This window comes from Mesocricetus auratus, unplaced genomic scaffold (genome assembly GCF_017639785.1).
Source record: "Mesocricetus auratus isolate SY011 unplaced genomic scaffold, BCM_Maur_2.0 Super-Scaffold_100025, whole genome shotgun sequence".
Classification (NCBI taxonomy): Eukaryota; Metazoa; Chordata; class Mammalia; order Rodentia; family Cricetidae; genus Mesocricetus; species Mesocricetus auratus.
The window spans coordinates 7,289,301-7,566,677 of record NW_024429206.1 but is presented as its reverse complement, the minus strand read 5'-3'; the positions used below and the strand labels follow the sequence as shown (position 1 = coordinate 7,566,677).

The following is a 277,377-nucleotide window of genomic DNA, read 5'->3' as shown; positions in this document are numbered from 1 at the left end:
CACGGGTCACAGAAAAACAGGTGGTGACTGGATTTACACCATGAAGTGTAGTTTGGCTACTCTGGTTAAAGGTTAAGCCTAAAACAAATAATAATTAAAAATAGCTTATGATTTTGAGCATTGCTAATTACCTGGTGTCATGTTAAGTATATTTCACTGTGATAAATTACAGGTATAATTCGGCCCACTAATGCACTCTTTCAAGTGAGAAAAATGAAAGGGGCATTTGTGGCTACTTTTCCAAGAACTGATCATAACTACGGGTGTGGTCACCCTTGTGAACACCATCTATTCCATCCACTGCTTTTAAGAGGCAGTTCTAAAGGATGGGGAGATGGCTCTGTCAGCAAAACATTTGCTTGTAAGCATGAGGGCCCGGATCTGAACCCCAGAGCACTTTTCTAAAGCTCAACATGGTAACACAGATTTATAACCCTAAGGCTGGGGAGGCAGAGGCTGCTAGATCCCTCGCCTAGTTGCTAAGTTCAAGATCAGGGAAAGACTCTAGAGGAACAATCCTGGAAGTTGTCTTCTGGCATCTATGCACGTGTACAAGCACACAACAGTAATGATAATATTTATAATCACAGTAACATTTTTAAAAGCCTTCCTGGCTACCATACTTTGAGCTCATCCAATGCAGAGTAGGAAGGAACTGAGTCCTAGTGCCACTTGATGGAAAGAAAACTGTCAGAGGGAGCCACAGAAAGTGCACTCAGTAGGAAGCCAACAACTGCCACCCCTTTTGACCCCACTGACCCCCCCCATCTCCCATCACCTCCAATAGCTTCAGTGCACAAACCGGCGAAAGGGACCACGGGAGACCAGGAGAGATCAGGAGAGCATCCTTCTCAGTGAGGCAACACTTGGCCAAGAGAAGAGGCAAATTTAACAGGCTTCTGGGCAAGGAGCTTGGCCCTGTTTATTGATGGGAAATGGTTTACCAAAGTAAGCGCTCTTTGGGGACCTCTGAAAATTTTGGCAAGCCCAAGTTCCAATGGCTGCTGAGTGCTAAGAGAAATCGTGGGGCTCTGAAAGCCAAGCAGCTGAGAAGTCAACTCCCCCAGAAACCTACCAGAGAAGCAACCCAAGACATCCTCCATGCAAGTAGGGGGCATGGGAGATGCCCTTCCTCTGTGTTATAGCTTAGATATAGAATGCTCCCCCCCCCAAGGTTCACGGGGAACCCTGCATCCCCACGTGGTGGTGCTATTGTAAGTGGAGCTTCGTTGGATGATACAGTCAGTGGGGTATGTGTTGAAAGGATATATTGGTGCCCTGGCTCTCTTCTCTCCCTCCCTCTGTCTGTCTGTCACGACGTAAGCTGATATGCTCTACCATGTGTGCTTCTCCATGTCATCACACATCCAGAGACAACAGAACCAAGTGACTCCAGACTGAGACCTTTTAAACTGTGAGTCCAAACAAACTTTTTCTCCTTTAACTTGATCATCTCAGGTATTTTGTCACAGTGGCAGAAAGCTAACCAGCACACTCAGGAAGAAAGTTGAAGCATCAACGCCAGGCCCATAACTTCTGCTTGGATGTAAGTGTGGTTGTAGTTAGTCCTCTGTGTGTATTTTCTCCCCCTAGTCTCCAAGCTCTATAAGTGTGTTTGTTTGGCTAAGTAGCACTGTCCCTGAGGATAAGAAGAATGGAAACTAGCAGTCTCTTCTCACTCTCTCTCTCTCACCCTCTCTTCCTCCCTCCTTCTCTTCCTTCCTCCTCTCTGCATGTGGGTGCCTACAGAGGTCAGATGGAGGAGCCAAATCCCCTGAAACCCTAGTCTCAGGTGGTTGTGAGCCACTCAACTTGGAGTGGAACCCAGGCCCTCTACAAGAGCAGCAAGTGCTCTTAACCACTGAACCGTCTCTCCAGCCTTCAGAATTTACTTTTTAAAATGTCTTCCATCGATGATTCCATACACACATATAATGTGTGTTGACCAAATCCACTCTCTATTCTCTCCTCTCCAACTCCTCCTCTATCTCCCACAACTTTTCCCTCTCAACTTCTTTTTAAGCCTACTGTATCCACTTAGTGCTGCCTGTTCGTGTATGACTGACTGTAGGGCCATCTACCGGGGCTTAGGTAGCCTCTGAGGGCCCTTGTCCCTGAAGGAAACTGACTGTCCCTCCTTGGCAGCTGTCAGATGCTGGTATCTTCTCAGACAGGGAGAGGATTTCATAAACCCCTCCCCCACCCACAATAGGATTTTGGCTGACTTCATCTTGAGCAGGACATGTTTAAAAATGCTTGGGTTAGGAAGCCCAACTAACCATGTAAAACGATAAAAAATAAAAGTATGAATATGTTATATATAATAAAATTACAAAGAGCAAAACAAGTACCTTTAAAGGCAGCAGGGAAGAAAACACAGATCGTTTAATAAGAGACGGTCAATAAATAGACAGTGCACATCCTGCCAGCAACAATGAGAGCAAGCTGCAAGTGAAATGGTATTTATAAAATATGAAGGAAAACTACCTGTCACGCTAGTATTGTGTGCTCAGAAAAAAAATCATCTTTCAGAAATATGAGCTACATAAGACATTCTCAAAAAGGCAGACACTGAAATCATTACTATCATCAACAGAGCTCTCTAACACAGCTCCTTGAAGAGACTTCAAAAAGAAGAAAAATGATGCCACAAAGAAAATCTGAAATATAAGGGCAGTAGCAAAGATATTAGCAAGCCAGTAAATGTGAAAAAATTCTACCTATAAAATAATGTTTTATTCGTGAGCTGTAAAAATACTTCCCAGGAAGACACAGTGGGACGTGCCTATGGTTTCTGCACAGAGAGGTTCAGATGGGAGGACTGGAATTCAAGGCTAGCCTGGGCTACACAGTGAGACCCTGTCTCAAAACAGTTCTGGCTTCAGGAGCTTTTCTGTGCACCCTGTCTGCTGTGGTTTATAAACATGGCTTATAAATGTGGTTTACAAACGTGTTTTGTAACGATGTATTACATTCTTAAAAACTGCTAAGAATGCTTTTGTTTCCTGTTTGGGAAACCTTTATTTTCACCTGGCCCAAGGTTTGCAGGGGGCTGGTGGGCAGTTACAAAGCTGCCTAGCGACTGAAGAGGTTCAGGGGGAGGTCCTGAGACTGGCAGAGTGCAGCGGGTGGAAGGGGTGTCTCTTGGAAGTAGTGCCTAGTCATGCTTGAGGGTTAGCCTCTGGAACGGAGGCTAGCCCAGCACAGAGGCTATCCCAGCAACATGCCAGTCTGCCATGATGGTAACCCACCCAGTCTACAGAGGTTGGTCAAGTGGTCACCTATCTTCTTTGCTATTTTTAACTATTATAACTACATCATGATCCCCCCTTCCCTTTCCTTCCTCCAAACTTTTCCATATATGACCCTTCTATCCTATTCATGGCCTCTTTTTTCTTTAATTGTTAGTGCATATGTGTGTATGTGTGTGTGTGTGTGTGTGTGTGTGTGTGTATGTGTGTGTGTCTTCTTGATACATTTCACCACCTCATCAAAAAACAAAGTGGTCCTCCAGGAAGTCACAGAGATATGGGTCTGTGTGGGCAGAAGCTATCAAATGAAGATCCAAATCCTTAGAGATGAAAGGTCCCAGCTCTGGGCACATACTTGGAATGACAGAACTAAGAGGTTCTCTATCTGCAGGATCCTCCCAGGAGGACTTTGTGGTGCTTGGGAATGAGTGTGCAAAGTGGTCTTTGAGTGGTGTAGGGTCTGGACCACTGAGGCTGGGGAGAGGAACAGCACATGAGCCCCAAGCCTACTGCTGGCTCCAACCAACTGGAGAGAATGCCAAGGTCAAAGAACCTCTGGAGATGCCCCTGGTCTGCGTCCAGCCAGCTGCCAGCCACCTTCCCTCATGGGTACACATTCTAGTCTGGTGCAAGCATCAAGGCATCATTAGAAAAAAGAAAACAAAGCAAAAACAAAAATAAAAGTGACATAAAGATAAATGCTTTAATCTAATAAGGCAAAAATATGGATGAGGAACAGCAAATGTGAAACTAATAGAGAGATTGAAATAGAAATTAGTTCAAATATAGAGGCAACAAAACATATAAATTGGGACTGGAAAGATGACTCAGTGGTTAAGAGCACTGGTCCAGAGGTCCCAGGTTCAATTCCCAGCACCCACACTGCAGCTCACAACAGTTTGTAACTCCTGTTCCAGGTGCTCTGACGCCCTCTTCTGGCTTCTTCAGGCACTACATGCACAGGGTGCACAGATACAGGCAGGCAAAATGCTCATACACCTAAAATAAACCCTTTTAAAAAGTAAATAGATTATTTAAACAAAAAGAGATAGATTTATAACTAGCTATAGTCTGGTTTAAAGTAACCTGGTGTGATGACTCACATGTAATCCCAGCACTTGAGAGGCTTGGGCAAGAAGGCTGGGAGTTCAAGACCAACCTCTGCCAAATAGCAAAACAGACCAGTCCGGACTAAATCAGAACCAGGCTCAAAAACCAAAATACGAGGCTGAAGATATGGTCAGTGGTTAAGAATACCTGCTACTCTTCCGCTGCTCTTCCAAGAGATGCAGGTTCAATTCCCAGCACCCATGTGGCGGCTCACAACCATGTGTAACTCCAGTTCCAGGGGATCTGATGCCCTCTTCTAGCCTCCTTGGGCACTGAACACATCTGCTGTACAGACATACACTCAGACAAGACACCCATACACAGAAAAAAATAAAAGTAAGTAAATCTTATTTATTAAAAAAACTAAAACATAAAAATAAAAATAAAACAGCATAAGGGTAAGAAACAGGAGATCAGGGAAAGACTGAGACAAACCACAACAGAGCAAAAATGACCCTCTCACAGACTAGACCACAAAACAACAAAGTTATTTGTGCTTGCTAGAACTATAAGCGAACAATAGTCAGTGATAAAGTATTTAGTTCATCAAAAATCTTTAGCTGCTACGAACTTCTAGGCCACTGATAAAATAGTGAGATATATGAACAAAAGTTGAGAGGATACAATGAGAGATTGAGGAGCCCATAACCAGAACGGAGGATTCCAGCTCCCACTACGGAGTAACAGAGTCTCTGGACAACACAATTTAAAAGCTCGATCTAATGGGCATAGTATATAGAGCCGATATCTAACAATTAGATTCTTCTCAATTACACATGAAACTTTTATTTTTAAAAATTGACTGCATTCCAGGCAGTAAAGCATATTCTAACAATTTTCAAACAAAATCAATATCATATAGACTGCAATCTCAGGTCCTAATGCAATTAAGTCAATAGCCATGAGAAAACAAAAAGAACTGGACACTCAGAACTTACCTCTGTATAAGTCATGAGACAAAGGAAAATAACAATGGAAATTTTGAGAGACTATTGAAACTAATAAGGATGATGTAGATTAAATTTGGTGAGAAGAAATTAATGACATACTTTGAGTAAACTGTATATTCTTAAATTCTTTGTTAAAAATAAGTTTGGCTGATATGATCAAAATATACTGTGTGGAATTCTCAAAGAAAACATTGACAATATTGTATTTTGTTTTTTGTTGTTTTGTTTTATTTTTCTCAAGACACTCTGTAACCAGGGTGGCCTCAAACTCACAGAAATCAAACCTGCCTCTGCCTCACGAGTGCTGGGATTAGAGATGTGTGCCACCACACCTAGCAGCAAAACTACTACATCTTTAAAAGACTAAAAATTACTGAAATTAGTACCCAGCCTTAAAGTTGCAAATACAGCAGAGTAGCTTAAGGAAGGGAGAAAATAACCAAAAGGTTGTAAAGTCATAGGAAACAGGATTATAAGACAGACAGCAAGAGCAAGCCACAGATCGGGTCTATAAGAAAAACTCAACTATATAGCCTTCTAGAAAAATTCATCTGTAATAAAGGGGCACATCACAAATAGAGAAGATACCTAAAATGACCTACAGGAGAGGTTTTTCAAAATAATAGAGTAACATTAAATTTTATGCCAATAAAAAGAGACTTTAGCTAATATAAAATTATATATTACTATCAAAATTGGCTCCAAAACAGCTATTAAATGTAGATAGTCCTATAGTAGCTAAAGAAAATTAGAAATTCAAAATAGTTCCTCAAAGGAAAAGAGAGAGAACCTAGAGAGAATTATGGGCAACTTATACCAAACTGGCGAGAAAAGGGTGACTCTACCAAAGCATGAATCAAGAGGAAGTATGTCCCAAATAGTATAAAGCCAGAATACCACTGGTGCCAAAACCAGACAGAAAGAGCCCCGAAAGGGATTGTGGGAGTAGACCACACGGCGGTGGTCTCCTGCTTTGCTGCCCAGGCCAGCCTCAAGCTCTCCACCCTCCTTCTGCAGCCTCTGAAGCAGCTGGCTCTCTAGCCTTTACATCCAGCTTTTCAACTTTATACTCTAGGTTTATTTAAATTTTTATTGATTTTATTTTATTTTGGTTTTTCAAGACAGATTTCCCTGTGTAACAGTCCTGGCTGTGTGCCACCACCGTTCTAAGTGTATTTTTAATTTGTGATGCTTTTTCAGCCAACTGTGGGTTTAGCAGAACATGACTAAGCCATCGTAAGCCAGTAAGTGTGTGTATACAGTAAATACACAGAGTAACTGTGAAATAACTAGACAGAACAGATTTTAAAACACAGAAAGTAAATCAATATGGAATCTTAAAAAGTATTCAAGCACCCCACCAGATAGCCTTGGACAAAGTGCCAGACTTAAGTTCTAACAGAATATAAACTTTCCAAATAAATTAATTAAAATAGATTAATGCATTGAAATGTGTATAATAAAGTAAGAGTTAACTACATGCAGTACAAGTAACTTCAAACTTGAGACAACTTGGTGTTTACTAGATGGTAAATGATATGACACAGTTTTTATATATTTTCTTTTATGTGTATGGGTGTTTGGCGTCCTCATGTATCTGTGTGCCGTGTACATGCCTGGTACCCATGAAGCCAGAGGAGGGCACCAGATCCCTTGGAACTGCAGTTTCGAGTGGTGGTTAGACTCTGTGGTGTTGGGAGTCGAACTCAGGTCCTCTGCAAGAACCATCAGTACTCTTAGGTGCTGAACCATCTCCCCATGGGAGAGGTCTGCTTCAAGAAAAATGTCCACCAAAGAACTTAGACATGATAAGGCAGCACTCATCGTGATGATACCACAGACACACTGGATACAGCATGAAGGAAGTTAATGAACCGCTGGTGTGAAATGAGAGAGATTGGGACGCTAAGTTGGAAATTATTTTGAAATAAATTTGTTGTAAACAAGAGAGGTGAGACAGACACTCATACATCAAACAAGCAAACCCTGAAGGGCTGGTCTCGGGAGACCCAATGTACTAAAGATTCCGCAAAGGAGGACACAGCGGCACAAATGGATGTGGACACGTCATTGATGACATTAACGCTAGTGCTAGGTTCCACTGAATTTCCCCATGGGGTGTCAACTTTATGGCCGGCCTGTGCAGGTCTTGTCTGCCTGACCTGGGATCTGAGGGCCTGAAAGAATGGGGTGGACGACAGTGTAATGCTGTAGACAACCTTACTTCAGCTTTAGTCTACTTTTATACACGAATGCAACAAACGAAAGCAATGATCCGAGGAAGGCTGTTTGAGTTCAGAAAAAAGCATGTAGATAAACATGTAGGAAGCACGTACTAAATATTAACAGAGTAGCCCTTTTCCAGAACTTTCCCAGGATAGACCAATGCAAACACAATTGCCTGGCACGTATTAGAGATTACATCTGGGAAAGCATGAAAGCAAGGCAACCTGGGTAGGAAAGTGATTATTTGGCATACATGTCCTAAATCACAGTCCACTGAGGGAAGCCAAGGCAGGGACGCTGGGCAAGACCTGAAACGGGAGCCATGGAGGAATGTGGCTTGCTCTCTGCAGCCTGCTCAGCCTGCTTTTATTGCACAGACCAGTACCACCATGTTCCTAGGGATGACGTCACCCCACCAGGGGCTGGGCCCCCCACATCAGTCATCAATCAATGTACGGAGTTACCTACAAGCTACTCTGATGGGGGCATTTTTTCAATTAAGGTTCCTTCTTTTCAAATGCTTCTAACTTATGTCAAGTTGGGGGGAAAATGACAGAGGATATTTCAGATCTAAATCATAGTAGATTCCTTGAATCCAGTTCACCTTTAAAAATACTGAACATTCTGGGTTAGGTGTGTTGGTGCACACCTTTAATCCTAGCCCTGGGGAGAGAGCCAGGTAGAGCTCTGTGAATCTGAGGCTAGCCAGGACTACATAGTGAGATCATAACTCAGAAAACTAATAAACAAAACATATGGTTTGAAGTTAATCTTTTTGATGGCTACTTTGAATCCTAAAATTACTTGTTTTTAGACCTGGTGGATTCTGAATCAAAAATAATTAGCTTTGCTATCCACGTGTCACTTTATTCATTTAGTCGATACTTAATGAGCATTTGGTACATGCCAGGCCCCAGTCTAAGACCTAGAACATAATCATCAAGAGAAGTTTCTAGTTCCATTAATTTTCCACATAAATTAAGGAGACAGACATTATGCAAGTGTTGATGATGTTGATGATGTTGATGGTGATGGTGGTGGTGGTGATGGTGATGATGACGATGATGATGATGATACAAAGGGTGGAAAAGTACTGAGGATGTGAAAGCAGACAGGGATCATGTGCCAAGACGGGGCTTGTTGAGGGCAAGTGCTGAAGCCTGAATGTCGAGAGAGACGGCCATGCAAAGTTCAGAAGGAACCTCTTCCAGAGGGAGAAAACAGCATGTGCTAACACCCTGGGGTGGGAAAGGGTATTTAAAGGCTCTGAGTATCAGGTCAGTAAGTATCCGGAACACGATATTCTTCTAGTGTAAACTGAGTCTCCTGAATTGGGCACTAGGAAGGCGTGTCATTCTTGTAAATAAGCAGCAGCCCCACCCCATGTCCTGCCGATACATGTAGTTTTTGACCACAACTAACCTCAACTTATCCTCCTCTGGCTTGAAGCACCCTGATGGCTTGAACTGATGTCATGTCATGTGGGGTCCTCCTGATTCATATGACTTTGTCCGTTTGGAGCCTCTGGTACCTAGGACCTAGCACTTTTTATGCACCAGGCACCCTGCTAAGCATTCACTTTTTGGGAGGTTTTATAAGGAAAACAAGCAAGTCCCCTGAGGGATGGGAGGTACAAACCTGCCATCCCAGAGCTCCAAAGGCAGGAGATCAGGAGTTTAAGGCCAGCCTAGAACACGTACTGAATTCCAGGCTGGCCTGGAATACATAAAAAGACTTTATCTCCACCGGGCTGTGGTGGCGCACGCCTTTAATCCCGGCACTCGGGAGGCAGAGGCAGGCGGATCTCTGTGAGTTCGAGGCCGGGCTGGACCGATAGCCTCCAAAACAATACAGAGAAACCCTGTCTCATAAAAAAAAAAGACTTTATCTCAAAGGAGGAGAGGGAAGGAAGAATGGAAGGAAAGAAGGGAGGGAGGGAGGAAGGCAGGGAGGGAGGAAGGAGATAACACTTCAGAAATGACAAGACAGGAGAAAGTGTGCATCAGTCTTCAGTACGCATAACTTTACAGGGGAAATTAAGCAATCAGATGGATGGACAGGAGAGCGTGTGGAAGGAGGGAAGATGAGGGAGGAGGCCACCGATGGAAACAAAGAAAACAGAGACGAGTTCAAATACGGTTCGGCTGACCACAGTACTGACTTGGGGGGAAGAAACAAAACCACTTTTGAGGATACACAAATGAACAACAGAAATTCTTCCTGTTGTGAGAGAGTGCTGTATTTTCATTGGCCAAAAAAGATGCGAGAAAGTTTAAATCCTTAATGCACCAAATTCCCTAGGAGCACCCGAGCTCACTTTATCATGTATAATTGAATACATTTAGGATGGCCTGACAACCCTTCCTGCTTCCAGAGATTGGCTTTGGAGCCTTCACTGGCTAATGTGCCGCTCCCTTGCGGAGCTCTCCACAGCAATTAAAACAGTTAATTCTGAGTCTCAGCCCATCCCAGTGTCGGTGTAGATTGCAGCGGCACATCTGAGAGTTATTCACTGCAGCTGCGTTTGCGCATGTAGCAACATTTCCTCAGATAGCACTCCCTCATTATGTAGGTGAGGCATGTGAGGTTTTTTCCTCAAAAAAAAAAAAAAAAAAAAGATCGCTTTGGATAAGCCGTTCCTACTCATTACCCAGCTGGTTTCTAACTCATCGGGGTAGGGAGAGAAACTGTGTTATGTGCGGTCCTGACCCCTCAGGAACAATTTACTCCTGAGAGATTAGTGGTGGAACCCACCTTCCGCACACGAAACGCTCCATAAATGTACTGATTTTACCTCATAACTGTGACACGGGGTCTCCAGAACAGGGCAGGAATGGCTATCTTATTGGGCTTAGAGCAGAGTTATTTGGTGTTCAGCTCATGGATCAGTGGTATGTTCTAGAAGTGTCAAACACCATTGTAGCATAGTGCTGCTAACTGGGGTGTCTGTGCCTCCCAGGGGACATCTGACACGTTTGATTGCCACAGCTCCTGGCAAGCAGGAGGCAGGGGCTATTGCCCTGAGTCCTCCAAAACACAGGATGCTCCCCAACCAGAGAGCTACTGTACCCTAAAACATCAGCGGAGCCAAGCCAAGAAACCCCTGGTGGAGAGAGGACAGTAAGTTGCAAACTAGTAGGGTAAGGAGAGTGAGGATTTTTTTTTTTCATGCTGGTAACAAATGGCTCAGAGGGTGTGCAAACATCACCACCTGAATTCCATCCCTGAGACCCATGTAAAAAGCTGCACATGGTGGAACACGTTCGTAACCCCACACTCCTGCAGAGGGATGTTCAGGCAGACACCAGAGAATTACTAGAAATCCACTTGCCAGCTAGCCTAGATGGAGTACACAGCTCTGCAAAAACAGGAGATGAGAGAACCAACTCCTAAAAGTTGTCCCCTGACTGCTACATGTGCATTGTGACACACATGCACACACATGTACACATATACACATACTACACACACATACAGACACACTAACAATTATTGTTATTACTATTTACCATTATGTGATCTTCCTAAGATAGGTCTGAGTTAGACAGTCAGTCAATGAAGTTTAGATAGTTAAAGGCGCATTGGCATCAATCTGAGACTGTCTATGGTTATTTAAATGATCTTATACCCTCCTGGAAGGATGCACGTACACTTGGAAGATGATAGTGTAGAGACAGGGTGGGCAAGATTGGGCAATAAACTCTTTTAGGTCCAGACCCAGACCTGTGCTCCATTAACTGTGGAGTGTGGGACAGGTGGATTGAACTTTCACACGTCTGAGATGCTAAAATGGTGTTTGACACTTCTAGAACATCCCAGATACCACTGTTCTGTGAACTGAACACCAAATAACTCTGCTCTAAGACCAATAAGATAGCCATTCCCGCCCTGTTATGATGTAAAATCAGTACATTTATGGACCGTTTTGTGTGCATGTCCGCTTCTGAGGTAACGTTCCGTCCCTCCACTTCGGCCTGTGACAGACCTAATGACTTGCTCATAAGCAATAGGGTACTGCAACAGTGATGGAAGTCGCTTCTGAGATTAAGTTGCAAAAACCTCTCTCCCTATCTCCCTGCCTCCCTCCCCTCTGCCCTTGTTCTGAGAAATGGGGCTGCTGTAACTGAACTCCTATATGGCAAGAACTAGTGTCTCCCCTCAACCGTTAGCAAAGACATGGGAACTATAGAGAAAAACAGCCAGAAAGGGGGAGGAGTGCTCTCTTTGCTGTGACTACAGAGTAGCAGGGGTCTGGACCTAGAGGGCTCCTGGACCCCAAGTTTAGGCAACTCTGCTTTGATGTATTTCAAAAACAAAGTTGAGGGGGTGTAGGAGGGAAATGTCCCACTTTCTTTAACTTTGAAACACTACAGTCAATTGTACAAATCCCATTTTAGGGTAAGTATGACAATGTAGTCATTCATAAGCCAATCCAGGCACTTTATGATTGATTGGGTTGAGGTCTACCTGAGTCTGAGGCTGCCCCAGAGGCTGCTAATGTGTTCTAGGTCTCGTTACTGACTCCCATAGCAACTGGGGTACATGAAGCTTAAATCCAGTTTGCTTTTCTCGTGTGTGTGTGTGAGTGTGTGTGTGTGAGTGTGTGTGTGTGTGTGTGAGAGAGAGAGAGAGAGAGAGAGAGAGAGAGAGAGAGACATAGCCAAGACCTTTCGTACATCAGAACCTCTACCCTGCTCATCTCCATCTCATCTCTCCTGCCTAGTGGGCGTCTATCCTGGATCTTTACACACCTACTTCTCCCACATGTCTTCACTTAGATGTCTAGCTAACATATGAGTGAGACCTTCCTAGTTCCTTGTTTTCTTGCCACACTGGGGATAGACCTAGAGACCAGGGAATGTGAGGTGACATATTCTACTACTTAGCTACATCTCCCACCTTTAATAAGCCCCTTTTTATAATCTGTCTCCAGACGCATTCTAATTTGATTTTCTGCTGCTGTTAAAACACATACCAAAAGTGCCAGGCAGTGGTAGCGCACACCTTTAATCCCAGCACTTGGGAGACAGAGGCAGGAGGATCTCTGTGAGTTCAAGGCCAGCCTGGTCTACAGGGCTAGTGCCAGGACAGCCTCCAAAACTACACAGAGAAACCATGTCTCGAAAAAACAAAAAAAGAAAGGAAGGAAGGGAGGGAGGGAGGCAGGGATGAAGGAACAGAGGGAGGGAAGACGGAAGAAAACCACACATACCAAAAGCAGCTTTGGGAGGAGCAGGTCTGTTTCAGCTTACAGCTTACAGTCCATCCTCTGAGGAAGCCAAAGCAGGGTCTTAGGGCAGGAGCCTGGAGACAGGAACTGAAGCAGAGGCCATGAGGGAATGATAATCACTGACTTGCTTTCCCTAGTGTGCTCAGCTGCCTCTCTTATACAACCCTGGCCCACAGGCCCAGGGAGGGTACCACCCAGAGTGGGCTGGCCCCCTCCTAGGTCAGTTAGTGTCCTAGTCACTCTTCTGTTTCTGTGAAGAGACACCATGACCAAGGCACCTCTTATAGAAGAAAGCATTTAACTGGGGACGGCTCACAGTTTCAGAGGCTTAGTCCATTGTCATCATGGCAAGGAGCATGGCACACACATGTTGCTGTAACAGAAGCAGAGGGCCACATCCTGATCCACAGGGTGCAATAGAGACACCGGGCTTGGCATGGGCTTCTGAAATCTCAAAGCCCACCTCCAATAACACACTTCCTCCTAATCCTTCCGGTCCTTTCAAAGAGTGTCCTCCCTGGTAACTAAGCATTTGGACTTAAGATCCTACGGGAGACCATTCTTATTCAAACCAACACAATTAGCAATCAAAAAATGTGTCCCACAGATGTGCTCACAGACCGATCTGATGAAGGTGATTTCTCAACTGAGCTTCCCCCTCCCCAAGTTACACTGAAGGTAACTAAGAGAGGTTCTCAGCCCACTAAACTTCCCTAAATATCTACTGTACGCCAGGGGTGGTTCAGGTTCTGAACATACAGTTGTGACCAGATAAAAGCTCAGAACTGAGAAGCATTTCGAAGTGATTTGAAAATAATTTTGTTCAATGTTGTCTTTTAGGAAGGGGCTCACTTAGCCCCAAAACATATCTTATTTTGTCATGATTTGCATCCCTGGCTCCTACCACAGCTCAAGGCATATGCAGTGCTTGCAGACAACTCAGAGAAGAGGTGACTGCTGTCTTACTTGGGTTGGCCACCTGCTCATTAGCATACTCAAGACAATGAGCCTGAGTTAAGACAAACTCTCTCCCAAAGGGTTAGAGTTTGATCCTTTGACACAGGCTAATCACTGGGAGCCAGATGAGAAGGAATTAAGTCCTCTGGTGGGTCCCTAGCTCTGTCTGCTTATGTCTGTCTGCTGTCCTGGGATCTGCCTGTACACCTCTCCCTGTGGAATAAATCTTCCTTTCAATAAGTTTCCCCACGTCATCTTTAATCACTCTCCAGACCTGCCAGCTGACTAATGCAACTAATTAGCACAAAAGAACATTAATTAACTCATCTCCAAATATAGTTTAAAACACTTTAATGACATCCGGATGTTCTTGGAATAAAATCCAGACTACACCAGTACTGGAAAGGCCGGAGCTGACGCAGCAACACTCATCTCTCCTACCTTACCTCCTTCCTTCAGTGGTCTTCTTGCTGGTGTCGGGACATGTAGAGTTTCCCCCCTCATTTTAAGCACTTTAGTTCTTTTCCACATTAGGACCTTCGAGAGTGCCATCTGCATTGCCTGGGATATTCTTTGTGCTGTTCTTCAGGTGTCTGGCTTCTCCTTAGTCACCAGATCTCTACTCAAATGTCACTTCTAGGATAGGGAAGCAGCTCAGTAGATAAAGCACTGATCATGTGAATATGGGGGCCTGATTTTAGACGACAGAACTCATGTAAAGACAGACAGGGTAGTGTAGTTCTGTAATCCTAGTACGCCCATGAAAGACTAGAGGGGAACAGGAGAATCCATGGAAGCTCACAGACCAGTTAGCCTGGCATATGCAGAACAAGAGACTGCCTCAAATCTCTACATGCATGCCAGGCATGGTAGGCACACACACACACACACACACACACACACACACACACACACACACGTACACACGTACACACTAAATATCACCTCTATAGAGAAACACTCTAAGTCAGTCATGGATTCAGCAGGTCTCAACAGGCACATTCACATTTGGAATATCAGAAAATGATTTGCAAGGACGTGGAGAGCCACCATGGATGTACAATACCAGAACAACAAAAGAGCTGGTGTCATTCTTACGGCTAGAGAGAGGAGGGCAGCGTCACTGGGATCCAAATGGAGAGCTCCATGTAGAAAGCTGCTTTGGGGGACCTGTGGTCTTTAACCCATTGCCTCACCCAGCTCTGAAAACACACTGACATCTCTCCTCCTCCCTTCATTCTCCTGTTAGTACTTCCTGTTGCCCAAATCCATGTGAAACCAAAGGTCAGGGAAGCCTGCTGTTACACACTAGAAACTGACCAGTATTTCCTAATAAATAATTTCCACTTTTTGAGTATGTCACTATCACAACTACTAGACTGTGCTTTTTGTGGCATGAGGAAAACTATGGAGAATGAATAAATATCTAAGTGTGTCCTGGTAAATCTTTACTTACTGGTTACCCACCAGAGCTTGATGATAAGACTCTACCACTAAAGGAATCATGCTCCCTAGTCATAGGTCATGGAGAAATCAAGTTGGTCTTGACCAAGAGCATCCTTCCTGATAGTCAGCTTTCAGAGTACCAGAAGGTGTCATGGGAGATGCTAGGGGGAAATATTGACAATGAACTACACAATAGTGGTATGAATGTTATGGGGGTAACCACCTACTTCCTAATTGGATTTAAGGCTCACTCCATAAGAGGACATATGTCTAGTACTGTCAATCTGGCCAGAAACCTGTGGTTGAGAAGTTCACAAGTCACAAGGATAACCTACTACAATTATTCCCTTAAATTAAAATAGTATCAAACTTCCATCTAAATTAATCTCTCTACCCATAATGAGTACAGCTCAGCCCTCACTGGAGAAGTTTCTTTGTGCAGTGGGTGCCCACAAGTCAAAGGATTAAGTGTCTATGGAGTATCCTTGTCACTCTTCCAAGGCTCATGGACCATGCCACCACAGAAGAGGGGGCATAAATATAAGAGTCAGAGATCTGGAAGAGATGGACTGAAACAGTGACTTCTGGACATGACAGAACCTCTGCACTCAAGTGATTACCTACACAAGATCAAGCCAGTCACCATTCTGTGTGAAGGGAAGAGGGACTCGTGAGACCCCGTCCTAAGAAGATATGGACAGTCAGTAGCTTCTGGGAAAGAATCAGATGCCTTTAAGGGTGTGGTCCCTGGCAGTCAACCACATCCAGTGGACAGCCCCATACCCATGATTATATGGACATCGCAAATTGAACTCAGTGGATTATCTTTAAAGAGGACACAAAGGGGGGTGAATATGATCAAAATGCATTGAATGGAATTCTCAAGATTAATAAACATATGCAGAGGAGAGGCAGAAAGACTATAAGAGCTGGAGGTGGTAGGTGACCCCAAGGAAATAGTGTTTCCTGGATAAAACAATAAATGTGCATACTGACTGAGAGAGATTATAACATCATGCACAGGACCCCCAAAATTCAAGCCAGACAAAATCCTAGCATGGAGGGTGGGCATGAAGTCCCACCCCTAGCCAAGGAGCTGTTGGCACTTGATTGATGGTGGGAAAGGGACTGTCAGTGTCCTTCAATGGAGTGACGCCACATACATAGACCATACTCCAGGGTAGGCCTTGTGCCTAGGAATAGTAACACAATCTGTACTCCATTATTTGTTTTTAAATAAAGAGAAGAAGAGAAGGAGAAATAATATGAAGTTGGGTGGGTAGGGAGGTGGGAAAGGATCTGGGAGGAGTTGGGAGGGGGTGAATATGATCAAACTACACTGTATGAAATTCTCAAAGAATAAATACAAATACCTTTGATAAGACAAATCTTTATTTACAGAAGCAGACAACAGGCCACAATGTTCAGGCCTTTATTGTAGAATGATGATATTCTGGAGCAGAGGATAGGGTAGAAACCGGAGATTAATGACTGTGGGGTTAAGCTAACTCTATCTAACATGCTTCCCCAACCATCCTACCTAAAGCACTTGCTATAGTTTGGATGGTAAGTGTCTCCCAAAGGCCCATGTGTTAAAGCTTGGTCCTCAGTGTGACATTATGGAGAGATGCCAAAACCTGTGAAATGTGGGGCCTGTGGGAGGTGAGCAGGGAGATGGAGGCATGCACTCAAAAAGGATTGTGATTCCAGTCCCTTCTTCTCCCTCTTTTACATCCATGTCCATGAGATGAGTGGGTTTGCTCTACCACACATGCCCATGAGTCAACAGACCACAGACGGAAACCTCCAATCCTGTGAGCCGAAACAAGCCTTTTCTACTTTTAGGTTGATTATCTTGGGCATTTGTTACTAGGACAGAAATCTGTCTAACACTGTTCTCTGATGTTGTGATAAACCACTCTGACCAGATGAAACTTAGGAAATGGTTTGTTTTATCTTACACTTGCACCTCACACTCCATAGTTGGGAAAAGTCAGAGCAGGAAACTAAAGGTAGGCTGCTCACTATTCCATGCTAGGGAAATCATCCGCAGCTAAGGAAGTACAGCAGAAGCCATGGAAGACCCTGTTTGCTGGCTTGCTCCCAGACACACACTTAGCTATTATACAGCCAAGGACAACCAGCCAAGGGAATGGTGCCACCCACAGTGGAACAGATCCTCCTACATCAATTAATAATCAAGAGAATCTCCCAAAGATATGCCTAGAGGCCAATCTGATCTTGGCAATTGCTCAGTTAAGACTCCCTTCTTAGGTGACTCCAGGCAATGTCAAGTTGACAATTAAGCTGAGATACACAGTACCCCATTCTATTAATACCACATTATCTTATTTCATCCCCTATATCGTAAGTTACAAGCATCTAGTCTATCTAAAAGCACAGGAATTATAAGTCTCTTCCTCTCCACTCTATGACTGGCACCCAAAATAGATGGCAGTCAAATATACACCTATGGATGAGTAAGTAATTAATATAACGACACAGGTTGACAAAAATCCAGACTATCTGACCACCTTGAGTTATATGCATCAAGTAATATGTTCCAAATGCATAAACCTAACTCTCCCGCTTTCCTGGGCCATAGTTAAGTGCAATTCTTGTTGATTTCGTTTCTATTTTCCAAATGTTTTCTCTGTTCCAATCTCGCCCATCCCTCGCCCCCATGCCTCCACTGTCCATTACAGCAGGTTGCAATTCCCCATGTCAGCGTTCAGCCTTTTAGGTTATAAGTGGTTTGGAGTGCAAATGGTTTTGAAATAATTCTGTTTTGTGGAACCTCTCCCCATCCTCCCAATGTGGCTAGCCAGAGAAAACCTGCTCTTATGTTGTTGCCATTTCATTCAGGGAAGCCGAGGCAGCATCCTGGGTAGGCTGGTAGGGGAAGAAGGAAAAGGAATGGGCAGATGAGAGTCTCTGAAATTCTCCACACCCTCACTTCTAACATGAAAGGGAGTGCTCTCCAATGTTATTCAGCATGAAAGAAACAGTCAGATTACTGTAAAATATCAAAGTCATTAAAATGACTAAGCAGAGAATAAGATGGGAGACAGGCATTGAGTTGTAAAGACTCAAGACACAGAATCATGCACACAGTTTAATGCAAGGTTGCAAAAAGTTGTGCCTGAAAACAAGGATAATGGGGAGCATGGGAAACATCAGTGGCTGGAGTCTTGACATATGTATGAGTGGTTTCTGTCTGTCCACTTCTCCCACCTGAACTAGTCTCAATCCCAGCACTTATCTTTACCTCTGGGGCCTTACCTACCTCTTTCCTAGATGACCCTAGATATCCCATCTGTAAGAGGAACACTCGTACCCTGGCTTACAAGTGAGTGTACACAGAGAACACATAGAGTGCATAGCACACAGTAGGTATGCATAGAGTGCACACAGTTGGTACACATAGTGTGCACATACAGAATGCATAGAGTGCACACAGTAGGTACACATAGTGTGCACATACAGAAGGCATAGAGTGCACACAGTAGGTACGTACTAGATGTGAGGTCATTCTTGAGTGTTGGACTAACAATGAGCAGTTGCACAGTTCCTCACCACTGTTCTGTTGGGCCAGTTATTATGAGGGGTTCATCCTGAGCTGTAGAGTTTGGCCCAAGATGCAGGGTTTTATGCCATCCAAGCAGCAGGAAGAGCAACAGGATGAATAGGCACTTTATTATTGAATAGAGCGGAGAGCAAAAGAAGGAAGAATTATGGTTTAAGCTTTAGTGGGTTTGGTTTTTATGCTCCACTGTCCTGAACTGTTCTCACCAAATCACTCAGTTTAAGAAATTTACAAAGTCCCTTTGCTTTCATAGTCTCCTCCTTCTCTCAGTTCCGCCCTTTTTATCCCTCGTGAAAAGTTGCTGGAAACTGGGAAGGTATTCTAATAATATTAGCCAAAAAGGCCTTGTTCTCTTGTAGCAAACCCCTGAGACCACAGCAGTTACTTTATGACTACTAAAGGCTGGTGCCTGAGACTAATGTGAAATTTGGCAACAAACACACTCGACCTCTTATACCATTTCCTAAAGATCTGGACTCTTGCATTTCATAGATCAGCAAATTCATAGAGTGCTCGTTCTCTCTCTCTCTCTCTCTCTCTCTCTCTCTCTCTCTCTCTCTCTCTCTCTCTCTCTCTCCCCCCCCATATCCTCCCTCCCTCTCTATAAGTGTGTATGTGTATCTTCCCCCTCCCCCATCCTCTCTCCACCCCTCTCTCCATTCCTCCCTCTATATATATACATGTGTGTGTATCCCCTCCCTCCATCCCTCGCTCCCTCTCTCTATATACATGTGTGTGTATCCCCTCCCTCCATCCCTCTCTCTATAAGTGTGTATGTGTATCTTCCCCCTCCCTCCATCCCTCTCTCCACCCCTCTCTCCATTCCTCCCTCCCTCTCTATATATACATGTGTGTGTATCCCCTCCCTCCATCCCTCTCTCTATAAGTGTGTATGTGTGTATCCCCTCCCTCCATCCCTCTCTCCACCCCTCCCTCCCTCTCCCCCCTCACTCTCACTCTCACTAGCGAGTGTACACACTTTCCTATTCACATCTATGTTTGAACTCCTGACTTCCAGTACACACCTGCTGTTTCAGCTCTGAGCTGTTCCATATCAGGGGTCCACCGAGAGCTGTGAAATCAGTCTCGGAGTCCTCCTTTCACCTCATTTCTACAGTACACGGATTCCATGATCATTTTGTTTAGCCTATGTTTTTCTTGTCCTTGCAAAAGTTGTCTGGTTCCAGCCAACAAATCCCTGCCCAGGCCTCATGTAAGCAGCCCTGACAAAACTCAGGGCACAAAAGGAGAAAGGCAGGCGAAAGGAGGAGGACTGACTGGGAGGAGAGGGATTCAGAGAGAAGGCGGTGTGAGAGAGGTGATGAGGGACAAGCAGATGGAAACACACAGTATATATGTGAGAAACTGTCAGTAAACAAGTAAAATGAGTTAAGAGCACTTGCTGCTCTTCCAGAGGACCCAAATTCAGTTACCAGCACCCATATCAGGTGGCTGGCAATAGCCTGTAACATCCACTCCAGTGGATCCTACATGTGGACTCCTGCATTCGTGTGTACATATACACAGAACAAATAATAGAGAATAAAATGTAAACACTTTAAATAAATAAACCTTTTCAAAGATTGATATTTGTCCTGTAGGGCATGAGTCACAAAGCAATTACGACAAATACAGACACTTGGGTACCAACAATGCTCACTAGAGTGTTTTTTGTTCAAAATTGCAACAATAAACACTAGAACGACCTAGCCCTAGTGACTGGGTCATGGTGGCAATAGTAAGAAATAACCCATATAGTCAGTGGGAAGTCCCGGGGACAATGACAACATCCGAAAAGAGTGTTAGGAGCCAGATCATCTTGATGGAGAAAAGAGGGAAGTAAGAGTGTAAGTCCCATTTAGTGAAGAAAATTATGTACATGTTAGAAGGAAAACTAGAAGGGAATAGGCCCAGCGTGTCACCACTGTCACCATTCTTCTTTATGCCGCTCTTCGTTCCTTGGATTTCTAGGATGAACTCATCTCGTGTGTAGAGACAAAACTCTCAACAAAGATCAGGAAGACATTTTTGCTCCACTGGGCCCCAGACTCTTCCTTCTCCACCCATGTTAGGAAGTTGTTTTCTCCCCATCACCCCTTAAAAGGGATGACAATGCCACGTCACTGAGCAATCAGCCAGTAAGGTTCATCCAAGAGCAACAAGCTGGCCTCCCAAAGAAAATCAGCGAGCCTCCAGAAACTGGACCGGGGAACCCCAGCGGAATAAAACGATACACATACCCCGAGAATCTGCCCCATAGACATTATACTTTCTGGTGCGAGCACTTTCTTTTCCATCTCATTTTAAACGTTTCAGGTCATTGAAATTTCACAGCTACACTCTCGAGCAGCCAGCAAGCTGAGTAGAACAGAACAAGGCCAACAAACTTTGAAGGTGTCCATCTAACTTTCTTATGTGGACCTGTTAGCTGGAAAAAATGCCTTAACCCTCGTTAAAATGCCCGTGCCTCCACTTAGGCCCTATAAGAGACTTTCTTATCTAACTCATGCTAGGCATTCCCATTTGTGAATGGGGACCTCACCATCTAGCTAACAGACAGCTGCAGGAACAGAGGCGGGGGAGGAGGCTCAACAGCTAAGAGCACTTGCTGCTCTGGCAGGAGACCCAAGTTCAGCTTCCAGCACCCACATCAGGCAATTCACAACCACCTGTAACTCCAGCCCCCGGGATCCTATGCCCTGTTTTGGCCTCTACTTGTACATCACAGGTAGCCATGCAGACACACAAATAAAGCCAAGTCTTTTTTTTTTAAGTTGTAGGGATTAAATGAGATGATGCATGTAAGAAACTCATTGTGTGCGTACAGGAATCACTCCCTAAATGTTTGATAAATCTGATAAACTGGACAGTTGTCTGGCAGAAGCACCAACCTCTTTGTTTCTATTTTGCTAGCTGATAGTAGTGGGTTAAAGTTGATGGTACAGCTCGTGACCTTGAAAAGGCAAAATTCCACTTGGTATCCAAACCTAAAGTTTGGTCATACTGTTAAATTCACCAGCCTCAGATCACAGGAGGAGTACCACTGAGCTTTCGTGCTGTTAATAAAAGCCAGAACTGGGACACTAGCTGTAGCAAAGGGGGAAAGAAGACAGAGTGAGGAGTCACATTTGAGATGGAATCAATAGGGTTTGATGAATAACCCCTTAGAGAGGCTAAAGAAGAGGAGAATGGAGTCCACAAGCACCTGACTTGGATGATTAAATACATGAAGTATTTACTTACTGTGGTCTGGTGCTGTTCTGAGTGCAGGAGCAATCCTAGTCCACCAGAGAGAAAAAAGATCAGCTCTATAGAGTTTTCTAACTGGGGAGACTGACAACAGACCAAGAAACAAATGAAGAAAATAGTTGACTGCGATAGCTTAGATGAAATAGACAAGTTAATGAGGTGGGGAATAATAAGACAGAGTCTATTTAGGATAGGATGGCCCTCTCTGAAGAGGAAACCCATGAGGCTCCTGAAGGAGACGGACCCAAGAAGCAGGGAGGAGAGGAAACATTCCAAGAGGAGGAAGAGCAGGCGTAGAGATTGTGGAGTGGGAAAGGCACTGCAGCCGATAAGCGTGAGGGAAATCCTACGCAGCTGAACGCTGAAGAGGGAGAGACTAGCAGAGAGGCTGGGGGAGAAGGCAGGGGCGGTTAGTCGAGGAAGGGCCTTGAAGAGCAGGTCCTGAGGTAGATTTCACGGTACTTATGGGAAATCTCCAGACTAAAGAGATTTCCTAAAATCTAGAGCTGATACTGGGATTGGAGAAAGTGACTGGTTTCCAGAGAACCTCAGAAATAATGGATTTCTCAGACACCCAAAATATAGGTTTATAGATCCAGAACTGCCCAAGACCTGAGATCAGTTTCTTCAGTGCTCTCGTCCACTCATTCAGTGATGTTCCTTGTCTCCCTCCCACGTGATAGGATAAATCTAAGTGTTGGAGACGCGTGTAAAACAGTTTCTGAGGTAGGGAAAGAACACACCGGAAGTGAGCATTGTGACCCTCTCACACAAAAATAGCCATGCTGATAAAATATCACCCAACAGTAATTGGACCTACTCTTGATAAAACCTGTCTTGAGAAAGTGACTTTGAACTGACAGATGAAGAGTAAGGAGAGGCTGCCTGGGAATGAGCATTCTAGGCATGGGGAACCTCCATGGCAAAGGCCAAATGAGAGGCTGGGTGTGGTGGTACACATATAATCCCAGAACATGGGGTGCTGAGGCAGGAGGATTACTGTGAGTGAAAGGTCATCCTAGGCTACAGAGTGAGATCCTGTCTCAAAGCCAAAATATAACAAATACACAAAGACTGAGTCTAACAACCAAAACAGAGAAGGGGGCATGATGAAGAAAGTACTATGTCATCTCTGCGTGTTCCTCTTGCAAGCTTGTCCTGGGCACTGTTCCTCACAGCGATACAAAATGTCAGGTGTATGATTGTTCTCGTGTGTGTGTGTGTGTGTGTGTGTGTGTCCCTCTCTGTGTCTCTCTGTATATGTGTCTCTCTATGTCTCTCTCTTTGCCTCTATGTCTCTGTGTTCCACTGGACTGGCAGTTCAGAGAAGCAAATAGTACAGTTGAGTAAGTATGAGCCCCATGCTTTATAAGCCAGTGCATCCTAGGCAATGACGCTCGTGTTCTCAGAGGGCTGTGATAATACCTTTGAGTAGGGTGATGTAAGTGCTTTTCAAACTGTGTGTGTTAATGTTAATGTAATTGCCATTTTTATGATCCCACCAAGCTCTGAATATCTGGCTTTCTGATAGAGATGTCTGCAGCAGTGAATCATGAGTCTGAGATACTGCATAATCATTTCTACTCTAAGAACACAGAATCCTAAAAAATGCTAACATTTAATGGTTTAATGTGCAACCCCATGGCTTCCTTTCAATGTCCAGGTAAGGCATGGACCATGACACATACCCTCTTTTTCAAATGTAGAAATTGAGTAAGGTGATGGGGACTTTCTTTCCTGTGACCAAGTCACATCTGGGCCAAGAGTCTCAATTCTGATTTCTTGGGAAAGGCGGAGATCTTAACACACCTACTTCTTGACCCAGGGCCCAAAGTGGATCTCTCTTTCTTTACCCCATTTGTCTGTCCAGATTGTCTCCCATGTCAGAGGGAAACTGGAGAGAAGACCTCCTTGTTTCTACTGGGTGGTGGGTGGGGAGGATGGAAGGTACCAAGTGCTTACTCCAGTCTCCTGAGCCTCCTGTGAAGTGAAAGTGTAATAGAAAAAGATGTTTGCTGGATAGGGGACATTATCCCTCCAATGATTAAAACTCAGTGATATTTAAAAGGTGAGATGGCCCTTTGCAGCCTGATCCCCTCCCCAGTGGCCCCTCCCCCACGACCCTCTCCCCTGCCAGTTTAAAGCATAAAAGGCCTTGCTTCCTGCCTTTGCAAACTTCTCAGTGCATCCACTCCACAGAAGGGTCTCTTGGTGTGAGGGAACTTAGTGCCTCCCTCTGCTCCTCTGCCTCCTGGGGTGACAGGCTCTCTCTCTCTCTCTCTCTCTCTCTCTCTCTCTCTCTCTCTCTCTCTCTCTCTCTCTCTCTCTCTCTCTCTCTCTCTCTCTCTCTCTCTCTCTCTCTCTCTCTCTCTCTCTCTCTCTCTCTCTCTCTCTCTCTCCTCCCCTCATTTGCTTTCTCCCTCCCTCCCTCTTTATGGGGAGGGAGGCTCTTGGCCTAGGTCCCTGAGCCCAGCCGGCTGCAGCAAAGGAACGACCTACTCAGGAGGAATGAAGTCACATCTCCCTTGAGGCTGGAGCTACAAGCTTTTCAGAGCCTCTGCTCACCATGAGCCGACAGCCACAGCCCCAGACTGCGCGGACAGTGCGCTCCTCGTCCCTCCCGCGGACAGTGCGCTCCTCGTCCCTCCCGGTGTCGCCGACTTTACCCATGTCCCAGTATGCATCCCGCTCAGACTCCAAGGGAGCATTGGACAGCAGCAGCCCCGAAGCCAACACGGAAGATGACAAGACTGAGGAGGACTTGCCTGAGCCCAAGAACTATCTGTGGCTCACCATTGTCGCGTGCTTTTGCCCAGCGTACCCAGTCAACATCGTGGCTTTGGTCTTCTCCATCATGGTGAGTGGGGTTGGTACCAAAAGCAGCTGCAAAGGAAAGGTCCGGGCTGCGCTGTCTCTCAAGGACTTTTTGTGCTGAGTTTTGGGGTGCACACCTCCTCCTTCCCTTTCTTTGGCTCAGAGGCTCGGCTCTCAGAGCTCTGACCAAGTCCATCAGCGCTCTGCTGCGCAGCGCTAACCAAGCTTCCGCAGAAACAACTTTGCTTCGTTGCCCCCGCACTCCCTCTCCAAATTCCCTGTCCCCAACTGCTTTCCTAGGACCTCATTGTGCACGCCCTGGCAAGCCACAGTGCGCCCCATACTTTGAGCTTGCAGGCTGTGTGTCCCAGGCTTGGCCACACTGAGAGCCTCTGCCCTCCAGATCCCAAAGGAGTCCTTGTGTCGGCAAGTTCTTTCTCTTTGCAGCCTGCTGGGATCTGCCTCCATGGGGTCCCCCGGAGACGCCCAAGGCTCCTCCTTGAGCTTGCCCCCTTTTGCCCAGAATGCTTTCTCTTGGGTCAAAGTTACCCCGACATTTCCAAGGACTTTCTTGATTGTACCCTGCGTTCCTCTCACAAACGAAAATCCGGCTTGTTCTTTACTCTCCCTCAGTTTGTCCTAGCCCGTCCCCACTTTGTTGCACAAAGGACCTTGTCAGACTATTCCCACCACCGCTCTGTCCTATGCCCAGGGCCCCCAGCCAGTGCACTTGGGGACTCCTCCATGGAGCTGCACCCCCTCTTCAATGCTCCGAAGAACCAGATCCTCCCTTATTGACTAGGGCAGCTGGCCCCCGGTGGCGGCAGGGTGAAACTCACAGACACTGTCCCGGGACAACCCTAGAGTTGCGTGCTCCCTCCCCCACAGACACTCTTCTCCAGTAGCTAACCTGTACAACTCCCACCAAAGACAGGGTCGGTTCAGCTGGGCTGTTTCCACAGCCTGCATCAAGTGCACCCACCGGTAAATCCTCTCCGGGTACAACAGAGATCCCATTTGCCTTCCACAAACCTTGGCAGGCGGCGCCAGCATGCAAGTGCACAGTCGCTGAAGTTTTGGGACTTGGTTCAAATCCCAGTCACACCATTTGTTAGTCCTAAGGTGTCCAGAAAGCAGTGCAGATCTCTGAACCTCGGTTCCTTTGTAAAACGAGAATTATCATAGCTACATTTCAGGGCGATTGGATTAATGTGATAACTGTGACTTACCTAGAATGGTGCCCAGCATCACAATAATAATATCAGTATTAACAACAATAATAATATTGAGGGGCTGGAGAGATTGCTTAGAGGTTAAGAGCACTGACTGCTTTTCCAGAGGTCTTGAGTTCAATTCCCAGCAACCACATGGTGGCTAACAATAATAATATTTTCCATATTCAAATGTCACTTCGTGAGACTTGACTAAAAGTTTAAAACAAAAGCCCTCCCCAAGCTGTAGGAGCCCCTTTCCTGTTGCTCTCAGTCCAAGGCTTCTCTCCACCTAATATAGTAGTTAAGACTTTCAAATATGTATGGGGGGGCACATACAGCACATGAGTGGAGGTAGGAGAATAACTTTGTGGAGTAGCTTCTCATCATTTTCCACCTTTATGTGAGTTCTGGGCATAGAACTTGGGTCACCAGGCTTGCACAGCAAGCACCTTTGCTGGCTGGACCACCTGGAGGGCCCTTATTTTATTTTTTAATGTTTGTTACCTGCATCCCCTCACTACACAAACTGCTGGTTATGTGAGGACAGGGGTATTTGCCATGTTTATTAGTGAGTGATGCAGAATCTGACACATGGATAATCTTAGGAAATATTACAAAATGAATGCATGGGTGATGGAAGATGTTGAGGGATTCACTTGTCCATTTTGTTCCTATTTCAAAGTCCAGGAAGTTGAAGCTCTCCTCTCACACCCGTTTCCAACCAACTGACTTCCCCACTTCCTTCCTCTCCCTGGGTATCTGATTCTGGGTTTGCTTTGGGTTTTGTTCTTATTTTCAGAGACAGAGGAGAGGCTTTGTGGGCTGCCAGACTCTCTCAGTAGCAGACTCACAGGCTGGTACCAGCACCCCATCCTAGTTTATTCATGAAGCAGATAATTTACCCTTCCCAGTACCACTTAGGAAAAAACACCTACAAAGGCTTTTCCCTCTGGCTGGTCAAAATCAGCTACCAGCTGGCGGTGACAAGCTGGGTGTTAATGATGCAGGTGGGGTATCCTGGGGGATAAGGCTTAGGATGGGAGCCTCTCTTAATCCCCTCACTCCCCAAGCTTTTCTCCTTAGCTTCACAGCATGATACCATTTGACTGGCAGAGCACAGAAGGCCTTGGGAAAGATGCATACTTTTGTTTAAGCTTTAGTTGTTCATCTGAGCCCTGGGGATGGGATGTTGGTGTGTGTTGCTGTTGTTTGCTGCAGTTGGGGGGTTTCACTTTAATTTTACTTTAATTTGTTTGTGGGGTGCCTGTGCACGTGATAGGGGAGGGGAAGTTGTCAGAGGACAACTTTGTGGAGTTGCTTCTCTCCTTCCACCTTTACTCGGGTTCTGTGGATTGAACTCATGTCCTCAGTTGCTTTACCCACTGAGCCGTCTGGCCGGGTGTGGTTCGGTTGTTTTTGTTTGTTTCAGCCTTGGGGTTTGTTGTTAGTGATCCTGGTGCTGCTGTTTTGAGACAAAGTTTCACTTTATAGTCCAGGCTGGCTTAGAACTCATGGGCCTCCTGCTTCCATCTCTTGAGTTGCTGGGTTGACAGGTCCATGCCATTGTACCTGGCTTGTGTGCATTGTTTAACATTGAGTAGTACAGTCATAAGGATGAGACAAAATATACCATGCCAATCATGTTGAGTTCAAAGCATTGGGCTGGGTGTGTTTAACCATCATCACACTGATGGATAGACTTGGTATCTGGAGGCATCACATGTTACATAAGGAAACAAGCAGCATATGAAACAATTGAAGTCAAAATTCTAAACAGCCCCTCCTATATGCTTGCTATTGCACATGCTCTAAAGGATTGGGAAGTAGTTTCTCATTCAAGTAAACATGAGATTGATAAATTTCATGACAATAATTCCAAAGGGCAAGGTATTAGTTGTTGAAAGCAAAGAGGGGTGTTCTAAGATAGGAGGTCCACATTTAGCAAAGACCTTCCAGCTGGCATGACATCATGAGAGTAGGGAAAGTGAGAAAGATCTGGATAAACTGGCTTCCAGTAGACTTACTCTCACAATTTCTCATTAACACATCAGTCTACTGATCATATGACTGGATTCATTCATGAGGATAGTGCCCTGCTTACCTTCTAAAAGCACAACCTCTTGATAGCTCATCATGGGGACTGAACTCCAACATGAGAGTTGATGAGACACCAGACTCAAACCGTAACAGCACCTGTCCAATCCTGTCATGGATGCACAAGATTTAAGGTGTCTTGTGATGTCCTGTCTCGGCTGTTTTCCAATCTCACTCATCTATAAATTCATGACAGGTAAAGCAATATGTCTGGGGGTCTCCGCTTGAAATTGCACATTCCCCATAAAGACATTTAGAAATGTTGGGGGGCCTCTATAATCACCACAGTGATTTGGGGAGTTTGACATTGATGAAAAGAGCCAAACTACAAATGTCCAGCAATGTCTCAGGTTTTCTCTCAATCTGAACTCACATTTCCCAAGTACCAACAAGTCCCCAATTGTTGCTCTCTGTTCATGTGATAAAACATTCTGACCAAAGGCCACATGGGAAGGAAGGGCTTATTTCAACTTATATTTCACAACCCTCTGCCAAAATCAACATGGTCAAGTCCATCACAGCTTGATCTCTGTTGCTGTGATAAAACACCCTGATCAAAAACAACTTGGGGAAGAAAGAATCTATTTGACTTTCACTTCCAGATAATAACTTATCATTGAATGGAGTAGGGACAGAAACTCAAGTTAGGAACCTGAAGGCAGGAACCATGGAGAAATGCTGTTTGATGAGTCCCTCATTGGCCCATGCTCATCTAGCTTTCTTAGACAGCCTAAGTCAACCTCCTAGGGATGATGACACCCACATGAGCTGGGCCCTCATACATTAAATAACAATCAGACAATTCCCCACAGAAATATGTGCAGGCCAAATAGATCTAGGTAATTTCCCAGGTAAAGCTCTCAAATGACTCTGGGTTGTGTCAAGTTGACAATCGATGATATCTAGGACACACTCTAATCAAAAAATGCTGTATAGTGGAAGACATTGTAGACGTAGATGTGCTGAAAATATTGAAAAGACCCCTAACAAACAGTTTCAAAAATGGTTAGTTAAAAAAAATGTGCGGCTGGAGATGGCTTAGAGGTTAAGAGCACTGGCTGCTCTTCCAGAGGTCCTGAGTTCAATTCCCAGCAACCACATGGCAGCTCACAACTGTCTGTAATAAGATTGGATGCCTTCTTCTGGCCTGCAGGGATACATGCAGGTGGAACACTGTATACCTAATGAAGAAATAAATTTTAAAAATGCAAGCAATCTCCCTGGGCAGTGGTGGTGCTTGCCTTTAATCCCAGTACTTGTGATTTCGAGACCAACATGGTCTACAAAACAAGTTCCAGGACATGCTCCAAAGCTACACAGAGAAACCCTGTCTCAAAAAAGAAAAAAAAAAGGCAAGCAATCTCAAAACAATCAGTACCTATACTATTAAGCCAAGTCTGAGGAGCATTCTATGTGATTACATGTTGACGTAAGTATATGGGAATAAAACTACTTTGAAAGATACAAATGATTGTTCAAGCTGTGGGGATTGGTGTTCTTTCTAACATCCATTGTGGAACCAGGGAGGCCTGGAGTTAAAGAGGCAACACCCATAGGTAAGTGGCAGGACAATAACAATGGTATATTGAGAAATGCTGATGTATTTAGCATGAGGCAACACCCACAGGTAAGCAGCAGGACAATACCAATGCTATAAGGGAATGCTGATGTGCTTAGCATCACTCAAGACACTGAAAGAGTACTTGTCAAAGTATATTTAACCTGCATTCAATTGAAGAGTATTGTACTGTATGACTTTTCCTAGGGTGACAAGAACATGTCTGTTCTTCCCAGACAGGGCACCAATGATAGATGAAAGAGATAATTCCACCCAGGTCTAGCTTAGTGAACCGATGAGTGGGTTTGGGTTACTTACCGGAGCATGGATGACTCCAAGGCAGCTGCATCACTAAAAACCCAGTCTTCCTCCTCCCTCCAGGAGGCAATGTTTCAGTTGGAAAGAAAATGACTACACAACACATACATCCCAAGAATTTCCCTCTAGAATGAGTTACTGCTAAGTCACACTGCATTTCCATGTGAATTTGAATGCAGCACCTTCCTGAATGAAGGTACAGCCCTGAACCAGGACACACAGCTTGGTAAGTGGAGTGCAGGCTGGTTTTCAGGTTTCATTCAACATCTTCCCTTCTGTCCCAGTTATTTCTATTTATTACATCTGAAAGGAGCCCCACAGTTTCTTAGTATAGCCCTACACCCTGGAGAAAGAATGCTTGCCAATCATTTATGATTCCACATATGTATCTCAATCTTTCTGAAGCTTGGGGCTTTTTAACTCTGTAAGAGGGGGGCTGAGATGCTACTTAGCCTAGTGCAATTGCTGAGATTAAAAGACAAACATTCAAAAGTTTCAGTTAACTGCCTAGAACCCAAGCAGAACACAATACTGAAACTGATGATAGTGATGATGGTGGTGATGGTGATACTGATGGTGGTGGTGATGATGATGGTGGTCATGATGTGATAATGATGATGATGATGATGATAATAATGATGGTAACGGTATTTGTGATGGTGTCTATAGACTAGAGGCACAAGTCATTACCTTTCTCTGTTTTGCTGTGTGACTAGCAAATCTGATATTAATAAAAACAACATGCTTCCTAAATAAGTATTTCTTGCAGCCTAAAGGTAGACATCAAAGCTAAACTAAAATACACTAACAAGCATTCATCTCAGCATGGAATAACAAAAGTTCTTCGTTTTCTTACTCTGATCTGAAACCACTTAGAATGCTGGTAAGTGAACTTAAAATGACATAAGCACCCAAAGACAAACTAAGAGTACAAGAGAAGAAAAGAGAGATAAAGAAATGCTTGATCCTTAACTAACTGTATACAGTGTGCTTTTATGAAACCTAGATCCTACAAAATGGTCAAGAAAAAAGTCAGTTTTCCCTGCAAAACTCCGAGGAGATACAAAGTTATAAGTATTAGTGACTACATTGCCTTTGAAGGTAATTAAAAAAGAAATGGTACAGCTGAAGAAAAGAGAGTAATCTTTGAACATGCATTCAAGAAGTCACTAGGGAGCTGGGGAGATGGCTCACTGGTTAAGAGAACTTGTTGCTCTTACAGAGGACAGTGATTCAATTCCCAGAACCCACATGGCAGCTCATCAACCCCCTACAAATCCAGTTCCAGAGACAGTACCTCTTCTGAATTCCAAAGGTGCCAGACAGTCATGTGGTGCATAGGCACACATACAGACAAAACACTAATACACATAAAAAATAAATACATCTTTTTTTTGGACAAGGAAGTCAGAAGATACCTAGACATCATCTAGGGCCCTAGGAAGCCAGGCAACTACATCCTTAGCAGCTGTTACTGAGAATTAACAGAAGGTGTCTAGACATTGTCAGGGCCAAAAGTAGAGTGTGGGAGCCACATGAAATTGGGATTAATGGAAAGTCACTGTGTTCAACAAGGAAGCTCTTGGCCCCATTTCACTGATCAGTTACTCTGGCAACCAGATAGAGGAATGGAAGAATTTCTCACAAAGGATGTGGCCAGTTCAAACACAAAAGTGTCTTTGGGGGTTGTACTGATTGCAAATCTTAGTGCTCTGACCAATACCTATCATAAAGAAAAGAGGGGCTCATTCTGTCTCATAGTTGGGACAGAAGCTAAGGTAAAAGCTCACATGTAGCCACAGTCTGAGTCTGACCTGTGCCCCACAGACTCATGGTTTGAGCCTTTGTCCCCAGTGGGTGGTGAAGTTTTGGAAGGATGTGGTACCTTTGTGAAGTCAAGGCTATCCTACGAAAGGAAGTCAGTAGATGTGGGCCTTTGTAGGTTGTAGGGAACCTCTGGCTCCTGTACACTCTCTATGCTTCCTGGTCGGCCATGATGTGAACAACATTCATTGCACATCCCACTGCCATGAACAGAGCTTTCTTGCTGCCATGTTCTGAACCTCTAAGAGACTGAGCCAAATTAAATCTCTCCTCCCTTGAGGCATTTCTAATAGATACTGTGGTCACAGCGATGTGAAAATAACTAATATACATGGGATCCAGCAAAGGTATCCAATGTAGAAAAGAAGCAAAGGGAAATGCTACTGAGAGCTAGACAATTGGCTTTATACACCAACAGAAGACACCACTGATAATGGAAGTTTGGGCCAAAGCCATTTGCAGGAAGCCACAGACCTTCCCTGAACTTGACCACATCTTCTCAGGATGACAAGATTTGTGGTCATAAAGAAAATAAATACCCACAGAATGAAATACAAACTGAACTGTATGTTCTTTCCACTTGACTCAGAATCTACCAGGCACTGACTCATCCATCAAAACTGGATTTCAGATGAATGACAATTAGGTTGTCCACTCTATATAAGGACGTCCAGGACAGCCAGGGATACATAAAAGAGACCCTGTTTCAAAACACACACACAAAAAGTTATGGATAGCTGCTAAGCATGGTGGCACACAATTTAATCACAGCACTAGAGAAGCTGAGGCAGACAGACCTCTTTGAGTTTGAGGCCAGCCTGGTCTACTGAGGGAGTTCCAGGACAGTCAGGGTTATATAATGAGACCCTGTCTCAAAAATAAATAAACAAGAAGAAAAAAGATTATGAACACCTATGACTTCATCCCTATTTATTTCTGTGTCCAAAGTCTGATGCTGTAAGGAAAATATAGGTGGTCCCAGAGGATAAAGACCTGACTGAAGTCTGCCATCATTTGAAAGCATTCCTCTAGACACAAACCGACTTTATATAGCACTACACATTGTCCAAGCAGCTCCTACCTCATTATTTCCAAAGTCTGATTGCCATATGGAAGAGTATCAATGAGCATCTGTACTTAGGAGCCTAGAATTAAGCCACTATGGCAGTCCTTCTGATCTGAGATCAAAGGGGTGGAATACATATATTTCAAGATGGTAATCCATGTTTCTCTACCAAAGAACACATTTTTAAGTCCTGTTTGCATTTACTGACAAAATGATAAAATAGAAAGGTCTGTCATAACATACAAGGACATGAACACATGTATACACTATAATGTAATGTGTTTATGTATGTATGTAATATATATTTATACAATTGATTGGCCACTAATGGATGATTGTTAAAGCTCAGTTATAGGAACACAAAACCACATTGTTATGCTGCCAATGTTTATTATACCATTGGAATTACACATAAGAGAAGGAAAGGAAGGAGGCCAGGTGGACAATGGATTTTAAAAAGAGAGAGAAAGAGAGAGACTAAGGCTTCCTTCCAGAGGTAGTAGAAACTGTCCAGGTGATGAGCAAACTAAGATAGCAAAATGTCAGCAAGATGAGTCACTGAACAGGTAGTGGCCGAGGTTGAGTTGGCCGTTCCATAACAAGCAAGCCATTTCTGACTTAGCGTGTGTAGAGCTCTGATGGTGACATTGAGGACGCTTTCAAATATTCATTAAGGGAGCCAGGGAGGAGTCACACATTAAACAATGCTTCTCAAACTCCAGTCGCCCAAGGAGCTTGTTGGGTCATAAATGCCACTGCGCTTCTAGCGTCCTGCTGGAAAATCGCCCCTCTGTGGCCTCTCCCCATCTTTCTCCATGCCCCACATGGGGAACTTACCTCTCTGTTAGTTTCAGTCCTTATATCACACATCCTGAGAAGAAAGTGTCTATAATTAGCTTCTTTTGGGAAAACTATTCTTTGAAAAGTCTGGGGTTACTGTTGTTACATGAATTGTTCTTGAAGGGGTCTGGTATCACCCTTGTTATTGGTATGGCCCTTGGTATTGGTGCTGTTTTTACAACGTACAATGTTTTATGTTTTAAAGCGTTTTTATAGCAATGTAATTTCACTTGATATGCATGAAAGTCACTCTCCCTGATTAAACAGACTCAAGAAGGTGACTCTAGGGGACAAAATCAAAAACATCCGTCCTTGCACTATCCACTCAGTCACTTGAAACACTGTGATGAGATGGCCATGCACGGTCCTTTGATAGGAACATGACTCTGAATACTGTCTCCTTTAATAGACTTGCCTTGTCAATATGAGAGCATCAGCTACTAGTCTCCGTCAGCCCACACGGAATTCCTCCCTGACGCTTGGCTTTAATGATGGGCAAAAGGACAATTCTCATTTGTCCTTGAGGATATTTATGGAGCAAAAAATACTAAGAGCCGAAGAGGGGACAGATGAGCATGAATGAGTTCATGTAATAAGAGGAAATACACTTTGTCCTCTGGAAGCCCAGTCTCCAAGTTCCCAAGAATACTTTCAGGCTAAGAAACTCAGGAGCAAGCAAAGTCTAAACAAGAAACCTCCAAATGATCTGAAAATTCAGGCATCATTACTAAAAATATCCACTAAGTGCCCACATACATCAAGATATTTTGATGGAAGTCAGCTGTCTAGGAGTTTGTGGAGTCTAAAGTGCTGATCTCCACAGAGTTCTTGCATCTGATCCAAAGGACTCAGATTGTGATCAGGTATTAATGTAACTCCACAGGTGCACAGAGAGGATACAGGGAGAGAGAGAAGCAGAGACAATGGGAGAAACATAGACAGCTGCAAAGAGAAAACCCCACTCCTCCCTATCCATATATATGGGGAACTAAGGGGTAAGAAGATGATGGTGTCTTTGGTGAAGGGAAGAATCAGTTTAAATAAAAGGAAACAACATACTACGATATTAAGACTTTAGTGTTGCAACTCACAAGGACAGAGGGCCATCCAGAGATGGCTTGGAGGGTGAACGCACTTGCCGCCAAGCCAGATGATCTCTGTTCCATCACTTGATACCTCTTTGGTGGAATAAGAGAACCAACACCCAAATGCTGTTCTCTGACATTTACACACATGCCGTGACATGTATGACCACACACACACAGAGAAATGCTTAACTAAACATAGGTTTTCTTTTTATTCTTAAAGGACAAATAGTATATTCTAAATAGCCAGTAGAAAATATTAAATACCTATGACTGAGGAGATGGTGCCATGGATATAGCACTTGCTGAGTAGGCTTGAGGACCAAAGCTTAGATCCCCAGAACCCACACAGAAGCTGAGCAATCATGGCAGCTGCCTCTATTCCCAGCCCCCAAGTGAATCTCTCCAGCATGCTGGCTAACTACATTGCCAGTCGGTGAGCTTTGGATTCAATTGAGAGACCCTGCCTCAATAAAAACAGAATAATCCAGGAAGATCCCTGATGTCAAGTTCAAGTTTTCACATACATGCACACATGTGAACATACACACATGTACAAGCACCACATATACACATAAATGCTTTTGATACTCAAAGCAAACTGAGGGTATGTGTCAGATCTGTATAAAGAAAGTACTGCTAAGAGATGAAAATTGAAACCCAGCAACTGAATGAAAAGCTATCCCATGACCTACTAGAGATTCAACCAGCATTGGCAGTAGATTATAGTGCATGACAATAAACTTGAGAGTGCTCATGTAGTAAGTCCTTCATATTTTTGGTCTCCTCATTAGAAATATGAAAGGTTTAAATAATATTTTGACTAATTCTTTGGTAATGTATATTGATCCTATTCAATCCCCCCAACTCCTCCCAGATCCACCCCTCCACCCTCACCTCCCTATCCATGCAACTTTGAGTCATCGTCATTGTTGTCTTCCTCCTTCCTCCTCCTCCTCTTCTTCTAAACCCACTAAGTCCGATTTGTGCTGCCCAACTGCTCTTGAGAACAAAACCTGCTCCCGAGTATCATCACCCTACTACAGGTCACATTAAAGAAAACTGACTCTCCTGCTCCCTGCGACTATGAAGCCCCGGCAGCCCCTCAGCTGGAGATGGGACTTCATGCCCACTCCTTGTCTTAGTCAGGGTTCTTCTATTTCTGGGAAGAGACACTATGACCACAGCAGGTTTTATAAAGGAAAACATTTAACCGTACAGTTTCAGAGGTTTGGTTCCTTATCATCTTGGCAGTGTGCAGGCAGATATAGTACTGGCTACATCTTCATAAGAAAACAACAGGAAGTTGGGCGTTGGTAGTGCACATCTTTAATCCTAGCACTCAGGAGGCAGAGGCAGGCAGACCTCTGTGAGTTCAAGGCCAGCCTGGTCTACAGATCAAGTGCCAGGACAGGCTCCAAAGCTATACAGAGAAACCCTGTCTCTAAAAAAAACAAAAAAGAAAAAGAAAAAGGAAAGAAAACAACAGGAAACTGAGCAGTATCTTGAGTATAAGAAACCTCAAAACCCACCCCCACAGTGACACACTTCCTCCAAAAAGGCCACACCCACTCCAACAATGCCACACCTCCTAATAGTGCCCCTCCCTATGAGATTATGGGGGCCAATTACCCGTCCGTGCTGGAACTTTGTCTTGCTTGAACTTGCAAAGGCTTTGTGCATGCTGTCATAATCACTGTGGGTTCCTATGTGCAACTGTCCTTCGTGAACCGTTTCCTTGAAGTTACCATCACCTCCGACTCTTACAACCCTTCTGCCCTCTCCTGGGGAAGAACCTTGAAGGAAGTGGTGTGATATTATGTATGGGTAATTTAAGACTAAGCACTGTGGTCTGCTATTCTCTGCATTCTGACCAGCTGTGGGCCTCTGTCAGTTGCCATCTACTGCAAACAGAGGCTTCTCTGAAGAGGATGGGGTAGAGCGGTGCATGGTCTGTGGGCACAGAGTAGCCCTCAAGAGTCCATTTAGTAGCATAGTACTAGCTTTCCCCTGCAGTCTGTGACTCAGGGTGGAAGGGTCGAATGGGAAAGCAGGTCAGAACACAAAATTGTGTGGACAGTGAGACCCCACGTGGTTTATCAGTAAAAAAGTGTCCACAAACCACCTCTGTGCCCTTGCATGCCTGAACACGGATGGAGGAAGGAAAGGCTGGAAGTATTTCCAAACGCCTATTGGCCATGCACATTTTACCTACCAAACGAGAGTCTTCCAGTGAGTGGCGAGCAGTGTAAGAGATCAAACAAGCAGTGGGAGAGAAGGACAGGTGAAGGCAGTGGTGGAGAAGGTTTTATCTTAGAAACAGTGATGGGCAAAGGCTAAAGGGCAAGATGAGGCTCAGGGGCAGAAACAAGCTACATGTTCAAGAAGGTACATATGTCAGCCGGGCGTTGGTGACGCACGCCTTTAATCCCAGCACTCGGGAGGCAGAGGCAGGCTGTGAGTTCGAGGCCAGCCTGGTCTACAGAGCCAGTTCCAGAACAGGCTCCAAAGCAATACAGAGAAACCCTGTCTCAAAACCAAAAAAAAAAAAAAAAAAAAAAAAAAAGGTACATATGTCATGTCATCTACAGCATCCTTTAGAATAAGTCTTCTGCAGGTATAATATCCTTTAGAATGAGTCTTCTGCATAAAATGGGTCACAAAGACCCATTCAGTACCTGGTGGAGTGTCCCAATAGCCAGGACCAGTTCACAATTCTTCCACCGTCTTTCCAAACGGGACCTGTTATTCTAAGTTAATTTGTTCACTGTGGAAGCAGAAGCTATTTTTGTTTGGGTGCAGGTTAGTCTAAGTGTTAATGAGCTCCGATTTAAATGGGGTTTATGTTAATCAACAATAACTGGGTTTGGATGGTTCTTGTCTTTCACTGCCTACCTGCTCCCTGTAAAACACCTGTCAATCTTCTTCAGGGGTGTTCTAGCTAGCTTTAACTGTCAGTGTTAACACAGTTCAGAGTAGCCTGAGAAGTGAGTCCCAAATGAGGGATTGTCTGGATTAGACTGGCCTGTGAGAATGTCTATGGGGAATTGTCTTGTTAATTGATGCAGGGGGCCCCAGCACACTGTGGGTGGCATCATTCCCTATGAAGGTAGTCCTGGGCTATAAAGCAAGGCTGGCTGATCCTGAGCAAGTCAGCAAGTCAGCAAGCAGTATTCCTCTGTGGTTTCTGCTTCTTCTTCCTGCCTCGACTTCCCCAGCGATGGACTGTAACCCATTCATTTGGCCATGGTATTTGTCACAGCAACAGACTGAAACTAGAATGAGGGTTGTTTCTCAGGTGCTCCCACAAAAGTCCAATCTGCTAATTCTGATTCCTGCTTGGTCTTGCTGCAGCTCTCGGTGGGCACCTGAGGCAGTCGCTGTGCCCACAGGCTATTTATGAGCCCTGCCACCATCTCCTAACAGTCTTTACCAACTTCTCCAGAAGCTACTAACCCTGGGGCTTTGAAGAAGCTAACATTTCATCACTGGACAGTTTCCCTTCTACCATCTGATAACACAGTGAGGCGGGGCTTAATATAATTAAAAGGTTGTAAAACCATCACCACTCTCCGATTCCTGCGAACTTTCATACCCCAAAAAGAAACTTTTGCTCAGCCTGGTCTGCGACTCAGAACTAACCCAGCACTAGGAAAAGTTGAGACAGGAAAAGCCTGAATTTGAAACCAACTGAACAAAAAAAGAAAGAAAGAAAGAAAGAAAGAAAGAAAGAAAGAAGGAAGGAAGGAAGGAAGGAAGGAAGGAAGAAAGAAAGAAAGAAAGAAAGAAAGAAAGAAAGAAAGAAAGAAAGAAAGAAAGAAAGAAAGAAAGAAAGAAAGAGAAAATATAAATTGAAAATTTTGCACTAGCATAGAAATTCCATTTTCTCAGTCAGGTGTGGTGATGCATGCCTGTAATCACAGCACTTGGAGGGCTAAGGTAAGAGGATTGCTACAAGTTCAAGGCCAGCCTTGGGTACATATAGACCTTATTTCAAGTAAGGAAAAGACTTTTGGATATGGCAGGGCCGTTACACTCATGAACACAATAGCTATGGCTGCCTATCTAAGACTTGCATAAGGTCAAGCCAGTCAACCTTCCAGATTGGATACAGGTGGAATACCCCAGGCCCTACCCACAGCTGAGAGCTACTGGCATTTGATGGCTGCTGGGAGGCAGATGAGAACCAGCTTTCTTCAGGGGTGTGGCCTCTTCTCTATGCTTCAGAAAATGGCTCTGTACCATGCATACACTCGAATCCTCACTGGACTCTGTGGGTTATAAAGGGGGGGTTGAGGTCAGGAAGCTGGGGAGGGGGAGGAGTCTGAGAGGCGTTGTATACACAGACACATGTATGAAGTTCTCAAAGAACAGATAAATAAAAGAGCCCATGTCTGCCATCACTCACTCCCCAATCCCACCAGGCAAAACCAGCACGCCTCTGTCCTGACACCTTTATTTATGCTGGATATTCCCTTAGTGGAATCTCACACTCGTGATCTTTCGCATCTGGCTTCTGTCCTTTCGCATGCTGGTTTTCAAGGGCCACTTACACTGCCCAGCATCAGCACTCTTCTCTTTTTAAGGCTACACAAGATCCTGGGCCTTTTTTAAGGCTAAGCACCAGCAAATCATACCTCTGATTAAATGTTGCATAAATCGGAATCACCGTGTGACTCCACTCAGCACTGTTAATGAAGAGGGTGTTGTGTGTTATTAATTTCCTCATTGTTCAGGCATTACAGAATCACAATGTGCGCCCACTCCCTGAGCCAATTCTGGGAGCAAAAACACAATGTATACCTTGATGTTGCTTTAGATACTGATTTTTCCCCTAAGTTTTCTTTCCTCTATCATTTGTTGATTGACATTTGGATTTAATCTATTTGGAGCCTATTATGGTTTGAGTCTAAAATGTCTGCCACCAGCTTATGTTTAAACACTTGCTTCCTAACTGGTGACACCATTCAGAGAAGTTGTGATACCTTTGGGATGGGAGGCACGGTGTCATGCAGAGGTGAGCCACCAGCTCTTTTGGTTGTAGTACAGCCTGCTTCTGGTGAGCTCTCTGTTTCCTGATCAACTAAGATGTGACAAGCTGAGCTGCAGCCACTAGCAGGACCCCGACCACTATGCCCGTCTCGTCATGATGGACTGGGGACGCTCTACCCCATGAGCTGAAATAAATCCTTCTTCCTTGAGCTGCCTCCTGTCAAGGTGTCTGTCAGAGGGAACCAATACAGGGCTCTAACAGGTGATGCTGTTAACAGACCTTCGAGCATAAGCTCTGCATGGACACGTACTTCAGTCTTCTTGGGAGCCTCCTACAAGCATCATTGTTCAACCCTGTGACAATTTAGCCTTCTAAGGACCCAACAGACTGACTGCAAAGCAGTTGTGCCTTGTTCATACCTGGTCAGTGTCCCCAGAACTCATTGCCCCGATTATAAAATGGCTGTGACTTAGCAGTTTTGAATGAGTGGAGAACGTGACTTGCAATGTCTTCACGCTCTGGGGAAGGTGCCGGTGGGCCAGCCGTCTAGCTTCCTTCTGGTGGTTGGAACAGGAAATGGTTGCTATTGGTTGAATGTCAGTGGCAGAAGGGGTGTTGAGAGCTTTCAGTGTAGGCAAACACCTAATCAAGTGAACACCCTTGAAGAAGGTACAGGGAAGTTAAGCAGCTTGCTCAGAGTTCTAAGAGGAAAGCTCTGGGTGTGGCTCAGATATAGAGCACTTGCCTCTCATGTTCCAGGAACTGGGTATGATCCCTAGAGTCACCTATAACAATGGCAACAAATATTAATAATTAGTATAGTTATTTCTCAGTGGTGGTGGCACACTTTCATGATCCTAGCACTGTGGGGCTGGAGGCAAGAGGCTCATTGAGTTCACAGTAACCCTGGGCTACAAAGCAAGTTCAAGGCCAATTTGAGATTCATATTGAGACTTTGTCTCAATAAACAAATAACCAAGGGGGTGGACTAGAGAAAGGGATCAGCAGTTAAGAGCATTTACAGCTCTTGCAGAGGACCCAAGTTCAGTTTCTGGCACCCACATCAGGTGGCCCCAACAATACGCTGTAACTCCAGTTCCAGGGGATCTGATGGCCTCTGACCTCTGAAAGCACCTGCATGCATGTGGTGCATATAAATTCATGCAGGGACACACACATAAAATAAGCAGATGTCCTTTAAAATAACCCAAATCCAAGGGTCTGGGATACAGTTCAGTAGCAGAGCACTTTCACATAAGACACCTCCTGACCAGACCCCACCCCAAAGAAGAAAAGGAAAGATCTGGGTGACAGATGGAGCCCATGATGGCCCTCTCAACACCCTTCTTCCCAGTCTCTATAGCACAGGGCCTTTCACTATTAGAAACGAAATCAGGGCCTCTAAGACCATGGTAGGTTATCTTCTCTAACCTTTGGTCTCAGAGGGAGTCTCCAATTCCAAGTCATTAACAGGGGTTGGTCTGTAGTTCAGTGTGTGTGTGTGTGTGTGTGTGTGTGTGTGTGTGTGTGTGTGTGTGTGTGTGGTCCTGAGTTCAAGTCCCACCCAAAATAAATAAAGCCATAGCAGAGACAAGTAGCTCCCATCTCTGAGAATCTTAGCATGCAGATAATGCCCTGTCCATAGGACTCCCACACAACCACACACAGCAGACAGACGGCCTAACCACCCAGTGCTCACGGCTTCCTTCTTCCCCCACTCTGTCCTCCTCTTCCATCCTTGATTCTCATGGCCAGAACTTGCCATCCTTCAGGTCTTATCCTACCTGTCTATTCCCTCAGGGTATCCCATTTTAAGCAGGTCCCCTGCTCTAAACAGTAGGATCTGACTCAGCCCTAGTGTAGAACACATACACACACAAAAAAATTAGATAATGAACAAATTAATGTAATTCATCACTTTAGGACCACAGCAAGAGTGTATCACCTGTGGGGTCAAACCAGGGTAGCTCCCCCCCACACCTATAACCAACAGCTCTCCAAACAGGAAGAGCACTGGACAAACAGGATCATTAGAAGGGCATTTCCCAACAAAGCATGGCAGTGAACTGGAAAAATGAAAACTGCTATCTGAATCTGTTTTCTCTCTTGACTAAAAATACTTGTTTGAGGGAAGGCTGTGTCTGACCCTGCATCAAGCTCCTGACAAATACAGTAAGGTGTGTTGGGAACCCATGGCACTGCTCCCAGCCAGCTGGCAAGAACAAGATGCCCACAAGTGAAAGGCAACCGAGTAAATGGTTGGCAGGAAGCTGAGGTCCAGTTAGTCTAGGGTCAGGGGTCCCAGCCAGGTGGTGGTGGTGCACACCTTTAATCCCAGCACTCAGGAGGCAGAGGCAGAAAGATCTCTGTGACTTCAAGGCCAGCTTGGTCTACAGAGTGAGTTCCAGGACAGCCAAGGCTAAAATTAAAATAAAACAAAATTCTTGGAGCTGAACATGAATCAGCAGTTCAAAACACTGGCTGCTCTTGCAGAAGACTAGGTTCAGCTCACAAACATCTCTTAACTCCCCTTCCAGGGGATCCAGTACCCCCTTCTGACTTCCCTAAGCACCAGGCACACACGTGGTGCACAGACATACATGCAGGCAAACACTCATGCACATAAAATAGAATAAAGTATTTTTAAAAAGAGGCTAGAGAGGTACATGGGGGAGGGGCAGTCCTGAAGAGCTGGGAAGTCTGTATCACCCCCTCCCAGGATCAGATCATCAAGAAAGAAAGGGCAGGGAGAATATAATAACCAGAGGAAGAGGGTGAGCAGTGCGCAGTGCTGACCTCCAGGCATGGCGGGATCACTTTTGTCACAGGAAAAGTCAGAAGTTGTCCCACCCAGCTTTCGGCTTACTGTAATGAAACGCCTCCAATCAACTTATGAGGAGAAAGGGTTTACCTTATCTCATAGTCGTAAAGGTTTCTGTGCACTGTCTGTGGCTTTTGAGTCTGTGAAGAGTTAACGTTAACTACATGACAGGAACACAAGGTAAAGGAAGTGACTCCCTCACAGAAGCTAGGGAAACAGAAAGAGAAAGAAGATGGAGAGAAGAAACCAGAACCATACAAGACCCTTCAAAGACACCCCCTCAGTGACCTAAAGTCTCCCAGCCCTGCCTCTTGAAGGTTCCACCACCAAACCTGCAGCACCTGGCCCACTGGGGAATATTCCAGAACTGAATTATAGCAGGAGCCAAAACATACAGAAGAGGGGTAAGGGAAAAGAGAGAGGAGAGAGGGGTTGGGTGAGGGAAGGGAGGGGGGAGGGGAAGGGAACGGAGGGGGGAGAGAGGGAAAGGAGGAAGGGACTCACTTAGAAAGAAATGCAAGAAGTCGGATTTCAGAAAATCCAGCCAGCCAATGAAAAGCAAAGGCGAGTATTTAAAGGCAATACCAATGGCAGATCTGCTAAATCTACCAGGATTTACAATAGTCTGTTCGTAGAAAAAACAAGACCTCCCTCTGCAGCCTGTGCTGTGCTACCAGGCCTTGGCAGAGGGAGGATGAAGCTGTCTCTACACAGATTTGCAGGGAATGTGAGAGGCATTCATATGTGGGGGACCAGGATTAGACACACAGGTTTACTACTGCGGCTTTGTCTTGGGAGTGAGAATTTCTTTCTCCTAACCTCAATCTAAGTGTGCCCAGTCATCATGGAAGCTGGGGCAAGTGTCAGAATTATTTTCACAGGATTTGTGGATGCAACATCTAAAAGACAGACCAAGCTGCTTAACACGGAGAAATAAGATTAAATGGAGTTTTATGTTCTGTCTGTTTCTGTAGTGTTTAAATGATCTGCATTTATCCAAATTGCTTTCATAACTTTTAGAAGAATGAGTAAGATCGTATAAACTGGATCAGTGAAGTGGCTCAGCAGATAAAAGCACTTGCCACCAAGCCTGGCAACGTGAGTTCAAGCCGCAGGACCCACGTGTCAAGAAAAGAATCCACTCCAACTAGATCATGTACATTTTAGGTGTCTACAGCCACGCCAGATCCTTCCTTAAGCTGGTCCCATTGGGTACTTTGTCACAATTATGAACAAAGTAATTCTGGCATCAACCCTTATGCTGACCACCCCACCACACCATAACACAAGTCCCTTAGACTCCGAATCTTGGAATTCTATAATCTCCTACCCTGATCTTTCCCCCATATCTTTACATTCACCCAGAAGATTAACCAGGGAGAGCCCTTCTCCAAGAACCAGAGGGGAGAACAAACACAGGGTGGGAGTCCTATACAGAGAGAAGAATCCTCTTTGGCAATGGAAGAGGCTTTTCAAGTCAACAGCAGCCTCATTAGTCTTGGAGAGAGAGTGGCACCCAAGGAGGGTCACATGCTTACTGCAGGTGAGGAAGAATGTATCCATAGCTTGTACTCAAAGCCCTCAGCCAGGTGCTTAGGGTGGCTTCAATGACCTGCACAAAACAAGCCAAATAGCCCAGAGCACCCCCCCCCACCTCTTACCTGAGCCCACAGGCAATGCCGATGATAAGTGTGCACTTCAGGATGCCCCAGGCTGGCTGGCTTCCTTATGTATTTTGATCACTGCTTTTGGAGAATATAAGATTTTTTTCTTATCTAACAGTCAAGAGTTAACATTGTTTGGGGGTCTCATTAGTTTCCCTTTTATTACTCAAACCATCACTATGACTGATCTGTGGATTGCCTTTCCCAAGGACACACAAAACTATGATTTGTCAAGGGCAGGTGGTCTGAATCTTCATAGCTCTATGCTAGACTCTAAGGTCTGAATTTGAATCCCTAATTCTCTGTGCAGTGACTGTGACTGTGAAGTCATCTAAAACACTGCCTGAACTTGGGTCCTCATGATAATGGAGGCAGTCAGAAGTAGAGATGAGCTTGTCACACTCCTAACCACCCAAAGACTTAAAATAAGAACAAGGTGGGTGTAGCAACCAATTCATAGTAAAAGCTGGTGTTGTGCATTGAACATACAAGGTCCATGCTGACCACTTCACATGTCAATTTGTGGAATCCTCTGTGTGAAGCTGCTGCTGCTATTGCCCCCAATTCACCAACAAGGACAAGGGGCCTTGGAAAGGTTGGCAACTTTCTGAACTTACCACAGCTGCTCAAATCAAATCTGAACTCAGGTTTCTGAGATCTTCTTCTTTCTCAAGTAGCCCCAGGTAGACCTAGAGTGGGCTGAGGGCAAGGACTAGCCTGAAGTCCTGATCCCAGGCCTTTATGGCTCCATCACCCACATTTTAGGTGTTTCTGGGGATCAGCCCCCAGGGCCTTTGATGTGCTAAACTAACCCTCTACCCACTGAGCTGCATCCCTGACATAGTGGGAAAGGAGGCTCTGCTGAGCTCAGTAGGAAGGCATGCTGAGTCCTGGAGAAGTCATGAGTAATACAGAGAAGGACCCAGGATGCTGGGGACTAGGGAAGGAAGACCAAGGCTCAGGGCAGCAATTTTCATCTGCTGCAACATTCTAACAGCCTGACAAGCTGTGTCTGTGAGTACCAGTTAAAAGACGGCCTTAACTTGGGTGTAGAGGTGAATAATTGAGCCAAAGTTTTTAGTGTGGCAATGGATGCATGTTTTCTGTATATAACCAAACAGCAGATAGTTTGGGTTTGACAAGCGCTACGATTTCTGTCCCAAGTTCCTAATGCTGTCCCTGTAGCACAAAAGCAGCCACAAGCAATAGTAAACAAACCAGTGTGGCTTCTATCCAAATGAGCTTTGCAAAAATGGGTAGCAAGCTGGCCGCCAGGGTTGTGGGTCACACTTGGCAATGACTGCCCTAATGCTTGACACAGTTATGTCCTTTCATTCTACAGGTATGTATTAAGTGTCTTCCACTTGGCAAGTATGGCTCTGAGAACTGACATACCAGACTGAATAAGAGAGATGAACACTCCCACCCACAAAGTCCCTATATGGGTGGGTGAGGCACACTCAGTTGGAAGTAAGAAATATAGAGGCCTTGGGAAGGTTTCCTGGGAGATGATAGTCATGTTGTTTTCCCAAAAGCCCGACACTGAGGGGAGTGGTCACCAATGGCTCCTTAAGAGTTGTTTCATCAAGACAGCCTGAGAAGGTTCACGCCTTTCCTCATGGGTTGTCTGTGGTCACCAGCTCTTCCTTTGTGTTTCCCAGTCTCAGAACAGCTACAATGATGGAGACTACGAAGGAGCCAGGAGGCTGGGGAGGAATGCCAAGTGGGTGGCCATTGCCTCCATCATCATTGGCCTGATCATCATCGGTATTTTCTGTGTGGTGCAATTCTACAGGAAGTAAGTAGACTTTCCAAATTCTTGAATGCTCATGGGACTCAATTGGGCTAGGTTAAGTTCAGCTTTAATAATAAAATTAACAAGGGTCTTCATCTTTTCTTCATGCTACACAGACCGTGCAGGGCAGATGAAAGGTCTGCCTTCCACACAGTCATTGGGAGACCCAGGCTGTCAATCACTCTACTACATTCTAGCAATTCTATCAGGGAAGAAGAGATGGGTTTAGCTTGACACAACTGTAGCCATCTTGAATCATGACTGCCATAACTGTCCAAAGAATGGCCAGAGTCAGTTTTTCCTGTTTAGTTTCCCACCAAACTACAAATAGACAAAATGATTAAAGTAGAAAGTGGAACTTTACAATCAGACTCAGGCTCAAGGGGTACATCTGACCTTTCAATACCATCTGAAGATAAACTAGGGACACTCCAACAAGGATGAAGTCACCTTTTCCCTACTTTCTGACCTAGGTTGTAAGAATCCAGCGGTTCGTGTGCTGACTGGAACCATGGTTTCATCAGAAGTCCCCCCAGTGAAATGCACTCTGCAATCCTCCATCTGGCACATAGGGTATACACATTGGGACTAAATGGCTCTGGCATGACTGTAGATAATCTAGGTCTTGCAAGACATGAGGTCCCTACCACCACCTCTGTCATAAGTACTGAGCTCTGCCACTGGGACACAACAGTAGCCAAAGACAGCATGTGAATGATATATGTGGCTGTGTTCCAGTAAAACTTTATTTACAAAAACAAGTATTTTTATCTGTGGGCTGTAATTCCCCAACCTTCATTTCTAGAACAGGAAGTGATGTCAGGCTAAGGCAGGGAGTGGAGAAGAACAGAGAGCCCATATAGCTTTCCCACTGCCTGAGAAAATGTCACTTAGGCTCACACTTAGAGGGCTGATGCCTGTCATGTGGCCCCACCTGCCTGTCAGAGGGCAGGAGATATGAAGGTATAAATGGAGCATCTAGAATTGTTCTAATACGTGTCTGTGAAATTATGTCCTGCATGATTTTGCATTATGCTTGTCTCATTCCTAGTTCAAGGGCAGAAAATCCATGTGTTTTGAAATCACCCATGAGCTCTCCTGTCATAAAGAAAGGGACAGAATATTTCCCTCTGGATTAACATATTTTTCTGAATTCTCTAATAAGCTGAAATGAACTTCCCCTGATAGAATCAATGCCACTTTCCACCAGAGTTTTGACAAAGGCAAAGGCCACATGGTGCACAGCCTGGACCCAGAAATGAGAAGCACAAACTCACAGGGCCAGGACTACTCCAGGTTTTCCCCCTGGGCAACTAACTCTTCTACATCCTTGACCAAAGCACTTTGCCCCTTAACCTGAGAAGGCCAACCTTTTTTGCCTTCTTTGGCCAACGAGACTCACACAGATGGATGAGGGAGGAAGTCACATCCTTAATCTGGGTAGATCAGCCAGCCCAACCTTGGCAATGGAGAGGACAGCGGATGTCACAAGATATCAACTTCCTATCAGATAAGCCAGATCCACAAGCTGTGAGGACTGGGTGGATGTAGGAGTCCATGTCCTAACAGAAAGTGTCCCAAGGGGAAAACAGATGGTAGTGTCCAAAGAAAGGGAAAAGGAAACTAAAACAGCAAAGGGAACTCAGAATTTCTGTTTAGATGACAATGATATCATCACCGAGTTCTTTAAAATCTGATGATGTTGGCCTGGAATGGGGGAAAGATGAGAGTACTGGAGAACAGATGAGAACATGCCAAACTTCATTCTTAAAGAAGGCACTGTGCGCGTGCGTGCGTGCGTGCGTGCGTGCGTGCGTGTGTGTGTGTGTGTGTGTGTGTGTGTTTCACATGGATGCATATGTGCTGCAGGTGGATTCACCTCTGCAGGTCACGTGGCAGTCAGAGGTTGATGTTAGGATGTACCCATCATCGCCTCGCCACCTTCTGACACAAAGTCTCTCCCTGAACCTTGACAGATGTCTCTGCCCTAGGCACTGGGGTGATGGACTCGCACTGCCACACCTGGCTCTTATGTTGGTGCTGGAGATCTGAAATCATGCTTACCTAGCAAGCACTTTACCCACTGAGCTATGTCTCTGGTGCTTGGTTCTTTTGTTTGTTTGTTTGTTTGTTTGTTTGTTTTTCCGAGACAGGGTTTCTCTGTATTGTTTTGGAGGCTGTCCTGGAACTCACTCTGTAGACCAGGCTAGCCTCAAACTCACAGAGATCCGCCTGCCTCTGCCTCCTGAGTGCTGGGATTAAAGGCGTGTGCCACCAATGCCCGGCTTGGTGCTGGGTTCTTAGCTGCAGCATCTCAACTACCTGTCCATCAATGCCTCCTTTTCTGGCATGCCAGTGACCAGGATAAACTGTTCCCACTTTACAGTCAACTCCAGCATTCATTGATGGGGGTGACACTACCATTGATGGGGGTGACACTACCATGAAGTCTGTAACAAGTCAAAGCTAAAACACACAGATGTCATGGGTCAGGCAGGGCACACACATGAATATAGTGGCCTGGTTAGGAAACAATGAGGAGATATGGAGACTGTGCTGAACCATGTTAAAGGGAGACCATCCCTCAGGATGCTGACCCCATTTTTAAAAGGTGCTAGAAATCTGATTTAGATGATGACAACTATAGTGTTTAAACCCATAATGAACCATAGGATGATGACCTGATACTTGGCAATCTGAGGTGAACATTTATACCAAACATTGGATTACCACAGCAGTGAAGACTGCCTCCTGCTCTTAACCAGGAACTGAGTTTGGTTCCCAGCACCCACACTGAGTAGCTCACAACTGCCTTTATCTCCAGTTCCAGGGTCATCAGACACCTTCTTCTGGCCTCCACTAGCACCTGCACACATAACACACACACACACACACACACACACACACACACAGAGAGAGAGAGAGAGAGAGACAGAAACACATGTGCACACACATATTTAAAAAATAAACTATTTTTTTAAAAAGAGATGTTTGTTCATAAGATATCACCACCCAAGTTTTTTTTTTAACAAGAGGCCCAGAAGTCATCATACATGAAAAATTCCACTATCTATAGCATATATGTTTCCAAATGATGTCAAGGCATGTACACATGCTTATGGTTGAAGTTCCCTAGTATGAATAAAAGCTATAAATTGGAGGTCACCTCTCCATTCTTTCTTCCTCGGGGGTTGTGTCTTATAATGGTTAGCTCATGGGTTTTGTCATCAATTTTACTAGGATTAATATCCTAGTTCTGACCTGGATTGGTGATGTAGACCTTTAATCCCAGCAGTCAGGATGTAGAAGCAAGCATATCTCTGTGATTTCAAGGACAACCTGTTCTATGTATCGAGTTCCTGAGCTACACAGTGAGATCTTGTCTCAAAATAAAACCTAGAGCTAACACACAAACCATCTGGGCAAGCTGTTACATTCTCAGACTTCTTTTTTCCTACCTATTCATAAGGTCAGATCCTTTTAGAAACATTTCTGTCCAAGTCATCAAAGAAAACAAAAGATGGTTTCTAGAGTTACAATCCCAAGGAGAAATTGAAATAACTTAAAGAGTTATTTGCGAGGATGACATAAGGCAGTGTTTGAGGCCAGTCCAGGCTCATACTAAGACCCTGCCACAGATGAATAAATATTTTGTTCTTAGTGATGTTTCCCAAATAGAAGGGAAATTCCAGCACATGTTATACACACAGAGAGAGAGAGAGAGAGAGAGAGAGAGAGAGAGAGAGAGGTCTAGAGAGAAAGAAATCAATTACAATCTTCCAGTAAGCTGAATAATAGGGCCAAATTCACTATAATCTTTTGAAATAAAATATCCCAGCCTACTTTGTAGGAATTGAATGGCCATGTGGAACTACTAAACAGAGGTCCCTAAGCTTTGCACTGCCCAAGAATCACCTGGAAAGGTTTATATGCATTCCCATCCAAAACATGCCCAGAGCATTCCAACTGGGTAAATCAGATGTGAGCCTGGGAACCTGCGATTTTTCAGCTCTGAACATCCCCCCACCCCACCGTTGCCTCCCGAGGATTTAGATCCCAGAATTTAATAAGCGCCTCATGGTCCAGTCCTGGCAACCTTCTTCCCCCAAAGCGTAAAGGAAAAGGCACACTAAGGGTAGCCTTAGCTCAGTGGTCAGTTTTCCTTTACATCAGCAAACTCACTGTCCTAGTTTGTTCTAAGTCAATGCCAGGGAGGGGAGTAAGGTTACGGATGTGTGCATGTCCCCTGCAGGCTCTGTTGGAAAAATCTGGAAGCCAGCAAGGATTTCATGACTGCATGCAGAGGTCATCAAGCCTGGGTGAGGCAAAACCATAAATGTAGATTTCTGAATTTAATTCAAAATTCCTCTATAAAGAAAACAACCAATTTGCCAAAACTGTAAAGTTTTTTTCTTTCAAAAAACAAGGGAGCCAGGCATGGTGGCACATCCCTTTAGTCCCAGCATTCAGGATGTAGAGGTGGGAGGAGCTCTGTGAGTTCAAGGTCAGTCTGGTCTCTATGTAGCTAGAGAGCTCCAAGACAACCAGGACTACACAGTGAGACCCTGTCCCAAGCCAAACCAAACAAACACACACAAACAGGAGCTAGAGAGATGACTCAGTGGTCAAGAGCACTGGCTGATCTTTCAGAGGAACTGGGTTCAATTCCCAGCACACACTCAGGTGGCACACAACTGTCTATAACTCCAGTTCCAGAGAATCTGATGCCCTCTTCTGGTCTCCAAGGACACCAGGCATGCACACAGGACAAATACGTATATGCAGACAAAACACTCATATCCAGAAAATAAAAGCAGATAAAGCTAAACAAACTAATAATAAATGGACTGGAGAGATGGTTCAGAGCCTGAGAGCATTGGCTCTCTCTTTTAGAGGACCTGAGTTCAGTTCCCAGTACCACATCAAGCAAGCCCACAAGCACCTACAACTGCAGCTCCAGGAGATCTAACGCCCTCTTATGGCCTCCAAGAGCACTGCACTCACGTTGCAGATACACACACACATTCCCTAAATAAAAATAATAAAATAAATATTTTTTAAAAATAAAATAAAATAATTGAACTTAGTAGCTAGCATGGTGCTATATATCAGTAACCCCAGGTGACTTGAGAGACAAGGCAACAAGATCAAGAGTTTAAGGTCATCCTCTGCTACATAACAAATTCAAGATCAGCCTGGGCTAAATGAGTCCCTATCTCAAAAAAATTTTAAATTAATGTAGCTCACTGATAAGATCCCGGTTTGGCATGAGCAATATGGTCTCTGGCACTATTATAATTATTGCTATTATTATTAAAAGTAGTTAGTCTTTATCCTCTTAAGAAAATAATAATCAAGATGGAGAATAGAACTCAAATGTATCCATTGTGTTTCTTTAAATAGTTCCAAATCATGATAGTTTCTAACTAAATTCACAAAAAGTTCTTGTTCATCTAATTCTATAGACTACCCAAGTATGTCACATGATGTTTGGGGACAGTTTCATGTCATCAAATGCAGAAGATCTGAGGTTCATGCAAATATCCAATATTTTGCATAGAACAATGTCTTGTCAGATGGTTCTGATCCAAACAGAATCAGAAAGTTAAAGTTTCTCAAAGTCAGAGATTTCTCTGCCCTCAAGGTGCCAGGAAAAGTCAGAGATGAATCCCACAGATGAAAAGGTATTTCCTACCCTGAATATATGCAAATCCCTACCCAAGCCAACATGTCTGCAGGGTTTGGCTTTCTCCTAAGTATCTTGATTCAAAGGAGGTTATGTTAGTCTCAGTGGTCATGTTTTTCAAAGCATCCTCAGCTCTTAGACCATCTGCAATAGATTCAGCTGGGGGACTTGTAAAGGTAGATCTCTGGGTCCCAGATAAGCCCTGGAGTGATCTTAAAATATGTATTATCTCACAAGGGATTGATTCTAAATACTCTAACATCACATAACCACTGTCCTACAGTTTTCACTTAATGAAAAACATTCTCCCCCCTGGGTGTGTGCCATAAAACCAGACTGTTTACATGCCTAATGTAAAAGATAAAAACATGTTTTCCTTTTTCTATACATTTAAGGCAGCACACTTCTGCAGCCAAATGCAGGTTGATAGAGTGCCCCACATAACAAGTAATTCTCAGCAAACACCAACTGAAGACCTGCATTCAGATATCCCCTATCAATAGGTACAGCCAGCATCCACAGAGTGAGTGCTCACCTACTCAAGATGTCAGTCCTAAACCTCCAATTAAATGTGACTTTCTACCAGACAGAAATCAGGGTTCCATGACCCCTCTTCGGACTCCTTTCATTTGTGGAGTTGGCTCGCAGAACTCAAGGAAGCACTAATGGGTACTTACTTGCTATAAAGTACATCACTAAGGAGCGTAGATGAACATCCTGATGGAAGAGAGGGAAGGTGTGGGAGCTTCCCTGCCACTCTGGGTGCAACAACCTTCAGACACAAATGGTGGCAATCTAGAAGCTTCTCAGACCCTGTCTCTTTGGAGGGCTACAGGGGTTTCATAATGTTGGCATGAAGAATTACATCAACTCAGATTTCAGCCTATTTCCCTTCCCTGGGAAAAAGAGATAGGACTGAAAACAGCTGACCTTTTGTCACACGACTGGTTTCCATGGCAACAATCCAGCATCACTGGGCTATCTAGGACCAACCAAGAGTTATCTGCTAGAATAAAAGATAACCTTATGACCCAATAAATTCCAAGAAAACTTGAAGCTCTATGTCAGGAACTGGGTCAAAGAGGGCAAAGGATTCTCTAAGTGTTGCTGTTTGCAAGGGCTCCAGGAATCTCTCAGCTACCTGGGGCAGAGGTCATGTCATACCCAAGACACCTGCTGACACTTCATCCCTTGCATGTCCGCCTCCTTCTTCATGGCCCATCTCATGGCCACTTGTTTGACATCCATAGGTCCAAAGGAACTTTGTTAGCAACAGTACCAGTTAGGCAAGACAAAGCTTGGACATAAAGGTAACAACTGTGCTGTGCTACAAATGTGGCAGTCTCAGGTGACCCAAGTAGGGTCATCTATCAAACTTCATCCTGAAAGTTTTTAGAGGAAGGTGTCAATTTACACACTCAGGCAGATCTGATAAGCTCCAGTCAACTGCCCCCCCAGGAACATTTCCAAGGATGGGAAGAGACTGAAAGCCAAAGTCACTGACTGTGTGTAGAGCTTTTGGTGGCTGCCTAAACACTACCCACTGTAGGCTCACATTAAGAGTCGGGCTCCCATCCATGTTCACAAACACTGAGTGCAATGGCAGCCAGGTTCTCCAACCTTTATAGAATAGCATGGATTTGTCACTAAGTAAAATAAATATACAATATGATCCCCAGACATTACCTCTGTGTGGTCTTGGGGATGTACAAATAGCAAAAAATAGATTCATAACCATATTCAAAGTTATTGCCTAGTTGGACATGGAGTCACATCCATTTCAATTTCAACTGACGGTGGAGGATCATGAGTTTGAAGCCAGCCTGGTATATATAATGAGATCCTATCTCATAAAGTGAAACAATGCTCCCTGCAAACTGGTGCTTGCTTGTCATTTGTACCCACAAGAGTCTTTGTATTCCAAGGTTACTTTAAGGAAGAACTTGCTATCCAAGGATGGTAGGGGGTCTTGGGTTCCAATTAGGAGGTGCACAGGAAGCAGGTACTGCCATCTAAGAAGGGCAGGGGTCCCAAGTGCCAGTCAAGAGGTATATGGTAAGCAGATATTGCCATCTAAGGAGGCTCACTGTCCTAGATGCCCCAGGTGCCCACTGGGAGGTGCACAATAACTATTAACGTACTTTCTACTATGAAAGCACCTGTCTTGTACAGGTGCAAACAGGAGCCAATCCTTTCCTGCCTGCAGAACAAATGGTAGTTGTGTCAGGACTGGAAGGAGATACGTCATGTCTGAGGTGGAATAAAATAAGAACTTGGTCCTTTTTCAAAAGAACACAGGCAAATCTGGGACTGGTAAAATGGCTCAGTGGGCAAAGGGACTTGCCTCCAAATTTGATGCCCCCCGAGTTTGATCCCTAGGATCACACATGGTAGAAGGAGAGAAACAACTCCCACAAGTTGTCCTTACACACACACACACAGGCAAACTGGGGTGCATGCATGAACACACACACACAGAGAATAAATAAATTTAATTTAAAAATATTTTAAAAGCAAAATTGTGTTATGTTCTGTGTACTGGCTGGGACAAGAATTCCTGAGTATTTTTTGCATGAATATGTCTTCATTGAAATTTTTTATTCCTAATAAAAATGGGAACATGATCTATTTCTTAAAGATTGAGCAGGCTTTCTTTAATGGCTCAGATAAGCTAAGACAGGAAAAATTAAAGCTAAGTATCCAGCAATGGTAAAATTTTTTACTGTCAGAAAAAATATATAAGCCAGTGGGATATGCTGACAGACTATAGCACATACAGAACTAAGGCCTGTAATCTTAGCATTGGAGAAGCTGAGGCAGGAGGACTGCCTCAAGTTTAAGGACAGCCTGGCGAGCAAGGAAGCATGGTTCAAAACATTAGTTAAATGCTGCGTTATTTTCTTGGCCCGGCTGAAGCAGCTGAAAAGAGGGTCATCAAGGCTGGCAGAGTACAGCCTGGGACTGTCTTCCTGGCTGTCTCACTGGATGTACAGTCAGACCTCTGCACCTGTGGGTCCCTCATCCTTAAATTCAACCATCCTCAGGCCAAAAGCATTTAAAACAATATTGCATCTTCATCACACATGAGCTGACATTTTTCTTGTTATCTCATAAACAATACAGGATAGCAACAAGCTCCACATTTACATTGCATTCAGAATTATAAATATTCTAGAGATGAAAGGATTTGGGTAGGTTCTACATAAATAACAAGCCAGTTTATATAGGAAACTGGAGCTGTGTGGGCAGATGCTGGTATTTGTGGGGGTGGGAGGACCTAGAGCCAGTCCCCCTTGGATATAGGAAAAACTATGTTCCATGTGCCCACCAACACACCAACTCCACACCTTAAAACCCACCTTAAGAGTTGAGGGGATAGTTCAGTCAGTAAACTATTTGCTGTGTAAGCCTGACATCCTGATTTCAGATCCCCAGCACCCATGTAAAGATCCAAGTGCCACGGCATGCTCCTATCACCTCGGGAAGACTTGCTGGCTTGCCTGCCTGTCCTAATGGGAAAGCTCCCAGGTTCAGGAGGAGGAGGCCTTGACTCAAAAATTAAGGTGGGAAGTAACTGAGGACATCCATTACAACCCTGACTTTCACAGCATAGATGCACACACACACACACACACACACACACACACACACACACACCCTAGATGCAAATGCCTGGAAATGCATGAGAAGTAGTGATTTTCCATTCTTGCCATGCCGAGGTGCTTTAAACACTACTAGTCCATGGTTCACCCTAGGCTAAACTGGAAACTCCAGCTACAAGGCTAGGAGTGTAAGGCTCTCAGGGAAATTCTCATATGCAGCCAGGGTTTCGACCATACCTGTGCAAGGATGCTCAGGAAGGCTTTCTCCGGAACAAGGGAAGCCCTTACAAGAGCCTAAATGCCCTTCATGGGACAGATGAAACAAACAGTGCTTTATTTAGGAAGGGCAGCCACATGGCTGTAAAGATGGAAACGTCCTTTCTAAAGCTCTGTGGGCTTGGCATCTCCCTCATCTCACAGTGCCTCTCTGCATTCTCTACTCCAGTCAACTGGATTCTTCTGTTTGAGCTCCATAAGAATCCTCCTGCTTTGTGACCTTGGCACTTTCTGTCCCCAATGCCTGGAGCAATCTTCCTCTTTTTATCCACACAGCTTGCTCCCATTTCTCCCTCAAGTGCTTGTCCTGAGACCAACTCCCAGTCGATACTGAATACAACATGATCCCATTGAATACACACAAGTATACATGCTCACACACACAAGTGTTCACATAGATTCTCACACACTCACATACTCTCTCACATTCTCACATGTTCCCAAGGCACTCCATACACACTCTGAACACACACACACTCTGCACACACATACTCCACACATACACACTGCACACACACACCTGAACATTCATGGATTTAAATGCAGAGGAAAATGCCCAGAGGATATATACAAGGCAACACAGAGAACTAAAAGTCATCATGGAAGAGAACGAGGCACTGAGCTGCTTACTGAATGTAATTCCACCTGTATCATTCAAGTTTGCTGCACAGTCCACACATAAAATTAAGTATATTTTTCATGTGAAAAAAAAGGTAATTTTCAAAAGGAAGCCAGTGCTCAGAGTCAAAAGCACAAAAGCCTGCTAGCCCCCTTCAGCATTCTTTAGTCAGTGTTAGTTCACCAATTAAGACCAGTGCTAACTCGATTCGGCATCCTCTAGTGAGGGTTACTTCATCAAATAAGACCAGTGCGCCCTGAAAGGCTCATCCCAGAAGTTCAGCCCATTGTCTTTCTCTCTCTCACACTCTCTCTCCTTCTCTCTGTACCACATAGCTCCTGAAGAGCCAGCAATCAACTGGGAGCATGGAGGACGTCCTCATCCACACCCCTCCAGGAAGTTTCTGAGGAATGGATCCTTGATTTTAGACTGTGAGGTCTTTTCCTCCAGGACTCACCAGAGGCAGGTCCCTGGCAAATGAACACCAGACTGGAGTGCAGGAAATCACAGTGGCACAGACATGCCACCAATGTTACTGACTGATGAAAATGGTGTCTCCAAGTCTCAGTCCGCCAATCTCTTTGCATCCATTCCTCTTCTGTGGGGACGAACTCCCGAAACCTCACTACTTTTGGGGTGGGGTCTGGACTAGAGGGGAGCATGTGGTTTCCAAGAAGAGCAATTAATGCTGGTGTTTACAATTGAGTACAAACTTCATAGCATGTTTAAAGTTGTCTAGCAATTTGAATCTGTAGATCTATTTTTCCCATGTTGTAGGTTCTCCACATCTCCTTCAGCAACCCCAGAGTTCTCGCAGACTTTCTATAGTCCCACTTTTAATTTTTCCCAATAGTTCCTCTTCTACTGGTATCTGTACTGGTATCTGCGTTGATCACTTGGAGCCTGAGAATGAACCCGGATCCTAGGCATATGTGCGCCCCCTCTCCATGCCAAGTGTGGGAGTAAACTGGCTATTTTACGGAATGTGGCTTTCTTTCGTGCCAATTTCTTTTAGCAAATTTTGGGCAAGAGCTTTGATTTTCCTGGCTGCTACCTGGAAGAGTCACACCTTGCTTTTTTTTCCTGTTTGACATCAGCTGTTAAGGTGTGAATGCCCTGGCTTCATGATGCCATCACCCCACCTGCCAGAGCATGCTACCGCAGAGATTTTGCAGTGCGCAGAGCATGTGCCACGGGTAGCACACAAGACGATGTCTAAGTAATTTGTAAATTCGACAGTAAATAACACTGAACTTTGAAAAATGCTTCATGCTTTGTCTTTCTCACTCCTGGCTGCTGCAAGGAGAATGCCTCTCTTGGATACCAGTATAGTCAGTATAGTCATTGCCCAACACAGCAAAGAAGCAGCAGCCTTCATGTCCAGTCCTGTTTAGACAGTTCAGTGATACTGCTAGCTTCCACTCGTGGTTCTCCACGGTCTGATGCTCTGTGTTGCTTGAGTAAGTGGACTCAGAGGTCAATATCAAGTGGTTAACCTAACAGGTAATATTTATGGCAAAAAATTCATCTCCAGAATTAATGTCAGAAACACAATGACAATGAATTTACTTGAATAAAGAAAAGATTACCTGTTCTAATTGAATGCGCAAGTGATTAAGAGTTCAAATACCTGTTTCAATACCTTTTTGGGGGGATGATTTTTTTCTGGGTGGGGGAGTCCCAGGCAACCCAGGTTGGCCTTGAATTACTATGTAACCAAAGATGACCTTGAAAGTGATCCCTCTGTCTCTGCATCCAGAATGCTAGAATCACAGGCTTCTTTGGCCATGCACAGCCACTCTGCATTTATTTATTCGACACTAGCTATGCAAGTTGATTTTAGGCAAGTTTCTTCTTCTGAAGAATGGAGATAAGAACAGCTACCTCTTTACCTCATACTGTTATGAAAATTAATTGCTATGATAAACGTGCCCCTGGGGGGAAACGCTATGCATTAAACAAATATGAAGCATGATGATTGTGGATCTAAGGCTTTTATGGAAACACTGGGCCCTAGCAACAAAAAGAAAACTTGATGGACACAAGAATCTACATGGCATTTCACCCAGGTGTGTCATGGGCCAGTCCTTGTCCCAGGAGGAGACTGACTCTGGGACTGGAATTCTCAGTGTCCATAGATGCCAGGGCCAATCTAGCCTAGTAGATCCTGTTTCTCATATCTTGTTGTTTGTGTATGTTTGGGTCCCTGGTCTTTTGCCCACTGGAAAGTGTTGCTGAGAGAGCATAATAAAAATGGCTTTAAGTAAGCCCATTTACCATGCTATATGAGCCTGTTTTTCTTGCTGTGTTTACCTTCTAGAAACTTCCATAATCAAAATGTGCTCATCCACCAGTCTTCTTCCACAGAGATGACCATAGAAAGGGAAGAGGTGGGGCTAGAGAGGCTCCCATTACTAAACTAACTTTACTAAATGACCTATGAGGCATTTAAAATGTTAGTTCAGCTAAGTCAAAATAAGATTAAACACTTGTCAGTGGGGTCTACAGGGCTAAGAGAGGCTCTTGAGTTTTGCAGCCCTGGCACTGGATTCAACACCGTGGGATACTTCTCTTCCTTAAAGCGTTTTATAAAATCTGGATTGTCCCTCTTCCCCAAGGTTAATCTCCACTGTCAGCCTGATGGGATCTATAGCTGCCAACAAGAAAACCCTGGGGCAAGACTGTGAGGGATTATCTCCATTAGGTTAACTGAGATAGGAGCCACCATTCCTCAGGAGAAGGGAGCTGAGCCCTAGCCCCTCTTCTTCCCCCTACTTCCCGAGGAAGGAATGTAACCAGCTCTCCCTCCTCTTGATGCTGTGACTTCCTTACCCATGAGGGACTGTACCCTCTAACTGTGAGCCAAGAACAAACCCATTCTCTCTTAAGCCCCCTTTGTTAGGGAATTTCATCACAGCAACAGGAAAAGGAACCGGGATATCCCTGCTCCCAGTACATCAGCCAAGGGGATCTTTCCATCAGCCAATGATACGAACAGGCTGAAGTAAAAAGTGGGTTTACTGTTTGTGTAACAGAGAAACTCCAAGCAGAATGCTGAGATAATGGTGTCCTGTGTTGTCAGAAACATTCCCCAAAATTTCTCAGCCCCAACTTGTTGTGTTTGCTATAGGTTCATAATGATGAGCTTGCTGCCAATGGCTTTGGACTTTTCCCTACTGTCTTAGCAACACCCATGGAACTAAAGCATTTTCTTCCATAATTACTGGGTGAGAGGAGAACTGATTGTTCAAGATAATGTACAACTGGCCAGAAATAGAAAAAAAAGTACATGGGGTATCCAACTGTCATTAAGCAGGTGTGACCAACACAAATTGCTGCTGCAGCCAGGAGTGTGTAAGCCTCTCTCTCCCCTTCCCCCACCTTTGACCCAATGGAGCTGAGTGTGAGGTTAGCACCCCACAATCTTCACAGATGGAGGGGGTGAGGAAGGTGACTCCCCAGAGAAAAACCAGAGAGCTTTTACCAGAAGGGGAGCCAGACGCTGGGCAGGAGAACTCAAACACGGTCCACATCGGGCCTTCTGTTCTAACTACACCTTCCAAGAGCTGGAGAAGAGTCATCTAACAGCTTTCAAAGCCATTTCCCAAATGCGTTGAGACTCTCATCTCATGCAGTCAGCATTCACTGGGCACTCGCACAAGCACAGAGACTGGACTCAGCTTTGAAATTCAAATCCCACTAAGGGAGACCCCAGGAAGTCTGCTCACCACCTGATGGAGGCAGAGGCAAAAGGAAGGAAGGAAGCTGTGAGGGGTACACACAAGGCCCTCTGCAGATGGGAGGGTCACCCCTGAAGGTTCAGGGGGCACAGCTCCCACTGCTCTGTGCATGGCCCAGGCTGAAGTATTGAAGCAACCCTGTCCCTGCCCACAAGTTATGGGCAGAAGCAGATGCAGACATAAAAATCGCTGGCCTCAGCTCCTGGATCAGCAAATTGGCTCTGGCAAATGGCAGGACAGCTGCAATCAGCAAAACAGCTCCCTGCACGTATCTTGATATGTAACCCTAGACCCAGGCTTCTAAATATAAGCGCTGGTTTAGGCTACCAACTACTTCCCCGATCAAAAATAGCATCCATATTCATGGTTTACTACCAATCCTGAAAAAACAAAATACATATTACTGTTATTATTAACCCCTGGAGTTACCCTAAAAGTAGATGTCTAAATCCAGACATTTAATTCCTGTTCTACTGAACACAGAATTATAGATGCCATTCAAGTGCTACTTAACATCACAGAGAAGGCAGACAGAGGGAATCCCCCTCCTGAAGCCTGATCGTCCCTTACCAGAGGTGAAGCAGCTGTGGATAAGGAGAAGGAAGCAGCTTCCAGCCTAGTTTTTAGAAGCGTCTGAGTTTGAACTCTTTACCTATTTCCGAAGCTCAGATGAGTACCATCTCAAACTGACAGTGGCTGGGCCACAATGTTCTCCCCATGTATAGGTGGTTCCCATTCCACACACACACAAAACAGGCCACAGATGAACCCCAGCAATTCTGCTTTTCCCAAGAAGGCTGCTCCTCCAAGAGTTCACTCCTGGGAAGGGGGTGGGAGTGGGGGCAGGGGTAGTGGTGACTGACACAGAATTCATGGAATTAAGAACTAGAAGGGTAACAAATGGCCTGGTGAGCAGCATGAAAGAGGTCCTCACACAAATCAGCACACATAAAAGAGAAGGTAAATAAAGATTCTGATGTCCATCAGAATAATTCATTTCTTATGGTGCCACAAATATTCCAAACTATGGCAGAGTGTGGAGGCATGTGCCTTTAATCCCAGCACTCAGGAAGCCAACATGGGCAGATCTGAGTTCCAGGACAGCCAGGGCTACATAGTGAGACCCTATCTTAAATATAAATAAATACATAAACAAACCCCCAAGCTTTGGTGGCTGATCTTCACTGACATTTACAATCACCCAGGCCTTTCAGTGTGTCTGAGAGAGTATTCCCATGTTCACCGAGATGATGAACTGACAGGAATATGCTCACCTGAGTGTAGGTGACATTATCCAGCTGGGTCCCTTCTCCCATTCCCTCATCAGCCATGAAGTAAACAGCTCCCTATGCCATGTGTTCCCATCATCATAATGCTGTGCCCAAGTCCCCAAAGCCAAACAATCATGGCTTGAACTCTTCAAACCACCAGCCAAAATGAATTCTACCTCCTTTCAGTGGTTTCTATCTGGTACTTTTGCCACAGTAACAAGAAAACTACCCAAAAGGTCCATCAAAGCAATACCCTACCATGCTGGTACCAACTTCTAGGTATGGTTACTATCACTATAATGAAACACCATGACCAAAAGCAAACTGGGGAGTAAAGGGTTTATTTGGCTTACATTTCTACATTGCTATTCATCACAGAGAGAAGTCAGGGCAGGAACTCAAGCCAGGCAGGAACCTGGAGGCAGGAGCTGATGCAGAGGCCATGGAGGGTGCTGCTCACTGGCTTGTTCCCTGTGGCTTGCTCAGCCTGCTTTCTTATAGAATCCAGGCACCACCCACATGAGCTGGGTCCTCTCCCATCAATCGCTAATTAAGAAATGCTATACAGACTTTCCTACAGCCCAATTTTATGGAGGCATTTTCTCAATTAGGGTTCTGTGTAGTTTGGATGTAATTGGCTCCCATAAGCTCACAGGAGTGGCACTACTAGGACATGCGGCTTTGTTGGAGTAGGTGTGGCCTATTGGAGGAAGTGTGTCACTGTGGGGGGTGGGTTTTGAGGTCTCCTTTGCTCAAGCTTCATTCAGTGTGACACGCAGATCACTTCCTATTGCCTTCATATCAAGATGTAGCCAGCCACCATATCTGCCTGCATGTCCCAGCACGATGATAATGAACTAAACCTGACAACTGAATGCCATCCAATTAAATGGTTTCCTTTATAAAAATTGCCATGGTCATAGCGTCTCTTCACCCTAAGACAGGTTCCCTCCTCTCAGCTTGGGTCAAGCTGATGTAAAATTAGCAAGTATACCAGTTGGAGAGAACCAACTCTTGAAAGGTATGTTATGGCCACCATATGAGCTACAGTACACAACATACATACGCATGCACAAATGCACATATGTTAATAACATATAAATACAGAAAATTCTAGATACACTTTATGTAATTTTCATTTGGTGCCAGCTTTCTCAGGTATATTATAAGCTCTCTGGAGGTAGGGACCATGCTCAGTGTGTTCGCCTCTGATTCCTAGATGACTCAGGAGTTGGCACAAAGATTTTCCATGAACATTGGATGGATGGATGGATGGATGGATGGATGGATGGATGGATGGATGGATGGATGGATGATGGGTGGATGGATGGACGATGGATGGATGGATGATGAGTGGATGGATGATAAGTGGATGGATGGATGGATGAGTGAGTGAAGGGGAGATAGAAGAAAATGTAATCAAATGCTTCTATACCATCTTGCCATTGTTAACCTAAATTTTAAGCCAAGATAAAGCTAAATCAAAGTATTAGCTGAAAAGCCTGTATCAAAACACACTCATCTTTTCTTTATCACTTATCCTGATGATGCAGCAGAGGAGGAAAGGAAAATGCATCCATACAGAAGTTACTTCAATATAAAGCACCTACCTATACATACCATAGCTGGGTGGCCTTTCCCAAGCCTTCTTTGAGTTTAGGGTGCCCTCTAGTGGGTAGCAATGGAAAAAGGCATTCTAGGATGTGGCTTTGCTGAATGGCCTTGGAAGAAATTGTGTTGCCTAAGTTCCTTTGCAGGGGGAGATGTAACCAACATCTACCTCTTCTCCTAAGGACCCAACAGCAAACCCAGGCACAATTCAGCCAAAGTTCACTCTGGGAAACCAATGAGTTTATCAGACTTCCTTAAAGAACATAGGTAAGGGATACCTGCAGAGGTGTGGGTGCTCCTCCCCCCTCAACAGTCCTCACCTGGAAAACCTTTACCCAGAATGGACAAATTTCTCCTTATATAGACTCCCCTTCCTAATCATCCATATATATGTTCCCTACACACACACACACACACACACACAAACACACACACACACACACAGAGAGAGAGAGAGACAGACAGACAGACAGACAGAGAGCCCCTTCCCCAAGTCACATGCAATGAAGCTGGGTTGCCTACAGCAGGTGAGAGAGCACCTCACCTGTACCCACATTTGCACCTGTGTCCCACCCGACACTTATATGTAAACCAACAACAAGGATGATCTACTAAGAGGTGCAGCTAAATGCCCCAAGATGGCAATCACGCCTCTCAGTGAGCATCTGCTCAAACAAAACAGCATGGCTTTGGTAAGGAAAAGAAGCAACAGGAGGCTAGGCATGTGGGTGGGTGGTACACTGCGTGTTTACATATGTGTTGAACCGCCGGGCGGTGGTGGCACACACCTTTAATCCCAGCACTCGGGAGGCAGAGGCAGGCGGATCTCTGTGAGTTCGAGGCCAGGCTGGACCGACAGCCTCGAAAACAATACAGAGAAACCCTGTCTCGAAAAACCAAAAAAAATATATATATATGTGTTGAACCCCAGACAAAAGCAACAGTAAGATGCAAACTAGCCTCATTATGTTTTTGACGTATCTGTGTTAGGAACTGTCTCAACAGCAGCAGGTACGAAGTACTTGGTGATATGGTATAACATCACACATGCATAGGAACCAGCTGAGGGAGTCTCATTTGCCCACTTGGGGTCACTAGTGAAAATCACTGTTGTAGGCCAAGACTTTTGAACTAGACTTTTGGCTGATCACTGAGGTGATTTTCAGTCTAACTCACCAATTTGTCTCTAGCCTGGAATGTCACAATAGTGGCACAGAGAGCCATTCACACAGTTGTGCTTTAGAAATACCCAATGTAGCTAAGATAATCAAATGTCCAGTAATACGGAAGACAAAGGCCAGCTACAGAGCTGGGAGAGAAATGGGGAAGTCCTGAAGAAGACCTGAGTTCAATTCCTCAGCACCCACATAAAAGCCAGATGTGGCTGTACATGCACTGGTGGGGGCAGGACCCCCCAACGGCTCGCTGGTTGCCAGCCTAGCTCAGGCTCCAGGGAATAAAGCAAAGAGAGATAGAGAAGGATGCCGGATGGCTTTCTCTGGACTCCACAGGGACAGGAACATGCACATGTGTCTGAACCCACATACACAAACACACAATACATACATTTCAAAACAATGAACTCCATTACTCTGCATATTCATCAACAGTGTTTGTTATGTATCTTTCCAGAACTTTCCATCCTCAAGAATGATGACGAAATGTCAATCATTGAGTATTTTCTAGGGTCAAATACTAACCATTTGTCATGGATGTTTACAATTTTGTGTTGTGACCACATTCATGACTGGATAGCTGGCCTGGAGCACAGGAAGGTTTTTTATTTGGGGTACATGAGGCTCAGGAGAGCCCCTGAGATGGATTATTAGGGATAGGTATGCATTTGAAGAGTTATTAGCACCATGGACAGAGTGGAAACATCGTGTTGGGGCTCAGAGGAGCTCAGTTCCAGCAGCAGAGACAAAGAGCATGGACCCATGGCAGAAGGAGTCTCTCCTTGTAGCCCTCTGAGGATAAGGGCAACTTTCACAGCACAAGCCTGCATCCAGGTTCTCCAACCCCCAAGCAGGAGTGGGGGGTGGTGTGCTCACAAATAACCCCTGTATATAAACTCACTTCCCGTGGGAGAGACACTGGCAACAGGAAGTCTGTTAGCTAGGAATTCACAGCAGGTGTCTCTGAAGACTGCTGTGGGTACCTGTGAGAGGGGAAGGTTGCTGGGTTCTGACATGACATGCTCAGAAATACCAAGGGAAGAATCTTTTAAAGCATGTTGTCGGTGGTCTACCCATTCTGTACCTTTTGTTGTCTTGGCATCTGTCTTAGTTAGGGTTTCTATGGCTGTGAAGAGACACCATGACCACAGCAACTCTTATAAAGGAACAACATTTAACTGGGGTGGCTTACCGTTTCAGAGGTTTAGCCCATTATTAATCATGGCCAGACATGGTCACATGCAAGCAGACATGGTGTTTGAGAAGCAGTTGAGTGTCCTACATCTTGATTTGCAGACAACAGGAAGTGGTCTGAGACACTGGACATGGCTTGAGTATATGTGAGACCTCAAAGTCCACCTCTACAATGAGACACTTCCTCCAACAAGGCCATATCTACTCCAACAAAGCCACACCTCCTAATAGTGCTTATGAGATTACATCATTCAAACTACCACAACAACCATTTGCAAAACACCCCACAGTATTCTGCAGCTCTGAAGCCTTCCACTAATCCTCTCCTACTTTTGGAAACAACTCTTCATCTCAGTGCATACATAAAGGAGGAAACCAGGTATGTGCCCCTTAGTGAGAGCCAAACACAGCTCAGGTAAAGACCTCACCGTGTGAAAGAAACCTCATTGCTCTGTTCAAGGTAACTGCCAAAGCAGAAGGGGGATCTTAGGAAGAGTTAACTGAGACATTAGAAACAAAGTAAACATACTGTTGAGGTTTTCAGCTTCGGTGTGCATGAGTGCCCAAGGAAGCCAAAAGAGGATGTCCGATGCCCCAGAACTGGAGTTATGGCCAGTTGTGAGCAGCCCTACATGGATGCTTGGGAACTGAACTCTGGTCCCTTTGAAGAACAGTAAATGCTCTTAACCCCTGGGCCATCTCTCCAGCCCCAGGCAACTCTTTTGCTTTTTTTTTTATCAGTAGTGACCACATTAAAACCACACTCCACAGCCCAGTGCACACCAGGCACTGGTTCACTCCCTGAACAAACTCATCCATCTCTAGCCCCTCCCTGACTGCTCACAAAATGGACAGCAGCCACTCAAAGATGAGGTTGACTCTTTGGTGCTCTCAGTCTCCTTGAAGGCCTTGGTCTGAAGCTGTACTCTCCAAGCGCTGCCTCATTTTTCTTAGTATCTGTGAGCAGTGGAGAAACTTTGAATAATATTTGTATGAAACTTTTTTAAAAATTATTATTTTGAAAATTTGTGGGGGACCCAATACCCTGGCCACCCCGTCTGTCTGTGAGGATTCTCTATGGCCTGTGATGAGGCAATGTGCTGCTTTTCCAATCTCTACCTTTTAAAACGATTTGTTTTTATAATATGTGTATGGATGTTTTATTTGCATATATGTCTGTGTACCACATGTGTGCAGTGCCCATAAAGGCCAGAAGGGGGCGTCAGGTTCTCTAGAACTGGAGTTACATGATGGTTGTGGATGGTCATGTGGGTGCTGGAAACTGAACCCAGGTCCTCAGGAAAAGCAGTAAGAGCTCTTAACCACTGAGCCATCTCTCCAGGCTCTAACAGATACTTTTTTGTTTTGTTTTGCTTTGTTTTGTTCTGAGACAGGGTTTCTCTGTGTAATAGCCCTGGCTGTCTTAGAACTTACTTTGTAGACCAGGCTTGCCTTGAACTCACAGAGATCCGCCTGCCTCTGCCTCCTGAGTGCTGGGATCAAAGGTGAGTGTCACCACCACTTAACCCAACAGATTCTTTTAGGTGAGGTTTCTGTGATATATTAGTAGAGCCTGAAGGTTATTAGCTTTAAATGTGTTCACTTTGGTTGAGGTCTCTTTGGAGCCAACTGAGAGAAAGAGACACCTATAATGCAGTTATTTTGATACTGAATATTGACCAGTGTCAAGAAAGAGAGAGAGAGAGAGAGAGAGACAGAGAGACAGAGAGACAGAGAGAGAGAGAGAGAAAGAGAGAGGAAAGGGTGGAGAGGGAAGGGAGGGGAGGAGAGAAAGGAAGGAAGGAAGGAAGGAAGGCAGGAAGGAAGGAAGGAAGGAAGGAAGGAAGGAAGGAAGGAAGGAAGGAAGGGGACTGGAGAGATGGCTCAGAGGTTAAGAGCACTGGCTGCTATTCCAGAGGTTCTGAATTTACTTCCCAGCAACCACATGGTGGCTCACAGTCATCTATAATGAGATCTGGTGCCCTCTTCTGGCATGCAGGCATACATGCAGACAGAACACTGTATACATGATAAATAAATATTTAAAATTAATTAATTAATTAAAAGGATAAGTAACACAATGTGCTTGGGCACAGCCTTGCCTAGCATGTACAAAGTCATAAAAAAAAAACCAGGTACCAGCCAGGCGTTGGTGGCACACGCCTTTAACACCAGCACTCGGGAGGCGGAGGCAGGCGGATCTCTATGAGTTCAAGGCCAGCCTGGTCTACAGAGCAAGTTCCAAGACAGTCAGATCTTATGCAGAGAAACCCTGTTTCGAAAAATGAAAACAAAAACAAAAACAAAAACCAGGTACCACCAAAAGTGACCAAATAGAGATACTAAGTAGACACCTGTGAATGGAGAGGCCACCCTACCTGGACTTTTCACAGGGATCAGCAGCTGATAAAACGTCAGTTCTCCTGTCCACGAAATGCAATATAATACAGAAAGAGTACCATGAGTAGTGACCCAGACCTCTGGTCCTCAACTTTATCTCTTTAAGAGCTCCCATGGCAGATGTCACAGTCTGTTTTGAGAAAACAATGTAGCATTATTTGAGACCATGTCAAACCTATCTCCTAAGGTTGCTGTACATCCGTCCAATGCCTCCATAGGATGTAAGCATAGGCAGACAGAGTCTTAAAATACTTTGAGGTCCATAAGGACTAAGATGTTTCTCTCAGAAATGTCAGTGTGTTTTCCTGGAAATTAATTGTTAGCACCATGGTTTTGGAAGATGCCAAGTTATCTCTAACTCTTAAAAAAATGCATCATTTATCAACTGTTGGGAGTTAGTTCTCTCTTTCTAAAATTAGGCCCTGGGGATTGAACTCAGGGCTTCAGGCTTGGCTGCAAATGCCTTTACCCGCTGAGCCCTCTCTCCAGCCAGTCCCTCTGATCCTTACGTTGATTGCTCCTGTTGGAACTGTTGGAAATGGGCTAGTGGCTAGCCCTGTCCCTCAGACAACACGCTCTTGAGAAGAGAGCTTAACTAAAACCTCAACACCCACTTAGCTCATGCAGAGGCATTCCTGAGCAGGGCTCACCTGTGCAACCCCGGGAGCTGGACAGTCTAGTTGACTGGAGAGCACTCACTGACAACATCGTCAGAATATTCGTGTTGTGTTTGGCACCATGGGATTGTGCTTTTACTGTTATCTGAGTAAGAGTGGAGACTTTCCTGGCACTTCAGAGCATCTGCCGAGCTCAGATAGGCACCTTCAGCCCTGTGCTATTCTCCGGCTGTTTCAGAAAAGAACCCACAGCCCCTGGGCTCCTTGCTGCCTATGCTGCCTACGTGAGGATGTTGGAGCCCGGGTTAGAAAAACAGCTCATCTGTTCCAGCATGGCTTATTCAACTCAGGAGGCACATTCAACAGTTCTGACTCCACTGAGTAAATTCAGACTGTTGGTTATTAGTTCCAGAAAATCCTCCCTGACGCTTAGCCTTCCCCCTGTCTCAGGCAGAATCCCTGGCCTACCTGTCCCTTTGCCTTCCTGTGGCCCACTCCTCCCCTGTGCTGTGCTCCTTTAGAATTGGAGATTCTCTTATTGATTGTTGCTCATTTTCTCACTGACAAAAAAAAGAAGTATATAAATGCATAAGCTAAAAAGCAAAAGTCTGCCTTCTGCCTTTTCCGACTTCAGTCTCACTCCTCACCAAGGAGATCATCCATAACATTTGTTATTTGTCCTTCCAGAACTTTCCATCTTCAAGAATGCTGATGCTAATAAGAGTATCAACCACTGAGTGTGTTCTAGGATCAGATGTTGACCACTTTTCAGGAATGTTCTTAAGTGAGTTACAAGACAGCAGGACTAGAAGATCAATGTTATTTTTTGTGGCCATTTCCCAATAGAAGTCACGATGGAACCTACTAGATGGGGGAAAAGAATCAGAATTTGAACCCAGGTAGGCTGACTTTAGAGCCCATGCTTGTCTGTTATTTTTCCACTTGGTTTTGGAATTTGGAATGTGGAAAACACGTCTTCATACTCACCCACACCATTCTGGTTGTTTTTCTTTAAGAGGTGTGTGTGTGTGTGTGTGTGTGTGTGTGTGTGTGTGTGTATGTTTCGGAGAAATTTCAAGATGGTTCAGTAAAAGACACTTGCAAAGCCAGTGTGGCAATTTGAGTTCCATTCTCAGAGTTTCAGAGTTGTCCACTATGTAGCCCAAGCTGGCCTCAAACTCATGACCACCCTCTCTGAACCTCTCTGATGTTAGGATTTTAGGAATGTCCCACTATATCCAACTATTTATTGGTTTTTGTTTGTTTTTTAATGTTGCTTCAATATTCTATAAAATGTAGTTAGCCATTCTTTTACCAAAAACACTTCTGGGGTTTTAAATTTTTCCATTTCATCAAGTCTAAGATTCTTTTATGGCTAGAAGCATCCGATTTCAGACAGATAAAATGTCTTAAATGTGCATCTTAGAATTAGTATAATTAGAATCACTGCTCCAAAAAAGCATGCTTGTTCATAATTTTCATGTGTGAATTTTCATAGTAATCCATAAAAATGAAGATTATTTTTTTTTAACATAGATACTGTGAAGCTCCCTCTAGACCATATGTCAGTCATCAGGGTCTTTGGTTCCTTTACCAAAAATGTGTCATATTGCAGGCAATAAAAATATAATACTAAATAAATGTTCAGTGGATGAAATGCAAGGCATGGGCTAGCAAATTCAATGCATTAAAAAAATAAACACACAATGTTTTGTTTTGTTTTTTTAAAGGACTCTGTCAGCAGGGTGGTGGTGGCCTGTGCACACCTTTAATGCCAGAACTCGGGAGGCAGAGGCAGGTGGATCTCTGTGAGTTTGAGGCCAGCCTGGTCTACAGACTTAGTGCCTGGACAGGCTTCAAAGCTACAGAGAAACCCTGTCTCAAAAAAACAAACAAAAAAAAAAGTGTGGAAGATAAGAACTTTTTAGTACAAGGGTCTATATTTCTACTGAAGCAACAACTACTACCACATTTTATGCATAATAGTTCCAAAGGTCCCTTTCAAAATGCCTTATCAAGCCGGGCGTTGGTGGCGCATGCCTTTAATCCCAGCACTCGGGAGGCAGAGGCAGGCGGATCTCTGTGAGTTCGAGGCCAGGCTAGACCGACAGCCTCCAAAACAGAGAAACCCTGTCTCGTAAAAAAACAAAACAAAAAAAATGCCTTATCAAAAGGCCATACTCTCAACTTAAAACTAACAACAAAAACCCAGTGTTTTTAAGCCACCAAAGCTCCTACAGGAAAAAAAAAATCACAGAAATCTTAAGGTCTGCCATTTTTCTAAAGCACGGGGATCTGCATCCCCGTACCTACAGAAATTCTGATTTGGTAGGGTCCTGATAGGCTGCTGTGTTTTTGAAAGAGCACTAGGTTATTCTAATACACTATAGTGAGAGCCTGTGCATCCAAAGGGGAGACATAAATGTGGTTTTTTGCTTTGTTTTGTTTTTAAGATTCCATGTATGAGGGGGTTGGAGAGATGGCTCAGAGGTTAAGAGCACTGACTGCTCTTCCAGAGGACATGGGTTCAATTCCCAAAAACCACATAGTGGCTCACAGCCGTCTATAATGAGGTCTGGTGCCCTCTTCTGACACACGCGGGCACAACACTGTATACATAATAAATCTAATTAATTATACCTATGAAGCTAAGAGCCAGGACTACACAGAGAAACCCTGTCTCAGAAAAAAAAAATTATGTGAATGAGTGCGCAGCTCTCATGTAAGTATGTGCACCACGGATGTCAGGGCGTCGGAATCACCTGGAACTGAAGGCGCAAATAGTTGTGAACCCGGAACCGAACCCAGGGACTTGCTATCTCTCCAGCTCATGGTTTCCTAACTCGAGTTGCCCTTTACACACACGCCATTAACTGGAGAGTGTACAAACTTGGAGTGAGGTGGGCGGCACCGTCAATGGCATCCTCGAGGGTTCAGTCGGGAGCGGGACGAGGCGGGGCGCGCGCGCGAGCGCCTCCTGCCGTCCATCACGTCCAGGGAACGGCCCCGAACGACCCACTGCGACTGCGCGCTGAGCGGCCGGAGGAGGCCGCCGGCGAGCGAACGCCCCCATTACGGAAACGGAAGTGACGCTATGCCAGCCCTCTAGCGCTCCGTCCCGTCACCATCCTTCCTTCGCGGGGCCCGGCCGGAAGCGGAAGTTGCTAAGGGGTGGGAGAAGTTGCCCGACAAGTGTCAGGTTACGCTCCCGCTCTCGTTGGAGTTCCAGCCGCGGCTGCCGGAGCAGGTAAAGCGGGGCTCGGCGAGCGCGCGCGGCCCGAGGGGCGTGGTCCGCGGTCGGTCCCGGGGGTCCCGGCCCGCCCCTTCCCGCTCCCCTGTGTCCCCGCAGACCCCCGCCATGGGCAATACGAGCAGCGAGCGCGCCGCGCTGGAGCGGCAGGGCGGCCACAAGACGGCGCGGAGGGACAGCTCGGGGGGCGCCAAGGATGGGGACAGGCCCAAGATCCTGATGGACAGCCCCGAAGACGCCGACATCTTCCACTCGGAGGAAATCAAGGTGCTGAGTCGGGGGCATCCGAGCCCTCTTGACTCAGGTCGAGGGCAGGGCCCCTTTGCTGTCTTCCCGCCACATTCCCAGCTCCACACCTGGTGGGAGCTGGCCCTGTCACAGCCCTGTTTGCTGTCCGGGAACCTGTGCCTAATTACCTACCGATAGGGGAGTCGCCCAGGGCTCCGTTGAACATCATTAAGGAGAAAGCAGCTCTGGGACCGAGTTTCAACTAATTAATTACTTCTTAATTAATTAAGAGTCGAGCCAGCTGTAATTGAGCACCGGCGTCTACTTTTCTCGTAGGTGTAATTGATTGCATGGCTTTGCGGAAACTCGCTCAGCGTCAGGGCCTACCGGCTTGTGCAAAAGTCGGCTTGGGAGTTTTAGGGTTCGTTTGGGAGGTAAAACAGGAGCACGTATGGTGAGCCGAAAATGAAGTTGCCTAGCTTGACTGCCGGAGGTGTTTGGGTCTGACACCTTTGGTCCACCCTTGCTAACTCTTTTAGATCCTGCAGTTGCGTTTGAGGAAGTCATTGGCCAAGAATCACTCTGAACAGCAGCCAGACGCTATTACTTGACTTCTGCATTATTGAGATAATGACCTGGACTTTAAGCAGACCAGAGCCTTTTTTTTTTTTTCCAGGTCAAGCTGAAAACTCCTGCTTAAGCCACATTTCCTTAACCACAGAGATGTATGTGGCCAGTGCTCCCGGCCCAGTCCAAGGACATTCGGAGATTCTAGTGGAAAGATCTAAATCCCTAGAATAAACTGCAGTTAGGAAGGTTGACTCTGACCAACATAGTCCGCTACTGTCTTGTTGCCTATTAATCCCCCATAACTTAAACAGGCTAATGGCCTGGTCACTCACTCGGCTTTTACTCACCGCTGCCCCCACATTGAGCTAAGCAGGTACATTACTCTTCTCTGGATCTTAATTTTGAGTCTAACTTGGAAGAGCCTGCATTTTGTCACTGTAACTTATTCCCTAGGCTCGATGCTTTGGGGGGAAGATGTGTGCTGTGATCTTTGGAGTGCTGTTTTGTCCACTGAGCTGAGATTGTCCCCACCCCTAGTAGTGGCCCAAGGCTACTTAGGAGGAAGTTTTTGTTGTGGCAAGTGTCTAGTCAACATGCCCTCTGCTGTCTTTGCCAGGAGCTAAGTAAACTTTCTTTTTAAGAAGGAATGGGTGTTGTTGCTGCTCTCCACAGGATCAGGGAGGGGGGGGTTTGAGTAGCATTCCTTCGAATTGGCTGCCCAGTCAGGTCACAAATTCTCCCTATTACCCCAGTTCAGCTTTGTGGCTCACTTAGTGGTCGCTGTAAAGCACTGGTTCTCAGTCTGTGGGTCACAACCCCTTTGGCAAACCTCTGTGTACAAAAAATATATTACATTATGATGCATAACAGTAGGAAAATTACAGTTAGGAAGTAACAGGTAAAATAATGTTATGGTTGGGGGTCACCACAACAGGAGGAACTGTGTTAAGGGTGGCAGGAGGAAGGTTGAGAAGCACTGCTCTAAAACTGTTGTGCTTCGTTTAATCTGTAGCACAGATCCAAAGACCGAAGGCATCTTAGATAAGAGCAGATTCTATCTGCAACTGAAGGCAATAGGACCTTTCTTGAGCTCCCTTGGGGTGTTTTCCCATCTTAGAAATCTCATCTTTGGCTTTTCTTCTGTCTGAAGAGCTGTGTTTCACCCTGGGGCTGGATGTGTCCCTTTTTCTCTGGCTGGAGTAAGTCAGTTACTCCAGTGGATAGTATCACTTGACATAGTGAAGGGACCAGTCTGCTTTATTTAGCTATTTTTCCCATACTAGGTGAACAGCTGCTCCCTCACCATCTGAATTTGCCAGTTGTAACAGCTCTGAGATCGTCCCTAATAAATTCTTTTTTTTTGTTTGTTTGTTTTTACAAGACAGGGTTTCTCTGTATTGTTTTGGAGGCTGTCCGTCCAGCCCGGCCTCGAACTCACAGAGATCCGCCTGCCTCTGCCTCCCGAGTGCTGGGATTAAAGGCGTACCCCACCACCGCCCAGCCCTAATAAATTCTTATGTCCCGGAAGTGTTTCTTAATGGAGGGAAATCACGTGTGTTTATAAACTCACCTTGGATTCATGACAATCTTCTTCCAAATAGGCCTTACGGCTTCCTCTAGAATTTTTGTGAAGTCTGATGGCAGTAATGGTAGCTTAATGATTAAGCACTGACTGGGTCAGACTCTCTCAGTCTTCACAAACTGACAAAAGCGGTTATTTTTATTATCTCCATTTTGCAGGCAGGGAAATAGATGGAAGTCGTAGTCAGTGGCAGGAGCTGCCTGATTAGAGTGGCTGTCGCTCTTAGCTAGCAGTCCCGTGTGACGAGGCTGCCTGACCCAGTAAATGTCTCTGCTTCTTAGGCTCCAGAGAAAGAAGAGTTCCTGGCCTGGCAGCATGATCTTGAAGTGAATGATAAAGCACCCGCCCAGGCTCGGCCAACTGTGTTTCGATGGACAGGGGGTGGAAAAGAAGTCTATTTGTCTGGGTCCTTCAACAATTGGAGCAAGCTTCCGCTCACGAGGAGGTAATGGCCTGGGACTCTTGTTCTCTTGTTACTTTAGCTGTAGATATATTCTTGTTTTTAAAGGATCTCTGGCTGAACAGCATAAAGGATATTTTTGTAAGATAGATGTTGAGTGAAAAAATATTTTAATGAGTTACAGAGTTCAGATCTCAAACCCTAGACATCACTGTCTTTAAGTGCATGTTTTTTTTAAAGACAGCAGTATGTCAGTGGAGAATATTTCTGAGCCACACTCTTGACACTCAGCTATACATTTCTTGAAAAGTTGTTCCTGCTGCAGTGGAGAGAGTGCTGGGCTGAGAACCTCAGAGGCATAGATCTGTATCCTCATTGCCTGTACTACATAGTCACTCTGTAAGGGACTATAGGTCCTCCCTTCTGTTGCTTTTGGAAGGCTGGAAGGTACGTGCTCTGAAGACATTAGCAAGGATATACTGAGACACTTCCTCAAAAACTCAATGTGGATTCTGTCTCCACAGCTCACCAGTGGCCACTTCTGATAAATAAAGGACGGGAGAAACAGCGCCCTGTTGTGCCATGTCTGGTGGTTGTCAGAGCCCCTGTTTCCCCATGACTGACACTGGAGGAGGCAACCACTGGGCCCAGTAGCCACAAGTTAGTTCAAGTCAGGCTAAGAAGCAACAAGTTTGTGTATGTGTGTGTGTGCCCTGTTACACTGGCCATCTCCCTGTCCAAGGAAAACTGACAAAGGGAAAGCTAGGTGGCTGTTTCTGCCTTTGTGGCCCCCTTCCTGGCACCCAGGCTGCAGACTTGAGAAGCATGAATTAACCATTTGTTGACCTTTCAGTATTAGGATCCTAGGTTCCTAGCGTCTGAGCAAAGGGAGTTTTCTGGAAACCCTTGCCTGCTGCTTCATTAAGTGGCTTTTCTAGGTTGTGACCGAGAATTGTCTGAACTGGTTGCATGTCTGCTCTCCTGCAACCAAACCCTTGGTTGTACCTGGAGCCAGAAGACAGCCCTCCAAGCTGAAACACTTGCTTCCTCTCTTTCTGCAGCCAAAATAACTTTGTCGCCATCCTGGATCTGCCCGAAGGAGAACATCAGTACAAATTCTTTGTGGATGGTCAGTGGACCCACGATCCTTCTGAGGTACTCTTCCTGCCATCCCCAGCCCTCTGGGTGCCCGCACAGTCAGCACCAACCAACTCCCCTGTGACTTCTCCCTTCGTGTGTCTCAAGTTAGATAGCACCAGTTGACAGCCATTGGTATAATTGACCGAGAGTAGCTAGCCAGGAGGTGAGACTGTCCAGCCAGGAATTCTAGTCCCCTGAAAAACTCCACAGACCTTCCATGTTATGATTTCTGCCTGTCTGTCTCTTCCCAGCCAATAGTAACCAGCCAGCTTGGCACAGTTAACAACATCATTCAAGTGAAGAAAACTGACTTTGAAGTATTTGATGCTTTAATGGTGGATTCCCAAAAGTGCTCCGATGTGTCTGGTATGAACAGTTACTTTATCCCACATGTGTGCAGGCTGGGGCTGTACAGCCTGGACATACATACTCTGTTTCCCTTGCCTCTCACACTTGAGCAAGAGCTGCCCGGCCATGTGGATGGTTGTAGCTCTCTGCGCCACAGCAATTCATTTCTAATTCTGTCAGCTCTGGCTGTTGGAGTTTAACCCTAAAGAAGCTGTAAGTCACTGCCCCTGTCCTGTGGACTGTTCTGTAGTTCCACTTGGCCGCAGGAACAGAGCCAAATTTGATATTATGCCCCAGGCGAGGCTGAAGAGGCCCTAGAGGATGCTTGGGTCAGTAATGAGCTAGCACCAGGGAAGCTGCCAGCTCACTTCCCGCTCTAGTGCCTGGACAGTTGCAGGCTGACAGGTGATAAATGACACCTCATGACCTTGGCTGTCACTTGTGCAGTCCATTAGCACCTTGTCAGGCTTCTGAGAGAAAGTGGCTGCCTATAGGAAACAGGCTGCATAGCACAACTCTCCTTTCTGGAAGCCAGTTAGTTCTGCTCGGTCCTGGTAAACAGTCTTCTAACCACGGAGCTTTCAGGTGACTGCGGCGGTCCCCCTACACCCCATAGGAAGAGACTACCTGGAGTGAAACAGGGATAGTTAATGGCGGTGGCAGCTGCAGTTCCTCCTCTTGTATGCAAGGGCTGCTTCCTGGCCCTATGGGAGACAATAAAACGAGTCTGGAGAAAACAAATTCTGTTCCGTTTACAGATTTTCCACCATCTCCTGGGTGGGCCTGGAGGTTCTGCTTCTGGGATATCTCACTGTTACCACTTGTGACACCACAGCTGTAAAGTGACTGGTGTGCTTGGCTCGCTGTGGCTAACGGGTCAGGTTGTGGATCTGGGTTAGAAGTCCAAAACCAGTGCTTTCTCATTGGGATCACTGGCTGTCCCCAGATGACCAGTCACGTGTTTTGAAATAGGCATGGAGGCAGTGGGCACACTGCTCCCACTGGCTGGCGTGGAACGTCATTTGCACACTAAAGTGTACCATCTCTGCTGCTGAGCCCACTCCAGCTCTAATGTCTAGTACTATGTGCTTACTCCTCATGGCTCCGTTTCCTGAATGCTTTTCTCAGTGTTTCTGCTGCCCTGTGGTTGGATCATGTAAGGGGAGCATGACCTAGAAAATGATGTTGAGAAAGTTGGCAGTTCTGGACCAGCTTAAGGATTAGGTAACCAGAACCCATCCTGATGTTTGGATAACGGCTCAGTACCTCAGTAAGCCAGATGTCACTTTGAGCTGCTTCTGACATGCACTTTCAGAGGCTTCTTACTGTGTCTATATAGTTAAGATACCCAGACCTGGCTGGGCGTTGGTGGCGCATGCCTTTAGTCCCAGCACTTGGGAAGCAGAGGTAGGCAGATCTCTGTGAGTTCAAGACCAACCTGGTCTACAGAGTGAGTTCCAGGACAGCCACCAAAGTAATACAGAAAAACCCTGCTTGAAAAAAAAAAAAATACCCAGACCTGAGATTGTGGAGTCAAAGAGCCTCTACACTTAAGTCTTTATTGTTACTTATTTTTGATATGCCAGTACCTCATTAAACCTATTTTATTCTGCCTGGTCAAGCTTGTAGCTTAAGCTAGGCCACTTTTCCTGATTTTGAGCCTTGAACATGTGTTTGTCAAACCCAGCCTAAAGTAAGAAGGAAGCCTGAGTGTCTTTGAAGAAAATACAGATCTGTATTGAGGGAACATGGACAGAAAGCTAGATGATGATACCGTAATCAAATGCAACTCCCAGAGCTTATGGTTTCAGCATGTCTTGTCGCCATCTCCCAACAGAGCTATCCAGCTCCCCACCAGGACCTTACCATCAGGAACCTTACATCTCTAAGCCGGAAGAGCGGTTCAAGGCCCCGCCCATCCTTCCTCCACACCTACTGCAGGTCATCCTGAACAAGGACACGGGCATTTCTGTGAGTACTTTGTCCAGATCTTCTTCATGGTCATGTCCGTCTGCTCTCCTTTCTGCCCGCTTCTTACAAAGCAGTGGCAAGTTCATGTGTCTTCCATTGTTGGGAGCTGCCATGGCCCTCTGATGCAGAGGACACAGGCCGCTGGTGAAAGGGTGACACCCGTTATATTTAAATTACATGAGAAAATATTTAACCACCTCTTCTTAGTCAGCTAGATCCTGGAATTCCTCCTCCAACCATATCATTTTAGAATTGAATTTTAATTACCAAGTTACTTTCAGAAACATCAGTCCTCTGGGTCAGAATTTGAGATATCTTAACACATTTCCTTTGAGAAACTGTTCAGTGGCCTGCAGAAGGGAAGCATGGAGCCTGGGCCTTGAGCAGCCAGCTGTTTCTAATATCGCCCTCAGGATGTCCAACCCACTCTCATGGTGCCTACACTAGTCCCTGCTCCGCTCTACTGACCTAATTCATCACCAGTCACTACCCATTGCCCAGTCACTGGGGATTAAGTTCCCAGTACATGAGCTTTAGGGGACAGTCAAACCGTAGCAGGTGCTAAAGTAACCACGCCACTTGACCCTCCACCCAGAAGTAGACCCCACATGCTGGTGAAGTCAATGTGTCTTTGGGGTAGCTTCCCTTAGAGAAGTCACTACTAGGCCACCAAGGCAGTTTAAAGACTCCCCTTTCTCAGGCACAGAGAGTCCAAGCACAGAGAGCGGCTGGTGTGGTCATCTCTGTGTGCCCAGGAGGAGGCTGCTGGGCAGAACCAGCAAACTTCAGACTGACCCTGTGTCCTGTGCTAAGTTGGCAACACCTCAAACAGGCAACCAGTGGGGTCTGCAAGGACCCTTAGCTGCTGTCCTGAAAGATTCGGGTGAGACTTGCTCCTCTCCCTCTTCTAAAACATTCAGCACCCTCCTCAGCTAGGAAGGTAAGGGAGACATGACTAGGGAGGACCTGCACCAGGCCTCCTGACACAGGCAACCCTGGGCTCTAATAGATCCGCTTCCAGTTAGGAAGTGCTCTCCATATGGTCTTAATTAAGCTTCACGGTAAAGAGGCTGAGGTGCAGAGATAAATATTGAGTAGCATCCCAAAGAGAGCGCTGAGCCCACTGGCTCAGATGGTTTCAGAAATCTAGCGCACTGTTGTTACTGTGATCCGCTTCCTCTTGCAATTGTTTCTCATTTCCAGCAGAGATTCTGCTCCTTTTGACCAGTATCTTCCCTGTAACTATTATTCTGTCTCTCCTATCCTACTTTATAAAAATTTCGCATAAATGATTTTGTCTTCTTGTGTCTGGCTTATTTAATGTCCACAGAATTCACCCATATCGTTGCAAATGACAAAATCTTCCTTAAGGCTGATCCACACATCATTGTTGCAGCTTCTTTTCCTGTTGCTATAATAAAATATTTGACAAAAGCAATGTAAGGGAGAAGGGGTATATTTGGACTCATAGTTCAGGTTCTAGTTCATCCTAACAGGGAAAACAGCAGGGGGCGTTTGCGGGAGGTGGTCTCATTGCATCCATGCTCATCCATAATAAATGCATGCCTTCTGCCTACCTCCTCTATATAGCGTGGTGTCGCATCCAGGAAGTGCTGTTGAGTTGACAGTTAATACTAGCCATCACAATGGTGTGTGTCTACATTTGTTGTTCCACATCTTGGCTGTTGTGAATAGTGCTGCAGTGAACATGGGAGTATTGATGTCTCTTCAGCATCAAGATTTCATTTCCTTTGGATGCACTCATGCATTGCATGCACACGTATGTGCACACAGATACACACAGACTCATGGGTTGTGTGTGTCTAACTTAAAGGATCATACATAATGTTTTCTGTAGATGATACTGATTGATAGCTTATTAACAGCACAGAGTAGATCTTAGTGTCTTTTAACAGCACACAGAAAATGACGAGTATGTTACTGATCCAGTGTAGGAATTCCGCAGAACTTGCATATCCCAAGCATGATGTGCTCAAAATATTAGTCACATTTAAAAATGGCAGATCAAACTGTAGTTCTTGGAAACCTTCCAGCAGCAGTTGACTGAAGCAGTGTTTAGCTGAGGCTCTTGTTCTCCTCCTGCCAGGCCTGCCCAGGAGGGGCTCTCAGGGAACCTGTGACAGGGCTATTAGCCTCTGCGATGCTAAGCGTGACTGGAGGACAGTGCAGTGCTGGGAGGCTCAGCTGCCAGGGCAGGGCTAGGACTAGGACCTGGATCCCAGCTCCTCCACCTCCACCCACCCCTTCCTCAAACCAGCATGTACTCTTCTGTCCCCAGACTCTAACTGCTGCAGCTCATTAGGATGCAGCCTGCCCCTCCCAAGTCCACATTCCAAGCTCTCACGATGAGCGTGCACAGCCTAGTGAAGGCCGTCCAGCTTCATTTGGAAGGCCTGGTCACACCTCAGTTCTTGCCTTCACCCTTCCCAGAGTGTTGTGATGACACACCCTTCCCTTGGGACCTCGGCTTTGAGCCACCACAGACTAATAGCCTGTACTTTATTTTTTTCTAGTGCCTGTTCTTAAAAGTTGGGAATGTGCAATGAAAAAACTAGCTATCTGGCATCTTGAGGTGGAAAGGTGTGGCAAGCCAGAGTCCATGTGTTCACTTTCAGAGTCGCCTACTGTTATCTGCTTCATTATGATTGTCCCATCCACTCCTCAGGGCCATTTAGTACACAGCATATCTTGTGTTCCATGAAAGCATTTCAGCGGGTCCTTGTCTTCTGCCTCTTCTAAGGACAGGGTGGGGCAAGCTTGACCAGAGTACTCTGGTGTGTTCGGTACATGGTAGATCCAACCTTCTCAACTCAACTGTTGTCTTCATAGCCCTTTCACTGTCCAGCATGAGAAGACAGGTCAAGCTGAGAGCTGGTCTCCTCTTTGGCTGCCTTGCCTGTGCCATGAAGTAAGGGGAAAAAATTGTCTTGACCTCCAAATCTTATTTGCTCATGTCTCCTTTTGTTCCCTCAGTGTGATCCAGCGCTGCTTCCGGAGCCCAACCATGTCATGCTGAACCACCTGTATGCACTCTCCATCAAGGTAATTACTTGTCTGGCTTTAGAGCAATCTCTGAGCATGTGCTCTGGGGACCCATCATGCCAGAATTGGGATGTGACAGGCCCTGGCCCTGGCTTGGGCTCTGCCTGGGAGCTTCCGTTTTCCTTAAGCTGTGGTGATTCACACGTTCTCTGAAGTCAGAGTCCCTGACTGTCCTGTCTTGGTCATCTCTACCCTCTTAGGATGGAGTGATGGTGCTTAGTGCAACCCACCGGTACAAAAAGAAGTATGTCACCACCCTGCTCTACAAGCCCATCTGAGATGCTAAGAGCCAGCTATGGACCACAGGGACAGCAGGCAGCACTGGACTCTCCATGTGCATGCAGACCCTACTTCACTCTCTGAGACATCTCACCCCTCCCTAGTCCTCCTTGAAGGTTTGTCCAGGCACAGCCTCTAGAAGAGTCCAGAAATGGGAAGGGATGGCTGCCTGCAGTCCCAGAACTGCAGTGCACGAAGCTAGTGTACTCCAGACACCATCCCCTCAGCTGGCCAGAGATGTCTAAAGCCAGACCTGAGTGATGGCACCTTGCTAGTAAAAATTGGGGAGTAGGGACTGAAGCCTCACAAAAGTCATCATCTGGATCCAAGATCGATGGCCTGTCCCTGCTGAAGTCTGGCCGTGGACGTAAGCAATACTCAATCTTGCCTGTCCTACCAAATCAAAGCAGTAGATTGTAGAATCTATGGGAACTCAGATGTCTGATTTCCAGATGCAGCATTGCAATCGTTGCCTGGTACTGTGTGCACTAAGGACCTTTTATATATAAGTAGAGTGGCTGGCTGTCCAGTCCTACCTATGGCAATAAGTCACCCGAATGAGACTGTAGATCATGTGACTACACTCAGCAATAATTGTTCTCAACACAAACTTCGAAACCCACTGCCGTATTCTCCATTAAACTGAATGGTCCTGAGGACTGGCCATCGTGGAAGGTTGTCCACACTTTCCTTCAACTGTAATGGTGACAGTGTTACCGTGACACCTTTATCAAAGCACTCACCCTCTTTTCAGTTTCAGCATGTGTTATTCAGCTGGGGACCCGTTTCTCTAGTGAGCAAAGGGTGTCACACTGATTGCTATTGCTTGTTCTAGAAGAACTTGAACCCCTACAGCAGCCTGCTAGATTCCCAGCAGGATGACATCCTAGGGATTAGTGTGAATGACACTCATCTTGGTTTCCATGGTGATACCACAGATGTGCCCATTGGTATAGGTTCCTGTCACCTGTCAGTAGATGTTACCATTATATCCTTTGTTCTTGCCAGAGGTGAGAACAAGCTTGGTGATGTCCAGTATTTGGCTAACCTGAGTTTGGGTACCATTTGTTACTGTTTTCAAAACACTGAATTGCTGTCATCTTGATGTGTAAGTTTCAATAAAGATTTGTAAAACTAACCAGAAAAAGCTGAGATTCTATTCATTTTTTTCCAGAAAAGATGAGAACTTCCAGGTTTTCTCAGTGCTGTCTTGGACAAGACAGTGTAATGTCAGCTCCTTAGGAAATCTAGAAACCCATGCCTGAGGTCCAAGACCAGGGCATTTTAGAGAACAAGGTTCCTTGAGCATGAGCATAATTTCACATTCACACTTACACCAAGTTCCAGTGGCTCATCTGCTATGGTCTGACTGTGCCATCCAAAGCTAATGTTGGTCATGAAAGTGCCGCCCCCCCCCTTGGCTAGTTTGTCTACATGATTTCCACCATGTGAAGACAAAGCCAACTGCCCCTGTGGAGAGTTCAGAAACAAAAGGTTCATCTTAGAAGCCTACAGCAGCACTGGCCAACTGACCACCTTTAGGCACCTTGTCTCAGTCTTCCCAGAAGTGCACATTCTTTATAAATGACACCGTCTCAGGTACAATTTACTATAGCAACAGCACTACACAGAAACATCCACCCATAGCTGGGGCAGTGGTGGTGCAGGCCTTTAATTCCAGCACTTGGGAAACAGAGGCAGGCAGAGTTCTAGACAGTCTGGTCTACAAGAGCTAGTTCCAGGACAGGCTACAAAGCTACACAGAGAAACCCTGACTGGAAAAACGAAAAACAGAAGCATCCATCCATGTTAACAGACAGTCTGAAGGATGTGATAAAGTCCTAGTCTGGGTAAGTCGTTGAGTTAATGCTACTTCCAATAGGTCTCCAGCACTTGTACCCAGCAGATTAATGGACAAACAGAAACTTGAGCCTTTTGCCTTTAAGTTGAGTCTTTAAGAGAAAGCAAGAAGTTGTGAATATGTCTGTATTTCTTATAAAGTCCATCCATCATCCCAGTTAATTTTAGGAATCATCCAGTCTTCCTGAGAGCTCTGAGTCTGAACCTTGGAGGGGATCTTACAAGCTGAAGCCGCGGCTGTGTGGCCCAGCTACTGTCTCTGGGATGCACATCAGTAGGCTAGCCCTTACTATTGCCCCACCCCCACTCCAAAGGGAATTCATCCGTTCCACCTGGAAACTCCACAGCCAGGGAGACCAGGAGACAGCTCCAGGTGTGTACAGTAGCAGAGTCACTTTCAAAGTCCTTCTCTCCACCTCTAGTAACCCCTTCTGGGCAAACAGCTCTATTATTCATTGACAGACCCAAGGGGAAGCGACCATTGCTGTACTGTGTGCTTTAGGAAAACAGATACAACATTTGATGGCTTCAGACATAATACACAGCACTTAACCCAGCAAGAAAGATCTGACCAGAACTGCCTCTGCCTGGAACAGCTAGAGCTGTTTTAGTCTTGGCGCTACAGGTATAGACCATTCTTTGCTACTGGGGAGGAAGGTTCTGTGAATTACAGGGTATTTACAGCACTGCCCTGACCTCTACCCATTGGATACTACCAGGAACCCATATTTGTGGCAACCAAAACTACCACTCAGAATCACTACCTATCATTCTAGAAACATGTAGGGGAACGAAGGGAAGCTCCTGGCTGAGAACCATTGAAAGGAGATGATATAATTATGGTGGAAACTCGGCCGCCTCACCCCTGCAGGGCCAGTCTCATCTCTTGCTGTGAGTCTTCGTGAGTGTTTTAAATTAACCTTTGGCTGAAGGGCCTTTTCTGCACACCAGCTGTTCAGTCCTATTAAGTAGACGATCTCTTTTTTTTTGGCCCCAGGAGCCAAACGTTTCGTGGTCATGAAACTTGGTATGAACTCAATGCCTTGAGTTTGGTGAGAATTAAGTTGTCAAGGGCTAGGCCTCATTTTATAGTGTGACTAATTTCATAGTTGTTTTGTAGAGGTAGTCCCTTCAGGTTCAAAAGACCTCTGAGTTTGGAACCAAACCCTGTTTACTTAACTTTTAAGGCAGCTCCTGGCTGCCAAGAATCCTTAGGCTAGTAACTGAAACGGTTAGCTGATCGTTAATGGCCATTTTTTCTAACGTTTGTTCTATGGGAAGAAGTTGCAACATCTCACTTCCTCCTTTGTGAGTCATTTTCTTTCTCCCAATCACAAGGAACACAGCCTCTATAGCTCCCATAAAATAAAAAAAAAAACCTGCTGGATTTGACCCTCAAAGTCAACTTTTAACTACATCTTGTTATATTTATTCAAAGATTAAAAGCAACGGGTATCACCGGGGAGAAAAACATTTTTCCAGACCAGTCCAGTTGACATAACAAATTACAAAGTGGTGGTGACACTTTACCTTGCAGACAGTAAATGTCTAGTCAGAACCGGAAGCAGTCACAGTTAACCTTCTTCTGAATGCCATTCCAAGAGGAGTGCAGGATTAAGTTCTCAGTAGCCTCAGCATAATGGGATCAGGAAAATCCTGCGCTGACCTGTTTTCCTGGTTAGCTGTTTTACAGCTAATCTGGTCTAGACTAATCCTTTTAAAGTAGCCTAGGTGGCTGCTTAAGCTTTCCAGTTCCCTGCCCTAAAAATGACCTTAACAACAATTCCCTGGTTGACAGAAGCACTCACCAAAATAGTGTCCCCCACCACTCTTAATTCCAAGATTCTGATTCTAGCCACCCAGGTGCACACCCCACAGAAAAGCCTCCCTCAGAGCGGAGGTGCTGTGCCAGTGAGCTTGCTTTTTATGGTCTCTGGCAAGAAAAGACGCCAAGGGAGCAAGCATTCTGAGATCATTGCTTTATTTCACTATTGTTCAACAACGAAGTTCATTCCTCTCAAGGTGGATCTGGAATTGTGTGTTCTCCTCGTTCTGAATAAAAAAGGTAATGAAGAAAAAGCCTGTACTTTTGGAGACCTAGAATCTTATTGATGCTAATAAGCTTTTGACTGCGATTTCGGGTTACAATTATTTCCTGCTGGCATCTCGGTGGTCACACAGAGAGCTCCCCACTCCGGTGGCGGAGATGACTGTCCACAACTACCACCGTTGAAAACAAAAAAAAAAGTGTTGAAAAATGCACCTTTTACAATAAAAAAGTAGAAACCAATTCAATTTCCTTTTTTTTTGTTACGAATATAAAGTCTCTTGTAAATATGTACAGTCTTTTGAGCTAGTTCTATGTAGCAGGAAGCACGTCACAGATGAGACACGCAATACACACTGGCAGGGCTCAAGGTGCCCGTTTCTCATGGAGGCCCTAAATGAAATGCCAAGACTGAAGACCGGTTATCAGTGACCATTCCAAATACTTGTGGACCGAGAGACAAAAACTTCAGCAAACAGTCGGTCAGATCTGCCCTGGGGGGATGAGGATAGGGAACATGACCCCAAAGATTCTGAGCAACACATTGAACGCAGCAGCAGGGCGGGCACTGGACATGGAGGGTCACGGGCGTTTCAAACGCCAAAGCACTTAGGGTAGAGACGAGCAGGAAGGAGCCGGCATTTAGGCCAGGTTGTAATCTGGGGAGTGACATGGGACTGTGGACACACGGGCTGAAAACACAGACACGGTCACCTGCTGCGGTGGGGACAGGTCTACCTTTCAGCCTACCTAGGATGTGCCTTAGTTGTTGAGGCACGCCTAAGAGTCATGGAGAATCCAAAGCAGAAGAGGCCTTGTGGGAGATTAAAGGCAGAAGTAAGGCCGCTAGTTAGCTTGCCAACTGCGAAGCCTCTAAGTTGGTTCTATCCGGTTGCCAGGAATTCCGCACTCTAGAGTGTGGAGGGAGACTGGGCGAGCCGCACTGCACCTAAGGGGGGGGGACTCGCCAGCCCCACAGGGCTGGAAGAGTTGAGCTGCGGCTTCTCTCCAACGTCCTGGTCTTAGGTCCAGCCCTAGGGAAAGGCTCATCTGCGAAGTCACAGTTTCGTGGGGTAGAACCGTGCTGGGTTTCTGTGTGATCGCACGGTGGCACAGTCATCCTTGAAGCCAGCAGGGAACTCGAAGATGGGAGGGGAAACTCAGGGAGAAGTGTGGTTTGCTGAAACCCTTCTCTGGTCGTAAGGCTTGAGCGATTTTTGTTTGTTTGTTCAGTGCTACAGACTGCAGCCTGTTGTGGCCGGTTAGTTGACAAGTCATCAGAGGGTGTCGATTTGGTGGGGCTATGTGATGGCAGCAACACATTGGCAGAGCAACCCAGGGAGGAGTCAGCCAGGTCAGGGGCAGCACATGCAGTGATCCACCATGCAGGGCTCCCAGACAGGTCTCCTCCCCATTCCAGAGGAGTGAGGAGCAGCACACCGGCCCTCAGAACGGGAGGTGGGTGCCCCGTCCCAGGCCCAACCTCAAGGCCTATTAATGCTAGGCTTGGAGCAAGTCTATTGCACGCTTTCCTGGCCAAAGCTACATGGAAAGCTGGGGAAGCAGGCTGGGTAGATGATGCCGAGGGTAGGGGAGGAGAGCTCGATGAGGTCCCTTGGCCCCAGGTCACTGCCTCAAGCTGAGGCCTGATTGACCTCCATACATTCTCAGCTGGTGGGAAGGGAAGTTGTCAAGGCCATAAAAGGCAATGAGAACGGTAAACATTTGGCTACAATGTCGCCCTGGGTAAAACAGGGCCATCTATGAGAATGGACCAGAACAAGAAGGAAGCTACATGAACACGGGAGGTTAGCCAACCAACGGGGGACTCTTCTAGGCTACGTTTCAGTGGCAAAGACCTGATGGTGTGATCTAGCTAAAAACGACTACAACAGGAAATACGTCGCTATCCAAATCTACTAAGAATTCCGTTGTCTTTAAAAAAAAAAAAAAAAAGGAAAGGAAAGAAAGGAAAGGAAAGAATAAAAGAAAAACCACCCAACCCGAGGATCTTAGAGTAGCAGGTAGACTTCCAGCCACAGTTCGTGTCCGGGTTGGTTTCCTTTGATGAACCGGTACAGGCTGGAACTCAGTACAAAAGTCTGAATGACTGAAAGAGTAGCAAAGTGCAAAGAGGATGACAGCGATGACTGCAGGAAGGCCCCGCCCCGTGGGAGGCGGGGCACTGAGTGCTGGCAGCGCCTAAGAGCCTTGGCTATCTGCACCCCTTGGAGATGGGGGGGTATCCGTGCCAAGGGCAGTCTGGTCCCAGCTGTGCCGGATGCAGACCGAGCAGACGGGCGCTGGGGTCCCCTGCAGCGAAGACCCGGGGTGCTGTGTTTTCCTGCAGACTGAGATGAGGAGGTGGTTTTTCTGGTTGAGACCTATACTGAAGACTGGTCCCAGACCTAGGAGCAAAATAAAGAGGAGGGAGTTTAGCATCCAAGGCCAGGAACTGCTGGCTCCCTGTGGGAGGCAAGTATTTTTGTATGGTGTCTGTCCTATGCCTCCAGTGGTTGACTGTGGTGCCATATAGAACAGGACCAACCTAACAGAGCCAGGGATGGGGTCAGGCAGGAAATAAGACAGAAAAAAAGAAAAACAAGCCCAAACTGAATTTACATGGATGTGTGTGTACACATATGCACACTCAGTTTTAATGGGAAAACATTTTCATGTGGCTTTTCTTCTTTCTCTACCGAAAAGTCCTGACAGTGTGCTGTAGTAGCATCAGTAGGAATGCCATTCAGAAAATCATCCTCAGGGGATGGGAAGGTGGCACCTCTGGCTAGAGGGGGCTCCAGAAACTGGACAGCCCACCTAGCAGCATAGGACCTATGTGTGCACGCATGAAAGTTACCTACTTCGACATCTCCATCTACAGATTTAGACTCTATCCAAAAATCACACAGGTGCCAAAACCACCTCAGACTGAAAAAGCTCAAAGTTCTAGAAGGCAGAAGCATAGTTCCAAGTTTCTGGGTAACTTTCAGAAAAATATCAGTGTCTACAGTGACTGTGTGTCTAAAAATATCTAGAATGTTATCATTTGTATTTAAAGGGTTGGGGGGGAGTACAAACATATTTGCTTGTATCACAGAATAGACCTAGAAGCCACTAATACTGCCCTCTGGGGGCAGGGAACAACATGCCTGTTGGTAACTGTTTCCTTTTGAGGTATGCACACACCGCCCTCCCTTAAATCATATGTGCTGTCATTTGTGGAGGAAGCCTCTTAAATCAAGTATGTTTTCTTCTTAAGCTTTTACTGCTTACACGCCTGAGCCACAGTGATGAGTCCCACTTTTATGACATATGTGCCAGCTGTGCAGCCTTGGACGCCTCTGCCTCACCTTGTTAACCTGGGACAGTGGGGTCCTCACAGCTCCCGCAGGCAGCCGGCCCCTGCTGCTGTCTTCAAACAGTCTCCCTGGGGACCGCTCTCTCCTCGTGCTGAGCATCCGGCCTGGGGATTTCTCCCGTTCCAGGGGACGACCTGGGGACTTGTCCCTGCGCAGCTCTGCCCGGCCCTCTCGGTCTCGGTCTCGGTAGCGGTGGGGTGTGCTTGGCTCTCGGGGGTGGCTGGGGCCTTCCAGTGGTGCTGGGCTGGAGGCCACACGTTTGGTGATGTGCTCATTGTATGTTGGTGGGCCTCGCTTGTTGGGGCTGCTGGGGGCAATGAGACAGTCAGGGGGCTGAGAAGTCACTGCCCCAAAGCTGTTTTCCCTCTAAGTATCTAAGCAGGTTCCTTCTCATCACTGTCCGCTTCAGCTGGCCGAGAACTCACTATGAAACCCAGGCTGTCTTCAAAGTCATGATCCTCCTGCCTTAGCTCCTGGGGGCAAGGGTTAAAAGCATAACTGTTGGGGAATATTTACTTTTGTTTATGCTGCATTTGGTTAACTCTGTGAAGCTGTGATTCTTTCCCTGTCTAAAACACCTAATAAAGAACTGAATGGCCAATAGCAAGGCAGGAGAAAGGATAGGCAGGATTGGCAGGCAGAGAGGATAAACAGGAAAAATCTGGGAAGAGGGGGAATATGGAGCCAGAGAAGGAGGAGGGAGGACTCCAGGGCCAGCCATCCAGGTACACAGCAAGCCATGGAGTAAGAAACAAAGATAAGTATACAGGAATAGAAAAGGGAAAGCCCAGAGGCAAAAGGTAGACAGGATAATTTAAGAAAAGCTGTCAAGAAACAAAGCTAAGGCTGGGCATTCATAACGAAGAATACACCTCCCTGTGAGATTTATTTGGGTGCTGGGTGGCGGGCTCCCCCAAAAGAGCCAAAGAATAAAAAAACAACATTGCAGCATACCAATGTGGGCCCAAATTTCCATGTAGAGCCTAAAAAACCTGGGGGAAAAAGAAAGAAAAAGAACACGGCTCCTTTAAGAGGCGCGGCTGTTCAGCTGGGAGCATTAAATAGAAACTAGAAAAGGCAAACTCAGTAAAAACTGCTTATGGCAACCAAAGCAAGCAGGGGCTGCCTCAGCTAGAAAGGTCTAATGCAATCCTCGGTCATGAACCTCTGACTGGCTGTGAGCTCTAGACTTGGCTTTTCTCACTGAAAAGCGGGCAGAGTCAGCAGGAAGAGGACCCAGGTGTAGTAGCTTAACAGTTTAAAGTTTGAGCATTCGGTCAAGAGATAAGCAGTAAAAGAAGTACAGACAGAAAATTCTCTAAACAGGTTCTAGTGTGTTCTACAGTGTGCGTAGGCTTATGAAAGAAAATGGGCATAGGCAGCTATAGAAATAATTTTAAAAATAGTCTTTAAAGAGACAGTAAAAATAATATAAAAGAAAAAAGTCATGTAAAGAAGGGAAAACGCACAGGGAGTCTGGATCCTGTATGTTACTGTGTTGATTTTTAACTTTTTGATTGCTGAAAAGCAAAAAAATAGCTGCTAAGCGACATGGGATTGACAGGGGAACTGATGAAATAAACCAGCCTCGATTCTTAAAATAGAATGCCTTAACTGGAAAAAAAAGGTCAAAAGATATATTTGTAAACTGGAACTTAAAAGATGCATTGCTTTGGAAAAGTGGTTTTGCTTTTGTTTCCACAGGAAACAAGAGGCTGTGGATTCATTCCAGGTTGGTATGGATCTGGTCTGATCAAGAGAGACCTCCTGAAACGTGACAGGTGATACCTATCAACAAAGGTTACTGCTGGTTTTCCCAGGACTTGGTCATTACCTCACATTTTCTCAGGAACCCCAAAAATGTCTTTGCCCACATTCAACAGGAAGCAGTCTAGAGAACACAATGTCCACATTCCCAGGAGCTTGGGGGGGGGTGGCTTTTGGCTATTTGGTGGGTCATGGATGTTTGTTATATTTATATAGGAATGATAAGATTTAAAGGGTTGAATACTGAAATCTACTTTAAACTGAAAAACAAGTATTAACTTCAAATATTTCATTTTGGCATGGACTTTGTATACTGATACAAATTTAAGGTCATTTTTGTTATACTGTACATGTTTCTACTCATGTTTAAAGGACTTTTGTATATTGATACTAATTTAAGCCTATTGTTTGTTACAACATGTTGTATATATTTCTATTCTTGTTTAACGTATTATATCTAGGTAGTTCATTTAAAAATGTAATGTAGAATTCTAGTTTTGAAAGCTATTATTATGAACTATTTAGGATAATCAAGAAACATAGGTCAGTAGTTAGTCATCTACAACAATAAAATTTGTAGATATGCTAGGTATGTCTTCCAGATCATATAGAGATATATCTTAGATAGATGGTCTTCAAACCTTTCAAAGACCTAGAGAATATGGCATTTAAAATGTTTGCTAATTTAGGACTTTTCATGACAATGAGACACATCATTCCTGGCAGCCCTGAGGCAAAGCTGATGGGTACCGAAGAAACTCCTTATGGAGTTTGCTGCTTTTAAGGTGGCAAGGCTAGCCATTTGGGAAAGATCCTGCCCTTGCCTGGACTACTTGACAGTATGTTATACACACTGGACATGCAGGACCCACAGGAAAGTGACCGCTGAACTCTGCCAAAGCAGAAGAAACTGCCAGACATTCTGCAGGACATGGAGGAAAGTGACTGATAAGCTGCAAATATAGGTGGGACAGTCTTTCAAATTTCCTGCTTCACTGAAAGGTCTGCCAGATACTATGGGCTGATGATCGATGCCCCAACATTGCAAAGGAACTTTGGGTGACTGTCCAGGCAGACAGATGTTTTTGGAAGTTGTTTGCAATGCACATTTTATTAAATATTAAAGTCTTCTGGTGCCTTTGATGGAGTTGAAAACAAGATAGTTATAGTTGCAGCTTTCCTTAGATATGATAGAAAGTAAGTTAGGTATAAAATTTTGGATATACTAAGATAGGATAGATTAGGGAGTATTTTCCTTAAGGTTACCAGACACAAATAAATTAGAATTCAGTATATTGTGAATGTAATCTTTATTTGATAATTGTTCTTATTGTATACAGTCTTACTATATTAAAGTTAAAACTTCATTTTTGTTCAGAAAGAAGAAAAGAGGAAATGTTGGAATATTTTGTTTATGCTGAACTTGGTTAAAAGACTGTGAAGCTGTGATTCTTTACCTGTCTAAAATGCCTGATGGTCTAATAAAGAACTGAATGGCCAATAGTGAGGCAGGAGAAAGGATAGGCGGGGCTGGCAGGCAAAGAGAATAAATAGAAGAAGAAATCTGGGAAGAGGGGAAAATGTAGCCACAGAAGGAGGAGGACTCCAGGGCCAGCCTGCCAGCTACACCCAACAAACCACAGAGTAAAAAGCAAAGACAGGTATACAAGAATAGAAATGGAAAAGCCACATGCAAAAGGTAGACTGATAATTTAAGAAATGCTGTCAAGAAATAAGTCAAGCTAAGGCTGGGCATTCATAACTAAGAATAAGCCTCCATGTGTGATTTATTTGGGTGCTGGGTGGTGGCCCCCCAAAAAGAGTCAGAGTAAAACACCAACAATGTTCATTCTTACTAGAAAAAGCTTAGACCTGAGGACAAGGACAAAAGAAACCCAAGCTCCCAGGTCTCAGTGCCAGTTCCCACCTCTGTGTGCTCGCCATGCTCCTGGCTGAGCCCTCTGCTCTTTAAAAGCCGAGCCCTCACCACACAAGCAAGTGCATGGCAGTGGAGAGGCTAGGAGAAAGGAGGACCCAAGAGAGGTCAGTCTGGTGTCATGATCTCCACAGTAGATGGCTTGCCTGGCATGCACAAGGCCTTGGCTTCAACATTTAATAGCACTGAGGAAAGGCCTTGTGTTTTGAGTGGATTACGGGGTCAGACGTTGATAATGGTTAATCTCCAGGCCAGGGTGAGCTAGTCAGACTGTCATATGACATCCCTTCCGTCCCCAGATCCCCACCCAATGTCTGCCCTGATTTTATCAGGTGTCATCCTGTGCCTATAGGTCATCTTATTGCCATGACCGGGAATTGCCAACCTTCTGCAGCAGGTGCCACAAAAAACTTGGAAAACCACTTGCAGGGAGAGGTGACCGAACACTGGGCACAGGCAAGCTTGGGGAGGTCATCTGTGGTCAGTTGGTCGTGAACAGCTTTATGCCGTGGCCTGGCTTCTCCATGCAGACTAACTGGCAATTCAGATGAACACACTGAAATCCAGCCCCACTCCACGTCTCTGCGGTATTAAATGTGAGGGAACTGATTTCTATACCCTGAAACCAAAGTCTGTACCCAGCTTGAGCTGCAGAGCTTAGAGAGATAGAACATGTATTAAAACAGATAAAGCTAAGGGGGAGAAATACATTAAGTCTATTTGCAATGAAAAAAAAATTCTGGAACGTGTCTACAGGAGTCCATCATAAAGCTAGCAAGAGGGTGCTCTGTGTCTGGGGAATCAGGGTGGCTCAGAGAAGGCCATTCAGGGCATTAGCTGAGATAAATGAGAGGAAAAAGGGCACTCATCATTTGAGGCCAAGTGGGTAGTCTTCCATCTCCATATCTATAATGGCCAATGAGCTACCATGTCCATTTTATAGTTTCTGCAGAATTATGCTCCCTGCTCTGCTAAACAGACCAGGAAAATGGGGCCCACCGTGAATGACAGTCAGCCAAGCCAATCGCTGACACTGACCCACCCAGAGCAACCAGGAGCAGGAAGACCATTCTATAAGCAGAGTGGTAGCGGAGAACTGACTGCAGGTATGAGTAGGACTTGCCTGGCATCCCCAGGGAAGTCAGCACGTATTTCTGCCCCGTTTCAAGCAACTGGGGCCCTTCTGGACAACAGGACAAGCAGGTTCTTACAGAGTCATGAGCAAGGCCATGGAGAAGCCCAATCCCAACATTTGGACCCCTTTCTGGCATGACTTGGAAACAGCACCAAGATTCTAGAAACATTAAGGGTGCGTACTGACCTTACAGCATATCCCCACAATTAAAATCACACTGACAAGGAGGTAAGGCCATCACCAAGACATGTTACGGTTCAGGAAAGTGTGCACAGTACTGCCACTTTCAGAACAGTGTGACCAGGACCACACACCTCAGAAACATTGGCTCCTATCCATCAGTAAGAGACAGTGTGTCCTGGCACAGCACCAGATTACTATACATCTGTCTGTCTTTTACAGTACCTAAGTATCTTGGGACATTTGGTCTTCACTCACCCAATTATAGGCCCTAGGGGAATAAAGTGCCCTCAGCATTGCTCTCTGGAGCCCCAGATGTGATGCCTGGCACCTGACAGGAGATCCTCACAGCTGTATACAGGGTAGCCCCAGATGTGATACCTGGCACAGGAAACTTACAGCTGTATACAGGGTAGAGGTGTCCAGAAAAGCAAAATCATAGGTTAGTGAAATAGTCCTCCAGGTTAAATCTCAGAGCTTCTGTGGACCAACGTCTCCAGCTTCTTACACATAGATATGGCTCTGGTTCCTAGTCCTCTAGGCCAGGATGAGGCAGCCAACATCTACACCCAGCTGATGGAGCTACCCCACACCACCTAACAGAATTCTGTTTGCTGTCACACACCCTCTGATTTTCTGGTACTGTAGCCCACGGATTCCTTGATTTTCAAAGGGGTGGAAGTTGTAGCACCAAACAGGGAGCCGCCCAGAGAGATGCTGACATTTATGACGGGCATTCCAATAAACTGAGAACAACAGCCAGCATGAGAGGAGAAGGAAGCCATCTCCAAGACATCACAGTACAGACAAGCACGCCCAACACACTGCCCCTTCTGTCGGAAGAAAGCGGGAAGGAAGCTGCAACAGAGGAGTGGGAACCCCTGGGGACCCACTGCTCCAAGAGGGCAAAGAATAGCCACACAAAGATTGGCCAATCCAAACTTACACGACTCAGAACCAACCATGGTGTCTTGAGACCTTCTAAGATAGCCTCAAAAAACAAAAAGCTAGGAGCATCTGGTCATTTGTCACTTCAAGTTTTCCATAAAGATCCAGGATTGACTAAAACCATACTGATCAAGTATGGGGACCAGGGGTGGCTCAGTGGCAGAGCCCTTGGCTAATATGTCAGGCCCAGGATTCAATTCTCAGCTCTGCCAAAACAAAAAACAAAACAAACAAAACAAAACAAAACACACGCACATGCGCATGTGCATACTCATGCATGCTGACCAAGCATATTGCAAAACCAGCTTGTTGCAATCCAACAGTATTTTTACAAGAAAACCAAACTTGGTATGACTCAATGACCATTTAACACACCCTGTGCCCCTGCCTTTCTCCAGATCTATTGGTAGAGTTGAAGGCAGAGGACTTGTAGCCAGACAGTCACTGTGAAAACATCTGCAGTCTGGAAATGTCTGGAAGGCACAGGTTGGGCTGAAGTGACCCCAAAGGCCATTTCCAGAAGAGTAGCAATATGACTTGGAAAAGGTCCACTGGCACTCGGGACTCTGTCGGACTGGACCTGGGGATTGCTGGATAAGAAAGGCCCCTGCCCACAGGTGAACAGTAACTGTGCAAAGTGCCGAAGGCAGTCACTGAAGGAGAGGAAAACAAACTCTTGAGGTGATAAAAAAACGTTCTAAACATAGCTACTGGTAGAGACTGGATGCTCTATAAAAATGTTAGACTCTAAAGGGTCACCCCAGCAGCTCTTACTGTGTGCAGTGCTCTCAGTAGAGAACTCAGTGAGACCTAGATGATGTGAGGTTACACAGTAAGACCTTGTCTCAAAAAAATAAAAATACAGAAATCTTTATTTTTTTTCTTAAACACAGGAAAGAAAAGAAACCCAGGAGACTGTACTACTTTATACATCTCGTGCACTTTGGGTTCTATACACTGTGTTAGATTACCAATGCAAAAATAAAAACAAGTTTTAAAACAAAAATTTTAAACTCTAAAGACTTCTCAGGTTCCATAGAACTCTCTTATATGATCTAGGAAGCCATGGCTAAGGGCCACACCACATACCTCTGGGTGGCCTAGGAACCCATAGCCCATGGCCACACCATACACCTCTAGTTAGCCTAGGAAGCCACGGCCCATGGCCACGCCTCACACCTCTGGACCTCCCCTATACATCCTGTCTCCCTGACCTCCTGATGCCATTCTCTTGCTGTTTCTTTGGAGAAGTTCATCCTGGTCCCAAGTCTAGGCTTGCAGGCCCATCAGGACTAGAACTAGGGTTCCAGTTGGCCCTCTGTCACATAGGGCTTGAGCATCACGAAGGAGAGCCACACATCTCCCTGGGGCTCAACAGCTAGCACGACAAAGACACACCCCAAAGCACCCACCAGAGTGGAAGTTGTGAGCTGTTCTCAGCAGAGCCACTGAGGACACCCTCAGGGCCATGTCAGATGCTCCCTGCCACTGTGACCAGGGAGCCCTTCACAATACTTGTGCCGCTCATGAGAGAATGCCACACACAAAAGTGTGGTTTGTCTTGAGTGCAAAGTGAAGATGCTCTCAGTACCTGCGGGAGGTGGAGGACACCCGGTGCTGGTCAGTGCCAGATTCCTTCACAAGGTTTCCTTTGCAGCATATGACCCTTAACTTGTCCTGGTATGAGGAAGCCAAGTAAATCGCTCCCGAGGAAATTGCAGGGCCCAGGTAGCGAGGGTTCGGGATTTCCAGATATGCTCGGGCAGGGGTCCTGCAGGGTTCCAAGAGAAAGAGTTAACATTCATTATTGGTTACTGCCTTTGCTGCATGGCATCCCTGCCCCTAAGCCTGTCCTCACAGCACAGACGGAAATGCTTACCCCAGCGAGGAACGTGCCTGGATCTCAATTACTTCCAGTGAGTTGAAGTGAGTCACAAACAGATAGGGTTCTCTGTAGGCTGAAGGACCACCAAGGAGGATGAGCACAACGAGGGGAAAAAAGTTGGGGGAGGGAGAACAAAAGCAGGAAAATCAAGGTTTGCTATAAGACCGGTGACCCAGAAACCAGAACCTTATACGCACACACACGCACACGTGCGGGTTCAGTCGCTGCCATGCTGCTCATTACTGCATCAGAATAACTTACATCAGAGGGATTAGTTAAGAAATTACAGCATCCCTATGGAACTCTGCCCAGGTTAAGAGATGCGCCATGAAGCCCTGCACCTACCCACAGTGCGCTGCTCAGCCAGCAGGGCAAGTTCAGAAGGATGCAAGGAGCCTGCTTCCCTTAAGATAAGGAGACATTTATATGCGTGCATTTGCACAAACACTGGGAAGATGATAAACTCATCATAGTTCTTCCCTCTGGAGCAGCAGGAAGGAGACAGTAGGAGATAGACACAGAGGTAAGGCTTCTGTAGACCTGTTTATACTGTTACTCTCTAAGATTTTAAAGATTTTCTCCCAGTATATAAATGTTTTGCCTGCATGGATGTCTGTGCACATGTGTGTCTAATTTCCTCAGGGGCCAGTAGAGGATGTTGGATGCTCTGGAACTGGAGTTACAGACAGTTGTGAACCGCCATGTGGGCGCTGGGACTCGAACCAGGGTCTTCTGGGAGAGCAGCCAGTGTTCATAACTACTGAGCCATCTCTCCAGTTTCACCAAGTAAAGTTTTTTAAAGACAGTTATTTAGATATTGCTGTGTGTTTTTATTGTTACTATTATTATTTGTTTCATTTTGTAGTCTCTTATGTAGCCCAGGTTGGCCTTGAACTCCAGGCCCCATCCTGTCTGTGTGTATAGCCATACCAGTTACATCTTAATCCTCATCTCTGTATGATGGTGCCTCTGGAACAAGAGAAGACACGATGGGTCCTGTTCTCCTGGAGGGGAAAGCTGGTCCTCACTGCTGCTCCAGTGGCAAGCCACGACTTCGCCCTTAGGCAGGTGGTGGGCTTTGAACATGGCAGCCCCGTTGGCATGCTTGAACTGGCAGAATATCGTGCATGTGAAATGCTACAAAACCTCTGTTTATACTCTTGGAAGAGTCCACATACAGGGGAACAATGGCCTGTAGCTGAGTGAGTGACCCCAACAACACACCCCTCAGCAAAAAGAAAAAAGCAAGCTTGTTTCTCCTTATTTCTGAGGCTATTTTTGTACTTTCTTCTTGTTATAGATCCCCACTGATAGCATGAGGGGCAGAGCTGAGTGGACCCAGAGTCATGGACAACAACATGCATGCTGATGTAAGTCACTTAGGTCCAGAACTGGTTATTAGGTAGCAAAGGGTGAACAAGAAAGTATTTTCTTTTACATTTATTTGTTTACTCTGTGTGTGTGTGTGTGTGTGTGTGTGTGTGTGTGTGTGTGTGTGTGTGTGTGTCTCCTTTGGGCCATAAAGGTGCTGTAGAACATCCACACAGTCTTGTGGTAAGGACCTGCATGCATGTGTGTTTGTTCTTTGACCACTATTCATTTAGAGACTTACACTCAAAGGATACAATCTGCCAAGTGTTCGGAGTCAGTCCGGGGATGCTCACACAGTGTTTATACTTCAAGAATGATTAGGTATGAGCTCACTGTTCTGCCTAGTCAGGATTACCTAATGTGTGCTCCACTACGGGATACTACACAGCCTTGAAAATGACTTCTCATCCATGGGGAATATTCTCCTTTGTGTCATGGGACCGTAAACATTTCCTTGGACTGTGGCCTGGGAGAGTGGACTTACACATTCTCACAGACACAGGGTTAGGTAAGTGTCGCCCATACCACTTAAGTCCATTAGAATACACAGGCTTCAGCAAACAGCGGCCCTACATTCTCCACCCCAACCTAGCACCTCACATACCAAAGGCCAGAGGTAAGCGACTCCACTTGAGATCATCTGTGCGGCTACGTCTTCCACAAGAATCCACGAACACCCCGAATTCTGTAAGGTGTCAAAAGCATGGAGACATTAATGCCAGAGGCCACATATGATTGGCTGGAAGAACAAGGAACAAACCCCAGGGACAACTGACCACTTTTGCCACAGCCAGATGGCCTCCACAGAACCATCACCTAGTTTAAATTAAAATGATGATTTTCCTAGGTAAGGTTTTCTCATTAATCAAATTTATTCTAGCAAGGGGATTCAAGCAAAGGGGAAGAAGGAAATGGGAAAAGAAGGGGGAGAGGGAGGAAGGAGAGATGGATAGACAGACAGATAGGAAAGAGACAGGAAGAGGGAGACAGTCAGAGAGACAGGAAGGGGGGGGGAAAGAAACATCCAGTGATTAAAAAAAGAAGAAAAACTTAAAAAAGAAAGAAAACATCAAGAGAAAAAGTAGCAAAAACCAAACCAGAGGAAGAAGGTGAGTGACAGAAAGATGGCAGGGAGGGCAGGAAGGAAGCTTCCAGGTGGCCAGGCTGCTACCCTGGTTGGAGAAGGGGAACCACGCAAGGCATCCACAATGCTGGGTAAACATTCCCTGTCCCTTTGGCAGGACCCACCCTGCTGACCAAGGGAAATGCAACGAGCCCAGGCTGGGGACTGACCGTGGAAGCATAGAAGGTACTCCTCCCGCTGCCCGGCACTGTTTGCCTGCACGATGGAGACAGGGAAGCTGTTGGATGAGGATGCAAACACAGCAGGGGCCAAAGAGTGATCGTTCTTGTCCAGGAACTCTGTGAAGGCAGGGGAGACGGGGCTTCAGGAACGATGCCCGAGCCCTCCTCTTTGAGGCCCGAGCCCTGTGAGGTGGCGTTGGGGGTAAAGATGGCAGCCCTACCCTCCAGCGTGTACTGCTTCATGTCGATCTCATAGAATTTGTTGGTTCCAATGAGGACGCTGTAATTGGTGAAGTGGATGCAGCTGCACGGTTCGGAGGTCTCTATCTCCTGAGGTGAGGGGGCACAGAGGGACAGAGATGACACAGACACCTCATCTCTGCGGCTGCTTCTGCCTGAGCCACTAGCGTCTCATCTCTGCCTGTCAGAGTGACACACAACCTGTTTGCTGCCTCATAACCCTTGCTCTATGCCAGCCCAGGCAGCCTCAGAAAACCAGGCCAGACTGCAACTCCCAAACGGGTGAGAGACACCATTTCCAGACAAAACACTGACAATATATTCTCGCAGAGGCAGAGACTGGAATGCCACACCAACTATCAGCACTGGCCAAGGCGATGCCTGGCCTAAGTGTCCTTCTTTGGGCTAGCTTCTAATTTGCTAGTTTCTAATTTAAGTCTGTATTATTCACACAGCATTACTGCATCTCTATCTTAATTGACTCCTTATTATTTGTAGTCATTTCCAGGCCAATCCTAATATCATTAAAAACAAAACAAAAGGTAACCAGAGCACTTTCTTAAAGTGATGGTCAGGAATGGTGTTTGCCTGAAACCAACAGTTCAAACGTTAATCATCACCGCCACAAAAAATGTATCCATCCGTTCCCTACCAAGGCGGAGGAGACAGCGAAGCAGGATGCTACAGTGAGAAGGTAGGGAAACCAATGGTAGTTTTAACCTCAGATTGTAAAGTCAGCTCTTCCCAGCCTTACGGTCTCACTGGCCAATCAGAAAACACTGAGGTAGTGCTTGCTTTGGCAGCACATATACTAAAATTGGAACAACACAGAGATTAGTATGGTCCCTGCGCAAGGATGACACAGAAATTCGTGAAGCTTTAAAAAAAAGAAAACGAAAACATTGAGGTAGCCAGTCCCACCCCCGTACACATGCTACAGGGTGGTCAACAAACACCAGCTATCAAGCCTACAATGAGACGGGTGCACTAACCACCACCCACACACGTAACTCACATTTTCTTACACTCTGGGCATTATCGTGACATGACCAGGCATGAGTCAGGCTCATCATCACACAACACACTTAGTCTGGGGACAGGAGACACCTTCTCCAGAGTGAGGTAGTTTTAAAGGGTAGCAGTTATTCCTACACGTTCTGTCCTGAGGGATCAGACCCCTGATCACAAGTCAAAACAGAGCCAGTGCTGGCTTGTCCCTCATCACCAGAAACCTCTAGGCACTGAGGAAGACAGGCAGATGTTGCTGGGGACTGCTGCCTTCTAAGACAAAACTGCTTCTGTCGGCTTAAAAAGAGCCATCTCTGCCATCCCCCTCCAGATCCCAAACAAAAGGAAAGTGACAGGGCCACCGTGGTTGCCACAGGCTCCAGGCTCTTCCAGGAAAGGCAGACCTCACGCTCTAGGCAGCAGAAAGGAATAGATACATGCTCTCCTCAACACAGCCCCCTGCGTGCATGGGGAGACGGGACACAAGCATGGACACGGGACACCATGACTGATCCATTAACTTGCCTTCCGGATGCAGTACTTGCTGAGGTTGTCATTGTAGCGGAGGATAACAACTTTGCTCGGCATGGCGGCACAGATGCAGAGGCTGTTCTCAATCTAGAAGGCCATGGGGGTGGGGAGTGGGAGGCAGAACTTGTCATCAGCATGAACTATATAGTTCTGCACAAAACTAGACAAGGGGCATGGTTAGAGCAGGGTCTGATCTCAGCACTGGTGACATTTTGGACCAGATCGTTCTCTGAGAGGGAGGCAGGGCACGGCCTGTACACTGGAGTAACAGGAGCACCATGACCATGACCATGACCATGGCCACTAGACATCTGCAGCACCCTCTAGTTGTGACAATCAAAACTGTCTATAGACATTACCAAATGTCCCCCAGGGACTGAATCACCCACCCCTGGCTGAAACTCACTGCCTTAGTTGGGATCCTGAGGTCTAGGGGCCACGTGACACCTCACAGGTGGTATATTTGTGCCTTAGGATGGAGACAGACTTTTTTGACCTTATACTGAATGAAGAGGACAGGGTGACATGAGGAAGGGGGTGGGGATAGCAGGGAGCTTTGTCAGGTGGTTTTGGAACCACTGAGGCCATACACCTCGGGCATGGTTATGAGCCTTGTCCTGGGCAGATTATCAGAGGCATAGCTTCTTTTCTGTCACTGTGACAAATGCTCTGACATCACAACGCAGGGGAGACAGAGCTTATCCTGGTGCAGGCTGAGCTGAAAGCAAAGCAGCAGGAGCTCCTGGCTGCCATGCCTCCCTGGCCGTGAGGGACTGAGAACCACGGGAAACCCTTCCTTCCCTAAGTGTCTTCTGTCCAGGGATTTGGTCACAGACATGAGGAAATAATGAATAGACTTTATGTCTAGGGGGGAAAGTTCTTCAGTGTGGTCTGTGGATATGCACATCAAGACTCTTTTTTCTACCTCTTAGACTCAGGCTTTTTTTTTTCTTTCAGCAAGAGTGAAAAGAAACTCATTGCACAGACAGTCATAAACTGAAGGTCAGCATTGAAGGAACAAAGAGGAAAATGCAAGCGTATTTATGCTGTGTACATAATACATTATGAGGCCTTTAAATTTATATGCACATTTCATATAGTTTTTAGTATTTCAGATAATAAAATAAGATTATTTACAATTTTTAAAGTTTAGAAATTAATATGAACATTTCTAAGTAAATCACTGTTCATAGGAAAAGTTTTAAAATACGTGGGATGGTAATAAATAAAATGTTCACATCAAAAGATACAAGGTGCACAGCCTTGAAGTGCTTATATTAGACAATGCTATGAAACCTAGTGAGCTAACTAAGAAATTGGGAGGATAATAGGAAATTAAATGACAGAAGAAAAAAGACATAAGATAATGATAAATAAAAAGAAAATGCTGTGACACAGACAATAAAGCCCAAAGCTGAAACTGTAGTTAAGGTTAAGGTACTGGCTGCTCCTGCAGAGGGCTGGGTTGCAGTACCCAACAGCCATGCTCTGACACTCTCATTGGGTCTTTTTGGGCATCAGGCATATGGTACACAGACGTACATGCTAGTAAAACACTCATACAAAAAAAAAAAGTTTTAAATGAAATTTCATCTCCATAAAACTGCTGCTAAACTGTATGTGTGCATGGGTATGCATGTGTGCACACGTGCATGCATGCTAACCTGCAGCATGTGTGTGTGTGTGTGTACATATGTACAATACATGCCTATGCGCATGCCATGAAGTACAGATGAAGGTCAGAGGACAACTTTCCCACCTTCTAATCCAAGCATTCAGGAGACAAAGACTGGCTGGTCTCTGGTTCAAGTCCAGCCTGGTCTACAGAGCAAGGCCCAGGCCAGTCAGAGCTAGTGAGGCCCTCTCTGGATGACAGGCCAGGAAGGAAGCGGATGGGAGCATCTTTGCATTTTGCTGTTGTAAGTGGTAGTTCCAGAACCAATCCCTGGCAGGCACCGAGGGACCACCAAATAACTACCATAAATTAGATTGTGTAAGTTTCTGGTAATAAGCACACTTTCATTCAATATAGGCATGAGGTTCCATGCTGTATTGCTTTCCCCCCCAAATTATCCTTGTTTTGTTTTGAGACAGGGACTCACACTATATACCCTTAGCAGGCCTGAAACTCGCTCTGTAGACCAGGCTGAACTGGAACTCAGAGAGGCCTGCCTGCCTCTGCCTCCCAAGTGCTGAGATTATAGCGTACCCCAGTCCCTGCATTATTATTTTCAAGAGGTTCATTGTATAATCATGTGCTCTTGACCCCTGGAGCCCTGAGTTTCACCATCTGTTTCATGTTCCTCAAACATTTCCTTCATAGTTAAAGCCCGAGTAAACTTTTATTATTTTACTACTGAAAGGACACCAAGAGGTCATGGGTAAAAAACCAATGTTCAAGGCTGACTCAGTAAGTTTGGTTGGAAGAGGAGTAGGGTTGATTTCTAGAACATTCCATCAGCAAAGGCCTTAAGGGGAGTTTACCTTGCCAGCAGCAAACAAGTGACAGCCTTTGACAGCTTCAAAGACATTGGGGGAGATGTCGGGCTGGGCAGGAAGATGGGATTGTGCCAAGGACTGCTTCACCTTCTTTATGTCCACCAGACAGAGGGCACGCTCTTCCCCTGAGAGGAAAGGACAGCTGTAGTCAGAAGTGAAGACACGGAAGATGACTTGAGGACCCATGACTGGAAAGCGCAGGAGCTATTTGGACAAACTAGGGAGTGCCTTTCACCCAAGATGGGCATGGCAGAAGGGACTTCTGAGTTTAGAATATCTGCATATATAATGAAACACCTGGGGGATAGGACCCAAGTCTACATATGAAATTCCTTTGTGTTTCTTAAACCTCTTATAGCCTAAAGTTAACTTTATACAGTAGGTGGGGAGTGGGGGAACTGCACTGAATTTTGACTGAGACCAATCAAATGAGACCAAGTAGGGAATTTTCCATGAGTAGCATGGTGGCGATGCCCAACGTTTTAGACGGAGGAACGTTTGGGCATTTAAACCTCCAGAGCTGTGAGGTAAACAATCTTCTTTTCTTCATCTGAGGGCCGGGTCTTAGGTATTTCATTATAGCAATGAGAGCTAATTCAGCCTCCTCCACTGGGCAGAAGGTGTGGGGGCAGGTTGTCCTTGAGAGTGTCAGACTATGCTAAACAGGACGCTGACAGTGAACCAAACGTGGACAAAGGACTCATCAGCTGAGGTCTGGCACCAACAGAGACACACAGCGTGGCAGGAGTGTGTCCTTGTAAAGATAAGTCCTTATAAAATATATATTAGCAACTGTGGGTTAATAATCAAGTCAGAGCTAGCCAATAAGAAACCAAGCAAACGGCCAACATCGTCATAATTAATATAGTGTCCTGTGTGTTATCTGGGACCAGACTTGCGAGGAAAACCACACATTACATATGGTTGTCAGGAGTGGGATCATGAATTTCCACATAGAATGACAAAGCTTAAAAGAGATTTTAGAAACAACAGAGAGAAGCATGGCTTCTTGTTAGCAGCATTTTTCTCAGGTGGGCTCTGTTTTGCTAGAGACAAGCAGAGACTTCCATGGCCAGTGTGGTAAACTTACGGCCGCCATCTTGGAAAAAATGCAGTTTAAATAGCTGCGGTTTTAGCAGATAAGACAGGTGGCCAAAAACAAAACAAAACAAACAAACAAACAAAAAAACCCAAAGATTTACAGTAAAGCCAGATGAAGAAAAACCTGTAAAGGTTTACAGTGTGTTTAAAAATTACATAGGCTTGGCCGGGCGGTGGTGGCGCACGCCTTTAATCCCAGCACTCGGGAGGCAGAGGCAGGCGGATCTCTGTGAGTTCGAGGCTGGGCTGGACCGATAGCCTCCAAAACAATACAGAGAAACCCTGTCTCGTAAAAACAAACAAAAAAAAATTACATAGGCTTGAGAGAGAAAAAGAAACAGGATAGTGGTAAAAGAAATAGAGAGTTGTGATGGCACATGCCGGTAGGATTTACTGAAAGAGGCAGAGGCAGGCAGACTTCCAGAAAAACCCTGTCCCAGAGAAATAAATAAAAGTAAAAGATAGAGTAATAATAAGAGATAAATAGATAAGCCACAAAAGATGAAAAGTACACTAAGAGTCTGGATACTGTATGCTATTGTGTTGTTTTTAAATAGTTTGAATGCTAAGGAAATAACTGATAAAATACCCTTGATTTTAAATGCTGCTAAATTAATCCAACTTACACATTTTAAAAATGCTTTGACTTCTAAATCTAAGGACAGGTTACTTGGAAAAAAATTATTTATGTTTCCACAGAAAATGGAAACTTGTGAATTCCTTCCAGGCTTTTGTGGTTTGATGAAGCAAGACCTCCTGAAGCAATGTCCCGGGCAATCCAGCATCTAAAACAGTTGGGACAATACAGCTGTACAGACCACAAAAACAAGGACTTAGCCAGGTTTCTGAGTTTTGTCATGATCCCCATGGTATGGACAGCGACCCCCCCCCATCAGCAGGAAGCAGTTTGGAATGAGCAACGTCCAAATTCCCAAATATTGTTTTCATTTGAATGGGGTTGCTTATAATTGGTTAATGATCACAACCAATCTCTTTTTAAAGGTAAAAGGGGTGTTATGCTATGGAAATGAATACTTTATATTGGTATGGTTTTTCATTCATTGATACAAATTCAAAGTCAATTTTGTGATATGTATATTTCGCCTCTTGTTTAATTATTGTGTTTATACTATTCTTTTAAAACATAATACATAATTAAATCAGATTATAAATAGTTACTTATAATAGTCAGAATTTATAGTTAGGTTAGTTAGGTTTTCTAGATATAGAGATATATTTGAGATAGACAGTCTTCAAACCTTTCAAAGACCTTCAGAAAATGGCATTTAAAATGGTTTAGGGTTTCTCTTGACAATGTGAAATTTCTGCTCCTGGCAGCACCAATTACATCTGAGAGGAAGATGGGCATCGAAGAAACTCGTTATGGAGTTTGCTTTCAACGTGGAAAGATTAGCCATTTGGGCAAGAAAGCTCTTGCCTAGACTGTTTGACTGTTGCTGTATAATCTGGACATGCAAGACCCACAGAAAAGTAACTACTAAACTTGAACAGTCCTTAGGGGTTCCTGCTTCATGGAAGAGTCTGACGGACTTTCTGCAGGACACAAAAGAATGACTGACAGACTGCCAATGCAGATGGACAGTTTGAAATTTCCTGCTTTGCTGTGAAGTCTTCCAGACACACTGACCTATGGGCTGAAGATGGATGCCCCAACATTACAGAGGAACTTCTGGCAACTGTCCAGGCAGCGAGATCTCTCTGTCAATTCCAGTGTTTACATATTATCCTTCTGTGGTCTTTGATGGAGTTGAAGACAGATAGTTATAATTATAGTTTTCCTTAGTTATGATAAAAGATAAGCTACATATAAGACTTTAGACTCACAAAGATAGGACAGATAATACTTTCTTTAAATCTTACTAAATGTTAATAGACAAAATATTGTCACTATAGTTCTTGCTTGATAACTGTTTTGTTATATGTAATTTGACTATGCTAAAGTTAAAACCTTTCTTTTTATTTAGACAGAAAAGAAGGGGTTGATTGGAGATGTCATTCTGTAAATCTGTCTCTCTTATCGGTTGTTGAATAAAGCACTGTTGGCCAATAGGGAAACAAGATAGATGGGACTAGGAATCTAGGAGGATTCTGGGAATTGTAGTGAAGAGGCTGGTCACCATGTGATCTCCCGGGAGGGATGGACACAGCAGGAGTGCGTCCTTGCAAAGATAAGTCCTTATAAAATATATATTAGCAACCACGGGTTAATAATCAAGTCAGAGCTGGCCGATAAGAAACCAAGCAAACGGCCAACATCTTCATAATTAATATAGTGTCCTGTGTGTTATTTGGGACCAGACTGGCAGGAAGGAAACACGTTATAACACAGGAAAGGGGCACTGCTGACCCCACCTGCTGCCCAGAGGCTGCCTCTGCATATCTGCAGCTTGAAGCTTAGCTCTCCAAGTGCTGTGGAAGTCAACAAAGAGGCTTCACCAGAGTCTGCCCACCTGCTATCATGAGCAGCTTCTCCAGGTCCTTGATGATGTAAATTTGGAAGACCGCTCCAATTCCTGGGATGTGGGTTAAGGAGTTTTTCAAGACGTTCAGTGCATAGAGCCCTTCCTCTGTGCCCACCAGCACCACCTGCCAGGGCAGAAGTCCAGAGACACAGCATAAGTTGTGTGACCACAACAGTTGTGTTTAAACACAATCAGTTGTGTTTAACAGCAATGATGCCAACCCCGCCACCCGTGCGTCCCGACAGTGTGTGACTGTGGCCACCCCCTGGGATGGTGCCAAGGCAACAAACCTGGTCGCTAAAGGGCAGGGTGCAGTTCATGTCAAGCCGGTCATCCCCTTCCAGTTTCAGCAAAGAGTTTCCAAGTAATGTCTGTTCACATGTGAAAGGAAAATGGAAAAAGGGAGGAGACAGAGCGAGTTCAAACTGTCTACAATCAAACCATCCAGAGTGACAGAAATGTAAAGTCAAGTTCAAAAGCACACACCAGACCCAGGGCCTCGAATATGCCGGGCTAAGCACTCAACCACTGAGCCACAACCCCAAGCTCTCACCCCATCTTTTGACGGGAGCCCCAGAGGCAAAATGGGCATTATTTGTGTTTCCAGGGCAGCTGTTACTTAGTTTCAGAGTTACAACTCTGTGCAGACACACACCAGTGGTGACACAGACACAGAAAGCTCTGCTGCAACAGGAAATAAGATAAAGCTACAGAGAGTTCCCAAGCAGTTACACAGGCCCCTTCCCCATCTCAGCTGCAACAGAAACGTAAACACAGGTGTCCATAACAAGGCAAGCTTCGAGTCCTCTTGATCTCAGCCCACACAGGCTGCCGCTCACAGGAAGTACAGTCATGTGCCTATTGTACGTGAGCAAAAGGCTTGTGTGTGGAAACAGACACCATTCATCTAAACAAGCCTCTTCAGGAGGCTCACCATTAAGAACGTTCCTACGGCTAAGTGTCTGGAAAGTGCTATTTGGTTTTTGGCGGAGCAAACACCGATGAGCAGTGAGCACTTTAAGCATCCTGCAATGTTCCGGGGGGGAGGGATGCCAATCCAGGCTCACACACGGATGCCTCCACCGTCTCAAGGATAGGTGGGATATCAGGCCTATGGAGAGTAGATGCTGCAGGGACAGCTGGAGAGGCTAGCAACAGCTTCCTGGGGTGCAAGCACTCACTGACAGACTTGGGTCAGAGTGCTTATAACTCGAGGACCCCACTGAGTAAACGGGAGGGCTATTCCAAGCAGACTCCACAGGTTCCCCTGCCCTGCAGGGCTGCTGAGGGAGACAGATGCAGAAGAACTCCACTGTTGCCTACAGCCTGCACTGTCAGCACTACAAAGCTAGGGTAAAAAAAAAAAAAAAAAAAAAAAAAAAAAGCTATGGGCCCTCAGATGTAGCAGGAGGGAAACCCAGCCAGGTGGTGGGATTTCTCATCATTGCAGTCAGTGCCCACAGCCACACACTCTACAGAGAGAAGTGTGCGCCCCACCCTCCGTGGTCATGGTCATACTCACGGCATCGGCTTCTGCCTTTTCCCTAGAAACTCTCCCGCCTGCGACGACAGATTCTAAGGCGGTGACCCAGCGCTGCTTGTCAGGAAAGCTGGGTGCCAGCAAGTACAGGGTTCTCCCAGGCCAGCAGGTGGTATGTGGGTGAGACTCCATCTTCAGTATGTATGGGACATCTACAAGATTTCAGAAAGCACAAGATTGGCCCCCGGATGCCTTCCCCGTGCTCCTGGACAGGGATGATGTCATGGCATCAGCATCCCACCAATCCCTGCAAGTTGAGCTCCTGCTAAGATGGGGGACTAGACACAGGTGTTGGCAGAGCAAACTGCCATGTTTCCATCCTGCTCCTCTCATCCCCACCTCCTGGGCAGGGCTCTTCTGGGTCCCACTCACCTGCTTTGGCTGTATTTGCAAGTTCAGAAGCACCAACGGCACCATGAATAGATACGTCCCCGTCGGGAAGGCACAGCTCAAATTCTTCCACCGGCCTCTGTCCAGCTTGGTGCAAAGAGGAAGGGTGGAAAGCAAAACAAAAGAACAGGACCAAGAACGAGAGAAGAGAGAGAAGAGGGAGGAGGATGGAGAGGAGAGCAGAGGAGAGGGGAGGAGAGCAGAGGAGAGCAGAGGAGAGCAGAGGAGAGCAGAGGGGAGGAGAGGAGAGCAGAGGGGAGGAGAGGAGAGGGGAGAAGAGCAGAGGAGAGGGGAGGAGAGCAGAGGAGAGGAGAGCAGGAGAGGAGAGCAGAGGAGAGGAGAGCAGAGGAGAGCAGAGGGGAGGAGAGGAGAGCAGAGGGGAGGAGAGGAGAGCAGAGGGGAGGAGAGCAGAGGGGAGAAGAGGATGAGAGGAGAGCAGAGGGGAGGAGAGCAGAGGGGAGAAGAGCAGAGGGGAGAAGAGGATGAGAGGAGAGCAGAGGAGAGGAGAGCAGAGGGGAGGAGAGCAGAGGGGAGAAGAGCAGAGGGGAGAAGAGGATGAGAGGAGAGCAGAGGAGAGGAGAGAGAGCAGAGGAGAGCAGAAGATGAGAGGAGAGCAGAAGATGAGAGGAGAGCAGAGGAGAGGAGAGGAGAGGAGAGGAGAGCAGAGGGGCATGTAAAGAGTTTGCACAAGGACAAAGAAGGAAATGAGGTGCAGACAAGGCAGAGAGGGAAGATAAAAACAAAAAATAAAGTGTGTCAGATGAGGGGCACAGTCAACTTTCTGGTGACGATGTGGATTTATGGGCTAGTTGACTGAGGCGGAAGTTCTCTGATGTGTTAGCAGTTGGAATCTTCGGGGCAGCACCCTGCGGGTTCTTCAAGGGGGAGACCTATAGATTGAGTATCGCACCAATAACCTTTAGAGAAGTCACCTGGCTTTTAACTTTGAAAAATGGAAAAGCAGAGGAGGCTTGTGAAGCAGTCCAAAAGAAAAAAAGTTAATTAATAAATAAATAAAACTAAAAGCAAAGCCTTCACGCCAACACTGGAAGGCCTGGGTTAGCCACGTGCAATGATATTCCCTCTGAATCATTAATTTACCTTCTCTGGCTTCATTGTCATAGATGAGGACTTTTGACCCCTCCAAGACAATGTACTTCCTGTCCCAGCCTTGCTGTCCTCGTTTGTTATTCCTGGGAAAAGAAAGATGAATTAGAAAAATGTCAGAACTCAAAAGCGGCAGACTGAAGCAAGGGCATCCTCAAAGATGACACTTCCCTAGGAGATGGGGAGAAGGCAGTGGCCTGTGGGCCCCGGCTGCCCTACAGTGGTACCTGGGCACTTTCATCCACCCTTCCAGGTGCAAGCTGCTACTGGGCTCCTTGCTCTGGAGACCTGGGGAGTTCATTTTGTCACGGCAGAAGGCCTCAGTGAAGTGTGTGGCGTATTCAGCAGGCAGGCCGCACGTGGCTGGCAGGCAGGTGGAGCACTTGGGATGACACATCACTTGGCACTCTAGAGGAGAGGAGAACCAGGACCAGTCTGAAGATGCTCTCTGCTGGGCTAGGTCATGACGAGAACTTCTCCACCCCCACAGCAGGACTGCAAGAGGAGCTGGGCACACGGTAATTCCTGTGCGTCCCCAGGTGCCAGGGAATCAGAGAACTGCCGCCCTCCACCCAGCTTGCCTGGCTTCTGTCTAGGCTACCCACTGGGAGGTGTGCACAAGAAGGAGAATGTTTGCATGTTCACTTCAAGCCAGGGGGGGAAAACCCTCCTGACACCAAGGGGCCGGAATTGAACAAAGGTAGAAGCATTTTACACGCTGACTTGGAAGTCAGGAGATGAAGCTATCATTTGGAGTCACTACTTTAAGCAAGCGAAGAACAGTGTCCTCACACTGAACTGAAAAGCTTTGGCAATGAATGTATTACACGACAATCTAAAACATCGCCTCCACCTGATATATTTCATAGATGAGACACGCAGGTGCCCAGCACAGACACACGGCCATTGCTCTTACCGAGACATTTGGATGCCTGGCGTCCAAAGTGCACAGTATCCAGACACACGGCGCACTTGGTAGCTCGCATGTTCAGTCCCACGTTAAATCGGTGAGGAATGTTGTGGTGCATACGCTCCTTAAGACGCCGGCTAAATTCTGAAGGAAAAAGATTGTCAACTGAAAGTGGAAAGAGAATCCAGAGGACGGGAGAAACAGTCTCTGCAGAGGTTTGTATCAAGAATCTATTAGAGTTCTTACAACCCAGTACTTTGGCTAGATATTCCCTAAAGAGGGAAAATGGCCCCAAAGTACCTGACAAGATTTGAGGTGTCATTAGGCTTTAGGAAAAATGCAAATTAAAACCACAGCAAGGTGCACGTAGCATCGAGAATGAGAGAAATGGAAAACCGGGGTTTAGGGGATGTGGAGAAATGCCAGCCTTTGCACTTTCCAGTGAGGACAGAAAACGGTACAGCTACTTTGGGATCCAGTTGGACATTTCCTCAAAGAGTTACACATAGAATACAACACATACATTGTTCTAGCAATTCCACTCCTAGCTTTATGCCCCAGAGGACAGAAGACACACACACCCGCGACTGACTGCATATCACTCACAGCGGCACAACTTACGGCAGCCAAAAGAGCAGAGACAACTCAAGCGCCGCCCCTCAGTAGCCTAATGGGGAAGATGCACCACCCAAACAATGAGATGTTATTTAGCCATGTAAAGAAAAGAAATGAGGTAGTGATGTGTGCTACAAGGTGGGCGGATCTCAAAAACAGGATGTTCTGGAAAATAAGTCAGTCACAAAGGGCTGCAGGAAGCATGATCCCATTCATTTGAAAGACCTAGAAAAGCAAATCCACAGAGAAATAAAGTAGATCAGTGGTTGGCGGAGGAGGAGAGAGGGAGAAGAAATGAATATCTCCTGACAGAGTTCAGTAGTCGTGTGGTTTCAGGGGTTGTCCTAACACTGAGTGTCTGAAAACCCTGAATTGTACATTTTAAGTAGGTGGTTTTTACAGAATGTGAATTATGCCTTCATTAAGCTGTTAAATCATAAATCATAAGATTATTGTAGCCATTAACATGCATCTAGATTCATATGAGTCAATAAGACCTCTGTGACTTGATAACCACTTTATTTAAGAACATATTTCTGGTAGAAAGCTGACTACATGATGGTACCCATGCTTGTGAACATTTAAGGGGGGTGGAGGACTGTTGTTTGAGGCAGGATCTCACTATGCAGCCAGTTCCTGGCCGGCCTGGAATTCATTCACGCTGTAGACCAGGCTGGCCTCAAACTCACAGAGACTGCCTCTGCCTCTGCCTCTGCCTCTGCCTCTGCCTCTGCCTCTGCCTCTGCCTCTGCCTCTGCCTCTGCCTCTGCCTCTGCCTCTGCCTCTGCCTCTGCCTCGCTGAGACTAAAGGTGTTCACCACTAGTCCAGCTTAAACATGTTCATTAACTGATTATTTGTAAATATTTAGTCATGAAAGTGTGTATACAATGCTTCTCATGGAACTCAGTTTGAAAGTAATAATTATGAACTGTAGAATTTTTTGATTATTGAAGTAAGAACTCACTGAAGAATTCTTTTACTCCCAGTTTTTTTCCATGAATGACCTTTTCATGTCTGGAGAACTGAGTCTTACATTTCTATTGCAGCCTGTTAAATTAACAAGACAGACAGACAGACACACACACACACACACACACACACACACACACACACACACCTCCTGCCAGTGTACTGGTTCTCCCTCATCAGTGACCTGGTGAGATGCAACTTTATACAGAGGGAAGTTCAGAATGCACCTCGAGCTCTGCTCTGCTGGGGTCTCCTTACCACACCACCCCTCTTCCTTTCTCGGGAAGTTGTGTGGATTGACACGAAGCACAACGACAATCGGAGGGTACGATACACACCCAGGAGGGACATGGGGGACCACAGTGCCCAGAGAACTGCTGCAGGACACCTGTTAACAGGTTGACACCTAACCAAAGATTGGTTCTTTCCTATCTGGACAACTTCTAGAGGTCGACATTCTGGCCAAGGTGTCCTATAAACGCAGCAACAAGATGGCGTGTCTTGGTCCATAAGAGCACAGCTATGAGACAGTGTCATCAAAATTCACAACCTAAGAAGGTTGATGGTGACGCCAGGGTACTCAACGGTAGCTCTCATTTGCTCCCCCAAGGCTTCCCACACCATTTTCCTCACCCTTTCCAAAGTCCTTTTCATCTCTGCATGGCACAGTGCTTTTGAGACCACAGAGAAAACCCTTTAACTGGCTGCAGACTGGCCACATTTGAGGTGTCCATAACCTTTAGCCCACTGATTCATTTCCTAAGAATCCACCCCTCAGTCACTCCTGGAGGTACAGGATGTCCTGTAAGGTGCACGTGGCGGCAAGCGCAGGTCTCCTTTAGTGGGTGACTCATCTACTCACACAGTGGAATACTGCGTGTGCGGTTCTTTGCCCGAGGGAAATGGATCTAATACACTAAAGTACAAAAGAAACACTGAGGTAGCTTGCAGTGTCCAGGACAGTATCAATAAGATTTTTTTTAAGTGGACCTAAGAGACGCAGGTTAATTTTCTCATTTTCACTGTTGTAGCCCTTGCTGGGCTGAAACTCAGAGAGATCTGCCTGCCTCTGCCTCCTGGGTGCTGGAATTAAAGGTGTGTACTACCATGCTGATTTGTGTTCTTAAAATATATTCATATCAAGTATGGGACTGAATACCAGCAGTAGCTATTCTGGAAAATACAATGGTTGACTCTGGGTAATAGGTGGGGAAGGAGACTTTCAGTAGTGTTACACTAGAGTCCTGAGGACAGACTTGCCATGTCTGCCCTACGGTTCCTGGGTTAGGTATGTCTGGTCACACGGTTCCATCTGACACGTTGAGATGCAGCGACATACCCTTGCAAGATGCTGGCACCACACTCTTGGATTTCTCAGCCAAATAAACATCTTTTCTCCATAAACCACCGGTTTCACGTTTTGTTACAACAGTAGGAAACAGACTGAGACAAGAGCGTACCCTCTGGAGTTGACGGTTCCTTTCTGCGGCTGGATGGTGGGGCGAGCAGGCTCATGGCACTGGGTTGGTGCTCTGGTGACCGCACAATGGCAGACATGGCAATCTGCTGCCTCGCAGTGGCTGGAGTAGATGGGTGTGGGTGGTCCGTGGCTTTGCGGTGGGCAGCTGCAGAGACACCAGGACAAAGCTGGTCAGTTGACTCAGCCACTGAGTAAACCTGACTAAGAAGGTTGCCTGCGGCTGCCTTTCAAGGACCAGAGACCAAAAGGGCAGGTGTTGCGCTAACTCGGCAACACCGAGGAGGCTAGAAAAGGTTCAGACTTGGGACTCTGAAGTGAGAACGAACGGGCCACAGACAGAGATGCTGAAACCAGTTTCGGCCAGTCTCATGGGGAATGGTCTTCGGCCTGGTCCGTAGTTTTGAAGGCTTTCCGAGAGCTCCTACCTTCCTCGCGGGCGGACCGGAGTTCGATGCGGGTCTTCTGAAGGGCTTCCTCTAGCTCTGCACAGCGCGCTTTCTCCTTCTCCAGGGCCAGCTTCAGTTCATTGTACTGTAGAGGAACCTGTGTGGGCAAAGCAGGGTCCTCTTTCCGTCGACTAAATAAACCCTAGCAATGGAAACAGAGATATCTCCTAACTCCTAGAGACTGGCACTGGACCCAAGCTAAAGGAGAGCCGACTCAGGCCAGGCACATACTCACTGTACGTGTGTTTGGGGAAAAATGGCAATGTGAAGGGAGGGGGAGGAGAGGCTGAGCCTCGGCCCATCCCAGTCTGCTGAAAAAAAGAGCGGGGCGTGGAAGTTTTCACCGAGAGGGTTAAAGACGCTTCAACTGCCACCACCTCTTCCTGTAGCATTCCCAAGACAGGAGAGCCACTTCCCAAGAGTCTTTTCCCCTCAAAAAATGCAATCGGGTTGGATGGAAGATGGAGCTGAGAGAGATGGCTACGGTTCAGAAGATGCTCTTGCCTTTGAACTTGTCTCATGGTGCTTGGTGACAAGACATAGGGAAGGGGTGGGGGCTTTGCTTTTTTTTTTTAAAAAAAAGCAAAATTTGAAAATGAATGCCAAAATGATATCAAAACAAGGGCTTTACTAAAAAAAAGGAAAAAAACAAGATAAATACTATACATAAAAGAGAAAAAAATGAAATCACCCATTTGACAAAAACATTAACTGAGAGAAAACCAAATACAAACATCGAAAACCAAATGCTAACACCCTAACTACATCAATGACACAACCAGACAACAGTCCGCTGCTAAAATAAAAAAAAAAAGATTAAATATCATGAGCATAGCAAATATGGTACCATGATATGCGAGAAAACCCTCCTGTGGCCAGCACTTAGCAAGAGGCAGCTTGCCGCTCACCCCTCGTGGTGAAGGTGACACCGGGAACACCACGGCCAGTCAATGGCTTTGGCCCTCCATTGCCTTCTATTGGATATTCCAAGTCATTAGGCTCTTCCCGTTCAAGCTGCTGCCATGGCCATGACAGTGTGCCAGGACCCCGGGAGGAAACTGCCGAGCACCATAGAGGCCTTTCTGGAACTCCGAACATTTGGCCAACCCTGGAGGAGCACTTTAGCCACTGGGGAAGGTATGGACTGGGCTGATTTACAAAAAGCAATCTCCACACTGGAATCTTCATATAAACTAGCCTTAGCTAACTGCCCCCAGCACCCCAGACTGGGGCTGAACCTAGGGCATTGTATGTCACAGCTGGCTTCTCATTTGGTTTTTTCATTTCTTTGTTACAATTTAAAGCAGAGAGCCCAGTGCCAATGAAGGCAACAGCTGTCAAGTTTTAACCAGGTCCTTTCAACTTCCTGTATCCAAGTTAGTCATTTAACAGCACTGGACTAGACAGGTGTGGATGGGCACACCTGAAATCCCAGCACTCAGAAGGCAAAAAAAAAAAAAAAAAAAAAAAAAAAAAAAGACTGTGAGTTGAAGTCCACCCTGAGTAAAATTCTGCCTTGAAAAAGGTCAAAGTATAAAACTAAACAAAAACACTGGACTAGATCACCCTGGAGACCCCTGTGGGTGACAGGAGACCTGCTAAACTCTCAGAAGCCACTTCCAGATGACCTGACCCACATGAGAGTCCTAGACACACAACCTTCAGGCCTCATATTCAACCTACACAGATGACCTACACTCCATCCTAGCTCCTCTGCAGGATCGAAAGATAACATCATTCCCTTAGCAGACCATTTGCTGTTCTTGATCAACAGTTCCCTGTGACAGAGGCCACTCCAGTTACATTCAGATGCAGTTCTCAACCAGAATAAACAAAACTGTAGGCTTTTTTTCTGTTCGTATGATTACTTATCACTGCGGTACCCATGGAGCCATGGGTGATGGAGCGAGACCGGCTGCTCCTACTGTCAAGCACTCTCACTTACCTTTTTCTTTTTAGCCGGCTGGTCCATTTTGGCTTGCAAAAAATCAATGAGTTTGGTTTGTTGAGAAATAGTGCCTTCCATTTTCACCTTCTCATGAGAATAGAGAACCTACAATTTATGGAAACAAAGGTGGCCTCAGAGATGGGTGGAAGTGTACTTTTGAACTTGGCACTTCAAGAATATGATCACATTAAAAAAAACTGCTAGGTAGTTATTTTGTCCCAATTTTACGGTGAGAAAAAAAACAAACAAACAAAAAACCCATGGGCCAGCAAGATGCTCAGTGGATAACGAGGCCCTGCCACCAAACCTGTAACCTGAGTTGGATCCTAGGACCCCATGGAACGAGGAGAGAACTGACACCCTCAGGTTGTCCTCTGACCTCATACACACCCATGGCATACCTCCCAAATAAATAAACGGCCAATAAGTATATGCAGGGTGAAAATACAAATGGCTAATTATGGGATTCAGACTGTAGATACTATGATCTTTCAACTTCAAAGAATGTTTGAAAATATTCGTAATTAAATGTTGGAGAAATGCATGCAGCATACAAACAAAAGACACTAACAGCCACAAAGGGGTAGGGGAGAGAAGGAGAGGGAGGAGAAGGGAAGGGGCAGGGAAGAGGGGAAGAGGGGTTAAGGAAGAAGAGCATAGGAGGGAAGGAGAGGGAGGAGAGGGGGAGGAGGCAGCAGCCACCCACGGCGCCCTGCTGGCCCCACCTGGATGTTTTCCAGCTGATACTCTAGGTCACTCCTTTCTGTCTTCAACAGATCTGCCCGGTCCAGCGCCTCCTGCAGCCCTTGCGTCAGGCGGAAGATGTGGTTCTTCTGCAGGTCCATCTGCTGCTGCAGCTTGGCTTGCTGGTGGGGCAGAGTGGGTAGCAGGTTTGATACTGGACAGAGCTCCACCTCCTTCCCACCGTGGCTCCCATTCCCCAACTAGCTTCTGGTGTGACACTGGAGGTTCCCTTGTCAAAGCACCTCCTTCCAGAATTACTGGGTGTTCTCTTCCTAGTCAGAAGGCCATCACTAAAAAATAAGTTTCTAGGACCTCCTGAAGGCCACATGCCTGTAATCTCTCACTGCAACGTAATAGGAAGTCCAGGCCTGCACGCTCTGTGCTACTAAAGAAGCCATTTTGGTACTGTTTGTCCCACTGGAGGGTGCCTAGGACCTCCATGTGTGATCAGAAAAGCCACTGTCAGGCTGTGTGGTGTGTACAGAGACATGTCACGTCAGCCCTGGCTGCAGGATTGCCCTCGAGTACATAAATAGTCAACAATTAAAGGACACGTTTCTGCAGTAGAGGGACAAAGAAGAGCATAGTTACCCAATAAGAGTTGGTAAAACCCAAGGAAAAAAATGAGGTTAGTATACTAGAGATAGTTTGTGTTGAAAAATCTCTCCGATCTTTACAGTTTAAGTCAGCTGGCTCCTTCCTAAAATGTACTCCATTCGGGGAGATGATGCTTGATCTCGTCTAACCTCAGGTTGTCATGCAACCGCAGTCAAGGTGGCCCATGGAACCTCTTCCTGATGGTCTAGACTCTCTGCAGACTAAGGGAACTCAAGCTAAGACAGCAAAATGAAGATCATCCTGGGAGCTTTCAAACAGATCCAGGCAGACAGACACCCCAGTTCCCAGCCCCAGCAGAACGGGAGCCACAATGGCCTCAGACTGGCTGGTCCTTGTCCTCTTATTTCGTAGCTTTCTGCCTGTATTTTACTTCTCGTTTGCATGGCAACTACTACCATAGGACAGGCATCATCTTATGGTAAATCGAATCTGGACCCTGCAACTGTCTAGACCCTGGCTTAAATCCTGCTCAGATTGCCCTGCCCAGCCCTTGCTTCTTCCTGAGCAGGTGTAAAACCCTGACTCCCTGGGTGACAAACTCAACACAGTGCCCATCACACAGTAAGTGTTTGGTCTTGGTAGCCTCTACCTGCGTATCCTTCTTTCTTCTCTCCTTCCAAATAAGTGCTCTTCACAATTCCCACCTGCCTTTGCTACCAACCCAGCCATGTTTAGTATGTGAGATGGCAAAACTTAATGGTCAACTTGATGGAGAGATTAGTGAAGTGTGTCTGAGTGTTTCTGATGAATTCCCAGGGCGATTAGCTCTTAGGGCTGTGACCTAATGAGCCAGTGGTACTACTGGGAGATGCTGAATGATAGGAGGTGGGGCCTACTTGGAAGAAGTATATCACTGGGGACTATAGCTTGCTCTTTCTCCTGCTCTTCATTTTCTGGCCACCATCGTGGGCAACAGCTCCACTCCTCCAAAACCTCCCCCGATAAAGACAGATAGTTCTTCTGAAACTGTGAGCTAAAATAAATACTTTCTTTCTTTCTTTCTTTATTTTTCAGTTTAAATTTAGATTAGAAACAAGGTTGCTTCACAAGTCAGTTCCAGGTCCCTCTCCCTTTCCCTCCCCTAATAAATACTTTCTTAAAGCCGCTTATGTCATGTATTTTGCCACAACAAAGAGAAAAGTAACTACTACAGTGCATAGCTTGGAATTTCTAAAATAAATCAGAGGTAAAAAACAATAATACAACAACAAAAAACAACACAAGAAAGCAATTAAGATGCTGTTCAAAGGGCACCTTTGGTCCCTGAAAGTCCAAGTGATTTCCTTCCTTAGTTCCTTCCACTATTTTAGGACAATATTAATTAGCAAGCAGGAAACAGGGAACTATGTCATGGGCACAATGGTCTATTTATTGACAATTGAGCCAGAAATATTTCTCTAGACTACACACTTCAATTATCCACTGGCTCTCCAAGAAATAGGCTGTTTGTTTACCGTAATAAAACCAAATGGAAGTGATGTGTGTACTCTATGAAACATTATTCAAGGCATCTGTCTGCTGCCCAGAGAGAAGCAAAGGGAGGTGCATTTGTGGGCCAGAGTTCCCCTGGGAGATGGACTTGGTGAAGTGCTTACATCCGTCCAACAATTTTTCTGAGAGTGACAAGAGACTGAGGGGATGACGTAAGCAACTAATGACAGAACTGGAGCATGAGCAATTGTGGTGAACAGGAAGGATGGGTCAAAACTAAGAAGAAAAAGTTGGGTAGGATGAATAGATATAGGGCATAAAGATGTTTAAGAACAAACTTTGTGGACAAACAGGCGTAATTTCACAGGTTAATGAATGGCAATGGCAATGATTACTCAAAGAGCCAAGTAATTCTCAGTGTTTGCCGAGCCCAAGGGAGAGATGCAAATATTCCCCCCTACATACAAACCACACATGAACTGCACAGACACCCAGGGAGAGCAGGTGTCCTGTAAGCTTCCTGCAAGGACAGTACAAACACCTGGCATGAGATAACTGTGTTAGTGACAGACTTTGCTTGTATGTGTGTATGTTTTGGTTTTTGACTTGCTCTAGTTTTGTGTGTGTTGGGCTCTTACTTTTTCTTTTATACTGTTGGGGACTGAACCCAGGTTCTTGCCCATAATAGGCAATCAATCACTCCACCAGTAAAGCTATATCCTCCAGCCCCTAGTTACTTTATTAATCCAGTAATTTGGGACTGGAAAGACAGCTCAGTGGCTAAGAGTTCTTGCTGCTCTTCTGGGCACTACAGTTCTGTCCCCAGAAGTCATGTCAGGTGAATCCATCACTACCTGTAACTTCAGTTTTGGGGGATCTGGTGCCCTCTCTGGCTCCCACAGATACCACACACATGGACACATACACACATACACAAAAAGAAAAATCAAAGTAAATTTGACTATTAATATTAATCCTGATTCCGCACTAACTTCAAAGTACTTGGCATTTATAGGCTTTAAAAAATAAGGACTTTCTAGGAATTAGAGTTGTTAGAAAATAGGACATGATGTCCACATTCAGCGCAAGTGTCCTGGGAGAGGGTTCACGAGGCCTGCCCATGAGAAAGAAGTGCTGGGAAGGTACCTTCCACGCTGCATAGGTAGTGAACCTACCAATGAGCAAATGGACATTCATGGGGCATGACTCCCAAAGGACTCAAGTAGAAGAAAGAGCCATTGCAAAAATCTGTCAGGGGAAGTTAGTCCTGAGAGGAATTTGGGCTGGATGACATTAAAAATTCCTAAATCTCTTCAAAGCCTCTGTCCCTATGGAGACAACCCTTTGGTGGTGGTCAAACTTATGGAGCACGCACCACACCCTTAGATCCCAATCATGTTTTGTGCAGTAACAATGATTCTTTTCTGTCTTATACTGGTTTTTGATGTCAGAGTTCCAACTCAAATCAATGCTGGCCAGATGTCTACTCATCATCTATCCAGGAGGGGTAGACTGGAAAACTGGAGATGTTCTCCTAAGTCAGAAGGGAGAAGGTGGGGCTGAGTCAGGCTGCCAGCATGCTATTCCCGGCTTTGCCACTGACTCACCATGTAACCCTGGACCAAGCACGGAGCTGTCAGGGCCAGCTTGCCCTTCACAGATGGAAAATAGGACATTTGGGAGCCTCAATTATTTCTGCCCTGTTTCTGTTTCCAGCGTGTGCCTGAATGTGGGAACATTGCCTATTCATCCCAGAGAAAAGACCACCTGGTAGATTGATGGGTTCTATTACAGGTCAGGCATTCCCAACATCAGAACCCCAGATTAGAAATGCTCCCAGACCCAAAACTTCTTGTGGAAAATGCCACAACTGATCTCATGTGATGGGCCATAGTAAAAAATGAGGATATGTTAAAAATGCTGGACAAAGATGGCATATAGAGCTCAGGATTGTGGTGCTTACCCAGCATGCATCGGGCCCCAGATTCAAGCCCCATTACCACACACACGGACAGCCTAACATTACTGCCAGTCTATGTGTACACGGCGTATATGATGTGAGGGAATCTCATGTTCATATTTGGGTCCTATCCCCAAGAGGTTTCATTATTTATACATGCCAGTATCTCAAAGATCCAAAATCCAAAATACTTCTCATTTCAAGTATTTTAGGAAGGAACAGTCAACCTATACAGTGAATTTCATTATGTCTGAAGAATTTCATTCATATGTGTTCGTATACACAAAATTTATTTTTAAGTTTTGGTGATAAAACATACCACATAAAATTAATCACTTCACTTTTTTTTCTTTTTATTCATGATGCTAAGAATCAAACTATTGGTCTCTTACACACTAGGCCATTTTAGCTATACCAACCCCCACCCATGTGTAGGTGAGGTGTTGGTTCCCTCCTTCCACCATGACCAGAGACTGAACACAGGATTGATAACCAGCACCTCTGCCTGCTGAGCTCTCCCCAGCCCCACCTTAGCTCTGGAGCCAGGGTTTCTCACTGAACCAGAAGTTAGCTGCTTGAGCTGAGCTGGCTAGCCACTGAGCACCGGGGACACTGTGGCCTCTGTCTCCCCAGCACTGGCATTGTAGATAAGCCACTGCTCCCAGCTGTGGATAGGAACTCAGATAGATGCTCAGCTTGGGCTCCATCCCTCTACCAATGGAGCCATCTCCCTGGCACTCATTTCAGCCATAAACACGTGGCTCAGTGGCATTAAGGACATTCTCAATGTTGCACAACTGGGGCCACCATCCACCTCCAGAACTTTACCAGACGGCCAGCTGTGATTTTATACCACAACTCGCTGTAAGCAGTCCTAAGACCTGCAATGTTTTGTCTACTCCCCTCAATCAAAATAGCACAGCCACGTCAGGAGCTGTGACCACGTGATTATCGTGGGATTGCGGCTAACCCAGCTGCCGTGCTCACTAGGGTTTAGACAGTGCCCTTCTCCAGCTTTTCACCAGTTAGCAACAGGAAGTGTGTCTGCCCTTGTAGGTCAAGTCCAGTGAGGGAAAAGCCACGTATGAGACTTTGGTTGCGGGTAGGAAGTCATCACCGATTTAAATAGCAATTTTCAGAGTTCTGAGCAAAGAAGACATGAAGTCACAGAAGGGATGCATTTAGGAGGAGATCAGCTGGAGCTTGACATTCTGCATGTCGGGATCAGGAGAATTCATTTCTAATTGAATTAAGTGCATGTTCAAAGGCCCTCGTGAAATTTGGTACTCAAAGTCTGATCACATTCTTGCCCTGTGTAGGAAGCTAATTTGCATCAGTGTTCTGTCAACATGAAACTTAATATGCTTCAACTATCAACTCGTACAGACTATCTAACTCAACCGTCACTCAGCCATGTGCTCCTAAGCCTCTATTGGGTATATACTAATTCCAATGAACAGCCGTCTCCATCAAGTGCCATATGCAAAGACACAAATATAGACTCTGTGGCCTTCAGGACAAACTCTTACTTGTTAAGCAATAGGAAGTGTTATGCGGTCCTCTTAGGACTCTACCTCAAAAATTCTACTTTCAAAATCTGAACGTCTAATTTGGATCCAGTCACCTGAACATAGTGACTTTCCTCTTCCAAAATCGTACCTGGGGGCTCAGATGATGGCTCAGTGGGTGAAAACACTTCCTATGCAAGAGTGAGGATGTGAGTTGGAACTCCCACCACCCACCTAAAAAGATGGGCATGGCTGTGGATGCCTATAACCCCATGGTCAGGGCAGAGACAGCTGAATCTCTTAAGCTCACTGGTTTGGTCAAAATGTGGAGCTTCCATTGTATCGGGAGGCCCCATCTCAGGCAATGAAGTGGACAGCAATAGATGGAGTCACCAACATGCTCCTCTGGCCTCTGCATGTGAAGCACACAGGCACACAACCCCCCCCCACACATGTATTTCAACACACACATACATACACACACACACACACATGCGCACACACACACAGGCTTTACCTCTCTAGTGGCTCACACTCACCTCTTCCAGAAGCCTCTGTTTGAGTTCCCGCTCTGTCTCCAGTTTCTGCTGTAAGCTCCGGGCATTCATCTCAAGCATGGCGTGCTTCTTCTCCAGGTCGTTGAGCTGGGCATTTGGAAAAATTGGCCATGATGCCACATTTGGGAATGTTAAAGGGCTGCAGACTTTTTGAGATGTCTCCAGACCTTCACATGTAAAGGATAACCAAGGGCTAAAAGTCACAAGTTTTGGGAAGAAAAAAGTGACAAGTCCACATGACAAGCATGAGGACAGGAATCCCCTCTGTGAGTCACCTGTGTCACTGTACCAAGTTTTGAGGGCATGGCTGCTCAGTCTGCCTGTCATGCCTTGACCGAATTCAATTAAATGATCATATTCTGAGGGCTGCTGGGATGAAAAGATGGTCAAGCATTCCCAAGGACCCTTCACTGGGGCCAGAAAGGCAGAGAGGCTGGTTATCATGAGGCGCATCAGCTACCTCGAGGCACATCCGCCTTGTTAGGAGAAAGGCTGATGAGAGAAAGCTGCCTCAAAAACAGGTAAGACTTTATTGGGGTATCTAGACACACAGAAGTTGACTGCTAAATACTACAAAAATAGGCAACTAGAATAGAAACCAGCAGTCATGTTAAATCCAGGAAGGTTAATTTCTCCCCAGACAGTAAGTGTACCTCCCTCAACTTTAAAAATCTTGACCAGCTAGCCTCTGAGTCAGAGCTGTCCTTGAGTGCTGAGTTATAACCTTGAAACCGATGGTTCTGCTTCTATGAATTTCCGGTGAGAAAATAATCACAGATGTCCATAGAGATTTATGTTCATCACAGTGTTATTCATAGGGAAAAAAATTGGAAGAAGCCCAAATTTCCTGTACAAAGGCAATGCTCAAATTAGATGCCTGCGTGCAATTTTGTTTTTTCAGAATTATGTGTTTAAAAAAATATTTAATAAGTCAGGAAAAGCCTCCAGTTACATGATTTAAAAAAAAAAGATGTAAAAATATATAAATGGTAAGAGCCTAAAGTTATTAAAAAATGTGTGCACATATCTGAATGCATAATAAGCAAACACAAGGCTGTGAATTAATCCCACCACTACAACAAAGTAATTATTACCAGTTTTTCTTTTCCTTTCCCTGTAGTACTTTCTTTTCCACAATGACCCCAAGTAATGGCTTTTATATGAATTAATGGTATTATTTAAAAAGCAGAATGCTGATCGCCATTTTATGTGTCCATATGTGAAGAAGAAACATGAAGTTTCTCTGATATGTCCTTTTGCTATCAAATGCCTACTCCACATTTCTTCAGTCTATTAGACAAAACACCACACACTGGTGTGTCCCTGTGGATGCTTTGCAGTCCATGGGCATGGACGGAACACGAGTACTTCTAACTGACACTCTGAGGACTTGTGCGCATCACACCCAACTGAGGTCCAAATGGCCCCCAGAGTTCTTGTACTACAGACTTAATCTAACTCACGTGCGGATGGCACTAGGAAGTGGGGCCTGTGAGAGATATTAGTATTACATGAGGCTGTAAGGGAGAGGCCCCACAGAGGCATTAATGGCTTCCTACATAGATGGAGATGGCATGAGTGTTCTGCCTCATCATGCAGGATCCGCCCTCAATATGACACAGCAAGAGGGACCGCAGCAGATGCAAGTACCACCATCTTGGACTTTCCAGCCTCTAGAACTATCAGTCAAACACATTCTTTATAGATTGCCTGGTCCTAAGTACTTGGGTATGGCAACAGAAAATGGACTGTAATCCATATGGAAAACTTGAGCTGCCTACGACCCTACTAAAAGAACGAGTCACTATCACCACGCTCTTCTGAAAAGTGACCAACACGAAGCCTTTCAGGAACCAAATGGTGCTGTGTACCCAGCACTTGACTTTTGGAGCCCAGAGAGCGAGATGTTTAAGTGTCACCACCCAACCAGGATAACCAGGTATCCACCACACCCAGCTAAGCCACCACCAACCAAGAATGCCCCTCGGTGAATCAGAGCTGACATTTTGGAGGGAGCAAAGGGATGCTTATGAAATGTGTTTATGGCGGGCTGTATCTGAACTTGTGTTAGTCCTGCCTTTAAAGGGGGGAAACAGGGACGTTTTCCTGCAAGGTGGAGAGGGTGGGTGCTGACCTTGTCGGACAGGCTCTCAGCCTTCAGCTTCTGCTCCTTGAGAGCCTGCTGCAGGGCAAGAATCTCGGCCTTGTGTTCCTTCACTGCCAGCTCCACCACCTGGCGAGACTCGGTGATCCGCTGGTCGGCTCTCGCCCTGCCAGAGAAGCACAGGCCCGCTTTCAGGAACCCCACACCACAGACCTGGAGGGAGGAGGCTGGCCCATTTCTAAACAGGCTGCAGGTTGGACAGAAGCCCAATCATGAAATCTACCTTTAAATGTTGTCTTCCTTCCTAACAGCTTACAGAGCAAAAATTTGACCCATTTCAGACTTGGATTAAAATTGCCCTGAAGCAGTAAAGTTCCTGTGGGGGCTGACTGTGGAAAGGCTCGGACTGAGGAGGAAAAAGCCATTCTCAAATGAAAACTGGACGGCACGTGAATGTGTCCAGAGTGTCACAGATTCCCTGGAGGGTGGTGAGTGCGGAATGACCCCTTCCCATACCGCCACCAAGGAACCAGAGCATGCAGTGGACCATGGGAGACCCTGCTGAAATCTGAGTGAGTGACCACCTTCTCCTCTCAGAGCACAAGCAAGACCTAAGTGTTTTGAGAGCTCAAAAATGTCAAAATGTGAGGCTGGTGGTGGTGGTGGTGGTGGTGGTGGTGGTGGTGGTGGTGGTGGTGGTGGTGGTGGTGGTGGTGGTGGTGTTTAATCCCAGCACTCAGGAGGCAGAGGCAGGCAGATCTCTGTGAGTTTGAGGCCAGTCTAGTCTACAGAGCAAGTTCCAGGACAGGTTCCAGAGCTACAGAGAAAACCTGTCTCAAAAAACAAAGTCAAAATTTGAACCTGATGGATGTATCCACTACAGACGACAAAAATTCAAATGTAAAAGGGAGAGAAAACTCACTTCTTCCCCATATCTAAACCCTGTTTTCCTGCCTGTGCACCTTTGGCTTGTGTGTGGCAACGTTCTACTCCACAAACTCTTAGCCAGGCTGGCATAATCCACACATGTGTTTCAGAACGAAGTCACACTTCCCTGTTCACCCAAAACACAAATCCACTGCTCTACAAGCAGGAGCAACACTCTCTACTTGAGGTGATAGACATCAAAACGCACAAGAAGGTGACTCTCGGCTTCATGAGGATGAGGATAAAGATTAAAAATGATATTTTGTTCAGCTATACAATATCAAACAAGAATAGGAAAGCAAGCCAGGAAGGACCTTTCACGATTGCACTGAGAGTAGACACAGAATGAAGGGGTCCACACATTTTCCCCGTGTGGCTGTGTATCTCTCCATTCCAAAGCCAGATCCACCACACCCCCTAACCCTAACTTATCCCTGACAGACTGAAGGAACAGCTCACACAGAAGCTGGGCTTGAGTGTGGGCCAGAAGGTATCTGTAGGAGAGTGGCCAGCACTTCCAGGGGAGCCTCATCCCTGGGAAGTGGAAAGAAGGGAAGGGACAGGTTTTAAAACTGCAGTCCTTCCTATCAAACACACTAAATATTCATGAAGTGACTGCTGCTCCCAATTTCTCTTGTAATTTCAGAGATCTCATCTTTTGCCTCCCATCTTTTCTATTTCAACTCAATCAGGAATCAGACCATTCAGCCAGCATATTTTGTTATATGTTCTATGTTCTATAGCCACCAAGTAATCATGGGGGCAGTGTACAAAAATGGCTGACAAATGGACTTCAGGAGCCCATTCCCTATGAAGGAATACTATTTCAGTCCAGCTACACAGAGGAGGGCCTAGGCCCTCCCCCAAATGATGTGACAGACTTTGACGATGATCCCTGATGGAAGGTCTCTCCATCCTTGGGGAGCCGGTGGGGGATGGGTTGGGGGAGTTGGCAGGGGGCATGGGAGGATGGGAAGGAGAGGGAAAGGGGGAATTGATATGTAAAATGATTGTATCTGAATAAAAATAAAAATAAAAAAGGCTAACAGCTTGATTATGGGACACAGAGACCCACAGGGAGGTGACATTAGCAGGGTCCTGAAGAATAGATACCATGTAGGAAGAGATATGAAGTCACCAGCTAAAGATGACCCATGTGAAAGAGAGGAACGAGGCCCTTGGGTTTCAAGGTAATTCCTGTCCATCTTTATGCAATAGGGCTAGAATAAAACAGTGCACTGCCAAGGGTTACAAACTGAGCGTCAAAGCTCTTCAGTTGGGTAGCACATTCAATGAGAACGGGACTCCCTGAAGTGCAGTGGGTCCAGCAGGGAGGGCACTGAGAACTGGGCAGTACAGAGAATAAACTACTGTTTAAAGAAAAAGACGGGATGAGAGGAGAGAGAGGAGAAGGGAGTGGGTGCTGGTCCATGCTCATCCCCGGGGGTGCTGGGTGACTTCTGGGATTGTTTTTAGCTGTCACAGTTTGAGAAGTAAGTTGTTGCTGGCATCCAGGCGGACGTGCCCTGTTCTATAATACAAGTCTCCCTGCACACAGATAACAAGGGATGCCCAGGCAATTCAAGGCATCAGAGCTCTACAGCAGAAGGAAAATGAGGCTCCTCATGACCAAGATTCAAACGGTGAGAACCTTATTACTTGGTTGACACTGTTAGGATAAGAATGTTGGTAAGGCTATATCTACAGAAGAGCACTGATATTTTACACCTTGGTTTCTGGGCCTCTGCACAGGACAAAAGCACACCAGCCACTACCACAGGTTCCAGGTGACACCTGCCAGATGTACAGTCGGGATGTCCACGCCCCCCTGGCTCTGCTGGTCATTGTTCTGAAAGCCCTGCATCCAGGGAGACAGCTCAGTCCCTCAGTCTCAGGACACTGGGATGGGGACTGAGGTGTGATCACCTGGCACCGTCTTTCCACAAAAGGGGAAGTCTCACCTGCTTTGCTTCTCCGTGTCCAACATCCTCTGCAACTCTCGAACTCGACACTCAAACTGGGACTTCTCATCCCCGAGGACGCTCCTCCAGGCCTCCCACTGCCGCTCTTTTTCCAGCAGCTCATCGTTTAGGGCCTCCAGGTCCATGACCTGTTCCTCCAGCATGGTGCACGTGGTCTTCAGAGCCTCCATCGTCTGCAAGTCAGTAGCACTGAGTTGTGCCTTGTGTCAGATGGGGATTCCCAGAGGTGACTTTTGTCAAACAGCTTCGGAAAAGTAGATGTTCCTAACCACAGACCCAATCAGGCTGTTTTTCTATCCCACAGCCCAAGGAGACCGATGACAATGGACCAAAGGTAATCTATCTGTACTAACATCCGAAAGGTACACCCAAAGCCAGCCACAGGGTGGGGAGGGGACACATACACACCTATAATCCCAGCACTCAGGAGAAGAAGGTCAAGAGTTCACTGATGATAGCCTAGACTGTGCTAGTAAGTTCTGGCTAGGTAGGGTTATACAGTGAGAGACTTAAATAAATTAAAATCAATCCTATCCACTTTGAAATATTTCTTATTGTTATTTTTATTTACGTGTGTGTGTGTGTGTGTGTGTGTGTGTCTGTGTCTGTGTGTTTGTGTCTGTGTGAGAAAGAGACAGAGAGAGACATGTATGCAGTTCCCTAAGGAGGTCGGAAGATGGTATTGAATCCCTTGAACTGGAGGCTACAGGCTGTTGAAAGCCATCATGTGGATGCTGGGAACTAACTGAACTCACTTCCTCTGGAAAAGCAGTAAGCACTCTCTATTTCTGAGTCATCTCTGGCCCCAGTACCCACTTTTGAAATCCATTTTAAGAACCATAATCCTTGCTATCAACCAGGATTGACAGGAGCCTGTTTTCAGGAGCCAGTTCGGTCTGGGAACCCCCCAGAGGGAACACACCAGACCCTTCTAAATCCTTCGAAGGGTCCTCCAGGGACCCTAGTGCCCAGCCTCTCCTCTTACTTGCTTCTGGCTGGTGAGCTGCATCTCCCTCTCCGTGATCTCACGGCGGAGATGGTCCACCTCGCTTCGCAGCTGCACAATCTCATCGTTGGCACCGGAAGCCTCGTCAAGTTGTTTGGACAAATAGAAGTTTTGGTTGTTGAGTTCAGCGTTGTCCTCGGTCAGCTGGTTCAGCTGCTCCTCCAGGTCAGTGATGACCTAAGGGGGTGAGTGTGGGAGGGGGGTTATAGAGCCAAAACAGTCACTGTCATCAAGGAAATGCTTCTAGAACCACTAGTTCTGAAAGCTGCAGTCACATGGCATGACAATGAGAACCAGCGCACAGCTATCTGACTTGACACTCAGCCTGAGCTCCCTCACCAGCTCACTGGTTACAGCACGTACACTGAGGGGAGGTGTCTCCTTTTTCTCTAACTTGTGGTACATCTGGAAAATACAGCAAGAGTCAATCAACCAAGTGCTAAATGGATGGGGCAAGCTCAAATGAGATCCAGTTAGTAGCAGGAAGAATTATGCAAGGAGGGGACCACAGGTCAAGGAGATAGGACTGTCTCTGGGATTGCAATCATCTAATTAAACTGAAATCAACCTTGACACTGCCTACAGGACACCGCCACCACAGACAGCCTCGGTCTTAGAAAGCCAAATAAAGTTTTATCAGGGAAAAATCACAACGAAAGACACTAAGGGTTATTTGAATAAAATCACAGGCAGCAAATTTAATTCTGTGTAACAAAGATGGGGAAGAAATCTTAAGGGAGGCTGGGATAATCCTGAGGGTACAATAGCACGTCACGATGCAGCTTTAATGGATTCTGCTACACAGTGAGTTCTCCGAGTATATGAAATCGTCATTTTATTGAAAGAGATTTAATCTGGTTTTACTAAATTATTTCCCTGTTCAATGGCAGAATGACTTCAATTTCAGTGTGTTTAGCTTTTCTGTTCTCTTGGTTGAGACTTAGTATTGGTGCTTGTAGAGAACATTTATATAAAACACTTTAGAAGTTTAAGGGTAATTTCTCATAATAGAATACGGCACATGGGCCATAAATTAAATTTTATATAACAAAAAGAAGTAAATTAAAAGGAGATGTCTTCAAGCCTACAGTTATTAACTGTTTCAGGTTTCAACAGTTATTAACTATTTCAGGTTTCGACACCTACAACAGACATAGTTCATGATCTGTTAGCATTGCTATCATACCAAAAACCTTATTTCAACCCTCTTAATTCAAAAATAGAAAGGTCTTCCTAGGCATATAGAATTAAAAAACATAAACTAAGGATATTTCTTTGACGTAGCCCATAAAGCCCACTTTCCTGGGCAGCTAGCTTCTCAGGGTAGAAGTGGTCTAGGAACCTGTTTGGAACGTGGAAACCCATGTTGAACCCTGTGTCCTGGTAAGAGGTGCACTTCAAGCTAGGAGTAGGCAATGAACATGCTGTCAGTCTCTTGAACAAAACAGCTTTCTTAGAGACCTAGAAAGGGGACCTCGTACTGTGCCACTGCCCTCAGACAGTTCGCCTCAAATGGCCCTGCATCACCCTTCTGGTGCCATGGCTAAGTTGAGACAGACAACTCCACACATTCAACCTCTCTTTACCCTACACAAAGTAACACCACCACTTGAGGTCCTTCCCCTAAACTCTACATGTCCCATTTAGCCATTCACCTCTTCTCTGTGTAGCCCTGGCTGTTTTGGAACTCACTCTGTAGGACAGGCTGGCCTCAAAGCCTGCCTCTGCTTTAGGAGCACTGGGAGAAAAGGTGTGAGCCGCCATCACCCAGGCTAACCATTTTGTTTCTTTCTGTCCCTTCTCCACAGAAAATGAGCAGGATGGGACAACATGAGAGCCTGCAAGATTCTAGAACTCAAATGAGTTTGAACTCGGGTGGGTTTCTCCATCTGTGACAAGGAAATAGATACTATACTTTTTATTTTTTTATTTTTAAATTGTCTTGTATCTATATTCAAGTCCTGCAGCATGAGAGATATACAGGATATAAATTAATTACCAAAATGGTGTTTCATTCCGAAAGCCTCTTGGGGAACAGACCAACTGCATAAAATCTATTCACAGAGAATATATAATTTCCTTGCCATTCAAGGTTATATTTAAGCTTTTAGGTACCTACTTCCTTTCTTTGATTCACAGGGGGAAAAATGCAGTTTATTATGAACCCATTTCTGTCATCTCTTCTTTTGCCCAAAATAAGATTATAAAGGGCTAAAGAAGGAACCCGTGAAAAACTAATGAGGTGGCAAAACAAAGTTCAGGCTCCTCAGCCGGGCATTGGTGGCGCACGCCTTTAGTCTCAACACGTGGGAGGCAAAGGCAGGTGGATCTCCATGAGTTTGAGACCAGCCTGGTTTACAAAGTAAGTTCCAGGACAGTCTTCAAAACAATACAGAGAAACCCTTTCTCGAAAAACGGAAAAAAAATAAGTTCAGGCTCCTCTTCCTCTTGAGGTAGGTCTAATAAGGAAGGAAGGGTCCCTCCAGTCCTGGTGTCATCGGGTCTTTGCGGGACCTGTTTCTGGTGTCTATCCTCAGCACCTGATGGTTGGTTCTGTATTTGTCATTGTCTCCATTTTCCTCATTTGACTAGATGAGTGTAACATGCGTGCATCCGTGCATGCGTGCATTGGTACACACAGGGCTTTAAGGTGCTTCCGATCTTTGGACTATCCCACCTAAGTCAGAACACACCGGGTTCCACCCTTTTCAAGTGGCTGAGATGAAGTGGAAGACACCTCTCTGCCTGCTTTATTGAGGTTATAGACACTGGGACGGCCATTACACACTATCATGGAGTAAAGTATAACGAGTATAATTGTTCTTTGAAGTATTATTTTGGCTCCATTTTATAGATGGGTAAGTTAGGGCAACCAGGAGGCTAAGTGACTTCGCCAAGGGCACACAGCCAGTAGATAAAGAAGTGGAACCCTGAACGCAGTCCTGAAACTCAAGACTCTTCTCTTACCCTTCCGTGATGTTGCCCTAGATGATGGGGTTATACCAAATACTGAGGCCTTCTCTTGCTTTCGTTTTTCTGAGACATATATAGCCTAGATCAGCCTCAAACTCCCATTCTCTTGCTTCAGCCTCCTCAGTGCTGAGATTATGGGCGCCTGGCAATGTGCCTGGTGCTCTTCTTGCTTTAGAATCAGGTGATGTGAAGAAATTCTTAGGTCACCTTTGTGACCATGAGTAAATTCTTTCCACACTGAGGTCTATTGATTGACAGACTCGGTTATGAGAGACCACTAACTTTTAGGCCCAAGAACAGAGGGTTAAAAAAAAAAAAGATAAAAGGAGAGCCTAATTCTATTTTCACAGTAAGAAAAGACAGGACGCGGCAGCTTCCCCACACGGAGGGCAGCCAGGTTCTCTTGTAGGTTGTTTTGCAAACAACAGATCTTGGTGCAGATCTGAAGGAACAAGAATATAAAATTGTCTACTCCCAGTGTCAGGAGAAAAAAAAAAAACCTCTATATATCTCCAAGTTCTGTATCTGGTGTTGTCTGTTGCTTCTTGAGTCTGTCTTGTGACCCTGACCATCGCAGGTTGACCCCCACACCTAACTGGGAGACAAGGAGCGAGAAGCTGGCACGGGGAAGGACCAATGGCATGTCAGCGGGAAAGGGACCAGGCAAACAATGGGCGTCATCTGGAGGCTCAGGACCCATCCTATTTTAATGCCTACTTTCCCGAAGGCAGCTATTTGCATATTATTTATTTTTAATCTTATAGCTGACAGATTGATTCATAATTAAAGCTGTGTCATATGCTTGCCCACCAACTCCCCTCTAAAACAGACTCAGGGAGGGGTTTAGGTGCCAGATTGAATCTCATCCTTTTTTTTAAATCCCTTCCAAACACAGAAATGGTCTGAGCCTGGAAGTCTCCTGCCATTGTGAGATGGCTAGCTGGGCGCTCCTCGTGACTGAGTTAGTGTGGAGCTTACCAGTGACAGAGGGGACGCTTCCTAGCAGAGGCCACCTTGGACAGCACCCAAAGAGAAGGAAAACCCAGGACAAGCAGTTGCAGCATCTTTAAAGTGGCCTTGAGTTTGACTGTGTCATTGAGACCCACTACTGTGGCTAAATGCCTTCGAGCAGTAGTTCCCAGGCTTTTTAGCACAGAAAGGTCATTTTTCCAAACCGAAGATTATGCTAGGAGTCCAAGGTAACTAGAGAAGCCAACGTCACTTAGTCCTTTCCGAGGGCTAGGCCCATGCACGCTGGTTGTGGGCCTCATCTCATTTAATTATTGCATCAGTCTCCAATGACCATGGGCCCTGTTGCTGGGGTCTTACTGATTCTGAAACTCAAATACTTGTCAGAACCAGGCAGCCTCCCATTTTTCCTCCTCCAGCACCCAAGCCACAGTCATTAACTGTGAACTGGAAACATCAGTGCCGTGCTGGAAGTGAGGCTAGGCAGGCCAGTCCCACCTACAACAAAGCAATGACAACTTGGGAGGATGGGATCGGACAGGTTGCTAGGGCCACTTTACAACATGAACCCTGTCTGCCTGACTCCAGGGTCCCTGGCTTGGACCACTGTGTCTCCCAGGTGTTCTAGCTCATATGTGGAGAGGTGGACACTGTTAGATGCCTGCACCCCAATTTGGAAAGGGCCCCAGAGGCCTTGCCACCAAATACCAGTGATGAAGGAAACAAACATGAGAAATCACTGTCTCACAGAAATCAAATTTAGAAAGTATAACATTACATAAGCCAGAAAGCAAATTAATTCCCCATAATGGCAGGTTCCCTTATGGCAAACCTGGAATGTTAAAAATGGTGGCTAGGCTCCACAGAGTAAACCTTGAAGGGTGGTGGGTACATTTCTGTTGGTCACATATGTGTATACATACTTTGAAACCCCTGAAGTCTATTTTATACCAATCACACCTCAATCATACATGAAAATGGCTTGTTTTTTAACAACTTCTGCTAGAAAACTGAAGTAAAAAGAGGCCTTTAGGCAAATGGAACAGGTTAACCAGTTCATACATTTTGAAGAATCATCCATGTTTAAGGAAAAATTAGTCATATAAAGGAAAGGAGTCACAGTTAGTGTCTTTTACTATTGATTAGCTAATTGACTGTTATTAATTTATAAACACACATGATCATTCTAGAAAGGAAAGGGATATTTAATGTGTTCCATAATTTATTTTTTGATGGGGGATGTCTTTATGTATGCTGTGAATATATGTTTCTCTTATTAGTTGATGAATAAATGATGATTGGCCAGTAGCAAGGAAGGAAGGGCTACCAGACTAGGTGAATTCTGTGAAGAGGAAGGCAGAGAGTAAATTGCCAGAAAGACACAAGAGACCTGGGCTTCACTGGTAAGCCAAGACCACGTGGAGATATACAGATTAATAGAAACGGGCTGATAATTAAGAGAGAGCTAGCCAATAAGAAGTCTGAGCCATAGGCCAAACCATTTATAATTAATATAAGTCTCTGTGTATTTTATTTGGGACTAAATAGCTGTGGGACCAGGCAGTACAGAAGCTTCCTTTGAATTTTTTTTTTTACTTTTCATTTAATTTAGAGTATCTTGACTAAAAAAGAGATAGTTATATGTTTATCTATTAAATTTTTCAACCTTTCTCTTCATAGGCTCCCAGTTCTAAAAGACATTATGTACATTGGAAAGAGTCTCAGGGACAGAATGCCGGCCTCTGCCTGAAATTGAAGCACTTTGAAGGCTGGGGAAGGAAGATAGAAAGTTTAAGGTCAGCCAGCCAGGACTACATGATGAGATCTTGTTTCAATACAATTGAATAAGAGAGAAAAAAAGGGAAGTCATAAAAGGATCTGTATTGTATTACTCTGTGATCATACATTCATAAGCATGTATGTGGTATAAGCACATTATTGGTACAAAAGTAAGAAACTAAAAGTGCTAGGTGAACAAGTCTAGAACTCCACAGTTGCTGGAGGCATGGGGAGGAGAGGCAATTGACAGGCATGTAGAGGCAGGTGCATTCCCCACCACATCTGGACATACGGACCAATACAAGCACATCCCGTGGCCTAGAAATCCTACGGCTGGTCTCACGCTCCCTGGAGGTCACATTTACAGCCACCAAAGCACCTGCACAGCAACCCTTCTGGAACAGGGAAGGGATTGCTCTTCATGGGGAGGATCCAAATACCCATCAGCAGGAGAATGGACATAACTAAGGTGCTAGTCGCACACTGGAAATACCATGGGAAACAAAACAGAGCAAACTGCTGCCAGGTCCACAGCATGAAAGACCTCCACAGACAACTCCAAGTGAGAGGAGGGAATCTCAGTGCCCAGACAGCACATTCTCTACACTTCCACGTCCAAGGTTAGACAAAACTCAGTTCTCGCACCAGAATGGCAGAAACGGTTGGGGCAAAGGGTTCTTAGAGATGGACAGTGGGGGTCGCCTACAGGCTGAGACATCCTGCAGCTGCATCTACATATAGCTACTCGGGCGTCTGAGACGCAAAACTCTGGCAGAGTGCACCCAAGACTGGGTGCCCCAGTTAGAGTTGGTGACAGGTCCTTTGTGAAGATCAAAGATAGACGCACATGTGTGGGAGGGGGTGCTTATGGAAACTCACAGGTGTATATAGCACAAGCCCAGACAGCACCACTGAGGACCCAGAAAGTGAAAAATCCACAGAAAGACCAAAGACTCGGAAGCACAAACAAGGACAGAGTCCCCATCTCCTAAAAGGGCCCTATTTCTGTCCTTCATTTTGATCAAAAATAGACTTCGCTTCTTCACTGACTTGACGGGGTTATGTAACCCATGAGCGACACTCCTCTGCTAATAGAAAACTCACAGAAGTGACGTCACCCACAAGGGTCCTAGATTGTGAATTTGCATATTAGAAAGGCAGATTTTTCCCTGTTAGGAAGATAAACTTTCTTGATCCACAGAACTAACTGGCCCTTCTTCTTGGCAGAGGCCACAGGCTGGAGGAGCCACATGGGAAACGAGTCCTCGGCATTTGGATAGTTGCCTGCCGGGGTGTGCCATGGATCCTTCCACACTGGGGAAGGGGATGAGTTACCTTGAGATGCTGACGCTACTGAATCTATTTACAGTTTCATAGTGAGGGTGAAAATAGGGTGTTTTTGGTTTTCTGTTTTGAGATAGGTTCTTATCTGTACCCCTGCCTCACCTTGATCTCACCAGCCTTAGCTACCTGTACAGGTATGTGCCCCATACCCAGCTACAGTGACAACTACTTGACTATTTTCACCATCACAACTACCTTCCTCTCCCAAACCTAAAGAATGGTTTTTAACATCCTTAAAACCAGTAGCCCCCTGAAAACCTAAAACAAAACAAAGCATCGTGGTCTTCAAGCTGCAAGACTGTCTGGAAAAATCAGCCACCGATACAATGACACCGCTGAGAGATCCCCCCCCCCATCTTCAGCTTGTTTGTACTCACGGTGCAGCTGTTGCGAAGAGCATCAAACTTGCGCTGGATTTCGTCTCTGTGGGCCTGGAAGGTAAGGGGTGCATTATAAATTTTTCATAGGGTAGAATGCAAGTCTACATGCTACATGCAAATCTGCTTGAAAAGCCAGGTGCACTGTTGCAGAGTCGCAGCAGCCACTTTGCAGAGAACTAATTGACCAGCTCATCCCCAGCTGGCATCAGCGAGAAGTAACAGGGACATACAGTTCTGTGCTAAGTGAGCACAGCTACTCAGACCGCACCACCAACAGCAGACAGATGTTTTCATATTCATATTGACACCTGGGGAGAGCTGGGGGTTGGGTAATAAAGGGTGATGCTTCTACTTCTCTTCATCGGCCCTAACCCAAACCCCAATCCGGAAAATATGAGTAACCAGCCTAGCAGATGGACAGACAGACAGACAGACGCATGCACGCATACATGCACACGTGGGAAAGAGACACTGTCCAGAAAAAAGAAGAGACTTTTTAAAAATTAAAGCTGCTGAGATTCAAAAAATTTTACACTGACCTAGAAGTAAAGATTCACACAACCTTACAGTGACCTGGAAGTAAACACCCCAGGCTTCTCTGCAGCATAGCTACCCTAAAACAGCAGTATTTCTGCTAGAGCTTGGATCTTAAGTGCCCTCCAGAGGCCCTTGTATTAAAGGCTTGTAGTCAGTCTGTGGCACTAATAGGAGGTGGTAAAGCCATCAAGGCATATGGGCTAGTTAGAAGTTAGGCCATGGGCAGTTCTCCAAAAAGATATTGGAACCCTGAATTTAACACATTCTCTCTCTCTCTCTCTCTCTCTCTCTCTCTCTCTCTCTCTCTCTCTCTCTCTCTCTCTCTCTCTCCTTCCCTGCTGTCAGAAATAAACAGGTCCCCTCCACCACATGTCTCATATTGATAACAGTAAAACTGTAACACAACCAAGTGATGTCAGGTACCATGAATGCCAGTAACTTTTTTCCTCAGGTTGAATAATGGGTATTTTGTCATAGTAATGGAAAGCTGACTGACACAATTCTTATCAGCACTAATATAGGATACACGCACACGTAATCTATGCTTTCATTCTGGTGAAGGAAGACAGCGGCAAAGACCCCAAGGCAAGAAAGGACTTGACACAGGCGACAGACTTAAAAGCGCTGAGTTGGCAGAATATGCATTAACTGGAGTCTCTGAAGGAGTTTGGGGGTGAACTGGAGAAAATGCTTCAAGAAGTGCTGATCACAGATGTCCAAAGCCGCTAAAAGCTTTGAACCCATAAATATAAAAACTTCAACAAACTCTAAGCCTAGGTAACATGAAGACACATCACAATCAAATTGCTTAAAACCAGCAACAAGAAACTCCTCAAAACAGGCAGAGAAAGACCATTATACACAGGGCAACAAAGATGAGTGCTGGGCTGCTGTCTTCCAGGTTGGATGTGATGGCTGCCATCTTGGACCAGAGCCAGCTTTCATCACCAGGGCTGGACCCTCATGGGGCTGGACCTATCAACATTCCCTTCATTGGCAAAGGGAAGGCTTTCCTGAGCACATACAGCAGTAAATGATGGCCAAAAGAAGGAAACTCGATGGTATAGGTGACCATAAGCTGCCCATGTTCCTATGAGTAACCCCAATAAATTCACTGGTTCACCAAGCTAGATGTGGGTGGAATGGTTTCTCTGGTTTGCAGTAGCTCTACTAGACTCCCCAGGAAGAGACACTGTCTTGGGAGGGGTTTCCATTGCTATGATAAAACACCATGTGACCAAAAGTAACTTGGGGAGGAAAGGGCTTGTTTGGCTTTCACATTCGGATCACAGTCCTTTACTAAGGGAAGTCAAAAGGCAGGAACTCAAGCAGGATAGGAGACTGGAGCAGTCTTGCTCCACATGGCTCACTCAGCCTGCTTTCTTCCACAGCCAGGGACCTCCTGCCCAGGGGATGGCACCACCCACAGAGGGCTGGGTCCTCCCACATCCATCAGTAATCCCACAGGTCAAAACATTTTCTCCTTTTAAGTTCCTCTTCCCAGATGACCCCAGCTAATGTCAAGTTGACAAATACAATCACCCTAAGCAGCACAGACACACATTAACAAGAAGGTCAGACATTCAAATAGTGCAGTGTGAGGACTGAGCCCGAGTACAATATAGCAGCATTTTAAACAAAAACAAAACAAAAAACCCACTAAAACTGCCTAGAACTCTTTGACCAGCAAAAGTCTCTCTCCACTGACATCGGGTAAAAGGATGTCTCCCCAGAAGACCCACACTACACGGAAATCCTTCAGGTAGGACAATGACAACTGGAAACTTGGGTCTAGATGTTGTCTATGTAGACCCACTACTGAGAGTTGCTGAGGGCCTAGTGGATCCAGCCCCTTACTCTCCCCCCTCCACCCTTGCTTTCTAGTCACAAGGTGAGCAATGTATGTCCACTGTGCCCTCCCACACGTGCTGCTTTGCCAAAGAACCAAACACAGAGAGCCAATCAGTCATGGACAAGAGCCATCAAAACTATGGTCCCAAAGCAATCACTTTTCTTTACATGTTCATTGTCTCAGGTATTTCATTACCATGATGGGATGCTGACTAAATATAGCCAGCAACAACAGAAGACTAACTTGCTGGGCTGAGGATAACATTTACCCATCTTCAGAAGGAAGCCATTTGCACTACTGTTGAAATCTCACTTAGACCCCATGACCAAGCATGGTCTGCCCCCATGAGTCCCCTCCAGTGCATGCCATGATCATCATGGGCAAAAATGAAGGATTTATCGAGGAGGAACAGGTTCTTACATTAATCTTCTCAGTATTTGGGGCCAGCAAGATTTGTGAGTTGGTTTCTTTGTTTGCTTGTCTTTTGTTTTTTAATGAGAGAGATATTAGAGATTTCTGGTCTGCAAGCCGATTTGATCTATTTAAATAATCCCTTACAGGGCAAAAGCCACTATAGAAAAGAAGAAAATGAAGCTGGGGAGATGTCTTGGGTTTGTTTTCCAGCACCCACCTAAAAAGCTGAGCACACAGGAGCACAGCTGTAACTCTAGCGCTGGGGGGCAGAGACAGGAGGATCCCAGGGACTCATGGGCCAGCCAGTCTCACCAATTGGCAAGCTACAGGTTTAGTGAAACACACTGCAAAATCTAAAGTAGAGAGCAATAGAGGAATATTCTTGATTCAGACCTTTGGCCTCCACATCACATGGCGTACACACACAGACACATCCATATATATGCCATCACCCCCAACCCCTCCACTTGGTATCAACTCTCAATAAGTAAGAAAGAGTGTGGAACCAGTTCTTTCAAATCGAAGGCTCAGTGGGCCACACAGGGGTGCTGAAACCCTGTTCCACTTTCTTGTTGCATTTTATTAATAGCAAAGATTCCAATAAGTCTACACTATTAAAAACTCGTCCAGGGGCTGGAGAGATGGCTCAGAGGTTAAGAGCACTGGCTGGTCTTCCAGAGGTCCTGAGTTCAATTCCCAGCAACCACATGGTGGCTCACAACCATCTGCAATTCAATCTGGTGCCCTCTTCTGGCGTGTAGACAGAACACTGTATATGTAATAAATACATAAATCTAAAAAAAAAAAAACAAAAAACTCGTCCAACTGGCCTGTTGGAATCTGAAATTCCAGCCATGGATGATTCATTCCCATTAAAATTCACCATTATGAAGTCTTTGGCTCATTTGGACACATCAGACACTAATCCTCTGGGAGGCAAAATGTAATGAGCCACCGTCATTATGGTTCTGGTCTATCATTGATGGGGAGGCATGACTGCAGACTGTGAAACTGGTCCTGCTGTGGGTGTCAGCATCACCATCAGCTTTGATGACCACCCAGCTGATTCCAGAAAGGAAAACAGTGAGAGGGGCTGCAGACATGACTCGGCAGTTAGAAGGGCTGGAGACATGACTCAGAGTTAGGAGAGTGCATTCTTGTAGAGGACCTGATTTAGTTCCCAGCCCCAACATGGCAATTCACAATCACCTATAACTCTAGTTCCAGGTGATCTGGCACCCTCTTATGGCTTCCTTGGGCACTGCGTGCACATAGTACAGACAGACATGCAGACAAAACACCCATATACATAAAATAAAAACTAATAAATCTAGCTGGTGGTGGTGGCACATGCCTTTAATTCCAGCACTCAGGAGGCAGAGGCAGGTGGATCTCTGTGAGTTTGAGGCCAGGCTGGTCTACAGAGCTAGTTCTAGAACAGCCAAGGCTACAAGAGAAACCCTGTCCTGAAAATCCAATAATAATAATAAATCTTTTAAAAAACTGAAAAGAAAATGGTACAAGATATTGATGTTTCCTTTAAACTAGGAGAAGGGACCCATACAACATGCATTCAAGGATGGTGATATACCCAAGACAAGATTTGGATTAGGCTAATGATGCCACTGGGTGCTAATTTAAGTGTTGGGGGGCTACAGGGAATACTATGCTCTAAAATTATCAGGGACCCCAGCAAGTAAAGATGTTAACATAGTGAGCATAGTATGATGAAAACAGCCTAACCTCAATAACTTGCAGAGATCCCCAGGCCCTCTTGGGAACCTCAGGCTGGCCCAGGGGGTCGGCGATACTCTCTAATTGTCTCTTGAAGCCCTTATACATTCAATAACTGGAAGGACAAGGGGAACCTGAACTACAGTGACAAAAGGAAAGGCAGCAGGGTGGCACAGGAAGGCAGTGCTCAGCATCTGGCCACCTTCTGGAATCCATAACCCACAGGCCTCCATCCTTTCTGGTTTTGTGCCCCAAGTTCACATCTTGATTATTATGCCAACCGCTTACTAATTGCATACAAGGCTTGAGGTTTGTGTGAAGGAATGAGAGCCTGTACTGATTAACGACTCCAACAAATCAAAGGCGATGGCATTGGGTTCTGTAATCGCAATGTGCAGTGAGTGGGAGCTTTTCATCTGAGCCAAGCTTTCTGCCGATTATTATTTGGCTGAGTCTCTTGACCAAATCAGTAAAAGAACATGGGGGTCAGGACCACAGAGCCACCCATGAGGCCTTGCTGGTGCATACAAAGTGCATGCCACCTCTCTCCCAGGCTATTCGGAGTACCTCTGATGTCCAAACCACAGCTGTGCACCACGAAGCCTGGGGACGCCAGTTCTCTATCTCAAGGCAGGAAGGGGTGGTGCTGTCTTCTAGACTGAGGGCAGAAACTCTTCTGTTGTCAGGAGCGGTCTCTAAACCGCGGGGTTACAGTTCAGCTCTGCTGCAGGTGTCTACCTTGAACCAACCTCAGCTCTTAGTGGCCATTCCAACGCAAAACCAATCAGCGGGATGGATAATATGAGAAGGGGAGAACAGAGACAGCACACAAAGACCTCCCAGCTGCTCCTGCCAGGCTTCTTCAATGGAGAATTCCAGCAGAACAGTGCTCCATCTAATTTGGCCCAGGGGTAGAGGCCAGGCCAGGTGACTGCTCCCTTCCCAGCCTGGGAGATGACAGCCTCTTTGAATTAGGAAACAGCCCATTGGACTGTTCCCTTTTATTGATAAAAAACACCATGCTGTGAGGCTCACAAGCCTCCTACGAGATCATTTTAGACCTGGCTGATTTAACGCAACTGATGCTCATGTTGGATCTGAATGTGGGCCTCGAACAATGAGAAAGCAATAAAGTATTGCGTTTGTGGCCATTTTTCCTTTTCTTAGAAAATACACTCTTCAGAACCAAGCCAGCCTAGTCCTTTACTTGGCAGCCACATGCTGTCCGTAACCAGGTCTGAGGCACAATGTAGAAGGAGCCAAAAAGGCAAAGACTCAAGGCCTCAGAATAGAATGGAAGCAGGTGGAGATGAGGTGGAGGGCTTCCCAAGGACAGGAACGCAAGCATGTGGTCGGGGATCCCCAGGACAGGTTTGCAAACAGCGGTCGGGCCCATCGCATTTCTACTATTTTCTTTGTTAACTCTGGCCAAGGCCTTCTGTGTGGCCTCAGCCTCTCAAGGGCTGGTGTGCTTCTTCTACCATCATTTTGAGAAGCCCTCTGTTCCATGTACCTTCATGTGCAAGAGAGAGTCCAAAGAGTTTTTAGAACAAGGGATGACTTTTGTTTTCTGGGGTTTTTTGTTTTGTGTTGCTCTCGTAAAGAGTCTTGGAGGCAGTGATCTCATCCAACTAAATTAAGTCGTGACTGGCTGCTGTGCAAGGCTTCAAGCAGCCAGTACACACAGCACATTCCAACCAGAGCAGCAAGGCAGGATTTAGGGGGCTCATTTCCCACAGATAAACGGCAGTGACGCACGCTCTATTTTATGTCCTCCTCCGTCCAAACAGGCACCGGAAGATACATGACCACTGCCTGCCCTCCCGATTCCCACAGAGCAGCAAGATACATGTGTCATCCTTGGGCACTGCAGAGAAAAGTGAATTGAGGAATCACAGTCTAATACCCTGGGGAGAAAAGGCTAAAGATGTTAGGCACACAGCAAGCGCTCTTCATCAACAGATTAAGTCACTGATATCACACACTTTAGTTTCCAAGCTTGGATGTTCTCAGAGTACATCTAAGAACACAGATGACCCAATGCAATAAATAACAGTGGTTCTCCCAATCGCAGCTAAGAAAAGCTGAGTCTGTCTGTCCTCCTCTCCACTCACCCAACTAGAGTGGAATTATCATCTTCTTGGCATACACTCCTTCAAGATCACTTCCTTCTTCCCTCTCCTTTCTTCCTCCCCTGGTCTCCTACGCACCTACTCTCTATTTACCTTTTCATTCTTCTGGGCCCAGCATTCCTGCTTTTTATCTTGACAAACTGCTTTCAATCCACTCTCAAAGCAGAATATAAACAAAGAGATGGCATGACTGTTTTTTGGTTTGTTTTTATTTTTTTTACAGACTACATATTGAGGGCAAGTGGCATCATAATGAGTGTTCTCGTAGAGATGATAGAACTTTGGGGCTCGATCAATATCCACACTTGGCAGAAGTCCCAGAAAGCCAAAGCCACATAAGCACCTTCCTTACTCGAGTTGTTCTGTGCCCTGGAATCATGTAAACCACTGTGGTGGCCACTGGTCTCCAGAGGACCCTGACCCTGGAAGGTCACATTCTCAATATAATTTAAATAGTGGTAACCCTACACCCAACAGCAGGAGGCAACTTGTAAGAATAAAACTAGTTTAAAGACAGACAGACACACACACAAACACACACCTTACTAATCAAGGTAAGTCATGAGCAAAGAATACATATGACTTATAAAAGTGATTCTACTCTAAGAGATACATAGATACTCTCTGAAGTAAACAGGGCCAGCATCCAAGTGGGATTGAAATTGGTAAGGCACCATTAAAAAAAAAATCACTGAACAAAATCAGCTGCATTGTGCCCTGCCCACAGAAAAGGGTACCCTGACCAGCAGGCGTGACTGTACCCATCTACTTGGCAGGAACAGTGTGTTACTATGAGGAATGTGTGGGCTGTCTAATATAGCCAGCCACTGAAGCTCATTCCACTTCCAGAGTCTGTGCCCGCCATGCAGCCTTCCAAAAGCAATGGGGGCTTGCTTGCTTAATTTAAGGATTTATTTTATCTGTGTGTGTGTGTGAGAGACAGACAGAGAGAGAGAGAGAGAGAGAGAGAGAGAGAGAGAGAGAGAGAGAGAGAGAGAGACAGAGACAGAGACAGAGACAGAGACAGAGACAGAGACAGAGACAGAGACAGAGTTCAGGTGCCTGGGGAGGCCCAGAAGAGGGTATCAGATCCCATGGAGCTAGAGTTACCCAACATGGGCTCTGGTAAGCAAACTCAGGTATTCAGGAGTAGATGTTAGAACTCTTAACTAGGGAGCCATCTCTCCAGCCCTTGGTAAGGGAGTCTTCCAAGTAATCTGCCCTGAGTGAGGAGATGTCAGGATCACCCACACAGAGCATCCTGGTCAACCAGCAGGTGGAACTTTCTCTAGAAGCTGATGAGCTGGCATTTCACAGGAAAGCCCTCTCATGAGTTCTGTCTGTCCATCTGTCAGTCTGGATCAGTCCCTGTGGAATGACCAGTGGGGGGGGGGGGTGGCCAAAAAGTCTTCCAGAAATTATGGTGGCGTGAATCCAGAGATGGCTTCCCACATTAAACCTCGGGAGAACTCTCTCCAGCTTGGTAAACTTGTCTCTCAGAAACAGCAGGGATTAAGATTGCTTTCAGAGAAGTGATCTCTGGTCCAGAAGATCCTTTGGCACCCAGATCACACCAGAAGCATAAAAAAAGACACCAACAGGGTTGAAGGGATAGCTTGGGAGTTAAGGGTGTGTACTGCCCTTCCAGGACCAGAGTTTGATTCCCAGTACCCAAGTCAGGTGGCTCACATCCTGTAACCTCATCTCCAGGGACTCTGATGCCCTCTTCTGACCTCTAAGGGCACTGCATTCACATGACATATTCAACAGTATGTGAAGCAGAGAAGTATACCTGAGACGCAGCAACTATGAAGCAGAGGCAGGAGGGTTACTAGTTCAAGAACATCCTGGGCTACATGGCAAATTTTCATCTTAAAGCCTCTCTTGCTCCAAAAATGAAATAAAAGGAAGACAAAGCAGACTATGGCTTGAAAGAAATAGTAACTCAAATGAGTGCGCAGGAACAAAAGCCAAACATAAAACAGAACAAAAGTGCTAAGGATAAGGTATAAAGACTACCGTAGGACAGAAATGATTAATTTCTTAAGATTGTTAAAAACCAAGATAGGAGAATGGAGTACACAGACTCCAGCTGGAAATGAGTTTCACATGCAGCAATGATCGCTTGAGAAAGAGAACACTAGGAATTTTTCAAAGTGCTCAGGAAGAGGGATCTTACCGGATGAGCTAGGCAACAAAGAAGTCTAGCTACACAAGCTATTTTTCCACCCACTATCCACACCCATAAATTGATTTCTTTTTTTCTTTTTCCTCTCCTGACATCTCTGAGAGTAAACAAAGACACTTGGCGCCCACTCTCATCCCGGCTAAGACCTCCTTAACCTGCCAGAGATGCTCGCAGACTAACCGTGAGCGCCTGGATCTCCTCCTCTGCTTCCGCAGTTGTCTCCTCCAGCTCTGTCTTCGCCTGGCGAAGCTGGCTCTCCAGGGCCGCCCGGGCTGCCTGTAGGGCTGTCAGCTGGGACTCACGCTCCTGCAGGGACAGCTGCAGCTCCGTGAGCTGGCGCTTCAGCTCCAGCTTCTGCTCCTCATGCTCCAGGCTGACCTGAGGAGGAGGTACATGCTCAGTGGATGGTAGAGAGAGACTGTGGAGACAGCTGCTTCTCAGTCTGGTCAGAGAGGGCCACATGCATCTCAGAGCAACAGCACTGAGAAGTACAGCAGGGTGAGCAGCAGGGTGTACAGTGAGCTCTCCTATGGGTTCTGCCTCCATGGCTTCATTCAAGTACACTTTAATAATATTCAGAGAGAGACTGCATCTGTACTAACATGCCTGAACACATAACACATACAGAATTGTCATCTTCCCTAAACAGGGCAATGTGGCTTTCATATTTATTTATTTATTTATTTATTTAATTTATTTATTTATTTTTGTTTTTCGAGACAGAGTTTCTCTGTGTAGTTCTGGTGTCCTGGAACTCACTCTGTAGACCAGGCTCTTCTTGAACTCAGAGATCCACCTGCCTCTGCCTCCCAAGTACTTGGCGTGTGCCACTCTTGGAGAGCAACTGCATAGCAACAGTGTGTTGTGTGACTCAAGAATATGTGGGAAGTGTGTAGGTCATATGCAAATATTCCCCTATCTTCCAAAGCACTTGAGCAGCTACGGGGTTGGGTATCACTGAGGAGAGTCCTAGAGCCTTGCCCCAATGACCATCCCTAACTCACGGACACTAAGATGCTTAGGAAGGCTTCCAAAGAAAGACAGGATGGTGGGAGTCTTGGATGAGGAAAACATTTAAAGGTAAATATTCTCATGCTGATTTATTCCCGTTATGTATCCTGCAGGAATGTCTCGAAGCACTTTTCTCTGTCTGCTCAACCATCTATCCATCTACTCAATGTCCTAGGCACTCATTTTAGAAAAATGTGACGAGCGAGCTGTTTCTGTGTTGAGGAGGACATGGAGAGGAAAGACAGCGTCTCCCTTCACGTTGAGGAGAGAGACGAAGTCTGCCACCCTCATTCTGGAGTTGCATGGAATAGCTAGGACAAGGAAGGATGCTGGAGAAACAGCAGAGCTATGGGAAATTCTGCTAAGAATTTCCAAGATTGGGGCTGGGAGTGCAGAGGGCTGGAGAAGGAGGCGGCTCAACAGTGAAGAGAACTTGCTGTCCTTGCAGAGGACAGAGCTCAGTCCCCAGCGCCCACATCATTCAGCTCACAAGCACCTGTCACTCCAGTTCCATGTGATCTGACATTCTCCACAGGCCTCGAGAGGCACAGACAGATTCAAAGAGCAACAAGCCTCCAGGGACACTAGTCAGTGTCCCAGATGAGCTACCTAGGGCAGAGCAGCTTCAGTCAGGTGGACCTTATACAGAAAGGCAAAGCAAGTGACTTTAGTATAAGATCTGACGTCTTCTTCTGGCCTCTGCAGGCAGTGAAAATGCAGGACACACATAAACATAAAGAAAAGTAAATTGTAAAAAAATAACAATGTACAGGAGTCAAATCAGATGGGGCAGGGCTGGAGACCTATCTATAACACAGGGTTTTGCTTGAGCCTAGCATGCACAAGGCCCTGGCCAAGCTCGACTGGGATTTTTTCAGTCAGGGAAAGAGAGGCTTCTAAGAAGTGTGGAAGCAAACAGAGCATGGCAGTTTTACTGACCTGACCAGCACGGACAAATTCATCCCAGGACCATGCCAAACCCGTAAACTACGCTTGCTGTAATCATAGGGGCTGACAACTCAGCACAGCCACTGAGGGATACAGGGGACACATCCAGCAGAGAAGGCACTGAAAAAAGGTGGCATCCAAGTCCCAGGTCACCAGAACAAAGAGAAGAAAGAACTGCAAAAGATGTTACAAGGCTGTGGCTACTTTGCATGGGCAAAGAACAAAGGGCTGGGAGCTGAGTTATCTGTGGTGTTTCCATATGGGTGCCTTCCAGAGAGTGCCACTAGCGACTCCAGCCCAGAAGAGGGAGAGCCCGGGAAGGCGGGGTAGGGGTGGCTAATACTAATGTATTAACACTGAACTTCACTCTCATGGGAGACCCAAGTGCAAAGTCTTCTGCAATAACGTCTCAGAACTCAAGAGGAGAACATGGTTGCCAATCTAGATCTCTCAGTCCTTCCTTAGCATGTTGGGGAGAGCTGACCCTCAAGTGACAAAGGAGATGTGACTGCAGAAACAGACACTGGGCAGTGGAGTTGCTCCAGGCAGTTCCCCAAGGACCTGATGAGTGAGGTATTACCGTTATCTCCATTCTACATACAGATAGGCAATCTGTGTAGCACTCAGACATCAAGCAACTATGCAAATGTTACGCAGCTTTAAAAAAAAAAACTAACTAAAAGATGGCAGGGCTGGCGCTCGAACCCAGGAAGTATGGTGGGAGTTCATGTTTGCAAACACGACATCTTACTGTTTGCATCATTAAAATGCCAGCTGTCAGTGCAGGCTGGGACTCTACCAGCGAGCCTGAAAATTCCCCAGATGTCCTTTGGCAAAACCATGAGACATGGGTGACAAGTCAGTCAAGGGGAATCAGGTAGTCAAATGCTGGGCACTTCAAGCAGAGCCTGGAAGTCCCAAAGGTGTCACAGAAGGAGCTACACCAATGCACACTGGTGCTGAGGGGAAAGCTGGGGTCCCTTTAAGGCGAAGAAGAGTTGAGGCGGAGGCCTCTACCCTGAATCTCATACCCGCACGTTACCTAGAGAAGATGGACTGGCCTTGCTCTATTTAGAGCTAAACTCCAAAACTCCCAGGGAGAGTGAGAGCCCCGAGGCGCTTATGAGACCCACCGTCCTATGGGTAGGGGAAGCAGTGAGCTCTTCAAGAAAGAAACGCCAACAAGTTTCCCTGGGGACACTGGTTTCCCAGATGAGCTGCTGAACTTCCAGGCTCAGGAAGACAGACCACATGGAAAGGAGAGACGAAGGACAGTTGACTTGCCCAGGCTGAAGGTGGGTGTCTGTGTGTCTGTGTGTCTGTCTGTGTGTCTGTCTGTCTGTCTGTCTGGGTTGTCTGCACTGACACCTTTAAGGCTGACTCTCCTGTGAGAAATGAAAGTGCAGACTGATCCCCGTTCCAATCACACAGAGTACCTGTTCCATGCCCCTCCCAATTCCACTTTTAAAAAATGATAAACCAGCCTTAGTCGCTCATGACAGGGTGACCACTGTCTCAAAGAACCTGCAATAAAAAGCTGCTGAAGACGACACCAAAGAGTGCATCATAAGGCAATGGATGATGTTAGTGGGGGACAATACCTCAACAGGCACTGAAAATGGGATTCTTTTTTTTTTTTTTTTTTTTTTTTGGTTTTACGAGACAGGGTTTCTCTGTATTGTTTCGGAGGCTATTGGTCCAGCCCGGCCTCGAACTCACAGAGATCCGCCTGCCTCTGTCTCCCGAGTGCTGGGATTAAAGGCGTGCGCCACCACCGCCTGGCTTGAAAATGGGATTCTGTTGTCTTTGGAGACCGGTGAAGACAGACACATGGAGCCCTGACTGTTCCTTCTCCACCGTTTAGTCCTCCAATGCTCAGCGCTCTTTCCTTAGGAAAGATAATCTGCTCTTTGACAGACGCCATCGTAAATATCTGAGCACCCACTCTGCACATAACGCTAGCCTCACTCCTGGCCGAGGTGTCTGACTTTAAAGAACAGCTTTCCAGTTCTGTTTATTTGAGACCAGCTCACTAGATCCCCCTGCCCCTGCCCCAAGGTCAGGAACACTCATCTGATATTACCACTGTATACCTTTGCTACTGGCTGACACATAGTAGGTGTTTACTAAATACACAATGGATACTGGCATCTAACTTCCTGGTTTAATGAAACTCAGCATTATTCCCAACCAGACTTGCTATATTCTTCTCTGAAGAGCATGGTTTCTTCTTGCATTTCCTCAGGCAAAGCTTAACCTGGTTGTCTTTTAATCTCCCGTCACTATGAGATAGACCTCTGCCTCAGTCACAGGCCTGTGGCCAGCCCATGCGTGTACCGCACATCTCGTGGCCCTCGTTAAACCCCACTGAAGGGGGAACTGCTCAGTCATGGGTGGACAGATGCGACAGCCTCCACGACCCCTGCAGAGTCCCAAAAGGAAGAAACATCACCACTGACACAAACACATTTCCTATGAACAGAAAACTTAAGGGGCTGGCGAGAGGGTTCAACCAGTTAAAGTGCTTGCAGCTAAGCCTGAGTAACCTGGGTTTGATCTCTAGAGCCTACATGGTAGAAGAAGAGAGTGAAACTCCTGAAAGTTGTCCTGACTGCCATGGGTAGGCTGCGGTATGTGCGAATAATGTGATAAATAAAGGTGAATTCAAACCTGGAACCACGTGGGCCACTCTATACTCTTAGTCACCATGTGTAAGGCCCTCCAGTGTGTATTGACTTATGCTTGGAAGCCGGCTGGCTTGGGGACCTGTCCAGGGACCGCCCTTGGTCCTCACCTCCCTGAGCCTTGTCTCTAGCTCCAGCAGCCGGTTCTTGTCGCTGTGGTCTTGATGGCTGATCTTCTCCAGTTGCTCTTCCAGCTTCCGGTTCTGGGCCTCCAGCTTGCCAGCCTGTGTTTCCAGGTAAAATTTCTGCTGCCGGAGTTCTGAAATCATCTCTTCCTGGGCCTTCCTGGTATGGGGGGAGGAGGGGTCCAAACAGAATCAACAGAGGTAAACATGTCCCCTTGGTACGGCAGGCAGAAAGGGAGTGAGAGAGTGCATCTTCAGAGAGGGGACTGTACGCACCCCAAGGTTATCACCCCTCCTAATCCGGTCTCACAGGAGTGAGGAACAGGGTCCTGTAGCCATCAGTGCTCTGAGTTCCTCGTCTACTGGATTAAGTATGGTCAGGCACCAGATGCTAACATTTCAACCCTTTGGTAGACCTTTTCTGGTTTTTTGTTTGTTTGTTTTTCTTTTAGAGCTTATATACAGAGTAGAAAGAGGCCTCCTTTGAGTAGAAGCGCCCTCCTGAGAGTTCTGTGAAAGACACTGCTACCGAGGAAAAGGACCTCTACTCCTTCTAGAACTCTGGGATGTTTCCTCACCCTTCCCGCCCAAACCAAGAACCCAAGACCAGAGAGCAGGTTACCCAATTGATTCATAGTAAGATGGGGATGTTCCAAAGATCTCTGAAAGGAGAAGATGCCTAGAGATTGCAATGTCAGGCAGGCGGATTGCTATCAGAGCACTTAGGAACTTGGCTGCCCCCTTGCTGACCCCCAAGGCCTTGCTCCCCACAACAGGATACGTGGCTGACCTGAGTGCACATGAGGTCACCTCCCGCTGATTAACTGCAGGCCCGGATGAGGACAGGGACAGCAACCGTTCAGAACCAAACTATAACCAGCCCATTAGCTGCTGGAAAGCACTCTGTGGTCTGTTAGAAATTTGAGGAACTCAAGAACACCTGACTCCTGCCGGGTAGTGGTGGCTCATGCCTTTAATCCCAGCACTAGGAAGGCTGGAGGATCTCTGTGAGTTTAAGGTCAAGCTGGGGCAACCCAGAGAAACCCTATCTCCAAAAAAAACAAAAAACAAAAGGATGACTGACTGACTAGAGAGGCCGTGCAGGGGTGAGACCATTCAAAGGAGAGCAAAACTAAGCAAGTGTGTACTTGCAGGGGAAGGCTGAGCTGAAGCGTGTTTGTGACTAAACCTGTGGCGGTTCCATCAGACAAAAGGACAGGCTTCCTGTGCCAGGAGTGGAGGCGAGTGCAGTAAACACGCTTACATGTTCCTCTGCGTGAAGAGGCTGCTGTTTGCCGCGAGCTTGTTGGCCTCAGACAGTTCTACAATCCTCTGCTCCAGGGATCTGATCTTGGAATCCATAGCATTGATCATCTGAAACACAGGAGACCTCTGGCACCTCCCATGTGGACAGTTGCATCTGAGAGGGGTGAAGGTGGGCCATGGGAGCCAAACTGAAAGTGTCCTTACAAATTTCCACAGGCTGATTGGCCAGAGGCAGTGACAGACTCCTCTAGGCTGTACCCTGAAGGTCACAGGTATCATTGCTCAATGGATGGTGTTCATCAGTGGATGAACTGATGACTGTGGATGGGACTCAGTTGTTTTTTTCCAGCTGAAACCGATGTCTCCACACTAAGTGGCATGTATCAAAACCGCACAACAGGGCCTAACTGGGAGGCTGCTGTCCTATATAGAGGCAGGCCTCTTTACACCCCAGCATCATCTGTATACAACCTGGGCCTTTAGGAGCTTCTAACTGGAACATATAACTACATAAACATTACAACATTTTTCTCCACATTAGCATTTTCTCAACTTAATTGTGGGTGGGGCTGGATTAAAAATATAACTTGGGCAGAACCCTCTTTTAGAGATTAGGGGAGGAGGGCAGACCCAGCATCCTTATGCATGCCAGGCCAGTGTGTGAGCTTGAGCTACGTCCACAGTCCTTCCCTTAGGGATCCTGGGATGGAAAGCCCCCATGAGCATCTGGGATGATTTGGATTCACATGCATCACAGGCCAGTCCTGGGCCCAGCAAGTTTGAAGGGAGAGAAATCAGCCAATTTAAGAGAGAGATACGGGAGGCTGGGCCAACTGATCCTTGGGGACAGGAAGCCAACTCTGACCAAGCTCCCTAACACCCATCAGCGCCATATGATGCCATAGAGAGGACAAATTACCAGATGAAATGGAGTGACTCTTGGCCTCACTCAAAGACCCTTCTTGGGAGGCTGGCTTGGAGTCTTGCTACCTACCGCCTTCTGCTCGCTGAGGATTTTGCCCTTCTCGTGGGCCTCCTCTTCGTGTCTCTGCATCATGTTCTCCAGGCTCTCCTTGTCCGCCAGGTCTTTCTTTATCTGATTGTCCAACACCTATGGAGACATATGATGTAAACATCCCAGGAAGCTAAACTGGGGGAGGAGGGGAAGAGAGGCAGCAGAGACCCCAGGCCTCCAGACCCTGGGGCAAAGAGAAGATGAAACCCGAACAGAGTCTTATTCACCAAGATGACATGAAGAACTGAACATTGCCACCAACTGCCCCAAACCAAGAATAAGGAAACCCGGCAGCTCCAGAGACCAGAGAGCCATGACCAAACGAAGCTGTCTGCAGGATAAGTGAGAAGAGAGACCGCTCAGCACCTAGACCTAGAGAGGGAAGCACCTAGCAGTCAAGAGCATTACCTGGGGGTGTTTTTCTTAGCCAGTATACCAGTGGTTTTCATGCCTCGCTCCTAATTTGAACAAAATGAATTCTGGGCACTCCCGAGCTGCACATCTCACAAGGACAGGAGCTGAAGGACTAGAAATTCTGGATGACTAGGGCTGACGCTCTGACACAGCCGGGGACAAGAGGATGTTGCCCACTGGAATGTGGGCAGGAAAAACAATATAAAAGACAGGGGGGGAAAGATGTCTTTTTTCCTCTGATGTAAGCGGGATTAAAAGTCCATGAGGGAAAAAAAAAAAGACACTGTTCTTAGGAAGAGAGAAATCCTATGTTCTCGGGGCTCTGGCTGCTACTTACTGAGAGCACCTATTCCCAAAGAGGAAAAAATAAAACAGTAACGGTGTCACCAACCCACCAGCTTGATCTAATGCTCTCTGCAAGGCACTCAGCTCTCCTAATCACCAAAACACTGAAGGTCAGGAAGGGAAGAAGATACTGAACTCGCTGAGCCTTTGACCAAGCGAGAGCCTATGCTCCTCACCACAAAGAGTTCACTTTGCTTTTGTGAACAACACCCACAGCCATCCAACATCCGACAGGAGGCTGGAAATAAAGCTGCCAGAATCGGGGTCACAGATGGGATTTGAAATATGCCTTCCCCATAATGCCTATTGTGAAAGGCCCTCTAACAGCTTCCAGGTCCATCGCCCCTAGAAGAGAGCCAGTCAGCAGGGAAGGGGCCCACGTGGCAAAGGAAAGAACAAATATCAAAGAGGACTTTAAACTAGAATTCACTGATGAGGGGAAAAAAAAAGAATGAAAGTTGGTGGAGAAGACCAGAGGGTGGCAAGCAGGGTCACCAGGGATGGGAACACTCAGCGGGACAATAAAGTGACCGTTCTGCTGGATGTCTGAGGGCTATTCTAAAATTATGAACAAGAGCGCAGTGGATCCAGGGTATGATCAGAGCTACGACCAAAATGGCCTTTCAGAAGCTGGAGCCAGCAACACAATGCAGAAGAGCTCACAAGCAACAGGGTGTCTGGTCTCAGAGAGAAGACAGAAGGGAACAGAGCTTTCCAAACACTCCCCGTGTTCTATAAAACAAGGTTGTCTATCTACAAGGGACCAGAGACTACCCCCCCCACAATGCCCAGGCTAAGGAAGCCCCTCCTCCAGGGTGCTAACTCAAGGGAAGATGCTAAGGGATGACTGTCCTAAGTCAGACCCCAACCTTGGCAGCCATGAGACAACCTGCATGTGAAGCACCCGGAAAGAAAGCATCTCAGCTTCGATGGGGTTTGACTGGCAGGAAGGCGATCACAATGATGGGGAGAGAGATGGAAGACAGACATGGCTTTTGGTGGGCACTTCAGTATCATCATTTAACCTGCACAGTGGATTCCACAAGGGGGTAACTGTCATCACTCAGGCCTGCTGGGAGACGACTGTATATAGTCTCATTCTCAACATTTAAGTCTAGAAACCACTACAAATTCTAAACTAAGCAGTTACCCTGCCTTTGAGGACACATCTGGACATTTTCCTATAGCCCTCTAATAAAAGTTATTGAAAACTGCCACAGGTGAGAGGGAATGATGGCAGCAGTGTAGCTGTTTGGGGACGCACATGTTGGACTGGCCATGCGAGGACATCTTAGTACTGAGGGTGCAAACAAGCCCAGGACAGGACCGTCACAGACACTGACAGCCTCTTGCAATCTCTGGGCAAAGAACAGGTCACACATGATATAAGTCATGTGACCTAGGCTCAATTCTCAGTGGGTAGGGGTGATAGCAAGAGAATTAAAACATTTTATACCAAAAGCTAAGGAAAAGCAGACTAAGAAAGAATGACTAAAACAAAGCTGTTTATAACTGAAGGCATTTGCCGAACCAAGTGAACTGAAGCTTCTGTCTCATAGCTTCAAGCGGGAAGGAAGATTGGCATTCAAATTTCCCCTTAGCAATTCACCAAAGAAAATGGGCAGCTGGACAGACAAAAGGGAGCAGACAGAGTAAGAGAGAGAAAGAGAGGGGGTGAAAAGCCAAGCTTCAATATACCAGTCATCAGATAGACATGCCTACTTTGGTTCAAGGAATGAAAGACAGACTGGAGAATAAATATACAGGATCAAAAATTATCTTCTGTAATCTAGTAAACCTGGGAATAAAGCAAATAAAATATCTGCCTAGAAATCAAGCATGATTTCATGAAGTTAAAACCTCAACAGCCTGGTTTGTCAGCAGTTTAGACACAGTTAAGAGAGGGTTAGCAAAATGGAGGGCAAGGCAGCAGAAGTTACCTACGATACAGCACAAGGAAAGGGAGAAACGGAAAACACCCAAGAGGGTGGAGTCCAGAAGATCTAGCCCATGTCTGCTTAAGTTCTTAAAATGGCAGCAAAGACACAAGATGGCAAAGAAATACTTGAAATATATTGAACTCTTGAAATATACTGAACCTGGTTTTTGAGTAAAAATGTGCCAATCCACTCAAAATTTCAAACAGGATAAATTAAGAGCGTTCGCTTTCCAAGCCGCCATCCGTGGTGGATCCGCCACCAACATGCAGATTTTCGTGAAGACCCTTACGGGGAAAACCATCACGCTCGAGGTTGAACCCTCGGACACTATAGAAAATGTAAAGGCCAAGATCCAGGATAAGGAAGGAATTCCTCCTGACCAGCAGAGGCTGATCTTTGCTGGTAAGAAGCTGGAAGATGGCCGCACGTTGTCTGACTACAACATCCAAAAGGAGTCCACCCTTCACCTTGTGTTGAGACTTCGTGGTGGTGTGAAGAAGAGGAAGAAGTCTTACACCACTCCCAAGAAGAATAAGCATAAGAGAAAGAAGGTTAAGTTGGCTGTGCTGAAGTACTAGAAGGTGGATGAAAATGGCAAAATCAGTCGCCTTCGTCCAGAGTGTCCATCTGGTGAATGTGGTGCTGGAGTTTTCATGGCTAGCCATTTTGACAGACATTACTGTGGCAAGTGTTGTCTGACTTACTGCTTCAACAAACCAGAGGACAAGTAGTTGTGTATGAATAAATAGAGACAGGAAAAAAAAAAAGAGCGTTCACCATCCCAGTGACTCACAGCAAGACCTCAGAAAAATTAAAGGCAGAGGGAAACACACACAAGCTTGGGTTCATTTTCAAGGAGGTAACAGTAAGACTGACAGATGACTTCAAAACAAAAACCTAAAAGTAGTGGGGTTGGGCAGCCACAGAGCATGGTAGCAGCCGGTGGAGAACACGGTATCCCTAAGGATGCGGCTGGCATGTGTACATAGGCGGCCCAAATTGAACTTGGGAAGGGGTTGGAGGTAGTACAAAGTAGTTGGGGGGGAGTATGGGTGAAAATGGTCAAAATGCATTGTATGATTATATGCAATTATCAAATTCCCAGATAATTAAAAAGTATTTTTCTTAAAAACAAAGAATGGGATGGACATTGTTACATACAACAAATACACTAATTTTAAATGCACATTCAAAAAATACGTAACACAAAAGTGGAAGGGGGCTGTTTGAGAGGTGGAAGAAAACCAACATGGGCGGGAAAGGCACAGGAGAGGGTAATGGAAGAGATGTGAAAAAAGTAAATGATAGACATATAAAATGTCTATTTTCTACCATAATATATGCCATTTCTAAAAAACGAAACTAAAGAGCTAGAGTGCTGGCTACTCTTTGTGGAGGACCTGAGTTCCATTCCCAACACCCACGTCAGGTGACTCACAACCACCTGTAACTCCAACTCCAGGAAAAAAAACCCGATGCCCTCTTCCGGCCTCTGGCCTCTTCAGATAGTCTACACACACACACACATACACATACACACACACACACACACACACACACACACACACACACACTTTAAATGACGAGAAAGCAAACACATTTTCAAAACAACACTAGATCTTCACAAAGTAAAGTCCTAGGAAAACCAAAGGAAAAGGTACTGAGTGAAGTCAGAGATGCAGAAAGAAAACTAAAAGCAAAAAATATGGATAAGTGACCAATCACACCCCGAATCACGGTGGGCTAAAAATGAATAAATGAAGATGGAACCACAATATGGAACGAAGGCTATTCTAAGCTCCAGACTTGAAAATCTCGCACAGGTGCAGAAAGGACAGTGTTTACACTAAACCACCCTTTACTCGAGCAAGCAGTGAGCCCAAGTGCCCCAGGATGCAAGGAAGCCGCACGCGTGCTGTGGAAGACTGCAGACAACAGTGACAGTGGCTTTACTTTAATCTTTTCCTCGTAGTGCTGCTCTTTCTGTTTCAAGTGTACTTCCAGGTGTTGCGCTGAGACCTGAGCCTCCCGGTGTTTCTCCTCCAGTTCCTGAACACAAAAGAACAGTCAGTCAGGCATGCTCGGGGAAGAGTGCCAGTGCGCGTGAGACACTCACAGGAAACACAACCGCCACAGGCACCACAGGTGACAGGCAGCCGCTGCTCCTCCAATTATAGACTAAGGCTCTTGGGAAGGAAACCGCCACCGTGTGGCCCTGGCTCTCCCAAGTCCAAGCAGACACACGCACACATGTACACACAGCTGGTGGGCTGTAAGACCGATCAGTTGCTGTGACAGGTCAGACAGGGGCAGCGGCTCCACTTTACACAAAGAAATAAAGGTAACAAGGCAACATTTGAGAGAGTTCAGCATGGCACAGAGACCCTGACCACTGTCTTGAGCCTCGGGCTGTTTTCAATTGTTAATGTTCATCAGCCTTAAATAAGAAAAGGGAGTTTAATTTATTATGAAGATAAACAATACTATGGGTCTTCTTCATTCACAAAGGCATTGCTCAAGAACCCTCGCTAAAAAGGAAAGCTAATGCTACAATTAGCGTGAGTATAAAAATAACCGTGGCATTTTGAGTGATTATTGTAAATGACTGGCATGTGGAGAGTGTGAACATTGGAGATGGACACGTGATCCAATGTTGCCGTGAATCAGCGCTAATGGGACTGAGATAAACATGAAGCACGGGCAGTGATGATGAAAATGCATGCTACAGGAGTGAGAAGAGAAGCTGGAATCACGCAACAGCTCAAGTTGAAGGTTCTCTTGCTTCTCTTTTGCCTTTTAAGCAAAACTGTGATCCATTTGAAAATTACACTGACTCATTTGCCTGTGTATTTCTTCTGTGGAATGGAAACAATGATAGAGAACTTTGAAGAATGAGGAATTCATATGGGATATGTCCACAAGACAGAAGGTGGGGGACTACTTTTGACAGTCACATATAGACAACCCACAAGTCTGCTGATGCAGGCTTTGCCTTGAGAGCTGTTGAAATGTTTGGTCTCAAGACCAGGTGCACAAAAACCGCTGCAGTCTACCAGATGTGCTCATGGGAAGCTGAATGTAAACAGGAATCTAATTAATAAAAACATTTTATGGGTTTTGTTCACTAAAGGACTGCAGGTCTTTGACTAAAACAGAGGCGGGCCTGTAATGAGGCCCCAAGATTACCCTTTCTAAAACTTCTCTTGGCATGGCAAGCATTTTAAATCAAGGACATTTTGGAACCTGCTTGCCAGCATCATCACTATATGACGGCTTAAGGGACCGTTCTTGGCCCATGTCCCATATACTCTGCAGCCTGAGCACAGGGTTCTTGAGCAAGAGGCACGTTCTATGGAAGCAAAGGCACAGACAGCCACACACAAAGGCACTTGGGAAGGTGACGAGATACATTCGGGATAAAGAGATTTGACTGTTTGGTTACAAGTCACTTGGTGATCATCTTTTCCTCAAAGGATGGCACAGAAGTGGGGATGGGAATCTAAAGATAGGTTAAAATAAAAACCCACCGCTCAGACAGCTGAGACTGATGATACATTTACAATCCAGAATCCGACTAATACCTCGCTACTTGATGGTTTTGTTTTTATTTTTTGTTGTTGTTGTCATTTTTAAAAACATATCTTTTACTATACGCATTAGAGTAACTCTTCCTTATGGCACAGTTACTGGTGTTCACTGCTATGTTTCCAGCTCCTGGAACAGTGCCCAGCACATAGTAGAAGCTCATTAAATATTTGTTGAATGAATGAATGAACACATCACCTTTAAATAGAGAAACACTCTGGAACCACAAGAGTTAAGCCCTTCATTGATTGCTCATTAGTCGGGTAAGGGGTAACAGTGGCAGGATCTACCCTTATTCACAGTAAAATTCACATGCTTGACAAGAGCCCAGAGAGATTCTGATGACAGAACAAGAGATCAGAAGAGTGGACAACCACATTTGTCTTGTGTGCAGACACACACACATACACACATAAAGATAAAGACCGCGAGGCAAACAAAACACTTTAACCCAATTCCTCTTCTATCTATTTGCTAAGAACACCCTTACATTGTGGGTATACCCGGAGAAATCGATTGGTTGTTGCTGGAGTTTGGTATTAAATGCTATGCAAACCTGTAAGTCAGCCATTCTTGAGTTCATACAGCTGCAGGCACCCATTCCCCAGAAGTGACAAAAGGAGAGATGAGGTGGCCTATTCCTCCCCCAGACCCACCTCCTTCTAGGGGACAAAAGGGGAATTGGGCATGAATCCCAAGCCATCCCTGAGCCTCTTAAATATGACATCAAACTTCTGGCTTTGTGAGTGAGACTCGAGGGTGCTGCTTCCCGGCCCACGAGGGGCATCATCACATCTACGGTCTCAGTCACCTGAGCACACATTCCCTGATTAGGTTAATTTGGTCATCAATGACGAAGACAGAATCCCAATGATGACAAGCCTAAAAAAAGATGCTCAGCGGAGGGAGGCAATGGGGTAAAGTACTAATAAGAGCCAACCCAGCAGAGACAGTGAGTGGGTGAACAGCGATCTGTGGCAGATACTACTCTGAGGAAAACAACTCATGTGACTCACTTCTTTCGTTTCTCAAAGCAAGAATCTTTGGCCTTACAAGTCTAAAACCCAACACATTTTTGCACTGGTTTTGTCACATTAATGGCCAAACAAAACTCTGTTAAGAGGACATCAGATAAAAAAAAAAAAGATAAATGCACAATTTCATTCTTTCAAATGCCAGGCGAGAGCAAACACTGGAATGTCCAGAATCGGCTCATCCGGGCTACTCTCCGCGTGGTCTCTCCATTCGCCTACTCGATGACGCCTCCCATGGGATGGCCTGTGAGCCTTCTTGCCCCCTTCCCTTTGAGACCTCTGACCTCTGTCTTTGAACTTTGCAGCTTTCGTTCCTGCTCACCAGAATTTTATCAGCCATCTGTTGGATCTGTTGGGACTTTGTCTGGATGTCATCCTTCAGTCTGTTTTCTCTACGCTCCATGGTCTCTAGTCTCTTTACCTTGTTCTCCAGAGAATGGCGGCGTTCCTGTAGGTCGTGAATCAATCAGAGAGTTTTAATGGGGCAACTGCTGTGGGCTTACCACCTGCACCAGTGGAAAGAGCCCGAGAGAGGCAGACACTCTCAGGTCAGGAAGAAGAAAGACTCTCAGGCACCTGAAGCAACAGCAAAGACGACAACTCTAGAATTCAGGTGCTCCGCTGTGTGGATTACAAGAGTGCATTCATTCATTCAAATATTTACCAAGCACCTACTATCTGCGAAGTACCACACTAGGCATCATGGGAAATGGAGATGATGTCACTCTGCCCTCAGAAAAGTTAAGACAAACAACAAACAAACACAACAAGTTGAGGTGTGAGGTGAAGAGGCATGAGCTCTGGGGAGAGGGAGAGAGGGAGAGGGGGGGGAGAGGGGGAGAGAGAGAGAGAGAGAGAGAGAGAGAGAGAGAGAGAGAGAGAGAGAGAGAGAGAGAGAGAGAGAGAGAGAGAGAGAGAGGGCAGCAGAGGATGGGAACGGGGGAGTGGGCCACTGACACACACAACCGTCTTATACACAAGAGAAAGTTCAGGTAAACACAGAGGTGGTCAAAAGGCAATGGGCGCTCCAAGGCAAGCCCAGCTGACCGCCGTGTGCGCATGAGCAAGTCAGAGCAGGAGCAAGTGAAAAGGAGCCAGCATGTGTGGTCATATGGCTGTTCCATAGGGCTCAGGTGCACCCAGCCCCAAGGGTGCACCTCAAAGACTGGGAACGGGGAAAAGTACTTGGGGGTCCATAAATATTATCCTATGTGAGTTAGGTAGGGAGAAGGAAAGATTGGAAGCTGGAGATCAGAAAACCACTTCATCTGCTTAACTAACGGGAAAGGGGGCTGACCTTGAGGAAGGCTACAGAGAGGGCAAAGCGGAGAGTAAGCTTTGCTTGTACTTATAGGACTCGGTAATGCAGTAAACAGCAATGGTCACGGACCAGCAGATGATGCCCAGGTTTCAGGGCTGGGGCAACCAGAAGAATGCTAGTAGCCCCAACTGGCATGAAGAAACTAAAAATGGAAAGCCAGTTTCTGGAGACAGTATTGGGGTCACTGTTCACATACACACACTTGGGATTTCAGGACAACAGTGGGAAATAGCCAGGAATGCAGGCAAGGACAGACCCCAGATAGCCATGTACAGGCAGAGTCACATGCAGGCTGTGGTGGAGAAGTGGAAAGACCCAGGGACAGACAGGACAGTGGAATCGATTATGTTACAATCAACTCTGTGAGACAAACACTGGGGGAGGGCGGTGGAGAGGCAGAGACAGGCCAAGGAGTCCCACTGTGTACTCTGTGTGTCTGCATTGTTTAAGTTTTGACAGTGAAAAGCCACTCGTGTTTTCAGTATAATTAGTTAAATGATTTCAACAACAACAACAACAACAAAGAACCTGACAGGGAAAGGGCCCAAATCACAGGCCCGGAGTCACCGACAAGGGTAGCCGGCAAAGCAGTGGAGAACAACCTGTTGGATCCGCATTGTGTTAGAAACAGCAAACCATGGGAAGAAAAAGAAAGCCTCAGAGCTGCAGCCAGTGAGCCTAAAGAAAACAGAACCCAGATCAGTTCAGAGGCCAGAGGGGAAGCAGGTGGGACAACCCGGCCAGGCGTTGCTCGCCTCAGAGCTGCTGGGACACACAAGAAAGGAATCTTCAGAGGGGAAGAAGTTTGGTCAAACATGAGTAGGTGATTTTTACAGTTTCTTTGCCTCAGCCGGGGTCAGACCACCTCTGACTGCAGACAGGGCCCGCTCACCTCGGCTTCTACCAGCTTCTTTTTGATGCCTTCGGAAGAATCTTCTCGATTGTGCAGCTTCTCCAGCTCCCTCTCGGCACGCTCCTTTGCCTGGCGGATGTTCTGCAGGAGCTCGGTGGCTTCTGTGCTGGCTTTTACAGCCTGGCGAGAGAAGAGGGGACAGCACATAGATGTCTACATGTATTCGTGTTGGGGGGGGGACAAAAACAGAAAAAGTCAATGACGCTGAGCACATCAGATCCACTCTTCAAAACACAAGCATTCATTTGTTGCATATGCCTTAGGTACACTGTTTTATAATGTCACTGAATTTGGGGCACGTCCCACAGTTACAATTGATGCACTTCTCTTTCTTGGGGTGACTGGCAATCTTTTGTGTTTCCAATTCAATGAAACACACAGAACCAAACCAAAAGGTGCCCAGAATTAATCTAGTTCCTTCTGGCTGATCTGCCTGTGGGAAATGTATAAACAATTACAACAGGAAAAATAACACTAGCTGAGTTATGACCTTTCAAAGACTGTAATAGCCTCAGGTCTGCGATAATCGACAAGGTAAAACAGAGAAGGCTAAGCTTCTTACTTTTGTCATTTATTAACTTTTATTTTGGTCTAACCTGAACTACAGCTTTTACAGCACTATGGATGACATCTGAATTAGGGAGAAAAACAAAAATGTATAGGATATATACGCTTACATTTTATTTACATGCATATAGGATGCATATATTTATATATGTGTATCTGTATATATACATATGTATATAGATACATATATATGAAGTATCCTCATGTGTATCACTTGAACTGAAGTTTTAACGAGTGCAGACAGTTGGTTGATAAAGGCCTATGATCCCAGCATCTAAAGGAGAATAATGTGAAAGTTCAGTGCCAGCCTGGGCTACATAAGACTCTGATAAAATAAAAAAATAAAAAGTGGAAACTACAAGAAAACACTGATTCTAAGACTTGTGATATGCCAAACAGGCAGAAAATCCTTTTTATTTTTTTAAGCTAATTTTGTCAGTCAGATAGAAGGAGACTCATTGAGCAATACAGACTTTCAAGGATAAATGGTGAAAATTTCAGAGATGCGTCACCCAACCCATGGATGTGCTTAGTGGCTTGGAAAGGATTGAGATGGAAATGCAGCACCACAGACGTGGCTACCACAGCACGTTTTTAAAGAAGTAAAAACTGTCCTTATTAAACCAACCAACAAGCACGTGAAAAGACTTTTGCGGAAACTGTGTCCCAAACCGCGGTCCCTCTGCCCTTCCACTGGGCATTTCTGGTGTTCAGCTAGAGAAGCCTTGGAATTGTGGAGAGTGAGCCTGAACCATCCCCATCACAGAAAAGGGAGAGCTATGAAGGAGATGCTGATTGGCCTGATCCCACAACTGAATACATATACTAGAATACCATTTTGTACACTACAAATGTTTTTTATTTGTCTGTTACTCCTTAATAAGCTAAAGCAGACTCTGTCAACAAAACTTTTTTAAAGTACAACTGAAGCAGGGCCATTAGCACAAACTTTGTCAACACCCCCACACACACACACACATACACAATTACAACATGACACCAGTCCCCAAGAGAAGGGATCTGTTACAGTCCTGGTAGACAGAGCCAAGCTTCCCCTACAAATATGCAAAATGGGAGCCTGGTCTCCCCTCCAGAGGCACTAGAAGCTGCCTTCAGGTTTCCATCCCAGAGTCTCACATGAGTTTGGTTTTTAAAAACAAACACTACCAGCATATTCCAAAAGGAAAACTCAGATTCAGAACCCTGACATCTGAGGAGCAGCGTGCACACCCTTTGCTGTCTTTGCTGCCACTGACTGACAGCTTCTCTATCTTTACTGCCCGGGGCGGGGCAGATAGCGATTTGGGAACGGGGTGCCCCCTCAGAGTCCCCTCAGCCAAACCTACCTTTTCCAGCTTCTCCTGGAGCTCTTGGATCTTGAGCTGCTGCTCGGCATTTATCTACAATTAAAGCAGGGGGAGAAAACAGACGGCGATCAGAGCCTGCATCTTACTACCTGCAGCATGGTCCTATTTCCTCCAAGGTTCTGTAGAGCTTCTGGGATTTGCTTTCTAGAACTTGCCAGCATAGAACATTGGCCTGTTGGAGAAGCGTGGGTGTGTCCCTACATGAAAAAGTAGCAACATATATGAAGAGAAAGTTGCTCAATGCCTTAACACAATGAAAAAGTTACCAAGTGCCTGGGTTTATGTGTTATGGTGGTGAAGTATGATCCTCCCCCTCCAAAAGAAGAGACAAGAAGGAGGAGGTATTCTAGGTAGGCATGGTTCCACATGCCTGAAATCCAAGCACGTGTGAGATGGAGTCAGTAGGATCAGGAGTATACGTCATCCTCAACTATACAGTGAGCCTGGACTGCAAGAAACTCTCTTTTTAAAAAAGTGTTTTATCTCCTTAGAGCCACAGCTAAATCTTGACATGGACATCCAGAAACCATTAAAATGTAGGGGCATAAAACATAGTGTAGCAATAACAGTACATGCTTGCATTTAATCCCCCACCACCAAAAATAAGTAAGTAAGTAAATAAATAATGATAGATGTGCCAAGTCTCTACGAAAGTACTCTTATGTGGTAAGCAATCACTGATAATATTCCAAAACCATCTGTTCCAAACAGTAAACCCAATCACAGAAGACACACCTTCTCAAGTTTGGAATATTCTCCCACTTCAGGCTTCCCTTGGTCCTTAGCCTGTGGGTTAGAAGACACAGCATTAGGGATTCAACAGCCCACATGCATCACTTGCTGTACTTCCTTGGCCTCTGTGACCAACATTACAACAAACAATAATAACGTTATCTACAAATGAAGATGGGGGTTTTCTAAAGAATCTCATTGCGTCTCCAACCTACACTCATTGAGCCAGCGTGGCCTTGCATCTTGTGAAGGTCATCCAGGTCCGTGCCCCCAAAGTCCCCTCTTGGAGGGTGGCTGACTACCTTCATCAGTTTGTGCTGACATTCGGTTGCCTTCCGCTTGAATTCCTCAGCGGCAAGCCGAGACTCTCTCAGCTCAGATTCGTAGAGATCGCTGCGTCTCCGGGCAGACACAAGGTCCTCTTCCAACTGACTCATCATCAGCCTCATTTCTTCCACCTGAGCCTGGTACTCCTGAAGAGTGGGCAGAGGACAGAAGATGAACCCGCAGCAAAGGGTGGGCAGCGAAGACGGATGTACATCGGAAGAAACGTATCACAGGAAAGATGAGCAGTCAGAGAAAGACGTGAGCGGGGATGTGAGGGGAGTGATCTGGACACAGAGGTGGGGGGGGGACTTGGAAGACAGGGAAAAGGGAAAGGATATTAAATTGCTTCAATGCAGAACACGTGTGTCGAGTAACCCCACCAGGAACACATGTGCTGCTGAATCAGACTCTGAGCAAAGGACCACACAGATTCAGAAAACCCCCATGGATGAGCACACACGAGGAGAGCTGTTCTCTGAACGAAGATGAACTTTGTGTGTGGTTCTCTTCCAAGGGTGCTCGTTTCTATGGATTTGTCCTTCGGACGCCACGTGATCCTAACACAATTAGATATGGTACTAGCTTTGAAATTAACCTTTCAGACAGCACCAGAGGGTAATTGGAAACCTCGGAGGAAATCATCTGGGAAGGTGAAACTCATCATTGCCAGTTTCTCACCATTAATTTTTCTGGGCTCAAAACGGAAGGTTGAGCTTAGCGTTGCCCCTGCAATGCAAGTCACCCTGAAATCTGGAAGAGTCGCAAAACGCCGGACCGAGACAAAATAACTTGCAGAGAAGGAAAAAAAATCTTTCCCCAAGAAAAATTATCTTGTTCCCTAAGGCAAAAAGCCTTAAAATGATCCAAACAGTCCGATGTTTTCCAAAATGAATCTTAAAACCAAACCAGAACATTTGAATCAAGGTTTCCCACCCCCTACCCACCCACATACAAAGAGATTTACCAAAAGAAACAGGCAACAGCCTTGAAAATTAAGAGCCAAGTATAGAAAGAGTCTTCAGTAGCAAAATCAAGGCTAAAGTATGGTGCCCTGGCTAACATGAGCAGGAGGAGGAGGCAGGTGAAATAGGAGGACAAGAAAAAAAGCCAGCACTGTCTTTGGCATTCATAAACTCCGGTGACATCTGCAAGGGTGAGGCATCGGCTGAGACAGGATGTTGGCTGCTGCATTCCAGGTCAGCACATTGCAACTCACACTTTGGTTATTTTGTTTTGTTGCTGGAGATGGGGCCCTACCTCTGCATGTGCTGGGTAAGTGCTTGGCCACAGACCTACAATTCCAGCCACTTGTGATAGCTCTCCCCCCCAATCTCCCTCTCACCCCCGTGTGTGTGTGTGTGTGTGTGTGTGTGTGTGTGTGTGTGTGTGTGTGTGTGTGTGTGTGTGTACACTGTGCATGATTCTGGATGTGCATGTGCCACAGCATGCATGAGGAAGTCAGAAAACAATTTTCAATTCATCAGTTCTCTCTCTCATCACACGGGTGCTGGATTCAAACTACAGCCATCATACTTGAGTGGCAAGCGTGTTTTAACGACTGAGACATCAGGCCCGACCCAGTTTACCCTTCTGTACTAGCAGGGTGTTAGGTACCTGTTTGAGCTCACCATAGCAGATCCTCACCCAGCAGACCCTGGGGAGGTGGTATTACAAAATCTTCACAGAGTTTGGATAGCAATGCTCACCCTACAGGGAGGAGCATGGACATCACAACACTGCCTCCTACCTAGCACTGTTACTGAAAGCCAACTTTGGGACCATGGGCACATGGGTGTCCCGTGTGGGATACACAAAGCACACGATGACAGGTGACAGAACTTCAGACATTTGGCCCAGGACACAGGCCATAGGTAAAATGATACAGCCTTTACTTGGGTTTTGGTATGTCTTTCATAACTCTTGACCCTTCTATCCACCAGGGGAAAAAAAGGGGGGTGGGGGAGCCTAGTGGAGTGACATGTGTCTGTAATGTCAGTACTTAGGAGCTAGAAGCAGGAGGATCAGGAACATAGGTCATCCTCAGAAACATAGCAAGTTAGAGGTCAGCCTGGCTATATGGGGCCCTGTCTCAGAAACACCCCCCCCCTCAAAAAACATATATTTACATATGTGTAAATATACAGACACACATACACAGACATCACATAGTCATATTTTATATTACTATACGTCAAGACTACATTCATAAGTATTTAAACATTAATATGATCTATAAAAGCAATACTTGTGACCTAACAGCTCAATTTTTAAAATTTAAAGGGAAAAATTGAGCTGGGTGTGATGGCACATGGCTGTAATCTGAGACAGAGGAGGCTGGAGGATCCCAAGTTGAAGGCCATTATGTGATTATTACTCCAAATGACTTTCCCATGTCTAATATGTCATTGTGCCACCTTAAAAGCACAGTGGTCCCCTGACCCAAGCCCATTGTGCTGAATGTTAAAAAGGACAAAGGTCAGCAGACAAGACCCTTCATGGTGAGGACAGCAAAAATCTAGGTCTCTGGCATATTTTGTCCTCAAACTCATCTTTTAAAAAAAAAGTATTACATTTGTGTGTGTGTGTGTCTGTCTGTCTGTCTGTATGCCATGGTGTGGCCTGTGGAGGAGTGGGGTCTCTCCTTCTATTGTGTGGGACCCAGGGATCAAACCCAAGTCTTCAAGGTTACAGACAAGCACCCTTCCCCACAGGGCCATCTCACCAGCCCTCAAGCTCCTTTTCCTTCTCAAACTTGTGAAGAAAATGTAACTTTTATGTTTTTTCCAGAGCAAGGACAAAGGCATCCACCCCCTGTCCCCTACCCTGACGCCTCCATTTCCTGACTGTCTTCAGTGGGAATGAAGATAAGCACCGGCAGCTGCCCTTTCCGCGCCTAGAGTCCTGGCGGCTCTTCTGTTATGATGGAGACTCCAGGGAAATCCTTTAAGGCCAACAGCTCAGCAAATCTCTGGTCGGCAGGGAGCTGAGCGAAAACCAGTGGGTCTGACTGCAGGGACAACTTTAACTAAGAAAGCTGCTGTGGCTCAGCATGGAATGACTCACGGGCACTGAGCTGAATGGGTCAGAACAGAGAAACAGAGACAACTAACTGTCCATCTACAGTAAGTCTTCCAGGCAGAGCCTCGGGCCCAAGTGGTCCTATTTCCCAGAAGTCCTGGGGGCACAAATGACTTCCCAGAACTGTCACTGTTTTGTGGTGTTGGAGTCAAACTAAGAGAAGGGTCTGTTAGGCATGCTCTGGAAGAAATAACTGGATAAAACCATGATTAAGAACAAAAATGAACAGGTATACCACAAAAAAAAAGTGCTGACTTCCAAAAGGAAAATCTGGGGACTCATCCTTAATCCATGAGAAGCCGGTGTGCCAAAAGCTAAGTACTACATGTCTGCCGTAAGCCTTAAAAGCATTCTTTGTCTACAAACACCCCTCACCTACAAAAAGCATGCCTTTTTAAACATATGCTTCTTTAACGAGAAGTAAAATCCAGAACCCAAAAGTTTTCTCTGGCCCCACTGGAACTTTTTCCAGTCATTAAATCTGAAACTCCGCATGCATGCCAGCTGTAATGTGAATCACAAAAGACACCGCTTTGAACTCAACCACCAGGCACAGAGCTTTTCAAAATGTCCTGATGGACTGATTCTCTTCCTATGGAACGAATGGACACCAGCTGCTCCCTCTGCTGGCCAAAGGTAGCTTTCATTTCCCCAGGATGTCCCCAAAATTAATTCCCAAACACAATGAACTGATGGGAGATAAAGAGTCCTACCTCCAGAAGCCTTCAAGATTAAAAAGAAAAAAAAAAAAAAAAAAGAAAGAAAAGCTAAAGGGGTGTGAGTCACCTGTCAAAACACAAGTCTCAGCATGCCTGTGCCCTTCAGAGCATCTCAGGGGATACTGTGCAGAGATGTGATGACCCATTTGCAAAGTCCCTTGTGCATAATTATTTATAATGTTCTTACACAGCAGGAGGGTGCCAGTGCACCATTTAAAAAATATCAAAGCCAGGTGGTGGTGACTCACACCTTTAATCCAGCACTTGGGAGGCAGAGGCAGGTGCATCTCTGTGAGTTCCAGGCCAGCCTGGTCCACAGGGTAAGTCAAGACGGCCAGGGCTATAGAGAGAAACACTGTCTCAAAAAAAAAAAAAAATAGATGACAAGAAAAGTATGCCAAGACCCTCCCGAGATGATCCATTTATTTAAAGAATAGCTAGTGCCTTGAGCTATCTGCAGGAGTTTCTTTCACTTGAGCACCCAGATGGCCAAGTCTGCACTACCCCGGGAGGGGAACGCTCACTCCCATCAGTGGTCCCGTTAGGTTTGCCTGAAGTGAATGAGAGTTGCCTGGCAGCTGATAATTCAGCTCTTCAATTACTCATTTCCATCTCTTCATTAAAGTTTCTATTTACAGTGTCTTCAAAAGACAGAAAAAAAAATCCAAGCTAAAAAGAAAACAATGAGATGATGTAAAAATGAGCCTCCAGAGAGAAACCCTTTTAGGAAGGAGGAGGGTGGGAGAGGGGTGACTGTTTAAAGGTCTCTGTTTGTTCTCTTTTGGAAACTCGGGGGACAGGGTTTGTGTACTCAGATTTGCTGTGTTAATTCTGACTGCTCTTCATGACTCAAACTTTTCTTCTAGGGCGTGTGTGTGTGTTACTATGTGCTATGTGTAAAACTGCATGATCTTGGTCTCTCAACAACAGCAAGTGTATCTGAAAAGCTATAAAAATACTGAATTCTTTTAGGACCATCCAAAGAAGTGGTTTGGTAAAAAGGCAGAGTAAGCAGTTTTAGCTTTTATAGACACACACTCTGAAAACCGCTCACTTTTGCCTCTGTAGCATAAAAGCCACCATAAATGAAATGAGCATGGTTGTGTTCCAATAAATCTTTATGCAAACTGAAATTTGAATTTTAGAAAATTACATACCACAAAATATTTCTTTCTTTTTTTTTTTTCTTTTTTGTCTGATCATTTAAAAACATAAAAAAAAAAATCACTCTCGGTCTGAGTGCAACAGAAAATAGGTAGGAAGCCAGATCTGTCCCCTAGGCTGGTTTGTTCACTTGTATTCTTTATTAAAAGCAGTAGATATTATGAGTTGGGGTCTTCAAAAGGAGTGGAACAAGCAAGCTGGTGTGATCTAGATAACCATGGAGAAGCTAAAGACTCCGTACGACCTTGCCTGCCTGTCTCATGCCCTCTATGTCCGCACCCTTTACTCTGGCAACCTCTGCCTCTCAAAACATGCTTGAAGTCTGTGGTTTGCAGCGACTGCAGGGCCACTGGGCTCTCAGTGAGTGGTCATACCTGCTCCTTGATCTCTTGGAGCTTCCGGCTCTGCTCTCTGATGTCGTGGAGAAGCTGCAGAGCTTTGTCATCCTCCTGGGACACCTCCATCCGTGCTTGTTCCAGACTTCGCTTTAAACTCTGCGGAGAGCAAAAATTTTAATAGGGATGCCCCATGAACCCTGTTCTGGTTGAAACGGTTCATTAGGACGGCTGCAAGCTGCTTCCAAGACACCAGGATGGTTTCAGGTAACAGACCAGAGTTGACAACTCAAAGCGGTTGGTGAGTCCATTTTTCACCCTGTAAAAGCCACTTGGTGGAAGAAATGTCATCACGAGCTCACAACCTTACGGGAAGAACCCGAAACTCTACCAGCTAATCGCCTGGCATCATCTACTTATCCTGGAAGGTACTTACTTGTATGTTCAGGACTGGAAACCAGTAAGATCCTGTATCTGTTACAACCACCACATCCATGGCTATCTACTATATACTAGACTATGAAGAGCTCTTCCGGACTCTGAAGTGCATATGTCTGTCTCAGAGAAGCAACAGCTTCACCGTCTAGCCAGCTGTCATTTCAGAGTCCGGGTGACTATCTGACTTCCGGCTAGCCTAGCCTCCTGGGTGCCTGTCATCCATCAGTTTCCCTCCATGCTTCAATGGCACTGATAGATCAAGACATCTGAAAGACACAGCTGAATAATGTCACCCACCACTGAAAGGCGGCCAAGTCTGGAACACAAACATAGCAGTTATTCTTAATCAGCCACATTCTATAGATTTCCTCTCCCTTGTGAAAAAAAAAAGAAAAAATAAAAAGAAACCTTCGTAAATGTGTGATATAACCTCTTAAGATTGTTTAATTGGGCACATTAGAAAAACACCTGAATGAAAAATTCCACAAGACAATGGAGAAGACAGTCTACTCTTGTGAAGGAAAGGAAAAAAAAATGAAGTCGTATGAGAAATAATGACAGAGGGTCTGGAACGCAAAGGCTCAATTTCCTTGGCGCTACAATGCTTCTAAGGGAATAAAAAATTGATTTCCAACAGATTCAAATTGTGTTTTCTGGTAGAGATTTGAGTTTAGTCCTCAAGGCTGATCATGCTGACACAGCGTAGACCAGAGAGGATGGGACAGGAGATGTCGGGACCCTCTGAGAAGGCTTCGGTGACAGGGTCTGTGATGCCCAGGAGCCCGCGTGGGCTTTCTGCTGAAAACCAGTTCCTTCCTAGGGGACCTCATACCTGGCTCGTGCTACTCTGCCAGTCACGGATCTTGCGCTTTCTTTTTCTACTCTGTCTGTCTCTACTCTACTCTCTGCCATTGGCTGTGATGTGCCTCATGGAGCTGTCATGAAACAGGATGAGACACACACAACAGGAAGTGCCACCTCCGAGGGAAGGGGACTTTGGGGAAGGCTCACACTGCATTCTGTGATGTAGGTGGCAAGGTCCTGCTCCAGGAGGGATCTCTGAGTCTCAGAGGCCTTCAGCTCCACCTCCTTCTGACTAAGCACAGCCTCCACCTCTGATACTCTCCGATGTAACCGGGTCATTTCCTGCTCCATCTGAAACAGACACACGGACTGGTTAGGAGGGCCCAGGGAGGTTCCGTGGGAGCAAGCACATCTCAAGCAGGTCCCTAGGCCACCTGGTGGCCTGAGGTGGGGGGAAGGGGTTACCGCTAATTCGCCAAGAGCTGGGATGGAAATACCATTGCTTCTTCGCCCAGGAGCATACAGTTCTTCAAAAAGACAGTCACCAAACGCTAGGTCACTCCTGTCATCCAAGTCCCGCTTCGCACGATCACTTCTCTAACCCACTTAGCAAAGAAGCCACCATCATCACTTTTCACCTGTTTGCTTTTTGTTTGTTTGTTTGTTTGTTTTGGTATTGGTTTGGCTTACACAGATGTCACTTTAATTTTATCCTAAATCCATCTTGATCCCCCCCATCTCCTTGCAAAGATCTAGAGGACAGATCCAGGACAAGGCCGAGAGATAATTATTCGTCTGCACTCTTAGGAGTCCCACACAAGCAGTGGTATTTTATTAAGTTTTCAGAGAGTTGCCTCTGGGCAGGAACAGTGAGTATTAAGAGACGTTGAACATAATCAACACAGTGGCCGCAGTGACAGAGGCAGGACTTTTAAAAGACTAGGAAGAGAGACTTCGCCTCACTCCAAGCAGATGGGATGCATCTCAGCCACAGGTGAGGACCCAGGCCACCTGCCGGAAGAAGCAGACATCGGGCTGGGTCATGCTGAGACACAGGTCAGCATGTGTTTTAAATCCAGGGCCTCCTCTGGTTAAGATTTAAAGGATTTACGGCAAAAGTCTAGGCCCGAATTCATCTCCCTCTGAGCTGCTGGAGGTGCGACTTCAGCGAGGGAGGCGGCACCTCGCTCTCTATGGATCAGGAGGCTCAGTGCCAGCAGCGGCCCCCGGCGGATCCCTTGGCATTTATTGACGGTTCAGGGAGGATCCTGAAGCAAGGACGGAGGCCAGCTGCGGAGATAAATACCTTGTGACACTTGTCCTGAGAGTCTTGCAGCTCTTTGCTTTTGATGAGAAGTTTCTTTTCCATGGAGCTAGTCTTGGCAGGGGAGTCCAGACCCGACACAACAGACCTAAACATAAAAATAATAATTAAAAAGCCGGGTGTTGGTGGCACATGCCTTTAATCCCAGCACTCAGGAGGCAGAGCCTGGTCTACAGAGCGAGTTCCAGGACAGCCTCCAAAACAATACAGAGAAATCCTATTTCAAAAAACCAATAAATAAATAAATAAACAAACAAACAAAAAATGTCAAGTACCTGGGGGATGTGTTTGTACACTGCTGCATAAATGGCAGACCTGCCTAGGTTCCGTGGCGAAGCTGGCTCAAGCACCTTCTGACTGTATTAAAACCATGGGGCAAGGAGGTGAGTAGACTTGGTGCAGACTCAAGGGAACCTGGGGCCAAAACCGGCTTCTTGGAGCCTTGGTTTGCATAGCCATCCAGTGGAATGACGAGCACAGAACCACTCATACAAGGAAGTGTGAGCATTCATCGCACAGTTCTGGTCCTGGCAAGGGTCCCCCTCACTGATACACTCAACAGCGGGGCCCCTGCTCCTCCCAGAGCTGATGTTCTAGGGAGAGCACACAGGATGCATCAGGGAGATTCAGGAACAAAGAGTTTACAGCTGAGAAAGACTTCCTGAGAGGAGAAATGGGGACTTGTTCTGATGGCATGATGCAATAATTGATGCTGGGGACCTGTTTTAGTTGAGAGGGGAACTGTGATCTCAGAGGGCTTCTTAGAGAAGGTGGCGCTTGAGACCTGAAGGATGAGAAGGTTCTAGATACACAAGGATCTAGAAGGAAGACAGTTGCTGGGACAGGGGATGGCAGCCCTGCTGGCCCTAAGACAGGACAGACGTGGCTGAGTGGTTTTAGCAACAACACACCATGAAGTTCTGTCTGTTCCTTCCCCAAACTAGCCAGTTCCACTCTGTTGTGTTTTCTGTAAGCATGCTTACGATGGTGAGCCAAAGACACTGAGGTCCAATCCCGAAGCTATGAAGACCACGTGTGAACACACTCAGTAGCTGTGATTAAGTTAATGATCTTGAAATGCAGGGATTACCCTGGATTACCTGAAAAGGTTCAATCGCCTCATACAAAGGTCCTCATAAGATAGAGGTGCGGGGGACAGAAAGCAAAACACGGAGGCAGGGTGCAGGGCCAGAGACTTGAATATGCTACACAATGGCTTGCAAGATGCAGTGAGGCTGAGGAAGGGTGTCTCGGTGGGCAAAGTGCTCTGCTGCGCAAGGGTGAAGAACTGAGTTAGAATCCCCGGAGCCACATAAGGCACAACACAGGAGTGCATAGATATAGCCCAGTATTCCACAGCAGGCCGGAGAACCGAGACAAGTAACTTCCTGGAAGCTCCCAGGTCTATGGGGCAGCAAAGTAGGAGACCTATCTCAAACCATCTGGAAAGAAAAACCAACACCCAACACCAAGGTTGTACCCCGTCCTCCATACAGGTGTCATGACACACGCAGACAGGCACACAAGCACGCATGTGTGTGCTCGCGTGCACACACGCACACGCGCGCGCGCGCACACACACACACACACACACACACACACACACACACACACACACACACACACACACACACACACACACACAGACCATACACAAACAAAGGTGGGTAACCATCAACCACCAAGCCACAAACAGATAGACTCTAGGAGCTGGACAAGACAAGAAAGCTGACTCTCCGCAAAGCCCACAGGCAGAGCCCACAACCTCATCTAGGCTGACTTCAGCCCAGAGGAACTCACCTGGGACTTCTAATGCCTAGAACTGCGAGATAGTAAGTATGTGTTCTGTTACACCTCTGGGTTTGTGCTGACCTGTTATGGAATCAACACAAAACTCATCCGCTCTGGTGCTATCTGAACACTGGCCATGTTTTAATCCTTTATTCCCCACTACTCTCTAAGGCGGACACAAAGATTCAAAAACCCACTGGTTGACAAATGGTTTCTGTTAGTCTATAGGAAGTGAGGGACTGAATGGTTGGATGCACCTGATGTCATGCTTGTCACGAAAATAGCATGACAAGCTATTAAGGGAGGGGACGAGAAGAGCTGTCTCACACATATGTAGGTGTCCCAGGATTGATGATGGGTGGAGATGAGAATGGGTCCCTGGGTGGGGGGATTTAAACACTGGGTGAAGGACAAAGTCAAGGCCACAGCAAGCAAAGGTTCTTATGTGTAGAGGGACACGGCAGTGCCAAATGCTGCCCCACAGTCCTGTCTTTGTTGCCTTGGTAACAGGACTGTGGGAGCTGCTTACTGATGAGCACTCGGGGTCTTCCCAGCAGGTGAAAGTTCTGTTTTCTGCTGCCCCAGACTACTTCTCAGCCCCCTGCAGCAACGTGAGACACCTCTCTGCTACAGCTGCCAACTCAGGGACAGGGTGGGGTGACAGCTCTCTCTGTCATCAATGGTAGGCAAGGGAATCAACAACAAGAGTCAGGCTGCTCTGGGTACAATCTGACCCATCACCTGCAGGCTATGTGGTCTCCCTGAACCTCAGGCTCCTCACCCATAAAATGGGGGTAATTCTCAAATCACTTTGGAGTCCTTGGACCAATTCAGTGAGACAGCGTGCACGTAGAGCCCTAAGCACAGCCCTGGCATACTGAGGGTTTGACAAATGTCAACCATTACTATGACTGTTGCCATTTTTATTACGATCCCTGCAAATTTGCAAATAGCACATGCCTCATAGTCCTAAAACAGTTGCTTGAAATGGTAACACTCAGGGGGCTGAATGTGCTGTGTGCTATTATTCACATCAAGACAAACAGTGATTATTCATAGAAATGGGCAACAAGGATTAAAATCCAGAAATAAGTCTTTTTTTTTTAAACTCTCACATTGGGCTAGAAATTTTATCACTCCTCACAAGCCTATATTTCTAGCCAAAATACACACGCGCAAACACACATGTGCACGCGCATGCCCATGCTCTTCCTGCCTTCACAGGAATTGCTTGGGGTGGCCTTGAGTTTCCCTCATTTCTGACTGTACTTCGGTAGGTAGAGTCAAGCCCCAGGCCGCCTGAGGAGGCAGAGATGGTCCCTGATCCTTTAGCCATCGAGGATCACCCACATGCCACAAAAGGACACACATGATGACAACACAGGCCATAGCTCTTTGCATCTGAGCATGAATTGGCACCCTTTAGAAAAACAACGGCATGGGTTTTGTGATGGTGGAGTGGGATGTGGCTCACAAAACTGAATGACACATGGAGGGCGGGCTCCAGGAGAGTTTCACGGTGAACATTCGCTGGTGTGGGTACAAAACAGATTGCTTATTCGCCAAAAAAGAAAGAAAGGAAAGGCGTTTCTAGGTCACTGGTTAATAGGGCCCAGGATCCAGGAGATGAGTACTCACGGGAGACAATGCAGCCGTCACCTGAAGTCCACTTGCTCACTCTGCTGTTTTGATGCCTGACAAATGTTCACATTTAAGAGTTCTAAGTATGGCAATTAAGAGCTCTTCAGAATAAATATGCTAGAGAAACCTTTTTTTTTTTTAAGAATAAATAAGATCTAAAAAAAGCTCTAGTAGGAATGCTGTGACTAAACTCAGCCCGTAGCAACAACTGCACAAACAATAAGAGGGGATGGAGGGCAAGGGTCATCGAAGCTTCGAGTGATGTCCCGTGCCTCTTCCCAGATGAATATTGGCATCACCTGGAGATGGAGTGCTTGTAGCCAAGGCTGGGGGCAGGGCCCACCCAGACCAGTTCAAACTGGGCTGGGACTGAGGGCTCAGCCTAGCAGTGTCATTTTCATTAAACTCCATCATTGGAAGGATGGTCAGGACTGGAACCCACAGTGATAATGAGAAGAACGTGTTGTGGTTTCAAGTTGAGGCTCCCGGCGCTCCAATACAATCAGCCTTAGTGTCTGCTCCCACGTGGCACTCTGGTCATATGTTGTGTCACTCTTTGAGTGGGAACTCAGTTCGGAATTTCAGGACAAGTGCAAGTGTCAGACAATGACTAAGAACAGCATCTCCTGGGACTGGAGTTAGAGGCGTTCTAAGTACCATGTGGGTGCTGGGAAGCAAACCTGGGTCCTCTGCAAAAGCAGCCGGTGCTCTTAACCAAATATGCATTTCTTAACGCGGCAGACCCACGTGCCCCAACAAACATCCTGAAATATTATCTCAATTGGTTTTCTCTAGGACTGTCACCAGGCATCTTTCTGACTTCCAAAGTGTCGGGGACTGATGATGGCATTTCCTGGCATAGACCATAATGTGAACCTCAGCTTGAGAGGCTTCATCCAAGCTCGCCTGAACCATCACCTCTCACAGCATTGTTCAGACATCAAGTCGCCAGTCTAAGGTCTTCCCAAAATTCAAGCATGGCATTATTTAAAGGTTGTATTGTTGAAGGAAAAGTGTAAACAACAAAACAAAACCATTCCTCTACAGGGTCCTGTGGCCCAGAACTGCAGGAAGAAGTGAGGAAATCAGAAGACATACACGCAGGAAAACACTCAAAATAAATAAAATAAAGGAATGAATTTAATTTTAAGAGAAAGCTTAATCCTCTCCTACAGTCCAGTGGCTCTTCCCCAGGATACATTTGGTGGTATTTAGAATGTTCCTTAATCTTAATGGCAGGGGTGAGATGGGGGTGGAGGACACATTGAGGGAGAAATGGGGATGGGGTGGGGGGACATGTAGAGGGCAGAGTAGGTCGGGGAGGGCTGGGGAGGACAGGAGAGGGTGTGCATGTGTGCTTGTGTGTGCACATGCGCTATTAATATTCAGTATGAGGAAGCCAGCAACACTGGCTATACCATACAGGAGGGACCTACAGGAGTTACCCAGCCCACAGTTTCAACAATGCCAAGTTGAGAAACCCTAGTGTGGGAGCTGTAAGGTAAGGGAAGCCTCTGCACCTCAGGGACCATCCAGGAGGGAACGTCATGAGAAGTCATGCCACTTAGGAAGCATGGTCTGTGAGTAGGGACCTTGAAGGCCACCTCACTGATCCCTGCAAACCTATGAGATGGGTATTATGTCCTCACAGCACTGGGGGTAAGTAAGAGCTGATCTACAGTATCTACACATACCCTATTTGTGTGAGAGTGCCAGTCAGTTAGAAGTGGAGAGGCCTACAATCGATGGTTGTGAGTTCGAAATTCAGCTCCTTCTGGGCTGGACAGCACTAGATGAATCCACAGACAGGGCTGAGGATGTTCAGAGGGACAAAGTCATGGTGGAAAGAGAGGGGTGGGCCGTGCGGGATAAGGTGACCTCTGTCCATGAGTGGCTGCATCTGATGCTAAGCCTGAGCTCAGAACAGTCTAGGAACCCAAAAGCATCTGCAAGTCATGTCTGTCCACAGCCACCCCCAGACACAGCTCAACCCACACACACAAAAGGAGCACTCCTTCCACTGCTCCGTGGCTGGGGGCAGGGGACAGCTAAATGAGAAACAGGGAGCCAGTTCGTGCTCTGGACGATGGGATGTGGCACAGTGAAGACGCCTGCCCACACGATACTTGCCTACTCCCCCGGCCACATCCTGGATGCACAGTCAGTTGCCCCCATGGAGAGGAGCCGCCCCTCTGAGCAGCGGGTGCATGCAGCCACCCGCCCACACACAGCAGTGCTGTCTCTTCCAGCGCTGAGCCAAGTTTGGGTTTTCCTTTTTTTCCCCAGCTTCTATTTTCTAGAAAATTTTACTCTGAAATCAACATCTCTTCCTGATATATACATCTGCTTCATAATTAGAGGCCCAAACAGTGTCGAGAGAGGGGATGGTATAAGGCAGAGACAGAAAGTGGGGTTCGCCAGCACCTCTGCAGCCTGGAGAATTAGTTTGCTTAACATAGTACATTTGACACAAAAACAGTTTTACATGGAACCTCCACATTAAGGAAAAACAATAAAATGCAGTTTTCCCAATGACATGCCTATAAATAATCCATATAACTTAGAAAACTCCATGAAGACTATTAACAGAATACTCTGTATCTAATGAGAATACAGTACTTCTACCCCGCAAGCAGAACATGGATTAGGTCATCTCTAACCTAGAATCTTGTGTGAGTGTCAAGCCATCGCCTGTCACCCAATCACAGACCACAGGTGGTACATGCTTCAGAGATGGCCAAGTGTAGAGAAACAATGCTCAAACCAGAGTCATGGAAATCAGCTCAGCCGAGGGCCTCACCTTAATGGCCAACAACACTAAAAATATATGTAACCGCAAGCTGTAACGTGGTACAAGAGAATTTAAAAACCATCAGCATGCTGCTTCCAAAAATACACTGGCTTTTAAGATTGTACATTCTGAAATTTATGAACTAACTTCGTAAGCCCATTTTAAAAGACACAGACTCTTGCCTGGCTTTGAGGTGACACACACAAATGCACCCAGGTAAGCAACCACACACACACTCCACCACCACTACCACCGACAAAGGGTTCCACATGAATGGAAACGTTTGCTCTGGAATGATTAATAGGTAGCTCAAAAAACATTTATCAAAACTCCCAGTATTCATAAAAATATAGCCAGGCATGTGGCTTTTCTTAATACCATTCCAGCTCTAAGCGAGTGCCTTGCCTTTCGGGTTTTGTTGACATATTCTCACCACTTCCCTGAATGAACTTAACTGCCTAATTAATCCTCCCTGAATTCAAGTCTCATCCCATCTACTATCTACCTTCCAACAAAGTCTGCCTCTTCCCCTCTACCAGGAAGAACCTTCCCACTTGCCATCAAGAATCAAAACCAGCTCTCTGGCATTTAGATCATACTCATGGAGATAGGGGTTTTTGCCTCCTCATATTCACTCTTGGATCCTCAGTGCCTAGGGAGTCCATGGTGCACAGTAGGCTAGCGAGACTGTGAAAACTGTGCTGAGTGAATGACCAAATGAATGAATGTTCGCCTGTACCACCAGGACATGAGCCTTGTGGACAGGCTGGCCTCGAACTTGTGATCCTCCTGTCTCCACTTCGTTCAGCAAATCCTACCAGCATGCGCCAACACAACCAGCAACATGAGCCTCGTGAAGAGAGAGACCCGCTGCCATGCCCAGCCTCCACAATGGAGCTCAGTACTTCACAGGAACTCAGTGTAGACTTGTAGATCACTTCAGGTGACTTAACCTTCTCCAACAGACTCCTGGTGCTCATGTCAGGGAGGCTTTCCTGAGGTGTGTACATTGGCCATGCCATTTTAAAGAACCCTTGCCAACATCTGAATCTGTCTTTTGTCTTCCTTAGGACAGGGACAGCATATGTCCTGTTCACGTTTATGCACATAAGGCCTAGAATCATGGATGGATCCATTAGGTGAATGAGAGAGAGAGAGAGAGAGAGAGAGAGAGAGAGAGAGAGAGAGAGAGAGAGAGAGAGAGAGAGAGAGAGAGAGAGAGAGAGAGAGAGAGAGAGAGAGAGAGAGAGACGGGTGGGCATCAGGCAGGTACAGTATACAGATCATCATGGTGCATGGATAATGGAATATAAAATAAGAATTTCTGTGCAGGGTCAAGGCTGTGCAGAAAGCTTTCCAGCCCCTACATCAGAGGTGACATGTTTGGTACTGGGGCAGCAACATCACCATGACACACACCCATCTGAGGAACACTCAGGTGCCCAAGGGCAGGAAGGAACAGATGACATCTTCGTTGAGGACAGGGCACAGATACTGGGCCCACTGTAACTGGATCTTGACAAAAGAGTTTTGGAGAAATCCGGGCTTAACCGATGTACTACAGACTCCATTAAGAGTAAAAAGTTGGATGCGAATACTAGGGTATCCATTGGGCACCCCATATGCAATGCGGAATTCTCTCAATGAACAAATACCACTGAAATGTCTTTACAAGCAGAAGCAGGGAGAGAGGAGAGCCAGAAGCATGATAGCTCCATCCACACACCTCAATAACAATGGCCAATGTAAAATGAACACCTGCTCTGCTGCGGACACAAACGCTGAGGCTACTACCCGTCTCTGAAACCTATCAGACAGACACTGTTACAACACCGAGAGAGACAAGCAAATGGACTCTGAAAGAAGCTAAATGTACCGTTCACAAAACTGGCGAGGGGTGGATCCCAGATTCAAACTGCCTGCCTGTCTGGTTCTCAAAAGTCTGGACTTTTCACAGGAGTGCTAGTTAGTCCCCCCACCCCACCCCAATAAAGACTGCTTTTATGAGCTCTAAAGCTAAGGGTATGAGCTGTATAAGCCTCAGAGAGAAACCCAGGTTGGGTAATTTCCAGCTCTACTATCAAAACATGATGGCAACTACTGAGCTACATGATAGCACTTACTAAACACTTAGAATGTGTGGGTGACCACTCCAGAAAGCTGTTCCTTCACCCTGACAATTTAGACAAATGTGTCATTCTTACATGAACTAGCAAAGCATGACCATTAGGGGTTCAAGTACAGAAGTCTGGAGGTCACCAGACATGGGCCAGGTCTTCTCAGATCTGTGTCAGCCTTCAAATGAACTTCCCTGGGTCTACATGTCTACCATGTGTGCTATGGCGAGGCTGTGGCCCAATGCATGGAAAGTCCTTAGAATTATGAGTTCAAGGCCCTCAGGAAGCACTGTAGACTCTGTGCAGAAGGACCACTTTAATCTAATTCAATTTGACAAAAGTCTGACCTGCCAGGGGCAAAGCCCTGTTTGTGGCAAAAGGAAGACAAGGCTCTGTCCTCAGCGAGCCCTGGGCAATTTGGCCAGACATAGGGGACAGTAGAAGGTAGGACTGGGAACACAAGCTAGGGTCTTGGCACAGTGAGCTTGAATGTCAAGCTTAGGAGAGGCCATTAATTCTGTGCATACCAAGATGCTGCTAAAGGTCCCCATAGGAGAATTACATCATCTAGCCTAGGCTTTGGAGGAATTCCACTCTGTGGAGAATGGATTACAGCCAAGAAAACCAGAGGCAGAGGGCTTGTTTGGGATGCTGCTGCACCAGTCTGAGCAAATGTCCATTGGGGTGATGGTAAGGACAGGACAATGGGCAGAGATGTGAGTGTCATTAGAGAACAACTTAGAGGCCTTGCCAGTGATGGGAGGGGCAAAAGGCAGAGAGTGATTATGGTGACACTATTTTCTTGCCTAGAAGGGTAGGGAAAGTGGTAGTTTTTAGACTGAGGAAAAGGAGGGGTGGGGGGAATTGGAGGTAAAGTCAAGAACTGAATGACATTACTCATGGGACAGTGGGTGGTACGCATGTCCCAAGGGCCTGAACAGAGAAAGTTACAAAATAATGAAGGAGTAGTCAGAGGTGGAGCTAAACCAGGTGCCCAAGACCCAGAGAACAAAGCAGAAAGCTGTCCAGAGACAGGACAATGTCCAGTGGCTAAGAGTAGCCAGTGGCTTTTGAGATGGTCCTCAGGCGGTGGGGATGGAGGAGAAGAAAAAAGAGGCACTGAGAACGGATGATTTGTTCAGGAGGTTCATTGGAGAGAGGCCAGGAGACAAAAGGCAAAGAAAGCAGAGAGAACAGAGAGGAATTTGCTAGAGTTGCCAACCTGAGGCCAGGTTTCGGAACATGAAGCAAGCTTAGTCAGTGACTACCTTCTTAAGGGACCCAAGATGATCACACAAACTAGCCTGTGGGGGCCACCGAAGCACACGCTTGACAGATCTTCTCCAGCCTGATCTTGAGGACTGGGATGGGACTGTGTGGATCTGAGCTCCTAAAGGTATATTTAAGACAAATGAGAAGGTGGGAGAGTGGGCCCGCCAGGGCTGAGAGGTACGCACACGCTCAGATGAAACAGAGAACAGGGTGCGATGAGCAGGAGGACAAGGTGTGCTTGACTAGAGAGAGGAGAAGGCCCAAGACAATACCCAGAGGCAAGCGACCAGTTTCAGATCCAGTTAATGGTGAGAGACAAGTAGCACCAGGCACTTGAGGGCAGTTACCATTAATTCACTTGAATGTAGTGGATAGGTGCCTTTAGGAACGATAAGAAGAGGCTGCTGTTGTTGTCGACTGTTTAAAAAAAATCCAAGTCACAGATGAGACTCCTTGCAACAGGGATGTGGATAGGAAGCACAACGCCAAGGAGCTTTAGGCTGGATGCAGAAGGAAAACAATTCTCTCTCTCTCTCTCTCTCTCTCTCTCTCTCTCTCTCTCTCTCCCCCGCCCCCCGCCTCTCTGTCTGTCATCTCTCCCTGTCTGTGTGTTTGTGTGTGTTCATGGGTTTGAGTGTTGGTTTGTAGAAGCATGCCACAGCATGTATATGGAAGTTAGATGACAACCATGGGTGCTGGTCCTCACCTTCCACCTGCCATGGAGTAAATCAGGTATCCACTCTGAGAGCCAAAGAGACTTTCCATCTCAGCCTTCCCTCTCAGGAGCACTGTGACTACAACAGCACTGTGATTACAGACTGTTTCCAGGCCTACCTTTTCATGCGTTCTGGGGAAAACAGTTCTTTTGTTTGTTTGGTTGGTTTGGGTTTTTCAAGACAGGGTTTCTCTGTGTAGCTTTGTAGCCTGTCCTACAGAGCATCATTCTGTAGATCAGGCTGGCCTCGAACTCACAGAGTTCTGCCTGCCTCTGCCTCCCTTATTCCTGATATTAAAGGTGTGTGCCACTACCGCCTAGCAAGAAAACAGTTTTTAAAAGACGATTCCCCCTACTCCTAAGTAGCTCAAAGAAAAAAAAAAGTAAGACTGATGGGCAAACACGCCCCCCACACCCCCAAGTCCGTCCCCTCTCTGGGGTCAGTCACAGGAGGCACCTGGAAATACAAAGGAAAATCTGAAGAAACACAATCATGGAGTCATCATTGGCAGCCATGAAGGTGACTGACTGGGCACAGTGCACACTTGTAATCCCAGCACTCAGGAGGCTGAGCCTGCGCTACACAGAAGACACTTTCACAGGAGAGGAGTAGCAGGGATGACCCGGATCACCCTCGGGGATGTTTATTGTGCAGCTTATGGATAGCCTGAAGACCAGGATCCGTGCCATTCCTGTCTTCAATGAACTTCTCTCTAGCAAGTCAGAATGCGAATGGTTAAAAGTGCACATGCACACGCGTGAGCACACACAGGCACACACACTCACACATGCACAAATGCACACAGACACATACATGAATGCACACATACACACACTCACACCCCAGGTTAAGTATCTCTCAATGAGATGCCTGAGACCTATATACTAACCCACCTACTCAATAAACCCATCAAGGCAAAAAAAAAAAAAAACCAGAAGCAATATTATGACCAGCTTGTCATCTCTCTTTACACCTGTCCCAATCTCATGGCTCTTTACTCCCAAGGATGGTATCTACTTCTTGGGCACCTACAAGCATTTCCTAACTTCTCCCACCCAGGGCATTTATGTGGCACAGCATCACAGCACAGTGGTCAGGACACACTGAAGCCCCACATCGTCTGGACCTGAGGACCTTGGACAAGTTCATACTCTTCATGCCTCAGTTTCTACACACACACAGGGGGGCAACAGCGACCGTCCCTTCCTTTTGGCTTCCATGTTGCTGGAGTGAGTTCATCTGTGTGCCATACTTAGAACGGAGCCTGAGAGCTGATCACCCTGTGTGAAAAGGCTATGGTTAATCCTGTGCCCTGTGGAACTCTCTCTGCCTTCCTCTCCGCTGACCCAAAACACTATGTCTTTTACAGAGCTGACCCCTAACACTCACCCTCCATCAGTATATGGGTGAGCTCACGCCAGCATGCATATTCAGTGAGGGCCGGCCAGGTATGCCTGTATCTGGGAAGATGAGGATCAATGAGGTGACCTTGCCTGCCCTGCAGACCCAGACTGCATGGGGAATGGCTGGGCATTCCAAGAAGGATCATCACCATTGGTTTCGCAGGAAAGCAGAGTTGGCCTCCTCCATCAGTGCTCTCCCGAGACCTGCTCATTCACCCCACCGTTCCTCAGCTAAGGCATCTACCTGCTCAGTCCTATGACCTGTTTCAGCAAATCTGCTTGGACTAGTCAACTCGGCAGGAGGGTGCTTTGTGTCCTCTATTCTATTCCTCCACAAAGAACACCTCGTGTAGTTGGCTTGAGTATTTAAGTGTTCCCAGAAGAAAAACCCCCAAGGGCCGGGCGGTGGTGGCACACGCCTTTAATCCCAGCACTCGGGAGACAGAGCCAGGCGGATCTCTGTGAGTTCGAGGCCAAGCTAGACCAATAGCCTCCAAAACAATACAGAGAAAGAAACCCTGTCTCGTAAAAACCAAAAAAAAAAAAAAAAAAAGAAACCCCCAAGGCCTGGAGAGCTAAGTTTGGGTCTGGCTGACTCGGAACTCCCTGATTATTGTCGAGTCCCTTCCACAGCCTCTTGGCACATATGGAAGAACTCTATATAAATATAGACCGGTATGTTAGAAATAGCAAGAAACAAAACAGTATAGATATTTACTAAGGTCTTTTCATGTGCTGGGTATTAGAGTCAATGCTTCATATGTTTTGTTCTGTCCTGCTCGAAGCCCTTTGGAAAGGCATGCCTGGTTACCATGTTACCACTGAGGAAACTACCATGCAAAGAACTGCCAATCACAAAAGGAAGAGGCTCTGAAATCTAGAAGGACGAATGGTATCAGACAGTTTTCATTTCTCCATCGTGTCTGAAGGAATGGGCAGATCCTTGTATCTCCAGATCTGCTCCAAGGAAAGTGCCCAGAGACAAAAGGAAGAGAGAGCACCCTTCTTAAGATGGCTTACCCAGAAACTCATAAACCCAGTGTCATCAAGATCACACTGCCATGCAGGAATGTTTTGATTTGGCCAGAGATAACAAGGCAGTATTTCAGTCCAGGAAGAAGAAGGTCGTGAAGACGCCCACCCCATACTGACAACAGAGGGGGGTACAGGGAGCCATGGTATTTTCAAACCTTCCACTTATTGATTTCTGTTTCTACCCCATTATTGTAAGTTCAAGCAAATGGGGGCTCAGGGATTCGAAGCATGGGAGTCAGGTTCAGGTTCTTGTTGAGCAAAAAGGAAAAGAGTTCGGTGGTCACTGTAGTAGAGTGCTTGCTTAGCCCGGACAAGGACCTCAGTTCAGTGTCCAGCATCACATGGGGGTGAGGGTAAGAGGACATGAATAGAGTCACAGGTGTGGATGCTCTCTCCCCAAAGACAACCAACCAAATACATCTGGTTCTCACCAAGCTCCCCATGCTCTCAACTTGGGCAGCAAGGAACACCCCCTATACCTCATTCATCAACACGCTGAGACTGGGCTTCTTGCTAAACCTAAAATTAACAATGCGCTCAATGGCTGGCTTAAAAATAGCCTGGGGTCCCCTGCAAAAGGAGAAAGAGTCTAAAATGTGAGGCAGGACCACAGCACAGCAATGCCAATCGTTCTCGCAGCCACAGTCTCTGTGAAAAGTCCTTGCTCAAACGTTTCATTCCGTTCAGTGATAACAAATCTGGGGTCAATTTCCTAGCACGGCACGAGCTAGCATCTGCAGTTTCTTCCTCGGTGGTGTGAAGAGCGAGCAACAGCCGTGTAAATAAAACCCTGTGATGCCGAAGACGAAAAGCAGGAGAAGGGAAACTCAGGGAGAGAGCTGAGGTCACCACAGGGCAAAGGTAGTACCACAGAGACAACACCACTGCCTGCAATGAGTCCTGTGACTGCACATCTAGGAAACTGCAGGAGCTGCTGAGCAATTTCATCTCTGGGTCTCTTTGATTGGCTTCCCAGTTTACTACGATCCAATATGGCCAGGGTCACCCACAGACAACATGTCCAGGGTCACCTACAACCAACAGGTGGATAGGATTTTGAAAATGTGGCTATGGGTTTCACCCACTGAGCCACCACTGGCAAAGTAGCCAGATCCAACAGCAGTGCCACAGAGCGAGACTCAAGACGGAGGAAAAACTGCTAATTCCAGCCCTGAATTGCCATGGAAAAAGCATCAAGTTCCCCAAAGATAAGACGCCTCCTGTTACATCTTCCAGATAACAAATGCATGACTTTGTTAAAGGGAATTTTATAAAATTTTATGAGGATCTTCTTAAACGTTCTGTCGGGGTACAAATGGAAGCTCACACAGCTGATGCATTAGAGATTTTTGGACAGTCAAAGGTGACACCACAAACCTTCAAATTCAGAAAGCAACACAAACATATTCGGGAGGGAGGGGGCTCATGAGTAAATTCAGTCACCAGATATTTATCTGGTGCCTGGGCCCTAAAGCTGAGATGTCCCTTTACTCAGCTTTCTGAGAAGCAGAAAGCAGCAATTAGAGTCTTCCTGAACAACAAGCAATTAATCACACTCTGCTTCAGATTAGCTGCGGTGCCTGGTGTCCCTCACATCATCGCCCTCCCTCTTTGCCCCAGACCTGACTCCCCCAAGACCTCCCAGGTTATTTCAGATCACTGATCAACACCCTCAAACAGCTTTCTCTCAACACATCCAGCCGGTTAGGAACCAGACAAGCAACTCCAGGCACATCTCCTTCCAGTTCGGATCTGTGACCTTCAGTGTACTGATTATGTCAAGGTTACTCTGCCCACTAACTATGCACCCTTCACCATTGGGCCTCCACTCCTTCTTGGATCCTCGATACTGACACCAAACCTCCTCGCCCTGCTTAGGCCACTGCAAATCTCTCTGATGCCACATTCAACAAGCTAGTTAGATTTTCGCCTCTCTTACCATCCTCCGGGCTGCTTTTGGGGGTGGAACAGATCGGCAAAAAAGGCACATCTAATGATACTAACATAACATCACCTGGATTTTAAACCCGGACCTCAGGCAAGGTAATAAAGGAAGCCCACCTTGGCATCTTTCGTTGTAAAAGCCCCTGTCAATAATCAAGAACAGCCCACACTCTCCTGACTGCTCAGTTCCCTGTAGAAAATCCGATAGCTTTTGAAGAACCTCAAAATTGTACCTGTGGGGTGAACACCATCCAGGAACCAATACATAGCCCTTCAAATCAATATCTAAGCTACAAATACAACAAACAGGTAGGAATCAACTGGCAAGGAGAATTTTTTTTTCAAATAAAAATGTGTTCTTCTCATAGGTGGGCAGCAACTAGTTACCCAACATTGCCCTAAGAGCCTCGGTGTGAGGGTGCCAGGAAACCTGGGGAACAACACAGCTGATCTGAGACCTTCCTAGAGGAACTTGATCCCCAGAAAACAGAATGTCATCAAGCTCCCACATCCCAGGGGACTACATTTTACATAAATTCTAAGAGTCTGGAAAGCAGGACCCTTCAAACAAGCCCTGGGCTGCCACATCTTCTACATGCTTCCTATGAGACTAGAGGACGATTCGCCGGGCAAGAGGTTTACTGGAATATTCCTATTTCTAATTCTAGTCTCTTAGTTTGTTTAGGATTTGTTTTTTCCCACCCTCTTGTGAAGCCCAATTTCTGTGGATTGGTGGCGGTGGCTGCATCACACTCCCTCCTGGGGGCTCACAGGAATGGGGCTTCCTCTGGCCGCCAGTGCTCTCCCTGCTCAGAACGGCTGGCTCGGCTGCCAGATCTCTGATCTTGCAGCATACTTGGACAGGAGCCGAGCATCATCTCTCAGCTAGAGCTCTGGTTCAGCCACTTGCAGCTCGGTTAAACCCATCGGGAAACCTTTGGCTTGTGAGATATGGTGTTTAAGATCCTTTCAGTACAGCCAGGATACCAGCCATCCACCCTCCTGAGATGGGCCCACGGATGGATGGGCAGCTCAGTTTAACTCAGACACGGTTTCCCCTTTGACATAGGAGCTGCACAGCTAGCAATCTCTCACCCTCCTCTCCCTCTAAAGAAGACCAAAGGTGGGAAAAACTAACCCGAAGTACCCGGCTGGCCATTAGAATGCCACGGACAGGAACAGGTGCCTAACACACCATGCAAGTCACAACAGTGGCAGTCTAGCCCCACAAGCCCCAAACAGGTAGAGTGCTTTCCAAATGCAGCAGCTCAGAGGCTTCCCTCGGCTGCACTCCCCCCACCCTCCCACCACCACCGCCAGCACTGCCACCACTGCCAGCCACCTTTGGCTCTGTATGCCAGGCATCCATGCAAGTCCCCCCAGAAAGTCACACTGTCACTTACTCAGATCTACCAAGAAGCCCTAGTGCCTTGCTGTACGAGAAGCCCACAAACGGCAGTTCTTCGCCTGAGAAACCCGAGGGGCTCAGCTGGCACGGAGAGGATGAAACCCACGAATTCTTCTCTGGTTCATCAAAATTGGAGGTGTCATCGTCAGACTTGAGGGTGGGAACGAAGGGGGGGAGGAGCTGGTTAAAAGAAAAACAAGAAGGGGGGGAGAGAAAAATTCAGACGAATTCCACACTGTTGCGGAGAAAAAAAAAAAGCGCCTTACTCCTTCAGCGTTGGAGACAGCACTGCAGCGCCTGCTTTCAACCCAGCTCCTAGCGCAGGCAGACCCAGCCTCGGCTCCTACAGCAACAAGAGATTAACCCCTTCACTGCCAACATGGCCACCAACCCGCAGACAGCTTGCCTTCCTGGGCAGGGGGTAAAGTGAAAGATAAACTCAAACAGGTCACTGGGTTCCTACAGAAGCACTTGAGCAACTCACCCAAGCAGGCAGCTGCTGCCTGATATTTCTAGAAGGTTTCCACTGCATGTCAGCTGGCTAATGCCAGGGTGCCAGATGACCTAAACCCCTTGAGCCCCTCTTCCAGACAGGTCTAAATGATTAATAGTTAGTGACATCCATTGCTGTCAGATGGAATACATGTATGTCTCATGACTTAGTCAGAACGAGAAGCGAGAACAGGTCAGGGGGAGGGCTTGGGAGGCTGTGGAAATGCCATTGGAGCCACTGCAGTCTGGTTCATTCATAGCCATGAGTCCACTTGGAGACCTTATTAACCACTTTTTTCAATTCATTATCTCTCCTCCCCAGCACAATCCTGCCCATTGAATACATCGCAGTTCAATCGGTATAATCACAAAGTTGCAGACACCCAGCACCAATGGGGGGGGGCGCACAGAGACACACAGATGCACATCTGCAGCCGGGTTCCTACCTCCTTACGGCATGACTCCCAGCTAGGCGGGCGGGGGGCATCACATCGTCTCTGCTGCCTGCCGACCTACTAGACTCTCTCACTCAGGGATATGAGCGGCTGTCCATCCGTCACCAGGAGGTTGCCCATCGTAGGGGGATCCTGGGGGCATTTCCAGCCAGAAGTGTTACCATGGTTGCAGGCTAGAGCGTCCGCAGTGGACCGGGCAGGGGGAAGTTGGCAAGCCAGCATCACATCCCCCGCAGTGCAGGCTGCATGCTCCCCACTCCTTGGCGCGTGCTCTGGCTGTAGCCCCACCTGGCCGCCTGCGTGCAGGGGCCAGTCTGATCTGAGTGACAGAGCAGCATGAGTCACTGCCCACCAGGGCTCGCTAGAGCTCCCCCTAGGACAGTTGTCACAGCCCTTCACGGTCCAGACTTCTTTCTTAACCTCTTATTTTCCAGGCAAAGTTCTGTGCTGGGTAAATGAGCAGCAGCAAGCATGTCTTCAGCCTACATGCTCATAAGAATCTGGCTATTTCCGAAGTTTCCCCAAGGACAGTAGCCAGAGCAATGCGGAGAAGTAACTGGAATGATGGAGGGATGCGGGGGGGGTGCGCAGGGCTGGCTACTTCTGGGAAATGCATAAGAACATTCTCCAGCTTCAGGTGCACTGAGGTGAGGTGGCAGAGAGAAGATCAAAGACGTAAACTGTGCACTAGCAGGGAATGATCTAACACCTCCAGGCTTTCTCGGGAGCACCTTCCCTGCTGGAGTCAGAAGCTATTGGCTTTAACACTTTAAGCCTGAGCTTCTCAGATTGAAAGCATCGCCTCACAGTCCATGTGCATTTCCATCAACTCGAGTGCAAACCCAATCGGGCTGCAGTCACCCAATGACTGCTTTAACAGTAAAAGATCAAAATTATAATAACAGAAATTACGGTGTATAAGGATCAAAAAGTAGTGTTTTCCACCCCAAAATAAGGAAACCCAGATAAAGACTGGAAACTTACGGACTGGGCATATGTAGGTGACATTGACATACATGTGTGGTGGACTAATGACTCATGGCTTGTGGTTGGAACTGAGTCCCAGGTTCCACCCACCCTAGAGCTATGTGACCCCGGGAAAGTAACTTGACCTCTCTGAGCATCACAGGTTATGGGGTCATTTCTGGTTTTGAGAGAGTTTCCCTAAGCAGTGCAGCAGCCTCAAACTTGTGACTCTCTTGTCTCTGCTTCCTGGGCACTGTGGTGACAGGTGCATCCCCACTACACCTGTTGGGTGGCTTCCTTTTGTTTTTTTTTTTCATCTATATAAGGTGCTTATTGTGGCTCTTTACATACAGTAAACAGCCATGAAGGTGACCTGAGGTCATTATTATTACGGCCGGTGTACAGTGCTCACTCATGGCAGATCTTACAGTCGCCGGAGTAAGACACAGCCGCATCTGCACTGAAGTCTCTGCTGTACCAGGCACAGACACATCAAGGTGAGTGTTTGTGTTAATTCCCATCGTAGCATTTAATTCCTCGCAGAAGTCAAATTCTTTTCCACTATATACTAATTTATCTGTAGGAGACTAAAATAGAATTCCATTTCTGCGTGAGGAGGATGATTAATGGAGGGTTAGGAGCCACCCTCGATGAAGTAATTATGATTTTTGAATTTCTATACTATAAAATAAGATTCATCTTGAAAACTCTGCCGTGCTCAAAGCTGGCCTCCTGTGGTCCAGATCAGACAACCGGCTGGAACTGGCAGCACAGACCTGTCATCCCAATCACTCAAGAAGCTGAGACAGGAGGATCACAAAGAGGAGGACCTGCCTGGGCTACAGATGAGCTCAAGGCCAGGTAACTTAGTGACCTGGGTAACTCAGCGAAACCTATGTGACAAGCGAGGGAGATAAATCAGCTGTTAACATGCTTGCATTGGAACATGAGGACATGAGTTCAATCCCCATGTGTTCAATAATAATAATAATAATAATAATAATAATAATAATGATAATGATAATAATAATAATAAAGCCAAGCTGGGTGGCATAAACTTATCAGTGCTGGGTGGTAGACTGGAGGATCTCTGGTGCTTTGTGGCCAGCCAGCTTAGCTACTTGATGAGTTCAAGGCCAGTGAAAAATATGTCTCAAAAAGACAAAGGACAGAGGCTAAAGAAATAGCTCAGTGGTTAAGAGCATTTTCCTACTCTTCCAGGACTGGAGTTCAATTCTCAGCATCTACATGGCAGCTCATAACCACCTGTAACTCCATTTCCACGTGAAATGGTGCCCTCTTCTGGCCTCCACCAGCATCAGGGGCATACCTGGTGTGCAGGCGTATATGCAGACAAAACCATACACATATTTTTTTCATTTTTTTAAAAAGGTGAATGGTACCTAATGAACGACACTGTTTGTCCCCTGGCCTCCACATGCATAAATAAGCACACATGTACGTTCATATACCCATACATATACCTGTAGATATATAAACACACAGACACAAAGAAGGCTGAGAATATAGTTCAGTGGTAGAATGCTGCCTAGCATGAACAAGACCCTGGAGGGAGGGAGGGAGGGAGGGAGGGAGGGAGGGAGGGAGGGAGGGAGGGAGGGAGGGAGGGAGGGAGGGAGGGAGGGAGGGAGGGAGGGAGGGAGGGAGAAGGTTAGACAAGTTTCAAGTTAGGAGGTAGGAAGACTCACAACACAGATTAAAACCTAGAGATAGTTCAGAACAGGGTCCTCTGAAAACAAGTGTCTTGTGGAACATCGTCCACACAGTGTGAAAAGCCACAGAAAAGTGACTCTGTAGCAAGGATGGGGTGCCCCCCTTATCTAAGCCCTTTCGAGGGAGGAGTTGGCAACTGGGGCAGCCTGTCTACATTTGTGGTGTCCTGGGAGCAGGAGCCATACATTCATGGGGAAAGGCTGCATGAACACACACGACCCAGGACATACGGAAGGATCACCCTTCTTCCATACAAAACCCACTGGGGCTGGTGAGAGGATTAGCTCTCCAAAGAGAGGACACTCTAAGCCAGGTGCAGTGGTGTGTGCCCAGAGTCCACAGACCAAGAGAACGAAGTCGCTGGAACTCTGAGACACAGATGGAATGAAAAAGCTGAACACCTGGGTGCCACACCTTAAAACAACACCGTAGGGCCTGGACAAGTGCATTAGATGAAACGGGAAGAGTCTGGTGGCCTCTTAGGCGGGGACTCTTCCCACTGTCAGCATGGAAGAATGACTGATTGACTCTCCTCTCCACCACCAAGAACCACAGTTCTCAGCGGGAACAGAGGTGGATAAACAGTGAGGGAGGACACCCCAGATTTAGCATATGGAAGGTCCCCCAGGAAAAGACTGGCACCCTTAGTCTCCCTGAGCTTCACTCAGCCAAGAGAGCATGCTCCCACAAAGGTCCCACTGGGGCCCTCACCTTTGCTTCCCATCTTGCCCTCTTAGAGCAAACCAAAGGAGAGGTGAGGAAGACCTCAGTCCCCTCTGCACCTCCCCCTCAATGAACTGCTACACTTCTTGTACATATAAAAAAAAAAAAAAAAAAAAACGAAAAAGAAACAAAACCCTCATCAAGTCTAAAACCCACCAAGTATGGGACCACACTGAAAGGGGAGGCAAGAAGCCAGAAATAATTCTTACTTCTTATGTCACTTGGAAATGTCTCCTTTTCGGCCTTTATTCGCTTTGGGAGGGGAGGACAAGGCTGGAGAGAGCTCAGTGGGTAAAACCACTGGCCACACGAGCCAGACAACCTGAGCTCAGACGCCAGGGACACATGCACAGTCTCAGCACTATGGGAAACAGGAGAACTGTCTAAAAGCTTACAGGTGAGATAACCTGGAGAACGCAGCAGGGAGGAAAAGACAAGAAACAGTGGAGAGCAGTGAGGACTGTATACTTAAGGCGTCCTCTGATGTCCACGTGCCTGCTGAGTCGCTGTGGCACAAGCAGTGTGCGCACACATACACACACAAGTAAGGTTGTGCTTTCCCTTTGGTCACTGAAATCTGCTTGATGATGAATATTAAGTCTACGCTGACCCAGCACACAGCAATATTGCCAGGTACATAGTAGGTCTATATTCAATGTTAAATGAGCATATACATGACCGGATGACTTGAATATGGACCTCCCAAAGAGAAGACATAGCACAGTACTGAACTTCAAAAAAGGTACCTGACGTTTGGATCAAATGTGAAAGCTTTAAAGTCAAGATTGTTCTGTCTGAAAAATATGTTAATGAGCACCTATATTAATATTTTCCTATACAGTGTCATGATATCATCTGCTCTCCTCAGGCAACATGCCTACGACACTAACTGATGACAAATATGTATGAAGTCATATTTTGAGCTCCTTGTTCATTGTAAAAGACAAGGAGAAAAAAACGGGGCGGGGGGATGTCTCCCTGTGATTTTAAAATTAATCAACATGTATGAGGTGACAGGGGGTGCATTCTCCTTAGTGGCAGGGATAACTCTGAGAGGAGCCCCACCCCCAGTTATCAGGTAGACAGCAGAATAAGGCTCTCAGGAACAAAGGCTATTTTAAGAACTGTAGTTAATTTTCCTTCATAAATCCCCTCTCCTTCTCTGTCTCTCTCTTCCTCCTTCCCTCCCTCCCTCTCCTTCTCTAATCTTGACATTCATTAAAAGCTTTAGGGAGAAAATTTATTGTCTTCGACGCTATTTTCTTTTCAGCAACAGTGAAGTAAGAAGCGTGCGCCCTCGCCCTCGTCCTCTTCCCAGCATGCCCCACTGAGCTCTCCCATCCCCACTTCTAGTTTTTCAACATGACAGATGAACACTGAGATTGGCTTGTTTTGGCCCAGTGTTTGGAGCTTTCTACACTGGAATCTAATTTCTGCAATGGCAGAGCTGCAATCCCACTGTTACACACCTATCAGAGCATCATGTGGCCGGCCTTAGTCGGTGTTTAATGTGGGTTCTGGCAAAGCAGTTTGTGACAAGAACCTGGGGTGTGGGCTAGTTTCTCAGACTTGATACGTTACTCCGTGCAACATACCACTTTATGGAACTCAATTCGTGATATACTTCAGAGTATTCAACTGGTCATGAAGAACTAACACATTTAAAGAAAGGATGAGGAGGAAACCACCAGGCATGGTGGCACATGCCTGAATCCCACAGCTTGTGAGGCTGAGGCAGGAGGATCAAGAGTTACAAGGCTGACAAGGGCTACACGGGTAGATATTGTCGGAAGGAAGGAAGGAAGGAAGGAAGGAAGGAAGGAAGGAAGGAAGGAAGGAAGGAAGGAGAAAAGATGGGGCTAAACTTACTCCTAAACTCTTAAGCCATCAATCAGAGCGACAGACAGATGGCCGTATTGTACGGAAATGCAAGATGAAGAGCAGCTAGCAAGCACCATGTCACAAAGGACACAGGCACGTAAGTAAGAAGTGCATAATAATGCCAAAATCAGGACTGTGTAGACCACGCTTGACAATGTTCAAATAATGTGCTACTTTCACCTCATCTGAGCTACATGATGTCCTGCCCCGCAATGGACACTCAAAAGTGAAGAACGATTACAAAAAAAAAAAGTAAGAAGAAGAAGAAAAATAAAAGCTATCTTACCTATATGATGAAGGAAGCTTTGGGGCTGGCGAAAGGGCTGATGGCATCACTCAGGGGCTGGGCCGTGGGGAGGAAAAGCAGAGGATACAGAAAGCGAGAGGCAGCAAGTTTGGCTGATGAGGTAGAAGTGGTTTTCAGCATGTTCCTAAGAGCCAGGAGCATGAAGGGGACTGAATCTCAAGAGTTGGCTAAAAGCTATCTTCATGAGCTGAAGTGGGAAAAGAGGTACTTTTAAAAAGCCAGTAGTTGGAGCAGTGGCCCAGGAAAGCTATGGGTAAGGAGGCTGATGTTGAAGAGGGAGCCCTGAATTGAACTAGATTGAAGATAATATCAGGGGAGGTCTTAGCGGACTGGACAGGCGCAATCTTTCAGTAGTCATGGTTGGAAGGGGTCAGTGCTAGAATTCTGCCCATGATGGACAAGGTCTGTAATGTGACAGGTTCCACACTCAGGAAGCGGGTAATAACGCAGAGAGGGACAACGTGGTTGGTGAGCAGGGAAAACCTGATGATGGCTACAAGGGCAGAGATCTTAGGAACATCTAATGATGAGCTCTTACTATGAGAAAAAGGGCTGTGATGGAGAGATGAGAAAGTCAGCCAGCATCTGAGCTCTCGTGGGAATAATGCAGGCAAATGGGCTAAGTTATGGGATGGGCAAACAAAACCAGTTCACAAGTAGACATATGTAATCCAGCCTATGAGAAGAGATGGTGTTACCCAGAACTACAGACCCACACCCCTGATTTCTTTCTTTGGGGTAGAGAGTGGTGAGAATGATATGATCACTCAACGGCATGTTATTATACAAGAAATTCAAGAATCCGACAGAGGAGATCCATGTAAGCCTTAAGTAAAAATGACTTCACCGCTCTGACTCCTCAGAGAGACAGAGGAAGACTTTAAGGTAACACTGTTTTAGCGATCAAGTTTTTTGTCATGCTGTCTTTGAGATAAATAAGGAAGTTAGCATAGGAAAGTGGGCTTCAATCAATTAATCAATGTAAGGGATGCTGGCACCTGTCTGCTAGCAGCTAACCCAGTATCCCCTCAGTTGGTGATTGCAATGGATCTCGGGATTTGTGTGTTCTGACCACCATACCCCAAGGTCATGCTCCCCCTCTAAGTCTAATAGTAAGTGCTTTGGGGTCTGGACAAATGGCACAGTGGTTAAGAACACCTGGTTCTTCCAAAGACTCACAGTTCAGTTTCAAGGACCCACATCTGATGGCTCACAACCACCTGTAACTCTGGCTCCAGAGGACCTGACGCTCTCTGCTGGTCTCTACAGGCACATGCACTCACATGTGCACACACACACCAATACAAGTAAATACACCCATACACAAAAATAGATAATTAAAATAAATCAGGCTGGAGAGATGGCTCATTGGTTAAGAGCAGTGACTGCTCTTTCAGAGGTCCCAGGTTCAATTCCTATCACCCATAGCAGCTCATTATCTGTAACTCTAGTCCATAACTGTAAATCCAGTTCCAGGAGATACAATGTCCTCTTCTCACCTCCCAGGGCACGGAATAACCATGTGATGTCCATGCAAGAAAACACCCATGTACATAAAATGAAGTGTTTTAAAAATGAATAAATCTTTTAAAATATTAAGCATTTTGTGATTGACTTACACTTTCCCAAAGGCTTATATACTTGGAGATGTATTCCCCGACTTCTAGGGTGCAATTGAACCATATTTATTCTCTATAGATTGAGTTTCCCTCCCTCCCTCTTGGCTAGGAATCCAGCAATATTTGAGCCACCTATATTAGGCTAGAAATACTCAAAAAAGAAGGACATTTCCACTTAAGAGTCACAACTGCACTTCTCTGCAGGCCTGGATTCGGGGTGTTCCCATCAGGTGATGTCCATAGGGACACATCTCAGGAGGAAAGGAGGTGTTTCACAGCTTCCATGCCCTTGTGTCTGTCACCCCAGCAATCTTCACTTTCAACACTTCCTCCCTGAGTCACCCACATCCAAGAGCACAAATGGGCTTCAGTCTTTGCTGCCCTCTTTACTTCAGTATCTGCTTCTGCAACTTTTTACCGCCCCCCCCCCCCCCTTTTTTCTTTATTTGAGACAGGGTCTCACTCTGCAGCTTGGGCTGGCCAGGCTGGTCTTGAACTCGATGCCTGACTCATCGCCATCCTGAGTGCTGAAATTAAAGGCCTGTGCCACCACACCTGGTTCAAGCTTTTTACTCTTAAATGTTTATTATAAACCAAAATCTGCACCCCTTACAGTATCTAAGAAGTAAATGAAGCCCTCACATGTCTATCACCCAGCTCCAACCTCAACAGCTCCCACTCTCATGGCATCCCCCCTCACCTTTACTTGGCTTACCTGCTGACCCCAGAAACCACACCTGCTGCCACTGCAGCCAGGAAGCTCGAGCCCAGGGGTTCCCACTGGTGGTATGCTAATATTAAAGAATAGGAAAGTCCCTGTTGGTGGGGTTGGTGCAGTTATACTTATCATAGTGTTCAGTAATAACATCCTTGATCTCTGCCCACAATAGCATCCCCAACTAATAAAAAATTCTTAAATGCTGCCATGTTCACTACCAATTGAAAACTACTACTCTACAGATAAGGGCTTTTAAAAAGAAATCATTGTTGTGTTTACTCCACGCACATATGAATGCATATGTGGGGTGCACAACAGCATGGGTGTGGAGGTCAGAGGACAAGTCTCAGGAGTCATCTTCTCCTTTCACCATGTATACTCCAGAGGGTGTTTTAACCTGCCCACCCATTTCGCCAGTCCTAGGTAAGTCCTTAGAAGAAACATAACCAGGGCCTGCTCCTCATGAGGGCTAACAACCAAAGTCATACCAGGACCCTTGTGGGAGAGCAAGAGAGCCAACTCTCAAAAGTTGCCCTTTGACCTCTATGTGTGTACTGTGGGACACCGTATACACACACACACACACACACACACACACACACACACGCACACGCGCGCGCGCGCACACACACACACACACACACAAATGCAATGAAAAGCTTAAAGACAAAAAAAAAAAGACATATAACCACAGGGCTGCCACCACACTCACTGAGATAACTGTCCACTCCACACCCATGTCTAGGCTCAATTTTCCCCCATATGTTCCAAAAGACACCTCAGGAACTAGTCAGCTGATGTCTCTTTTTGCCTGAACATTCTTCTTCCTTAGAAGGAAGGAAGGAAGGAAGGAAGGAAGGAAGGAAGGAAGGAAGGAAGGAAGGAAGGAAGGAAGGAAGGAAGGAGAAAGAGAAGCCATGTATTTGTTTAAGAAAACTTGCAGAATTTCTCACATTCTGGACTATGCTGTTTCCTTGGAGTAACATGTAATGGTCGGTCTGTCCCGTGTTTCTCATAGGTTGGCAGATAAATCCAGGACTTTCTGAATATTTACATGCGTGCAATTTTTTTTTCTTTTTCTTTCTTTTTGTTGTTGTTGTGAACATCACCCAGGATGGGTTGTCAACTTACTATCATATGACATTAAGGACAGAGCACCTGACCACGCTTCTTGTGATGTGAAAATTGATCCATGAGTTTGATGTTATCACTCTGATTTCCTCCACCAGAATGTTCTTTCACCTAATGGGTTCAGCAGCCACAATGATCACTATCTCTGAACCGTTACTTCATAAGTGTCTGCCAAAAGGAGGCTTTCAGACTCTATCCTTCAGCCCACATGCATTAGCACATCAACAATTCAGTTGTCCTGTCACACTCAAAGATAGGGTGAAGGCTTGGCTCTCTGTATTTAATAACATCAGAGTAGTGAAGTTGGAGCCTCAGCAACAGAGAAGTGACCAATGAGATTCCTTCTGGGCATCAATATGCACTCATACATTTTTATGTGTTTGGTGTATTATGAGACATTTCGATCTTTTTTGATTGTTCCAGGCTAGGCCAGCGCACTTAACGCTTCAGTTTAGAGGAGCCAGAAGCGTAAGTACCAGACCTCACCCCCTACTGAGGTGAGGAACACAAATCCAGATTGTGGGAGTTATCTAAAGGACAATGACACAGCTTCTTTGCCAAGTCAATGGTGTGTGTGTGCATGTGAGTACAGTCAAAGGCCAATGGCATGTGCCTTCCTAGATCACTCTCCACCTTAGTCTTTGAAACAGAGTCTATCACTAACCCTGGATCTCACCAGCTCGCCTAGACTAGCTGGCCAGCACATTCCAGGGATCATCCTGTGTCTACCCCCCACCAGCACAGGAATTACAATAGCATTCCAAGCCTGTTTTTTTCAAACTGGGATCCAAACGCAGGTCTCCTGCTTGCATAGAAAGCACTTCACCAGCTGGGCCACCTCCTCAGACCTCTACAACTTTTTAAATTTGGGATGTTGGGAAGACAACTTACACTTATCTCCACAGCAGACTGAACCCCAAGATCTGAATGACTCTGGGTCCAATGGTTCAGAACATTAGGGAATCTCACAGGCACTGTTGCTGAAGATGAAAAACGGGGCAACCACTGTGGAAAAGCTAAACCTCTTTGAAAGTTAAACCTGCCGTTCCGTCCCTGCTTTAGTGCAGAGAAATGAACACATGTGTCTGCAGACTGGAGCGATCCTTATTTCAAGGGGCCAAAAACTGGAGACAACCCAAGCGTTCACTGGCAGGAAGCGAGATAACCAGAGACCCTTACGGACAATAAAAAGCCGTAAACTATGATTCGTGCTTCAGCATGGAGGAAACTGAGAAGGTGGGATGAGAGAGGGTTAACGGTACACATTGTATGATTCAGTTCACAGGAAATCTAGAAAACACAAGCTAAACTGCCCAAGCTTGGGATCAGTCTATTGTTTCTAGGGACAAAGGAAGGGATGGGGGGTGGAAGGGAGAGCCACAGGGCACATCATCAAGTTTTGGGGATGACAGGCATGTTTGTTTCCTTAAGTCTGGTGGTGACATCACAGGTCTACTTGCATATCAAAGTTTAAAAGTCTATTATTCCTCAACAGATCTGTGTCCAACTGCTGGGAAGTCTTTTTACTCTCTATCCTGTTCTGACTAGGGAGCAACACTCTGCCCATTTCTTCCTGCAAGGTGGAAGTATTAGACAAACGCACCCAGTCTCCTTCTCACTCACCTGCTACCTCATCCCCAGAGCTGAGGAATCACGGGGCATGTTTTACTAGGAGGTAGGACTGTGTGCCTCATAAGATCCCAGCTCAGCAGCCCCTCTGCTCCATGCCTGCATCCAGACTCGGCATGCTCCCAGAGGCCTCTGTAGCAAGGCCAGCCTGTCTATGCAGCAAAGTTTCCCATCTTATGTAGGATGCGCAAACTTATCAGCATCAAAGGTCACTGAACACTAACATCTGGTGGAGGGGGTGTGACAGTTCTTTGCATATGTCCCTTCAAAAATCAGGAAGGTCTGTCTCTGGCCCCAAACTACAATTGCTGCAGTTGAGTCTCCACTACCGGGGTGCATAGAACGGGCCACATTTATTTTCTCTGAAGGAACACACTGGAAACCATTCTCAAACCCTCTGCCATGGACCACCTGTGCCTTCTACTTTGCCCTCATGCTGCCGTCTCATGTGACTCCCGCCAACAGTCCCCTTTCGTTCCATCCAACCTTCACCCTCAGAATATGAGCGTAAATGCAATCAACACACTTCATAGAATTGATTGGAAAGTTGGCTGCTGAACAGCGCCCCAGATGTTTAATATAATTTTGATTCCATGGCCAAATCATTTCCATGCTTGTTTGTTTATGAAAGGGCTTTCGGAAAGCGAGAGCTGAATGGGTGGGGACTCCAATTTCTGAGTTCCCTAACAAACCTATTCTCATCTCTCATCTTCTCCATGAAAAAGCATTATCCTGTCTCATTTAGAGCTGATCTGGTTGAAATCTGGCTTGGGCTGAGAGGCACAATAAAATGCAGAAACATGGAGGGACACGCTTTGGAGGGATACAGTTCATTTTATGACAAGGGACTTTATTCATGGGAAATCTGGTGGGGAAATTCCCCAAAGATTAATACTTGGAAACCCAAGTTGTCCAAGAACAAATGACTCTAGACTTGCACTCCTCATGAGGTAGGACTCTCCTGTTGGTTCCTGTGACTCTTGCTTAGGCCACCAGGAAGCTAGGACTCACAATCATTCTTCTTCAGCAACAAACTAAGAATTTCCTTATTTTCACCTGAACCAGTACCTTATTTCCCAAGCCAGATGTATCCTTCACCCAGATGGCCACACCCACTCCACCTTAACACTGCAGGTGTCTCTACAATAAGTTGTCTCCATTTATGACATAGGATATATACTTTTAATATCTCTGGATGTGGCCTCCAAGCTTACTCTAGAGGAGAAAAGACTATAATCCTAATTCATAAGCATTTAGCTCCCTTTAGCCTATTTTTTTCTCTTAATCACTTACCCTCTAAAAACAGAACAGCCCCCAAGAGGCGCATAAATATTCCTGCATATTCCCTAAGAGGCTACTCTGCATCTCTTCATCATTCCTTCTCCATGTTCTGGCCAGCTGGGTTCCTGCACTACTCTATGGCAGCCCACCTTCTCCCTAGCCTCCCCCCTCCCAGCTGCTGATACCCAAGGGAACTCATTTTCTCTTCCTTCCTTCTTCTTGTCCCCACACTGACCAGGAGACTAGCAGAGGGACACATTTTAGCATTAACTATGCCTAACACAGAAGTCCACCTCTGTCCTCCTCCCAGAAGCTGGCAAAACAAAACATTGCCAGACACCTGGCTCAGGCAATGGCAACTCTAAACCTAGCAGCTTTTAAAGAGGCTGAAACCACATGAGCGATCCCATCATGACACATTCATTGTAGAAATAACGCCATCCTACAGAAATGGAAGACAAGTGTTAAAACTATAAGGGGATTTTATATGAAAGACAAGAGCTGTCCCCAGAAATCAATGTCAGAGCAGTACACTTGGTTTCATTCTTTACAGTGATATACGAAAATAGTCTGCTAATAAGAATGCCTAAATTTTTGTTTGTTTGATTGGTTGTTTTGGGATGTTTTGTTTTGTTTCAAGACAGGATTTCATAGTGTGGTCCTGGCTGTCCTGGAACTCACTCTGTAGACCCGGCTGGCCTTGAACTCAGAGATCCACCTGCTTCTGCCTCCCAAATGCTGGATGAAAGGTGTGCACCACTACCGCCAGGCTGAACCCTAAATTATTAAGAAGCAGAGTAAAGATGCCATGTAGAGTATAGGAGGCAATGATGTCTTATATCGCCATAGGATATTCCATAAAGTTACATCAGCGACTAGACATGGGATGGGAGACCTTATTGACTCTATATCTGTATCAATTAGGCTTTTTTAGATTATTTTTGTTTTTAGATTTATTTTTATTATATGTGCATGAGTCTTTTGCTACATGTATGTGTGTATGTGTATCACATGTATGCCTGATGTCCAAGGAGGTAGGACGAAGGTATCAGACCTCATGAACTAGAGTTAAGTAAGAGGCCATTCTGAGCTACCATATGGGCACTGGGAACCCAACCCAGATTCTCTTCAGGAGCAGCAAGTGCCCCCTAACTGCTTAGACATATTTCCAGGACCTTGTAACGCTTCCACCATTCCAGCATTCTCATAATAAATAAAAGCTAAAGAGTTTTTGTATTTGGTGGTATTTTAGATGGTATGGTAGTACATACTTACAATCTCAGCACTTGAGAGCCTGAGGCAGGAGGATCATGAATGTGAAGACAGCACATGATACCTAATAAGGACCTAGCCCAAAAAAAACAAAAAACAAAAAACAAAAAAACAGTAAACAGTCCTCGTGAACAAAGTAAAATAAAAATAAAGAGTACAGAGTTGGAAAGGTCTGAATTCAGCACCTACCAATGACAACTACACGATCCGTGACCTTCACTACGGACTCATGTCTTCAAGCCCCAGTGTTATCATGTGTATTGTGGGATTTATTCTAGGAATTCATTGACTTATTGGAGGCTGGGGGTGTAACAGAAGGAGCAGTAAGATATACAGTATGCTTTGCAGAGCCCTGACACACAGTAGGTGCTTAGCATTTCAATACAGTACCTTGCCTAACAAGTATTAATGACCCATCCTTCATTAACAGGGAATGAGACGACAGTAAATGGGAGAGATGAACAAATTCCCTTTTGCCATCAGATGAAGAAGAGGTTACACCATCATCTTGAGTCCATCTGAGAGAAAATCTTTACATTCATTCCTTAAAGGTATAACAGTAAATACAACAATTTTGGGCCAATGAGATGGTTTAGCAGGCAAAGGTGCTTGCTACCAAGCCTGGTGACACCTGAGTTCAATTCCCAGGACCCACAAGGTGAAAGGAAAGAACCGGCTCACACCAGTTGTCCTCTGACCCCCACCCCAACCCTCCACACATACTCACATAAATAAATGTAATTTTTTTTTTAAAAATTAAGCCAACAATTCTAAGTGGTTACACCCTTCATGGGAGTCCTTAACCAGAAAGCAGTCTCCTCTCACCCTGAGCCTAGAAATCAAAACGAGGAAAGCCCACAAAGATAGCAAGAAATGCTAAGCCTGACACATCTAATGTTTCTCCTCCTCTGAGGTTTGTAAACTCCAATGTGCACAGGGATCACCAAGGGATCTTACTAAAATGCAACTTCTGACTTAGGACCAGGTCTCCATATCTCTAACAAGCTCCCAGGCGATGACAATGCTATTGGTCCATGGACCACAACCTGAGCAGAATAGTCCTACTGACGTCTGGCAACAGTTACGGGCTCATTAGCAATACCAGTCTTGGGGGATTAACATTACTGGAGTGTCATTCTTCCTCCTGAAAATTCTCAGCTGGGGGCAACTGTGTCCCTTGAGTCCCCCCTCAAGGGACCGTGAACAGCGATGACTGGAGATGTTTTTGAGTCTCACAACTGCAGAAGGGGGATGCTAAATGACAACCTGGGTAGAGGATAGGGTGATGAGAGACACACTGCAATTCACAGCAGACCTGAGACACACACACACACACACAAAAAAAAATCATCTGGCCCCGAATGTCAGTGGTGCCAAAGTTGGGAGAGCCTCTGCTCTAAAAAAAAGATAGTGTTCTTTGCCATTCGCCTGAGGCTACAAATCTTAATTATAAAAGCAAGCCATTGACCCAATGTCCTTTGCCAGGTTAGCTCTGAGACATGAGGGATCCCTATAAGTAGAGAAGGGTCTCCAGGTCTGTGTTTTGTCTAAGGTAGGCATAAGTGTTTCAATAACCCATTGGGGGCGGCTGCAGAGTAAGAAACCCTAGGTCTAATAACTGTTCAGGATCACAGCTCTATTCAGGCTGACCCAGGACTCCAAGCTCCATGCAGACAGGCCCACATTCAGATCTGCTCATGCGGGGCTGAGGACCTGACACAGCACCTTGTACACTCAGACGCCAGACTCAATCTTGCAACTTCCAAAGTTACTTTGACTCCAAATATTCTCAAATAGACCCAGGGGCTAGCCAGCACTCTCGAGTGCAGCATGCCTAGTCACTCACCGTCATCGCTACCACTACCATTAGTGCTGACCGAAACTGTCCATGCGAGGGCAAGCATTATATTGCAGGAAGAGCCCTTGTTTTGAACCACATGGATTTTGACACAAATCCACAGTCACTCGATGATCTTGAATAACTTACGGTATTATCCACATTTGTAAGGTGGATAAGGGTTTTGAAGCAATACTGTGTCATATATTAGAATACCTTGTACTGGGACAGAATGAATGTAGCCTACACTACTAAGGGACTGAAATTTTAGAGAGGAAGCTACGGGGTACTGCTTACTTTACACACAGATTTTTTTTAATACTGTCACTCAGTGATGGGTAAAGCACAGAATCCCACCTCTCCAACCAGATGCACCCACTCACCCCACAGGTTTACAGTCATGTGATCAATTACCCAGGACCAGGGAGAGCAAGGGAAAGTGACATCTATTTGGAAAGGGAGGATCTCAATGTGCCATCAGCATGGGCTCACCACTGAGTCACTGCTGGATTCAGACAAAATGTACTCTGTGCTAACAAACGCTACAGACCTGGAAAACCGGGAGGACTTGGCAAGAACCGCTTCGTGTTGAAAACAGTGAGAGGGTGACTCGAGGGAAAAGGCCCACTGTGTCAGGAGTGACAACCAACAATGCCAGTTCTCCAGGACATCAGCCAGAAACACTCAAGGAGAAATCATGGCCACCCCTCACATTTGCACTGTCCTCAAGACACAAGGCCTTGGGTGAAAGGTGTTAAGTGTGCCAGTTCCATTGGGAGAAGAGATTTTAAAAGATGTGCTCTGGGACAGGGCCAGACAGCAAAGCCTTCCCACTGACAGGAGCAAAGAGATGTCAGGGGACACCAACGCTATGAAAGTGGAGAGCACTGACTGGCACCCAGGACTAGAAAAAATCAAGTCAGGTTACGATCAGAATCTGAAACACTGCAACTGCACCACCCCGGGCAGCTGTTAGGGTTCGGGAGCCCCTGGAGCGCTGCCCTGAAATAATGACAATAACGAGCAGTGGAAAATACAGCCTTGCAGAAGGCAGAGAAGGAAACGTCAGAGCATCGGGTGCCTGGACACCCAACAGCATGGCACTCATTCCTCAGAGTCTTGGGTTTGCTGGGAGAGTTAAAAGCCCCCGAACTAGGTCAGATCCCCAGGTCACGTGCCCATGACAACTCCAAGGGGCAGGGCCCAGGAGAGCAAGCAAAGCAAGCCTCAGAGCCAAAGCAGAAGTGAGTCTTCACTTCCTTCCCTGCCACTCCCAATCCTGTCACTCATCAACTTGCCCGGACCCTTCTCAAATTGCATTCTTGCATCCTGCCAGGACCACCTCTGGAGATAATGCGTTTCCGACGATTATTACCTACTGTGTTAAGCAGTACTTGCTTTCATTGGTTACAACAAGAAAAAGAAGAATTAGGGGTGAAGCAGCAGAGAGGCTAATGTCGCTTTCATCAGGGACAATATCATGTTGTGGGAAGCAGAAATGTTCAACAGTCGGGAACCATGAGGCATTGAAGTGGTGACTGTGAACTTGGGAAACCTGATGACTGCAAGGGTTCTGGGCTGATGAGAGTCACTCCATGTGTGTTTGTGAGAAACAGAATTGGACAAAGGCATAATTCTTGTTAGAAAACAGCTCAAACCACTTGAAGTACAGCAACGTTGATTCACAAGGCCCTGAGCTGACTGCAAACACACAAAGAGAAAAAGAGAAAAATCTGCCAGCAGACACACCAGATGAAAACCATGCCTCTCCACATGGAGAGGACCCACCAGGCATTACCAATCTGCAGAGAGAATAAGGATTCTGGTCCCGACTGAGTTATCTAAACTAATCCTAGTAAAATCCAAACAAACACCTTTCTGCGTATGGGCCTGAGTTGAAAAAACTGGTGGAATCTGTGAAAACATCTCAAGTTTAAGCAATGATATCCTAAGAAAAACTTGGTCTGGGTTTTGACAAGTGAGACACTGTTCCATAAGAGCTCTCCACATTCGGGACAAGGAGGCCCAGAGACATTGCATTGACTCTGCGACTTTTCTGGAGGTCTGACAGCACAAGACCTAGTTTTAGATTGAACTGAAAGAATTTCTCTAATTAAGCAAACTTACTCTGTAAGTCTTTGGAGCCATTAACTCCATGGGGAGCTAGCAGTCAATAAGTCATCAAGGTCTTTATGGTTACGCCCTGTGTCTCTGTGTCTGTGTGTCTGTGTATATGTGTGTGTGTGTGTCTATGTGTGTGTCTGTGTGTGTGTCTTGTGTGTGTATCTGTGTGTGTGTCTGTGTCTGTGTGTCTGTGTGTGTGTGTCTGTGTGTGCCTGTGTATGTCTGTGTGTGTGTCTGTGTGTGCCTGTGTATGTCTGTGTGTATGTGTGTCTGTGTGTGCCTGTGTGTGCCTGTGTGTGCCTGTGTCTGTGTGTGTCTGTGTCTGTGTGTCTGTGTGTGTCTGTGTGTGTCTGTGTGTGTGTCTGTGTGTGTCTGTGTGTGTGTCTGTGTGTGCATGTGTGTGTCTGTGTACTCACACATGTGAGCAAGCTCAAGTGGCCAAAGACACCAGTGGGCTCCCCTGGAGCTGGGGTTACAGGCAGCCGTGACCTCCTGACATGGTTCTGGGGATGAAACCCTGGTCCTCTGGTCCTCTCTTGAGGACTGAGCCACCACCCCAGCCCTGTCTCCACCTTCTGAATGAATGAGCACCGGTATCCAGCCCTCTGTGATCTCCACGCTGCACTGGTGTACACACACACACCATGTACACATATACACATAACTAGAAGAAAAATAAAACCTTTTTTAAAAGGTACTGGAGGGAAACAATGTCTAGGCTGAGTACACCCCGCTGCTTCTTGTGGCCACTGATTCCCTGAACAAAACAGCATTTCCTGTAACAGAGGTCATTCGGGCGTGACTTAAAAGAAGACACAGGAGGGTGTTAATCCAGTAGATGCAAAAAGATGTGTCAATTTATATAAAGATGATCTTGGGCAGCCTCAGATTGGGTATCCAAGAGGGAAGGGGACTGTCCCTAGAACCACAGCCTCACCCCACCCCCGCAGCGGGGAGGGCAAACTCTCATAGCAGAAACAACATCAATGCCTACCAAAACACAAAATAAAGTTACTCAGATAATTAACCACCATTCACTGACTTACCTAGGTAGAAATGTGTTGTTAGGCATAATTAGCAAGCTCATGCATAAAAACATTAATTGCTTGTTCAAGAAGATGAGATGAAAAGGCAAGACAAGAAAAGATTTAGTGCTTGAATAGCATCTAAAGGATACTCTATCAAACCTTTCTAAAAGTGCTAATGGAAAGAATGAAAATATATTACTGATTAAAAAGTCTCACCTTTGGAAATTTGGAGGGAACTGACTGAAAAACGAACCAGTGAGTGACTACCAGAATGCTATGGCTTAGGCCATAAATGTCTCTTTTAAAAGGCCATGTGCTGAGCCAGGCGGTGGTGGTGCACGCCTTTAATCCCAGCACTCGGGAGGCAGAGGCAGGCGGATCTCTATGAGTTCGAGGCCGGGCTGGACCGACAGCCTCCAAAACAATACAGAGAAACCCTGTCTCGTAAAACCAAAAAAAAAAAAAAAAAAAAAAAAGGCCATGTGCTGAAAGCTTGGTCATCACACTGTGGCACTCCTAGGAGGTGGTGGCACCTTTGTAAGTAGGGCCTAGTGGGTGGAGGTGAGGTCACATGACCCTAAAGGGGATATTGAGACACGGGTCCCTCTTTTTGCTTCCAGCCACTGAGGTGAGCAGGCCTCACTGAGTGCGCACGCGCCTCCCACCACAGCGCAATGCGCCACCACAGGCCTAAAGCAGAGCAGAGAGACCGTGGGCTGGTACCTCAGAAGACCACTCGCTCTGATAAACTGTTTCCCACTTTCCTTGGCAAAAAGTCTCAGAGTTTGGAGTATTCGGTTTTGAGTTTTTTGCTTTTTTTTGTTGTTGTTGTTTTTTGATTAGGGACGTTCAACCTGTAATCACAGCACAGCTCTAATTAGAAGCTCAGACTTGACACCTAAAAACAGCTTCCAATTCCCCACCTCCCAACAGCACCAAAAATAAGCACACCCAACACTGCCATTCAGATCTATGGTGATCACTGGGCCAGGTCATGGGGTGACCTTCAATCAACAACATGCACGCATCCATGAGCGCGCATTTTAAAGTCTTCAAGACAAAACCACCAATTCATAAGTACAAGTAAACAAATAAGCAAACAAACAATCATGGTTCTTGGTGTTGCTGATGTTCTTAATGAACTGATTCAGTTTATACTCGGATTATACAGTGAGGTGTGACTGAGTCCCTGGATGTACACTGTACAGATTTGACATGCGTGTTGAGCGAAGATGCGTGTCACATAGGGAAGCCACATGGACACCGGCAGCTGTTCACTGTTCCGTCCCAGGCTTGGCCCTTCGCAGAGCCCCAGCTGCCCGATCTCCATATCTTTTTCCTATTCTGAGGACAAAATAACTGGGTCTGTGTTTCCTCTTGGAGGAAACTGTCAAACTGAGGGACAACCTCTGAAGGCCACCATTTGCATCTCTAACTTCAGAAATGTTCTGAGGGCCATGGAGAGACAGAGCTTTTTTTTTTTTTCTTTTTAAATAAATGACCCACTTCTGTGCAGACCATTATTACTCAGACAGCTGCATCATTAGCTCTTTCTATGGCTGTAAATAATCAAAGCCGTTATGGCAATTTCTACTGCCTTATAATACTTCTCCATCCCAAACACAAGTTGAAGGAGCATGCTCTACTTACAGTTCCGAATGTTATTCCAGTCGATTCTGGAGAAGAAGGGGTGGCAGCAGAGACCCTCAAACTTCAGTCTCTCTTTCTGGCTACACAGCAAACTCTGAATCAGGTCTAGGAACTCACTGCTCACTTTAGGATCATCCGGAAACTTCAAAAACCTCTGTTCAAAAAAATTTTTTTAATTATTTCTTTAGCAGTGATTCAGTTTATGTCCTGAAGTGAAGAGAGGACTTCTCATACATGTAAGTTCTTTTCATTCTTTTTTTTTTTAAATAAAGTTTTGTGCCCTCCTAACTTCAGACCAAAGGCATGTTCCTGAAATAAGTGGCCTGCACACATCAATAGACCTAGTTCTTTTGTTGGGGTTCAATGTCCCTCGTGGCTTGACCCATGCTTCCCTCTGCCATCTAACCCCACGCCCCCATCTCTCTGTTGTCCAACGGTGGCGGGCTATTTCAAGCTCCCTGTACATCTCATGCTGTTCTCTCAGCCTAGAACTCCCTCCACCAGCCACCCCACCCCAGCTCTCCCTGGCTACTTTCCTGCCTGACATTCCCTTCCACACACTCCCGCCACACTCCGCCTTTTTCTGCTTGCTTTTGGATTTTTGAAACAGGGTTATCAGATAACGCAACTCAAACTCAGAACAGAGCAAAGGATCCACCTGCCTCATCCACCCAAGGGTTTCTGAGGGATGGTGGGGGGAAGCTGAAGATGGCCCCCAGCTCTTCACTGCTGACGTGGTACCAAGTACAGCTCTTCCAAAGCTGAATTCCTGAACAAGTGGACTGAAATGGAGGATGGAAATGAGCTCCAAGAGTTGTCTAGAGGGAAATTTCAACTCAAGAGAAGCCTCAGTAACAGTGTTTGCACATTTAAAAAAAATATGCATCAACCATTCCAAGAAAATGAAAATTGGATGAGACACAAAATCAGAGGGAATGAGGCCTCTTTTCTCCTTGAAGCTAAAACTAAAAAATGGGTTCATCACGTCCTTTAGAAACAGGCTTAATGGAGTGCAAGTATACTTATTAGAAAGTGGTTTTAATTCTACTTTATACATGTGTGTATATACACATGTGTACGCTGCTTTAGTTCTAACTAATCTGCTCACTTCCCCCCCTCTTGGGAATCATGAGCTTCCAAGCAGGACGGAAGGCCTGTGATGTTTCAGGCCGTTCACTCAGTCGGTCCTGTCTGGTTTCTTCATCAGCGTGTGAGGTGGGTTGTTTGAAAAAGAAGGGAGCCAATAAGCTATCTCACTGATGCCAAGACTCACACCTATGCACAGTTAGCAACAGTGAACTCAAGATGCACTTCACAATAAATAAAAACACGGAATTAAGATGGCAGCCATTTTTCTCTTTTTAGTGTTACCAAAAATGCCAAGGTGCCCTCATGATGACTGTCCACTGCGATGCCAAGAACTGCCCTGAATGGTGCCCTCAGTGGCGTTTTACCCTCAAAGGTGGCTTCAAATTCTAAGGTGCCTTCACCTGGAAGTTCATGATGTTGTTGAAGGTGCGGGCAGAGGTTCCCTCAGTGAATGGGGTTTTCCCATAAACCATCTCATAGGCGACCACTCCCACTGACCACCAGTCACACTCCAGGCCATAGGTGCCTCTTCGGTCCTCATTCATCATGGTCAACACCTCGGGAGCCATGTAGTCTGGGGTCCCAATGGGGAGTTTGGCATCCACCTAAAGACCCGTAAATAAAATGAACACAGCACAAGCTCGGTTACCCTACAGTAGATGCCGATGCCTGCATCAGATGCCAACAGATTTGCCAATGATTACCATCCACCTAGGCACTTACACCTTCTGTCAAGTCGCAGGCCATTGAGAAATGCCAATGGTTGGCTAACTTTTAAAAGGGCAGGAGGAACATAATACAATCCAAAGGCAAATGGATAGGATTTGCTGATGTTCCATTACATGCTAAGTGAAGACGGATTTTCTGGTACAAGTTACTGTTACAACAGAACTTCTTGCCAAAACTAAGGGACTGAACCCATGGTCTTACAAAAAATAAACAAGTACTCCATCCCTGGAGTACTCCAAGTACTCCAAGCTCCAGCTCTAACTTGATAGGATGTATTTTTTTATGAATTCTTTTTTAATAGTTTATTTAAATTTATTTTATGTGCATTGGTGTAAAGGTGTCAAATCCCCTCGAACTGGAGTCACAGACAGTTGTGGACTGTCATGTGGATCCTGGGAATTGAACCTAGGTCCTCTGGAAGAACAGTCAGGGCTCTTAACCACTGAACCATCTCTCCAGCCCCTGATTGAACTTCTTTTACTCAAAAACAATGTCAAAGTTGAAATGGACAGATGACTCAGTTGGTAAAGTGTTTGCTGTACAAGAATGAAGACCTAAGTTCAAATCCCCAAACCCACATTTAAAAAAAAAATTGAATGTGGGAGTGCACCTATAATCCTAGCACTGGGAAATCTTATATAAGGGGACCCCAGGCTAGTCAAATAGTGAACCCCAGCTTCAGTGAGAGACCCTTTGAAATACAAAGTAGAGAATAGTAGGAGAGACCCTGTGTTGACCTCTGGCCCCCATGTCCATGCACACATATGCAAGCACACTCACATATACCACACATGAAGAGAGAGACAGAGAGAGACAGACAGACAGACAGACAAACAGAGACAGAGAGAGAAACAGCAAAGCAAAGCCTAAACATGGATTACGATATAAGATCAATCTATTAATGAAAAACAGGAGTCTAGCTGGCAACACAAAAACAGCATGAAGTCAGGCTACATCTCAAGTCTGGAAAAAAAAAAGATGGCCTGGATATCCATTTTCTACTTCAGGCCACCTGCAGGACACAGTATGCTGAGTATCCCACCTGGGCTGCACGTTAATGAGGTCACCTTACTCATTTGCTCCTGTGGTCCCCTCTCTGTTCAGAAACCAGGTTTCTCCAACCCACCACTGCCCGAGCACTGCCCTTGGCAAAGGCAGACCAGGACACTGCAGGAAGTCTTCCAACACAGCCAAGCATATTCCACAACAGGGACCGTCCTCATCTCCTAAGAGTTTGTGTTTTAGTGTTTAATGTCGTTGTTTCTTTAAATGATGCTGATCAAAGATTAGACCCCCTGACCCTCACTAGGTGACCCAGCAAGTCGGCAGTCCATTTGATCTTCAAAACTGTTTTTCAAGTTTTACTGAGCAAGAAATGGGATGATGAGAAGATACCTGTCTATCCTCCTGCCCATCAGAGCAGAGGGACCTGACTTCAGAGAGCAGTGTTGACCCTGTCACCATAGCATTTATGGCTTTCCCATAATCAGCAGTTAGATGGTGCAGGAAAACAAACAAACCTCATCATCAAAGGATTAAAAAGTGCCCTGACAGAGCCCAAAGACCTGAATATATGGCCACACTCCCTCAAGGGTAAACCTCAAATCAAGAAAGCAGATTTAAGCTGGGTGTAGTAGTGTAAGAGCTCTGTTGTAGACCAACCAGCGCCTGTACAGTAAGACCTGCTGAAGAAGAGGAGGAAAAGAAGAGGACAAGGAGGATGAGGAAGACGAGGAGGAGGAGGAGGTGGTGGAGGAGGAGGAGAAGGAAGAAGACAAGGAGGATTGGGGGACTAGTAGGATAAGGAGGAGGAAGAGGACAAGAAGGTCCAATGAGGAGGAGGAGAACAAGGAGGACGAGGAGCAGGTTGAGGAGGAGGACAAGAACGAAAAGTAGGAGGATGAGAGGGGGAGGAGGAGGAGACAAGGAGGAAGAGAATGATAGCATGTTTGCTTTGATTGCAATTTTGAGAGGGAGGAGGATGTTTAGAGCCGGGCACTACAAAGCCCCCTCCTCAGTGATGGGGTCAGATGAGGCTCTCAGCCATGACATAAAGCTTGTCCATCCTCCTACCCAAGAAGTGAGATTCTCCCTGTAATTCTCCCATTCCTTCTCATTTAGTCTCTACTTAAGTATTTGTGTGTGTGTGTGTGTGTATGAACATACAAAACATTATCCCATTCCTCTTTTTCACATGTATATATAATAGGAATATCAGAATATTCTTATAGCTTTCATATTCTTTCTCTTATATATTTATAGACACACATACACACGTGTACATATAGTACAGGAATACTGAAATCATTCCTGGAAATCTCCTGTTTCCTCTCCTTCAACCCCTCTCCTCAGGCCCACACTCTCTTGTAGGTTTTCCTGGCCTCTGATCCAGAAAACAGGGTGACACTGGTACTTCTCACATTGAGCAACAGCATTTCATACAGGCACACAACCCCACATATACACATGTATGTAAAACACACACACACACACACACACACACACACACACACACGCCCCTGAAGAAGTACCTGAATATTTTCGTTTCTCTAAGTTCTGGCTTGAGGGCTGGGAAAACCTACATTACCAGAGTGTGGGCCTGACAGAGGGGGTGGAGAGAGAGGGGAGGGCAGAGACACAGGAGTGATTTCTGTGTGTCTATATTATATATGTATGTCTGTCTATAAATACACAGGAGAGAGACTAGGAAAATCACAGGAATGGAAGAAATCTTTGCTCCTACATAAACCTGAAAAGAATTTTTGCCTCTGGGTCTCCAGGTCCTCAGAAGGTGATTAGCATGCATACTCCACTCTCTTTACAAGCCCTTTACAACTAGCTTCGTATGAGACAGGATAGCTGTTGGCCCTTCGCTGATTCTATAAGGGAATTGGGTCTAAGTCACACCCAGGGTCCTGAGGACACTGGGCACACGGTCCTGCTGACTAAGGTAAAATAAACAAAAGCTGCCTTCAGAATAAGAAGTCGGGGATAAAGACAACAGGAAAAAAAAACTCAGCTCGTGGAAGATCATAGACATCTAGAATGCAAAGGAATGAAGGTCAGTAGACTCGGGTAGAACGCAGGAAGTTCAGCAAATATGCATTGGGGGCCTGTCTGTACATGTGTGAGCAGAGGCCACAGGGCAACTTGGGTATCTTCAATCACTTTCCACCTTACTTTCTTTTTGTTATATTCATGTGGGAGGTGCAGCACACACACACACACACACACACACACACACACACACACACACCACAGCACTGAGGGTGTGGTGGTCATAGGAAAACCTGCAGTACTCTCCTTCCTCCAAATGGGTCCTAGGGATGGAACTCAGATATGACAACAAACACCCTTACCCGCTGAGTCATTGTGCCAGCCCTCTACCTTGATTTTTGAGCCGAGATCTCTTACTGAACCTGGAGTTCACTATTTCAACTCAGCTGGCTGTCAACCAATCCTGGAGAGCTATCTGTGCCAGCCTCCCCAGCTCTGGGATTTCACGTGGGATTGAACTCAAGGCTTCATGCTTACCTGACACGTCCTTTACCAAATTAGCCATCTCCACAGCCCACAGACTGTGTTTTTATAGTGTAGTTAAAGTACAGAAAACAAGCAGAACCTATGTTAGGCCTACGAGGCACCCTATCCAACACAAACACATTCAGCTGTCTGCTCATGATTAATCAAAAAGATGAAACCGTTTTGAGTTCTATATCCATACTTGCTCTGGATTGAAAATTGCTTTTCTTCTACAACAAAGACCTTTACATTTCAGACACTGCTAGAGGGGCTGGGGAAATGGCTCGGTGGGTAAAGGGCTTGTAGTGTAAGCCAAAGGACCAAAACTCTAGGTCCAGAATCCACTAAAGCCAAGCCTACCTTGACTCAGGGTGAAACAGGAGAGTCCCCAGGAACCCACAAGCCAGCTAGCCTCGAGATAACTAAGAGATCCCAGATCAAACAAGAAAGACACTGAGTGACACTGGAGGTTATCCTGACTTCCACATGTGCATACACAAGCACACGTGCACGCGTGCACGCACGCACACACACACACACACACACACACAAGATAAAACACTAAAAAAGTATTAAACTTATCTTTATCTACTTTACACTCTCTGGCCCTAAAAACACAGGGAGGAGACTAGCACAGTGTTCAAAAATGTGTCTGAGCACTGACTCCTGGACCAAAATGAACCTGAGCATCTCCCACCTGGAGTGAAGGCTGCTACAATTAGAACTCAAGAAGGCGTTTTGAAGCACCACAAGATGAAAATTTGAAGAACTCTCTAAAGAGAGTGACTCCAGCTGGCTACAGGGTCAGGGATTTACATGTCTTTTAGAGAAGAGCTCACTATGGAACCCTGGCTAGTCCAGAACTCATTACGTAGACTAGGCTGGTTTCTAACTCACAGAGATCCCCCTGCATCTGCTTCCGGGGTGCTGGCATTAAAGCCTAAGCCACCATTCACAGCTTGGGGTCTTACTCTTCACTGCTCTTTATTTATGGAGCAGAGATGATAAATCATAATCTTCTTTCTCCCATGGGCTATTCTTACTGCAGACACATATTGCCAACTGTAATTATTTCCCTGAAGCTTTTTAATCTACAACCACCATTCTTAACCCATGGTAGTTTTCTTTCTTCCACCCCAGGGTATTCTGGAGACATTTGGGGCTGTCATAACTGAGTGGAGGGGTAGTGTTTGGATCTAGTGAGTAGAAATCAAGGACCCAGTTAAACATCCAATAATGCATAGCACAGTTCCCCATAATGAACACTTGTCTAAACTCAAATGGCAATGGCGAAAGGTTACACTATATTATAATTTTTTCTAAACACATTAGGTTATAACTGTCATTAATATAAACTGAGTTTCTGAACCCTATAAAAGTTTTATGCTATTTAATTTATCCCCTGTGCATTACTCCACTAAATTCAATGTCTGAGCTTTCATTTCTTCTTTTTTCTCTTTTCCTTTTTTTTTGGTGGGGGGTTTCAAGACAGGGTTTCTCTGTGTAGCTTTGTAGACCAGGATGGCCTTGAACTCACTGAGATCCACCTGCCTCTGCCTCTTAAGTGCTGGGATTAAAGACGTACGCCACCACTGCCCAGCTTTCATATCTATTTCTAAGTTACATGACTGGGGTGGCCGGAAACAAAGGTGCTGCGGACGGAACACAGGGTCTCATCCCATGCAAAGTGCTTTCTCGACCACTGAGCTACACCCTCAACACCCATTAGTTTTTATTTATTCGGGAGAGGGGTTACAAGACAAAATTTTTCTGTGTAGCTCTGGCTTCCATGTGGGCCCCGGGATCAAACTCAGTTTATCAGAACTGACAGGGAGTGCCTTAACACCCTGAACTATCACACCAGCCCCTGGATACATAATTCTTAATAAATAAGTTATAGGAATATCACCTGAGGGGCTGGAGAGACGGCTCAACTGCTAGCATTTGCTGCTCTTCTAGAGGACCCAAGTTTGAGTTCTAGCACCTAGGCCAGGCAGCCACAACAACCTGTAACTTTAGCTGGGGGGATTTCTGTCTGTCGCCCTCTTCTGGCCTCCTCAGACAGGCATACATGTGACACATTCATAAGGACACAGACACAAATAAAACTAGTAATAATAAATCCTTTAAAACAACAGAACCTAAAGAGGGAAAACAGTAATGCTGGAGTGGAGTTTGGACTGCGTTGAGATTCTGTTTTTCTAAAGGCCTAAATGCCAAGTAAGTTACCTCGAGAAGTTCTCGGGGCTGCAGAACACACAGGCCGGATTCCAAAGTGCACAGAGTTAACACAGCTCTAAGCCTTTCCTAATATCAACCTAATAATATCCACCTTTCCCAGAGGAATCTGGGGATGAAAAAGTAATTTTACATATTGTCCTTCATATAAAGGACTTAAGTCTCAGGCCTGGGAAGTGTTCTGAAGAGTGCTTTCTCCTGCCTCGATTTTATGCATTTTAAGTAGAATCTGTGTCTTCTGGAGAAAGGATGAACAGCCGAGTTCCCCGGGATTTGCCAAGTTACCCAGTGGCTCAGTGGTGAAATCGGGCTTACCGCTTAAGTCGACTTTCTCCTCAGCCCGAACCTTTCTACATAGCTGCCCTTGAAATTCACATTTTAGGATGAGCCAACTTTATTAGAGGATTTTACATTCTTATCTTTGTAACTTTGTCATCTTTCATGAGAGTAGACTCGGTGCTGACCTGCTCCTCTCCTGGCTTCCTAACCAGCGCAGGGAACACAATTTAATTTTTACTGAAAGTCCAAGACTTGAAAATGGCATTTTGAACATCAGTTCTTGATGCTTCAAGATATTTAGTTAAAATTCTCCAATGACTAATTTCAATTTTGCTGCATATGGAGAGCAGTTAAGAAAAAGAAGGTCACGTAGCATCAAAGTATTTTAAAATAAATCTAGGTGATGGAAGAGAAAACAGTCTCTGTAAGAGGTAAGGGGGGAAAAGTGAACATTCCCCTTTTTTGTTCAGTGAAAATATAAGAATACTCAGACAGTTGGCAGGGTACTAGCAGGTATAACAAAGGGTACCATTGTCTGGGGGACATCCTGCACCCCAACCTTGCCCCAGTCAAACACTGACAGCTGAGGCTCCGAAATGCTGCTCACCACTGCTGCCTCCCATCCACCAAATCCACGAGGGCCATGGAATGTTCTGCAGCACAACCCCACCCCTCCAAGCTGGCTCATGCCGTTTTTTCTAATCACCTTATTTGAATTCATCTTAGCAGCTGATCCAAAATCCACCAGCTTGATATGTCCTGTTCGGTCGATGAGGATGTTCTCAGGCTTGATGTCTCTGTAAGAAAGTCGAGGTCTTATGTTAGCATTGTCTTTGTGTCGATCAACCAGCCTCGGGCCTCAACTCAGCCGAAAATCTTCGCTCATGTGTTACGCTATGCAGACCTTTCCTACTGCGAGATAGGAATGACTAGTACCCATCTTGAAAAGTTCTTTTTTTAAAAGTGAGGGAGAAAAAGCAAATGTGATGCTATTAGATGACTATTTCTACCAGAGGCTCACATTTTATATTTCAAAAACTGAGACCAAAAAACCTAAAGAACTCACCGAGGTCACGAGGTTCACAAATGGGAAAGTCTTTTATCCCAAATTCTACATCCCCACGATATATATAATATGTAATATATGATCTATATCTGCTATCTCTGTATATGACTCTGAGGTAAAGAAAGGATGTGAAGAGATACCTGAGGACCAAGACTTCTGCAGAATGTCTTTGTAACTTACTATGCTGGCAGTAAAAAGTGCTACCTATGATGGGGATCTTGAGTAACCTGCAAAAGTCCATGTGTTAAAGGCTTGGACCTCAGTGATGGGGGATGTCCTTCTGTATATATGTTTCTCTTATTGGTTAATGAATAAAACACTGTTTGGCCAATGAGGCAGGAAGATAGGCGGGACTAGGAGACAAGGAGAATTCTGGGAAAGTTGGCAGAGGGAGTCGGCTAGAGTTGCCATGTAGGCCACCAAAGGAGTAATAGGTCTGGACCCTTCTCTAGTAAGATAAGACCATGTGGGAATACTTAGATTAATAGAAATGGGTTAATAAATAAGACAAAGCTAGTCAATAAGAAGCCCTAGTCATCATAACTCATATAGCATCTCTGTGTGTTTATCTGGGCAGCTGCAGGAATCTCTAGCAACACCTCAGCGTGACACAACAGGGAGAAAGTGGAACCTATGGGAGATGGGACCCAGTGGGGTAGCGTCAGGTCACTTCTCATAGATGAGAAAGCAACTTAGGACAGAAAAGCCACCTTCATTCCCCACTGCATAAGTTTGAGGCCACAGTTAGGCGGCTTTGTTGCTTTGAGCCTGAAGAGGGTGGAGGATCGCAGCATCAGGCATGTAACAAAGCAAAGCAGTTCACTCTGGTGACAACAGAGCCACCGAGAACAGGGACAAGGTATGCATCTCAAAAGCGTCCTCCAGGGATGGACTTCCTCCAACCAGCCCCACCTCCCAGTTACCAGAACCCCATAAAACACCAACAAGGTATGACTCCCTCAATATATTAACCCATTAGTGAAATCAGAGCCCTCGTGACCCGATCGCTTCAAGCAACCGAGACATATGAGCTGTGAAGGAAAATTTCAGAATCAAACCGTCTGTGGGACCTGTCTCCTCCCGTCTCTTTTTGTGTCTCAGCTAAAGGTGAGTGTTACTACTCTACCATAAGAACAAGGAAACCAATGGAGCCTGCAAATTGGTGAGCCAGAAGAGACCTTTTCTCCAGTTACCTGTTGAGTATTTGGTACAGTAAAGGAAACTGATTAACAGCTTTTGTTAACATCATCTTTTGTTCCCAGGATATGTGCCAGTCCCTCTACCAGTTTTCCTACCATATAACCCAAAGGGCCCAAAGGAGGAGGGGGGGGGAATTCTGGTCCTACTGGTTACATCTGATAGCTAGATCTCACCAGCAAACAGGCACATTGCAATCCTAGCTCTATTCCATGGTTGAATGGGCATGCTAAGATGACAGCCATTTTGGAAAGCTTTTAACCAATCACAGGCAGGCTGGCTAAATGAAGATTTCTTATGACCCTCAAGTTACTATGCAGTTACCGGTGCATGGGTCTCTGCATGATACGGAAAAGTTCTCAGTATGTTCCTAGGAGTCCCACTTACCGATGCACATATCCCATCTGATGCACGCTGTGAACAGCCAAAATCAGCTCAGCAAGGTAAAACTGAATCATGTTTTCATCTAATTGGTCCTCATATCGATTCAGAAGTGACAGTAAATCCCCTCCAGGCTGATATTCCATAACCTGCAGAGAATACCAAAGTTATCCATTTTTCACACACCCCTTGAAGGGAACACCTCAACTGACCCCTCAAACACCATCTAACAATGTTGTAACCCAAAGCCAGTAGAAAGCAATGAGGATGTGTGACACATATCCTAAGACGTAGGATAAGGTCTTTGCCCTATAGAAACTGCATATGTGACCCACAAGAATGGAGGGGTTGCAAGAACAGCCAGACACCATGCATGATGCTGGCAAGGCAAGCCCGAGAAGTTGAAAAATCCACCCCCTCCCACACCCACCCAACTGATGCCCTAGACATTCCCTAGGATCAGGTACACCACATAGATGGATATTCCTGGAGGGCAACAATTGCACTAACATTCATTTTGTATTCCCCTCAGCACACAGCAGAATATAGGAGATGTGTGGTAAATGCAATACAATCCTTCCCTTTTACAGTTAGTGTGAAAGGCAATCAGTGATCTCAATTAAAAATTTAACTATATATATATATCCTTTGGCCTAGCTATTCCACTCTGAACAATTTAAAAGATAGATAAAAGATAGATAAATAAATAGATTCTCTACTGGATGGTTTATAACAAGGGAAATATACCTGGAAATCATCCAAAGGCCTATCCATAAGAAACCATGATACCTCTAAATCATGGGCTATGACTCTTGGATATTAAAAACAAATGATTCCAGTTATTCATACCATTGTGGAAAGCTGTCCATATCACAGAAGGCAACATTCTGTACAGGATAAAGAATAACCTCCCTTTTTCATTAGAAAAAAAATTACATTTTTGATGTATATGAAAAATAAATCAGAATATATAGCTAAAATGCTTTATAAGAAAAGAGGCCAGGCAGTGGTGGTGGTGCACACCTTTAACCCCAGCACTTGGGAGACTGAAGCAAATGGATCTCTGAGTTTGAGGTCAGCCTGGTCTACAGATCAGGCTTCAGGACAGCCAGAGAATCTACCAAGGAGTGAAAATCATCAATGCAAGCGTGTGCATGTGTGCCTCCGTGCGTTCACAAATATACACACACAAGCATTTGTACACGTGTAAATGTTGGTACACTTAGCCTGCATGACACACAATGGATGTCAGAGGACAACAGGTATCAGTCCTTGACTCCAATCTTGTCAGGGTCTCTGTGGTTTGCCAGCACAGAGCCAGAAGAACCGGCTCTCTTCATCTAGACACTCTCCTGCCTCAGTCTCCCACCTCCCTGTAGGAGCACTGGGCCTGCTGCTGCTCACACTATACATCTGATGCTCACCCTGTGCATCTGATGCTCACCCTGTGCATCTGATGCTCACCCTGTGCATCTGATGCTCACCCTGTGCATCTGGTGCTCACACTGGGCCTGCTGCTGCTCACACTGCGCCTGCTGCTGCTCACACTACACATCTGATGCTCGCGCTATGTATCTGGCTTACATTGGTGCTGGAGCTTTGAACTCAGGCCCTCACAGTTGCACAGCAAGCACTTTTTACCCACTTTGCTAAGTCCCCAATCCTCCTTCATCTTTTCTTATGAAAACCAGATGTAAAATTTTTCTGAGTCAATGCATGACATGGAGGCCAGTCAGCTTGGTCTGACTCACCTGGTGACTTCACTTCTCAACCTTTCATGGTCTTCCCCTGGAAACTCCAGATAAGACTAATCCGCTTGCAAGGCTGCTTGAGGACCTGGCTGGGTGCCTGGAGCTGAACCACTGCATGGTTCTTTTCTGGCTGGAGAGAAGCTAGGACCCACTTGAGCTGCAGCGGCAATTGCTCCCCTGGGAGTTCTCCTGCCCTTTGCTCTAAGGTCCACTTTGGTGGCCAGTGCCAGCCTGTGTCCAATCCCTTCCAGAAAAGACATTTTTTCAAATGCACTTCTGTCAAGAAACACTAAATCCTCTGTGATGGTTCATCTTAACTGTCAACTTGATTGCACTTACGATCACCATGGAAACACACCTGGGGGAGGGGGGAATAGAGTTTCCAGAAAGTTTTGACTGAAGAGGAAAGAGCCACCCTGAATGTGGGCAGCATCACTCCACGGGCTGGGGTCCCGGGATGAATAAAATGAGAATGAGAGCTAAGTACCTGTGTTCATCTCTAGGTTCCTGACTGCGGATACGGTATGAGGCGCCACCCCACCCCACCCCACCGGCCATTCCTCCCCTGCCATGCAGGACAGTAAGATGAAATAAAGGCCTTCCTCCCTTCTGTGGCTTCTTGCCAAGTATATAGCCATGGCAATGACGCAAGTGATTGACACACCTACCAAACCCTACACCTAAGCAGCCAGCTCTGGGATGTGAATTCTGTTACCCTTCCAACTGCTGTTTGCCTTTCCTGTCATCTTGAGAGAAAAGCTCTAAGCAAGTGTGATGCTAAGCACAGTTGCCAACACCTGGGAAGAGGGACCCTCAACTGAGGGACCCATCATACCTCCATCAGTGGGCATGTCCGTGGGGCATTCTCTTCATTCCCAACTACTGTAGGGTGGTACCATCCCTAAGCAGGTGGGCCTGGGCTATGGAAGGAAAGTAGCTGGCTATCGGCCTGAGACCAAGCAAGCAAAAGGCATTCCTGCTTGAGTTCCCTTCAGTGGTAGACTGTGACCTGAAAGCATTAGATGAAATATAGCTTTTCCTCCCCTAGGTGCTTTTGGTTTATGGTATTTATCACAGCAACAGAGCACCAACTAGAACAAGTCAGATGGAGAGCCTCTGTACAGGTCCCCAGAGGTCCCAGGTTGGTCCTCCTAAATATTTCAGGAAGTCCACCCAGCACCAGGCCAGCCTGGAGCCAGATACCTTTGGGGAAGTCAGGGACTTGAACATCCTCTTATAGCCCTCGAACTGACCTGTTCACACGGCTTATGCTCTGCACACACTGGACTACTTACTGCTCTGGGAGAGCAAGATGCCATTCTGTACCACAGTTGCTCAGAGCAAACTGATTCACCAACAAGTACAACACCTAGAAGGGGTAAAACTATTTCCTCCATATTCGCAGCACAGCCAATAACGATGACGTCAGCTACTCACCTCAGCCCTAGAGGAGCCCACAGGAGCCACCTGGCTTGCTAGAGCTCACCCACTCATCCCAACCTGGTTCTCCACAGGCCTGGGGATGTGGGTGAATGCTAATTTGTAAGTCTGCTTTAAATATATATTGCCATTAAAAGGGTCTTAAACAGCAAAAGGAAATTCACAGATAATAGCAGACGCACTCATAGTTTCAGAATACATATAGTTTAAAAATAAGAACAATGCATATTTATGATGACGCACCACTGTTACAGACTTCCTTGGGCTCTGTTATGTGAACCAGAATGGCTTCCAAGTGTAAGGCTGAGAGAGTCAAAACTACCGCAACTGTTGGCAACTTTGGTGAGCTCACATGTCAACTCCTGAAGATTCTTCTGTTTGGTAGAACCAGCAGAAATTTTCCAGAAAACCAGAATTTCTTACAAAGAGACAATGATATGTGTTCTTCACTCCTTTTTGCGAGATGGCCACCCAAACTAGATTCATCTTTCCTAGGGTCAAACTACCTCCCATGTCTGCAGAAGCCAAAGATTGATTGAGAAAACAAGCCACAAAAATGACAACAGCTGCTAGCCTGTGCGCTCAATGACTGGGGCCAAAATAGACACCCTAAATGACAAGCATCTGAGTAGGATGGATCTTTATCAGAGAGCCTAATCAAACTTCATGAGCCAGCACAGTCCCCAATTAGCATACTAAAATCTCCAACTGCACAATACAGAACTGCTCTGGGCATCCAGAGTCACTCCGAGGAGCCCGAGACTCTCCACAGCCCACGACTACACTATAGCATGTAGGTCTCATTTGGGATACACGGAGCCCACAGGGGACACAGTTTGTGTGGAATCAACCCAAGTGTAATCAATTACCATTCTGTTGAACTTAAAAGGGATGATAAAGAATTGGGACATGGGGTCTTTCACAAACATCTGGGACTATGAGAGATGGTGCCCTGCTGAGGGGTTGATAAGGTCTTCATCAAAGGTCACAAACTAAGAGATTTAACCTCACTCTTAACCACTCTTAACTTCAAACTTGCAATCCTCCTGCCTCAGTCTCCTGAGTCCCGGGCTTGTGGACATACATTACCACACCAAGCTGAGGAATGTACTTTCCCACACTATTTATAATATTATTGTTGCATATGTGTGTGGGAGTATATGTAAAAGTCAGAGGACAATGCTGTAGACTTGGTTCTCTTTTCCCAGCTTTACATGGTTTCCAGGGATTGAACTCAAGTCCATCAGGTTTTTAGGACAAGAGCCTTCCTGGCTGAGTCACTTCATCCAGAGAATGCATTTTTTTATTTTTTTTTAATATTTTTAGATTTTTTTTTATTTAAATTAGAAAAAAGCTTGTTTCACATGTCAATCCCAGCTCCTTCTCCCTGCCCTCCCCCCCAATTCCCCTCCAAACCCCCAATCCCTACTTCGCTCCCCAGGGAGGGTGAGGCCCTCCATGGGGGATCTTCAGAGCTGTCATTCACATCCAGGGCAGAGCCTAGGCCCTCCCCACATGCCATCCTAGAGCTTCATCCAGTGGCTGAAGGAAGCAGAGGCAGACACCCACAGCTAAACAGTGAACTGAACTCCTGGAACCCAGTTGCAGAGAGGGAGAAATGATGAGCAAAGGAGCCAAGACCAGGCTGGTGAAGCCCACAGAAACAACTGGCCTGAACAAGGGGGAACTCATGGACCCCAGACTGATGGCTGAGAGGCCAGCATGGAACTTATTCAGACCCCCTAAATTTGGGTGTCAGTGAGGAGGCCTTGGCAATCCATGGGACCTTGGGTAGTAGATCAGTATTTTTTTTTCTTTTTTTTCTCAATATATGTTTTTATTTAAATTAGAAACATGAATGCTTCACATGTCAGTCCCAGCTCCCTCTCCCACCCCTCCTCCCTTGTCCCTCCACCAGCTCCCTAGCCCCCCACCCAATCCCCACATCATTCCCCAGGGAGGGTCTCACCCTCCCTGGGGGGGGATCTCTAAAGTCTGCCATTTAATCCTGGGCAGAGCCTAGACCCTTCCCCATGTGTCCAGGCTGAGAAAGCATCCCTCTATTAGGAATGGGCTCCCAAAGCTCCTTCATAAACCATGGTGAACACTGATCTACTACCCAAGGCCCCAGTGATTTCTGTGGCCTCCTCCCTGGCACTACATTCATGGAGCTGCATCAGTCTCCTGCTGGTCTCTCAGCCATCAGTCTGGGATTCAAGAGCTCCCAGTGAATGCATTTTTAAGGAGTGTTGCTGGTGTTACTCACCCAGCACTGCGCTGGGACCATTATTGATGATCTGCACAACCAATTCGTTTTCCTAGTCCAGTCATATCCAAAGTTCCTGAATCCCTGTGCCCTTGAATGGACCTTGGCTTGAATACAGCCATTACTTCTGCTTACACCTTTTACAGCGACTTCTCAGAGGCTTTCTGAACATCAAGACAAGATCACAGACAATAAAGGGCTGGAAAATAACCAGACCATTGGCATTGAAACAATGACCTTTCACCCTTGCAAGAACCAGAGACATCTCCTACACAGATGGGAGATTTCATCCAAGTGGGGAAATCACCAAATCACAGCAATCAAAAGCTGAGGAGAAGAGACGGTGAGAAAGAGCCCTCAGGCAAAATGGGCCTAAACAGTGTGGCCACCCTGCTGACAACAGAGGCTGCAAAGCAGCTGACAGACGAGCCTGGCTTGGAGCTGTGAAGGACTTGCTCTTACAACGCAGAGACTCTCTGGCCGACAGAGACAGACCCTTCCACAGCAGCAGCTGCAAATGCTAATTAAAGGGCAGATCTTACACATGTTCAGTTTGGAAGGATCGGATGCTTCTCTGTTGGGTTTTACATCTATACTCCCAGGATGGCAGTGGCAATTTCCACTCATTGTTCTGAAGTCAAAATGAAGGACAAATGTGTCTATATGAACATGTGTGCATGTATGAATATTTAATAGTTATTTAGTATTGTTATAGTTTGAATGTATCCTCAAAAGTCCACATGTTGGGGTTAGTGACACAGTGCATCAGGAATGGGCAGTTGGCACCTGGTCTGTGGACCTGAGTTTATTCCCTGGAATCCACATGGTAGAAGGTGAGAACTAACTCCCAAAAGTTGTCCTCTGACCTCTATAAGTATGTAAGTATGTCAGGGTATACACACACACACACACACACACACACACACACACACACACACACACACACACACACTTCACATGATGGGGCTGGAGAGATGGCTTAAAGCAATGAAGTAGGTAAAGCACTTGCTGTATGCATGAGGACCACAGTTTAGATCCCCATAACCTATGGAAATGCTAGATGGGAGTGGTAGGGCCTGCCTGCAATTCCAACATTTGGATCCACAGAGCAAGCTGGCAAACTCTGAGCTCAACCGTAAGACCTTGCTTCAATGAATAAAGTATGGTTCAATCAAGGAAGATTCCCCACATCACACTTGGACATCCATGTGTATGCACACACACACATACAACCACATACATGTGTGCCCACACACATGAATAGGGAAAAAATGTTTACACGTTGACTGTTTAACCCCAAATTTACATAATGATGCTATTTGGAGTAGTGCCTTTGGGAGGTAATTAGGGATAAAGACACAGACTGCGTGTAAGTGTGATGATAGCATTAGTGGCTTTCTAACGAGAGACAGACTCACATTGTGACTGTCTTAGCATGTGACACTCTCTACCAAGCTATCATGCATGACCAGATGCCAACCTAATGCTGGTGATACACTCTTGGAGTTCCAAGCCTCTAGAGTAGAGAGCCAAATCAACTTCTAGTCTTCACCAAGGCTGTCTCGAGAACTTCGTTATAGCACTAGCAAGTTATAGACTAAGACAAGTTCTACTCCACTTTGCACAGAGCATCAGCAGAGACATGCTGTGCAAGCCACCTCTCAGAAATGTCACCTTGAAATGCTTACACACTCAGTGTGCACCATGACAGAATGCAATGGTGCCCATGGAGTCACAGTGTGCTCTGCCCAGTGTTTCTGAACTTCGTCACTGGGGAGCATGAGACTCCTCTAAGGAAAGTGGCCCCTGACAGAGACCTTTTATTGCTTTTCTGGAAAGGCAAGGTAACCTCTAGGAGATGAGAGAAAGCCTTTACCTCTGAAGGTCTGAATTCCAGCCCAATTCAGCCATCTATTTAAAAAAAGAAATTACCTAGCTCTTGGGAGGCAGAGGCAGGCCAATCCCTAAATTTGAGGCCAGCCTGGTCTACAGGGACACACAGAGAAAACAAAACAAAACAAACAAACAAAAAAAACCTTTCAGAGTACTGGATCACATTGGGAAAGAAACAGTACACCCAACCAAGTAACTAGGGATGTGAGTTAGGGAAGGGCCACTGACAAAGGATCAGTTTAAAGGAAATAATAAACACAGAATGATGGAAATCCCCAAGGCTGACAGCATGTAAGGGGAAAGGGCCCATTCCTGGGCCTCGAACCACAAGAGACTGCAGATGTGTACATTATGTTACTGGGTAGATAAAGAAGCAAGTCAGAAACCAGAGGCCTGGGGCTAAAAGGCAACAGTTCTGAGAGACGCTGCTGGACCAGCAGCTGCACCACATGGAAGTGTGTGAGAAGAAATACAGACTGGGGTACCCACCCAGTCAGACCTCCCGAATCTGAGACTCTGGGGGTGGAGACAAACTGAGGCCATGCAATTAAACCTCGGCTCCTAACAAGGACAGAACTCTTAATTCACTCTCTTGAAATATGCCTCAGATCCTGAACATAGAACAACTGTTTCAAACTCAAAGAACCCCGATGGCAGTAACACATGCAGGCAACTGAATTGGAGCCAAAAAGAGGAATTACTACCTTATCCACCAATGGGAAAACTCAAGCTGAAAGAGGCACCAGCTCTGGAGAGATGCAACAAGGAACACCAATAGAAGAAGAATGGGTCCTCTAAGCACCAGGTTTTCTGATGGGCAGGGGTCTCCTAAACCCTGGCTGCAAAGGACGAAACATGCAAACAGACAATCCTAGCCAAGAGATCAAAACAGCACATGTCTCGTTGTCAAAGCTATCATAAGCTGCCACATCGTACTAGGGTAAACAATGGCGCTGCCTTCATTAACTTCCTCCTGACTCAATGCTGGTGTCCCCGAAGGCCCTGGGGTCTGAGGCACAAATGTCTCGTTTCCAAATTGCTCCTACACAGATATGAAATGCTGTCCACAGAACTGCAGGAGTGTGTGGGTTGGAGACTGAGAGGATATGAAAAACTAACCTCCAACTGCACAACAAAAGGAGGATTCCACCAGGTGTCATCCTGGATACAGGCATGCAGAAGGTGGAGCTAGGAGCCCGAGGACCATTGACTATTCCCCCACACCCGCCCTTCCACTCACTCTTCCATAGTGCGATGATCAGACTTTCTGCAACTTGATTGGACTGAGAAGCACGTGGGAGACAGTAGCACAATGTCTGGATATACCTGTGAGGGTATTTCCAGGGAGAGTCAAGCAAACGGAGAGACCAATCCTGAATATAAGTGATAGTATCTTACAAGCTGGGGGTTCTGATGGAAGGGATAAGGGAGGCAGGCTAGGGGCACAGTTCTTCTCTTTCTCTGCTTCCTGGCAGCCATAATAAGCTGTCCTTCTTCTCATCCATACCCTCCCTGCCATGATGGACTGAGAATCTGAAACTGTGGGCTGAAATAAATTCTTTCTCCTTTAAACAGTTCCCCCATGAATTTGGTTACAGAAATGAAAAGTCAGCAACAAGGATTTTTAGCAGCTAAACAGCATATGGCCATGTCTCCCAAGCAGGGGGATATTCAGTCTAAATTCTGGTTAAGAGAGCGTTAGAGGAAATAATTTCATACATAATTCTGTGTGGAGGGAATTTTCTTTCTCTAAATGTCTCTCTTCTCTTACCATCCAGTTGGAACAAGGATATCAACAGCAATCACATGAAGGACAGCCTCCTAAGAGACAGAGGAGCCACCATGAGGAAGGAACCTGGTTCTAAACCAATACCTACAACCAAGCAAGCCCCACCAGCATGAACTGTTGGCTCTCTTTGTATCTCTCTACACGCAACTGGGGGAAAAGTCATTTGGGATGAACAGAGAAGAAAATGTAAAGTAACAAAACAGAAAGGAGGTTTGTTGTGATATCTTGTTTATACTCCAACAAATAAAGCTTGCCTGAAGGTCAGATATAGAGGTCTAGGGAGTCTGTACAGACAGACAGGAAGTGAGATGACTGGGAGGAAAAAGGAATATAAGGCGGAAGGAGACACAGGAAGTTGGTCTCTTTTCAGTCACCATTTTGCCGAGGTAAGAACTCTAGTGGCTGGATGCTCTACTTCTCTGATCTTGCAGCTTTCACCCCCTAAGATCTGACTCTAGGTTTTTATTATTAAGATCTATTAAAACTCGCATTACAGAGGTTCAGAGTGTCAAGTTCAATCTGAGAGCCAGGGCAGCCTGAAGAAGTCCCTCAGCATGAAAGATATCAATACAAAAGATTTTGCAAAAGAATTCAGATACCACACTACAAATGGCGGGCTGTGAAACAATGTTTTCTTTGTAGAAATCAACATCTTTGTGGAAGGGCACTGGTGAAGGTTGATATCCCACATGATATAACAGATTATTTTCATGAGCCACATCAACAAAGCTCTGCTTCCATGGGCCAGCTGCCAGGATTACATCCTAACCTTGATAGGTGGAAACCAGAGACTGGGAGGAATTTGTTACCTCTGCTGTGCATCAGAAAATGACAAGCCAAGATCAATGGGATGTCACTGCAAAGAAGTATTTTTTGTTTGTTTGGTTGGTTGGTTAGTTTTACGAGACAGGGTTTCTCTGTATTGCTTTGGAGGCTGTTGCAGCCCGGCCTCGAACTCACAGAGATCCACCTGCCTCTGCCTCCCGAGTGCTGGGATTAAAGGCGTGCGCCACCACCGCCCGGCTGCAAAGAAGTATTTTTAAGCACCAAAATTGAAAACATCCCAAGTTCAAATTCCTCATAGTACTCCAAATTTTGGGGGGAAGAAAAAGAAAGAAAAAAATCTCATTTAGGCATATATTGAATTGCATACTTTAGTCTAAACTCCAACTGCTAACATGAAATGATTTGGGTAAATCTGTACGTAAACCTGAATTCTGCTGGAACAATCATCCATCCTGTGAGTATATCTCAGGCATATACTTAGTAAACATCTACCAGGAGCATCAAGACATAATCGCTCCAGTTAGGAAGAGGACTCACCCTGACTCATGGGCATGGGGGTACAGGCTACAGAAGACATGGTGTCCATCCCAGGAGCAGAATGCCCAGGAGGGATTTCTGAAAGAAAAAAAATCTGATCCCAGCCCAGAGAGAGGAAACAGAGAAAGAAGAAACAGGGAGATGAGAGGCAAGGTCGAAAGCAAAGGAAGTACTGGGGCAAAGGTGATATGAAAGAGAGACTTGGAGGGACGGGCTTGAAAGGCCTAGTAAACACAACCATGTGGCTGGCCTGAATTCACCCAGAGGTATCCGGAGGACAGGTGGAGTTCTGACAGCAGGATGACTCGGTAGCACAGTGTGGAAGACCTAGGGGAAGGGCAGGATGGATGGCAGGGAGGTTAACACAGAAATGTATATAAATGGAAACCGAGGAGGGGACAGAGAGAAGAGATGGTCAAGCAAGAGGTACAAGAAGCAGAATCTTGTTTTGTTTTTAAATAGCTAAAATATACCTGCAATTATCCTGCCCCAGAATTACAAATTAGTGTTCAACTTCAGGAGGAGCAAGCCATAGAGGTGCCCAGGGGACACAGTGAGAGTAATTCAGTGACTGACGAAGACGCTTATGCTGCTATAGAATGAGATTCTGGATTCAGAAACTTTCTGGTTTTGGAAAGAAAAAGTAGCTCATATGATTTCTATCATACAACCTCAGTAGTCTGGGACATGACCTCAGATGTTGACAGGGAACGCTGGGACCACAGGACCCTTGAGTTGGATGCCAGCCTGGGTACATGACAAGACCTTTTCTCAAACCACCAAAACCCAGAAAGAAACTGAAATTCATAAGGAGCCAAGGCAAATAGGCCAACTCTTCCAGATCAGAAACAGAGGCAGTGACATCATCAAAACAGAAAAGAAAAAAAGCCCAGTGGCAGTTTAAGACAAAAACCAGCTCCCTGCATCCTTCCACAAGCCTCCTTAGCCCCACCCAAGGTGACATGAGAGTCTCACCTCAGGGACTGATCCAGGAACAAAGGTTGTTTCTAAAATACACACCTTACATTTAAGAACCTAACCCTCTAAGAACCTAAGCAGGACCCCAAATGAACTTTGGTGTTCCACAAGGTATAGAACCAGAGAAAACTATGGCACCATCCAAAGTGCTGAACTGGAGGTCAGGGTGTTGCTCAGTGGTAAAGCGGATGGATGCTGGACCAAAAGAACGAAGTATAGCACTATGTAGTAACATCAAAGATATTGGAGACAGGGTTTCACTATGTGGCCCTGATTGGCCTGCAACTCACAGAAAGCCAACTGCCTCTGCCTCCTAAGTGCTGGCATTCCTGGAGGGGAAAAAAAAACAAACAAAAGAAAACCTTTTGGTTGTATTTACATCAACGTGTTCCATTTTTCCCCAGTAAAACACAGTTAAGGTCAGAAAGAGCATGTACTCCATTAGCATTTGTTCCCCAGAGAGGTAAGAAAAGAAAGCAAAAGACGATGGTTCCACTTCAGACATCTGCACTGTACACATTTTTTTAAAACTTTTTAAGTTTCACTTCTTTGTGCATGTGTGTACATCAGAGGATACAATTTGCAAGAGTTAATTCTGTCTCTCCATCTTGTAGGTCCCAGGAGTCAAACTCAGGTCTTCAGGCTTGGTACCAAGCAGCCCAACCTGCTGAGCCATTCCACTGGCCCAGTATATGCATTTTTAGGGTAGGATTGGGGGATACTGGTATGCATTTTTAATTTTCTCTTAACAACTGTGCAAAGCCATGGGGTACAATATGATATCTCAATAAATTTATACAATGTACAGTGATCAAATCAAAACAATTAAACTCACCACCTTCCATCTGCTTTGTCCATTCAACCTTCCTCTTTTAGTTATTGTGAAGCATGTAATAATTATTAGAGATCGTTGCCCTCCGCCACTACAGGACACCAAAGCTTATCCATTTTACCTAGCTACTCATAGTAGTCTAACTGGTCTACCCCTTAACCAGTTCTCCTCTCCCGTTTCCTGGCAACCACTATCCTATTCTCTGATTCTATGAGATAAACTCATCTGGCTTCCACACAAGTGTGAGAAGGAAACAGGCTATATTTTCTTACATCAACCATGCATTATTACCTTAACTTTTAAAAATTAAAAAGCAAGAAACGAGCGTGGTAGCACGTCTTTAATGCCAGATGCCAGCACTGGGTGGGCAGAAGCAAGTGACTGATTCTCTGTTTACTTACTCCAGGCCAGCCTGGTCTATGCAGCAAATTCCAGATCTACATAATGAGACATTGTCTCAAAAACTAAATTAATTGACTTAATTTAATTAAATCAAGATTCCATTAAAGGTAGTTAGAGACCATTCCCAATTAAATGACTTTTCATTGCTGCCCTTTGTAGCCACGGTACTGCAGGCTGTTTCTAAGTGGGTCAGCTCTTAATCTTCAGAACAAGAAACGGGAAACGTGCAGTCAGAAAATCGACTGAATGAGTGAGCGGTGTCACGAACCACATCTCCAAGAACCGCTTTCAATCCACGGTATCTGAGTATCAGAGCCTTGGCTCGTTCCACGGGGATGGATGTGAAGACTCACCAGGTAAAGGTTATTTTTGTCCTGAAAGGCATACTGTAATTGGGGGATCCAAGGGCTCGTGCTCCGAGATAATATGTTTCGCTCCTCCTCGAAAAATGAAACCTGGAGGGAAAAGAAACTCTTTAGATAATTGTATTAGAACTAAATGTGAAGGGGAAATAGCCTTTGTCCTGCCTTTCAGTCTGAATTGATGTTTCCAGGTTTAAAAAAAAAAATCACTTAGCAGAGCAAGTGTGGTAACCTCCTAGGCTCAGCTTGACCAGGCACACATTGTCCGTCCAGTCATGTATGCTACATCGCTCCTTAAGTCAACTCACTCCCTCAGACTTAAATATCTTTCTCTTCCTCTCCACCTTCACTTCCTGGATGGTTCGAACAGGTTCCATGAATCCAGGCCAGGTAGGAAAGTCAGAGAGCAACCAGTGCCAGGCCCATGCAGAGTGAGGACAGTGGCAAGCAGGTGTGGCAGCAGGCCAGGGTGGGCTACAGGTGAGGAGACAAGGCTATGGCCACAAAGACAGATGGGATTGTGCTGGTGTAAGAAAACTGTGAAAGGGCTCGAGAGATGGTTCAGCAGTTAAGAGAACTTGCTGCACTTGCAGAGGACCTGGGTTCAACTCCCAGCACCCACATCATAGCTCACAACCACCTGTAACTACAGTTCCAGGGAATTCAACATCCTCTTCTAGACTCTGAAGACATACCCATGGTGCACATACCTATATACATACATATGTATGTACATACATGTACAGGCAGAATGCTCATAAAATCTAAATTTTTTTTTTTTTTAGATTTCAAGATAGAGTTTCTCTGTGTGGATTTGAACTGGCAGTCACTTTGTAGACCAGGCTGGCATCTCTGCCTCCCAAGTGCTGGGATTAAAGGCATGCACCACCACTGCCTGGCAGCAGCAGAAGAAGAAGCAGAAGAAGCAGCAGCAGAAGAAGAAGAAAACAGTCCAAGTGGAATGTCAGAGAAAGAGTTACTATGGTTTGGATAACTGTCCAACCCCCCAAAGACCCATGAGTTAAATAAAGGATTGGTCCTCAGCTCACAACATTGTAAGAAAGTCTCCCAGTCATTGGGGGGTTCCCCCTGAAAGGGATCATGAAACCCCAACCCATTCATCTCTCTCTATTTTGATGCCAGCCACAGATGAAGTTTTTCCATGTCCTCTCACAAGTTGTGACTCCCCGCCACAGGCCCAAAAGCAATGTGGTGGCTCAACCTTTAAACCCAGATCTCAGAAGGCAATGGCGGGTAGATCTAGAGAGGTTTCAGACCAGCTGGGATTACATAGTCAGAAACTGTCTTAAAAAAAAAAAAAGGCAGTGTGGCCACCGGCCCTACACTGAAACTTTCAAAATATGAGCCAAAGTAAACATTTCCTCTTTATATGCTGGTTATCTCAAGTACGGGTGGTAGTAACAGGGAGCTGACTCATAAGTCACAAGCACAGGGACAAGAAAGACTCGGGGGAGAGATGTAAAGTTGGACTGGAGTTAGAGGTAACTGTGTGAACATGGTTTTCTATATGAACATACAGAAGCAAATACGTGTTCATAAATGCATGTGTCTGTATGTTTGCATGTACATGAGTGTACACATGGGAACTTATAAGCAGCTATATACTGTACATGTAAACATGTGTTCCTTAGCCTGACCCAGGAGAGGTCTAAGAGCCGTGACAGTTCAATAAAAATGCAAACCCAGTGTTAACATCCTGGCCTCTAGCCGGGTGGTGGTAGCACATGCTTTTAGTCCCAGCACTCAGGAGGCAGGGGCAGAGAGATCTCTGTGAGTTTGAGACCAGCCTGGTCTACAGAGCGAGTTCCAGGACAACCAAGGCTGTATAGACAAACGCTGCCTCAAAGAAAAACAAAATCTTGGCCTCTAATTTTTATTTTTATTTGTTTATGTGTATGTGTGTCTGTGCCATGTGATGCAGGTGCCTGCAGGAGGCCAGAAGAGAGCAGTGGCTCCCATGGAACTGGAGCTTACAGGAGTTTGGGAGCTGCCCAACATGAGTGCAGGGAACCAAACTCAGGTCCTCTGCAAGAGCAGTGTGCTTGCTACTACCGAGCTGTTCCTCAGCTCCAAGATCTATACTCTAAGGACCATTTCCACTGACTAGGAATCCCTGGAGACATACAGGGAAAGCAGCTGCAGGGTAAACCTGAACATCTCTCACCAGAGAACAAGAAATGTACCCAAGAATGGCGGGGATCTGCCAAGAAGAGACAAGAGCCGATCTGAAGAGCTGCCTTGGAGACACTCTGGGCATGACAGATTGCACCCACTGGCTATAATGGAAAGGGCGGTCCACACAGTCCATGCAACACTGAGGGTTGCATCAGGAATAGTTCTGTCCTTTTAGGGAGTTCCGTCTCCATAAAATACTAAGGGGAAAAGAGCAACTCCCCGTGAAGAATGGCAGGCACCACATTCATCTGGCGAGCTATATGCGCATATCTAGAAAGTGGTTGGTTGGAACTGAGCCATCTGCTGTGGGGGAATAGGAAAAGATCCCCCTCTTTGTGATATTTACACCCCACATCTACAACCTGGACAACAAGCATAGCAGCTAAGTTTGAATTTTATGGAATAACTGGCCTGCTGTCATTGGAACCAGAGTGGTCATAGGAATTCAGAAAAAAAAAAAAGGAACCAACTCAGATCAAAGAAACAGAAGGACTAAATGCCTGGATCCTGCTGGGCGGTGGGGCATGCCTTTAATTCCAGCACTCGGGAGGCAGAGACAGGCGGTTCTGTGAGTTCAAGGCCAGCCTGGTCTATATGAGCTAGTTCCAGGATAGCCTCCAAAGCCACAGAGAAACCCTGTCTTGAAAAAAAAAAAACAAAAACAAAACAAAAATAAAACCCTGGATCCTATTCTAACGATGTGATTGGGATGAATGGTGAAATATGAATGGGGTCAGAGGAATGGGCTGTTGCTAATTTTCTGGTTGTGTGATGGCGCATGGGAAAATATCCCTGCCATAAGACACATATACTAAGTACACAGATGCATTTTCAAGTCATTTGGTCCATGCGGGTGGTGGGAGGGGCTGATTTTCTGGTAAGTAGTTTTATACAGAAATCAGGAAAGGCCAAAACACCAGTTACTCAATCAGACACTAACCTAGGTTAGTAGATGTTGCAATGGAGGTGTTGTTTAGCTATAGTTGATTGACAGATTGAGAGCTGAGCTGCACTCAGCAGCTTAAGGAGACCACCCTCAGTAGTCTCAGTGGGCCTCATGCAATCAGCTGAAAGCCCTCAAGAAGAAAACTGAAGAGTTGGGGGTGTAACTCAGTGGTAGGGTACTTGCCTGTCTAGCATGCTCCAGACCCCAAGGTCAGTCCTCAAAACTACCAAAAAAAGAAAAAAAAAAAAAAACAAGAAAGAAAGAAGAGAGGGATGGAGAGATGGCTCAGCAGTAAAGAGCACTGGCTGTTCTTCCAGAGGTTCTGAGTTCAATTCCCAGCACCCACATGGTGGCTCGCTCCTATATATATAACTGTAGTTCCGTGGGATCCAAAACATAAGTAAATAAATCTATCTCTAAAAGAATTAAATTCTCTAAGAGATGTGTTTATTTCTTGAATTTTTTGGCTCGTCTTTTCCTCCACTTCATGTATTTTTTTGTTTGTTTGTTTTTTTCTTCTATTTCTTAAGGGATTTCCTCGTTTCCTCTTTGAGGGTCTCTATCATTTTCATAAAATAATTTTTAAGGTCTGTCTCTTCTGCTTCATCTATGTTGTGCTTTTCAGGTCTTGCTGGCGTTGGGTCTCTAGATTCTGGTGGAGTCATGTTGGTCTTTCTATTGCTGAGTGAGCTCTTATTCTGTCTTCTTCCCATCTCTTCTTCCAGTGGGTGCTTATGTGCCACCCCAGAACCTTCATCCAGTGACTGATAGAAACAGAGGCAGACACCCACAGCTAAACACTGAACTGAACCCAAGGAACCCAGTAACAGAGAGAGAGGAGCAATGAGCAAATGGGCAAAGAATGGGCTGGCGAAACCAGCAGAGACAGCTGATCTGATCAAGGGGGAACTCTTGGACCCCAGACCAATAGCTGGGAGGCCAGCATGGGACTGATCCAGACCCCCTGAGCGTGAGAGTCAGTGAGGAGGCCTGCGAAACCTATGGGGCCCTAGGCAGTAGATCAGTATTTATCCCTGGCATACAAATGAACTCCGTTTGTGTCCATAACACAAAGAGGGATGATCTCTCAGCCTGGACTCTTAGGGGAGTGCCTGGACCTGCCCTGAGCGAAATGGCAGACTCTGGATATCCCCTATGTGGAAGGAAGTGGGGATAGGGTAGGAGGCTGGGAAGGATGGTGGGGGGGGTACAGGAGGAGTGGAGGGAGAGGGAACTGGGATAGACATGTGAAGCAAGCTATTTAAAATTAAAGTTATAAAAAAATGGAAAAAAAAGAATTAAAAACTTAAAAATAAAAAGAACAAAACCACAGTTTCCCTAAAAGGAAAGGGTGTGCTTCAAGACTATTAGAGGCTGGAGAGATAGTTCAGTGGCTAGCATACTTGCTATCTAAGCATGAAAACTTGAATTGGTATCTTAGCATACACATCAAATAAACAAGTAAATATTAAAAGGCCGGCGCAGCCAGGTTCTCCTGTAATCTCAACACTGTAGGAGAGACAGAAGGCTCACTGGGGCTCACTGAATGATGGCCTAGCTCCAGGTTCAGTGAGAGACCCTGTCTGCAGAGGATACAGTGGGAAATGACAGCAAGGACACCCAAGTCCTTTGGCCTCTGCACACAAGCCCTTCAACTCCTGAGTGCTGGGATTCATGCCACCACACCCAGCTTATGTAGTGTTAGGGATTGAACCCAGGACTTCAAACATGCTAGGCAACATTCTACCCACCAAGTTACATCCTTTGCCCTGAAATGTTTTTAAATAGCTTGTCCATGTTCCCGAGGATCACCCTGGAAACCCCGGTGCTAAATCTAAGCTGCTTAGGAAACGGCAGCTCAGCCCAGTACTTTACAGTGCTGGAGGGCTGATCCTGTTCGCTACCACAGGGAGGTGGTCAGGGAATGCTGGATCTCAACAGACCCCAGCCTCCCATGCTCACTGAACGGTGGTTCAGTCTGCCTCAGCCCTGAAGACTCCATTAAAGTAACTGGTCCCTGAGGAGCATTTCTGGCTGTCACAGCACTCAGTGCAAGCACGATGGTCTCTCCCAGGTGACTGGCTCTGTTTTAGATATACCATTTCTTCCCTCCTCTCTGACGCCTCCTTCAGCCTCTTCCCATGCTCCCTTCTCTCTATGTGTCTTTAAATCCCAAATCCTCACGGTGACTTCATTAGGAGCCCTGCTTTTCTCTTACATTGACCCTCTTAATCAGTGATACATTTACCAATGACAGTTGGTTTTATTAACTCCTTGTATAAACGGGGCCCACACCTCTGCACCATGGTCACTTCAGGTCTCTGGCCTGGAGAAAAGTGCATCTGTTTGACTCTCAGTTGTCTGCCCACATGTGGCGTGTTGGATTTGTTTCGTCTTAACATGCACTATTTCCATCTAAAACGCAAGCCCTGCAAGGCTGGCTAGCATCGTGTGCACTCAGTGAGTGAGCAGGGGTGATGGGCAGCACCTTGCTGGACAGGGAAGCGGAGGGAGCGCCTCCCACTCCTGTCGTGCTAATCACAGGCAATGTCTTGTCATTTTCCCTCCCTGTAATGTTGCTCACACTTTATTCTCAAGCACAGAAGCCGTGTCATGCTTGGACTCTGACAAGCAGCTTCCCACCCTCTGCTGCAGTTTCTGTCTCAAAAGACAAAAAAAAAAAAAAAGCAACAAAAGAGGCGTCTTTGAGTTCTGTTATGGAGTGTGATGATTTGGATCTGAAATGCCCCCTGAAAGTTCATGTGCTGAAAGCCTGGTTACTACCATACAGCGGGGTGCAGAAATGGGGGCCTTGGGAAATAATTTGTTCATGAGGACTGTGGCCTCATCAATGGATTGGTCCATTTGTGGATTCATAACAAAGGGTTACTGGGAAATGGTAGGAGGCGGGGCCTAGTTGGAGCTCACTGGTAGGCATGCCCTGGGAAGGACCACCTTGTCCATGGATCTGTTTCCTCCTCCACTTTCTCCCTCTCCCTTCTTCTCTCCCTCAGTGGCCACATGCCCTCCACCGTGATACTCTGCCTCACCACAGGCCTAAAGCAACGAAGCCAGCTGGCCATGGGGCAAAATCTCTAATGCCATGAGTCAGAACAGCTCATTTTCCACCTAAGTTGGTTTCTCTTGCATACTTTGTTGTGGGGTGGAAGACTAACACAAGAATAGTGGCAGAGTTCTAGGAATGGATGGTGATAGTGGTTATGTGGTATGATGGGACTTCTCAATGCCACTGAACCCTACAGTAAAAATGGTTAACATGGAAAAATTTTTAAATGATGAAAAGCTACAATTGTTGAGATTCCCCCCAACTGTGGCCTCCTGCCCGCCCAGACATCTTCATTTCTCAATTAGTTCTAAACCACTGAACACTCCCCCTCTACACACACACACACACACACACACACACACACACACACGCACGCACGCACGCACGCACGCACGCACGCGCATGCACAAACGCGTGCACACACACATGTGCACATTCAGGCACGCACACACGTGCACACACACACACACACACACACACGAACACACACACCTGAGTAGTACCCCAGAACTCACACCTCCAGGATGTCACCCTCAGCCACACATTTACCTGGCAAGTCCCCATCATTCCCCTGCCTCCATTCCTTCTCATCCTAAGGACTTCCCCGACTGCCCTTGCCTCACCCCTGACACTGACCTTACACCACTGCTAACGAGTCTGTTAACTCTCTCCCCTCAGTGGTGCTTTAACTGGTCAGTACCTGCTTGGTAGATCTGCACTTTCCCTCCACTTCTGGGGCTGCTATTGAACCCTGCAAGCAACAGCCATGGGACTCCAATGCCTTCCACAGGCTTCCCACGGAGCTGGGTACATTATCAGACACATGATGGGCACTAGAATGCCTATAACTAATGAATTACTCTGTGAACTCCAAGGGTGACGGCTGTCTCTTGAAAACACAGCCCATGAATCAATATGTCTGGAGAGGACAGGCTTTCCTCAAAGGAAGGAAAAGGACAACTGAAGAGACAACTGCGTGACCTGCTATCAAACAAGCCACTCACCAGTCAGGGGACACAATTTTATTTTGACTTCTGCATGGGCCTGCTCTAAAATTAAACGTGTGTGCCCACAGGAGGAGCACCTAAGCATGCACACATGCGGATGCTGCCCAATTTACCCATCATGAGGCGTGTCCCTAGGCTTACAGTTCCAAGAGATCCTCTTAAGATCGTTAGCTTAAAAGCCCCAGGTGGCTCTAAAACAAAATGCAACTACAGAGTCATGACAAAGAGATTGATGGACATTTCTGAGGCTGCAAAATTAATCAACACCAGTTTGAGGAGAGCTAAGGACAACAGAGGTCCTTTTGCTCGTGTAATTAACATCTTACTGGATCCTAGATATCAAATTAACATGTCATTGTCTCTATGATGAACATTTGGTACAGAGAGAGGAAGGACCAGAGATCCGAATGCTCCTACCTGCTCCTGGGCCAACAAAGCCTTCTTCTTCATGATTTTCATGGCATAGACGTCCCCGGTTGCCTTCTCTCTAACCACCTGCACTTCAGCAAAGTGACCACAACCCACAAGACTACGGATTTCAAAGTCTCTCACTGACGGCTGGAGCTCCCGTAACTCGGCTATCGTGTCGGAATCTGTGGAAGATGGAAGATTTATACCCAAGTGGAAAAAATGCAAGCATCTTTGTGAAAGGGGGAGAAAAGAAAGAAAAATGTGCTGTCTTCCTTCCCTGTCAAAAGACGTTTAGTCACTTTCTCATCCATCATGAATAATTATAAAATCGGCACAAAAGTGTTTTTATCTGTTAAAATTAAGGGCTCCAGAAATTCCAAAGTACGGTTTCCATGGTAGCTATAATTCGAATCCTGTAGACTTAGAAAATAAGAAGGCAGCATACATGCCATGTTTTTCCTCTTCCTCTGAGGGCTGCGGGGCAGTGTTGGGGTCAAATAAGCTTGGCGACATTTAGACTGGCATTACAATGTGACATGATCGACATGACCCCTGGTTTTCCAGCTTTGGAGTTGATTCCAGATCATTCTGTTCTACCTAGAGGTGCTCTGCCTGGGTTTGTGCCACTGGCCTTTGTATTGTTTCAGAGAATTTCTTTCCAGGCCCTAATCTAGGGAGGTGCTTGAAAAGGGTACACGGTTAGTCCCCAGGCCCAAGCAGAGGCCTGACATCTGCTCTACAGCCACACACCCAGATGAACCTGCAACTCTTGTTTGTTGACGTGATCTTGTTCCTTTCCCAAGACCCTTGGCTCAGGCTGAGATCAATGCATGAAGTACAGGACTAAGGGCATGACAGTGTGGGATCACCAAGGCATTTATGAACACTGTGAGACAAACATCTGTGGATGACCGAGGACTCCACTGGCTCGCAAGAACAGTAAGGAACAGTAGTAACAACCTAAAAATGGAACCCTGTGATTAACAGAGGAGCTGCATCAGAAACAGAGGTTACAACTAAAGGAAAGCAGGGAACACCCACAATCCAAATTCTCCTGTAGTTCAGTAGCAGAACATGCACTCAGCATGCAGGAGGTCCTGGGTTCAAATCCCAACACCAAAAAAACTTACCCTAGAGAATCCCATAGTTAGGTATCGCATTGAAAGCTGAAAGATTGGGCCTGGGAAGAAGGCTCAGTGAATAAGAACATTTGCTCTGCAAGCATGAGGAACTCAGTTCAAATCCTCAGCACCCAAATAAAAAGCTGAGCATAGTGGCACACGCCTGTAACCCGAGCACCAGAGGTCAGAGATAGGTGAATCCCAAAGACTCGCTGGCCAGGCAGTCTAACCAAACTGGCAGGCTTGTGGTTCAGTGAGAGACCCTGTCTCAAGACAACAAGGTGAGCAAACAATAACAGAAAAAGAGAACTGACATTCTACTCGTGTCTCTGTGGGTTTGTACACCTACACATTCAAATGCATGCCACATGGAGACACACACACACACACACACACACACACACACCCCAAGAGACTGTTCTGAAATGTCCCCTAGACACTAGTTAGAAACAGCTTGCCCTCCATATCCACAGATTCACCAACTAAACGCAGATCAAAAGCATTTGAGAGGCCAGCGAGATGGCTTGGTGGGTAAAGAAGCTTGCCTGACAACCTGAATTTCATCCCTGAATGACCCAGTAGAGAGAAATCAGTCCCCTAAAAGTTGTCTTCTGTCCTCTACATACAAACGGTGAGGGATGCACCTATTCACATGCATGCCATAATAATTTTTTAAAAAAAGACTTTAAAGACATTCAGAACAGAAAGCATTCCACAAAGTTTCAAAACAGCAGAACTTGAGTTTGTGGCAAACAGAAATCTACCCTGAATTCACACCAAGGCTGCATTGCAGAGGCACTGCAGCAGGCATCCCAAGCAACCTGAAGGTTCAAGTCTAAGAGGACGTGTGCGCTATACGCAAGTGCTACACTAGTCCATCTGAGGAACTTCAGCATCTGTGGCTATCAGTTTTTCGGCGGGAGGGGGGACTGGAACCAGTTCCCCATGGAAACCCCAACCTAAGGCCACATCATCTCCACATGTTGTTCTCATGATGAAAGGAACCAAAAGGAAGACTCAGCCCACCCTTCAGGGATTCAGTCCTGCCTGACACCAGACACGTCATCACCCTCCACCGCTAGGTGCAGCACATTTCCACAATTGCTACAAGCTGCGTATTTTACCTATGTGACTCGTGTACCCTTTCAAAGGTCCCTCCTGACATCATGGCTCTCTCTTGCTTGTTCTCTGTCTTCTGGTCTCTGTCTGTCTCTAGCTCTAGCTCTCTCTTATGTCCCCACTCTGCAATGGCCTTTTGCTCCCCCTCCCCCAATAAACCTCTTACGTGAGACCTGTACCCTGGCCTAGGCCTGCCGAGGCACTCTGCCGCTAACCCTATCACTGATTCTGCCGCTAATCCTAACACCTTTCACAGCACAGTCATGAGTGGTATATGAATTAGCCAGCACCAATGTTCATTGTTATCATCCACCCCCTTTCTCTCTTGCAAAGACAGAGCTGAATTCCCTTGGATGGAAGGCAAATATGGTCAACTCCATGGTACTGGCTGTCTTCTGACCCCGCTCTCATGTTGGCCAGTCATACCGAAGTCATCTTGGTCCCTTGGGGAACCACCCTAGAGTATCTACAAGCATTCACTGTTTTAAAAGTAGACCTAGGATCATGGACTTGGCCAGGTGAGTAAAAGCAATTGATGCCCTGAGTTTGGATCCTTAGGATCCACGTGGGGGCAAAAAGAGAACTGACTCCTGCTATTTGCAATCTGTCCTCCACACACGGACACACATGAATGCAAACTTGGGAGACACACAGTATTTCCCCTTTACTCGGGCAGTACCATACCGAGCCCTGTCTGCCTTGCCCCGTCCCATCCTGAGCTTCCTTCATCTCAAGGATTTGAGTACTGAATTGTAATTAACCAAATATGCTGGCTTGCAGCTTTCTGTGTTTGAACCTGACTTGACTGCTGCTGTACACAAGGCCAATTTCTCTTCATTTTCTTTCAGGCCTTGGGCCCCAAAATTGCTTACGATGTTGCACAACTCAGTAGCAGTGGGCCCATCACTGGGGACAACCAGGCATCTAAATCACACACTTTAGACAAACTGCTTTCTGGGCAAAAATGATGATACCTTCAGAACTGCAAGACAGCTTTCCAAATCTCTACGTTCTTCCCAAAAGACTTCTGCATTATTAAGGTGGATAGGTGAGATGCTAAAAGTCAAGCCCCTGGCTATTTTAAAAGAGAAAAATGGGGGAGTCCTTCACTGCTTCTCCCCATACCAGCTGCTTCTATGACCCCAAAACCACATGGGCTCATCATCCTTCTTAACTTTTAGTTAGTGTTTATGGGTCCTGAGAGTACTGAATATTGAGGCAAACCAAAAGACGCAGAGCACTGTAATGAAAACACAGCCCGGGTTGTGGTTTTATTAGACAGACCGCTGGACCTATGGGGGCGAGGGGCAAAAAGCCAACCCAGCAGAATGGACAGCTTCCCTCCCTGAAATTCAGTCCAGTCTTTCAAGGTCTAGGAATCCATCCTTCACAGAACCCTCAATACACGCTCATAAAAGATATGCACGGAGACACTCATGACAAAAACCTAAGCCTCCATCAGAACCAATATGGAAATAAGGTAAAGGTCACCCTGCATCAACAGGAGCTTCAGGACAGCCAGGGCTATGTAGGCAGGCCCTGCCCAAAAAGGAAAAAAGAAAGATCATTTACTTTATTTTATGTGTATGAGTGTTTCTGCCTGCATGTCTGCTTCATGTGCACGCAATGCCCTTGGATGTCAGAAGAAGGCACTGGATCACCTTGATGGTGGTAGGCCTCTGAGTTGGTGCTGGAAACTGAACCCAGGTCCTCTGGAAGTGCAGCCAGTGCTCTTAACTGTCAGGCCGTCTCTCCAGCCCTGCACCTGCATACTTTAATGTGTCACAATTAGGTCAGGGTAGCACCCCTCCATCACAATGAGCATTTACCATTTCTCTGTCTCTCTGCATAGCCTCGTGACTCCAAGACACATAGCAGGCTGCTGCCCGAGGAGCTTGGCACTCTCTTTATGCTCACCTAAGAAAGCAGGTGTGTGCTGAGATGCCAGACGGATAGTATAGCAAATCCATGAAACAGTAGGATAGTCATTTATTACCATTATCAAGCACTACATATATTTGTACATGTTATATTTGCATGGGGGTTCTCAGCAAGCACAGAAGGGTTGTTTAGAACAGCACCATCATAAGTATGTCTGTGATGCATGGTGTTACAAGTTAGACTGGCTGCAGTGTGCCTGGGTGGTAGACATCTTTAGCTCACTGTAATTCTGTTGGATCTTTATCAAACAGTGAGGTAAGACACCCAGTTGTACCCTTGGATCTGGTGTGTATCAGGTACTTGACAAATATCTGTTCAATGAGTATACTGTTAGGTAAACAGAGTATAAGTGGCAAGAGGCTGCTGTGACCTTCCTGAGCTCATGCATTCATGTGCACACACATGATGATCTCAGAGACACATATAAACATCAAATTTTGTTAATTAAAGAATCAAAATAACTGACACATATTATAGCATATGCTTTATGTAAAAATAAACAAGTGTGTTTTAGTTTAGTTTGGTTTTTTGAGACATGTTAGCACACCCAGAAAAATAAATAACTCTTTAAAAAGTAAGTAAATAAGCAGGTATTGAAACACCATGCTATATCTCAAATATGTACAGTTACATGTGTCACTTAAAAATATATAAATTATATCAGCATTTATTTTATGTAAGTGGGCACCAGATCCCCTGTAACTGAAATTAGACAGCTGTAAGCTGTCATGAGGATGCTGGGACCAACCCCAGGTCCTCTGTAATAGAGGCAAATGCTCCTAACTGGTTAACCATCTCTTAGCCCCAAGAGAGAATACTTCCTAGAAGAATTCATAGATAAGGTGTGGTGGCACATGTCTGTAATCCTAGCACCTGGGAAGCAGAGGGAGGTAGGTCTCAGTGAATTCAAGGCTAGCCCAGTCTTATATAGTAAGTTCCAGGGCACCCAAGGATACATAGTAAAATCCTGTCTCAGAGAGAGAGAGAGAGAGAGAGAGAGAGAGAGAGAGAGAGAAAGAGAGAGAGAGCACACCTTTAATCCCAGCCCTCAGGAGGCAGAGACAGGTGGATCTCTGTGAGTTCAAGGCCAGCCTGATCTACACAGCAAGTTCCAAAACAGGTTCCAAAGCTACAGAGAAACTCTGTCTCAAAAAAAAAACAAAGAGAGTGAGAGAAATAGCCAAATAAAGTGACTAGCCTAAACCACCTCGGTTTGTGTAAGCATCCCATGATAGCCACACGATGACAAAATCACTTAATCATGCAATCAGAACGCATGTCCACAGTTAATCAATGCAGACTGCAACTGAGACAACAATGCCTCCCCTGTTCCCAGACACCCGGTTCCTGCCCTCCACTGGCTCAAGGTCAGGGGTATCAGTGGGCAGCACCACATATGACCACCCCTCTATCCCATTTCCTCTGGCAGCTCTGGAAAAAACCTTCACTCCTACAAACGTGGGCAGTGAAAGCTGATGGACCCTTCTTCACATGGAAAAGCAAAGTTCACATTCTGAAACAGAAACTCAAAGGGGTCGGGGCAGGGGTGGAGCTCATACTAACATAATCACCGGATTTCAATCAAGGGCTCTTCAGGGTCCTCACCAGGAAGCCTCTTCAAAAATATGAAACGGTTTCCCAGAACATCATCTTCTAGAAAAAAGTCTCCACTCCAACGACACCAGCCCCTGATTATACACCGCTTCTCTATGATTGACTGCTCTTAAGGGTCCCCGGGGTCTCAAGTCTAACGAAGGGGCTGGAGCTAGTTCCTCCAAATTCTGCCCCCTCCAACTGCCTGCTTGATAATTTACATATTCAAAAGAAGACAGAAGAATATTCAAGCAAATGCAGAGTGATAAGTAAATACCTCAAGGACATTTTAAAGATACACAACGGGTTAACTAATCACAGTCAACGCTTGTGGATAACAGTGTCTACTGACAAGCCTGGTGTCCTAGTATCTTTGCTGTTGCTGTGATGAAATAGCCTGACAGAGCAACTCAGGGCACAGTCCCAGAGTACATCCATCATGGTGGGAAGGGAAGGTCAAGGCAATAGGAACCCAGGGAAGCTGGTTACAGGGCACCCACAGAGAAGGAGGAGGGAGTACTCAGCCAGGATGCTAGCCCAGGAAATAGTGCAATTATTGTAGTGGAGGGCCTCTCTACAGGAAATACTGCAGTTAAAGAGGGCAGGTCTTTCTACAGGAAGTGGTGCAATTACAGAGGGTGGGTCTCCCTACAGGAAGTGAGGTGATTGCAGTGGGAGGGCCTCCCTACAGAAAGTGGTGCAATTATGATGGACAGGCCTCCCTACAAGAAAAGGTGTAATCTCATGGGCAGGTTTCCCTATCTCAATTAACCTAATCAAGATAACCCTTTTGTTGTTGGTTTTTAAAAAAATAATAATTTATTTAATTTTATTAACTAATCGGTGTGAGGGTGTCAGATTCCCTGGAACTGAGCTGCTATGTGGGTGCTGGGAATTGAACCTGGGCCCTCTGGAAGGGCAGCCAGTGCTCTTAACTGCTGAGCCCTCTCTCTAGCCCTGTTGTTGAGTTTTTGAGACAGGGTTTCTCTGTGTAGCTCTGGCTGTTCTAGAACTTGCTCTGTGACCAGACGGGCCTGGAACTCAGATCCACCTGCCTGTGCCTCCTGAGTGCTGGGATTAAAGCTGTTCACCACCACTACCCGGCTAGATGGCCATTTTACATGAGGCGGTTTCTCAAATCTGTCATGACTGACTACATGGTCCTGTACGCTGTGGATGCTTCGCAGGTTCACCCAGGAGCACCCTCCCCTGCCCCTGGCTGTGACAACCCAAAGTGTTTCTCTAAGAGACGCTGGAAGAGCAGAACACCCACTGACTGGAAACACTAGTGGACAACACTAGATGGAGCACCAATACCCAACTGCCCCACCACATGGGAGTCAAGCAAAATCAGAAATGTGGTCAAAGTTAGCTGACCCGTGACATCCATAGGCCCTAGGTCACTCTGCCTTATCAGTTGCTTCTCCATTTAAGAAAAATTAAAAATGACATGGTATGACATCAGTGGTATAAATAAAACAATCCAGCTGACTATCGTATAGCACATTGGCAAAGCATGTGCTTACCATGAGGGAGGGGGGAGAAAGGAAGAGGAGGAAGAAGGAGAGAAGAGGGAGGAGACACCAGATTCAGATCATTACTGTATTCATCTGCTATCATGATTTTTAAAATTAAGCAACTGAAGCAAATTATCTTACTGAATTTAAACACAATGGCCCCTAAGCGCTGCAGCTATTCTGCCTGAAGAACAGGTTAGCTCGGAGTGTAACAGAGCCAGAGAACAGCATTCCTGTCGTATAAGCCCCTGTAAGCAGCCATGTCTGAAGCACCCTTTGATTTCTGTCCCATGAATCAACATATTTCCCTTCTAAATTGAAGATCTGTCACTTGCAGTGAGAAGCTGGACTTAAGTCTGGCCTCTAGGCTACAACTGTACAATCTATATACACCCCTGGGTCTGTCCTTATGCACATCATGGTTTTCTGGGACTGCCACCTATGTCTCCTGCCTCCAGCATCCTCTTCCTCTACAGGGAGGGTTGTAGAGACCGAGTTCCCCCGACTTACACTTCCGGACAAAGCTGCTCACATGTTTGATCTTCATCAGGGCAGGCTGGCTGCACTCTTCAAAGAGAACAAAGAGGGCATCTAATATCCCTTCCCGGGAAAGGGTAGACTGCTGCTGTTGAGTCATGAGGGGCGGCTTCTCCTAAAAATGGCAAACAGCAGATGGAGGTTCTGTCAATAATGAAAAGCTTTGATCAATAACGTCCACGCAGAGTAAATCACAAGCAACCGACTCAACTAACTGCTCACGACACACTGGCAATGATTCTGGGGCCGTTAAGTGATTATTTGCATGGGTCCATTGCTGTGAGTTTTTTCACCTGCATCTGGGGAAAAAAAGGACACCAAGAGCGCCACTCCTGTACACCGGTCATTCCTTCCTTGAGTCCGAGCTTCACAGGAACAGTTACTGTGAACCCTGCAAGTTCTGAGACGATAGCTTATCTCTTCAACTGGAAACAATGATTGACACTCCTTCCCCGTGTGGCTGGACCATTGCTAGCACAACTTCAGCCTCTTTTAATTCATCCCAAGTAGTAGGAAGTCCAATTTATTCACGATCTGTGGGATCGGTTACAGATTGGCAGACTGTGTCTAGCCCACAAACATGTTTTGTTTGGCTTAAAGTATTTAAAATAATTTGAATTATCTGCCAATATTTTTAAATCAGATTTTACACACATACACACACACACACACAATCAGAATGTCTGTCTTTTCCTGAAACTCTAGAGGATCTGGCAATATTGCCCTGTTCCTCTGCCTGGTGACACAGCAGGAGCTGAGTAATGTCGCCCTCTTGGTGGTGGCTGAAGTTCACTATAGACTTGACTTCCGGCCTTCTGTCTGGCCAGCTTGATTTGTTTATGCTCATTGTCTGGCCTCTCAAGACACGGGCTATAAGTCCCTTGTTCAGAGCAATAATTGTCATGTAAGGCCATGGATTGTGGGGCAATCTCTCTGTAAAAACAACTACAGGAGGGAGGCACAGAAAGGAGATTTAATTAAGAGTTCAGGGGCAGCTGGGTGGTGGTGGCGCACACCTTTAATCCCAGCACTTGGGAGGCAGAGGCAGAAAGTTCTCTGTAAGTTCAAGACCAGCCTGGTCTATAAAAGCTAGTTCCAATACAGCCTCCAAAGCCACAGAGAAACCCGGCCTCAAAAAAAAAAAAAAAAAAAAAAAAAAAGAGTTCATAGGCTAGGGAGATGGCTCAGGTAGTAGAGTGCCCATCACACAAGAACAACTTGAGTTCAGGCCCCCAAAACCCATGTAAAATATCTGGGCATGGTGGCAAGTGCCTGTCACTCCAACACTAGGGGATGGGTCATGGATTCCTGAAGTTCATTTGCCAGTTCATCTAGTTGAATTGATGAATGGTGAGAGATCCTATCTTCCTATCTCAAAACATTACAGTAGAGCTCACCCAAGGAAATGCAGCCGATGCCTATGGCTGGCCTACACACACACACACACACACACACACACACACACACACACACACACACACTTGGTAATATACGCCTGTAATCCTACCATGTGGGAGGCTGAGGCAGGAGGATTATGAGTTCAAAAGAAGCTGAATGACACACACTTTTTCAAAAAGAAAGGACAAAAGAGAGCCACTAACAGTTTCAGGCACATGCCACATATTCCTTTGGTATCCACCATCAACTTGCACAGGTGCTAGCCCTGAGCCTCACTTTAAACAGCAGAGAGTGACACAAACGGCATTGTGCTGGTTCAGGCTACAGCCTCAAAGAAACCAAACAGCCTTTGCCTTGTTTTGTTTTGTTTTGAGTCACGGGGAGGCAGCTGCCATGCACAGAAGTTTAGGCAGCATTTAGGGTTTGGCACACCACAGTCCATGAGCCAGACAAGGCCCACAGCCTGATTTATAAACAGAGTTCTGTTGAGAAGTAGCCATGCCCACTCCCTTACATTACATCCATGACAAATTTGGTGCCACAATGGAAAAGTTGAATAGTTGCCACCAGTGACCCACATAGTGGAAAATCTTCTGTTATTTTTAGGGGGAAAAAATAGTAAGTGCTGGAGAGATGCCTCAGTGGTCAAGAACATTGGCTGCTCTTCCAGAGGACACAGGTTCAATTCCCAGCACCCATGTGGCAGCTCACAACTGTCTATAACTCCAGTTCCACGGGACCTGACACCTTCACAAAGACATACATGCAAGCAAAATACCAATGTACACAAAGTAAATAACTAATAAGAGCCCAGCTACCCTAGGTAAATGAATAAGTAAGTACATGGAAAGGCCAGTCACATGGGAGCAGGGTGATGATCAGCTCAGTCAGTGAAGCCTGAGGACTGAAGCCTGGAATCCACGAAAAAGGCCAGATGTGGGAGCACATCTGTAACCTAGCAATCCTCCTGGGACACGGGAGGTGGAGGCAGGAGAGACAATAGAAGCCTGTAGACCAGCAAGTCAGGAATATACCGTCAGCAAAAGGAGACGCCCTACCTCAAAACAAGGTGAGAAGACCCCCAGATCCCCAAAGTTGCTCTCTGATACCCGTGCGGGATGGCACGTGTGCACAAGCACCCACGATCACATAAGCATGTGAGCACACACAAATAATAATGATGATGATGAGGGATGCTCTTCTGTATATATGTTTCTTTTATTGGTTGATGAATAAAACACTGATTGGCCAGTAGCCAGACAGGAAGTATAGGCAGGGATACCAGATGAGGAGAATGCTGGGTGGAGGAAGGAGAGAAGGGCCGACAAGCCGTATAGCTGAGGAAGAAGTAACAGGTCCAGACCCTTCTCCAGTAAGATAAGACCATGTGGAAATACTTAGATTAATAGAAATGGGTTAATATTTAAGAGAGAGCAAGCCAGTAAGAAGCCTAAGCCATTGGCCAAATGGTTTATAAATATAAGTCTTGGTGTGTTTATTTAGGGTTAATTGGCTGTGGGACCAGGTGAGAAAGAAAAATCCAGCTACACAATAATAACTCCATTTAAACAACAAAAGGGCAGGGCCGGGCGTTGGTGGTGCACGCCTTTGATCCCAGTACTCGGGAGGCAGAGGCAGGCAGATCTCTGTGAGTTTCGAGGCCAGCCTGGCCTAAGAGCAAGTGCCAGGATAGGCTCCAAAGCAATACAGAGAAACCCTGTCTTGAAAAACCAAAACAAACAAACCAGAAAAAAAAACAGGGTGACCTGGTGAACAGTCAGGTCCTAGATTCTACTGACACAGGTGTAATCTCAGCTGATTGTGGCCTGAGTAACCCCAGCTGACACCATGGGGTGGCGCAAAGACACCCACTGAAGTGCAGTCAACCTGCTGTGGTTTGATTGTTTTGGAATAAGGCATCATTTTGTAGTGCTGGCTGTCCTGGAACTTGTTATATAAACCAGGCTGGCATTCAATTCACAGAGATTCACCTGCCTCTGCCTCCCAGGAGCTGGGATTAAAGGCGTGCGCCACCACGCCTTCTGGAAACCCTGCAGAACCCTAAGAAAAGATGGCACTGTACCTTTAAGCTTGAGGGCTTGTCACACAACAATGGGCAGCATCCTCCTGAATTAAAATTCTCTAGGTTGCAGTTTAGGACTGATTTTAACACATTCCCCAGGAGACTCGGTCAAGTTGGGAACTGCTGGGCCTTCCTGCCTGACCCTTGGGTTGCCTCTAACTCTGGAAAGTGAGGCTCCTTGTTTCCCTGTTCACTTGAGAGGTAAACCCAAGCAGACAAGGGGTTCCTGGAGACTCAAGGAGGCTAAAGCTCAGAGCACCCTACCATACCTTCTCCAAAAGCTCGGGGGACTCAAACGTGAAAACGGCTCTTTGTTCTGATGCTTTTTCTTACTCTCTCCATGTTTCTTAAAATGCCTGCTTTAGGAAATGAAACAACCAGAACGTAATAGCTTTTTTCCTTTTATTTGTTCTCTACATCCTTACTTGGCCAAAAAAAAAAAGCTGGCAAAGTCTTGGCCGCCTGGTGATTTGTGCGATTCCTGTGGCTCTGGAAGTCTGCCAAGCACCGAAACAGAAGTGCCCTGTGTAGGAGGAAGCCACACCAACTGAGACCTATTCTAAAGGACATACCTTAATAGAAAACAAACCAGCCACTGCATCTAACCCGCAGAGGTGGCAGCCCTGCGTGGGCACAGCACAGCAGCCTCGGCAGGCACATCTGAGGCCAAGTCTGACGTACCCAGACACTTGGCCACAACATCTTTCCTGGAGCAGGAGGCACTAATTGTTGCTGTCTGCGTGTGATTTGCCCTCCAAGGGTTCCTAGGCTGCAAGCTTGGATCCCAGTGTCAAAGTTGTGGCAGCTTTAAAACGGAGAGGGGGAGGGGAGGGGAACTGGGGTTGGTATGTAAAACAGAAAAGAAATTTTTTTTTTGGTTTTTAAAGACAGGGTTTCTCTGTGGCTTTGGAGACTGTCCTGGAGGCCTGGCTGGTCTTGAACTCACAGAGATCTGCCTGCCTCTGCCTCCCGAGTGCTGGCATTAAAGGCATGCGCCACCAACCCCCTACCTGAAAAGAAATCTTTAAATAAAAAAAAAATATTCAATGAGGAAAAAAAAGTGGAATGAGACACTATAGTAGGTTATCTCTGGTCTTCAGGAGGGGGTGAGACACTTATCTGGTCTCCAAGAGACTAATGCTTCTCTTCACCGGAGCTGGGGGCAGGGTGTTAGAAAGGGAGTGGGCCTGGGCCTTTACCTCCTATCTTGCCCACATGATTTCTGCACAAGCTCCGGCCAGTGTGGTCCCATTGTTACCAGAAGCCATTGGCTTACTCTTGAGCCTGCAGAACTCACACCCTAGGGTACATTGTTACAGCCGAAAGAAATCAACTAAAGTCACTCAGCATTAAAAAGAGACACCACCTGCACCGGGGACAGCACCACCCACAGTGTGCTGGACCCTCCCACATTAACCTAATCAAGAAAATGCCTCACAAGCTTGCCTACAGTAGGCCAAGACGATGAAGCATTCTCTCAGTTGAGGTTTCTTCTCCCCAGGTGATTCTAGTATGTGGCAAACTAGCAAACAAAAAACCCAACCAGCACCAAAAATGTTTACTCAGCATCCTCCCCATAAGACATTCAAGCATAAAATTCAGTGGGACTCTGGTACGTGCTAGTAACATGATGACGGGGATGGTGGGGGGGAGGTATATTCACATGATTGACCTTTGAAATCAGACATGTCACTGTCTCACAAGCTTCCTATTCAAACTGTAAATAACAACAGTTCTTACCATCTGTTATGAGGTTGAATTGAGAAGCATAGTCGCGACAACATCAACTAAGCCCCTTTTTTTTTAATTTTTATTTTATGTGTACAGGTGTTTTTCCTGCATGCTTGGTGCCCTCTGAGGCTAGAAGAGGGCATCAGATCCTCTGGAACAGAATTTTTTTTACACAGCCTCATTAGCCTGAGTTTGGATGTCCAGAACCAACCTAAAAGTCAGATACGGCAGGCTAAACGTCTCTAATCCTAAATGCTGCCATAGGGGATGGAATCTGAGACTATCAAATCAGAAGTTCAGCAGACAGCTGGTCTCAAAAACACAGCAGACAAGAGAGAACTCGATCCAAAAAAAAAGACAAGATGCCCTGCACTTGAGTCTCATGGTGGATGAACACAAACGCATGAGAACACATACACTCCTACCCTCATTCATCACAAACACACACACAGAGTTGAGGCTAACCTGTGCTACATACACAGCAAGGCCCTGGGTTTTTTTTTGTTTGTTTGTTTTAATAAGTAAATAAATCAAAACTGAAAAGCAGATTCAAAGAAGGTGCACTTGATTTACCCAAAGCAACACAACTAATACCTGCTGGACTATAGTTTTCAAATGTCAATCTTGACCGCTCTCTATTTGTCCTCTTGACTTGTGAAGACATAGATATAGATACTGATATACAGAGATAGATATAGATATAATCTCCCAAGCAAGGACACCTATTTCACCAGTGCTCCACAAACATCAAAAGCAAAAGAACTAGGTAACTGTTTGGAAATAATTTCGTGACATCCGTCCTTATGGGATGAAGGAAAGGTCAGCTATCTCCCGAGGGATGTGGCTACACAGGTGTGGTATTTGATCTAAAGAGCAGACAGACAGACAGCTACCAAGTGTGGTTGTGGCACAGTCTTTAATCCCAGCACTCAGGAAGCACAGGCAGGTGGATCTCTGTGAGTTAGAGGCCAGCCTGGTCTACATAGTGAGTTCCAAGACAGCCAGGACTACGTATTAAAAAGACCTTCTCTTTAAAAAAAAAAAAAAAAAAGCAGACATTCCTTGTATGAAAAAGTTTACATCTACATGGGGGCCACAGAGGTGACTCAGTGGTTAGAATGCTAGCTCACTACTGTCAGGGGTTGGGATCCCAGCACCCACGTCAGGCAGCTCACAAACACCTGTAACTCCAGCTCCAAGGGATCTGAAACCTGTTGGTGGTCTCTCTCTGGGTACCCAGGCAGAAAGACATAGCCGGCAGACAGACGACAGACAGACAGACAGACAGACAGACAGACAGGCGCACACACACACCCCAGAAATAATTTTGGTTTTTAAAACTCCCTTCATTCCTTCCTTCCTTTAACTGAAAGGACAAAGTTTAGATGTTCCAAGTGTAAGAATAATAATGAGATGTCCCAAGGGCAGGTCCAGCCATGTAACTAACCATCTCTGCACAGTGGCACCTTTGTCCAACTCAGTCAGATCATGTAAAACAACAAATGGGACATCCCCGGCCCCAAGAATATCAGCCTCAACCTGTAATAGCATCAAAGGCGGTAACCTCGGCAGCTGCAGGCGCACATCGCTGGCAGGTGGCCTCTTACCTGGAAGAAGGCATTCAGCCTGGAGGCCCGAGTGGCAATGGGCTCAGAGGCGCTGACATCCAGTGGGTTCCGCACTCCATACTTGAACTTCAGCATTTCTCCGCCAGCGCTGGAGGACAATGGAGAAAGTCAAGTGTGTTGTGACATTTGGAGCCGGAAGGGCTTGACAGGATCTTATCTCCCTGAAGACATCAGATGAGCAGGGTGCTGCCAGCCTCCACGGCACTGGGCAGACACACGAAAAAGAACTAACAGCCATTGTTGGACTAGCCAGACGACGGCCCGTTAGGCACTCTAATAAATCCCCATTTGTTGCATGTGTTGTTTCTAGTCCGTCTTTTCTGTTCTTCTAGTGCACCCTGACGACTACAAATATCTAATTGTCTCATCGGCTAACTTTAAAAATCTTAAAAGTACATGAAAAGGAATATTCATAAATTACAAAATAAAAACTCTGTCTAAATAGACCAGCAAGCGCTGCCTGCAGATTATCTGGGGAAAGCATACTGCACTGTCCTGGAGGGGCCGGGGGTCAAGGGTCCTGAGGAAGGCTTTATCACAGCAGAAAGGTCAGAGGGCTACACAGCAAGGAAAATGTAAGGAGGCGCCAGGTTAGGCATGGAAAGGATGAAGACATTGGAACAGAGAGGTTAAGAAAGCGAGTTTAAGGTCACACAGAGAATGGGAAGCGCCATGGGCAAGAACACAGACAAGGCTTACATTACAGGAGGCAAAGGCTACAGGGAACTCAGCCCTCTTTAAGAAGCCCTGGGCCTGGGGCAGCACACCCGAGGCTCCCCTCCACAGGCTGCCCCCAGCACACCCCAGGGCTGCACCCACAGACCCCGGAGCTGTATCCACATACTTAGGGCCGAACCCACAGACCCTAGGGGTAGCCCAGCACATCCCGAGCTGCGGCCTCAGCAGACCCTCATGGGCCCCCGCGACCCTGAGGCTCCCAGCCGCAGGAGGGAAAGTGGGCATCAGAATGAACAGGGCCAGCCGGGGAAACCCGGGAAAGGGGACCCCCCCTCCCGACCCTCTGCACATAGACACCCACACACCCCTCAGGAACCGGGATGACCTTCCGCAGACCCCCGGCTTACACTCACCGCGCTCCGCCCTGAGCCTCCCGCCCTAGCGTTTGAGGAAAACGGCGAGGGCGGGTCTCAGCCATACCTGACCCAATCAGCGCTCTCCATCTCTGATGGACAGCAGGGGGTCTCCGCCTGGACCCGCCCTGGTCTTGGAAGGCTGGAGGAAGTGAAATGAGAAAACCAATCAGATCTTGTCTTCCCTTGACTGGTGACCAATAGGAAGAGGGCAAGGGCGTACGGGCGGGGCAGGACTGGGAAGTTTGAAATTGGCGGTTCGCAGGATGCTGTGTTTGGAGTGTGGGGCGGCTCCTGAAGAGCTTGAGGTGCTGTCCTTTGCTATCCCGACACCTGCGGGGAGCCTGGCCACTCTACCTGGACCGACTGCCCCTGTTAGTGATGCTAGGAACCAAACTCTAGTCTTCTCTGCAAGAATGCACTCAACTGAGCCACCTTTCCGACCTGAAGTGGGCGCTCAGGTGAGCATGAACTCAGTGCAGCCTGCCTGCCTGCCTCGTTGCACCTCTGGGTTGACCCTCACGCAACAGAAGATGAAGATGTCCCTACAAATACATGTTTACATAAGTTTAAGCCAAGATCATTAAGTCGCCCTTTCCTCCAAATAAAACCCAATGACCGTTAGTGTGTGGAAAGTGCCCAGCCTTGTTAAGCCATCCGGGAAAGTGAAAGGCTTGCTGGGTCTGTGTTTGTATAGAAGTGGCATTATTCACGTTTACACGGGGTAGAGAGTGAATTGGCCTAAGGGGGCAATTTCTGAAAGGGAGTTTAGTATTTGCTAACATTGAGGCTCTGTGCACTCTATGGCTACTAGGAGTGACTTCTCTACATTGATTATGAAACCGAGAAACTCATACAAGAAAACAAGTTCACAATAGTGTTGTCTGACCCAGCAGCAAAAGCTGGAGAGATGGCTCAGCCACGCTTCCAGGGGACCTGCCATGGGTTCCCAGCACCCTCTTCAAACCCCACACAACTTCCTATAACTGTTTCCAAAGGATCAGATGACCTCTTCCAACTTCTGCGGGTACCTGGCACTCTCGTGCATGTATCCACAGGCAGACAGACAGACAGACAGCCTGGCACTCTCATGCATGTATCCACTGACAGACAGACAGACAGACAGACAGACACACACACACACACACACACACACACACATTTAAAAGAGACGGACTGTTTGCAGGTGTTAAATATTGGGACAGCAAAGCCAGGAGAAGAGGCAGCTGGGGTTGGAATGAAGGCTTTTCAAGGGGCTACGAAACGGGCAGTGGCCTATTTCTTGACCCGATGAGAATGTAGATGTTGTGTTCTTAATTGCACATTTAGATTTCCCTCTAGACAGGACTGCAGAGATGGCTCAGCAGTTAAGACCCCAGTCCTCTTCCAGAAGACTCTTCAGGCTCCCAGCATCCATGTCAGGGAGACTAAACACACTCTTCTGACTCCATCAGTATCTACACACATCTCATATACCCTCAGACCCACACAAAGCCACATAATTAAAAAATAAAAATAAAAAGTAAACTGTAGCTGGACCCTGTCTCAAATAAACAAAAAACAAAACACACACACACATCCTCTGTGTGTGTGTGTGTGTGTGTGTGTGTGTACACATGTGAGTGCAGATACACATACAATCTAGAAGAGGACAAGAGATGCCCTGGATCAGGAGTTAAAGTTGGTTATGACCAGCTGATGGTTGCTGGGAACCAAACTTAGGTCCCTTATAAAACTAGAAGTATTTTTGTTTGTTTTTTGTTTTTCAAGATAGGGTTTCTCTGTGTAGCTTTGTAGACCAGGCTGACCTCGAACTCTTACGCCTGTATGATGTGAAAATTCTCATGGCACACAAGTATAGTTGTTTAAATTGTAGAACTTACAAACTAACAAAAATACATTTTCAGAATTTTAACTTTGATGACAATTTCTTTTCCAAGACATGGTTTCTCTATGCAGCCCTGGCTGTCCTGGAACTCACTTTGTAGACCAGGCTGGTCTCAAACTCACAGAGATCCACCTGCCTCTGTCTTCTGAGTGCTGGAAATAAAGGCACACACCACCACCTGGCTGACAATCTTAATGGACTGTTAAAAAGCCTTTCCTCTAAGACTAACACTTTCCAAATGCTTTCTCTAAGTTTGAGTGGGTAGTTTTGCATCTATGTTTTCTGTCTTAAGCCATAGATAAAACTTCTAGCAAGGAAAGATAAATTTTCAAAACATAATTAAACAGCAACTGGCTGTCCTGCTACTCGGTTATAGGTAATTGTCCAGGATGCTCAGACTTTTCAGTTAACTGTGTTTCTTGAGTAATGCTGCTGGCATCTGGCATGGCTCACACCTGTAACCCCAGGATTCTGGAAGTGAAAGCAAACACATTGCCGTAAGTTCAAGGCCAGGCAGAGTACAGTGTGAGACCCTGTCTCAACTAGCAAGATGAAGAGGACAGGGGAGATGGCTCAGTTGGTAAAGCGCTTGTCATGTAAGCGTGGGAGCCTATGGTCAGACTGTAGGACTCATGTAGGGCCAGGGGCAGCAGCCTGTGCCTGTAATCCCAGCCCTGGGAAGGCGGAGACAGGAGGCTGGCTGGGACTTGGTGGCCAGCAACTCTGACTGAGTCACCAAGAGTGAGAGATCCTGTCTCAAAAAATAATGTGGAGAAGCAAGTGAGAAGGATACCTGAGATCAACCTCTGACTGACTGGGTGAGTGACAGACGGACAGACACACACACACACACACACACACACACACACACACACCACACACCTTATGAACTATAAAACAATCCTGCCCAGAAGTGGTGGCACACGCCTTTAATCCCAGCACTTGGAGGCAGAAGCAGGTGGATGGTTGGGGGTTTGACGCTAGCTGGCCTGGTCTACATGGCAAGACTGTTGGTACTACATAGGGAGACTGTGTCTCAAAAACAAAATAATAATACAATGAAAAGGTCCTTCAGCCTGCCAGCTTCAGGATAGTGTTGTCACAATACAAGATGCTCAAGCATGTAAAACTCACATCAACTTCTCTCTGAGGGCAACTGGGGGGAGGGGGGGAATGTCATCAAATCCCTGCAGTGGCCCAGCTCTTTTTTTTAGACACTTAGCATCATCATTATTGACGATGGGCTAGAAAAACTGTACGTGATAGAGAATGCCAATCTCTCACAGCCGACAAAAAGCACACACTGCCTTACACTTCGAGAGCCAAGGGGACAAACACCAGCCCTCAGATTATGATCAAATCTGCCCCATGCCTTTCAGTAGGTCTCATCTTAAGTCTGCATATAATAGTAATTGTTAATAAAACCGAATGCTACCTTTCCTGTCAGCCTAATATTTATTTTTAAGCCTTCCCCTATGCCCACCCACATTCTAGTACTATATCCATCTTGCTCCAGGCATCCATCGGTCCTCCACATCTTGCCGGGTTTGTCCTGGCTGAACCTTGGAAGAGGCCAACACAAGCCCATTTAAGAAGCAGATAGCCCGGGTGTTGGTGGCTCACGCCTTTAATCCCAGCACTGGGGGATGGGGCAGAGAGACAGGTGGATCTCTGTGAGTTCAAGGCCAGCCTGGTCTACCAAGTTCCAGGGCACGCTCCAAAACAATACAGAGAGACCCTGTCTCGGGGGAAAAAAAGAAGAAGAAGAAGCAGATAGGAGCCAAGTTCAGAGGTGCACACTGTGACCCCAGTACTTGGGAGGCAGAGGCAGAAGGATCACAAGTTTAAGGCTAGCCTGTGTTACACAGCAAGACTCTGTGTCCAAATAAAAGAGAACAAAACAAACAAGGAGCCAGAAGATGAATAGAAAACTCAGAGCCTAGAATAATTTCACGGATCCTTAAGATGAAAGAATATGAAGACCTCATCAGACATCATGGGTTTATTCACTCGCACACACACTTATCATATGTCTGTCATTCACTGACACTGTTTGAGGTGTTAGAGCAGCAAGAGATAAGTGAGACAAAAGCCCCCTGACCAGCCTCTGTGTGCGGCTCAGCGGAACGCCTGCCCAGCAGGAGCAAGTCACTGCCATCCAGCAACCACAATCCCAGGCTGTGCCACTCATGTTCTAGTGAGTGAGATGAACAATCACAGTCAATACGTAAATGAACCACCACAGAGGGGTTCACAGGGTTCCAGGGTGTGGGGTTACGATCTTCAACAAGATGCCCAGGGATGACATTCTACTATAGAAACCCTCTCCCAAATAGGGAAAAGGCACAGGTAGCTGGGGAAGAGCCCTAAGGCATCAGGATGGGGGGTGGGACAGAGCCTTAAAACATCATGGTGATTTGAATAGGAATATTCCCATAGACTAGTGTATTTGAATGCTTGGTCACTGGGGAGTGACACTATTAGGAGGTGTGGCCTTGTTGGAGTAGCTGTGGCCTTATTGGAGGAAGTGTTGTCACCAGGGATGGGCTTTGAGGTCTCAGATGCTCAAGCCAGACCAATGTCTTGCTGTCTCTTCCTGCTGCTTGCAGATCCAAATGTAGAACTCTCAGCTCCTTCCCCACCACCATGCCTGCCTGCACACTGCCGTGCTTCCCTCCACCATGGTGACAATGGACTAAACCTCTGAACTGCAAGCCAGCCCAACTAAATGCTTTCCTTTATAAGAGTTGTTGTGGTCATGGTGTCTCTTCACAGCAATAGAAACCTCCTGAAGCAAAGGGTTACCATGAAAAAAATGAGCAAGAAAGGCCACAGACATGCCTTCTTGGCTAGTTTGTGCACTAAAAAGAACATTGTTTTAAATATTCTTGTGTGTATTACACTCCAGATGTTACCCACATGTGCCAAGTGTTGGGACCTGTACTTCTGCCAACTCTTCCATAAGAACATGGCACTCTTCAAACATCCAGAGAGTCCAGACTGGGGAATAAATGGTAGAGTTGTTGCCCATGGCCTGTAACTTTTCCAGGTGGGTCAGAGGGTGTTCCAGGATCTTATAACTTTTCTAGGGGCAGGTGTTGTGGCAACTGTATGTTATCCAATTTCCCTCTCCTTTTTTTTATTCTTTTTTTTTAATACAGGGGTTTCTCTGTGTAGCTTTGGAGTCTGTCCTGGAACTCGCTCTGTAACCAGTCTGGCCTCGAATTCACAGAGATCTCTCTGCCTGCCTCTGCCTCCTGAATGCTGGGATTAAAGGCAGGTACCACCACCGCCCGGTTCTCCTTCATTTTTTATAAGGTGGTTCATTTAGCCCAGACTTCCCAAATAAATTAGCATATATAATACATATAGCACATATATATATTCCAGAGATTCAGACAGAGGTCTCTTTGGGGGACCTATGTCTCAGTCACTTTTCCATTACCATGACTAATACCTCAAACAGTCTAATGTAATGAAAAAGAAAGATATATTGAAACATGAGATTTCAGAGGTTCTAGTCCATAGGTGGCCAAGATCCATTGCTGTGAGCCCGGGAGACAGAGTGTTATGGTGGCAGAAGCTGCTAGCCTCATTGTGGCCAGGAAGCAGGGACAGTCACAGGAAGAGGCCAGGGACAAGGTACGTCCTTTTAGAGGACCCACTCCCCTCTGTGAGGCCCCACCTTCCACAGTGCCACCACCACCCCAACCAACTATTCACTTCTTGGATGCCTTAATGGGATTAACACCACTAGGGTGACACATAAGGGGGTTCAGCACTTGCCACCAAGCTCAAGGACCTGAGTTTGAGTCCTGGAGACTACAAGGTGGAAGAAATGAACTGTTTCCCACAAGTTACCCTGTTACTTCCACACATGCATTATGGAATATGTGTACACCTTCCCATACACAGAGAAATAAATTAAAAATGCAGTAGAAAGATTGAAAGACCTCTACCCAGGACCCCCTAGGAAAAGAAAAGCAAGGCCAGGCCGTTGCCTAATGAAAAAACCCAGACCAGGTGCCTCGCCCAGCTGGCAGGATGTCAAACAGGATCTGTGGTCACCAGAGCAGTCATGGGACCTAGATAATAATTGCTGAAGTGTGCCAGGGTCTTTTATGTGGCAATACCAGGACACCTAGTCCTTGGCAACTACCCCTGCCCCTAGTTGTGTCTATAACCACCATAGTAGTCATGGGACCCGGATAATAATTGCTGAAGCGTGCTGGGGTCTTTCATGAGGTAATACCAGGAAACTTAGTCTGTGGGAACTCCCCCTGCCCCCAAGATGAGCCAATGAAATGCCTGTTACTATGCTGATACTTATGTAACCATTAAAACTCTATAAATATTGTGCTCCCTGCAAGCCCGGTATGCTCTGCACCCGAGTTGCAGTAGCATCCGCAGGCGCCTATGTACTCAATAAATCACCTCTTGCATTTGCAGCCAGTGGTCTGGCCCCAGTTCTTGGGCAGAGGGTTCGGTTCAGTGCCCGGCGCTTTGATGCTGAGGTCTTTCAAGATTATGAGCCAGGATGTAGTGGCGCAAGCCTTTAGTCCCAGCCTTTGGGAGGCAGAGACCGGCAGACCTCTGAGTTCAAGGCCAGCCAGGGCTACACAGAGCAACCCTGTCTTGAAAAACCAACAACAAAGAAAGGGGGATGGAGAGATAGTAGTCATATTTTCACATAAATAATCCCCTTGTCACTTTTTATAGTCTTCCACTGATTGACTGCATCAGACTATAATCAGTCTATAAATTACGCCATCTTAGAGCTGTCTCTAATGGACTATTCTGTCAAGCGATGCTGCAAAGACCAGCCTTTGGATATACCATTTCACCCCACATAAGTTTATCTCTGGGATAAATTTCCAGAAGTAATTATGTCAAGTTGAAGGACCTGTTTAGAATAGTTTGATAGACTCATTAAGCTGCCACATTGTATCACAGTCCTAGAAATGTACAGTGGTGCCTGCAGTCACCTTTTCCTGACTCAGGGTGCTATTATTAAAATATCTTGTCTTTAGCAGAGGATATCACCCTCATGCCTGTATGCAAAACACCTGGTATGCTGGAGGCAGGAGGATTGCCACCAGTTCAAAGCCAGCCTAGGCTACAATGTGAGACCCTTTCTCAAAAAAAAAATAATGGGTACATGAACCTGAGGGTATAATTCTGTTGATAGAATACTTGCCTAGTATTCTTGAAGGTCTGGGTTGATCCTTAGCCCCTCATAAACTAGGCATGATGGCATGCCTGAGGGTAATCCCATCACTACAGGGTGGGAGACTGGAGAATCAGGAGTTCGAGGTCATCCTCAGCTATACAGTGAGTTCAAGGACAGCCTGGGCTACATGAGATCCTGTCTCAAAACAAAAACAAAAGTGTTGTCTTTGGCAACCAGTAGATGGCAAAATGCTGTTTATTTTGCGTCTTTACATTTTCAGAGTGGTTTTTTGTGTACGATGATAGGCATTTGGAGGCAAGGAATGCTGGTGACCGAACCCAGGGCCTCATACATGTTAAGTATATATGCTCTACTCTACCACTGAGTACATTTTTTAAAGATTTGGTCTTCATGTAGCTCAGGCTTTGAACAAACAATTCCAGATCCTCTGAGGGGATTATAGGTATGTACTACCACCCCAAGAGGCCAACTTTAAGCATTTTGAAGTTCAATTCCATACAACATCAATCCTGTTATTTTATTTAGCTTGTTTTCATATTTAGTCCTTGTTGTATCAGAACTCATTTCATGTTATAAAAAGTATTCCATGGCACATATTACCACATTTAAAATACTTTTATTATCATTGTGTATGTGTGTGGTATGTGTATCTGTGTATGTGCAGGTGTGTTTGCTTGGGAACCCATGCCATGAGATGTCTGTATGCCTGTGTGGAGGTCAGAGGACAACTTGTAGGAGTCAGTTCTCTCCTCCTCCCACCATGTGGGTGGGGGTCCAGCTCAGGTCATCAGGCTTGGCAGCAAGCGTCTTTATCTGCTGGAGCCATCTTGCTGGCCCAGTTCCATGCTTTTCTTTTTGGTTTGTTTTTTGTTGTTGTTGTTGTTGTTGCTGATACAGTATCTCACTATGTATCTCTGGCTAGCTTGGAACTCACTTTGTAGACCAGGCTGGCCTCAAACTCACAGAGATCCATATACCTCTGTCTCCTGAGTGCTGGGATTAAAGATGTGTACCATTATACATGGCCCCATACCACATTTTAAAAATCTATGCAGCTAGTGATTGACAGTTGTGATGTTTACACCTTTGGAGATTTTTTCTTTCTACCTCTCTCTCTCTCTCTCTCTCTCCCTCACACACACACACACACACACACACACACACACACACACACAAGGGGGGGTGTTGGTGGCCACAGAGGCCAGAGGAAGGCAAGGGTTCTCCTAGATCTGGACTTACAGGCAGTTGTGACCTTCTGACACAGTTCTGGGAACCAAACTCTGGTCCTCTGGGAGAGCAGCAGGCTCTCTTGAGCACTGAGCCATCTTCCCAGCCCAGTCTCCACCTTCAGAATGGGCACTGGTGTCCAAGTGTCTGTTTGACACTCTGCTCCCATTCTTTGTTTGAGACAGGGTCTCTCTATGTCATCCTGGCTCTCCTGGAACTCTGTGTAGACCAGGCTGGCCTCAAATGCCCTGAGATCCTTCTACCTCTGCCTCCAAATGCCAGGACTAAAGGCGTGTGCCACCACACCTGGCCCGGCTTCCAGTTCTTTTGGGTTTGTAACTAGGAATGGAATTGCTGGATCTTATGCTACATCTACGTTTAACATTTTGAAGACCCATGAATGGTTTTCACAATGGCCACCTTTTAAAATTACCAGCAGGCGTGAACAAGATTCCAGCATCTCTGCACCCTCTCCTACATTACTTGTTCTCCATATTTTAAAATATCTAGTAGCCATTCTCATGGGTGTGAAATGGTATCTCATTGTGCCCACTTACTTCATCTCCAAATGTTTAAAAGTCTTTCTTTTCTGTATGTGCCACCCCCTTGTATATTTTTAACGTCCTTGCTTAGTAATAACCTTTCTTCATTTGAAATGCAGGGATTTCTGTGGATCCCACTCATCCCACACCTATTTCTCCAGCCACTGGGCTCCCGCCTAGTGGGCACCATGGCTTGGTTTGTGTTTTGCCTCACCAAAGCTGAAGCGCTATCTAGTGGCCTGAACAAGTAGCTGCACTGGCAGCCCCGTCTTCCCCTATGCAGGTCCCGACTGGGTGCTTGGTATATAGTTTATTTACCTCGTCATCCATCTGATGGAGCCATGAAAGGCCAAGTCTATACAAATGTGCAGGTAGGTTTTCACCTCAACTGGCAAGGACTTCTCCAGTGTCCTTATAATCATTCCCTTCCTAAAATAGGAATAGAGACATGGGTGCCATTGTAAACAGCAGGTTTTATGGGCATTCCACCCAAGAAATTATTTTACTTCCTTCCAATCACATCTTTCAACCAATATTCATTGAATTTCCCTTTCTACTCTTAAAAGACATCCCCAAAGTAAGGGAATGTAGTTCCCTGGGTTTGAATACCAGTACCCGATAAAACAGACATGGTAGTTCATGCCTCTAGGCCCGGTGCCCTGGAGGTAGAGGCAGGATGGTGAGAAGGCAATCCTAGGCTGTACAATGAATTCAAGGTTATCTTGGGCCACACGAAATCCTGTCTTTAAAAAAAAAAAGGTAAGCTGGGTGTGATGGTGTCCACCTTCAATCCCAGCACTCCAGGGGCAGAGTCAGGTGGATCTCTGTGAGTTGCAGGCCAGCCTCTGTGGTGAGTTAGACCAATTAAGAGCTCCATTTACAAGCCTAGCCTTCATAGAGAGTTCCAGGACAGCCAGGGCTACAAAACTGCACACAAGGTGAGCTTTAGAGTGGTGAGGGGGTCTGCTCTTCTGTGGTGACCCCTCCTCCATTTAAAGTTCTTCTGATGTTTGTGGCAGAGGCTATTGGGGGGAGCCATACTCTATATAATTTTCTGAGGTAGGAAATTGGTCCCTCTTGGTCTTTCCCTTCAACTGACACCCCAGCTGTATTCCAAGATGCCCACCGTCTTCATTCCTGCCTCCCCGACAAGGAGTTCAGGTGACCGAATTGATCCCCTCTCCTGTCCTTCCAGCCCCGCAATCCAGCTACAGTCTTTTCATCTTTTTCTCCTTTTCCTCAGACGTTGAAGACATAATTAAAAGGGAACTCGTCGTTATTTATAGCTGATGGAACCACAAGATGAAAAACTCCAAGAGACACACTAGAAAATTATTAAAACCAACAAGACTCCTGAGAGGTAATCAAATATAAGACGAAAGTACAAAGAATAATAATCAATAGCTTTCCATTATACAGCAGCAACTCTCAAGCTAAAACTAAGGAGAAATGAGTGCACTCCACTCACTCCACGACACCGCCGAGGTCCTATAAATAAGACAAACGAGAAAAGATCAGGGCTCACACGATGAAAACTGTGAATGATGACTACAGGCATTAAAGCAAGACACAGCACAGAAGGCAGGCTGGGGATCCCTTTCCATCCCAAATTAGCCTAGACACGAAAAAGCAAGATGAACTAATTGGTGGTCCATCCTTTTCGTAGAAGTCTACTCAGGCATAAGAACTGTGCAGCTGACGCAAGCAATGACACGCACGATGCTTGAGATGTCATGCTGAGTGAAAGAAGCCAGATATACACTAGTGAGATCTTCACAGATCTACAAGAATGACACCAACTGGCATTAAGGCTACCTTAAATGCCCTCCAATGATAATGAGATTGATGACTATCTTATATGCCATCCTAGAACTCTCATCCAATGGCTGATGGAGGCAGAGGCAGACACCCACAGCTGGGAACTGAATTGAACTCCTGGAACCCAGTTGCAAAGAGGAGTGATGACCAAAGGAATCAAGATCAGGCTGGCAAAACCCACAGAGGCAGCTGACCTAAACAAGGGGAAACACATGGACCCCAGACTGATGATTGAGAGACCAGCAAGGGACTGATCCAGACACCCCCCCAACCTGGGTGTCAGAGAAGAGGCCTCAGCAGTCTATGGGACCTTGGAGAGTAGAGCAGTATTTATTCCTGGCATACAAATGGACTCTGGGAGCACATTCCACATGGAGGGATGCTCTCTCAGTCTGGACACATGGGGGAGGACCTAGGCCCTGCCCGGGATGATATGACAGACTCTGAAAATCCCTGATGGAAGCCCTTATCCTCTCTGGAGAGTGGAAAGGGAATGGAGTGGGGTGGGGGCTGGGAGGGATAGAGGGCCAGGGGAGGAGAGGAGGGAACTGAGAGCAACATGTGTAAACAGTTAAATTAAAAAAAAAAAGAAAACCCACACTTGCTAAAGGAAAAAAAAGAAAGAAAAAAAAGAAAGAAGCCAGATATAAAAGGGTGCAGGCTGTACAGATGGATCTATATAACAGGCTGTCAAGAGGGAAGAAATGAAAGCAATGGAGGGTGAGAATGAGGAACAATTGTAGGGTAAGGGGTGTGAGGGGACAATTGGGGATTAGTGAGAATGTGCAGTCATGACTGCTTTCAGTTTAATTTTAAAAACGGTGTGTGTGTGTGTGTGTGTGTGTCTGTGTGTCTGTGTGTGTGTGTATGGTTATGTGCACCTGAGTGTAGTGCTCAAAGAGACCAGAAGAAGGAACTAGAGCCAAAGACCGTTTGGAGCCACCTGACACACTGGGAACAGAACACCAGTCCTCTGTAAAGCAGTGGCCTATGCTTTTACCACAGAGGAGTGGCTCCGGGTATGTGACTCTGTAAATTATATCTCAGTGACCAGGTGTGGCGATGCCTGCCCGTAATTGTAGCCCACAGGAGACAGAGTCAAGAGACTTGAGAGTGGGAGCCAGCCAACATAGCAAGACTCAGGCTTAAAAAAAAACAATGTATCTAAGTGCATACTTACCTAAATACGTCCCCACCCTGTTGCATTTTATTGCATGCAATTTATGTCTCAATGAAGTTGAGAGGGAAACAAAATGCAATTTAAAAATCCACCAACTGTAGGGCTCAGGAGGAAGGTGGGGCAGAGCCTGAGATACTGAGGATAAAATGCTTGGGGGAAAAAATCAAGTTTTTAGATCAGCTGAGAGCATGAGCTCAGCGCCTCTCAGTTCTACGGCACATACTGCAGTGATGCCACAAAACAGTGGGTCCCTGCTAGCAGGAACCTTCCGTCTCTAAGAAAGGTTTCCCTTGCGCACACACACCGCCCATCAGCCCTGGGGCACAATGAGGTCGTGAAAAGCAATGAGTTTTTCTTATTGTTGTGTTTTGGGGGCTGGGATCCACCCCAGGACATAGTGCATAATGTGCACACACACAACCAGCTGAGCTGCATCTCCAACCTGTGTGTGTGTGTGTGTGTGTGTGTGTGTATGTGTGTGTGTGCATGTACACACAGCAGGATGCATACAGAGGTCAGAGGGCAATCTTAAGGATTTGTTCCTTTTCTCCCTCACGGGTCCTAGGCATTAATAACCGCCAACTGACAGGTTTCTGAGATGCATTAGTTACTCCTCTGCCTCTGTGATGAAATACAGTGATCACAAGGCAAGTCAGGAAGGACGTTTATTCTTGTTTACGTAGCCAGAGAGATGAGTCCTTCGTGGTGCGAAAGCATGGTCGCAGGAGTGTGAGGCCAGCCTGACAGGTACAAAGCAGAGAGAGTGAGCAGGGAGTGGAGCCAGACGATAAAAGTTCAAAGCCAGCCCCAAAAGACACATTTCTTCCAGCCAGGCTTCACCCCCAAAGATTCCATGACATTCTCAAACAGCACCACCAACTGGGATGGAGTGCTCAAACATGGCAGCCTGTGAGGGACATTTCCCTTGAAACAAGCAAGCATTTCTGCCTGCTGATCACCTCACCTCAAGCTTCCCGTTGTTCGGAATGGCAACTCTTACTGGTCTGAACTCTGCCAGGTAATCGACACTGGCCAGCTGGCTTCCAGAGATCTGTCTGTCTCTGCCTCCCCAGCACTGGGATTACAAACAACAGCTACCAGTTCTGGGGTTTTTACAGGCACGTGGGTTCTAGGGGTGCAACTCCAGTCCTGGAATTTATTAGGCAGGTGCTTTACAAAATGTACCACCTGTCCTCCGACCTCTCTTGTTCTTTCTTAATGAAGAGGGGATCTCATTATTATCTTTTCTTCCTTTGAAGCAAACCTTTTGTTTGTTTGTTTGTTTGTTTTGAGATAGTGTTTCTCTGTGTAGTCCTGGCTCTTACTCTGTAGATCAGGCTGGCCTCGAACTCAGAGATCCATCTGCCTCTGTCTCCTGAGTGCTGGGGCTGAAGGGGTGCGCCACCAACACCTGGCTGTGAATATTTTTTTGTTATTCTCATTGTTGACTCCTAGTTACTCCTAGAGCTGTCCTAGACAAAAGATGAACAAAGGCTCCAAATCTTTTAAGTTTTTTTTTAATTTAATCATGGAGATCGACAAGTATATTTTATTTCATAGCACATAAACACAGACCACCTAGAGGCCAGAATAAACTCTAGAGATTTAAGCAGGGGACACGGGTGAACATGAGATGGAAGGCTTCAGGCCACTTTATGCAGGAAGGAAGAGAGCAGCGGTGAACTGATTTCGTGAATCCCATGGCTTACTGTTACTTCAGATGAAGTTTTTAAAGGGGAACAATGGATGGATGCGTCAACGTGCTCTATGCGCAGTACAGACAAAATTGAGATGATGCTGTAAATGTGTCCAATTGCTCTGGGCACGGAGATTTTTCCACCAGCGGTGAGACACCGCTCTCTGAATTGGTGTGCTTGGCGTATTTTTAGAACTGAAATTTGTTGCTCAGGGGTGGTGTGGTTTGAAGATGATTGCTTCTCCAAGGCAGTTTGCTCTGTCTTCCCCATTAGCAGGGTCTAAATAAGCCATCTTTGGAAATAAAGGTTTTTGTGCCTTCAAGAGCACAATCCTTAGTTCACTTGCTTTGCCAAGTAAAAACCATTTCTTGCACAAACAGAAAGATAATATACCTGAGATTCACTACCAGCTTTTTTTTCCCCTTCCATTGTGCCTAACCTGGGCTATTTAAGAAACAAGAAGTCGTTGTGATTGGAAATATTTACATCAGCCCTTCGATGAGAGACATTGGGACCTACCTTTCAGGGGTAATTTATGTGTTTAGCCTTTGCCTTTTTTTGTTTGCTTGTTTGTGTTTTTAGTTACTCCAGTTGATTCAACAACAGAAATCAATAACACGAGGGCAACTGTAACATGTGACATATGCACCGACTGCAGATTTAGCAGAGAGCATCAGGCAGGTCTGTCTGTGCTGGTTACCGTGTGCTGTCTAACGTTGCCAGTGACATATAAAGCTTCCCATGCTTGGGGCTGCAGCAATGCCTCATAAGAGTTCTTGTTGCCCTTCCAGAGAACCTGCATCGGATCCCAGTCTCTTGCAACCCCAGCTCCAGGAGATCTCACCACCTCTTCCGGCCTCCACAGCACCTGCGCATACCCACACACATATGCATAGCTTAAAACATTAAAACTAAAAGCCAGGCAGTGATGGCGTCCACCTTTGGTCCCACCACTCAGAGGCAGGTGGATCTGGAGTGTGAGGCCAGCCTGGTCTACAGAACAAGTGCCAGGACAACCAGAAATGCACAGAGGAAAAAACAATAAATAAATAAATACAATGCTTGTTATGTTACAGTTTAGCTAGATTCTCGGCAAAGCTCTAACCAAATTAGAACAAGTATTTCATCTCTGGAGTTGACTTGCTTTGAGCACATGCAAACGCTGGCAGCATTCAGTTCCCTGGAAGCTGTATCTGTAGTTGGCACCTGTTTTCGGTGGAGGCTAAATTCACTTCCTTACCAGAGCCCTGTCCACAGAGCAGCGGGCACAAGCAAGGAGGAGACTCACAACAAGACAGACATGACAGTCACATGTGGCAGAATCCCAGCAACAGTACCCGCTTATTCTTCTTGTTAGAAGCAAGCAAGCGATGCCAGCCACACTCAAGGAGAAGGGGTCACACAGGACGTGAGCACAGGAGGTGGCGATCATGAACATCACCGTGGAGCAGTTCTCCACATTGTATGCTACCTGCACCGCCTTGGTTCTCCATCCCCTTGACTGACAGGTGCAGCTTCCGCACGGACCACTATCACAGAAGATATCATCGACAACACAGCTGAGGCCTCTCTGGGACAATTCTCCTATATTTTTATCTGTCCCTTCTTTCTCCCCGTCCTGTGTCTTCTCTCCAAACATAGTCCCGTGCCATGCCATGATGCTTCCATGACACAGTAGCACAGCGTGCCCTGTGTGTGTGGTGGTGCTGGTACGAACGGGCCCGCTGCACCGCTACGCGTGTAAAAGTGCAATGGTCATGTGCAGAGCACAACGCCTGAAGCTAGGATGTGGGGCTCAGGTAGTGGAATGCCCACCTAGCATGAATGAAGCCCTGGCTTTGATCTCCAGTACCACATAAGCTGGACACGGTCATGCAGGCTTATAATCCCAGCACTGAAGAGATGAAAACAGGATGGTCAGGAGTCCAAAGTCATCCTTGGCTACATTGCAGGTTTGAGGCCAACCTGAGCCACGTAAGACCCTGTCTCAAAATGTCAAAACAGAATGCTTAATGACGACAGATAACGATCGCACTGGCGTATGCCTTGACTGTACTACGTTGCTAATCATTTCAGGGTGCACCTTTGTACTGATAAAAAGAAAGTTGTGTGTAACCCAGAGCACCCTGTTAAGCCAGCAGCAGCCTCGTACAGCTTGTGTTTATCACATGACTCGATTCAGTGACTGAGCTAACTACTAAGGCTTCAGTAACCATGTTCTGAGGATCGTACAAAATTGCCTGAGTGTGTTTCTCAGAGCATGTTACTGTGTGCTCATGGACATCTCCACTTTACCACTACAGGGGCTCCCCACCTTCTCTGGACAAAGCACTATCCGATGTGAATGGTGACAATAACTAAAGATGCTGACCGTCCAGGTGAAAAAGGATGTATGGTTACACCCAAGAGGGATACAGAGCTGAGAACATACAAGGCACAGTGGGCAGCTCTCGTCCGTTGTGCTTGGATTTTTGCATCACGAACTTTGATGCTTGTGTAATGAAAACAGACATAAATTATGGAACTGAAGCCAGGCATGGTAGTGCACACCTTAAACCCCCAGCACTCGGGAGGCAGAGGCAGGTGGGTATTGGTGAGCTGAGGCAGCCTGCTTTACATAGCAAGTTCCAGGACAGCCAAGTCCACATAGAGAGAACTTGTCTCAATAAAGAATTGAAGTAGATGAGAGACTGTGATGGGGATGTCCTATATATGTTTCTCTTATTGGTTGATGGATAAAACATTGATTGGTCAGTAGTCAGGCAGGAAATATAGGTGGGGCTACCAGACAAAGAGAATTCTGGGGAGAGAGTGCAGACAGAGACCTCAATAGGAGATGCCATGTAGCGACTGGGAAGATAGGATGCACCAGCGCTCTCTGGTAAGATAAAGCCATGTAGAAATGCATAGATTAGTAGTTATAGGTTAATAATTAAGAGAGAGCTAGCCAGTAAGGAGCCTAAGCCATTGGCCAAACAGTTTACAATTAATTAATAAGTCTCTGTGTGTTTATTTGGGGCTAAACAGCTGTGGGACCAGGTGAAACAGAAAATTTCCTCTACAAGAATGGACTCGGAGTTGGGAGCAGAGAGCCCTTTCCTACCTTCTGAAAATAGAATCCCCAACATATCCTCTGTGAGAGTCCCTCTCTCCCGAATTCCCCAATCACCATGTTCAGCGGGATTGATTCAACCCTGCTTCTAGAGGCAGTCCACCAACATATCAAAAAATAAAAAGCTTTCTCATGCTTAAATGATTTTCAGTTTTCTTGTTCTATTTGTTTGATTTTGCATCTGGAATGCAATTCGGGGCCTCATGCATATGAGGCAAGTACTGGACCACTAAATTCCAGCTCCAGCCATTCTTGAGAGATGGCTGATGGATCTCTCTCTCTCTCTCTCTCTCTCTCTCTCTCTCTCTCTCTCTCTCTCTCTCTCTCTCTTTCTCTGGAAAGGAAGTGTAATCAACCACCTACAGAGAGAGCATTTGTCTCTGAGTACATAGGCCAGTTAAGCATCAGAACCAATCTGCTTCCCCAGAACTGAGGCAACTTTAGGTTGTAATACAAGATGGGAAGGAGAGAAGGTGTGAGGATGAGGAAGATGACATTTAGGAGAAATTTTTAGCAGAACAAAAGATGTTTAAAGGCAATCGCTGCTTTTTTCCCCAGCTTCCTCCATTCTCTTCCCTTTTCAGTCGTGTGGTTATGGATTGTATTATGTGTATTAATTCACTATGAATAAATCCAAGACCCACACAAGACCCAGGCTCTATGTCAATGCTCAAAACATGTTAATTTTAGTAAGACTCAATAATTCAAATCTCTTGATATTCGATCCTTCCTGAGAATTTTAACCTCAGAAAACCAGTGTAGTGCACACCTTTAATCCCAGCACTCAGGAAGCAGAGACAGGTGGATCTCTGTGAGTTTGAGGCCAGCCTGGTCTAAAAAGCAAGTTCCAAAACAGGCTCCAAAGCTACAGACAAAAACCCTGTCTTCAAAAAACAAAGCAAAAACAAACAAAAAAGGCAATCACTAAAGGTTCCCTGCCATGGGAATAGCATTATGGCACTTCTACCCTGCTTTCTCAGAAAATCCTCAGCAAGTCAGGCAGTGGTGGCGAACACCTTTAATCCCAGAACTCTGTAGGCAGAGGCAGGTGGATCTCTGTGAGTTCAAGACGAGCCTGGTCTACACAGTGAGTTCCAGGACAGCTACACAGAGAAACCCTGTCTCAAAAAAAAACATTTAAAAAATTCATAATGAAGCTAATGTAGTGCCACTACACAAGACTGTGATGAGAAATGACTAAAATGTTCTAGAATATTCCACTTAGATATTGGTATATTAGATATTGGTATATTAGAAGTGTCCTGGGTGCATGTATACACATAATAGCCATCCCTTCTTAGATCTAAGTTCACATTTCATCAGAGATGCATCCCTCTATATACTGGTGAAACCAATAGGCAACATACCTAGATTTTATTGTAAATATTGAGACCACTTTTGTCAAAAATTGTTGGAATGCTCGTTTGCATCTGGGTGTCCCCCAAAGGCCTAGCTTCAGCCAGTGGCACCATTGAAAGTAGTAGAACCTTCACGACCAGTGGCCTTGAGGATGATTTGGGTTATTGTGGCTGTGTCTCTGAAGGGCTTATAGAACTAGAACCTATTTCTTTTCCCCTCATTTTGATGGCAATGGGCTTTCTCTATCACACACTCACACACATAATGGGAATGCAAGCTGGCCATGGATCTTGCTTAAAATGTAGATTCCAGGTGGATTATAGCTGAGTAAAAGAGCATGCTCAAGTTCCTGGGTTCAATTCCCAATACTGCAGTGACTGTATAAAATGCAGATTTTAAATCAGCAGGTCTAGGCTGAGGCTTCATTTTTTTTTAAATTTCTAATCATCTCCCAAGAAATACCGATATTCTTGCATATAGACATACTTTTAATTGAAAGGTTTTATTGAAATATGATTTATAGAACATAAAATTCACCCATTCTAACTGTGGAATTTGTTTTTGTTTTTTGTTTTGGTTTTTTTTTCTTTGTTTGAAACAGGGTTTCTTTGTGTGGCCCTGACTATTCCAGAACTTGCTCTGTAGACCAGGCCTCAAACTCACAGAGATCCACCTGCCATTGCCATCTGAGTGCTGGGATTAAAGGCATGTGTCACCACCACCCAGCAAGAATTTGTTTTCTTTTTTAAAGATTTGTTTTATTTTACTTTGTAATTACAAGAGAGAGACAGAGACAGAGACAGACACACACACACACACACACACACACACAGAGACAGAGAGAGAGAGAGAGAGAGAGAATGAGTACAGGTGTGTGTGTACAGAATCCAGAAGAGGGTAACAGACTCCCTAGAGCCAGAGTTACAGGTGCTGGGAACTGAACTCGGGATCTTCTGCAGGAGGAGTCCACATTCTTAACCACTGAGTCATCTCTCCAGCCCCAAACTCAGGATTTCTGAGAGCATTCAAGTTTACAACCATCACTCTAAACCAGCTTAGGGGAAGTTTTCATAACCCAAGAAGATCTCTATGATCATTCACAGCGGACATCCATTCCCACCCCCAGCCCCAGACAGCTCCTACTTTACTTGCTGTCTGCATCATGAGTTTGAGATCGACCCATGTTGTGCCAAGGGTTGGCACTCCCTTCCTTTTCATTCTGGCTTTAGTGCAGACTGGACATTCTTTATTTAGCTATTGGCAAGTTATGAGCTTTGATGTTGATTCAGTATTTTAAAGATTTGTCTTTACTTCTATATTGTGTGTCTCTGTGAGTAAACACCGTGTGTGTGGGAGCTTGTGGAGGCTTCAGGGGTGTTGGGTATCACAAAGCTAGAGTTACAGATGGTTGTGAGCCACCCAGTGTGGGTGCTGGGAACAAAATTCTGGGACCTCTGAAAAGGCAGCAAGTGCCCTTCACTCCTGATCTGTTTCTGGTTGCATGTTTTGAATCCTTGAAGAGTCACACGTCAGACTTTGTGTGCAGGCATTGTGTGTCTCTGTGAACGAGATGGCTGGTGGAGCAGGACGAGTGCTAGCCACAGTGCTGTACTGAGTAGCAGGGCTCCATTATTTATCACCGTTCTCAGGGCCAAGGATCTGGTTACAAGTCTTATTCTACCAGGCAACTTTTGCTTCTAAATCAGGACTTCTTGGGCTTAGCATCATAACGATTTTAAGTCAAATAATTCTTTTCGGGCCTGAGGGATGGCTCAGGGTGTAAGGGCGTTCTCGGCATAAGCGTGAGGACCTGAGTTTGGATCCTTAGGACCCATGTTGAAAGCAATGCTAGGAGACAGGAGACACAGGTGCATCCTGGGAGTTTGCTGGTCAGACAGCCTTGTGAGCCAAAACAGAGGGCACCAGGTTCAGTGAGAGACCCTGCCTTAAGGGGATATGACAAAGAGCAAAAGAGCAAGACACCCAATGTCCTCCCCTGACATCTGTACACATGCACATGGACGTGTGCTCCAGCACACACAGGCATGCACATACACATGCCACACACACACAAAAGACATTTTAAGAAATGGTAAAATAATAAAGGGGCTGAAAAAGAAATCAGAGAAACATCACTCTTTACAATAGCCACAAACAACATAAAATATCTTAGGGTAACTCTAACCAAACAGGTGAAAGACGTGTATGACAAGAACTTTGAGTCATTAAGGTGATACCAGAAAATGGAAAGATCTCCCATGCTCTTGGATAGATAGGCTCAACATAATAAAAATGGCAATCTTACCAAAAGTAATCTACAGATTCAATGCAATCTCTATCAAAATCCCATCATAATTCTTCACAGACCTTAAAAGGATAATATTCAACTTTATATGGAAAAACAAAAAGCCAGGATAGACAAAACAGCCCTGTACAATAAAGGAACTTCTAGAGGCATCATCATCCCTGACTTCAAGTTCTACTATAGAGCTATAGTAATGAAAACAGCTTGGTATTGGCACAAAAACAGACAGGTAGACCAATGAAATCGAATTGAAAACCTTGATATTAACCCACACACCTATGAACACCTGATTTTTTACAAAGCTAAAACTATACAATGGAAAAAAGAAAGCATCTTCAACAAATGGTACTGGCATAACTGGATGCTGACATGTAGACGATTGCAGATAGATCCACATC

The 277,377-nt window shown here is 46.0% G+C and overlaps 3 protein-coding genes, 1 non-coding gene and 1 pseudogene across 5 annotated transcripts; 4 read left to right on the top strand and 1 right to left on the bottom strand.

Annotated features, from left to right (window-relative positions):
• The first annotated feature begins 24,458 nt into the window (after positions 1 to 24,458).
• On the top strand, positions 24,459 to 57,872 carry Tmem233 (transmembrane protein 233). Of its 2 annotated transcripts, XM_013119745.3 has the most exons (3): positions 24,459 to 24,862; positions 45,958 to 46,094; positions 56,610 to 57,872. In XM_013119745.3, exons 1-3 carry the CDS (start codon positions 24,572 to 24,574, stop codon positions 56,614 to 56,616), a joined length of 435 nt encoding a protein of 144 aa, XP_012975199.2. In that variant the 5' UTR covers positions 24,459 to 24,571; the 3' UTR covers positions 56,617 to 57,872. The 2 variants fall into 2 exon arrangements, with proteins under 2 accessions (XP_012975199.2, XP_040587450.1); XM_040731516.1 differs by lacking the exon at positions 45,958 to 46,094.
• Positions 57,873 to 71,386: 13,514 nt separating this feature from the next.
• On the top strand, positions 71,387 to 82,251 carry Prkab1 (protein kinase AMP-activated non-catalytic subunit beta 1). Its single transcript, XM_005078984.4, has 8 exons — positions 71,387 to 71,529; positions 71,632 to 71,799; positions 74,194 to 74,357; positions 75,374 to 75,467; positions 75,704 to 75,818; positions 77,638 to 77,771; positions 80,766 to 80,834; positions 81,035 to 82,251. The coding sequence occupies exons 2-8, from the start codon at positions 71,641 to 71,643 to the stop codon at positions 81,110 to 81,112; spliced, it is 813 nt and encodes a 270-aa protein (XP_005079041.1). The 5' UTR covers positions 71,387 to 71,529; positions 71,632 to 71,640; the 3' UTR covers positions 81,113 to 82,251.
• Positions 82,252 to 84,937: 2,686 nt separating this feature from the next.
• Positions 84,938 to 256,715, bottom strand: Cit (citron rho-interacting serine/threonine kinase). Its single transcript, XM_040731524.1, has 49 exons — positions 256,661 to 256,715; positions 255,549 to 255,657; positions 248,703 to 248,844; positions 240,908 to 241,083; positions 233,266 to 233,367; positions 220,245 to 220,387; positions 218,301 to 218,391; positions 211,228 to 211,431; positions 209,738 to 209,891; positions 192,801 to 192,805; positions 188,886 to 189,070; positions 172,755 to 172,860; positions 171,656 to 171,799; positions 170,246 to 170,365; positions 164,886 to 165,056; positions 164,587 to 164,637; positions 163,831 to 163,884; positions 161,897 to 162,037; positions 160,006 to 160,131; positions 157,018 to 157,113; positions 152,345 to 152,461; positions 151,349 to 151,458; positions 150,070 to 150,244; positions 145,497 to 145,694; positions 136,457 to 136,510; positions 128,994 to 129,191; positions 127,988 to 128,181; positions 125,130 to 125,265; positions 122,978 to 123,082; positions 116,903 to 117,043; positions 116,175 to 116,282; positions 114,209 to 114,371; positions 113,764 to 113,928; positions 110,725 to 110,862; positions 110,036 to 110,216; positions 109,803 to 109,894; positions 108,684 to 108,788; positions 108,294 to 108,463; positions 107,062 to 107,142; positions 106,760 to 106,895; positions 103,173 to 103,312; positions 100,683 to 100,775; positions 99,131 to 99,239; positions 98,898 to 99,026; positions 98,209 to 98,289; positions 96,228 to 96,306; positions 95,940 to 96,119; positions 88,374 to 88,689; positions 84,938 to 87,428 (listed from the first exon to the last, which is right to left on the bottom strand). The coding sequence occupies exons 2-49, from the start codon at positions 255,642 to 255,644 to the stop codon at positions 87,405 to 87,407; spliced, it is 6,225 nt and encodes a 2,074-aa protein (XP_040587458.1). The 5' UTR covers positions 255,645 to 255,657; positions 256,661 to 256,715; the 3' UTR covers positions 84,938 to 87,404.
• On the top strand, positions 99,937 to 100,040 carry LOC121134085. Its single transcript, XR_005871113.1, has one exon. It is a non-coding gene; the product is annotated as a U6 spliceosomal RNA (small nuclear RNA).
• LOC101835180 lies at positions 155,270 to 155,818 on the top strand (annotated as a pseudogene).
• Positions 256,716 to 277,377: the final 20,662 nt, after the last annotated feature.

Coding starts and splice junctions, on each gene's coding strand:
- Tmem233 (XM_013119745.3), top strand. CDS start 24,572: ATGAGCCGACAGCCACAGCCCCAGACTGCGCGGACAGTGCGCTCCTCG. Junction 24,863..45,957: donor CTTTGGTCTTCTCCATCATG/GTGAGTGGGGTT, acceptor TGTGTTTCCCAG/TCTCAGAACAGCTACAATGA.
- Prkab1 (XM_005078984.4), top strand. CDS start 71,641: ATGGGCAATACGAGCAGCGAGCGCGCCGCGCTGGAGCGGCAGGGCGGC. Junction 71,800..74,193: donor TCCACTCGGAGGAAATCAAG/GTGCTGAGTCGG, acceptor TCTGCTTCTTAG/GCTCCAGAGAAAGAAGAGTT. Junction 80,835..81,034: donor TGTATGCACTCTCCATCAAG/GTAATTACTTGT, acceptor CTACCCTCTTAG/GATGGAGTGATGGTGCTTAG.
- Cit (XM_040731524.1), bottom strand. CDS start 255,644: ATGCTGAAGTTCAAGTATGGAGTGCGGAACCCACTGGATGTCAGCGCC. Junction 151,459..152,344: donor TCCTCAGCGAGCAGAAGGCG/GTAGGTAGCAAG, acceptor CCTGTGTTTCAG/ATGATCAATGCTATGGATTC. Junction 123,083..125,129: donor CTGAGAGCCTGTCCGACAAG/GTCAGCACCCAC, acceptor CCAAATGCCCAG/CTCAACGACCTGGAGAAGAA.